Source organism: Rhopilema esculentum, chromosome 21 (genome assembly GCF_057945365.1).
Source record: "Rhopilema esculentum isolate cy_ngs chromosome 21, ASM5794536v1, whole genome shotgun sequence".
Taxonomy (NCBI): Eukaryota; Metazoa; Cnidaria; class Scyphozoa; order Rhizostomeae; family Rhizostomatidae; genus Rhopilema; species Rhopilema esculentum.
In genome coordinates, this window is record NC_142835.1 from 4,412,345 (window position 1) to 4,660,072 (window position 247,728).

The following is a 247,728-nucleotide window of genomic DNA, read 5'->3' on the forward strand; positions in this document are numbered from 1 at the left end:
ACCTTTTTCTTCACCAGTAAGTAACTGTAAAATGTAGTGAACAAAGTGAGTTATAAACTATATAAGAACGAGGATAGAGCAACAACATGTCTCAGCTTACCTGGTGAATTATCTGTTATAACACTCTTTGTGGAATCCTTTTTTGCTTTTAAAGCAGCGGGAGATGCCTCTTTTTCACTATGCTTCCGCACTTTCGATGATGCTAATTCATCAGCTAGGGGGATTTTAACATCATTAGATGCAGTCGTAGTCGTTTTCATTGTGATGGATGACGTAGGCAGCTCATTCGCAACCTTAACTTGTTTCTGAATTGGCATTTGATGAGATGGGATATTAGAAGTGGCACCCTCCTTATTTTTCCAAACGGTAGACGATGGTTGTTGTTTACCAGGATTGTCTTCATTTCCTTCATTGTTGGCAATGTCAGTCAGAACCCCGGTTTCGTTAGGAAGTGGTACACTATTAGCATCCTCTCGTTCCTCCTGTACTTTTGGAACAGCTAGAGCTTCAGATGATGGAACTCTTTCAGTTTTTACAAAAACAGGAAGGCCCTCAACTTCTTCTTGTGCCTCTTCTTGTGCCTCTTCTCGTGCCTCTTCTCGTGCCTCCTGTGCTACTGGGCTGACCTGATCATCAAGAAGCGACGATGAAGGGAGCACTTTAGCGACATTCTGTTGACTATCTTGTACATATAGGCTTTCTGGAGCTTGAAAAGACGTCTCTGTATTAGTTTCTGTAATGGTTTCCGTAGAAAGAGAAGCATCATTTTCCTCTTCTTGTGGATGCTGTGCCGTCGGAACATTTGCAAGAGAAGACGAACTTGAATCCTTACCGACCTTTTCTGGTGGTTCCTGTACGTTTTGATTTCCTTGATATTCAGAAGGTGAATCTACCATGGGCCCTATATAAGAAGAACCATGATTCGGCTCTGCTTCACCCATCTGTACCATTTGACTGATTGGAACGTCAAGATGTGAAGATGCGGAGGCTTCTCCAGCGTCATTAACAACCTGAGCAACATCAGGCAAGGAAGACGGAGTTATCTCTTTTTCAACCACTTCTTGACTTTCTCGTGTGTTTTTGGCTGATGCAACTTTATGAGTCGCACCTGGATCAGTTTCCAAAGAAAGAAAAGCACCATCAACCTTCTCTTCAGTCTTCTGTGCCATTGGATTAGCTGAAGCATCAAGAAGAGAAGACAAAGAGACCTCGCTAGCGACCTTTTCTAGTGCCAGTTGTACGCTTTGGTTCGCTAGAACTTCAAAAGATGCATCTGTATCAGTTTCCATAGGAAGAGAAGCGCCATTTTCTTCTTCATGTACTTCCCGAGTCATTTGATTGACTGAGGTGTCAAGAAGAGAAGACGATGCGAATTTACCAGTAGTCGTTGCCTTGCTTTCCTGGAGGTTGGGGTTAAATGGAACTTCATGAGATGCATCTGTTTCAGCTTCAATAAAAAAAGCACCATGAGAATCTTTAGACAGAGAAGGCAAGGAATTTTGAACTCTAATTGTTGCCTCTTGTGCAAGTGCACTAGATGAAATTTCATGAGATACATCTGCATTAGTTTCTGTGGAAGTAGAAGCATCATGATTCTCTTCCTGTGTCTCTTGTGCCATTGGATTAACAGGAACATCAGGTAGAGAAGGCGAGGTGACTTCAACAGTAACCATTCCTAGTCCCTCCTGTGCATCTGAACTAACTGGAACTTCATGAGATGCATGTGTATTAGTTTCTGTGGAAGTAGAAGCATCATGATTCTCTTCCTGTGTCTCTTGTGCCATTGGATTAACAGGAACATCAGGTAGAGAAGGCGAGGTGACTTCAACAGTAACCATTCCTAGTCCCTCCTGTGCATCTGAACTAACTGGAACTTCATGAGATGCATCTGTATTAGTTTTTGTGGAAGTAGAAGCATCATGATTCTCTTCCTGTGTCTCTTGTGCCATTGGATTAACAGGAACATCAGGTAGAGAAGGCGAGGTGACTTCAACAGTAACCATTCCTAGTCCCTCCTGTGCATCTGAACTAACTGGAACTTCATGAGATACATCTGTATTAGTTTCTGTGGAAGTAGAAGCATCATGATTCTCTTCCTGTGTCTCTTGTGCCATTGGATTAACAGGAACATCAGGTAGAGAAGGCGATCTGACTTCAACAGTAACCATCTCTAGTCCCTCCTGTGCATCTGAACTAACTGGAACTTCATGAGATGCATCTGTATTAGTTTTTGTGGAAGTAGAAGCATCATGATTCTCTTCCTGTGTCTCTTGTGCCATTGGATTAACAGGAACATCAGGTAGAGAAGGCGAGGTGACTTCAACAGTAACCATTCCTAGTCCCTCCTGTGCATCTGAACTAACTGGAACTTCATGAGATGCATGTGTATTAGTTTCTGTGGAAGTAGAAGCATCATGATTCTCTTCCTGTGTCTCTTGTGCCATTGGATTAACAGGAACATCAGGTAGAGAAGGCGAGGTGACTTCAACAGTAACCATTCCTAGTCCCTCCTGTGCATCTGAACTAACTGGAACTTCATGAGATGCATGTGTATTAGTTTTTGTGGAAGTAGAAGCATCATGATTCTCTTCCTGTGTCTCTTGTGCCATTGGATTAACAGGAACATCAGGTAGAGAAGGCGAGGTGACTTCAACAGTAACCATTCCTAGTCCCTCCTGTGCATCTGAACTAACTGGAACTTCATGAGATACATCTGTATTAGTTTCTGTGGAAGTAGAAGCATCATGATTCTCTTCCTGTGTCTCTTGTGCCATTGGATTAACAGGAACATCAGGTAGAGAAGGCGATCTGACTTCAACAGTAACCATCTCTAGTCCCTCCTGTGCATCTGAACTAACTGGAACTTCATGAGATGCATCTGTATTATTTTCTGTGGAAGTAGAAGCATCATGATTCTCTTCCTGTGTCTCTTGTGCCATTGGATTAACAGGAACATCAGGTAGAGAAGGCGATCTGACTTCAACAGTAACCATTCCTAGTCCCTCCTGTGCATCTGAACTAACTGGAACTTCATGAGATGCATCTTTATTAGTTTCTGTGGAAGTAGAAACACCGCTTTTCACTTTCTGTGCCTCTTTTGCCATTGAATTGACAGGAACATCAGGTAGAGAAAGCAAGGTGACTCCAACAGTAATGGTTTCTTGTGCCTCCTGTGCATTCGGACTAAGTTGATTTTCATGATATGCATCAGTGTGGGTTTCCGTAGAAAGATTGGATGAAGAAGCCTCACTGATTAATTTCTCCTCTAAAGTTGTTACTGAAGAGTCCGCGGGATTACTTGCAGTCGATTTGTTGGCAGTTTCTTTCAAAACAATCGGTGCTGGCACTTCAGCAGAAACCTTGTTGATTTCTGGTGTCACAACTAGATTGCTACGATCATTGTCAGAGGAACCATTTCTTTCACTGCTTTGCTGCACTGCATCAGTATCTCGTTTGCTGATGAGTTTCGCCGCAGACGAATCACCAATCAATTCTGTGTTTGTCTTTATGTCACTTTTGTCTGTAGCTGTATCAATAGGCGATTCATTTTGATTTTTCCCTTCAGACCCATTTGTCGTTGAGAAATTCGCGTCCTTTGATAGGAAATTCGTTGAAGATGGCCTGTCTAATAACAACAGTGGTAGAGGCAACGAATGGCTTAATAAAACAGGTTCTTTCTTTTCGGCTTTGTTTATTAAGACCTTATTCTTTATTTCATCTACATTTGGGCCAATTTCCTGTCGAACTTGTCCAGTCGGCTTGGTTTCTTCACTCAGCAAAGCATCTTTAAGTAAAGAAAATAGTTTTTAAGATTAAAAAGAATCAAAATAATTTGCTCTCTTTTTATGAATTGAAATTCAAGCAATTCCCCAGAGCATACAGTGACATTAAACATCAACCTCATAGGTACCTGAGGTCTGCACTTTATGACCATGTTTTTTAGTTTCAGGCAACATATTCATCTTCGTACTTTCGCTGGCGCCAGTGGATTTCAAAGAGTGAGATGACATAGAAGCAACATTTGATTTTTCCTCTTTAGTTTTTCCTTCTGACTGTTTGCCTATGCCTTTTGCTCCAATGTAACCCATGGATCCTGCGTCAAAATCGAGAGTTGTCTCGTAACCGCCTGCACCCAACTTGATTCTATCCTCTTCTTCTTCACCTGGAACTTCAAATGCCCTGAAGTCGAACACAAATCGGACTAAACTAATTTCCTTGGAGGCGGCCCGGAGTTGCCTGGTTGTTACTTGTTTTTCATTGATGTGCTCTTTGACTACGTGCTGAAGACGGTCGATCGCACGTTGTACCTTAGCAGCAGCGCTGGCCAAGTCAGCCAGTGTTATTTCCCTCATGGCGTAGATTTGATCTTTAGCAGCCTCCAAATGAAATATTATTTCGGTGCTCTTACGTAGCCATATTGGGTCTATCGTCTTGGGGGTACTATTGATGGAATTTTCTGAAAGATCCCTTCTTCTTCTTTCTCTTCTCTCGGCTGAAAGGGATAAAGTTAATATATACATCATTCTTAGCATAACGGCGACATAAGGATTGTTATGAGTTAAAGGCCGTTAAAAGCCCTTGTCTCTCGTGCCCAGTGTTTACATGAGACGGTCTTAATTGTATCGATTATAATTATATCTTTATAATAGAATGACATCAATATCTTACGATAAGAGAGAATTTAGGCTAGTTATGGTTAGGCATCAGTAATGTTCAGTTGTGAGAATATTGAGAATGCCCCTTTCTTGAGAAATTGTGTTAATGATAATTGTTTTCATCCCTGTTTTTATCGAGATTTATCCTAGTTCACTTTTTACTTTCCTTTAATCGAAAAATCATAAAAATTGTTTTTAAGAAATGCAATTTTGAGGTTAAAAAACTGAGTGGAGCGACACATCCAGTGTATTTATTTACTGCGGCTATTGCGGCTACAACATTGTAGCATGTATATACCATTTGACTAAGCAAAAATATTTTCCTTTTTTAACATTTCAAAACGTTGAATGAATTCTCAGCCTTTCCTTCTATCTAGAAGCATAAAATTGAACTTACCTTTCTTCTTGCCTTCTGCCACCATTTTTTCAAACTCTTCTTCGTAGTCTTGCACCTCCCTCTTCTGTCCATTACTTGAAACATCGTCAAAGTCGTCATCAGGAGCAAATTCATTCATGCCATCAACAGATTCATCTCCTTCATATTCATCATCATCTTGATCCCAAGCTGGTTTTGGTATTTTGCTTTTGTCAAAGTTTTCGTCATACTCAGGCCTAAGATCTCCTGTATCATCTGAATCATCAATCATAGGGTCATAATCCAAGTAGCTATCCTCTTCTCTAGATGTTTCTGTCTCGTCTCTATTATTTTCATCCTCTCCTTCTCCATCTTGTTTATACGGGTCTGTGGATTTTCTCTCTCTGTCGAGGTCTTCCAAAGCCTGCTCTGCATCATCCATTTCCTTTTTATCATCTTCAACCTCTTCATCTTGGTCATACCGTATTTTTTCGTTAGTTTGCTCAATGTCTTCACTGTTGGCTTTATCATAATCATAATTTTCACCATAATTTTTGTAGAAATCATTTTCCTGAAAACGACTTTCCTTTTTGTGATCATTAACATCTTCATTGTCTTTGTAGTTCTTACCATGATCATGTTTGTTATGATGACGATCGCCATCTCCTGTTTCGTTACCATCATGATCATGATTACTACCAGCATGACCATCATCATCTTCACTTTGATCTTCATCATCGCCCATTTCATCCTCTTCGTACTCTTTATCTTTTCCTTTAGTATCATTTGGATAGAAGTGTTTGCTCTTCTTACCACCTTTTCTGTTATCCTTCTTGTGACGATAGGCTGCATTTAAGGTACCTCTTCCTCCATATTGGTCTGAATTATCGAAATCTCTATTGTCATCATCTTCATCTTCTTTGCTATCTTTATAAAGTTCTTCACCATCACCACCATCCCAGTTTTTCATTCCACCATCCTTGAAATCATTGCCATCGTCTATATCCCTGTTTTTCTTTCCATTCTTATTCCAATCTTTTTTGTCATTGGATTCATACAATCCTTCGTCATCCTCTTCTTCGTTGTCGTATTTCATGTTGAATCCAGCATCATCTTCACTTTCTTCGCTATCTTCATCAAGATCTTCACCATCACCATCATCCCGGTTTTCCATTTCACCATCTTTGAAATCATTGTCAGCATCTATATCTCTATTTTTCTTTCCATTCTTATTCCAATCTTTTCTGTCATTGGATTCATACAATCCTTCGTCATCCTCTTCTTCGTTGTCGTATTTCATGTTGAATCCAGCATCATCTTCACTTTCTTCGCTCTCTTCATCAAGATCTTCACCATCACCATCATCCCGGTTTTCCATTTCACCATCTTTGAAATCATTGTCAGCATCTATATCTCTATTTTTCTTTCCATTCTTATTCCAATCTTTTCTGTCATTGGATTCATACAATCCTTCGTCATCCTCTTCTTCGTTGTCGTATTTCATGTTGAATCCAGCATCATCTTCACTTTCTTCGCTATCTTCGTCAAGATTTTCACCATCACCACCATCCCAGTTTTTCATTCCACCATCCTTAAAATCATTGCCATCGTCTATATCCCTGTTTTTCTTTCCATTCTTATTCCAATCTTTTCTGTCATTGGGTTCATACAATCCTTCGTCATCCTCTTCTTCGTTGTCGTATTTCATGTTGAATCCAGCATCATCTTCATTATCTTCGCTATCTTCGTCAAGATCTTCATCATTATCATCATCCCAGTTTTTCATTCCACCATCCTTGAAATCATTGTCCGCACCTATATCTCTATTTTTCTTTCCATTCTTATTCCAATCTTGTCTGCCATTGGGTTCATACATTTCCTCATCATCCTCTTTTTCGTTGTTATATTTCATGTTGAATCCATCATCAGATTTGGTGTAGGTGTCCTGATCAAGGTCTTTTATGAAGTCATGTTCCCTCCGGTTTTTTGAATTATTCCTGGCCTTCTTTCTCACTTTACTTTTGCTATGTTTTCTCTTCTCTCCAGAAGCCCAGCGTTTCATTCTTACTTCAGACGTATTTTTCTCATTGTCTTTACTTTCTTCAATGAATTTGCGAGAGTTGGTATATTCGCTTTTTTCTTCCATTTGATCTCCATTCTTCTCTGCATCTACAATGTTGCAAAATTTTATACCAATATATAGATTTGGTTTTGTTATACGCAAAAGCTTAGAAAATAAGAAGTTTATTTTTCCGGGGAAAGTTTATCAAAAGTATAGTGCTGTGAAAAGAACAAGAGTGGGCCTCATAAAATTTCCCAAAAAGCAACTATATGCAGTAGAAAAGCTGGACATACCTGAAGACAAAGTTTCATTTTCTGTTTTGTTGTTGGCATCAAGTTTTCCCTTGGCATCGTTCTCCTGATCACGGGCTTTACTTGAAGTTCCAAAAACAAAATCAAAAATCGAGTAACTGTTGTCCTTCTGTTTATTTTCTTTAATTGCGTTTTGCAGTTTAAGCTGCTGACATTTTAACTTCAAAAGCTGCATCGGTGATATCATTTTCTTTCTGAAGATAAGAGCCTTTTTACCATTTTTGAGTAAGCTATGGATTCTCTGCTGTTCTATGTCATCTTTTTCAAGCTGCTCACTTGGCTTTGGTACCTTCAGTGCTTCAATCTTCTGAAGAATATTGTCAGCCGTTGTAACCATGTCTCTCATTTCAGAGGAGTCCCTCCAAGCTTTCTCATTGTTCAGCCCTTCAATGCCAGAATAGAAAAAGCAGCGTAAGAAAATTGTTCCTACGTGAATCAAGTAGAAGTTATACCATAATCGAATTACAAAGCAAGTCGATGTAAATCATCTAGAAGAAAAGCAAAGCCGATGTAGATCATCTAGAAGAAAATTATGTTATGATACCTTTGATAGTGTGAATTTGTCCACTTTCCACTTTATTTTGTCCCAACAAAGCACGTCTCAGGTCCTTGAGATAAAAGAAATGTTCCTAACAATAATTAACTTCATTCACCAACAAAATGTGGAAATGTTATTAACTTTGAATAAAGACACTAGCCTAAAAATCTGATGATAACAAATTACTGATTTGATTCTCACAAACATTAAAATTTAGGTCCAATTCTAAAAAGCTCCAATGTTAGTAGAAGTTAGCTAACTGGATGCCAGAAAAACGTAACAATGTTTCCATACTTGAAAGCAAATGAAATAGACAAAAAGATACTCGTTCGTCGCTATCGTTTTTCGCTATCGTTCGTCGCACGCTTCTTGTCACTTATAAACTGAAATCCAGATCCCTAAAGTACTTTCTATTTATCTCTTCTTTTGTCTTGGAGGTGGTTATTAGAAGGATATGAAAATTACACGAATGTTAAATTTACCTTTGCTGGAACGTGAATTCCAAACTGCATCAAACTCATGATGCTACCTGCAACAAGCAAGTAAAACGAAAGCACTGACACCAGCATGCCGCAAATTGTTGCAAAACAACTTACGAATATTTTCAAATGAAACTATTTCACCTGGTTAACCGTTCGTTACGATAACGATCACTTTCCAACACTTGTCGAATTTGCGATGCAATCCTTCAAGCGAACTTAAGAAAAGTTGTCCGCAAGCACTTATGTGGAGACATATATACGAAATTTATTAATTTGACGTCACGATGAAACCTCGAATGAAAATCCGCAACTCAAAAAGAGATTTCTGCTGTTGATTAGCTTGATATAATAGGCCTTCAGATATGGTAGGCATGAATATTTCCATTAGGCAAGTCAAGAAAAACTCAAGCAAACAGTTATCTGGTAGCGACCAAAAACAGCTAACGATCAAGAACAACTTATTTTGATTTTTTCAGCGATTTAAATACTGGGAAGCAAGAAAATCAAGTGGCTTCTTTTCAAATCTTCCGCAATCTACCAATATTTTAGTAAATTTATCTATTTATTTTAATATCTCAAACACTGGGTTTAAGCATAGATGAAATTCATAAATTTTATGCTGACACTCCAAACAGTTGCAACTAAATTAACAATCTTTAAAAATATTCGAAATTCGACAGAGTGTAAGGAAAACATGGAAATTGAAAATTTAGTACCAGTCGGCAACCCAGGGCCAATTCTCGACGTTTTTTCGGTCATAAACCCGCCGCAGAGCCTATTAGTGAGTTTCCAATTCAGGACGCGGGAAGGGAAGACGCTCTGCTTGAGTCGTCTTGGTGCTTAGGACAACTCAAATTTCCGACCTTTACGCTGCGTGCTTGACGCAGATTTGAGCCAAAGTGACTCTCACTCACCCTCTCGCATCCCATCCAGATTAAAGTATTTATATCTCCAATATGGAAGTTCAACATGAAGATTTCCTTGTCTATTTGCCTCTTGAAAATCAAAGAACTCGTCTTCATCGATCTTGCCGTCATAGTGCACGAGAATAAAGATTTCCTCTTCAATTTTGGCTCCAATTTTGAGTAGTCTTCGTCATTCGTAAATTAAATGCGCCTCAACCCAATTAGTACCCAACCCAGACCTTCACGACCCGTCTTCACTTGAGTCGTATTGAATCAGAGCACGGTAGACTGCCGAAACATAGTGCCTTTAAATCATTAACATTACTGGTAGATCAACCTATATTTCTATGAATGACATTATCGTGTTTAATTAAAGACCTAAGGTATCGTTGTTCAAGAAACTCAACAAAAAATGCACAAAACGCTTTCAAATATTCATAAATGCATAATAACAGACTCAGATAATTACACATGTAAAAAATGTATCTTTTAGATTATCACAGCACAATTACTAACATAATCACAAATCTAAAATTGAACTACTAAAAATCACACTATTCTATAAATTATACAATAAAAACTTTGACAAAATTGATAAATCTCTCATATTTTAATCTCTCTCGCAACATATTTGTTCAACAAAATAAAGCTTTGTTTTGTAACCATACCTAAATATATCTGATGTTATTTGACAAGGAAAAGTCTTTATAGTTATAAAAATAACGACAACTGGAATTTTTCTTGTACTGGATTTTTTTCTTGGAAACTTTGATAAACATTTTTATGTATGGAAAGAGGTTTGGTCTCCCAATTTTTCGTTAGAACTTGCCTAAAGACGTTGGTGTTCTCCACAGTACATATGTTGAACAAAAATGTTGATTTTTTTAAGCTAAAGAAACGAATCAATGTAAATTTTCAATATTGGTGTCATTTACTACTTAAATAATAATTACAGGTTATCTTGTAAATAGTTAAAAGGTATAAAAATCATGAAGATTACCAACATGTAGTCAACATTTTCATACTTATCATTATCATTATCATCGCTTATCATTAGCAAAAAGATCATTATCGTTAATTAAAACAAGGTTTGATGAAATATAAATCTTCAAACAGCCATGTCAATGAAAATCACCAAAATCAATTCAATTTGCGGAATAGAGATTGGTTTCAAAATGACTCTGTTTCAACAACTGATTGCGTGATTCTATGGATTGATTCTATCGAGTGATTCCATGATTCCATGCCTTTAAGTAGGAAACGAGAAGTCGCTGATAACAGTGCTAATGAACTCGTCCCACTTTCTGGTCCACATGGCACGCAGTTTTGCTTTTCTGCTTTTTTCTAATGAACAGTACCTGAGAAAAATTGTTTAAGTGTTACAGGCAGGTTCATAAAGAATGTCTTGAATTAGCAAAAGATAGCAGAACTTTGATATATTTGACGAAATGTTTGAGTGCTTGGGATAACGAGCAATCACTTGACCAGCAATGTGATCTTGCTACTTGACTGACTTGGATTTTCAAAAGAAGAAAACCTGGACAAAAAATTCCGCTCACATACATATACATGGAATTGGGCAAAACCGTTTTTTACAGATTAGCATACAAGGAAATTCAAAATTAAACTCAACACCCATATTGGAAAAAAATTGAAAATATCAGCAAAAAAAATCACGATATATCAAAACAAGAAGGCTTAGCAATGATGTAAAGTATGGTAAAAATGCATTTATAAGAAACTGCAGGCCAGGTTTTTGAAAGTTATGGACCAAAAGATGCTTTAGATAACATACAGGCTAATAAACTCAGGTCCTTGAATAACGTCTCAAATAGGAGAGGATAAAGTTCTAGCTCCATGTTATACTCTTTGTATTACACAAAACAACAATATATTGTCTCTTATACATTGGAAAAACTGCCATACCCCCCCCCCACTTTTTTGCAAAGCAAGCAGTTTTAAAGCTGCAGTAGGAGGGGAAAAAGCTTTGCCCCCCCCCCCACTTTCAAACTTGTGGCGTAGGCCCTCCGCTGTTATCATAATATAAACAAAAAAGGTGAAAGAAATGTCTATTCACAAACCGCATCTTATAATAAAATAACCTTTGATCTAAAGGCAATTTCTAACAGTCTTGAAAAACATGGTAAACTTATAGCAATGTGTCTCTCTTGTTTCTCAAGATAAAGAAATAGATTTTACTTACATAATTGAGTTGAGTGCTAACTGCTTAAGTACCCTGATATCAGTGTCGTAGCGAGTCATAGCCATGAAAACGTGGTAGTAGTCATATGATAAGCCAGTTGCCCCCCAGATTGGGGGGTCATCTGAATTAACTGTCATTGGGAAATTCTGGTCGAGGAAAACAGTTGCTGGGTGACTGCGCATATCAGTAACAAGGCCAAGCACCTAGAAGAAGGAGATAATTTAAACTGGTTTGATTGTCAAAAATATGGAAAATTTAAAATCAGTATCCTAATTACTGCTAGTTGAACAGGCCTAAGGCCAGAAGTGGGCTGGTGATGGGGTGGGGGTCAGGCTAAGCACCCAGAATTGGAGAATTGCTGGGTCATATATTATGCTACAGAGATAAGAAAAATCGCTTTTCAGTATGCCAAGAATCTTTTCAGGTATAGTTTTAGCTTATTTAAGTTTTTCGATTCTCTCGAAACTAAAAATTGTTTACTTTAAAAAGAATAATAATTCAAACAGACATAGTACTAATTCTCTGAGAACTAGAAGATAGAACAAAAAGCCATGCAAAAAGCTAAAATTAACTGTGATTACGACATTGGTGATTAATTTCATATTTTATACAGCAGGGGCAGATACTTCTTGGGGTCAAATATTGGGGGGGGAGACTATTGTTTTGATAAGATGATGTCACATTTCACCCATTGTTAGTATTTGGGGGGCCCCTAGGTGTCCACCACTGTTATACAGACAACTGAGTGCAAGCTTTGTACGCTTTCCAAAATTTACCTTCTTATATTTCTATGTATTGCAGATCTGGTATGCCTCTAAACCAGACCCAATCAAAACGTTCAACCAAATGGTCATGCCTTGTTGAATCTCAACCAAACAAAACACACCTGATTTGATATGGGGCAAACTTCAACTGCAACAGACTTTGACTTTGCTTGGTCCATAAGAACCTTATGTTTTGATAATGCAAAGCCATGTCCAATTCTTCTAGTGTTTAACAACAATGCGTCAACAATGTTATAATCAACACTTTGTCCTTCCCAGCTTGTTTCACCTGCATGAAAATAGTATGGAAGAGATTCACCAGCAGCAGCTGGTATTAACAGTTCATTTAGATAGTATAGTAAAGGGTTCCCTCTGTCCTCTTGTCCAACCAGATCAAATCCTGCCATTAGGTCTGGATATTTCTTGTGCATATACATAGCTTTCTGCACAGCTTGGCCTATGACTTTCCTTTCCAAGAATCTTGTTTGTGTGTAAATGATTTTGGTCCCAAAAAAGTCATTGGGGTTTTTAGCAACAAAAGCGTCTGTCACGTTTTTATAAAGATTCAGCACATACTCAGGATCACTGTATATTTTGCCATTCCCATCGTGAAGTGGAAATAGCAATGCTCGAAGCTCTGCATACTGAATGTTATCTTCCACAAGTTCTTCTAGGCCTTTTTCGTAGTACCAAGAAAATGCATTTTTGAACCTTTAAGACAAAAATGTTTGGAATGAAAATACATTGTCAAAGCATACATGTTGAGCTTTATCCCTGGAATAGACATAAAAATTCAGATCCCAGTTCAACTAATGAGTATAATCTCATACCAAAAGTCGAATTTTAACCACTCAAATAATATTCAAAAACATTGAATTCCCATTACTGTTTGAAAAGATTTTCACTGGCATCTGAAACACAACTGATGTCCATATTGTGTCTATCAACTCGCACATATGCATAAGTTGAATTTTTGCTAATTCTTAATGCATTCTAAATGAAACTATTGGTATAAAAAGAAGGTTCATATCAATTTATAGCATTTTGACAACAATTGACAAGTAGACACATCATAATTGTCCTCTTAATAGTGATCTCAATTGGTATAAATTTTTTATTTATTTTCTGTCTCATAAATGGAGAATTTTAGGGTGGACATTGCCTATCTTCAAGGAATGGTTTGATGACCCAAGTTGATAAATTTGAAGAATCTGGATTTAGGTTTTAGGCCAAATCAGGATATGGATAGCTGCATGAAATCTCCCAATTCAAATTCTCCCAATACTTGAAACATTTCAGTAATCAAATCATCAGTTCATAATTCTGAATATGCTGAAGTTTAACCTCTATCCTGTCCTTTTTTAAAAAATTGGTTGTGAAGCGTTTTGCTTCATGCTGGGCCATGGTTTTGGTTAAAGGCAACAGTTTGCAGTTAATTGGTGGTCGACCCCCTGGACATGGGAGCAGAAAGGCCCCTAACAATAACAATAACAATAACCATTAACAATAACATTATTTACTGTAATAAGAAGCAAAATAAATATGCCAACCCCCTGGGACTAATTGCAAAAGCCAACCATATATTTTTTTGATAACTTTGAGGATAATCAACAACAACAAAATCTTCATGGGATGTGTCTTTGAAATAATAAGTTCAGCAGTGCATTTGTTTGCAATAACAATATTTTTGAAAGTAAAATTGTTTAAAAAGTGAGCATCTAACTGGCAAATTGGCTGGGGTTGACAGCCAACAAGGCTTACTCCCAGATACCCTGCTATAAAAAAAACATAAAAATGACTCAACAAACAGAATTGTATAGCCTATTACAATTCAAACACAAACTAAGTTCAGGATGTAGCTTATCCATTACCCTAAAATAAGCATTCTAAGCATAACAGATGAAAGAAAATACATACTCCAGAAGACCAGAAAGAATATAAAATACACTCTGAAATTTAACCCAACGTGCATTTTGTGTTGGGTATAACTTTGATGGGTCACCATTTGTCATTGTGAGGTTTGTAAACAATTCTTCATCAAATTTCTTTGGATCTCCAGACTTCTTTCTTGCCATTGGGGTTGATATCCATTCGCAAGTTGCAGTGGAGTTTGGCTGCTTAAATGATACCTTGAATTGAGTTAACTTTGTTGCCATGTTGTAACACATATAACAACTATCTAAAGTAGTAATGTTTGAAATCAACCATTTGAAGTCAGCCACCGTCATGTCATGTAGATGCAGATCTGCCCCTAGAAACAGAATCTGCATATGAGAACTCAAAATTAATAAAGAAGGTCCGATAATAGTGGAGAATAGGATGTTGAGAATGAGATGTTGGAGAATAAATAGTTCTATTATAGACTGCTAGACATAGATATTTTGCTGAGTTATGGCTCTTTGTACAGCAACCTTGGGTTATGGCCCTATTGGAAAATAATGTCAAAAAACTACACACTGATAATGGCAATTTTTTTTACATAAAAATGCTTAGCAGCAAGCCTTATGAATAAAAGACAAGTAAACTTGAAGAACTACTTCAGAATTATAAAACAGACAAATGTTTTATTTTGTCATGTTTTGATTGTAGAACAACCATAACAATAGCCCTATCAGGTGGGGGGGGGGTGTTCCTCGTTTTAAAAACAGTGATTCTATGACTCATTTTTGACAAATATAATGTGAAGATAAAAAATTGGCTGAACAGAGAATCCAGGTTGCATTCCATGTTAACTGTACGCCAAAGGTCCACCAGGGCATTTGTTTAGGTATGCCAAAAATATAAAAAGCAGTTGAGTTAGTAAAACTGTAAACATTATTGGGCCCGACAAAGAAAACTGATTATTAGAGAAAAATGTGGTGTATGAGTCTTTATTTTACATTAATTATGTACATGGCTTCATGTCTAGCATGTCAACTAACAAAAATTTTAAGTACGCGAAAATTTTTAAGTTGTAAAATCATCTTTAAAACCTTGAACTTTTTCAGGTGAGCAAGTGCCATGCTTTCAATGAAGAGGCATCATTCTCCCTTCAATTAGCCTTGCTTGTTAGACTTCGGTGTTTTTTGGTTTTTGGGAGCCATATCTTTGCAGCTTTTCTCGGTACTCAAAATTTGCGAGATCAAGCATATTCATTGCAATATTTATCTATTTGTTAAGTTTTTGTGGAGCTATGCTGCTTTCCCCACCTGCCTCTATCTTGTTGTAGGTGGGAATCTGCCTCTCTGCATCGACAGGATTAGGGTTTGCTGTGAGAATCCGAGCCATTGTCTCGTCTGGTAGAATTCCTCTGAGATCAAGTCTCAGATCTCTGCGATCTTAGTCATTTATTTCTCAAAATTTAATGCATGATTGAATAAAATATTTTGTCCGGGACAAAAGCTGGGTGAAGCTTTCTCAAGTCTCTTTTACTTATGGAAAGTTCTTAACTGCATTAACTGCATGAATCTGTTCTTCAATAAGTTTTGATATTATAAACGAAACCTCGTTAACGATGACAAATAAACTCTTCTCTCACTGATGTACAATTGTGCTTGTTTCTTCTTATTCTCTTTTCGCCCAGCTTGAAAGTATGACCTTTCCCCCCATCTTGTTTGTAATGCAGAAACCAGGCACCAGATCTCAATTTTGGAATTACGCCAAATTTTTCATAAGGTTGTGCTAGATTTGCAAAAATTATGCTAGATTTCAAATCAAGGGAACCCTGCTCGAGAAAGAGGCTAATGCATGCTCAGAATATCAAAAGTGGCCAGAGTTGCAATTTGGCCTTTTTGACAACCCAGTGTACTCATTCTTCATAAACAAAAAGGCAATTTAGATTCATGGTTTGATGGCATAATTTCTCCATTTTGGCAGTTTCTCAATACCCCTTGGCTACCACAAATTGATTTGGCTGAAGAAGCAAAATTTGGCTGAATCCTGGCTGCATGTTTCAAAAAACAACAAAAATGCAAAGGAAACAAAAAATTTTTGCACAGATAATATTCAAAACTTTTTAAAAAAATTTCAAAATTGCAAATGATGAAGGATGAAACAAAGTAAAAGATAACAGACAGTTTTTGATAAAAGCAAGTGAAAACTTTTGTAACCCACAAAGCAAATTTTGATTACGATATCACTCCCAATAATTAGCAAAAATTTAGCTCTTTTGTATACTTCGTTTAGCTGGCTGCATTTGGCTGCCAACCACAAAATATGTGGCTGCCAACCATTCAAAACAACTGACAATATCCTGAAGCTACCACTGAGAGGCTCATCATCGTTCAGCTGCTGTAGCCTTGGGAGGAATCTTTCCAATGCTTCTCCAATTTAGAACACATTAGTTGAATTGCTTTATAGCTTTTTCTTAAATCTACTGAAAGATATCACATAAACCCCAAAATACATTACGGGCAGGAGATCATAATCTCGGTCTTGGTCTTTAGGCTCAATGTCTTTTTTGAAGCAAATCATAAAAGCAAACTAAATTGAGATGATGTCTTGAAATCAAAGCTGTATACAGAGTCCATCTTACTTCAAAATAGCACACGACAATATCATAAAGCGCAATTGATTTTTCTCCGCATGTACTGAAGCCTTGAGTTCTGAAGTTTCTTAATTCTTTTTTATTGTCCATTGCTTATTGCTTGTCGCAATTTTCTTATAAAAAATGAATGCAATACATAAGGCTGGGATTGTGCATTCACTTCCAATTGAAAAAATGTTCCCATTTCTTTCTTAGGCGTTTCGATTTGGTATTTTATGCAGCACTTTTAAGAACATGCATTATTTACAAATCCACACTTTCTATAATTACAGTTCCACAATTTTAATTTACAACTCCACAAAGTGGCCCTGTGGTAGAGTTTTGGTCAGACATACCTTTCGGCATTTTTTTGATAATCTGGAACACCTTACTCTGAACTATTTTGGTCTTCGTTGTAATGAAACTTTCTGCTCCGATAAATTTTCCACTAGTAAATGCAGCATCAAGCTCTTTGCGTTTCCATGCCATTAATATATCGTTAGCTTTTTTCTCCTTGTCTGTTAATATGATCTGTTGGCCGGTCCTTTGCGCTGCGTCCTCTGCAATCAGTTTTTGTCTTTCTGCAAGGTAATCACCAACTTTTGAAATGGGCCTGTTGGTATTGCAGTTCAAAGGTACCATCGAAGCTAATGTAATACCAAGCAACAGCAAGAAAGAAACTGCCGATATTTTCTCCATTTTATTGCCGGGTGGAAAGCAGTTTCTTACCATAGTTTCTTACAGTTTCCTAACAAGCTTTAACTACCAGTGTGAAGTCCATGTAGCTTGCGCCGGAGATATCCCATCGTTTCTCTATTGTTCATTGGCTGGCGTATATCCGGCGAGAGCTTTCCCAGGAATTCCCCCTGGTTTAACTGTCAACACCACAGGATGCTTTCGATTTTAAAGAAAATTGAGTTGAATGCCCTCTTTCTGGTGTTCCAGAATGAGGCTTGACAATAATTTTTCATAATAATTTCTGAGGTACCAGCAGCGTCATGCAAGATGCCATAGCTACCTACTGCTTACAAAAGAATGCCAACTGATATGACTTGACCTGGTTTGTATTTACTTGTTTTTATTTTTTTTTGAAAGAATAAGTCTTTCACAGTTATCTTGGTTTGCATGCAATTTTCAGATCTCAGTTTAACGTGCGTTTAGTTTATCACTGATCTTTTTACATTTTCCGTTTAAATATTTACACTTTGCCGGTAAGTGCGGCAAATTCCATTGTTTAGTTTTTTAGAAGTACTAAGTTATTTTAGAAATGGAAGCTTTGTGATAAAGATATATGTGATTTTAAGCACCTTGATTTGTATACGTGTACTTAACCATTTTTGCTATTGTCTGATCGATTATACTTAAAAATAAATTTATTTCACGTTTCGTCTTCACAGAGCTATGAGGTCCAGTTCATATGATGCATTTTTCAAAGCAGTAGTTGCATGCACAGGTAATAATTGCTTATTGTACACTCCCCTCACAAAATACCACAATACCTCCTTCATAATATAATTGCTGCACATTTTGTCAATCTTTGAACCCTACCAAACATTTTAATGTATGATCATGGTGGAACAGGCGTAATTTGTAGCAAATTTGGGCAATAGATTCTTGAAAATCTTTCTGCTGCCGTACAAATTGTTTGTAGAAATAAAGACCCTGCTTCAAGGAGAAAAATTGATATCAAATGAGAGGCAAGTAGCTATTCAATATTTATGGAAAAGATTAATTTAGAAAGAGAATACTTTATTAGCATAAAAACAAAAAAGTGCTTGTGTAAAAAAATTAATGTTAGAGGAGAGACAACTTGTCTGTTTCATTTTAAGGTGTTTAAATTTGAGGACACTAAAAAATATAAAACTCAAAGCAGAAGCAAGATTTTTTCAGCTCAAAATCCTCCAAGACAAAATATAACGAATGTCTCACACAAATACAACATGAAAGATGAATGGAGTAAGAGGAAACCCTTTTTACAAAGATTTATTTCCAAACTTTGCCGCAATCAGAATCAAGTCCAGTTTTACCATCATTAAAATTGCTTGGCTTCATTTGAAAAAGTTTCAAACCATGATCCAGAAGGTTGTCCAAAGTCCAGAGAATCATTGATTGAAAGAATTCTCCAGGCCTGAGCAAAATTCCACAAGAATACATTGCCCAAATATTTACATCCATTCCAAGGAGGCTTATTGCGGTGCCTGTCAAATTATTGAAATTTGAAGCTGATTAAAGACAATTTGTTACTGTTTTTTAAACAAGTGCTCTAAATAGATTGACGTTTTGATTGGTGGTTTATTTTGTTCTGACCCATTTGCCCCTTAAAAACAAACATATTTTGCATAACAATAGCTTTTGATAATTCATGCACCATTCCACTTCTTTGTGGTGGTGCAATACTTTTGTGAAGGGAGTGTTTGTTTATATCAATTTGTTCATTTACAGCCAAATTGATAAGAATTTCACTTCAAGGTAGCAATTTCCTTAATTATGGATATTCAGTGGTTTATAAACTACATGCATAGCATTCATTATGATAAATATGTATTATGTTATTTTCATTACAACTCTTATTTTATCATATTCTCTTTTTTCCAGTTATTTTGACTTCTTATGTGTTTGGAGAGACTGATTTTTGTCATAAGAAAAGTAAAGATAACAAAGGATGCATATCAGGTAAACAAAGTTAAAGTTATTTTGCTCTGAATTTGAGATACTGTAGAGTACTGAAGCAGGGGGCTATAATAATCAGAAATTGGGCGAGAAGGAGTCAAGTGACGATATGATGCCTTTTTTACTTTATGAAGAGGTTTTTATGAATCATTGGGATTTTTTCTTAAGAATTCAGTTTTAATTGATTTTCCTTTATAGTTCTATCTTTTTTATCTCTGTTAGAGGGTGCAGTCCCCTTGTCGCTGCAACATAAATCAAATTTTGAGCAAACAGAGAATGAAATTCCGATCATACTTTGGTGGTATCAAGAGCCATACCCACATGATGATAGTCAAGAGAAACACGAACTGCACTGCTCAGCTGGCAAATGCTTTTCAACAAATAAGAGGATTTTAAGAGATGACCCAAAAGTCAATGCATTTGTTTTCTATGGGACATCATTTTTGGCAAATGATTTACCCTTGCCAAGGAACCCTGGTCACATGTGGGCTTTGATACACGAAGAGTCACCAAAAAATAACTGGATATTTTCACATAAAGATGGCATTGAGTAAATATACGCTAGATTTTTCAAAAATACATTTCTTTAGATTTTCAACTGATAACAATATTGAGAAAATGCATTTAAAAGTTTAGAATAGGAAATGGTATAGTCTTATTTAACTTTTATCTAGTATTGAAGTCTCTTATCTGGGTTATTCCTAAAAGACTTGTTATACTTTGTTTTAGTTTTTGGCATTTTCATGAATTTTCATATGATTTTTCGAACTTGAAAGAATTAGTTATATATAAAAAATTAAAACTATTCATTTGCTGTAAAAATGATCTTTGTTTTGTCACATCATGCACATGGATTTTGGAAAGGACAAAATGCAGCATTCTGGTATAGAAACAATAAAGGGGTGCTTAATCATTAAATGTTTTTGCTTGAGAAAAATAAGCTGTGGAACAGATACTTAAGAAATGTGAATGGCATTAGTGGTGCATATGAGGGTAAAGGGTTAAGTAAACGATGGTGTTGAAGAAAATTGCATCAGAGGCTTCGGGTGGCAATGCTTGAAACTCCCTTAAAATGATTTCTTTTTTAACTTATAAACGTTTTTCCAAGAACGATTGTTTTAATAATCAAGAACGATTGTTAAATTCGAGCATGTCAGTGTAGAAGCTGCTGAAGTTTCATTTGCGTTTCATAAATCGTAAGTCCGATTGACCAATTTCGAGGCTTGTGTTTTTATAAAATTGTTCTTATAAAAAGGGTGAATGTCATGAACCTGGTCGTCAAATTAGACATTTTTATCACATTTGAAACTTTACTTATGTTATTATTTCATTTCTTACAGAATTTTTAATTACACGGCTACTTTTGGGAGAGAATCAGATTATCCTTTAACAACACAATTTATTGTTGACGCAAATGACTGGGTAACTTCGAAATATTTTGTATCAACTGAAGAGAAGAACAGGTATGCTCAAGTTGCTTGTTGCGATTCATTAGTTGCTTTATAGTGCCGGTTGCAGGTCACATTTTGACAACGGCATTTTATAAATTAATTGGTTGCCGAATATTATGTCTAATTATTTTATGGTAGGCTTCTCTAACGTCAAAATACTAAATCATTAAAAAAAATTCAATTTTGATAGATATTTTTAATTTGATTGTTTTTTTGGATAAATAACTCATCATAGTTGAGAATCATTTGCTACGTAAAATATATCTCACTATGTCTTTGGAACATAAATGTAGGCTTCTCTGGGCTTTCTAGTCGTCGAATTTTGTGTTAATTCAAATATGATATAAGGTGCAACGTCCAAAAAATGTATTTAACTAGACGGTGTCACACGTACAAAGTGACAATGAAATGGATAGAGAGAGATTTGAATTGGTAATCTTTTCCCAATTATCAATTAAGTATTGACGTGCTCATACCATTTTGTAATAGTTTGTGACGATGACCACCCCACCAACCCCACTCCCCTGTCGTGTTCCCTCGATTTGCCAGCGCTCGGGTTCCAAGGTTTTGTCAAGGTTACGCTGTGAATCGTGCTTCTTACACTGCTGCTTGATCATTTGTTTCTTCCAGGTTGAGGGTAAACTCAAAGTTGGCTCCAGTGGTTTATTTACAAAGGGATTGCAATCCACCTTCAGACAGAGACCGTTACGTAAAGGAGCTCATGAGGTTTATTGATGTTGATTCGTATGGGCCTTGTCTGAACAACAGAAAGATGCCTTCAGACATCGATGGATTCCACAAACTTGATGACGAAGAATATTATCAATTTCTTTCACGATACAAATTTCACCTGGCATTTGAAAACGCTATCTGCAAAGACTACATGACAGAAAAGCTATTCAGACCCCTAGAAGTGGGTGCTGTGCCTGTGTATATGGGGTCAAGCCATGCAAGAGAATTCATGCCCAACGACCATTCGGCAATCTTTGTTTCTGATTTTGAGAGTCCCAAACAATTAGCGATGTACTTGTTAGAGCTAGACAAGGATGATAGCATGTATAATGAATATTTGAGGCATCGCGAGAAGGGAATAGAAAATGAACGACTAAGGAAATATTTGAATACTCGGAAATGGAGGATCCATAGTCCTGCCGACAAAGTTAATTTTATTCACAGAATGTTTGCAGGCCTAGAATGTGATCTGTGCAATATTATAGTAAAAAGGAAAAAAGTGCAAACAGAGTACAAAGATGGCAAGTCGGAGAGGCAAGCACCAATTTTTAGTGGAAAACAAAGTCAGATGGGATGCCCGGAGCCAATCGAATCTATCAAATCGCATCGGGTTGTAAACAAAAGTGTTTGCTATTGGGAAGGCTTTCATGAAGCCAAAGCCCTTAAAGCAATGCTTCTTGCTAACGAGTCGGACTCTGGGAACTATGTGAAGAAGTATTTAAAAAGAAGAACTGATAAATACCCTTAAGAAATAGAGTATCATATATAGCTAATTGAAAATTCTATAGGAACTATGAGAAGAGGTATTTAAAGAGAAGAACTGATAAATACCCTTAAGAATTAGAGTATCTTATTGCAAATCGAAATTAACGCCAATTACATATAGCAAAGTTTATCATATCAATACCATTTTTGTAGAATAAATAACCAACATATGTTTAAGTATTTTTTCAGAAAAGTAATTTAAAGGATTGATTAAGATGTGTTTAAATCAAATTGTCAGTAAGGTGTTTAGGTGTGTATGTTGAATTATCAATAGGATGTTCAATTACTTCGTTAGAAATATATATAGTAAGGTAATTGATATTAAATGACACCTTATACTACCAAAATGTTAGTAAATAGTTTTTCCTCAGTTTATCGATAGTTTTTGTGAAGGAAATCTGTCCAATGGGTCATTTTAAAGCGTTTTTGCTGACAATACGAAGGATAAAATCCAGGTAGTAAGTTAACTTATGACGTATTTTCTCCTTCGCACTTCCGGCTTTCGCAATCGCACAGTATGCTGATTTCGACGAAGATGGCTTCACAGAATATCAAGAGCGAAAGCCAAGGCGGAAAAAAGAAAGGGGCCAGACCGCATCTTTTAAACAAGCTTGAAGGTTTCAAAGATGCTATTAACATGGCTTGCTTTGTACCTCACGAAGATGCAGTTATCACAGTGTCTTCAGACAAGTATGTATAATTGAACACGAAAAAAACATCTTTGTTTGCCGTAGGCCCCCTTTGGGCTTGACTGGTTGGTTGTCTTTTCCTTGCAGAACTGGTCATGTGATTACTATTGCACTGTTCCGAGTAATTTGAATTTTGCTCGAGAACTAAAAAATGAAATCTAGTGATAAATGCTTGAATGACACACTAGCTGGCTGCTTTTGCGGTCAATGTTTTGACAACGATCTGGTTGTTTTGGGAATTTTTATCAAAAGTCATCGCTGTTCTTCTGCTGGTTTAACTATTGTAGCATTTTTAATTAGAAACTTGCTATAAAAACAAGTAATGGACGATCATGTAAAAAAAATTAAGAAACAATTGCCTTTTGAATAACAAAGAACTCAACAATTTCACAATATATGATTGGCCGGTTTGCGTAAAACTTCGACTCAGAGATTAAAAATATATACTTCTTTCGCCTAAGTATTGCAGTTTTAGGAGAGTCAACAAAAGTTTCACAAATGTCTCTTTACAGAAGTTTCACAAATGTCTAAAATTGAAGAGCTGCAGCTGCAATAAAATTCGGTTGGAAGATCCCTTAGCATTAAAATTAAGTATATGTATAATGTATTTATTAAGAAACCCTTAATAAAAACTAAATATTGAAATTTTACAAAGCGTTAAGAAACTCAACATTGACCTTTGTTTCTTATAAAAAAGTGAGTTCAATGATTCTTCTACTGGTTGAAAAGAAAAGGTAGGTATCCTGTGGCTGTGTACAAAGAATACTTGTACACTTATGATGCTGTTGTAGCTTTTTGTTCTTTATGTATACTTGAGTTGCTGTTTTGAAGTTGAAACTGTTATAAAGTGCTTAACTGTTTGCAGTCATGATATGCTTAAAAGGTTTAACCCCTAGAGTATATATATGCATATGTGTTCCCCTCCACCCATCACATAGTGTACTCATTTTTCCTACACAAAAACAAACTGGGATAAAATGATTCAAATAGCCAGGAATTGTAATTTAGCTGTATTGTGAAGAAGGGATTGCCCCCATTAAGAAATAATTAGGGCTGGTATTAGAGTTGACAGGCTATTACAGGTCTTAGTTTGATGCATTTATTCTTGTTTTGACGGATTTTGCATGTGGACCATATTAAATGAGCAAATCTCAGTATAGCCTTCAATGACAGTTTGTTGAATGACCAACAATGTGAAGAGAGGGTATGGATTGATAACACTGGCTTTTCCTGTGCCCTTTAAAATCTTAATACAGGTTACTACTTGTCTGGGAGTGGCTGGTAGCTTTCATTGACTAAAAAAATGGTTAGTCAGCAGGGTTGATGATAACAACAGGTGCCTAAACGAGATGCATAGCTGATTGCATGCTACAAGTAGCAAATGCCAACTGTGTTTTTCACCTGAATGAAGTTGTGGGCAAATTGACTTCCATTTATAGTACAAGTAGATTTCTCTATAACTAACAAAAGCATGCCAGTAATTAAATTTCATTTCAAACTTTATTTTAGAAGCCTCCGAGTCTGGATAAAAAGAGACAGTGGGCAATATTGGCCTAGTATTTGTCATTTCATGCCAGGTATTCTTTTAGTTTTTGCCTTGATTCTGGCTTATTTGTTGAATTCCTTCCTTCCCACTTCACACACCCCTCCCAGAGGTATTCAGATGGTCAAGCAAAATTATTGGCCTAACTCTGACTAACGCAATTTAAGTGAAAGAGAATAATCAGGCCTTTTCGTTTCACTTGGGAAAAAGTTAGCAGGAAATTTCACTATTGTTGCCACCATTATTCAATTCACATTTTCCCGCAGTGTCATCAAGGATTTCCCTCGAGGCTTTCTAGCTGAACGTTTTTTATAGGAGTTGGAATCTGATGTGATTCATACACTCAAGAAGACCTTTAAAATTTTTAACTTCTAGATAGCAGTTTTGATTGGTTTCAAGCTATATCTTATGTTTTTACTTAGCTGGTGAAACTTAACGTATTTCCTTTTTGTCCATCCCTAAAAGTTAGGGTATTCCTGAATGAAGGGTCAAGTTGTTAATGAAAACAAAGCATCATTTCCTCACTGTTAACATTATAAATCATTACATCAAATGTTTTGGTTACAAACTGGCAGTAATCGCACATTTAGAAAGCAAAAGGTTAGACAGTTGTGGGTAGATGATACCTTGATTCCTTCTCATGTCCTGAAGGACTTCTTTTAACAAGTACTGTTGGAAGAGCAATCGTGCCCTCCTAAGCTGATCCACATGGACAGTTTGTTCCCTTGCGAAAATTTATTTGCAAAAAGGCCTGAGTATTATTAAGTTCATGTTTGAATATAAATCATTAAGCTCGGGAAATAAGCAGAATAAATTACCAAACATATTAAAGTTTTGTTCTAAGAAAATTTGCTGGGAAAATTATTTTCAAAAGTGGAAAAAAAGTTTTTCTTTGCAAAATAGAAAGACTCAAAACATGTACAATGAAAGTGAATTGTCATAAAATTTTTTTGTCATGCAGTTCTACTGCCCATAGTATACTGCCCATAGTATTTGCAAGTTATTCAAATAGAATAGTTTACGCAAGAAAAATTGAGAACAGGCAAGTGAAAAAAACCTTCTCAGACAGACAAAAGAATTGTAGCAGTGGTTGGGAAGAAGCCACATATTGTTGGTTTTAAAAAAGTTAAAGTAGTGAGTAACCAGGAAGTTTTGTGACCAAAATCCAATTCAAAAACCTAGTCAGGCATACTCTTTCAAAATATGAAATTATTATTTGTATCCTAAGAAGAAAGCCTGATTCTTCAGCTTGTAACTGCACTCACTTGCAAAACAGTGTAAGGTCACAAAAGAATGACTTGGCACTGACTGGGCCAATAATGTCTTCTCAAATGATTTTGTTTTAAAAAATGATTCTGGAGTCTTCTGAGTCCGGAAAACAACTAAAGAATTAGATAACCAAATGTCCTGTCCACCAAACCCAAAAAAGGGAGGAACTTCACTAATGGTCTGGGATCTAATTAGGCCTAATGGGATCATTATCTTGTTTTTCGAAGTTGTTCTGTCAATGTTGCATATAATGTTGCCATCCTCAAAAATCCTTACCAGAAAGTACCATATAATAATATTAATGGATATGTAAATCAACCTTTAACTTTTCAACAAGACTATTCCCCATGTCACACAACTATGTGCATTTTCAACTGTCAACTGAATTCTAAACTCTTTCAGGACCTTCTCAATGTCAAAATCCTTGACATTCAGGCAAATATTCATTACCATTTCATTGAAATTTTGCTAGATTGATTCCTAACTGGTTCTGTGCTGTCAATTTGTCTCATGGATGTCTCTCCAAATTTGTTACTTTAGAAATAAAATGAATCGCGGGCAAAAATTTTACAATTTGTGTAATTGATGTAACATTGGCTTCTGTTTGAATACTTTGGAGGGGGGGGGGGCAGGCTAATATTCAGTTGAAATCAAAAAGTTTCTTTTTTTTGTTTATTCAATTTCACTATCAACTTTTTAATCAAAAAGTATCATAAATTTCTAGTTCCTTGCACATGCCTGTTTTACCATGGTGAAAGCAGCAAGTTATTTGTTGGACTTACAAATGGAACTATTGCAGTATGTATGATTTAAAAGTTGTTTTCATATTTTCTTGGTCCATGAGCTGTTTCAACATATATTTTTCTCACTATTGCTACATTTTATATACTTTTAAGTATATCCTCTTTGTCATATTTTATACTTGGGATAGAGAGGGTAGCTTGTTACTTCATCGTGTTCATCGAAAGGTGTGCAAAACCCTTGATGCTCGGCTCTTCTAACTTTTCCTATCTCCAATGAATTTTTGTCAGTACAGGTATGTGAAACACATATTTTGAATTCTAACCTCACAAACATCCACTTTGGAATTGTCCTTATTAAAAGAATAGCATGAAAAGAAATTGCCAAATGATGTTCGCTAGTTTCATTAAAATTATTAGAACTCATAAGGATATGTTGTGCCTATTCGAAATAATAAAATAAACAACTTGGACAAGGCTGTATATTGCATGTTGTTTGTAGTTGTAACAAGCATCTGAATTCCACTTACCTGACTAGATCATTCATTTCTTTGGTAGGAAATGAAACTTTCAGAAGATCTAAATAGATTAAGCCATGAAAGAAATTATCTAGGTAAGTACAGAAATTTATCTAAAGTTTTGCCGGATTTATGACTTTGTTTTCTAATTAAGGAAGTCTGTCTAAAAATTACTTTACACCTTTTATTTCTAGAATTTGCTTTTGCAATAGAAGCTCCTACAAAAATATAGCACAACATGTTTTCTTTATGGCCCTTTGTGTCTACAATAACTTAGAATTTTAAAAAAAAATTTCAGTCAAAATGTTGTTTCCCTTAAGATAATTTTTTCCGTCAAATGAATAAATTGTATTTTACTTTCAGCTCATACAAAGACAGTAAAATCGATTATATACTCAGATGAGTATCGCTGGCTTCTGAGTTGTGGCAATGATAAATATTTTCAATGGCATAGCACTGTTGAAGGAAGAAGGTTTGGTGGGTACAACACAACAGCCTGGTGTACTTGTATGCAGTATCTTTTCATTGCAAATTCCATTTAATATTTTCATTGTTATCAGTTCATTTTGGAATCTCTGATAAGAATTCTAGAGTGACAATATGAATAAATTCAAAAACGTCATTTTGAAGGTATAAAATTAACCTTTCTGTTTTGACAGGAAGTTCAGAGTTTTAAATTTTTTAATTATATACTCTATCCTCTGCAAGTTCATATGAGCAAATAATTTTGTGCAGAGATTTATGAATACCAGATTTCCCTTTCTTGACAAAGAAGTCTCTAAAATTTTTTATCTGTGATGTGCTCTAAGAGCTTCTAAAGCCAGCCTTAAGATCCATGCTCCAAAGTTTTGTTAATTAAGATTTTCCTAGTTATTTCAATATTTATTTATACTGTAGAGTTAAACTATTGAAGAGTACAAGGTAATGTACATTTTGTTTGTTATGATTTTCTTTATTTCAGGGTTGTTCATTCTTCCTCAATGTCAAGTCCAGTTTAGTTATTCATATGTATGCATTGTTTGTGGTTAGATTGCATGGAAGTTTTTTTCTGTGGTAAACCTTAACAGATAAACCAGGTTTGATGCTGATGCAAAATATGTATTTGTTGGAGATTTTAGTGGACAAATAAGCGTTTTAAGGTTAAGTGATGAGGAAAAAAGCTTGACTCATGTCACCACATTGAAAGGACATTCAGGTTTGTTTTTAAAAACGTTCATTTTTGCAATGCTCACATTACTTGCGAGTATGCCTTCTGCTTGATATTTGCTTGTAATATCTTGATAAGATTGTCTTTGGTATAGTTTGACACTTTGTTGATTGGCTGGGCACAAACAAATTATTTGGCTTTTGGCAAGTTTAGGTTATAGTCAGAAAAAGGAAGATTTCAAGGCTGTTGTTAAAGAGTAAAATGAGGGAAGATTTTAATTCGTTAGTGTAGGGAGTGCAGGGGCGGACAATTAAGTCTCAGCGCGCCCGGGATGACCGGTTTTTATCTCAGGGAGACCGCTTATCGTCACACGGTAACCGCCAGGTGATAAAATTTTTACTGGAATTGTCTACCTACCGTTTTGGAAGACAACAGGCCACATGCTGGAGACCACTGAAAGAGCTGCTGGTGTCCCAACGGGGGGCCATCTTTTACCGGAATTTGTCCACCCCATCCCTGTAGTGGTGGTTTGTGTATCCCTAAGAAGTTTAAGTAGCTTCAACGTTTGATGCTGTACAGTTCTGGGCTGTTTTATTAAGTTAAAGTCGACCACTAGTAGCTATTTAATGCCTGTTTCCGTTTTTTCTAATTGTGCCTAGGAAGCATCCAGTGTTTGACATGGGATTCTGATAATAAGTGGCTGTTTTCTGGGAGCTTCGACCAGTCCGTAATAATTTGGGATATTGGAGGGAAACAAGGAACTGCATTAGAGCTCCAGGGACATGTGTAAGAAATTTGGAATTGCTTGTTTCGTGTTACCTAATTTGAAAACTCGTCAGTTTGGCTTGAATCTTTTCATCGTTTACTTCACTTTGCCAAATTTCCTAAATCTATCATCCATATTGTAGGATCTTGGATGTACGGTTTATTCTGTTTCTTCTTTCACTCTATTGTTGAGATTTTATTTTCATTCGTTGTTTTTGTCAATCTAAAGGTATTTTTCGATGCACAAAAATATGTTTATTTTGAAAAATGAAACTTGGAAATCTACAAAGTTGAACTGAATCTCGTCGGTTTCATATATTCATCCTTGTTATGTTTTGCTTGTTTTAGAAACAAAGTTAGGGGTTTGGCCTACGTGCCTCAATGTAAAAAGTTATTTTCTGGAAGCGAAGATCAGATCCTCGTTATCTGGGATATGAAGACAAAAAGAGATGAAGTATGTATTAAGTTTTGTGATTTCTTGGAATAACGGACACATTTAGAAAGAATCTTCCTATATTTTTTGCTTTATGATGCTGTTATGGAACCTTATATGTTGCCTTAATGCCAACATGCATATTGCTTTTTTTGCAGACATTTTTTGATGATATTTAATTCTTTAAGCTTAGAATTAGTTTGGTCAAGAAAAAAATGTCTGGTGAATTTACAGTCCCTGGTCAAAGTCAATTTTCAAGGATTTTGAGGAGACTAACAACCATGATACATTTTTTGTTTCCTTAGTTCTTTTTGCTTAGTAAATGTTAGCAAAAATCCTTCTCATTGGAAAGATCTTCTCTCGGTAAGGGAAGCAAGCGGATATAAGAAAAGGCCAGTCGCGAAAAATAATAGCCGTGAGGTGCTCACAGAAAGGCCTAAGAACTCTCAGATCTACTATTTCGACAAATCATGAAATTTTAACTAGTTTGAACAGTAGTCAGAATTCTGATGAGCCCCTAAAATGGCCATTCATTGTTCTGTTCCAAGGTTCCGTTGCCCACTAGCCCCCTTACCTCAGGGTGGCCTAAAATTGTCTTTGCGGCATCAGAAATCTAAAACCATGGTTCCAGGCAAAATATTTGCTTCTTCACCAAAATGTAGCACCAAGGCTATATAGATCAACTTGTGTATTGAAGAGCCTATACAATCGAATGTCATGATTAGCCTTCAACTTATATAATCAGCCGTTTTTCCTTTGTAGACACCAAATTGGTCGCAAAGCGATATTTGCGAAAAATGTTCACAACCCTTTTTCTGGAATTTCAAACACATGATGGAGAAAAAAGTTATCGGTGTAAGACAAGTAAGTTATCGCATTTCTGTTAATTTCTAATTAGCATAAAAAACATCGCTACTTATGTTTCGTGCCATTATGCTACAGGTATAAAGTATTTCAATTGTTTATTCTTTCGAGTTGCATATTTTGATTCACGGCTATTTTGATCGTTTTGGATTTATCTGGATCTGTTTTTATCATAAAACAAACTTCTAATGCCATCTTTTAAACAGCACCAAATACTCACCAGAACCCAAACTTTTTAGAGGAATCAAGCAAGTTTTAGCCTTTTGAGGTGTCGAGATTCACAGGATATGAGATTTACCTACACAAGCAAAATACTGCGTAGAAATACATGTGGGTTTCTTTCAGCTTAGCAAACCAAGTGCCCGCCTGTTGATGCTAGCTAGCACTAGCGCCCGCTAGACTGTTCATGACTACAAATAAACAAAGTTTTTTCTAAGACTTTTTATACATAGGTATGATGTTAGCAATTCTTGAAAATGCCGATTGAATGTTGTAGCAAAAGCTTTAATTATTTCTTGTTGAAAAATGAAAGTCTGGTACTGCAATTTTTGGGCGACTTTATCAGATTGTTTAAAAACAAAGAACGCTTGATATAGTATGAATTTTGAACCATAGCACCATTGTCGACGATGCGGACGTGCAGTTTGCAATAAATGCAGCGAAAAGGCGTCACCTTTACCTCTCCTTGGATTTGAATTCGACGTAAGACTCTGTGAAGAATGTCATAATCAGTTAACTGAAAAAGAGTGAGTTTCTTTGCTAATTTTCTCCTTACTGTTAAAGATAACAGATAAAGCAGTTTGTTGCTTAAACCAAATGTTACACATGGAGAAATGGAATAACATTCTAAAGTTATGATTAGTCTTCTATTGTTAAGGTTTCATTCCGCTTTCAACTTCAATTTATTTTTCTTTTGACTTCAAATCATTTTCATCAACCTTTCTGTATGCCCTGGTTAAGTCATTCTTGATTCACGTGACCTTCAGCCACAGAAAATGAGCTTTGATGCGGTAACCTTTATGCACTATATCTGTACTAAAATTTTGCCAAATGCTCATATTTGAAAGTTGCAATTTCAATTATTCAATCGCTTGTGAGGATATGAATGCTGTTTTTCGCATGGAATAGACTATTTAATTATACACACATGCCTACGAGTGCTCGATTTCCCACGATGTCATTTATCCAACTCTATTTTGCAGAACTACATCATTGGCAGTTTTCCACGATACAAAACACATGATCACTGACATGTCGCTTGATCTCAGCAAAGGCAGGCTGCTCACGTGTGGTGCTGATAAAGTCGTTAAGGTGAGGACAATTACAGATTTCCCAAGGAGATTTGTAGATGCACTTTTCAAGGACTACCCTATTTGAATTTATTAGATATTAATCGGGAAAAAAGTTCAGCAAACTGAAAAATCTTGATAGCCTTCCCCGTCTCCAATAAGACGTAGAGTAGAAATCACGTTACACGATTCTAGTGAAGAAAAATGAGTATCAGAGGCCGGAAAACATGGCCATTCTATGGTCTTTAAATAAAGTCAGGAAAGCAAACGAAAGCAAAAGAAGTAAATGTAGCCAGTCAACGCCCAATTTTTTCAGAAGAAAGATTACAGAGCTTGACGAAAATGTCCAGAAGAAGGATGTAAATTTTTCTGGGCTCTGAAGAATTTGAAAAGAGGCTTTTAAATTCTGTCATTTCTAAATAAACCCTTTGTCAATAGAAAACCAGTTATCTTAACTAACGTTTTATTCCTTGTTGATTGGAGTATTTCAACCAAACTGAAAGTTATCACCGCAATTAATTCACTGTCTCCCGAGAACGGTTCTCCGCAGACAGTTTTCACATCTTTTATTGTTGTCTAGATTTCCTTGCTCGTTGATATTCAATAGTAACGACGTAACAAACGCAACTCTGAATTTCTTTTAGATTTGGGACATCAGACCAATGCTCCAAGATGTTCGATAGCCAATGTAGATATTGTTATAGCAAGAAACCATAAATGTCCTATAATTATAAGCTTACCACGCAAATCACAGTTCATGATTCCAAGAAGGCTTTGTATGACTGGTGTTCACTTACCACCTCCCAATTAATCACAATATCTTGTATCATAACTTGTAAAAAGTAAAGAATTTGCAGAACAATTTGTTATTTGATCTTCCTTATATGAACCAAATGTCAACATTTTTCTTACTTCACGTAACTATTGTGTATGCTTTTCTCTGTAGTGTAGTACAGGTAGAAAATTGATTTCCAAATCCATACATATTGATGTAGATAGATTTTAGATAAAAAACTTCCTTTAAAAATATAATTTCATCCTCAGCATTATATTTAGAAAGGAAAGAGCCAATGTAGCTTAGTATCCTTATTTTTGTTTTTTATTTGGTTCTATTGAGTGTTGTGATAAAATATCTTTAGTTTCATTTTTTAATAAAAAGCATTATTTGTCCAGCTAAATCAAATTCTAAAACGAAAACTTCGTAAGATGACGTGGTGTACTGGAACTAGTTAAATACGTATATATATAAGCATTATCATACAAGGTACGGTACCCTAATTAGATCATTAATAGCCAAGATTTTGTTTGTTGATAAACTGCCCTAATTTATCCCATGATGCATTAAGGAATGTAGCCAGTCAAGCATGCTTTAAGCATTTTTGTGACACACATTATATCATATACACGCTCAAGCGAAGTGCTCCCGCTATGCCAGCCAGCTAGCTTCTTGAGTATAAAGTTCTCAACCTGCTTTAAGTAAGATCCAATCAAATCAAATCTCTTCGGGCTTTCTTCGAGTGTTAATGCATTGGATATAAGAGAATTTGTTGGTAATTATGAGATATCAGAACCATTCCAGTTAGCCATGCAAGCTACTCTCCATGTAAACATTCCCTTCAAGAGGTATCATAATTTTTGATGATTGTAATAGAGCTCTGGCATTAGCAAGAGTTAGCTTTGAAGCAGTAGCAGTAGCAAGTTAAAATCTTTTTTTTGTCATTTTTATAACAAAGAATCGGCATAATGAACTTGATTTAAATAACAATTCTTGATAAGTGATCTCTTAGTTTGGCCTTCATTTTTCTTCTCCCGCTCTGTTGTTACACATTCCTTAACAAGAATTAGCAGAAAGATCGTGAAAGGGATCAACTCGACGGCAGTGAAGCTCTCAACTACGACAGCAGTGAAGCAATTTTTATTACTCGATTGAAAATATCTACCTTTTGACGATACTCTTGAGAACCAAATACATTTGGCATTCGGTTGATGACCTTAACCATTCGTGAAAATAAAAGTAAAAACAAAACTTTAATTTTGGCATGGGTTATCCATTTGAGATGTACACAGTACTGTAACGTAACGTGTTCATGGAATAGCACTGTACTGTAACGACATTGATTCAACTTACTTTTCAATCACTTTTCATTGTGGCCTTAACTTAATTTCCGGGTACTTTTTATCGTGACATATCGGGTGTTGCCAAAGGGGGTGCGAGGGCGGTAACCTTCCAAAACTTTATCCGTCAGCACATGAAAGATGTTTGGGGCGCAAAAGAACAAATCTTTCTCACACCCTGTAGCATTTTTGCAACAATTTTAAAGTGTGTGACATTTCTGTAGTAATTGAACTTTCTAAGTATGGCAGTAAACAGGGCGGGCGAAACGTATTTAAAAGTAGAGGGGCCAAAATATCAAAGTCTTGAAAGGGCTTAGAAAAGGCCGCCACCATGGTTGGCGGCAAGAAAAATTTTAGAATTATGGTGTCTTAGAGATGGCCTTAGAGAATTTTGACTGAAGATGTCACATAGTCGCGTCTATTGTGATGTTGACTTGAAATAGAAAAGTTTTGCAAAGTTTTCGAAAAACCCCTATCATATAGCTCGTAATGAAACCTTTTTTAGATTTTCAAAGTACCCGAAATAAGATGGGGGAGAAAAATAAATGAAACACGGATTAATAAAAAACATTAACGTTGAAATGTCAACAGAAGAACTATCAACTAAAAATAAAAAGTTAAGCAATTCTGTACAGTTAAGATATAACTTTGTAACATCTGATCTTAACTTTTTCGGAAATGAAGTGCTTTAAAAAAAATTTGAAAAACCTTTAAACTGGGCTTGTCAAAATGAGTTTAAATAGAATTTATAACTGCGTCGATATTTTCTCTTTCTTAGTGGGAATGAATCATCCAAACGATCAGACTCTGAAGTTTTCTTGATGATACTTTTTAAGAACAAATCTGCTCTTACTTAATTTCTCATAGCCTCAAAAAAAAGTTCTTTCCAGCTGTTTTTTTTCCTTCAACAGCTGATTTCTCTCTCTTTGTAATGTTTCTGAGAAAGTTTTCGTTAAAAAATAACCTTGTGTGCCAAGTTTAGGCAGTGGAAAAAACGAAACTCCGTCAATTTGTGCTGGCACCAAGTTATTCTGGACTAGGTTTCTCGATCTATTTGCTAAGCCAAGCTGTTACTCGTTGTAAAACTTAGACAATGACCGATTTCTTGGATCTAATTCCCACATTCAATTTTATATACAGACATGTATGTCTTCTATGGTAAAGACATAGCAACCAAGGTAAAGCTAAGGACACATTTAAGAGAATACTAGGTAAAGTTACTTACAGAGTCATACAACATTTATTTGCACTTTTGCCTAAAATTTCTCTCTAGCTCTGCAGAAAAGTGGGGGGCATGGCCCCCCGGCCCCCTCGGCTTAGCCGGCCCTGCTTAAGTATGAGTTTAGAAATAGAAACACATAAAACAGGATAAGATATCATTTATATTTTGACCACATTCTTAAAGAGTGAGACGGGCACTCTTTTATCGGCAAAAATCAATTTTTCCTGCTCCGAAAATTTTTTGGCTTCGCCAGTAATCTCCACTCGAATCAACAAGAATAGTGCTGCATCGCAGGGACTACCGAGTTTATTTAATGCTTCGTCGCATTACCGCCATGGCTGACTCACGTGCGCATGGTGAAAAACGCATGCGCGCCTCGATCTTCCTTTTGCCAAGTTGCCAAAGTTGCCGATATGGCGAGTGAACTGCAGCAATTTGAAGCCCTGGTCGGGGAGTTGTTGAGTCCACAAAATGACGTTAGAAATCAAGCTGAGGTAGATTTTTTAACGATTACTACTCCAGAAGCTTTATATTTTGGGTGATTCCTCTCAAAAATGAACCAGGCACCCTTATCAATGCTTAGGCCCACTTGGTTTAATACCGATCCATCCACACCTTTATCCAATTTGTCAAGGCGACCATTCATCCGTGAATCAAATAACTTCTAAAATACTATATAATGAACTGTGATGGTTTTCAAAATTTTGCAAATTTATTTCACTCCAATCCATTAAGTTGACATTGTAACTTTATAGATGTTTCGCAACCTGAAAATTATTAACCTGTCGTGATAAAATTTATGCCAAATGCTTTCGAAAAGGGTGCTATGTCTAGACTAGACAAATAACTTTAATAATGATCACGAATTGATCTTATTCTCGATATTGTGGCGTAAAGTAATGCGTACTCCTTGAGATTTTTTTATTGATTCTCAATTTTTAGACCATCATTTGGCACCATATAGAATCCTCGTTTGGCATTTTTTCATTGCTGTAAAGCCTTACTTAAGTCTTCTGAGTAAACTTGGCTTTTCAAATCTGGTCAAATCTGTCAATGAATGGCAGTATGTACAAATCATGACTCATGAGCTGTCAAAGTCAGTTTTTGTATGGAGACTATTGTGTGGAGATTTTGATTTGAATATAATCGAGAATATTGAGGCACCAATATCCATCATTTCCCACTGCACAAAGAGATTTTCCAAGCAGTTCTCTTCTCTTTGGGTTAACAACAACCTCCTACTCTTTTTAAACATCATTACTGTTTTTTTTCTGACTGTTCTTTTTTTGCTGTTATTTTTCTCTATGTAAACTGCGTGTTTAGATTTATAAGTCACATCTACAGTGGGAACCAGGTGACAGTGTGTCTTTTCCTGCTGTGGTTGTGACCAGAATTGTATTGTAGATATAGCTGTAGTTTTAATTGATAGAAAAAAATCAGATTTGTCATCATTCTCTATTTATTAGGCCCCGAAACAATATTTTTAACTTAATTTGTTGTCTTACATGGTATGGAATTCTGTTGTAAAGATACCAGCTTTAAGAATGGCCTTCACCTCATGCTGTTGACTTTAGTTACAACTGCCTATGTCATTTCTCGCATTTTTTTATTCTCATCAACTTATAACTGACTGATTCTATAAAGGTTCCGTCTTGAGCTAGCTAGCTGTTTCAACAACAGTGTACCAGAAGGTTTATCAATAAATAAATAGTTCTTGAAGAATAGTTGCCTATATTTATGATAGATATTGAGTCATTTCTTGATGATTTTTGTGATTTTTTACCAATTTATTTTGTTTTGCCAAGATTGTGCTATACAGTGTTGGTATGGTCACCCTTGTAGCATCTTTGTTGCATTTGCTGTTTCTTATGAAATGGCTCCTTGGTCAGGTTATTTCACTAGACTTCTGGTCAGTCCATGAGAGGTTGTTACTCTTTGCCTCTTCCCTTTTTATTGATTTTTTTGCAATTTTATTACAGGCCAAATACAATAGCATTCCAGACATTACAAAGATACAATTCCTGCTAAACACAATGCTAATAAGTCAAAATATGGAGGTGAGTCACCATATGAAATCTTTATATTGTTTTAATGATTTTTAGGATGGAAAAGCAACATAGCTTACAAAGAGACTAAAAATTCAATTACAAAAGAAAGGCTAGATAATGCATCATCTCAAGTGTAGCACAGTCCTGGTAATATTAGGCATGCGATCGCACCCACACTCCTCCACCCATGTGTAAAATGGATGTTTAAATCGAGAGAGATACTCGGAAGACTGAAACTTTGAAGAATGTTGATTTCTGCGAGTGGCTATACTTTTCTTTCCATTTCCATCATGTAACAATCCAAGGCTAATCAAACTGCTAATATGAACGACGACAGCTCTCTCAAACTCTAATACTCTCTCAAGCACTGCCTGTCCTAAATCCAAACTGGGCCACAAGAGCTTTTGCAAGCCTCTTGGGTGAAACGGTTAGCTACCTCCTGGTGTTTAGCCTTACATGTCTAATACTTCTGAAGCTCTCTTCGAATCTCTCTGGATCTCACTTACTGTGTATATTTATATGTACAAGGAAATAACAGAAAAGCATAACTAAGCAAAAAATGTTGCTAATGATAGACTACGAGATAATTCTAGAAACAGACGTATGCGCAATATGATGTAATCCTAATGAGGGGTAATCCTACAACAATATAATTGAATGCACTGTAATACTGTGTGGTGCTGTGTCGCAAAGACAGAACATTCGAGACACAAGGGGGATTTCCTAACAATCTACATAATAAATGAAATAGCTAGGTACACATAGGCTGGCATTATTTTAGCTCTATTACACATGCCTTAAACTGCTAAGGCATGCTTTTTATCACACGCACAGTTCCATGTTTTCATTTAAGATTCTTTTTTCTTTTATTTTTATTCATTTCTTCTTATTTTCATGTTTTCATACTTACCCCATGCCAGTCCATTTTGGTCAAAATGATAATGTGGGTGTTTCCATGACTCCATTTTTATCTGTACTCATATCTTTTGTTTGAGCTCTTTCTCCTGAGATTGATTGACTGCGTTTTCGAATGTCTCTGTCTTCCCTGTTAGTAAGAAAATGATGCATTTTGAAATGATTCCGTTTTGGAATGACTCCACTGTGTTTTTGAATGACTCCAGTTTGGTATCACATGACTCTTTTTTTGAGCGTTTTAATGGAACTCAAAATCAAATATTGGAGTAATGGCAACTGCAGGCCTTTTTGTAAGAAAAAGCCCACCCGAGTGGCCCATCGCTCGTGTGATTTCTCTTGCGTGAGCGATTGCTCTGATAGTGAAAAAATTGTTCCTGTTATAAGGAACCTTTGTTTAAGGTAATAAATGAAAATGAATGGTTACGATGATTTGTAATGCACTCCAAGAAAGACTAAATCCTCTTTATCTTCGTTTATAAACTTTATGTACATCACGAGGGCCATAAAGATGTTATTGCCAGAAGACCGCAAAATGTTGTTCCATACCTTTTTAAAAATGCTTTTACTGCCCAGGAAATGCTCAGAAAGTGCTATTGTAGTTTAAAAACTGAGTACCTAAAGTATCATAAACATTTGTGGTGGAATTGATTTTCAAATGCATTTTTTCGTTGAGGTGTGGCTAAGTCAAATATTACCTGTGTTTTGATGCTTGGTTCACAAAAAATGACTAGAATTGTGTTAATTGATGAGACATTTATTCCTCACAATTTACCATTTTGCGCAAGTGATCAAACACGCACGTGGTTTGGTTTGCGCGAGTGCTGACATGATCGCATCTACATTGCTTGCGTCAAATGAAAAGGCCTGCAACTGGGCCTAAAAACTTGTATGCTTTTTGTTAAATTGTTTCATTTTCAAGAAACTTCTTCTAAATTCTGTAAAAATTATTTGGTTGTATGAAAACCTGGAATGCTTTTTCAAACAGTGATACACCCCTTCAAATGCATGCATGGCATTTAGAAGTGTAAGGTCTTCAAAAAAATTGCAAATTTCAAAAAAAGGTCTCCATTTTATAGATTGCACACCTACACTTTTCAAGGCATGCTATTACTAGCATGCCAACAATTTTCTTATTACCAGGACTGGTGAAGCCTGTCTAATTTTCATGTATGATATTAATATAATTTTGTAATTGATTGTGGTACGATCAAGCAAAACTTCCCATAAAGCAAAAACTTCAAGACTTCTGTGTTTATTTTTATTCCTAAGGCTTGTCTGTTTTTCTTTGACCCAAGCTTTCATTGTGAAGACTTTTATAAGTATAAATCCTTGATTACCATTTCAGTTTCGTGTCATGGCTGCTGTTTTGTTGCGTCGTTTGCTGAGCAACCTTGAAGACTTCATCACTATTGTGCCAGCAGAAATACAAGAACAATGTAAGGTACAGTTACTGCAAGGTGTCCAAGTTGAACATAATGCAAATATGAGGAAAAAGTTCTGCGATACCATTTCAGAGCTAGCAAAGTGCTACATAAGTAAGTGTTTATAAACGTTTTGAACTTATCTACCTAAGTTTCTTGCTGGTTAATTAGCAATAATTTTTGTCACAAAAGGCACCCTTACATTTGCATACCAGCTTTAAAATGAAATAACGAAAGATAAAATTACTGTTTTACCACGCAAAATTACTTCTAAACGGAAATTTTGGTCCACTGTTTACCAATCTGTTATATAGTGCTAAATACGCTATAGGGAAAGCTGCTCATGCTTTGGTGAATAAAACAGGACTAAGTTGCAACTTGAGTTTCATACTCAATGCAATTTTCAGTCAATCTCAGGTATCAATGAAGTATATTTGTAACTTGTGCTATAAATATGATAGTTTTAGAGATTTTTATCTCAATCAAATTGAACAAGAAGTGAATAAGAATTTTAGAGAGGGGTATCGTAACTAGTTTCTTCCTAATTTTTTAGCTGATGAGGGAGCAAACCAGTGGCCTGATATTTTGAAGTTCCTTTTTGAATGCTGCAACTCACCATCAGATGAAGTTAGAGAAGTCCCACTTCATATTCTACAGTAAGTTCATTAAACAGGAAAAGTAATTTTTCTTGTATGTATTGAGTTGCTGTATGCAGTAGCTTTCATGAAATACTTAATACATTTAATAGATATTTGCTTGTGAAGATGTTTATGGGATAAATGGTGTTCAGTGACTTGATCCCTGTCTCGTCAGGCTTTCATTCCAAACATATTTCAGTTTATCACAAATCTGAAGTCAGACAAACTGGCATAAGGGTTAGTTGCTTCATGTCTGCAAAGTAATTTATTTTGTGAAAATTGTACTTTATTGTTTAAACAATATAATATATGTGTAAATTTTTTGACCAAGCTTATATTGTCATTGTTAATTTTATTTGCTGTTTGATTGCAAATAAGCCAAAGTAGATTCTCAGCTATGATAACCAATTATTTTCAGTGCTTTTCCTGGGATATTTGGAACACAACAAGATACCTATCTACAAGTTATTAAGGAAATGTTGCTGCACAATTTACAAGTACCACAGACCAAGGTACAGTTGATGTTTTGACTATTTTATCTTGAAGATCATAAACTGGGCGAATTTGTTGGCTCAGTTGAGCATCTTACATTTCATCACTTTTTTTGCCCTATGGCTGTTCAATTGTTCATCAGTACAATTCCCAATGATGGCATCTCTAATGAGTTTCTTCAGTGAAAGAGAATCTTTTGTTGCCATATTTGGAAGCTTTTTCAACCCTTTATTCTAATCAACAGTTAAATTCAAGCATAAATTTTGTCACTGCAGTTTATACCCTTGAGCTTTCTGTGGTTATTACATTAGCCTTTTTCTTTTTTTTAATTGGTATTGTTGCGAATGTTGTTTGTGTCCTTTAATCATGTCTACTTTGTGGCTTCTTTATGAAAGACAATATGGGAGACGGAACAATTTTATTGTTTATCTATTCCTGAATCTGCAATTTACTTCCTATTTCTTGCATAATTGTTTCTTATTTCTTTTGTAGATCCATTACCTCGCTGCAAAGGCAACTTGCACATTTGTCGTAGAGTCACTTGATCAAGCAAAACATAAATTGTTTTCAGACTTAGTACCAGGAATTCTGCAGGTATGTATATATATATATATATCACTGAAACATAGATTCTATAGATACCTCGCATTAGCTAACAAAAGGGTTAAAAGCTTTGTATGGGTATTTGTGGTTTTGTCGCTCATTAAATCACAATAATATATTCATAATACAAAGTCTTAAGGCAAATTGTTGTGATGTTTGCCATTATGAGGTTAGCAAAACTACCCTTGTCGTATCATTTTTTTTTAAATATTCTATTTTGTGAAATACAAATAAAATTAGTTTTTTCCTCTTATTCTAATTAGAATGAAAGAATTAAATTGCAAGAAGGATCAGGCTAATAGGGTAATAAGCAACTAATTATAATTTGACTTTTCTATGTTAAAGTCAGTATATATGTTATATGTATACTATATGTTATTACTTCAAGCCCTTTATTTTTATGCATATTTCTGAAAATAATTTATTGATCAATTTTACAGGCCATTGAGGCAAGTGTTAAAAGTGAAGAAGATGATGCAGTTTTAAAAGGTTTTGTAGAACTAGCTGAGACAGCTCCACAAGCAGTGAAACCAAACATACAAAACGCAGTTACCCTAATGCTTCACGTAAGTTCAACAGTTATTGTCATATTTTGTAAATTTCCTCGACTGAATAAGATTTCTTGTATAAGACTTTTTTCATTGACATGGAGGATCTGGTCAGTGAGAGTTGGTAACATGGGCCACGTATATTCAGCTTTTTGAGTGGTGGACAGGCCAGTGTATTTTAATAATTTTTTGCTTAATGTTTTTGCTTCTATTATTTTGTGCATTGTACAGAAACTGTTGTTACTTAATTCTTAGATCGTATCAAATCCAGAGTTAGATAATTCCTGGAGACAACTTGCTTTGGAAGCAATAGTGACCTTTGCTGAGTCAGGTAACATCTTTAGGAAATGTTTGAATTTCTTGGCGTGTTAGCAATAGCAAAATCATCTCTTTGCTAAAGAAACTGTTTTTTGCATATTTATAATAACTACATTCAGCTTCCTTACAAAGGTAGTGACAATTCAAATGAATGCATCTTAGTACCTTCTCCAGTCAAGTCAGTTCCCTAGATTTTAGTCAAATGTCAATTTTTCTTTTAGAATATCTCTCTCCGAGACCCTTTTCCACACAGGTTTCCATATTTGCATAGGACCCCTCCCTCCCAATTTCAAAGTGCTTTTGGCATTAGTTGGTCCAGTCACTGCCAATTGCTACTAATTGAGTAACCCACAAAACAGTCACTGACATATGAGCAATCAACCACATTCTTTGATCCACTCTCCAGTGGTTTATTAAGACCAATCCCTGTGTCCAGTCACAGTAATTAAGCATGCATGGTCATTAAAACATGACATTTTTAAGCACAATTGTGCTGCTCCAATCGCTTAATGAGATTACGACTAATAGGTAATCGTATTCCATCTGATTGAATGATAAGTCAGCATTCATGTCATTAATCAATGAATTGGCTATTTACAATTGACTTCAGTCTAATCACAGGACTTGAACAAATGAAACAACATTTTGTGATACTCTTTCAATGACAGTTGCAATTTCCTTTTAGCTCCTGCGATGATACGAAAGCATGGAGGAGAACTCGTCCCAAAAATAGGTATTGCATCATTAGGCAGCGATGCGTGAATGTAACTTTTTCTTTCCCCATGTAGTCTTCCTTACTTTTGCCTTATTCTACTGGTCTTACTTTTCAAAGTATTTCGAATTTTCAGTAGTTTTAGTCAGTGTTTCTCCGAATTTTTCAATTTCAAAGTTCTTCTTTTCAGTCCCAGAAATGCTTGCACTGATGGTGGATTTGGAGGATGATGCAGACTGGTGTATTTCAGATGACTCGGAAGACACTGAGACTGACAGGTATGTTCTTTAGCCACCTTTGAACCACACCTACGTTACTTTCAGCTGCCATTTCGTTAATCAAAAGCCATCAACCTAACACCGAAAAAAGATAGCATTCTTCCAGAACGTCGCCACGCATGTACTACTTTTATGAAACCATGATTTTGTACGCGTGATGGTAAGAGTAAGTGTTGTTTTTCAGTAATCCAGTGGCAGGAGAAAGTGGACTGGATCGATTTGCTTGCGGTGTTGGCGGGAAAATTGTCTTTCCTCTCGTGCACAGGACCATTCCTATTATGTTAAAGAATGGTGTGTATCCGATCTTAATTTTTTTTTGCACCTTTGTCTTTTTGTGAAGGTGGTGTCATTATACAGTTCCAGTTGTTTGTTTGTCCGATACTCATTTCCTTGTTTGATTAGTTTTATTTGCAAGAATCATTTGCATGCACAAACACTTATTACGCTACGAGTCATCTCGCTATGAGAAAGGGACATCGGATGTTACCACAAGGATTACAAAACCAAAACTAACTTGAATTAACTATGTTTATCGCTTGATCGTAAAATAAGGGTGCATCCGTCTCATACATTGGATGTGCCCGTCTCATTTATAGAAGTGTCTTTGTGATATATGAGTGTGATAAGCAAACATGACTGTATCTGAGAGTTTCTTCACTGCATGGGACAAAAACAAACATCCAAAACATAAAAGTTTCTGGAGTAGTCTGTTTATAAATGCATCAGTGCCAATTGCACAGTTATGTTGCTTTTTGGCAGATGATTGGCGATACCGGCACGCTGGCTTGATGGCGATCTCTGCTGTAGCTGAAGGATGTAAGAAGCAAATGGAACCACTACTTAAGAGCATCGTTGAAGAAATCCTCCTCCACTTAACAGACCAGGTTCAGTTTCTCTTATCATCACGTCTTTTTCTTCTCCTTGCCGGTCAAAATTGACTGGTTTTTAGCACTAGGAGTAACTTCTTAGGACTTCGCCATTTTGAGAGAAACTGGTAGATCCCTTTGGTCTATCAACTCGTTCATATTCATGTTTTTCTTTGCGTTGAGATCTCGATTTGTCATCCACCAGCAGATAAACAGCCTCTAAAGAAGGCTATTTTATTGTCCCGTTTGTCATTCGTTTTTAAAGTGAATCAAATATTTTCAAAGCTTTCTGGTTTTCGTTTTTAGATTGTTTCATAAATCCAGAAAAAAGATTTCAGGATGTAATTCAGTCGTTTGTTGGCAGTTTTTGCGTCGCGCCATTTATTAAGTCAGGTCTTTATTTTGTATTAAGTTTTTCCGATGTTAATGAACAATTCTTTTTCTTTTTGCCATTATGATAGTTTATAAAGGGATCATCTATTTGCAGCACCCAAGAGTTCGTTACGCGGCTTGCAATGCGTTAGGCCAGCTCGCCACAGACTTCAGCATCCTCTTTCAAAAATCCTTCCATCAAAAAGTTTTGCCAGGGTTGCTGCAGGTTATGGTCAGTGACTCCTCCTTCCCAAGGGTGCAAGCCCACGCAGCTGCTGCCCTTGTTAACTTTTTTGAAGACTGTCCAGTGAATGTTCTTGAACCTTACTTGGACGCTGTGATGCAAAAGTTGGAGTTTGTCTTGTCGGAAAAGATGCAGCGGCTGACGAATGTAGGCAGTCGCCTCGTTTTGGAACAAATATTAACGACTATAGCAACTGTTGCGGATACTGCGGAGGCTAAATTTATAACGTATTATGATCGGTTCATGCCAAGTTTGAAGGTAATTTTTGAGAATGCAGTCAGCAAAGAATACCGTCTGATGCGTGGAAAGTGCATCGAATGCATCAGTTTGATTGGATTGGCTGTGGGGAAAGAGAAGGTAAGAGCTCCTGCTAATGTTTTAATCGATTCCTTACAAGACCTCTCGCTAATAATTAAGGAAATCCAAAAAGTATTTCTTTTTCATAAGCCTTTCTAAATATCCATTTATTATGAAATTGGATTTTAAAGATTTATCCGAAAGGTTATTTTTTTCCCAATTGGTTAAAATCGTGCTTTTAGTAATTTTGTCAAGTTTATGATGGAGAGGCCTAACTTAACTAATGCAAAGAAAATATTGGCTCCCTAAATAAATTTAAGCAACCTTTATTCATTAAGAGCTAGGTACTTTTAATTTTACTTGTTTTGAAAATAACGTTTTAGTATTTGTTGCGCGGTTATGTTCCTTTTTCATGATGTTGCCCCCAGCCGACAGTAACCCAAATAATTTCTCCATACAGTTTTTGCCTGATGCATCCGCTGTGATGCAGCTCCTCCTCAACACACAAAGTGGAATTCAAGAGCTGGAAGACGACGATCCGATAATTTCTTATTTGATTTCCGCCTGGGCACGGATGTGCAAAATAATAGGCAAGGACTTCGTTCAGTATCTGCCAGTTGTGATGCCTAACGTCCTGAAAGCTGCGCAAATCAAACCGGAAGTGACAGTTTTAGATACAGATGACCCCACAAGTGAGGACCAGGACAAAGAAGGCTGGGAGTTTGTCAATCTCGGGGACCAGCAGAAATTCGGTATAAAAACAGCCGGGCTGGAAGATAAGAGTACTGCTTGTAAGATGTTGGTTCATTATGCAAGAGAGCTCAAGGAAGGGTTCGTTGATTACGCTGAACAGGTGCGGCTTTTCTTCTGTACTCGCCAACGGCTTATATCAACTTCATTTTTTTCAAGAATTTATAGAGAAAAGCCATTCGGCAGTACTGATTTAACAGGGGGCCCTCCATTTAATTTAATATAAAAGTTGCTAACTAGTAAAAAGAAATGAATTACATCAGTTACAGTCAAAAACTTTTATATTTCATGACTAATTACAACCTAAGTTACCCTGAAAATCTGAAAATTACAACCCCTATTTTTACTAAGTTTTACTTTTTGCCTTTCAACAAATATGTTATCATATGTATTTTGTTTTTGCAGGTTGTCAAAATAATGGTTCCACTTCTGAAGTTTTACTTCCACGATGATATCCTTTCACCAGTTTGAAGCTTAAGTATTGATTATAGATGAATCCTTTTTGCCATTCTTTTTACATTTTCTCCGTTCTAGACATAATATTCAAAAATCCAATAGCTGGCCGGATCTCGGAAAAAATATCCGGCCGGAACCTAATTTCCATAAATTCGGCGATCTGGCACTTGATTATCCGGGCTACCAAATATCCGGTACACCCTTATTGTACAGGCAATTGATTTCATTTACATTTTATATAATTTTGTAGTTACTTGGTAATTGTATTAAGTATGAACTCGGATTTGCAACGTAGAACTGTGCTGTTCTATGCACCTGAGTCTTCGCAGCCTCAAGACAAAATGTGTCCCACTACAATGCCTTAATATAATAATACAGGTTCGAATAGCAGCTGCAGAGTCATTGCCACATTTGCTTGAGTGTGCCAAGATCAGAGGTATGTATAATCGTATCCCTACATTTCATACCCTTTGCCACCAGAGTTACAGATTTCGAACAAAAATAAAAGTCCCCTGTAAATTCAAATTCTTTGTCTTAAGGTGTTTTGGAGATCCAACTTTCTTGGTACCAGACTTCTCCTAGAAGTTAAGTCACCTTCTGGTTGATGTAGATGTAGACCAAAATACGTTATCCTATTGGTCATTTTTATTGATCGACGTTATTTTGAACAATCAGATAAATCGCTCTATTCCTGGTAGTAGACACGTGGTTTAGCACAGACTCGTTTATTTGTCCATAGAAGCTAATTTTGGACCATTTCCTTTGTGACGCGGGCTGCAGTTTTTCCTGGTCTCAGTGTCTTCAGTGGTCAGCCATAAAGCTAATCAATTTTTGTCTAAGATATTACATTTTGTTAGCGTGAAGCAGTTTGTGCAAGCTCTCATACGATCAAGCCTAATAGTGCTGTACTCAATGCATTTGTTGCACAATGGCAAATATTTAAATTTGTAGATTTTTATAGCAAGAATTAATTTTTTTCAGGCGATGCATATTTACAACAAATGTGGGCTTTTATTTCTCCTGAATTGCTCAAGGCAGTTGAGGGTGAACCAGAGGAAGACGTTGTACCAGAAATGATGGACAGTTTTTCAAAGGTGAAACAAGCAGTGACTTGATTTATCACTCTGAAATGCTCCAATGCGTAACTACTTGTTGAATTGGTTGGTTACCATCGAAATGGTTGCCATCGACTTTGGTCTTTGTCTCATTAAGAAGAATATAAGCAAGGCGCAAACTCATACGATGGTGCCCACTATTGATTTTGAAATAGAACGCTTAGTCACATGGAATGTTTCAAAAAGGCCTTGCTTTTGAATCTTAAGAAGGTCAAGTTGAGGAAAAGACGAAAATACAATCATTTGTTTCCTTTGTTTCTAATGCAATTGCAATGCTTTCTTGCACCAAATTGTTTTATGGCTTCGTTATTATTCAAGTGGCAAACTTGGCACAGGCCATTGTTTTAATCAATGTGAACAAGTATGCATTTCTGCAGAAGTACATAGTTTTATCGTTAATTAGTGGTCCTCTTCTTTTCTCATGGTTTCCTCGTGGATGTTCATTTATGTACTTTATCCTCAGTGCAATCCGTAATTGTTTTAGACAGTATTTAATCGAGTGCGAAGAAATGTAAGTCTGTTCTTAAAAAATACTGTCTCAATAAGCTTTTTCTTTTCCCGTCAAGTGTGTAGAGCTGCTTGGAGTTGGTTATATCAGTGCTGATCTTCTTGCTGAACTGGGAAAAATAATTCACGATAAATTACAAAAACATTTGGAAAGATATGCCGAAAGACACGGTAGGCCTTTCACTACGCATATCGTGGTTATGTTATGATGGTTTTTAATGCTTTTGTTGTCAACGTCTGCCAACTAGTTTTGGTTATCAGGCTCGAATCAGAGCAGCAGTTCGTAGAAATTAACTCGTTGTTAGTAAAGGCTCTGAATACAATGGTTCGTATGTTTTTGATTGCCACTCTGACGGTTGTTCCCATATCTTTGCAACCAAAATCTCCTAAGAAAATGTAGTAGCTTGATGTCGTCTATTCACCCCCAGTTGATAATTAATTTTTGAACTTCTTTTTCTTAAAAAGTATAAATGCAAGGTAGGGGGGGGAGTAATTGAAAGAAAGGGGGAATTAAAGGAAAACGGGAGAATCGAGGGAAAGGGAACAATTGAAAGAGAGTGGATAGTTGAGATTCGGGGGTAACTGAGTAAAAGGGGGCAATTGAAGGAAAGGGGGCGGTAGAAGAATTGGGGGTAACTTAAGAGAAAGGGACAGGGATAAGGGTGTTTGTGAAAGGTAAGATTAATCTAATACGCTTAGGTGAGATCAGGGATGCCAGTAACAGTTGTGCCAATGTTTTAATCAAATCAGCTCAAAGCTTAAGTGCACAAATCCTGGATTGTTAGCAACCTAGGTTTCCTAGAGATGGTTTTCTCTGCTTGAAATGTCTGTGTTTTTATTTGTTAATTTTCATTTTCTTAGAAAAACGAAAAGATGAAGATTACGACGAAGAAGTAGAAGAAGATTTACAAGAAGAAGTATGTAGGCATAGTTTCTTTTGCTAACTGTTTCTAGAGCCTTGCAATTAGCTGGGTGTAATCAAGTGTTTTCTGTCCTTTGGGTATACATTTAGACCAAAATCGTCTTCTATCTTCTTCTAATTAAGCTTCTGTTGCTATTTCAGCACAACACAGATGAATACATTCTCAGCAAAGTCTCAGACATAATGCATTCCCTATTTATGACACATCGAGATGCTACAATCCCTTTTTTCCGAATGTTGCTTTCTGATTTTGTCACCCTACTGGTAAGAGATTTTCCTTTTTCCATTTCATACTTTGAACTTCCATGTTAATTCCACATGAAGCAGTTTAACTCGCACATTATTAGCCAACACCCAATTTACACTTGAGTCAAAGGAACGCACCCGTTAGATTCCATTTTAGCTGGGATACTTTGAAGTCTTTTATGCCTATTATTAAACACACCCCAATTATTCTATTCGCCTTCTTTTTTCCTGAATAACAATTAGCGTTAAGAAGTAACACCAAATCTGAAACATGTAAACTACACCACATTAGTACACGTAAAAAGTAACAAGATACCACACAAAGCTTGCGCAGTAATTGCAATAGGGGGTGTCTCTTCGCAAAGAATTAGTGCGGTAATTTGCTGTAGTAATGTTTTATAAAATGCTATGGAAGAGAAAACACAGTCTTCAGTGTATGTGCTAGTGGATGCCTACCCTGGCACACAACCATACGACGTGTCAACTGCTTTCGATACGGTACGGAAAAAATCACTGATAAGACATCGAGGTCACTGCTAGATTTGGACAAGCTATACATAATGAAAACATTTCTCGAGGAAATGTAATTGAAAATAAACATTAGATTGGGGAAAGATTTGAAGTGGTATCGGAAGAGGACAGGGAGAATTCTTACCCCCTTAACTTCAGATGTTCAGTTAACGCAAGCCCGAAATAGCAACTGTAGATCTTTTGATAAGATTCACTGGATGGCGTGTAGTGTATATCATAGTTGTAGTGAAGTGTACATAAAGCAAAGCTCATGGGAAAATAAAGTATCAAGCCAAGGTTTTACGTTGGTTGTTAGATATGTCTTTGATATTCTTTTTCTAGTAGCAAGGCTATTTTTTATATGAACGGTTTCAAACTAAAAGACTGGTTTTGTTTAGGTCTATGTAGGTTGAAACACACCATTGAACATGTGAAACACACCGTTGAAACACAACAATTCCGTCTAGCTGTAGAAGTTGATCAACAATTATAGTTTTTATGTCTGAAGTAGGATAGATTACTCATAAAGATTTGTTTTGAAAAGCCATTATCCCTTAACTTCAAATTGTCTCTAACTGTAACTACAATCTGTTGTGCCTGTTAGTTATGTTTTTTATGTTTCTACTTTATAATTGCTGCGAATTCGACAGATTTTTTTCTTTCTTTTTGCAGCATCCAAATAGGCCAGCCTCCGATCGACAATGGTCTCTATGTATCTTTGATGATCTTTTGGAATATGCTGGACCGGTAAGTTTATACTTAGCCTGTTTTAAACGCAAATAATTAATAAAAATCTTCTCATTATCGTTTTTTGTATTTTTCTGTTGCCTGACTGCAATCTGTCTTTTCCAGAACTCAAAAGAATTCCGAGAGCACTTTACGAACCTGATGCTGAATTATATTGTTGACAAAAACCCCGAAGTTAGGCAGGTGAGCTAGGCCCTGATGTAGTGATGAAATATTATTTTCCAAATAACTTTTTGGTACCGCAAAGTTTGAAATTGGCCTAGACATTTAACGAGTTTGACATATGAGGTAAAGCCACAAAGTCTGCCTTTGTCAAGCGTACAAACTTGAAATAACTTGGAATACTTTTCAGAGGTCCGTAATTTTTATTTTTATAGTATTGGTGCATTATTTAGAAGAGATGTATACTATTATATTAATGTTATCTTCTTGAAATCCAGTCCGTAGAAAAAAGGTTGCCGTTCTTTGATATATGTGGTAAAAGCAAACCCTGCTCGAAAGTATTTTTCAACACACGGTGATAAATTATTATTGTACGGATATTAAGTCTTTTGTAATAGCAGAATCTGGATTTCAGAGAGGTCCTTCAAATGATTTTGTTTCTTTTTACTTCAAGGCCGCTGCATATGGCATTGGAGTTATGGCAATGCATGGTGGAAAAGAATTTGTTGATGTTCTGCAACGTATGTAACTTTTTCTTTGAAGAATAAAAAATTGTACAGCTGATGAATCCAGAAGGCCGAAATCTACAATGCCTGCCAAAAGTCTTGGAACACTGACATCAATTTCCAAGGTCAAAACCAATCATCTACCTCTCCCCCACGGAACAATGTTGGTTTACTATCAAACGGATTAGGATTTTAGGAAGCACTTTCTTTTGCGCTTCTTTTATGATATTTCTCTTAATCATCAACATTGTTTGAGGGGGAAGGGGGCGGAAGTAGCAAATTTTTTTCATGAAACGAATGAAAGATATCAAATGCAGCGTAAATTGGTGGGTGTTCCAAGTACTTTTGGCAGGCATTGTAGCATTTGGCAGTAGTGTGCTCTTAAAAATGAACTTATCAAAGACATGATCAAAGTTTTACCCGACTATCCCTATTCCAAAATTTTATCATTTTTAGTAATGTATAGAGGTTCCTGGCACACTGGTCGACATATGACAGAATAGGCCTGTGGAAAACTGTTAAATGAGCCAGGCTTTTAAGAATGTGCGCGTACGAGGGCTTCTTTTTGATGTCCGGTTTTAAGGGGCGCTCGTTAGTTTTTTACTATTTCTGCAGATCACATGCAGCATGCAGAAAATTAGATTGTTAGAAAACGTTTAACGATGAAGCCCGAAAGAGAAAATTAAAATGCATCTCGAATTCTCCTTTGAAAATACATGCACTGCCAAAGTTTAGAATTTCTTGTAAAAGTTCAGTGTTAGACTACACGGATTTTTCTCTTCATGACCAACCCTTTCAATGAATCTGTGGGTACTTATTGGAGCGATGGAGCTTCATGCGAAGGTGTGGCGCTCTTTTGAAGGGACCGCTAACTTGACGATTAACTGTATTGTTTTGCTTTGCTTGAAATGGTCGCGTGTTTATTCAAGTCCCTATTGGAACTGTTAACGTGACTAACTTTAAGATAAGCCCCAATTTAAAAAGGGTATTTTTTCAAAAAGGCGCCTGTCTTAGTACGCCTAGTTTCTTGCTGCTTGTGTATCAAAGAGGATTTTGAAATTATCTCTTTGGTTTTTTCCTTACCGTAGAGGCGATCCCGTTATTAGTTCAAGTTATAAGTCACGGAGAAAGTCGGATAAAAGAGAATGCAAATCCAACCGAAAACTGCATCTCGGCTTTAACAAAAATATGCAAATTTCACTCTGATATTGTCAATGTGGATGAGATTTTACCAACTTGGCTAACTTGGTTGCCGATAACAAAAGATATCGAAGAAGCACCCCATGTTTATGGATATTTGTGCGATTTAGTAGAACAGTAAGTAGCATTGTTTGAAATTTCCATAATTGGTTTTTATTTGTAGAATTTTCCCTTTTCTTTTATAAATACGGCCAGCAAGTTAAACATGATGAATTGATGTTATCATCCTGATGTATAGAATGAATTGAGCGCCAATTATGATTATTAAATGGAGAAGTGCAAATACCAAAAATCAGTTTTCCGCCAATGAATAGATAAATTTATAATTTTGAGAATTACAGACTGAAATCTCACCACTTTGAAATCATCCTCTTTTGCATTTTAGAAACAATTCGACCATCCTTGGTGTAAACAATTCAAATATACCAAGAATAATTGCTGTTATTGCGGAGGCATTTGCAGAAGAGGTTTTTACGGAGGAAAGTGAAACAAAACTACGACTCACGAGTTTAGTTAGACATGTTCAGGTATGTGAATACATTTAGTTTTTATGAAATAAATATAGAACTATCGGCGTCTCTAGTTTTTATGAAATGAATATAGAACTGAATCTAATGTCATCTGGTGGCAAAAATATACCTCCCTTAATAAAATCCTGTTCAATGTTTGGGAATCATTAGAAAGCACATTAACACAACCTAGAGCAGTGGCGGACACCTGGGGGCGGTCGCCCCCTCAATGTTTTGGAAGACAATGGTCTTTTGTTCTAAAACAGGGGAAATGTGGCGTCTTCTTATCAAAACAATAGGCTTGCCCTAAATATCTGACCAAGTGTCCGCCCCAGATCTAGAGGTGTTGAAAATATTTAAACTTCTGTTCTATTATCTAGCAACAAGCTTCAGTTATATTCTTCTCTTTAGAGTTGCATCGTTTGTAATGTTTCCTTTGCTTCTTTCCAGACGAATCCTGAAATGTGGAATGCCTGTCTGCATCAACTACAAGACCATCAAAAAACTGCACTTCAAGGATTGATGACAAATGGTGTTTAAATTAGGGCAGCATTCGTGAAGCATAAACAACATCAAAACTAAAACAGACATTGTTTCTCAACATGAAATGCCAAATGTTAACTCATACATTTCTCAACCCATCTTGCAGCGTTGATTGTTAAATTTTGTGAACAGATTTACTCGGTCTTGCAGAAATCTAAATTTCAAGTAAACGGGCAGGTAATGCGACAAATAAATGCATTACTATAGATGATCGATGAGGTTTGTTTGTCAATCACCAAGGTATTGATAACCAAAACTTGACTATGCATCCAGTAAGCGAACGAACAGGTTTTTCATTTACTGGATTACTGTGTTTAATTTTGTGTCATTAAGACCATTAATGCCTGTAAGCTTGAACGCAGTCTTCTGTTAAATCTAAATGCTGAAACTGGTTGCAGTTCTAAGTTCTTTCATTTGAACCCTGGTAAGTTACAAAAATTCTGCAGATTTGATCAGTCTTTTAAAACGGCTAAAATCCTAATGAATATTCTCAAACATGACTTATCTTGCATAAAGGACAATTTCTTTGTTTTTTCGTTCAATGCAACAAAATCTACAAATTGTTGCTGTGGGTGTGGGTTATCAATATTTGTTTAATGGTTGGAAGTAACTGGAGATGTTTTTTGTAAACCCAGTCATATTCTCTCAATGTGTCATTCCCTTGTACACCAGTATTACCATGGTATTCAGATCCATACACGCTATTGTGTTCCCTGTACTAGCACGCAGTTTGTCGTGATTTGCCAAAGCTAATATTTATGCGAAATGAATTGTCTTGAATATAAAAAGCCAGATGTTTTGTAAAACTGTGTCTTTGTCATTTACTGTCTACTCTTTGGTTTTCGTGTAAATATTGCAAAGCCCTTTACAGTCTTCCTCCTAAAAGTAGTTGGTTGAATGTCGCATCATTCCTTCAATTTTATTTATTGCCTAGTCAAAACTTACATCATGTATTCATGACTTTTGAAGAAGGAGTCTTGTGTACAGGCGTCAGGACTGTACTAAATGTCCATTATTGTTCAAATGCATTTTTCTAAACTGAAACAAAATCAAACAGCCTTTTCTTGTTTACATCATTAACTTTTTCTACATTACCTATCAAGACCTAGTTTGCTTGGTTGTGCAAGTTTAATCCGAGTAAAAAGCGAAAATACAATAACTATTGGATCACTATGTTTCTTTGAGCAAGCAAGGACACCTGCATGGGATGTCAAACCTTGCAAACTAGATCAACCTTGCAAAAAATTGGGATGTCAAACCTTGCAAAAAAATTTAGCAATTGGTTTGCCCCTTTTCTTTGACCCTTCGCCCGTTGCCCTCTTTGTTGAAACTGTCCATAAGAATAAGTGTTCTAAGTCATTTGACAAAGATCTTAAATCCTTGATTCAAGAAGATACGCTTCCCAAGGACCCTAAAGAAACTTTTTCCTTGCAAAATGCTGCTTCATGAGAAGGCAGCTCAACCGGTCTCATCACTGTAAGGAGTTTATGTTACTAGAAGGTATCGTGATGCCGTGATAAAAGAAAAAGGATTGGCCAAATTTTACGACTTTTTTGGATGGTTATGAGGGGAAGGGAATGTTAAAAGCCCTTTTTAACATCCCACGCAAATGGCAATACAGGGGAGGATTTAAGCAACAATAATTGGGGGGTGTTAAACACTAATTTTGGTGCCACACCCTCCAGGTCATTGGTAAATGATGGAAACGCATTTCAGAATCCATTTTTTTAAAGATTGGACTGCTTTAGCACTTTAGTTCTATTTTATCAGGAATGTCACAAGAACGTTAAAGACTTTTCTATATAAACCCCAAAACGAGGGGAAACTACGAAATAGGGAGGCCCACCTGCAAGCAGAAAATGTTTGTGATGATGCCATCGAGTTTCGCACCCCCTACACCCCCCGCTAAATCCGTCCCTGGTAATATCCATAATCTTTTTTGTACTCAAAAACCTTAACATGACATCACAAGCTGAAGTAACGAGGACTGTCAGTTCTAATATGGGTGGTCAGCACCCTTTCCTTGCAAATGCTAGATTTTCAAGGCTGTTGTAAAAATTGGACCAAACCTGACTATCATCAATTTAAGAAGAACTTGATTTAAGAAACTTAAAAGAGTTGCATCATCCCAGTTTACACACAAAGGCACAAATATGTTTGTGTTTGTATCAGAATAAGCCAAATTGCCAAGGCCTTTGCATTATATGAAAGAAACTTGACACCTGTTTCCATAATTAAATTATTGAAAATATCTATGCTGGAAAACGCGATATTTATGAGAGATTTTAAATATATCAAGGAATACAAAGATCTGTATATTGATGTAGTTTATAATATGATACACAATACCAACTGTCTTTACATCAATTCTCTTTTAAGAAAAAAACAGCCTTTCACCATTTAGTGTATCAAAAAGGCTTTTTTGTAATGCCAAGTATAAGAATTCTGCTAATCTTAATAAGATGTTCCAATACATGATATTGTAATAAAAACAATTAATACAATAAAAGCAAAGTATCTCAGAATATGTTTTGGATTTCAGAAATCACTGATTTCTAGTCTTGATAGTAAACTTTAAATTGAAAGAAGAAGTAACAGTTTACTCTTTGTTAAAAGTATCTAATATCAAGGAGAGTGTTTTTCAGACCAAAACATATACCCAATAGCTTAGAATGTAAGATAGTCAAATTAAGGGTTATTTAAGAGAAATTATAAGGACCACTATTTTACATGTTACAAAGTTTTTCATAGGTCTTCAAACTTTGTTCCAGAACACTGCATCATTTGATGCCTAGCTGCATCAAACTGCAACAAAAGGCTTTCTATGATGAGAATGGTTTGCAAGGCCTGTTGTCCTTTTATGCCTTCTTCTTTGGTGGTGGCCTGAAAATTAGATCAAAAAATTGTTTCAAATCACAATGTGACACATAATGTCGAGTGTGACATGAATTGTACAGGAAAAGTGAGGACAAATATTAAAAGTGTGAACACTAGAATAAAATGAAAAAAGTGACAACAAAGGTGTAGAGGACTTTAAATTATGTTTAAATAACCCAAAACTACTTTAAAATTTCAAGAAATACCTATTGGAAAGGTATGTGATTGGCTTGATAACTTATTATGATACACATATATGATGGACATATGAGAGTGGGAATTACACACCAAACTTCAAAAGATTCATAAGTATGACCTAGTGCTCACCTATAAACACCAACAACTACTGCATGATCTCTTTCATATGGTTCCAGTGTTAACTGTTCTTGAGGCTTCATTTTTTCACCCTGCATCTTTTTTACTTCATCAGCAAAAACTGCAGCTGGTTGGGCAGTTGAATCGATACAGTTGGCCTAAAAATCAGCAATTTATATCAGGGACATTTATCTTAACACACTCCTTCAAATATGAGAATAACCAGAGAGAAGCAGTTAGCTTATAGAAAAACCTACAAAAGGTTATAGTGAAGATTGGAATTATTGCAATTATAAAAATTAAAGCACTTTTAAACCTAACTCACCTTAATTGATATGACAAAATTTCCTTGATTTTTTAAAAAGTAGTGAGCATTAATTGCTACAATACGTGCTTGGTCAGGTTGGGCAACATCAGCAAATATTGTGTCTACCATACCTGGCAAAGAGACAAGTAAAGAAAAACTGAATATTTGCATATTTTTGGAATATATGAAAAAGCAGGTAAAAAGAAATTTGTAAAATAATACTTTTCATTTCTATGACATGGAACATCATATATAAAATTACTAAGAATCCTTTGCGCTTATATAAAGACATTTTGTATTCTTTCTTGTGTCAGGAAAACACATGTTGAAAAATTAATTCCAGCCTCTCTGATGATCCCCCCTCTAATAATCCCACATTCAAACCATAAGCGTGCTTAAACAATAAACCAGCAGCAGGAATACGAGAGGAATACTTGAGGTTGGTTGACAGCCTCATTACTAGCTAATACATTTGCTGCCTTAATAGGACCTAACAGGTGGACAAAATAGGTAAATCATCATGAGGGTTCATTCATCCTCTTAACTTTTGTCAGCACAGGTAAAAACCTTATAAATAACTTACCAACTAGCATTCTGTACTTGTGAGGATGTCTAGCATCTTCTATTATAGGAATGATGTTGGTTCTTTTTTTAGCAACATTTATCAGATCGCGTCCTGACCTGTGTGAAAATTCAACTGCATACACCAAACCTTCCTGAAAACAGAGTTTTTATTTTAGAAAATTGTCAAATTTATACATATCGGTAATCATAAGGCAAAGCCTGACAGAGGGAAAATTGTTTCCCTAAGAGTGCTGCCCAATTGTATCAAACCACTCTTGGTTGGAATCAAACTCCAGTTTGCTGCTTTAAAAACTCGGGCTCATTCCATTGAGCCAAATGGCCCAGAGAAATGAGCAAAGAATCTCCAAAGCAAACACTGGAAATTTCACTGTAGCCAAGGCAGTTGTTATTTCTGTTTCAGCTTTAAGCCTTTGTCAGAGTCATTTTAACCATTTATATATAATCATAAGGCAAAGGCTGACAGGAGGAAAATCTACAAAATTATAAGAACTTTATATGAGATAATGAATCAAAGCACATTAATCTAAAATAACTAACTTACATGCAAGAATCAATTATTTAGTAAAGGTTTAGTACAAAAATGTACTTACTGGTCCAACTATATCAGACACGTGTGACACCGTGGTCCCAGATGCAGCACCAAGGTACAAAACTTTACTTCCTGGCTTCATGTGAATTTGATCGACACCACCCAATATGGCAGCTGCCAGTTTTGATCTAAAGGGATTCCAAACTCTGTATTCAATCTTTTCTCCTCCTTCAGCATCAACACTTATTTTCTTTTCTCCATAAACAGATTCCCCAGCCACCATACTCTTGGTCACCAAAGCATCTTCCTTTCCTCTTGCAATAAAGACACCTTTAAGACAAAAATATTTAAAGTGAGAAGTTAGATTTTAAAGGATAAGAGAGAGTAACAATATAAGCCTTAAGTGAAGAAAAAATACCTGGGGTTCAAGAAAGGTCCAGAAAAAACCTTAAAAATGATCAAGACATGTGAATGAGCGTCCTTAAAGCTATTTGTATGAGAGGTAAGTGATTCTAAGAGAAGTAAATTGATCTGAGCAAACAGCCTGCAGAAAAGTAACCAGTTTGCCCCTACTACCTCTTTTACCAACATTCCTGCAAAGCATTCTGCATAGTAGAGACCTAATCTTTTGGCTAATTCATTGAACAAGTAGCATAAAATTGAAATTGTTGACTAACCCTCGTGCCTATGTGCCTCTATGACAACTTTTGCACCTCCTCTAAACCCTGAAAGAAAAAGAAGTTCAAAATAATTTGCTTTCAACAGAAAATTTTTACAAAGGCTGATGCCAACTAAGCTACCATACATCCTTGGTGAAGCACTTGTCTTCTAAAAGGTGTCACATTTTTTCAAAAATATTTATATAGATTTAGAACTCCATTTATCTCAACATTATTTTTCACCTTTGGAACTTCATTTAATGACCTGCATATTTATTCATCATCTGAGGTATTAATGCTTCTTTCATTACAATAGGCCAGTTTTTTACTACAAGTCAAACCACAGTGGCAATCAGATTTGACAGTGGTAGCTTTGATGTACCAAATATAAGACAATAGCTATTGCTGAGGTTGGTAAAGAAATTATAGTTAGATATTCAGAAATTTTGGCAAACCAACTTAAGAAAAAGCCTTGTTTTCACCTCCTCTGCCACCTCTTCCTCCTGCACCTCCTCGGCCTCTTCCACCAAAACCTCTTCCACCAAAACCTCTTCCACCCCTATCTCCTCCTCCTATTCAAAAAATATCATAGCATACTTTAAGAAGAACAGACTATTAAGTATAATGATTCAAAAATCTAATCTAAATGAATAATCTAAATGAAAAATCTTAATTAAAATCTAAAAAAATGTAAGTGAAGGGGTGATCTCCAAATGTGTAGAAAGATCTATTTGGGATTTAGATTGCACAGTAAAATGGCATAAAAATGTAGCAAAGAAAATAAAAAAAAAGTTACGACAAATATCAAAATTCAAAGTTAAAGCAAAATGATCGATAGAAAAACGCCTGGAAACAATTGATACATCATTGATAAATCTACTACTAAATTAAAGCTAGTCTTCCTTATTTTCCTGTTCAATCTGAAATCTACGGTCAATGAAAAACATGAATACCTCTTCCGCCTCCTCTCCCGCCTCTTCCAAAACCTCCACCTCCTCTACCACCACCTCCACCTCTACCACCACCTCCTCTTGAAAAACCTAGAAGAACAATTTCGAAAATTTATGAAATCAACATAATAAATAGTTGACATTACCAACATAGTCACTCTCACCATGCGACAAAAACAGACAAAAGGAATGGCAAAACTGTTACCAGATCCGGATTTATCGATGCTCACTAGCTGAGGCATGGACCCAAAGTAAAACCATTACAGCTATTTATAATATTAACAATATATAAATTTCTCGTTGTTAACCTTTGTTTGAATGAAGCTCGACAGACTGACATAATTAACACTCCGATCTTACCAAATAATGATTGTAACATATATTTTAATCAACCTACCTGGTCTTACCATTTTCTTTTTCTTATTTGCCTTTTTTCGGATTGATTTGGACTCGTGAATCAACGTAAATTCACGATCAACGAGCTGTTCTTGGCTGTCTTCTCTATCTTTCACGAAACCTTAGGCCCAAAGGAGCGCACATGTGTTGGTTCCCAGTCTTCTAACTCTAATTTCCTTGCATTGCATTTTGGGACAAGCCCTCCTCGCTTCAGTTTCCAAAATGGCGAAACTTGTGAAATTTGGTCAGCGAGTTGCTGTCGCTACACCTGGCTTATTTATTCGAATTGCAAGCAAAGGGGGTGGTAAGTTATGAATCATGTTACTTCCAGAATTAATTAGGTTCATTTAAAATTCATTTGTTCTACAGACGTATAATTTCATTTCATTTTAGGACTGAGCGTAAAACACTATTTTAGTCAGCCTTTTTATCTATGCTGTTTGACAGACAAACACAGAAGAAACAGAAAGAAAAAGAGATTTTGCAATTAAGCTGTTATAAACGAAGCTCCATGAAACTATCTTCTCCATACTATCATACAATTTACAGCCATTGTATTCAAACTCAATGGCAAATGTTTCATCCAACCGCAACCATCCCGGACTGCTGAATATGGCTGTTTTCAACGAGATCTCGGACAGCGAGTTGTGTGTAATTCTGCACAATAATGTGTTAGATCCCAAGAAGGGATTATATGAGCGAAGTAAGAAAATGTACACGATTGAATCATCAAATCAATGCAAGCCAGGCTGGAAAACTTGCATATGTTCGCAGCGACGCTAGACTTCTTGTGCTCCCACCTGGCACCAAAATATCAAGCTATTCATATACCATACTATAGTAATGTATATATGGGCATCATTGCTTGCAGCTCAAATGTTTTCGCTCGCAGGTCGCAGCTGAGCTGATAATGTGCCGTTTGTTGCCCCTGTGAAAAGACCATGGCAGAACCATGGTCAACAATGATTGTACCATGGTCCGACAAGTTTTTCAACCATTGTTAACCATGGTTTGGCAATGAACTGACCATGGTACAAGCTTTTAGAGACAATTTTATGTTTTCATCACAAAATTATCTAGAGGTGATAAATCATTTAAATTTTTGAAATCCAGCTTCTAGCGACCTTAAATGCATCAAAATTTTCTGACTTAGTTCTGCCAAAACAAAAGAGTGTAACGGCTGTGAAAAACTATCAGCTGTTCACATTGATGATGAAAATGGAATGAAAGGAAATGTAGTTTCACCAGTGAGGTAATTGATGATATCCTGTTGTTGTTCCATTTAGGAACATGTATGCAAGGGGGACTGAGGTGTTCCTCGGTGCTTACCCTTATTATTTTTTCTCGAAAGGATTTATCCTTTTTTTGGAAATTTTGGCTGATTGGAAGGATAGAAGAATGATTTAAAAATTAGATGGAGTTTGTGAGGATTTTTTAAGAAATTTGAAGGAATTTGCGGAAATTCAAATAGAGATCTAGAAAATTGACAAAAAGTTTATGTGATTGTTAGACTTGACAAGGTTTTCTCTTTCACTTGCTTGTAAGGATAAAGTAAATTAGCACCTTCTGCCGATGAGCAGTGAATCCAATTTTCAATCTGGTAAACAAGGGGACCAAGCTCCTCTTGAAAGCAAATGAAAACTGAAAAGCAATGCAATAATTTGGGTGGAAATGTTATCACTGATTTCCACAGGTGGTTTTAGTTATTAAGAAAAAACAGAAAATAATACTTCAACAGAAGATTAACGCTTGCTCGAAAATCAAATAAATCTGCCGGAGAATATGCTTGATGGTCTGGTGGTTATTAGAGGGTTATTAGATTAAAAATGGTATCAAAAACCCAACATTGAATACTCTTGAGAAAGTCTACTTTGGTGTGGCTGCATCTTCAACCCTGCAAAAGATGATTGGTCCCAGAAGCCAAGGTATCGAAACTTTCAAAAATGACTGTCGTAATTTTATGATTGAGTCGCTAAAACACACGAAAGCCAGGTTTGATGCCTCATCAGAAATCCATGACGTTATAGAATGTCTTCAGCCTAAAATGCAGCATCCCTTCAGCCACCATCTTTGTGCCTGGTTTCAAAAATCTTATGTATATGAAAGAGATTTTGGACACAAATGACCTTGAACATGCACTTGAGACAGATATTTCGGGGAACATGACATGGTCTGACTATAGGTTGAAGAAAAAGGTGCAAAGAAGGCAGACGGATCAATGAAATTGCCCACTCTCATATAGTTTGTTGGCTTGATAGCAACTTTCCCCTTTTCGAATGCGCCGGTTGAAAGAGTTTTCAGTGCTCTAAGGCTTATTAAATGTGACAGAAGAGGCTCCCTCAAAAAAGCATCACTGGTTTCGCTCATGCAAAGCAGATTCTTGCTCAAGATGAATGGATCCTCTTCTTCAGACTTCACGCCAACCAAAAGCATGCTAGACTTGCTTGAAAGGATGTAGACAAAGGCGAAGGTGAAGGATCCGGTTCGGATAATCCAATTAACCTCGTGTCATACACGACAGGGAGTTTTTTGACTGCATCAACGAATCACAGGTCGCCTAGGGTCAGGGAACGCTCTCCTAGAAATATGACAACAAGCAAAACATGGTAGCTCTCGGGATTGTTCATGTCCGCTGTAGACGAATGTCACTGATTCTGAAGCAGAAACTTTGAAATAATATCTTTGTAAGCTTTTCAGTAGCACTGATTGAATTTATCATCACACATTTGTTGCTTTGAGACATGGGTTCCTCTTGTTGTTGAAAATATTGTTATATTGTTATTATTTTATTTTAATGCGGTGTTATGATATGATATCTGCAATGCTGCATCAATCAATCGTTAGATTCCTATGCTTAGAATTAATGTATTTTGAAATTAACAGCAGCCTTAGAAAAATTGCTTGAAGGTTTCTGCTAGCTTTGACCAAAAACTATAAACTGTGATATGATAGAAAGATATATCCAGTGAAATTGAAAATTGAATAAGCTTGAACATATGAAAAAGTACAAAACTAGCTATTTGTATGGAAACTTGGCGATTGCTTCTACAAGCACCTTCTAGCTCAAGCCCCTTGAATAGGCCCCAATCTGAAAATCGTCTTGATTAATACACTCTTGGAGGTAATGCGAGTATTAAAGGTACACAAACAGCTTTAATCAGCTAAAGATTGCCTTGATTGATACCCCTTGGGGCATAATGCGAGTATTAAAGGTACACAAGTGCGGGGTCAATACCTGCCACTCCTAGAAAGAACATAGGACATAAATCATTACAAATCAAGTAACAGGGCAGAAAGAAATGGGAAGGGTTTTCCCACATTTTGGAGGGAATTTTGAGCAAGAATAAGGGTTTTTCGGGATTTTGGTTGAGCAAAAAGTGGAAGCACTGGTGTTCCTTGAGATTTATTCAAATTTGAATAGGAAGTGCAGGGATATAGGATGGGCATATTTATTACATTTGATTTCATTGAGGGATGTTTGATTCCAATATATTAGAAATGTGTCGCCACATTTCCTGGGGTTATTTATGGTATGGTGGCACTTAATCTGCCTGAGCTTTTTGGCATTATATTGACTGCCTATAGGACATCTTATAAGTGCAGTCTTTTGATTTTGTTTTTTATTTTTCTTAGATGCAATGTCTAAAGCACAACCACATCTTGCTAAATTTTGGGCAAATGCCAAAGTAGAAATGGCTCCTCCAGGACCAAGTGAATTTCCAGCCATCAGAAAGGGAATGATTGAGATTAAGGACAGTTTATTGAGTGGTAAATTTTTGGAAAATTCTGTGAAGGATGCTGCTGCGAAGGGCTTGGTGGCTGCAGAAGTAGCATTTTGGTTCTTTGTTGGTGAAATAATTGGAAGAAAGAGCTTGATTGGATATAATGTTTGAATTGACTATAGAAGAATAGTACTATGTAACGTATGAAAAAATACTTCCTTGTTTACAACAATTTCATTGTGAATGGTGTTTTCGCTGTAATGATTGCAAACTTCATGATATGCCCATCAGTTTTATGTGATTGGAAATGTTTTTTTGTGTTGGTTATCTTGATAAAGTTCCTATCAACCTTAGAAATACTAACAACATAAAACTGTCTGAAAATAGATGGTTTGGCAAGAATTTGATTTGTTGCCAATCTTACATTAATACTCTTTTATCTTACAACACAAAAGCAAACTTTGACTTGATGGATATTTATATACAATTCCTGTGTATGTTAAAATATATTATATTAAAAGGCAGCATCTTAAGATGCTAGGTAGCTTTTGCTGCAAATCCCAAACAAACTTTGGTCAAAAGATGTTAGATTTGAAGGGTGTTTTAGAAGTTATATGACAAGAGTCTTTCAGAAATGAACATCACGTGGTATTTGATATTGTTAATGTCATTCTACTACTTCTATTTCACTTTGCACTTTCAGCATTGGTTTTATTTATAGCATAGTTCATGTAGACAGCATACTCATTTTTTCTCAATACTTGAGATAGTCCTTTTAAATGCCAGGGATGCCCCATTGGCATATTATAAGCCAAATTTGTAATTTTGACATATTTTGAAGACATGCTTGCACATAAAAGTTTGTTATATTTTCTAAATTTAGCATCTTTACAGCACAATTGTCGTCACGTAACAGGCTAACATTTTATTTACAAACGTTTTGGTACAAAACAAAACAACATCAGTTTCTATAGTTGAAAAGTTTTATTATAAAGGTTTTATTTTTTTCAAATAAGTGGATAAGCCAACCAGTAAACAAGTTTGCAAATGAGTGGATAAGACAACCGATACAAAGGGCCTTTGATTCTGCAAACTGTAAATGTTTCCGTAAATTTTCGCACATTCTCGGTTCAAAATACCTTGTCGTGCATTTAATTTATTTTTGTTAATAGAATACACTGATAGATATTTTTCGTAATAAAATGCTTGTAGTTAATTTAGTGTAAATTCAAAGAAGCTGCTTAAGATTGAAGATAAGCGAAGGACTACTATAATGTGATCCTTCGATGAAGTTAAGTAGAAAGCAAGCTACGACACAAGCTCCTGTTAAACTAGATCATTTTCACAGGTCAGGAAAGTTTGTGCCTGTCACATTTTTTGGATAGCCACTCACTTTACGTCATCAATCCATTTTTTGAGCCTGAAAATGCATCACAACCACAAAGCCACTGCTATGTTGAAGATTTCTTAAATGTGCTAAACACGCAAAGCTTTCAAAAAAAACCTAACTAGCCTTTTTTTTCTTAAAGAAATGAGAATTTATTTAACACATGTCTTTGTAGAACATATGTTTATAATAGCCCCCCTGTCTTTACCAAACTGACATTTCGCTCGAATTTTGCCATTCCTCGATGCTTCCTTAGCTCTCAAAACAAGAGTTTGTACTTTTCAAGAACAAGCATTGAAATAATGATATTGGCAATGATATTACAGTTTTTAGGATCTCTCAGGAAGCAAAGTCCAGTTTATCACTTAGGACCTTTATCAGAACAGGTAGAAACTACAATGAGATTGTGCTTAAAACCTTTGCACACTTTTGAATTAAGGTTTTGAAGAGCAATTGAGCTCATGTGTACATTTTTTGTAAACAATTCTGTAAGTCATCAGCGATAAGATTGTGCTGCAGGTATTGGTCTACTAAAAGGTCACGTGGTGCCACCGATATATACAGCTGATTGGCTATGAATAGATAAGAAATGAACACCTGTAGATTGGATCATACCGAAGTTAAGACAACTGAGCAAAGGTCATAGGATCGCGGAAACTGCCGTGGCCTAAGCTAGGCTATCAACAAAAGGAAAAGTTGTCCGATTTACCAAGGAAACACATGGAAAGAAATCATTGTTTTGTGAGTCTACTCTTTATTGTTTAATTATGCTTGGGAAGTACAAAAACCTGCCGTTGTCTAATTGCTTTTTACGTTCAGTACTGGCTTGGAAAAATTGGGAGCTTTGTTGCAAATAGATTTTGTTTGAGAAAATAAATCGAGCAACGCATGTATGCAAAATCAATATTAGGGTTACATGGATAAAGATCTCGTCACCTCTGCTATAACGCGGGCAGACTGTTTGCTTCTAATATAACTAGGAAAGGACAACTCTACAAACATAGAAAATGCTGGATTACCATCCTCTCCCGCAATATGACACTTTGGGAGGTTACCCCTGCAATAACTGTTCATTTGCTTTACCCTTTACCCTTACTCGTGGATATAAGGGCTTTGATATTATCAGCAATTGCAACTATAGGGTTTATAGTAACATCGATATTCTGTTTAATTGTAACCATTCGTTAACCAAACGACTTTAACTTTGCTTGTGTACATTGTTGGTACTTACCTTATGTTCATTTAGCGAAAATTATTCGCTATGACGTTGCAATGCTTCACTACCCTTGGTTAAACATTATTTTTGTTTATCATAGTTGCCATAAGTATCAGAAGTGTGTAATTCAGTGTCGTCTTCTTGATCTCTGAAGCGTTTAATATAGAATGACAATCCAAGTTTATGTGATTAATTGTTGTAGACACAGAAATGGCAAAGTTAGATAGAAATTTAAGTATTTTTTGTATTTTTTGTGTTGGGCCTGTTTATTATATTAAATTATCAAAGTCACAAACATTTATGTTGCGTGTTTTTGCTAATAAGCTGTGTTTTGTAGGGGGTTTTCAGTTTGAAATCATGGATTTGAGGCATGATCAAGCGTCAGTTGCTGCAGATGTTGTGGAAAGCCACGAAACTGTTGGTGGAGAAAGTATCGATCGAAAAAAGTCACCCTCGTCATCTCCAAAAACTCTTAAGGAAGCACATTTGCCGAACAAAGAAGATGGAACCGAGCAAAATAAAGATGTCGAAGAACATGTTGTAATGGACAAGGATGAGAAAAATATAGAATCAGAACGCACGAACTCAGGGCCAGTGGCCAAAGTTGAGAGTAATAAAATGGAGGACGATCAAGAGTCAACTTCACATTCGGAAGATAAAGTGATTCTTTTCGATCCTGTTTCGCATGTGCATGAAATGCAATTGAAAGCGACCGATGAACATAGTACAGAAATGCCTTTTAAGAAGAAGTGCTCTACGTGTATGCATAAACGAAACTTAATTGCGTTGCTTAGTTTCTTTGGGTTCTTTATCGTCTACTGCTTAAGAGTGGATCTCAGTATTACGCTTGTAGCAATGACCAATCAGCACACGAGGGTTACATTGATGGGGGATGAATGGACGGTTGGTTGAGCATATAGTAATTTGCTGGTTTTTAACTGCAGTATCCTCTCTCATTTGGCTTAGATCTCCTATCCAAGGAAATATATACAATTTTTGAGGTTGTCTTGCCAAAAAAGGTTTCTTAAATTTGATTTGTCTTTGTTGATGTTAATAAGTTTGTTGATGTTGTTTTTCTTTGTTGTTAATAAGTTCACCCAGGCAACCGATCTCAATGAAACCTTAGTTCCAGGATGAAAAAGTTTGCCTTCTTCAAGGCTACGTATCAGTGGAAAATGGAGTTTACCAGATGAACACATACTCTTAGAAACATTTGACCTATTTTGCGGTTATTAAGCAGATGTTCCATCGAGACAGCGAATCCACATATTTTCTTATAAAACAATGCTATTTAACTGGAACATATTTGAAAGAAAACAACAATGGCCAACTATGATACGTTAGCTTGAAAATGTAAAAACTTACTAACTTTTCTAGAAGGAATCAATTAAAATTAAGCCAAATGCACATTGTGAGCTGATTCATTTTCAAGCAAAATTTATTCACTGGTTTTTTTAATAGATATTGATAATTTTTTACTGTTAATTCAGGCGGAACCAGAATTCGATTGGGACAATAAGCTGCAAGGTGATCATTTATTCTGCTCTTTTTCCATTGCAGAACACCGTAATATTTCCATTCTATGTTCTATAAAAGCACCCTAACGTACGCTCTAAAAAAGTTAATGATTTCATATGATAACTTGTTCTCATAGTTTAAATGCACAAGTGCATATCCGAATATTAGTGAATTTTTACTAAATTTGGCATCGGTCTTACACCTAACTTTAGTAATTTAAATATTCTCATTCTCAATTTTTTATTGGCTTTGCTTGCTACAATCTGCGTTTGATTGATAAAATTTGCTTTTTTTTAATTCCCGAAACTGTTTCTGGATAATTTCTGCCAATTCCTTTCACTTATTTTCAATTAGAAATTAATGTCCAGTGCTTTTCTGTCGTAGGCAATATCCTCGGTGCCTTTTTCTACGGTTATCTCATAACACAAATTCCTGGCGGATACATTGCTGCAAGATTTGGTGGAAAGAATCTGTTTGGCCTAGCAATAATTATGACGTCATTCTTGACATTACTGACGCCGTGGGCCTCAAGGCAACATGTAGCGCTCTTGATTACACTTAGATTTCTAGAAGGCATCTGCGAGGTTCAATGGTTTTCAAATCACTTCTTTCGATCATTTGCAGGCTTAATCCATTATTTTATGTGTCCATCATGGCCAAAAGGGGCGTCACCAAAAGGGGGTGCGTTGCGGGGATTGCTGTACCCACCCCCAACACTTTGTCCGTCGGCACATTAAGGACTTTTGCCGGGCAAAAGAGGCAATTTTTGTACACACCCTGTAATATTTTTGCAACAATTGTAGCGTATTTACATTTCTGTAGTAGCTGAACTCTAAACATATGACACTAAAGTATGAACTTTGAAACAGAAACGCATAAAAGCAGCATATAAGAGTATTTATCTTTTGACCACACCCTTAAAGAGTGAGACACGCCCTTTTTGTCGGCAAAAGGGCTTCTTTACCCCTCCAAAAATTCCTTTTGTCTCCAAAAATCCCTCCAAAAATTTCGATTATAACTACATTCCATATGTTGAATTGCCTTCTTTCGAAGTAACGAAGTTTTATCATTGTCCGTACTTTAGTTTATTTTCATCTTTTGTGGTTCGTCATGTCTTTTCATTCTATCACTTGGCAATTGACGGACCTCTACTTTGCAACTCGGTTTTTCAAACCATTCCTTGTTGATTTAACTTTGTCGGTTAATCGGCTAGTTTAAGCTTGAACGAAGTCCGTACTAAAAACTCCGCCATTATCCTATTAATTGTTCAATACGTTCTATTTTAGGGCTGCATTTACCCGTGTATGTATGCGATATGGAGCAAATGGGCTCCTCCAATGGAACGAAGCAAATTGTCAACGGTCCCTCACGCAGGTTCGTTAGATTTCGTTTTTGGTATCATGGTTCGTGCCAGCGTCTTAAGTCTTTCCTTTACCTCAAGCACTCAATCTTGAATGTAACAATCCACAATGGATTATTCTTCTGCATATCTTATTTTTCAAAGCAGATTTAGGTCAGTCACAGAATTTCGACATCACCAAATGAAAAACGCATTATCTTGAATTGTAGTTGCTAATTATTTATTTACGTGTTAAATCTCTACGTTTGTGTGTTTCTTTTCATAACTGTTTTTAAACTAATTTACAAATTTCAAATAATCCCCAATGATTCCGTAACAAAATTGTCTTAGTGAAATTGTTATGTTTCATTATTATCATTTAAGCAAAACAATCGCTGCTTTTTGTAAATTTTAACCTAATCCCTACATTCAACAGCATAGAATAATAATGGTGGTTACTGCTATTACGACGCTTGCAATTATGCGATTATGATTATGTTGATACTTTATTCTAATTCCAGGGTCATATGCCGGATCAGTAGCAGGCACTCTGGTTTCCGGAATTTTATGCGAACTGGCTGGATGGTCTATTGTTTTCTACATATTTGGTAAGATTTCCATTGAGCATGAAAGCGGCCCTTTCTTACTTCACGTATTCCACAGCTTCTCTGACTAGAACGAGGGTAGTGAACGTTCCCGTTTGTAACCTTGTAGGCGTACTGTAGTTTGTAGTTTGTAAACTTAACCCTTTCATCGTACTCTTGCCCTGCTTTTTGCCGCCCTAAGTTGATCCAGCCCCGTTTCTAAAGTAATGTCCCTGTCCAGTTCGCTATTCGAGGCACATCGCAGGCCCTTCTCCACCATTTGAAAGCTCTTTACCAACTTAGTGATAAAATACTGCAACATTGAGTGACTGATTTTAATTGCAGCTTTTACCAGCCAAAGATTTATCAAAATAACTTTTGGCCTAAATGCCTAGTCACCACAGTTACCAAAAACCAATGATGGTGTTCTTTTTTTGAAAGCGGTTTTCTTAAGCTTATCACCTTTTCCTGGTCGCCGTTAGTCGCTCCACCATTCTTATAACGGTTTGGTTCATGTCCAGAAGACTATTTATACTCAGTCACTCGAAATTATTCTTAGATTACTATAGTATCCAACTTTGTCACTGGCCTTTTTACAAACTCCACTAGACTATACATGCGGGTATTTTCGAAGAAAAGTAAAACAGAAGCAAAGCCCCTTGCTCCAAAGTCTCATAAATACACATATTTCATACTTTCATTTTGTATATACATATTTACACATATTTCATACTTTCATAAATACACATATTTCATACTTTCATTTTGTATATACATATTTACACATTTTTCATATTTTCATAAATACACATATTTCATACTTTCATTTTGGATATACATATTTACTCATATTTCATAATTTCATAAATACACATTTGATACTTTCAACTGGACATTAATTTTGTTAATACTGAATTTCCCTTCTAATAACTTCGCAATATTGTTCTAAAATGGAACCCATAATTATGCATGTGTCTTCAAATGGTACCGAATCTACCGATAACTCCGCGCATGTTTTAAAAATTGATACCGATAATGCCGCACTTTTCAGAAAAATGGTATCCCTAATTAATGGCATGCCCCCGTATTTTAAAGCTATTAAGTTATCCTCTCCCTGGGAGCACTGAGTGGGAGAGTGGGGTAAACTGATTTTTCTTCAAATTATTCTGCTGCTCGTTACATTCTGTACTTTGCTTTGGTTGTAGGCAGTCGTTTCATTTCTTTAATGAAAGCAGAACGTTGGAAAACCATAATTGCGAACCGTGGCAGTTGATCTTCTTCTTAGTTGAGAGTTTTTGTACGCAATGCAATTTAGCAAAGAAAATGTCACAATCCTGTAACAATAGGCATTCATATAGAGCAAGGTGGATCAGCTGTGTGGATTTCCTCATGAATAACATCGTTTAAGTAAATTGCTTTGCGGATTATGCTTCTTCCTGGTAGGAAAGAACTTGGTTTCACTATATTTATAAAGTGACACTGTTGAGAAAGTTCGTGTATTGAAAGGAGCATTGTCTATGGGTTATTCGGTCGCGTTGTGAATTTTGTTCCATCTGTTTTTGTGACAAATTCTACGGGATGAATTGTGAAATGCTTGACCTTCTCTCATTATTGGTTTTGCTGGCCTTTTAAAATATGCTAATTTCGGGTTTTGTTCGATTCTGCGCCATTTCTTTATACAAATAGGGTACTAAGGTTTAAAGAAAAAATCAGAATTGAAGAAATTCATTAACTGATGCTTAGTAAATTGAGAAAGAATAAACATCTTTAATATGAATTGGTAAAAAGCAGTTGATCAAGTGGTTGATATTTCTGACCACAGAGATCAGACAATTTAAAACGTTTTTGAACCTCTAACCACTTTCTACGCATAATGTACAGCGTAGGTCAATTGGACATCTATTTCTCAAGAAATTAAGAATTTTTCTTTTTCTACAAGATAAGCTGTTTTGCGTATGATGGAAATGATGACATTGTTCTATGTCAACTGGCCAATTAATTGCATTGGCGCCCAACGTGGAGGTGCTGCCTCCAAAAACTTTCGTGATTGGCCAGTAATTTGGTAAAAAGGATGGCGAGAGGGACGGGGAGAAGGGTGGTTATTCAATGATTGAATCCAGAATAATTTTTTGCGCTCATATTATTAATGCAAATTCCTGGTGAGGCTAAACCTCGTCCCCATTCCCACCATCAGCCGCAATCCATTCAGCTTTTACTGGCCTGAGTAAATAGCGTTTATGATGCTGGTTTATGATGTCGGGCTTATGACCAAAAATGAAGCAACTCAAACATTCAGTTATTCATACTTCTATTTCTGATTGCATTTGCCTGAATTTTCTATCTTAATTTCTTTCTAGGTGCACTTGGCATCATATGGTCGTTTATCTGGTTTTTGGTTGTTGTCGATGCGCCAAGTTTGGACCCGACCATATCTGATGAAGAGCGAACATATATAGAAGATTCGTTAAAAGATGACAGAGTTTCACAAAAGGTACCTTGAACGTTTACTTTCACTATTCAGCAAGTACAATGGGCAATTATTTTTTTTTTCTCTTGCTAGCCATGCTATTAACAGCTAAAAACTAGAGAAAAGGCGACTCTTTAGTAAAAAACGACTTTTATTTGACTGTGTATAGTTGTTGACTCGAAGTTATTGTTGAACTTTCTCACGTTGAAGTAAACTGCAACATTGACTTCGAACCAACTTATTAATACAACTGAACATAAACAAGCAATATTCGTACATATATATGCTTAAAGCTGGTTGATCTAAAAAGTTCTTATTGCTTAGTTAGCGTTATTAGTGCTGTGTCATGACTGAGTAATGCTTAAAAGATTGGCCTAACGGAATTACTGGAATAATCCATTATGTTCTAATTTGAAAGTTCTATTAAGATTGTACTTCCAGGATATAGTTTCTTTACGTCAAGCGTTTACAAAGAAGAATAGCAAGCAAGAATGTTTATGTTTGTCTTAAATCTGAAAATTCTTACTGCCCTGCTTCAGCGCAAGGTTTCTGCAAGCAAGTCGATTAAACAGACGACGAAGAAACGTTTGCTTTTTACCTCCCAGGGCTTGATCCCGATTGCCCAACAGCCCAGAACTGCTTTCCGCTAATGACTGAAGATTTGCCACTGAATTTCTTTATTGATTGTTTATTACAGGTTTTAAAGCCTCCATGGTTGAAGTTCATGACGTCAGTGCCTTTTCTTGCAATTCTGATAGCACACACTTGCGAAGGCTGGGGTTTCAGCACAATGCAAACCTGCCTGCCTAAATACCTGACGGAGGCGCTTGGAATGAGAATCGTTGTTGTAAGTGAATTATTGCAGTGATTTTGATTTGATTGCCTATTTCTTTACAAGCTTAAATCATTCCATTTGCTGTAAAGATATGCTTATCAGGGTAGTCTCTTAATGGTAAACCACAGTCTGAAAAGTTGATTTTCTATCCTGTTTTTATTTTGGTTTTACGTGAAAACTCGTTGTATCTTTTGCCTTGGTTCAAGTATGGGATGTATTCCGTGAGATTTAAAAGGAAATAACGATAATGACAAGGCAGCCCTTTTCATAACAACATAGATTAATGAAGACATGTAATTTGAATTTATTTTGCGCTGTCAAAATTAAAAAATTCACGAGCTGTGCCAAGATTTTGCAATAATCATCCGCACGCCACTGTATCTTGGGTTAGAGTCTGAATGGAATATTTTGTGGGTGATGTATCTAAGAAACCCGCCGATCCATGCTCAACCTTACATACCTTATTAGCGCTACGCAATAAGTACTTTCTATTGACTGGATTGACTATTTACCGAATTTAAGTAAAAATTAGTTGTAAGCACAGCGGCTTCTGCACTTTCACTTACTGACACCAAAAACTTTATTCAATTTTCTTTGTTTTACTTTCACGGTTTGTATAAACTCAATATGCCGAAAGAGTTTTGTGGTTTCTTTTCAAAACGACAATCCTTTGACTGATGTTAGAAAAGTTTACAAAAAGTTCTTGTGACAAAATGAGTTTACAAATGAAAGATGTTTGCAAATACTGCGATTTCTCCAACACTTTGTGTTTATAATCTAGATTGTCGTCTCAGCAGTCGGTTTTTCCAGTATTTTGAGAATTTCCAGGAGCAAAGTTTTGAGAAATGCGAGCCACAAATTTATTCTGACTCGAAAAATTTACCTCAAAGGAGGAGGAATAGAGCAATAGAGGAGAAAATGTTTCTATAAACAAGAAATTTGGACAATTCTCTACACTTACTCCTTAACTCCTAAAGCTCAATTTCCATAAGCACTGTGAGCCTAAAGCACTGTTTCTCTCAGAAATATAAGCTACAATCGTGGTTGTTAGATATGTAATTCTATTATCTACGCTTTGAAGTGTAGAACAGGACGGTCCTAAGTTGCAACGCCATGTTTAGCGCTTTATGCGATCATCAACTTGTCTCTACCTATACGACTTCAATCAATATAACAAACCGATCAAGTAATCTTTCTATTGTTGCTCAAATCTTCTGTGGATGATCTGAATCATCACCATTGCTCTTTTCGTTACAGGCAGGTGTATACTCCGCCATTCTCTATTTTATGATGGGCGTCGTTGTGTTATGTGGAGGTCAGCTTGCAGATTTTGCTCGCTTGCATGGAACAATAAGCACTACCAATATAAGAAAATTGTTCACATGTTTAGGTCAGTTAATTCTTTCCATGTTTAGATTAGATTCCACCTGATTGTTAGTCTCGCCTTTCTTTAGACAGCACACATGTGCACAATTTGAACTCTCTAAGGAAGGCCGGCAGCCGTGGTTAAGTTTATTTAATGCAAAATTGTCAATTTACCCTATCAAACGCAGACATAGATCTCCCTATATTTCTTGAACTTAATATGTTCCTACAAATTCCTAGTGGATGAATCGGTTTCTCAACCTTCGGACCGAAGACGACATTCGATGATAATGAAAAATCCCATTGTGCATATGTATAATTCGCCACACTAAAAGTATTTACAACTTATAAAAGCTTAAAGGAATATAATACAATAATTTGAATAAAAAGCAAATGATAAACACCCCTAATATCAGTGATAGCATTAAAACGACAAGCTGACCATATTACCACATCTATCTCTCTGTGAACTCAGTTATGTTCTGAACAATTCCATTTCGCAAGATATCATATATGTTCATTCTTCTGGTGTTTAATATCATTTAATAGTCATAGAAATGTCACTTGGATGACACACCTAAATGGTTTAAATGTTTGGCTTTTACCACAAATCTATTCTTTCAAAACTTGAATGCGTTGGAAGAATACCCCGAGCAGTTCAACTATTTTCCTTTCAAATAGTTTGGCCTAAATGAAAAGGCCTTAGCGGTGAGCCTGTCTTTTACATATGTTAAATTTTTATCTCCATTCAGGGTTCTTACTGCAAGCGCTGGCATTCTCGGCTTCTGTAAATTTTGCTAATATTCACGCCAGCGTGATTGTTCTCGTGGTTGGCGGGGGCATCGAGGGGCTTGCCTGGGCTGGGTTTGCTGTCAATCACCTCGATATTGCACCTCGATATGCAAGCATTCTTTTTGGTATCACAAATACCTCTGCTACGATTCCTGGAATTCTAAGTCCCTTGGTAGTTGGTTATATAACTCAAGATAAGGTGACTATAATAGATTGTTTTTCTGTCCTCTAAACAATCACTCTTCCTCGATTTTCGTAGTGTTGTTTATTTTTATCATCGAGAGGATTTCAAAAATCAGAAATTCAAATTCCCCCATTTAAATGAATTTCTACTTTTTTGCTTGTACTAAAAGCTTACCCTTTATCGTGTCGTCCTTTTTCTGTATGCATTTTAAAGAATGTACATACTTTGATTCATTGTGACAGGTTTATAAGAAAACTAACCTTGCTTTTGGAAATATTTTGATAAATTAGACAACCCGCCTTGTAAGTCCAAAGTGAATCTGGCTAAATATAGAATTTGTTCATAAGTTTGAGTAGAACCAAATAAGAACATTCCTGGAAGTAAGATGGAAGCAAAAAGAGTCCTCAAGGATGTTTGCAACAAAAAGGTACCTTTCTAGGGTTCTAGTACTTTACATCGAGCTAGTCATCAAACTCAAAACTCTCACTTAAGAATTATTATTTTCCTCATTTTTGAGACTCTTACGTCTATGATAGAGGGTATCTAGATTTCAAATTACCGATATAAGTTTTACAATCCATAAGGATAAATGCAATTTTGTGTTCTTTAAAATACGCTCGTATATTGATGCCACGTTAATGTATCTTCGATATTCTCATAAATAAAGACATAATATTCACGTGTTTTCGTCCAATCAGACAAAGGCCGAGTGGCACTTGGTTTTCTACATTGGCGCGGCCACTTTTGCTGTTGGCGCGACTGTTTATGGCCTATTTGCATCAGCCGAGAAACAGGAATGGGCCGACTACGATGGCGATGCTGACTACAAAATAATAAGTGACGAAGAAAGAGAATAAACTGCTTTTTCTGTATCATAATGTTATTTCTCTAGTTTTACACTTAGTGGCTGTTTTTTTGTACTCATCTCGTATATTTGATACTTCTATAGATGCAATTCGATAATAATGCCTTGTTTAATTAAATGACTTTCGCGCTTTAAAATCCCTTCTGGTAGCTGATCCATTTGGATCGTATCTACCTCGAAGCAGTTCTCTACACTTCGTGGTTGGAAAACAAGCCACAACGTTTTTCACCTTTGGTATAAAGGACAGCTGAATCAAGGCGCAGTTGAAATACTCTTGTGACTTTTGGAACAAAGCTTTGCGCATGCTACAAAATTTTTCCAAAACAATTAAACCAAGCAGTCGAGGATAATCTGGTCTGCCGTCAGTCGTATTTTCAAGTAATCAGCTATGTTCTAGCGGTATTCGATGCTGGCAAGGTTTAGTCAAACGAGACAGGTGTGTCGTACTTGTTTTGACGTTCTAAAAATATATCAGAGTATTTGTCATATGAACATGATATTCAAGCTTGCATTTCTTTAAAGTTGCTCGCTTGTCTTTGTGCAGGACTCCCGAAATGAGTTGAGCATGTCTTTTGAAGCAGTAGTAGATCTCCATGCCAAGTAGAGGATATTAGATGCCCTCAGTCCGTTTGAGCAAAGAATTTAGTTGGCTAGTTGGCATTACTCTTTGGAAAGCTTAAACTGTTGCTAGACTCGTCAGGTCTTTTGAATGGTATGATATACCACGTTTACTCCCGTTAGAACAATCCCCTTGGTTAAAACTGTCCACCGATTGGGGAGTGGCCATCAGTTCACAAGGTTTTGAGGCTTCGCGTGGCATGAATATATTCAGATTACGCAGAAGAAAATGGAGGCGGTTTTGTTTGATTGGTTCAAATGACGAGCTATATTCCTGTCGCTAACTTTAGCTTAAATATGAAGTACTTAACTGCTTATATGTTCTAAAGTTAACCCAACATAACTATTTTCGTCCAATTTTTTCTCACGCATTATCATATAACTGCATCTCGTTCCAACTGGCATCATAAATGGTTTTAGACACTTTCCCCAGACAATACATCGGTCCCTTTTGCTTCTGAATATAAACTGATTGGCATATTTAGCGAAGACGAATTTCAGCTAGATTCTTGTAAATACTTTCAATTATCAGTAGACTTTTAACAGGGGCGAAGCCAAACTATTTTTTTAGAGGGGTAAAGAAGTGCTTTATGTCAACAAAAAAGAGCGTGTCTCACTTTTGAAGGGTGTGGTCAAAAGATGAATACTCTTATATACTGACATAAAAATTAATACCTTACAATTGTTGAAAAAGGTTCCAGGGTGAGAACAAAAATAGCCTCTTTTGCCTGGCAAAAATCCTTAATGTACCGCACAACCCCCATACCCCTCCCTTTGGCGACGCCCCTGACTTTTAACATTTGTCATTAGACCTATACCCTTACAATCTCAGAAACTTTCAGTTCACACGCTGCATCGTAGCAGTTAAATTGTAAGGAGAGACAGAGCGACATATTTTTCAACAAATTTTCTGTACTTGAAGACAGTAGCATAAATACGTGGCAAAAGTGTACAAGAGAAAATCCCCCCAAATCCCAGGAAAAGGGGGCCCCTAGACTTCCCTTAGTCACGAACCCCCTATATTCACGTGTTTTGGAACATGGCGTTTGGCTATTTTGAAGGGAGACAAATAACTATTTCTCTTTCACCACCAATTTCAAATTTTTTTCAGCATTAGACTCAACGACAGTAAAGCGTCCAGAAAAGGGCACCTCTTTATTAGTTTACAGTACGCTACTCAGATATATTTTGAATTTGACCTGTTAAGTTGAGCTCTCAGGAAATCCATTTTAATTTGAGTTCTAAGTTTCTAAGCTTCTTCCTATCTTCTCAGAGGGTTACCACAAACCATAAAGTTTTCATAGATACACAGTTCAAAGTTAGTATTTCTGGGTTGATTCCTACTTGCCTGAGGCATGTTGGTACTTGGCATAATGTTCAACGAGCGCATGGGTCTAGCCTCAGACTCGTGTGACGATGCGAATTCTGTGTGACGGACTTACCGAGTTCTCAAGTAATGACGTCACAAAAATCGCTTATTAAATATTTTAATTTGGATCACATGACCCGAAAAAGCATCATTAAATCCTTCTAAATGTGCAAAATCAGTTAAAAATTTTACGAATTTGCTGGGATATGGCCATATGAGCACCCGCTCTTTCCCCATCAAACCTCTGTAATTTGGTCCCTGATCATAACTTTATGAACAGAGCCAAAGTAACAGCAATCCATTAAAGAACTGGAAGTCTTTCATGGGACATTTTCCCCTCCCGATTTTTGGCATATTGAGCTGATTTTGCATATTTAGAAGTTTTGAAAGTGTTTTTTAGGTTCTGTGTTCAAAATTAAAAATTCTAAAATAGATTTTATATGATGTCTCACTTAAGATATCTGTTGGGTTGGGACTTAATTTCGACCAGCTACTGGTCCGTATTACTGTTCCAACTCTCGTCGTTGGTGAAAGGTATGGAGAAAAGTCTTGATCTTGTTTTCATTGTTAACTATAACATTCTACAAGGCTCTATGGAGTTAAAGCTGGCGATTTTTGAAACTCACCGAAAGTGTACCGTTCAGCACATCTTACCTGTACTTTACATTATTCAACTCTTAACAGACAAGTTAAACATACCTTTGCAACATTTATAAATTATTTTGTTACTTTCTACACACTATGCTACTTAAAGGTGCAAGAGAATTCCCCAAGGCTCCTTGATAGCAAATAAAACCATTTGACCCCATTAAGATCGAGAACATATTCATCACACAATATATACCTTGATTAATTCGCAATACCCAATCTAGTTTGGTTGCACATCATCTCTGAACATGCTAGCCATGATCCAAGATGATTAATTCTAAGAAGAACTCTTTTCCTTGAAAATCACTAGTCGTCTTGGGACAATCTTTTTTCATATTTCAAGTCCCTGTTTTTGAGAAGGCTTTCATAAGATAGATTCGTTCTCCATTTTCAGCCGTCATTAGTGGCGCTTTCTTGTAATGCAAAATAAGTTCTTCCATTGATCTGAATGTACGCTGGCCAATAGAAAACAGTTCATCGTCTTTCTTTATTCGGAAGTGTTTCACTTTACTTGGTGCTCTTATTGACAACGAGTAATCACCAGCCTACAAATTGAGACAAACACTTTGTAATTGCAGAAAGGGACTGTTTCACAGAATTAAATTCCAAGTTAACGATTCTGTTACAAATTCTGGTGGTGGCGGTGTAATTGAATTGTAGACGATGATTGCTCGTTCACTCGTTCGATGATAAAAGTCTACTGAAAATTTATGTTATCTTAGCCAAGAAACAGAGATGGACTTTATAGAAATGAGCGCCATTCATGACATTTTGACTAATCATACAGTAGAAACCCGCATAAAAGAACCAGTTTTTATAAGAACCTTGAGGTTGAAATTTAATCTTTTAAACCCCATAATTAAGAACCCCCAAAAGGGTGAAATTTGGAAGGTCCTATATATATATATATAAAAAGGGTTCTTAGAGTGGTATTTTTACACCCTATTCACACCGGCAAATTGATCAGCTTAGAGTTAATTCAGATTTTGGTAGGTTGCATTCTATTTGGACAATCTAACAACACAAATTCGTTTGATTGATTGAAGTTTAACATGAAAAACAAAGCTGTTTTAGGTGTGTCCGTTAGAATTCTTGCGGTGGAAAACATTGTTAATGTGTGCAAGGCCTGTACGTATATAAGAACCTTGTTAAAGCCTTTTATACTGGAATTTAGAATAGCAGCCTGTTAATCAAGAACCTATTCAGGTTGCCAGAAAAAAACCTAGGTTCTTTTATGCGGGTTTCTACTATATCTCCCTATTCGTGCGAATCTTGTTTCTATGAAAAGAACATCTCATCTGTATTTCAACTTAACAATGCTTTCAGGCAGATATCGTTGTTATTTGGCAAGATATCCAAGTTGGAATCTTTCGAGAAAAGCTAGCAATAGAAGAGTGCAGAAATTTCAAGTAAATATCGAGATTTTTACCTTGCTTTCACTTTCTCGTAGCAGAAAATCACCAGCCATTCCATAATCCAGCAGCATGTGCTCACAATCGTGCCTCGAAATTGATCCATGAAACCATTCAGCATTTACAAATGTGCATTCTGTTTTGAAGTTCCTCGAGTTCAATGTTAATGAGGATCCACTCAAGTAACTGTTTATTTCTCTGACGTAATTTCTCGGTACCAGTCCTATTTCACCACGCATTGTTCTAGCTTTCCACCAATCGGGATCGTCCTTTGGTTTCTCAATAATATCAAGAACAGTATCTTTATCGAAAGAAAGCTCTTCGTTTGACTGTGATTGGAATGTGTACAGCGTCTTCACTCTGCAAATGGCATCACGGCAGAGGTCTTGGTATGATGGTAATAGGTCATCTGGGAATGCATAGTCTGGCGTAGTTACTTCAACTTCGCAATCGACATAATTACAAGGGAACCAGCCCACTTTGCCGTTGCTCTCCCCTTGCCACCAACCGTCTCTCTCCTTTCCTATTAGATAAACTTTATCACCTTTCTGCAACTCAAGCTCATCACCTCTGGTTGGCGTGTAATTGTACTTTGCAAAGAACACATCACTTCCTTCTCTTTTGAATTTCACGGGGGTACACGGAGCTGTGAGGTGTTCTATTATCATATTATTATTGAACTGTGATTTTGTCTGTTTACCCCCCATCTTCTGATTTTGACGTCTGCTGAATCTGAAGTTTATCCTGAGAAATTTGTACAGATCCCTATTGACTATGAATCTGCTAAATTCGATCTCCGTGGAGGTTCATCAAATATTTACCATCTTTCTTTTAGGTACTGAATCACTTTGATTTCTGATTACTTCCTGTTCCCGTAAATTGTGACTGAAAAGAAACAGATATGATTACACAAACAGGTAAATTTATCACTTATTTTGACTGTCAGAAATTCAACATAACTTTTGTTTGGGAGCAGAAGACAGGCTAAAGATTTCAATGATTGAGGAACCTTATCAGTCTTCTTACGGACATGAAGCATGCGCATTAAACTAAAATATTTTAGTGCATGCTCTTTGACCGTAAGAGCGGGGGCTGACTAACTCATCATCTTCATAACTTTTGCTTTTAACAACAAAAGGGTTGATTGACTATGATACAAAATAGACTCAACGTCTCCCCAACACTATCTTATACAGTTTAGACAAAAACATAAGGTTAGCTTGTAGAATAACATGCAATTTGTAAGAGAAGAGGTCCAGGTTGAGAGAGATTGGTTCATCAGATTTTAAAGTACATATGACAGCCTCTCATCTGCCCATTTAGACATTTTTATAACAAGCAACCCATGTTTAAGGGTCCAAAGTAACTCCTCTGGAATTTTCTTTCTTGCACGTTTTTCTTCGTGCTCACACAATGACTCTCTTGCTGGATTAAGCGCATGGTTAAAATCATTCTGAACTTTGAATTTCCCAAACTATGACCTTGGTAGAGATTTCATTGCATGACACAGTCATGCATGACACAAATATATCCTTTACGTGAACTGCACGTAAACTTCATGTTCTATTTGTCCGTGGTACTGGTAGAGAGGCAACTCATTCTTGTAAATTGTGTACAAGATTTCCACCAAAACAAACAAATTTGTAGGAATTTGCCGATAAAACATAAAACTTCTACCAAAGGTGTACAAGATTTCCAAGTGATTTACCCCCCTCCCCCCTCGATCGGTTTAGATAGAAAGTGCCGAAGTTGCATGCTCGAGCGCGGTGCAACTAACGATTTTGACGCTCACTTCCAGTCCACCTTAGACCTTATCTCATCAAGCTGTTGCCCAATTGTCCACCCTGTTTGGCACTGCCCCCACGTAAACCTGCCCAGTTAAACCACAGTGAGTTAAACCTTTCATTAATTTGTTTTAATACGAATGGCTGCAATCAATAAATTGCATTAATGCTATCAATACTCAGGTTTTCAATCAAGGCGTTCTTCAAAAAAGAACCTCCATCAAAATTAATCCAGGCTCAAGACTTAATATAAGCAATGTGAAAGACTAAAGAAAACAATGGTCCGTGACTATCAAAGCTAAGTTTTGCTATGCATTCTCTTCTTACCTCTTTCCTTTTCCTCTCTCTTAATAAGTCTTAAGCATTTAAGTCCTTGACTATTAACATCGAACTGATTTCAAGGCACCCTTGGTAAATCTAATCCGGCCAAAGTTTTCTGATATCAGTCTTTATTTTGCGCAAGGAAAATGAAAACAAAAAGCTTTCCTGTTTTGAGGGAATTTCTCTATGTTGTCAGTCGCTCTAAATGCTTTTTAATAAGCAATAAACACCGAATACCATGACAACTTTACGAATATGACAGTCGTTACCAAAGCACCCTCTGTTGTGTTCTCATGACTCGGGTCCGTCCGACCAGCAACGGAGAGAGGCAATCCATCTTAGAGCAGAATTACAGATGCTTGTGAGAACTGGAACTGTTGGGGGTGAATATCTGAAGCTAATCAAATAAAGACTCTTTAGAAGGATTAGAGAAATAAAGAAGAAAACACACGACGCAGAAGTTTCACCCTGTGTTTGAACACGTGTTGGCAGATGTTAAAAGAGCTTTCAATAGTTTTAAATTTCCACGAGGCAGATTAAAGATGTCAAGAAAGCTACGAGAAACAACAATCAATAAAGACGTGAACGAAAGAATCTAATTAGTATTCTAACGTTTCATAGAAATACCTTGCCTCAGCAGCCAATGATTTACGATTTATTATGACCGGAGAATAAAGCCAAAAATTGGATTGCTGATTATTGATCACCTTAAATAGTCTGGTGATGCCCACAGAATTGAGGACGGTTTAGTTTCCTGCTTCTTATGACAAAATTATGCACAGCGTTTGCAAAAATCCTTGAAATATAATAGAGTTTTATGGTTCTGTGTTTGGAAAATAAATCTGTTAAGCAGGCTTGGCTTATTGAAACGCGGATGTAAATGATTCATCGCCCTGCCCACACCCTTCTCTTTCTAAGGGGATTCTCAAATGAATCTCCGCCGCTGTCCACACCCCTTTCTTTGAAAGGACATTCCCTAGTAATTCTCTTTCCACATTCCCTTTTTTCTTTCTCATAAATCTAGAATTTGATTTTCATACTGTTTCCATCTGTCGCAGAAAAGGACTAGCTATCTCAGGAATCGCAAATTACATTGACTGTTGATGTGCCTACAACAGTAATTAGAAAATGATTAAATCATTTTATGTCTAGAATGATACAGTTAATGGGCTTTTAAAAAATTTATTATTTGTGGTTTTTTATTACAGTCATGCAACAATAAAGGGTTGAGTCGAATGTTATGTAAATTTTACCATTTAACGGTATTGAACCCGACAGGCAGCTTAGCCGTCAAACCACGTTAACAAAGAGACTATGATTGTTTAAAACGAAATGTTGCTAGGATTAGAGAGATGTTCATCCCCATTATCAGCCCATCGTGGGAATGGCAGGGTGTCCAACAACATCGTATTGTCCTTAGTTTCCTCTGCAGCTGAAACTAAAATGTAGTCTCTAAAGCTTCAGACAATTATTGTTATTATTAACTCATAATACACCCTGCGCTTAAAGTTGAAGTAATACTCTCGTTATAGACATTATCTTTGTAGAAATTTAACCTAGAAATGTGATGACCAATATTGACTCAGGAGCAGTAACTCACATTAGATGGTCCTAAATATTATACAGCATTATTCAAATATTTGGCATGATTTAGCAGCAAATAGAATTCATAAACGTTCGTGAACTGATTGTCGAGAGAAAGATGCAAATACGAATTACTTGTCGACCTCAATAGACAGCTAGGATATTTTCTGCATTTCAAATACAAAATGGCTGGGTTAACCACGAAATTCAAGTCGTTGACATCTTAAACCGAGGATATCTATCTATCTAGGAATCGCCTCACGTCTTTTCTTCCAATCTTCTCAATATCCCTCAACGGAATGCAGAAATCTGCAAATCCGCGCGAAAGATTTTGTTAAGCCACAACTGTTTATCGAACCCAACGCAACACTCAAACGCACTGCCATGATTATAAATGGAATTATTATTCAGCCAGAATTTGTTCTGTTATTGTTAATGAGCATTTCGCCATTTTAACAAATTCGATTCTTTCATTTTCGTTATTGATAAAAACAATACCCTATTTTGATATGAAAGCTCAGTCGAAATCAGCACAGTTTCTGAAACATGCTCTAAAACTTGCGATTAATTTTGCTAGAATGAACTGATAGACAAAAAGACGTTGAAACATGCTGAAAATGCAACAAAATCGAAGAAAACTTACCTGGAATCATGTTGTAGTTTGTGTGAAGAGACAACAGCTGCTAGCAACCCTCAGCAGAGTATTCACCTGAATTCCTTTATCGCCTTCTTTTATATAAAGCGCGTTCAATCGAGTGTTCACTCGGTCTGTGTAACATGTGATTGCGTCTCGGTTATCCCAAGAGGATTTGTGACGCAGTACTCGAACGTAAGTCCTCCAGTTCCTGCCTGCACTCGTGAAAGTATAATCCGTTTACAACAAACTCTGAACGTAACACTTCTTATTTGTGAGCGTTTTGTTTTTACTTTCGAATCGTAGTTGAAAGGACAGCAGTTTGTGCCCAAAGAGAGGCGGCAAAATGCATTCTTGACAACCAACAGAGTTTATACATAACAGACAATGAAAATATAAAGTGGTCCAAGTTCAAAGCAAGGTTGCTAATACTTTCATTGAGGCAACGCTGCATGTGAAGGGCAACCCTGACGATGTTTACTTGTCCGGTGCATAGAACCTTTTGTCTGCAGATTTTGTTTATTTTTACCGCTAAGTCAATAATGCATTGGAAATTTAAACAAGGCAACCGACAAAGGAGCAAACCCACGACATTTTTAATACAATCATTTAAATTCTTTGTGACTTTTTGACACAGTTTGCAGTCCACGAACCTGGAGGCCTATTACAAAGTATTCTTGCAGTATGCAGGTAGATTATAAGGTATTAATAGATTGCAGATTTTTATCTAGCACTGTCGGTTACTGTAGTTACCAGAAGTTGAATTTAGATTGATTCATGGGTCATGTCCATATAATGGAAGGAGAGGGTTCGGTTTTACTCAAAGTAGTTCTAGCTACGTGAAGTAATAAACTGAATGATGACAAAATTAGATGTAAAAGCAATATTATAAAAAGGGCCTTCCTTCCTCATTTCTGTTTTTTCTCGTGCCACAGAATGGTTAGAAAGCATGATTCTTCTCATAGCACCCTTGCTCTCCGTATAGTTCATTGCCCCCCCCTTTAGCATACACCTGCGCATCTACAACTCTTGCCAGAATAGGTGGATCACAAGGGATTGGCACTTCTAGAAGCCACACACACACAGAGACTGCACGCATGATTACACCCTGTACACCTGCATTTGTGTTACAGATTCTCTGTTGTATAAACGAAATAATTCAAACTATTCACCGACCAAGGTTGATATAAATTGCTCATTCGCGGAAAATCATTCGTATAATGAAGGGTTATGTTAAGTGCGAAAATATTCAGCTGGACAAACTTTCGGACAAAGATTTTGCATAAACTGCGCATGCGCAATGTAGATTGACTGATGTAACGGAAATCAAATGTCTGAATCTGCATTCCATTCCTACTACAAAATAAAGCCAAGAGAAGGTTGCAATCTTAGAACTTAGTGACTTTAAACAGAGTGACTATCTGTAGTAACCACGATATGCAAAAGTCATCAAGCTATTCTAGAGAGAGTGTCGCAAGCATATTGGTAGTCTTGCACCCATCCCATGCTCGGTAGTCGGTATTATGTTCAATTTTGCTTTAGAACTCGCGCATTTCCACTATGAAAACAGTTCGTTTCCAGAATTGGAAATGATCAGGAAAAACTTATGAGACGATCCCGATATTCTGTAAGATAAGCAAGATCAAAATCAGCTTAGGCCAACAGCTCGGCATCGTCCAAAACTGACTTATCGCATTCTTGGGACAATACCGAAAATACCTCGCCTTGTCCATTTACATTTCCGTTTGTGTTCGGTTCCAACCAGAGTCCAAAATTTGGAAACTTGAGGAAGTTGAAGAAATCTTATTGCCTATAGGTATTCAAATACAGTAAGACAAAGAATTGAAAAATAAAATAAACTAGGCTTGTCTTTAAATTGCTTTGTCTTTAATTTCTCTAATTTTCATATCTTTGGAATTTTGGAATCTTTTTCTCTTCTCTGCTTTTATGATTCTTCTTGGTAAAAAATTTCGTGTCTCGTGACGGATTTTGTGGATTCTGGTTTACCATGAAAACGACATTTCTTCATACCCCCGGTTGTGAAAGATCGTCAAAAAGAATACGTCATCCCCTGCAAGGCACGGGGGTATCCTTCGAATAGGATACGGACATTGTTTTTATTGCATGTCTACCATGATGCATTTCAAGCAAGAAATGCATCTATGACGAATGTTGAAGATTTTCTTCATTTCAACGACCCTGTGCAAAAGGCACAGACTGGCCTGAAAATTTTGAGAATATAGATTCCTAATGAGTTCAAATATGCAGAAACGCAAGGACAGAGACAAACGAACATCACATTCGCGTTTGTGAAGTAATATTTCATTAAAGCAGGAACTGAAACAACAAACTACTCGATAACTAAACAAATTAAAACTACAGTGTCTGCTGTTAATGTGTGGCCCTATAGCCTCTTTATAAGGTGGAATAATCTCGTTTATGAGCTTAGTAACGGATAAAACAAGAAAACATTACGGTAATTCAATGTTTCTGCTTAATTTAACACGAATTATCTTAATATTTTGTACTTTTTGTTGGATTACCACAAAAATGTCATAATGCGTCGTATTTTTTTCCAAATTTAGATCAATATTAACAGTCTTCAAATTATTTCCACATAATTTATAATATTTTGTAGTCAAATTTCTATAAAAGATGGCGCCGTCCATTCCAAAAAATTAGCAAAAAGTATTTTGTAAAGTCAAAAAGTTTCTTTCTTTTGTTAAGCGGGAGAAAGTAGTATCACCTAACGAATCTGCTAGTCCGAAATTATAGTTGAATTGTGGCCAATCAAATAAATACTTTTAATGCATGGGATTATGAAATCTATCCTACAATTCTATGCACTAAATAGTTGGTAGATATAGCAAAATTGACAATGCTTAGTTTTTGAAAACTTTATTATAAAATATTTATAATCTTGAACTTCACTTGATAAAAAAAAGAAGAACTCACAATTGGTAATGGTTATGGTTTAATAGGTAATGGCTTCCCTGATGAATAACCGTTTTTGATTCAATACTTGGTCAATGAGACTTGCAATTTCACAAAAACAACGAATCTGGTTGTCTTACTGGAAAGCTAATAAACTGTCATAAAACACCTTTTCAACGAAATTACATTTAAGTAGCAACCAGCGAGGTAGGGCGCCACATGAGCCCCATACAGAATCTTAATCTTTTCTCCAATCATTCTTTCTTGACAACTGCCTAAATTCCACCAAAAATGACATCACAATACAAGCTTTAGAACTCACAACCTATATCCATGGTTTTTGGATGAAAAATAAACAAGCCAAAAATCCTTATAGCGACATCTGGCTGTTAATTAAATACGAAAAATTATGGAAATAACACAACCCAAGAACAGCAGACAACAAATACAAAAGACAATTATCTGCGTTGGTGCTACCCCCTCCCATAACAGCGCGTTTTCTTACTGCCCAAAAACATTTCGGCTTTTACTAATTGCTCGGCTAAACGGTGAAACGAGATACATTTTATCCCCAGTGTCTGTGGTAAAAATCGGTGACGACTTATAGTGTATAATGAGCTCATTTATAGAGTCGAATGTTCGCTGTCCAATCTTGTACTTTTCGTCTTCAGATTTGATTCTGAAATGCTTTATTCTGTTCGGAGCTTTCATTGACAATGAGAAATCACCAGCCTGCAAAAAAAAAACAATGTATTGAGAAAACTATACAATAGCAAGAAATGGAGGAACAAATATAGACATAATTTCAAAATTGACGAAAGTAATTTAAAACAGATCCCCTTTCTCCGTTCAAACATAATCAATCCCTTTGGTTCAAAGCTGCGCCCAGAAAACATTGTGGCTGCACGTTCAACGACCGCGAGGAAAGTGAATGGAAAAAAAAGAAACTAAGATGCCACACCCAAACCCCGCCTCGCTTTCTGCGGCAGAAGGTTTTCAGAGCATAAAGGTATTGTTATCGGAGGTAAAATAAACACTTCTAGACTCGGGCACGGGCACGCGAAGCAGAAAAATATAAAAACTTGATCAACTGGAATAATTAATTATCACTGTTTGTTTTCGTTTCGATGGACACAATGATATAAAAATGCTAGAGGCCTTAAACCCGTTTCGAATAAACTATATTCCGTCGAGAGCTTAATTATGGATGCTTAGTGAAAAGCGTCTAAGCCGCCCAGAGTCATAACGAAATAATAAGATTCAATGAATCAGTTGTGCAGATTAGAGCGAAAATACAGATTTCTGCACAAGGACTAAAATCTGTACTTTGGACGCGATCGAGTAGATCCAAACGTTAATATCAAGCACAGCTCATTGGATAAGGACGTTACGGCGCCTTGCCAATATTGTTCTCATTAAGAGAAGGATTTAAGGTGAAGAGAATGAACGTACATAAAAAAGGCCTATTGCAAATCTCAATCAAATCACATCTAAGCTTGTCTTGCGCATCTTCAGGGTAAAAACCTCCTTGCGATCCAGATGTCTCAAATTTTGGTTTATTACATTTGTCAATAAGTTTCACAAAATATAGCAAAATACGAATATTTTAAGAACTTAAAATCTGCATAAATAAAAACTGCAGATTAAGGCTGACGCTTCCCGAATTAGCCAAAAAAGCTACTTAGCTAAAAAGAACCATTATTATAAAGGAGAACCAGTATTATAAAGGTTAGGATCCATTTCAGTCTTTTACAGAGAATCACAGGTTTTTACGGGGGTTTTTACTTTATAGCAAAATTGCTAGCACTATTCATATTCTTATAAGCAATTATATTTGGAGCACCATGGAGCACCTGCTACTTGCTATTCGCATACTATTCTATGCTAAAAAAACTGGTGACCCATCTTTTACGCACTTCATATTTTTCTCAGCCATGAATCAACAGATATAAAGCGCGTAGAGCCTCAGCATGAATTTAAAAGTGTGACACGCGACTTTACACGTCCTAAGGCATGCTCTGTAACAACAGAGGCGGAGACAAATCTCACTAATAAAATGGGGCAAGGAGGCAATTAACCTGTGCGATCAGGGGGTCCAGTCAAATTAATAAAGAATTTTCCTAGCTACGTCATTTTCAACTGGGACAAAGATACAATTAAAAATAAAAAAGGAACCTAACGTGTCTTAGTTGTGAAGGGTCAATCGTGCTTCTCCACGTGTCAGGCAGTGTCTGCCTAACTATAAGAAATGTTGTGTATCATTTAACTGAAGTGTGACTACTTCTGATAAGGAATATTAGCGCAACAAGTAAAAGTGCAAGATTGCTTATACGTGCTTACCCGGCTTTCACTGTCTCGCAGTAGGTACTCGCCGTCCTGTCCGTAATCGTGCAGCAACATTTCACATTCCACTCGCATGAGTTTTCCATGATACCATTCCTCGTTTGTAAATGGATGGTTCTGTACATCTGTTTTTACCGAAGTTACTGGCGTATCTGCTACTTCAGGAATAATCACATCCACTTCTTGGACATAATTTCTTGGAACAAGCCCCACATCTCCTTGGGGGGTTCTCGCTTTCCACCAATCAGGATCATTTTTTGGCTTTTCGATTATCTCAAGCATTATACCCTTTTCAAATGAGAGTTCCTCACTTTCCTGAGAATTAAAAGCATACAGTGTTTGAACTTTGCAAATAATCTGTTCCATCCCGCCATTTTTGAACATTACGTCACTAGGCAAAGCGTACTCAGAAGGAGGCGCGCTCGGCTGTTCCTTCTGTTCGGCAGCATCAACATAATTATTTGGAAACCAGCCGGATTTGCCATTGCATTCTCCCTTCCACCAGCCATCGTTTTCTTTTTCAGTAACTAAAATTTGGTCACCTTTTTTAATATCGAGTTCGTCGTCTCTCTGCGATGCGTAATTGTACTTTGCCGTGCAAATGGACAGAATCTTATTGCCTGTCTTGGGAAGAACTTTATTGCTAGAAGAAAGAGCAGGTTCATTCGTCGATGCCTTACTTCCTGCTTTGCCGCCCATCTTCGTCTTGATCTGCCCCATTATTGTCTTCTTCCCTCCCTTTCGCTCCAGATAATTTGAAGGTACATATCCGGACAAGTTCTTGTCATTTTTAACGCGCCACCACGGCTGACTGTCATCCAACACCGTCAGTTTCTCGTGCTTTTGTATGCTCAGTTCCGTGCCATCTTGTGCCTTGTAGTCGTAAATGGCCACTGCCAAATTCGCGTCTTCTGACATTTTGTGTTTTATAAACCTAAAAGGAATAATCGTTTTTAGACTGTTAGACATTTTCAACGTCAGTTTTCTTCCCATCATCATCAAACGAGTAAAATTAACACTAGAATATTGCTAATGTAGCACCTGCGAGACTTAGGTATATCTATAAATAACCATTTGTGCCGGGGGTAGCTACTCTATATACCACGACTTTTCAACTACGACCTGGATTTCAAAGACATAAATGAGCAATCCGGGGGTACGGTTGCAGCTTTTCTTTCATTTTCCTGTGAAGTTTCGAACCCACAAGCAGGAAGATGAATAGACAAATGAGTAAATACGGGGGCACTTAATGACATTAATGGAAGCGAGAATTTGCGTTTGAGAGCAACGCGCTTCTGGCATGCATTAAGCATTGCAGGTCAAATGTCTATTCAGAACAAGTCTTAATCAACCTGGAACAAAGCGGACTTCGAAATCCGCCTCCGTTAGGTGATTACGTCATTGCAACATGACTGTGCGACTGTTTTGAAATACGATGCACGTTAATACTGCTTAGATGGGAGTGGCAAGAGCTTTGGTGGTCAATTTCCGAATTACTGCAATTGGCAACGAAGGGGCTATTTAATAATCCTGCTTTCATAAAACAGCCTTTCAAAATGATGATTTTTTCGATTTTCTGGCGTTTGTAGACTTGAAAGACAGTCATTGGAAGTCGAAAAGCAAACATAAATTATGACAGGCTGCTAGAAAATGGAGATTGGGCCCGTTGGTAGGACTGGGGATAAACTTAGAAAAATAATACAAGATGAAGTGCACCAGTGAACTAAGGTGAAAACATAAAAGGGAAAATGACAGCGGAAAACATTACATAATTTAACGTTTTACCCCAAATTCAATTATTGTGCAGCCTTACTCTCGAGGACTAAAAGACACAGTGGAACCTCGCCTTACGGCCACTTCGTTAATACGGCCACCTTGTTTTTACGGCCACATTTGTCTGGCCCGGAAAAACGGTCATACATAGTCCCATAAAAAATCCCCGTTAATGCGGCCTCCCGTTAATACGGCCAGCGGCCACATTTTGCAATCCCAAACAGCAGGATTCTTAATAATTCCACCCCGTTAATACGGCCATTTGTATTTAGCAAAACTGTAATAAAATCTCAATAATCTCATTCCTTTTACAAAATAACTTTTCATTGTCAAAGTCGCGTGCTTTCAGGTGTGATTGCTTACACTTAAACTGATTGGCAGGAACGCAGAACGAACCAGTCAAAAGTCACCGATTTTCTTGCAAAATCATGAACATGATTTGGTGATTAAGGCCCAAGAACCCAGGACTTCCCGTTTCGTTTTGTTTGTGGACTAGTTATTGAACATATTTTTTATAACTTTATCCACATCTCTAGATGTCTATTTAAGAGAAAAGTTCCTTAGGATGTTATAATTAATTTCTACCCCTTAAACTCCAAAATTTGACCCTTCCTAGTTAATACGGCTACCCCGCTAATAGGACCATTTTTTGTGGCCCGTTGGTGGCCGTATTAACGGGGTTCCACTGTACAAAATTGCCAATTTTTGCAAAACTCGTTGGCCCAAGGTAAAACCACTCCCCCATTTCCTTTAATTCATAATCACCTAACCGCTAACTGAGCAAACCCACATGTTACGTTATTGTGGACTCTTTCCTCTACTGGCTTAAGCATCAATTCATTTCCAGGAACTGAGCCCATAGCTTGCGTTGGCCTTAAATATCACAAATAAAACTGAGTCAAGAAAGTAAATCTACAAGGCGTCATGTTACCAGCACTGAGAGTGGATTTAGCAACCACGTTAAAGGCTACCATTAACCCCTCTAATTCGAGTCCGATGCAACAGGCACTTTAGGATCTTTAAATTATCGAAGATGATATCTTTTGATGCTGCAGTCACTTCAAAATAGCTTTTTTTGCACTAAGATGCGCATAACCCACAAAATTATTCACTCTCCGCAAGGCACATAAAGGAAACTGCTGAAAGGTGACACAGACATTATCGTAAGCAAAGCTGCACCCTGAACAGTTTGTATTTCCCTTCAAGAATGAAAAATTCAATTTTTGCTCTCAAATTCCTTCTAAAATTTTGCTCTGATATTCTACCTTTACATGTTATCAGTTGAAAGTGTTTTAAAACTGTTTGGAAAGGACCATTGTCTGGAAATGCGGATATGTGGATATGATATAATTTTGATATTTTCATCATACAAAAGGATGTCTGGATGTGTCACTGGTAATGTGAGATGTTAGGTGATCTGAGGATTGTATGTGGGGATGACTCAGCCCAAAGGGTCATACAATCTGATTCAAGGGCCTAAGGTTTGAATCTCTGACATGCGAAGACTTGAGAGTATCCAGCTCAAGAGTGAGGAAAATATCCAGGTATGTAATTCTAGGCTTAAGAATCATGAGGTTTGATAATGTTGAGAGCAGTGGTGTACCCAGGGCTGCAGAAGTGGAGGGGTCTGGGGAACAGCCCCCAGAATTTTTTTGGACCATGCCCTTCAAACACTTGCAAATGCGGGGAAACGCCCTTTTTGCAAGATTTTCCCCCATTATTTGATTCATGTTAGCTATGGCAAATAGCAAAGCATTTTACAATTGTTATTGACACAAGCATACAGTATACTACCCCCCCCCCCCAATGAGTTTTACATCGTTTTTGGACAAATCTCGAGGACCATATTTTAGAAAAGTGGGGGGGGGTTCGGACCCCCCATTCCCCCCCTTGGGTATGCTACTGGTTGAGAGGAAGGACCAGGACACTGCTTGACAAGGATAGCTCATCTTAAAACTACCTGTGAAAGCTAGGTAGCAACAAATGAATGAATGAAGATCATACAAAGATGAAGGAAACAAAAGAGCAAAAGCTTTCTGCAAAATTTGACATTTTCACAGAATGCTTTACCTGGATGTGGCTGATAAGGCAAAACAGGTGTACTGCTAATCTTTACACACTTCAGATGAGCAACCACGTACTCCTTACAGATGGGCAACCACGTACTCCTCTCCCCTGTAGAGTCAAACAAAACCCCTTATGATCTCTGTTATGAGATTTGCCTCTATGTTAATTCTGTAAATGTGTATTAAAAATGCATGAAAATGACAGAACAAGTTAGAAACAAGAAATGTGTACACACTATAGAAAAAACTGATTTGGGTTTGAGGAAGGGTTATTCGTAAATGTGGCATAAATTCTGCAGACACAACACCCATATTGCTTCTAGTTAAATTATGATTTTCCGTCAGATACCCTCAAATGGCTATATGCATGACAAGAGTCTATTCAAATTTTCAAGAAACAAAATGAAATTAATGAAAGCAAACTAAAGACTATAATATCATTAACTGCTTATTTGCAACATCAAAAATATGAGATGATTCCTTATGAGATTAATTATAAACTAGCACACAAACCTACTATCAGTCTGATTCATTTCAAAATTTAGATTGAAGCTATAATTGAAGGTATGAAATTAATGGTAATTCTCAGAGACATTGTCTCAAAAAACACAGCTTTGTTAAGAAGCTGAGCGAAGTCAATAAAACATGCTCCTTAAAATCACCTTTCCTTTGTGAAAGAGAAAGAAGAATGTCTTAATGTCCTGTTCATATCTCATTTATCACAAAAAGATAACTCATTTAGCCATCATTTTATTAGTTCATCTTATTGTTTTCAAAATACCAATTTCAAGCAAGGATATTGTCTAAAGGAATTGTTAAAGGCCTTGCGAATCTTTCACCAGGTGAAGAGTAATGCTTGAAATGCTGCACTTATCTTTCTTTCCTGTGAAAAGTTGTTATTCAATTGCATTAATTTTTGGCCATTTGATAATTTTTTTTCTTTGTCAGCAACATACGTTCTATATCTGAATTTTTCAAGGAGCATGACAACAATTAAATCTGCTAAAAATACATAGCTGCTATCAATAGAATTACAAGGGCTGCTAGCATTAGCCCTCTGAAACCTAAGTGGATAAAATAAGTGGTATTTGGGCCCTAGATTCCATGTGCCTGTAACCACCAGTGTTACTTTAAGGTGACTGTCTATAGAAAGAGTTTTCTTGAAAATCATAAGAACCTATTAATATTTCTAAAAACTGAAGGTTTAGGATATCAATAAATAACTCAGGCCAGAGATCAAAGCTATACATACTTTTATCAACTATATAAAATCAATTATGATGAATGTAGGACAAAACAAAATTCACATCAGCAACAATGTGTTCACACCAAGTAAAAGAGTGAAATTTCTTTTGGTTGATTTGATGTTTGTTACAACAAAACACAAGAAAACCTTAAAGCAGACTTTAGAGACCAACTTCCAAGAATACCAAAGATGCTTCCTGTAATAGCAGGAAATGCTTAGTCATGGATAGGAAGTCACGTCAAGATTGTTATATGAGGGGTTCCTGAATCTGCTTATACTTTTTATCGAAAGATTAATTAGACTGGATAATAAACAGCTTTCGTTGGTAATTCTTATTGGGATAGAGCACAAAGCCAACCTGCATAATAGCATTAATAATATATTAATTACGGTAACTATTGAATTCGTTATCCTGCTTGCTACAACTAGTTTGTGGTACAAGAATACGAAACGCTAACCGAAAAGGCTGAGTAAGACATCAAACAAGACTCGTTTAAAAAAGTTCAAATGTTTCACTTTCAGTTTAGCTACTTAGACTTAAGACAGTCATTTTATTTTTTGTTTGTATTCACTCTCTATCAGTTGTATACATCAGGTTAACCGAAGTAGACCCAAGGTGAGAATTTCATGCAGAAAAAGATGGAATAACCGAGCTTGCTTCCCGTTTACTTTGGAGCTTCAACTTTATCTAATTAACGACCTCAATTAAAAACTTATAAAGTCTTTCCTTTAGAACATGGCGATGCAATCGTTTCACGCTGAAAGATTAAAATCAGAGAACAGTTTCGATTTGTTGTCACCATCTTCCTAACGAAAATTCATTTGACCAGGGAACATTACAAATAATCTACGTTCTGAATTCATTTTGCTTTCTACTTTGCTTTCTATATGCTCTGAGCATGTTTAGTGAATGACACAGAAAGGCAACATCTACCTACCGATATACACGATGTACAAGCAGAAACATAAGAAATGATACAAATCTATGAATCAAAAGCATGACATACCGAACACTAAGCCAATTTAGGCCCTGCCCAATTCCACCAAACCAGTCAAGCAACGGTAGTCTTTCTGAATATCTCTTGACTACACGATTAGTAGATTGACCTTTGAGGTAAACTCTCAGTTCTAAATGCTGAAATTGGGTGCGATGAGCGACGAGAAGTCGTTTTTGTTTGCAGTGATGTATGGTCGGTCACTTTATTCTATCACAGACAGACCCACATCTTGCGAAAGTCATGCATTGAACCCAACAAGCATAATTTGCATAAATTATGCATTGATGGGGTTTGAAGGGAGGGTGGGTAACATTATTTATTTTTACAATAAGGCTTGTAGGCCGAAATTACAAATTAACAATAAATCTCAGAAAACAGCAAACAGCTAATACAAAGATAAACAGATGAAAAAATGATTATAAGCTAGAAAGTTTACGTAACGAGGGTATGCACATATATAGGACTTTCTGGGTCCGTTCGAGCTTTACGTTTCTTCCATGCATCCATCAGCCTAAAGCGTTATTCATGTTATATCATTATTAAATAAATTCTTATAATTCTATCAAAATGAAATAACAACTTTTTATATTTTAGTATATTTCAATCAACTTGTTATTGCTGAAAAATATTCTAATTTGAGTTTGCGTTTTGCAAAAAAGAATTGAAGAAACAGTTTCCTTTTTCAATCAAAACAAGGATAGCGTGATGGTCTGTGACGCAGGCTAAACATTGATAGAAGAAGACAAAAACGCTAAGCGGAAAATTAGATCATGTTTATATCCATACTTCAAGAACATAATCGTTCTGGAGCATTTTTCATTCAACACTGCAATGCGGAAAAATCGATTTAATTTTCCTCTTGTAACATGACAGAACACTTACCCAGCTATACAAAGTGTGTGAGGATATAAAAACCTGGGCGAATTCGGGTTAGTTTGCACCCCGCATGCACTGAAAGGGTTGAAAAATTGGCGGGGTGGGGGTGGGGGGGGGGGGTTGATGAAAGTGATTTTGGGATTCTGATGTTTTGCATGCTGCTTTTCTATTTGAATGGTATGATCTAAAATGGAATATATCTATGAAAAGGCGATATATAGAGCGAAGATTGGCTACAAAGGAATTGAGTTTTCACCCAAATTTGCATTGCTAAGTATTTTTATTCACGAACCGCTTTTTGCCATTTTCGGCCTAAAATTATCAGTCTAAGCACTTTGATCCACCCAAGTTAAAAATTTTGCATTTTTTAGAGCAAACAATTTTTTGTGAGAAGCAACAATTTTTCGAATTTTTCTGCATATTCAGGGTCACAAATTTTTGAAAAATGACCAAGTTCGCTTTTGGTAAATATGGGCCTGGAATTTATTCAAAACTCTTCAGATTGTCTTGTGCTAAGAACATTTTTGCAAAAGTTAACAAATTTTTCAATTTTTTGCATATCCAGTGTCGCAGATAATTTGAAAAATGATCAAGTTCTTTTTCGGGACAAATGGGCTTGATATTTTTTGGAGTTTATTTGCAAGTTTAGAGTCATAGAAAATTGACAACTTTTTTTATTCTTTTTTGCCACATTTTTACTACTAAACTAAACTTAATTTTTCCGAACCTAACTTGAAAGCTTGCTGAAAAGCCTTCAAATAATCAAAAAAGGTATTTTTTTAGCATTTTAGCTTGTTTCGAGCGAAAAAACATTTTAAGAGTTTTTCTAATACTTTTCCATATCCAGGGTGATAAATATTTTTGAAAAATTACTAAGTTCTTTTTGAGAAATATGTGACTGAAATATATCCAAATAACAGCAAAAAGTGAGTCAGAAATATACCAAAACCGTAAATATACGAAAATCAGAAATTTACTCAAATGGTGTTGCAAACGTTAGTCAAAACCTTTTTTGAGAGAAATTTTTGACTCAGTTTGTTTTGATTGTTTGAGACAAAAAATTATTTTGTGAAATTCTTGAATGCCCAGGGTTACAGAACTTTTGAAAAAAAAAGATTTTTGCGCAAAGTATGAATTAGAATTCACCTAAACCTCTTTAAATGACGTTTCTAACATGAATTTACGCATTCTAGGTTGTTTCGAGAATTCAAACTTTAAAAGATTTTTGAATGTTCATGGGCACAGTATTGGAGAATTACTAGGATCTTTTTTGAAATTATAAGCCAGAAATTCATCCAAGCCACCTCATATGATGTTTTGAGCGTAGTCTAAGCCATTTTTGGTCGCTTTGAGCGAAAAAATTTCTTGATTGACATTATTTTCGTCAAAAATAACAATTTTTAATGATTTTTGAATGCCCAGTATATTTAGTCAATATTTTTAGAAAAAGACTAGGAACTTTTCTTGTAAGTATGAGCAGAAAATTTATGATACAAATTTCACCATTGCTCTTTCGCCATTACAATTACTTTGAGAAAGTCCAACCATGGTAACTTATCCATATTGTGATGTTGTCAATCCATTGATCTTTCGGTCTTCCTTGATTCCTTGCGCTCTTAACCCGGCCTTCTAGGATAAACTTAAATGATCTCATTGATGATGATTTTGCACTCAGCTTTTAAAGACAAATTCGCTTTATTTTGTCCATTATCTTTGGTCATACTAAAGATGTCAATGCAAAATTCTTAATACGCCAAAGTTAACTAGAATGACTTCGGCTTCGGATTATGTTTACCTTTCTGTTGCTATTTGTTTAAACCTGAAGTGACGTTTGTTGCATTTGCCATAAAATACAAGGTGAAAAGGTGATATTAATGAAATATAAACACATCAATATTACCAATATGGTTTTATAGACGAATTGAAGAATGGTCAACTTTTGTCTGCTGTCACTGATCGTCGGACGTCCTCCAAAGAATTGTTTGCACATTTACTTGAAAGATTTCTACAGCGTTATCTTCACTGAAAGTGTCACATGGGCTCCGATGCAAGTTGGAAAGTGGGGGGGGGGGGGGGCAAGGGAGATTTTAACAATCAAAACATAGGAATTTTTAAAAAGCTCTATTGTTTTGCAAAAAAGTGGAGGGCCAGGGCCCCCCGGCCCCCCTTCATCGGAGGCCCTGTGTCATTTAATTCATACATTCAAGATTAACTATTATAAAAGTTGTATTTTCGCGCGAAGCTCCTATATCTCCTAGTCATACTTCGATGATAGGGAGGCTACTTTTGTCCGTGACGTAGTACTCGTTGTAGCGCGGCACTTTGTCACTAGTATTACAGTTGTAGAGAGTTCTAGCTATTGCCAGTTAAGCCACACTCTCAACCTGAAAGTATGAGATACATTTGTTTTTGATAAAATGCTTCTATTGAGATTTTCTATCAAAAGTACTTAATTCTGGCTCTCGTTGTTATCGCAAAACTCACCTCTTTTGTATGGCTATTTGTCGCTTTTTAGAAGAGTTGCAATTAGTGTGATTCATCGCTAAATCCCCATCAAACGGAATGAGTAGCTCTTGCAATTGACTTGTTTTAGCTTTGACAAAATTTTATGGTGAGTTCAAAAAACTTGTATCAGGCTTCCATTCCATGATAATAACGCTACAGCTACACCATTAAAACCCTGTGCGTTATTAGCAATAATGTCCACTGATAAATGATCTTTTATCCAAACATTTACCGGCATACCAAAAAGACTGTAGCTTTTCAGCATTTAGCCTATCTTGGACATTATTTGATAAGAATTCAGCTATTGTAAGCATAACTTGCATGTTGAAGCACTTCGAAGATTCCCTGAATCGGTCACTCTTTGGGTATCTCAATCCATTAGAATAGCAGCTTAATAAGAGTTGATGACACTACACGCTATAAGATAGGAAATAAATGTTATCTTATACCCTATCAAATAAATCTTGCAGTACAACAAAGACCCTAATGTCCGTATGAAAATCTTGCAATGTTTCCAATACCACAAGTCTCGCCAGTCTGTTAGGCCACCTTCAATGTGATCGATACGTTTTCCAATCCTATAAACAAGGGAACTCAAATGTTTGTCATTGTACAGCGCAATTCCATGTTACTGAGCTTTGGTAAGCTGTCTGGAACTTAACTGTCAACAAAACGGGTCAACGAAACTTATGATATTTTGCAGCTGATTTTTGTACACTTTTTGTGCCTACAGACAATCGAAAGGATTACTAGATTTGGTGTACTTGTGTTTGATTTCCTTATAAGCAAAAAGGTTTGAGTTCTTATGATAGAAGGACTTCTTATATCCATGCATGGGCTCCGACAAAGGTTGAAAAGTGGGGGGGGGGCAAGGGAAAATTTAACACCCATAACAAAATATTTTGAAGAAATGTGGGGGGGGGCCAAGGCCCCACTTCGTCGGAGTGTTTGTGCACCCTGTTAAACTCATCTTCTCTCCAAAGAAAACACAAGCTGCCATATCGGACTTTAAGTTACATGCGTTTTTGGATAAATCAACAGTACTAAAGAAAGGTCTGTCTGGAAGGGATATTTCCACTTTAGTCGAGTATCAAATTATATGGCTGAGTGTTTTATTTCACACAAAATAAAATCATAATGTGTAATAGGGATATATGGGGCAATTTGAGGATTTACTATTGATCATTAGGATTTACGGTTACTCCTTGAAAGGGACGCTGCGGAGAACGGGAAGTGCAACCGAGCGTGGCGAAGAAAATAGACTGGTCCATGTGCTCTGTGGCTTGGGTCTTTACTTGCTGCATGGGGATTAGGGCAGAAGTTGAGGCTTGTCTTGCAATTTGGAGATAACCATTTTCTAAAAGAAATAAACATCTACCACAATGTCCCAGATCGAAATGGTGAGTTCAGATATAGTGATATAATCTAACGTATTTTCCCTTTCTAACTGCTTGTTTTCTTCCTGCACAACGCTCTCCGATGGGCTGCAAAATAAATGGCTCACTTCAGTGCACAGCAACCGGCATGTTATTTCTGTCTGTTGCAAAATCTAGGCAGGAGAATGCAAGGCTCCAGGTTATTCTTCGGATTGCATCTGGGGAAAAAGAAATAACAGTTGACAGTAGTAAACTTGCAATAGACGGTCATAACGGCTGCGTTAGAGAGACTTGCAATAGACAGTCATAGGGGCTGTGTTCGGGCACCACAGAGCAGGGGGGCTGAGGGGGGCCCCACTTTTTGCAAAAATTGCCATGTTGCAAAAGCAATATGCCAAAGCAAAGCACATGCAATATATATAATGCAAAAATGCCAAAAGATGCCATATAAATTTTGCAAATATTAAGTAATAAACTACCAGGAAAGCCTCTTTTTATACGGGTTTAGCCCCCACCCCCCACTTTTTTAGACCCCCCTCTTTTCTCAACGCTCCGCGGTGCCTGGTGTTGTTGTTAGAATCCTTCCCAAAATACATTATTTCCCGTATATATTGTGGTAACAGTTTGTTTCTTTCTCAAGAAAGCAATCTATCAAGAACGCAAAATCTCAAGCAAACACTTTTCTCTTCCCTTTTTATAGCATATTGGCTACTATAAATGTTACAATTTTAGAACTGAATCATTTTTTGGTGATTTTTATTGAAAACAGAAACGTTCTGCTTATGAAGAATGGACAGCTCTACAGGACAGTGCAAAAGACCCAACTAACTGGATGGTAGGCACCCTTTATTGGAATTCTATTTTCTAAGGGTAAAAATAATTTACAAGATGCTTGATTGCTTACTTTTTAGACTGTCAGAGGAAATATGATTTGTCGTATGAAAGCAAGTCAAAAATTCAAAGTCTACATAAATTGTATTATTTGAAGAAGCCAGAATATGATGGTTTGTAACCAATTTTCAAATCATCATCAATCAACTTGACTGCCACTGTTGTTTTTCTTCCCTTGTTCCAGCTTAAGAGCTTGAGAACCATTTGTAGAAAGCTGTAAAAGAGTAGTGCTGAACTCGTTCAACCCAGGACTTTGTCAAAAAATTCGGTTGAAAAGTTTCTAAAACAATAGACTCACTGCTTTAGGATCCCTATTGCTAAAATTTGTTAGCCAATTGGCCCCCTTTTTGGCCCCCTCTAGCATTTAATCAGCAGGATGTCTCCTACAAAATGGAGCTCTCATTCTGAACAGAAAAGAGAAAACCACTTAGTATTTGAAATGTAATTTATTCAAATTAAGAATTAAACATCAGACATATCAGACATAAAAATCAGACATGAAAGAAATAAAGGCATGAAGCATTATGATTTTCTAAGGAAGGCAACATTTTGCTTGTTTTAAAATGATCTGGTTCTTTGAGCAGGTTTTTTGGAAGATTTCTAATGATTTGCCTAAACTTTGGCTCCTGGTTGCTGAAAGAAATTGAAATGATTCTGGGTTGTTTTCCACTTTCCCTCAGCCCTTGCATTCCAAATCTGCTGTAGCATCCCTGCGCACACCTTTGTTTTTTGAGTCTATGCTGTGGGAAAATGTTAGAGTTAGGGGGTAAGAGTTAGGGAGTTATAGTTACGGGGTTAGAGTTAGGGGGTTGAAGGTTGAGAGTTGGAGAAAACCAAGAAAAAATCAGTTGCAGAAAGTGAAATATTGATTTGTACCCTTTCATAGGCCAATGATTTACTTATCTTAAAAGTGCTTATCAAGGTACAGGAGGTTTAACATTTTAAGGAGATTTGACCTCAGCCAATATTTGGCTCTCTTTGTTTTTGTTTCCTTTTATAAGCATTCAGTTTTTCAAAGTTTGAAATTTTTAATAAATTTGCATTTTTGTGTTGATTGTAAAGCTTTTGATGTTTATTGGGTTGGATTATTGGTACTGCATAACACAATTATGTCTAGTCTTTGCACAACAGCAAAAATGTTGACCTTAAACCACCTGCTATTCAATCCAAAACTTAACTGTTTGGTAGCAGAATCAACTGATTCCTGATTGTGCTTTTAAAAGCTGTTCTTCAGCTCAGATCATGCCCCATGGGTCACATCCCATAGCCTGTGCTGTTTGTACCTCTAGATAATATCTTCACTGCTCTGTCCTTCTGCATGCAGGCAGCTTAGGTCAGAGTTAGGTAACTAAGCATCCAGTGATATTTTTGTCAATGATTCAGATCACAATTCTTGTATGGCTAATAGACATAGGAATCAGGGGTGCACAGGGAGCATGTTTGCATGTGTCTAAAGTTCCTATTTACAGCTAACAGAGGTGCCACTTTTTGCCTATTTGTGTCCTCCACTCTCAGAATACTTTGGCTACATCTATGGTCCGACCTTTTTGCAAACCAGCTGTCTGGTTGTATGGGTTTTAGTTTCAACAATAGAAATTGTGAAGAATGTATCAATATTTTTTATTACCAGAGACAAGAAGATAATATTGTTTGTTTAGCTGGCTGATTCCAAATAAAACAATTTCTTGATGAGTTAGAGAGATACCCTATTCTGTTCTGTGATGTCAAATTTTCTATGAATTTGATTTAAAAGTGCTGATGATCTGGGCAACAAATACATATTGAATGATGAGAGGGGGTTAACTAATATCTAGGGGGCTGCTGCCCCTTGCCCCTTGCCCCTTGCTCTCCTGGCCCTCAAATTGGTCTTGCATAATTTTTTTAAAGAAAGTAAGAGTCATAAGTCAAAATAATCTCAGTTGATAGTTAGTGTTATCAATTTTTCTTCCTATTTGCCAAAAATAGATCATAGAAATATTTATGCTGTGATTAGCCTGTTCTAAACATTTCACAAAATCGTTCTAAAAGTCGTTTTTGGACGTTTCAGAATTTATCTTTTCCTGTGCATTTAACTGTAGCAACAAATTCTGGCCAAATCTTTAGAAAGATGTAAATATTCAAAGCATTGTAATGTAACTCGCGACCTTACAGTCTAAAAGACATTAAGCTGTCATCTGACAACTTCAAATCTGGAGTGGATTTTTTACAGCGGTCTGTAGAGTGTAGATTGCGCGATGCAAATTCTATGACCAGAGCAGTGCCGATTTAGGGGGGGGGGGCAACTAGTGGCAGTTGCCCTTCCCTCGACGAGTTAAAGCAAGTCTGGCGCCCCTTTTTTGGAAATTGTGTGCCCCTTTTGAATAATGAGAATCAGGTGAAAAAGTTTCTGAGATCGGTAGGTTAATTTGCTTCAAGGATTACCTCAAAGTTATGTTTTTTATTCCGAAAACGGATCCGAAATTTTTTTATACAGCGTACTCTCGTCACCAATTTTTGAAAATTTTTCAGCGCCCCCACTACCAACTGCCCCTCCTTCAAGTTTGCTCTGGATCCGCCCCTGGACCAGAGGCTTCGGATGCAAATTGAAAAGTGGGGACCAAGGACACATTAAAAGCCCATAGCAAAAGATTTTGCAAAAAGCTCTATTGTTTTGTAAAAAGGGGGTGTGGGGCAAGTTGCGTTTGCGATGCCGCTTTTCAATCACGCGTCCTTTTTCTCAATTCCCGGAACTGGGTGAAATTCCTCGTCACCAGACTCCTTTGGAAATGGCCTAACAGCCCAACACATCAAAAACTGATGGGTAAAAACACGGTGACGGATGGATAAGATCCTGGTTGAGCTTATGGCAACGGAAATATTATGTTCATCTAGCCATTCATCTTCCCATTGCGCTATATAGACTGAAGTTATTCATTATTCTATGCAACGAAAAGCTTTTTTCAGGGTCAATATTCAAGCAGATGGAGTATCATTATTCGCCAATTGACTGTTTGATAATATTTGGAGTGAGTTATTGCACATTAACTCTGTTGTTTTTTACACTACATATCACCTATGCATTGCCAAAATTTCTAGACAACTTGAAAGTGAAATTGAAAGGGCCTTTGTTATTTGTAACAGCTCATCCTGATGATGAGTGCATGTTTTTCGGTCCAAGTTTGGTTGAAGCTTTGAATCAAATCGGGAAAGAAAACGTGTACCTACTATGCTTGACGAATGGAGATTATTATGGACAAGGCACGATTAGAGAAAGGGAATTGCTCCAAAGTTGCGCTGAATTCGGCATGATCCGCGATCATGTGGAAATTGTGAAAGCAAGGGATTTGCAAGATGGAAACAGTGAGTGGAATATGGACAGAGTCATTGAAGAAATATTAAATGCTGTTAAAAAGTTCGACATCAAATATATCGTTACCTTTGATGATTATGGTGTTTCTGGACATGTAAACCACCAATCAATTTACAAATCACTTTGCAGAATGAAAAGGAGCAGCATAAGAAACTTACATAAAGACATAAAGCTCTTTTCTCTTGAGTCTGTCAACTTGCTTAGAAAATATATATCTATTTTTGACTTGGTCCTTTCAGTAATACATTGTCTTGTTAAACAGTATACTGAAGGAAGAAAGTTAAAGTTAATCATGCTGAATTGGAAGGATATCAAAGTGCCAAGAAATGCCATGTATAGACATAGGAGCCAGTTTGTTTGGTTTAGAAAACTTTATATTGTATTTTCAAGATATATGCTGATAAATACTCTCAATGTAGAAGGATCAGTAGCTTTTGACAGAACTAACCTTGATCATTAATTGATTTAAAATTCTCTAGAATTCTCTAGATGCATTTCCTTTTTGGAATTTCCTATATATCTGTCTTATTAGAAACCTTTAAGGAACAAGAGTTTTCCTAAACAACACCATTTCTCAACTTCTTGGGAATGCCTTGGTCATCATATGTGCTATTTTATGACAGAAAACACAGAGCAAGAAATTTCTGAGTCATGCAGCCACAATCTTGACTGTAGAACTGAACTGCACTTAGCTACTATACAACACAGCATACTTATATACATACTGTTACTGTTTACTAAGAGTAACAATAATTGTATGGGTGAAACAGGTGATGAGTTAAGTGTGAGTTAAGTTGATTGGTGAAATTAGTAGTGGTGCAAAGAGAAGTTGAATATTAGGGGTGCTGCCTAGAAAAAGAAGGTAAATAGAACTAGCTTAAGTCCTACAGTCTCGTGGTTTTAGAAAATCTTTTTGATTTTCACATAAAATTTATGTCTAGTTTCACAGCTATGCACTGGAAATTCATTTTGTTATTGAACATATTAACATAACAAAGAATGGAAATCAATGAAACATAGAAATATTAAATTATTTGTGATGCTGGGTGATATGATTTTAGAGATGGCAGAGATGCTTTTATTGATTGATAATTGCTGGTTTTTAGAAATTAGAATGTTTTATCATTCTATTGAAGAAATATGCATGCATACACAGCATTTAATTACATGTAAATATTTGCTTGTAAAAAGATGTTTCTTGAATTGCAACAAATCATAAACATAAGCTTAAATCATGTTGAAGCTCAACTGCCTCATCATCATTATCATAATCAAATGGCATTTAACAATACAAATGTCTATGCAAACAAATAAGAAAATTGATTCACTGGGAGTATTGTTTTGCATAAGCTCAAGGATGCACCTTTGTTTTTTGCTCAGCTATATTAGCTGGCAACAGCTACTTCAAACTTCACAACTTCAAACAAATTGTCAACAGAAACTTCAGACCAAGAACCTGCTGTTATCAATTTTGTTTGTAATTTTTCATTGATGCAGGCAATTTCCATGGTGCTCTGTTTTATAAAGGGTCTCATATAAGTGCAAATTTGTTCTATGTCACTTTTAAATAAGAGAATAATTTGAAAAGGCCAAATATGGCATAAATGTTGGTTTGGTCTGTATTTAGTCCAACAAAATCCAGCTTTCTATTTTTGTCAGCTGAATTTGATATGTCGTCTGTGATAGTTTACAAAATTTAATTGAAGACAGGTCTGAGCTGCCCAAAGGCTTCTTTGGCTCTCCATCAACTCGACTCTGAACACTAATTACTTCTAGTTAGAAATCGATTGTGTATAACCATTCAATGTCTTAAGATTGAGACATAGAATGGTAAGAAATGACCACAGTAGCCATTTCTCTCTTGTAATTCAGCTTATGTCCAAGTTTCTACAGATGACTGCCCCAATATTTGCAAAAAGAGCCCAACTGATGTTTAAAAAGGGTTGACTGACTGTTTGAGTTTTTTTAAATATTGCATGAATTGCTATGTTAAGAAATATTGACGTGATTGTTGATTTTGCTAAAAATGTGATAAAAATTTATATTCTAAAGAATAAAACTGTAGAATTTGCAGGATTTTTTGGCAAAGTACGAATAGATTTTGTCCTGTTGGGCGGATAGAAGATTTCTAAAATATTTTTTCAATTGTTATGCAAGCAACAGTGAAGGGGTATGACAAACACTTCATATTAAAAAAGCGACTGAAATTCCTCTGAACTCTTTGATAGAATTCTTGTTTCTCCCTTTTCAGTGGGTTCCCCGACGAAAATGCACCGTGGAGAAGGTTTGTTAGTATTTGTAATTTTTGCTCTCAAATCACGTCTTTTACCAAAGAATCACCTCTACCATCTTATGGATTTTCAACCTCAATTAACCTGTTCTGAGCTTTTCTTGGTGCAAAAATTTTACTTTAAATTTGTGATTCTCGCCTGTTTCTTATTTCAATGTTCTTTGACAGAACACGCCCGATGCCAGCCACTCAACTCAGCCGAAAGACTCGATTTCTTCCGAACTTTATAGAAAAGGGAAAAAGCACAACATGTAAATATTCTCCCACGCACGTTTTCTTCGAATTGTGTAGTTTTATATGGATTCTCAGTTAGAAGACGTAGTTATATCGTTTAATTTTAATTTCATGCGTGCAGTTAACCAACTTAATCGTCTTTCCTGAAGATTAATGCGATATTTTTCCTATGAAAGAAGTTCCCCTCAGTTCAGGCCTTAAATTGGTACAATTCTCTCATGTCTTTTCGCTTTCATACATTTACTTATATCCACTTAGGTATTAAGACTGATTTTTATAAGTTTTGTTTGGATTTATCAACTCAAATATTTTAATGATTTTTAAGACAAACCTTTATCAATGTTAGGCCACACAGAACTTCAATTTCCCATTGTCTGTCACTGGGATTTCAATATTTTTACCAAGCTTGTTATTTTATCACAATTCCTGTTTTAAAGAATAGAGCCTACCGTCTTTTCCACGCCTTGAAATGAATTTTCAACGCCACGTTTTGGTCCGATTATGTAACATTTCTTCTATCTATGATTTCCAAACATATTGAGGTATCAGGACAGGATTATTGTAGAAGGACTTTATTTGTCTTTTTCATTACTTACTTGCTTCGACGTCACAGGCTCTCCGATCGATGTAGAATCTAACAGTCATCTACATAAGATTATTATTGTATTTTGGCTATATAGCTTTCTATTGCCTGTGATTAACATGAAATTGCCCGTGTTTCTCAAATAAAAGGGAGCAAAAGCAATGGAGTTAAGAGTATACAGAATTTATTGGAATATTAGCAATATGATTGCGCTGAAAGTGTCAAAAGATACCAGAAGGGTGATTTTAATATATGCTTTTCAGAGTTCAAAAGGAACAGAGAACGGGTTCTGATGTTGAAGCCCCATGCAAACGTAGATTAGAATTCGGCAACAACGAGACAAACTTGCCGGAAGAAGATCTGCCAAGTAAGAAGTCGAAAGATGAGAGCCCAGATGATGTTGATGCTAAAAGTGAGAACAAACTGGAGAACATTTCAGAAACAGGAGAACAAACTGTAGCTGAAACTGACGGTGACAGCGCATCTCCAATCAGCAGCAAAAATGGTGATGGGTTGGAGCAAACTCCGGAACAAGCAACGAGCATCTTGCCTTCAACTGGTCCAGGGGTACTGGAAAATCTGAAGTCAGAACAAGAAGAAGACAAGGTAGCAGTAACCCTTTGATAACATAAGATATAATGATGTAAAGCTAATGTCAGCGACAGTTTAAGGGACAAAAGTGTAGACTTTTAAATAGTTAGTTGCACAACACCTTCATGAAAATACCAGTAAAGTATTATACAACCCCCGGCTACCCAGATACTCATTAATATTTTATATATTTCGCTGTAATGATAGTACTACGTAAGCCCAGGGGCGTTAGAGCTAGGGGGCTCAGGGGGCTGAGTTGTTGCTGTTAACCATAAAAATTGGCAAATTTCTGCTTTTGCCTTGTTTTTCACAACATTTTGTGCGAGAGCCCCCTGTTTTATTTTGATATGACTACACCACTGCGTAAGCCAAACAATGAAGTACATTTGATGGTTGTTGCAGATCTGGTCTTTTAGTTAACCCCAAGCAAGTTTTGTATTTCTTATTATTTATTGTCTGAATGGTACACAATTTACATTTAAAGCTATTAATTCGCAGCTTTTTATTAAAAAATGTGAATCCTTGGGTGGTAACTGGTCATTTACACTAGATTGAATTGTTCACGATTTTTGTTCTTGTCTAAAGTCCAGCCAATTCACCGTGAAGGACATGGTCTTTGGAAAGCTGAAGGGTTATGACTGGTGGCCTGGACTTATAATAACATATCGTGAAGCCATGCAAAGACCTCCATTGGAAAACTGTTTTTGGGTCAGATGGTTTGGTGATCATAAAGTATCTGAGGTGATTTTCACAAACTTGTTTTAGTCTTTATGTATCAAGTCAAATTATCTCTTGATCCAGAAAGCGTGGCCTATCTGCTCCATTATCAGGCCATCTTTAACCACGGCATGTTTATAGCTACTCTCATGATAAGTTATCAACTAAAGTTTTGCATTGCTCTCTAGAAAATACATACGTTTTTTGCTGCAAGAAGCCCATATCCTATATTTTTTGAAACGATGTTATGCAAATACGTTGTTGCTAGAATTTCCTCTTGTCTGCTTCTATGTTTTGGATAAATACGATGTTTTTTCTCACCTCTAGGTCCTTAGTTCGAATTTGACTCAGTTTTTCAACTTTAAAGACCGGTTCACTCCAAACAGAATGAGAGGGATTTATAAGAAAGGGATAAGAGAGGCTCTTGAGGTTTGACAGTGTGCTAAAATTCATCTAATTTCTCTCAATTTATCGTCACTACTCGTCTAATTAATCAATTGTCACTGAAAATTGTCATTTGAATTACAATACCTAGGCTACGATTGACGTGAAGCAGTGCCAGTATCCAGCTGACTTAATTACCCCCAAACATTCCCCTTAATGATGATGACATAGAGGATTTTCCTAAGTTATCTGAACTTTGATCTGGTAGTGCACAATCCCCATTTTTTGGTTGATATTCTATGCGTGATGGATGGCTATTTCCACCTTATAATGAAAATATATTTTATAATCTGTGGTAATAGCACTTACCTGTTATAAAGCTTGATTTAACCATACACATCCCCAATTTCATGTCCCCAAAACAGTTCTTAAGTGTGACGTCATTTGTTAACAAATTACTGTTATTTTGGTTCTGTTTATAAAAGTAAGCCCCGGTGAAACGAACTGAACATTTAACTCGAACAACCCTCAATATGCCTGCTGTTTCAGGTTATGGGATCCAAACTCAAAAACTCTAGAAATAGATTTTTTTGACCTCATTATTTAGAACTTTATTTGAGTGCTATTGTAACAATATGCTCCTACTTTGAGGATCTAACCGATGTAAAGATGAGTTTTTTCCTGTATAAGCCGAATTCATTAAACACCTAAAAACAACAGAAAATTGGTTTCAGCTTGCTGCAAAGAGATCTTCAAAAATTGGCTTGCCAGTAGGAGGGACAAAGGAAGCAGAAGACGAGCGGCTAGACACTTTAATTCAGTGGGCGAATGAATCATTTGCTCCTCTAGGAATCGAAGGCCTGACACCAAAATATGTTGGTATGATTTACCTTAGCGAACTTCCAATACAATCGTAAACGAACAGTTAGTCATAAAAACTTGAAATAAAGAGGAAGTACGGCACGTCCCTTGATAGAATGCACCGAAATATTTTTTGCTTTACCTCTATTTCTTTATCAATCTTCTTGGTCTTTTTAATGCTCTGAAACTACAACGATCCACCACTCTTCTCTCTGCTGCGCGTTTTGTAGCCGTTCATTTGAAATAGCACAAGTTCGACATCTTCTTTTGTGTCTGCACTATAGTTAAGATTTGCATTTGAATCTCTCAAAAAGTTATGTTAATTTATTCAAAGTATTTTCAGGAGATATGTTATTTCCAAATATGACAAGACACTGCACTCTTTAACAAGATAGTAGTGAAAGCACGAGGAGACAGGATAAAATGAGCAGGATAAAACTAAAATCTGATTATGTAGAGGAAAGAACTCAAAAGGGGATAACTCAGTCATTAAAGGGACTTTTGCAGGCAGCTAAAGGCTCTGGGTTTTGGTGGTTTAAATCTTTAATTCACCTTTGTTAATGTGACGTATTCCTTCCAATGTGTTCTTGTATTCGTAAATTTTGTTGTCGTTACTTTGAAATGTTTCATGGTCGTTTAGAATTTAACAAAAAATAAAAGACAAGAGTTATGTTATATTGCAGAAGAGGACGATGTTTCTTCATCCGAAGATGAAGTTGAGAGTGACAAAGCTGAGAAACCAAAGTTAGATCATCATAAAGAACACCCCGTGAAATTTTACAGAAATGACAACAAAGATAGATTTGGGAAACCAATGTCCAATCCTATTTTAGCTGAAGACGTCAAAGGTAGCATTTTGATTGTTTCAATTTGTGAAATATATAATGTTTCAGTGGTTTTTCCACTTTGTCTAGAAGTGATATAAAAAAGTTCAATTTTTGCAATAAGTAGCTGTTCAATTTATTTTTTATAATCTTCTTTTTAAAAAGCCATCAATTTGTTGACAAGTTTTCTGGTGTTTCGTGCTGTTCTTGAGAAGAACTCCCAAGGATTTGTTGTGGAGATTTTTAGTTTCATCCAATACATCGCCTGTAATCTAATATCGTTACTGATATGTTTTTGCTTTTTCCAGCTCTTTTTAACGAGGTCCTTGATGGCAAGCGGAGCATCGAAAGTAAGGAATATAAATTAGTTCCTTTTTGTATATTATTTTGTCTGTATTAATTGTAAGAAGCTTTAGATACTGATCATTTCTGCGTTAACATTGAAGTGCAATTCTTGAATGACCTAATCACTTTAATTTCATGTAGTAAAAGCTTTTGGGTTGGAAATTTTTAGCTCCGTAGAATGATAAGCATGGCTGGCATCATTGGCAAGATCGTCATCTATAAGAATAACATCTTTTGTAAAAAATGTCAGTGCAAAATACGTTGAAATCAACTTAAGAACAAAGCATATTGAACAAAGCATATTGAACAAAGCATATTGAGCATCCAATCGGGTATTTAAGCACCTAAAAAGCCATTGTAGCTGGTTTGTTTCGTGTCCAAACTAGCCTAGGCCTGGCCTTGGATACAGTTAACCTAGTCCGAGTCCAGTCTAGTTTGCGAGTTCTAGTATTGTGGACAAGGCATTAGACTCCTGAGAAGCCGTCACTTGTGAAGGTTTTCAGTCAAAGTATTCAATCAATCAATCAAGTCGAACGTTCAAGAAACTGCGAGTAGGGTTGATGAGAAAGTACTATGCTCATCCTGCACCTTGCCTGTGCTACAGGGAAGATGTTTCAAAGCTTGAGGATACTTTCCGGATAAAAAACAAACCCTCTTTTGAACACGTGGCATTAGATTTACAGTAACTTTCGACAGTTGTTATAAGGTCATTATGCACGTATGTTGTTGATGTTTCATTGATTTAACTAGGTCTCTGCCTGGCTTGTGGAGACACAAAGATTTCCATACAGCATCCGCTGTTTGACGGGGGCCTTTGTGCTGAGTGTCAGGTAAGTCTTAAACGTTTTTTATTGTATTTTTATTCTGTAATAGACGGAATATTAACATGTACTATGCTGCTTTAGATTTCAAAATCAATTTTGACTTCTACAAGTTTATCGGTTGACGACATAACCTCTTAGTAACGAAGGTCTCCACATATTTATACTTGGGATTGTCCAAAGATGAATCTCTAGTTTTAGGGAACCACCTGTACGAGTGTAAATTTCGTTTGTTTTCTCTACAGGAAGCCTTTGTGGAGGGTTCTTATTTATTTGACGAAGATGGATCTCAGGTGAATTTTTGTCTTACTTATTTTTTCATTTATCATCTAGATTTTCTTTTCTTGGCATATTTCTTATTAATTGTGACGTAATATCTTTTGCTTGGTTGCAGACTCGATGTGTACAATAATTGTCTTACTATAGCAAGTCCCCGTTAACCTAAATCTGAAATGATCGATAATCAACAACAAATAAAGAAGTCTCCTATTTTTGTTGTACCGAATTTCCAACCAGTTTACGCAGATCTTGTTACTTATATTTTCTCATTCTTTTCGTCACCTTGCTCTAGTGTAGTGTCTTGTTTCAGATGTATTGCAGCATCTGTAGCGATGGAAAGGAGGTTTTGATGTGTGACTCACCAGGATGCTGCAGGTACATAAGTCTTTTTGTGAATGATGATTTCCATTCCATAACAATGACGTGTTCAGCCAGCATGGATGACCCCCTCAACCCCCAATTTCATGTGGATGACCCCCTTTCAAGCTATAACATCAAAACTTTGTTGTATTACAATTCAAACACCATATATTTTAGGTAGCGATATAGTATCATAAGCATTGTCAACGATCGCAAGCGCTCCTTGACAATGAAACGACCCACTCCGTAGACATCCCTAAGTCATTTGGCTAATCGTAGTTTCTTATTTTGTATTTTTATGTCATCCTACTTGCACATGATATTTCTTCTGTTTCTGACTGCAATTCCTTGCAGGAATTTTGTTAGTGTTATGTGTTCCGATTCAATTTCTTTCTTTTGCATGTTATAGATCATACTGTGGGGTCTGCATAGATATGCTTTGTGGAGTAGGCACGACTGTAAAGGTGAGGTATAACAGAATTTTCTTTACAGCTGTTTTGTGTCATTTTGAGCTGAATGAGAAAATGCTGTTGAAATCAGTCCAACAATATATTTTAGGCTGATTTATGGTATCATATTAGTTTTAAACATGTGGGGGTCTATTAATTAGCTCTGCTATTGAATCCCTTTCCAACCATTTGGTTCATTTATAAATAATCAATTTGATTTGTTTCCGTTCGATTTAGGCATCCAAATCCAATTCAACTAATTTGTTGTTCTTTCATTCACAGGTTTTAGTTTACTTTATTTACTAGTTTTCATTAGTTATATTTATCATTGATTGTAATTCCTTGTAATTCCTTGTTGGTTGAAATGAAAAATGCTTGTCTTATGTCTTATCTCTTATTTTTTTATACACAATAATCAAAGCAAAGCGTGCTGTTACTTCACTGAAATAATATTTGTATCATTGAGGATATTCACAACACTTTCAATCGTACATTTTTATATTTGAAGCTGTTTTTTCAGATTTCTTCGCAAGAGAATTGGGTGTGTTTCATGTGCTCTGGGGAGACGATCCGTCTGTTGAAGCGAAGAGAAAACTGGCAAGAGCGTCTCAGAGAGATTTTCCTTACTGACGAGGAGGATGAATATGTATGATTGTCATCTGCAACTCCTTTTACTTCTGTCTTTTCTTTTCAATCTTAGAATAAAGTCCTGAAATGTTACTATCAAGGACAGTCTTTTTTAAACAAAGGCATTTCAGTTACTAGACCCTAGTCACGCCTAGTTGCTATTTTTTTAAGGGCAGTTCCTCTGAAGCAGGGAAAATCAGGGGGCTGTTGAAAAATGGGGGTGTTATTGCAAAGACTAAGATTTGATAAACAGGGGGTTTTAATGAGGGGGGGGGGTTGACCTTTTCGTGAGTGAAAGTATTTTTTGAAAAATGATTGTAAGGACATTTTGAATTTCGAAATCTTGGTCCAAAATTTTCGTCCATAAAAAGGGGGCTAGATCAATATCACAAACTATTGCAAAAATAACCTGACCCGAGTGTATGAAAATTGGGCCTAGGGAACAATGAACATTTTCTGAACTCTGCCTTAAGAGATGAAAAAAGAGTCTTCAGTCCCCATAACTAGCTTTGCTTAGTACTTTCAAATGTACTATATTTTATTAACTCTAAAGATTTTTCCTAATTACTAATGATCTTTAGATTTTTCATTAATTTACACCTGCAAGCTATGCTTTTCTGTATGCCTTTTTCAGTTAAACGTTCCTCAGCATTGATTGATTTTATTGATATTACTAGTAAGAATGGGATTTTCTCGAAAAATTTTTTTATCATAGGTTCGACTGATCACAGCCTTTTAACATATTTCCTTGCACTGCCAAATTTCTTTTCACTAACACTACATTAGCATTAACACTACAGACTATCAACCTTGTCAACTCTTTTGCGCCAGCAGTGCGCTAAGCAGGAGTTAATTTAGACATGAACCTGCCTAAAGATATTTCTACTCTTCCAATTTATCTAGCTTAATATAATATGGTAAATTCCATTATTAGTTTTTCCTGAGAAGAACGTTCTTCACTTGTTTTCTTTCGTGTTCATCTTGAAACATTTAAATTATAAGAGTTTTTCATTTTCAGCCACCTCTTAGTTGTGTACCTGTGATACCATTGAAAGAACGACGACCACTAAGAGTTTTGGCATTATTTGACGGTTTAGCATCAGGTAAATGTTTAAATATTTAAATTACTGAATGATATTAACAGGGGCAAAAACTACACTTGCTAGGTAGTTTTGTGAGGCTGTATGGAAATATGATTTTATTTCTTCTTTTAGTTAGGGCAAGAACTGCATCTCGAGGACTAATAAGATTCAGGGACAATGATGAGATATCTTCCATCGTCCATTATAACTTTGTCTCACCCTTTAGTAGGCTAACTCTAACAAACACCACCTCGTTAAAATGTGTTAAAGGCAATCTGTCACGACGTTGATTAGTTATAAGAACAAAGGGATTTTTATTGTTTCCAGTCCCCCTTTAATTTATCGCATTGTAAAAAATATGTCGGAGCGCTGTTCCAGCTATTGTTCTCGTTAACCAATCCACAACGAGACAGATTGTCTTTAAACTTTGCCTCGAAGCATCAATAAGCTGATGGAAAAGTAATTTTTCTTTTCTTAAATGTAATTGCATTTTTCTATCCTGTTTTTCTGTTGTGTTTTCTGTAAGCGTTTTATTGTTTGTTCCATCAAAGGATTGGTAGCAATGAACCATCTTGATCTGGAAATTGAAATCTACTATGCTTCAGAAATCGACTACAACGCCAATACGGTAGGAGTCCATGGCAATTTTATAATTAACATACCCGCGTCTATACCTGTAAGATGCAAGGGCATGAGCTTTGGGACTGGAGAGGTCAGTAGTTACCCATTTTGCCAGAAAATTCTCTGTCCTTGCTGAATATGATTTCGGGGAAGGTCAATGCCAGACCATATTTCATATTCATTTTTTTTACACTATTAACTTATATGCTTTAAATAAAGACGATGAATTAATTTAACATGTATAGATAGTTTGTATAATACAAATCAATTGAAGAAAGAAGTTTTAAGGATAATGAAAATTTATGTCAACTTCTATCCAGGATATCATGTTTTATCTTTTCATCTCAACATAATGTTTTTTCAGTTCTTTGAATTAGCTTATAGTAGAAAGTTTCTTGTTATTCACAGGGATTCTATTTTAACAAGATAGCAAAATATGTGGATTTTTCCTTGAGTGTTCTAAGATTTACCAAGGAATCTTTATATTTTGTAAAATTATGTCCTATAGCCAGAAAATTAGGATTGAAACTGAATTTATTCCAAAGGTTTTCTGATAACGCCACTCAAACGACACTAGTATTTAAGGTTTTGTTTGGCCAACAATTTTTCTGCTTAGCTGTTCTAATGATGAATATGACTCTGTTTCTATAATGGGTTTCTAGATTCAACCTTCAACTTTCTGAAAACAGTAACCAGCTGAGACCGATGAAGAATGTTTTACAGCCTTCTATAATCTCGCTATTTTAGACGTTCATCTATAGTTAATTCCCCTTCATTTGATGTGCATGGTCAATTATCATATTTTCGGTTTTTGTGTATTTCGACTTGCTTTCTAACGCCACATCCACTCAGAGACTTTATTCAGCTCCTTATTTCCAAGTTATGCAAGTCTAACATTTCCATTACATTTATGTCATGAGCATAAAAGCAGTTTAAGATTATTGTGGGAATTTTTCAAATCGTTTGACTAAGGTTTAAATAGAAGTGGAACTAGACACGATTCTTGTGGAACTTTATAAGCAACTTCTTGATGCGACCCTATGCAACTTTTGATACAGTACAGAATTTCATTTATGTCCTATGACATTTATTTAAAGCTCATTTTATTGAGTAGTCGGTAATCTTGGAACACCCCTATTTATAACTGACAAATTCATAATCATAGTTAATGGGGTGCTTATTAAATTAGCGTTGTCTTTATAGGAATTTAGAACTAGCATTTTAGGAATTTAGCCTTCCATTTTGATGCCTTACATTCTTTAATAGCCTTAAAGCTTTAAATGTGTATTCCTTGGAACAGCGTTAGAAAACAAAGATGCGAGTTTTTCGAGGGGTCATCGTTTTGATAACTTCCAACTGTAGCAGCAATGTTTTTTACTACTGTTTGGGTTCAAAAGGGTCCAATAACAAGATGCCAACAATTTTTCAAAAATTGATGTACCGTATTTACTCAAATAAACAACAAACCCTAAATAGACCTTTTCAACTTAGTTCTTTGTAATGAAGAACAATTCGCCAGCTAAAAATTTTTTATTATGAAATATATGATTATGAGGTGTTTTTCAAGTAAATAGGGTAAACGTTTCATAGCTAAAGTGCATGCGGAGAAGTGTGCTGAGTTGAATTTTACTCGCTTGCTTTGCTCCATCCTGATTTGAGCTTATATGAATTTAAGCTTATGTGAATTTGAGTTTAGTGATTATTAAATGTTACCACTGCGTTAATATTTTTAGAATCCATTCAATTAAAAAACGTAAGCTTGTGCGTACTCTACAGCTATAAAACTTAAGTGTTGTTAATTTGTTGCTTACAAGGCCCACTTTGACAATGAGTTTAAGCTTGTGTATGTGTTTACTGAAAGCTTATTTGAATTTTTTTTCATTTTAGGTAACCAAAGTAAAGCATTGCGGAGACATAAAGCAGCTAGGAGATGTTAAACTTATAACTGAGAAAACAGTAAGTTCTGTTTTTTTCTCCTTTCATAGGTTTAAGGACTTATTTGCTGTATTAATTCTATAAAGCTTGAATTCTATCTGGACATATGTACCATTGAGGAATATGTGACAATACCACCTGCCCTTGCTTAGCAAGTGCAGAGTAACAAGGTTTGCTTTCGGCCATTTCGAAAACACAGAACGTGCGGAAAAGTGAAATTTTGCTTTAAGCTTCTGGAATGGAATAGATAAACAAAGCAATATAGGTCATAAGACCTTATTTTTAAAGGAATGCGAATTCCGCATTTTCCGCGTTTTCGATTTTGAACAAGGGTGAATATCGAAAACACGGAAAACACGGAAAACGCGGAAACCTTTAATAACCAATTATATTTGCTAATTTGATGACAAGAGAGGTATATAATGAGTTATTAAGCCTTTGATAAAGTTTAACACAGATTTTGTGGCTGCAAGAACAACTAACGCCATTCAAACCTGTCTTATGAATACAAGGCAGTTTGTTTTTAACAGCTCTTACGTTGGCACAAATCTGCCACAGAAATCTGTCCCAGCCAATTTCCCAAGAGGTTTTCCTGCACAATATCTGTGTTCGATAAGAAAACAAATCGGATACATTTCATCATTACCTTACTGGTCTAACCGGTGAAAATGGTGGAAGATATGAAAGTTTGTGTTCATGTCTATATCATATGTAAGATAAGAAGGTAAATTCTCTTCCAGATTTTCAATGCAGCTTTCCAATTTTCCAAATACATTTACTGGGTGTTAAAGTCTACTGGCCATAGGTCAAATATTATTCATGTCTGCATTAATATATTTTTCGTTTTGTGACCCTTCAACTCCCCAGTTAGGAAGGTTAAGATGTGCAATAGCTTGCCTTTTCTAGGGATGGTTTCTTGTAGTTTCATAAGCTGTAGACCAAGAGTCACTAGACTGATTTCCAAACCAGAGATGCCAGAAAGAGTTGTAGGGTATGGGGTGAAGTAAATAAATTTTACATTTTAAGGGTAAAGGGTGACCTGCCTGCATGTGCCTGGTGATCTGGCATTCCTTTGTCAAACTTGCTACCAGAGGGTTACAAATTGCTATGAATGATAAGTGGGTAAATTACAAGTAATCGTTAGTCTTTAATGTGGAGACAATATTGCACTACTCTTCTTTAATCAAAGCAATCAAGCTAGCACTGAAATATGATTTGGTAAGGTGATCTATCTACTGAAAAAGCACTTGCTTGATAAAAGAACACTTGTTTGAAAAAATAGGGAAATATGTCATCCGAATCGTTCAGAACATACTAGCATGCTCTTAAAAATATTGTGGCAAAGTCAAAGTCAGTCTACCAAGTGCATCAAAATTTTTTGCACTTTTGAAATACAAATAAGATCTTTTAAAGGCCAGACATTTATTCACATTTCTACAGTTATCTATTGTTTATGGCCAAATTATTGTAAATTATTTAGCTTTTATCACATGATTCTTATCATCTTGTATCAACAGATAGAGGATATAGGCCCATTTGATCTTGTTCTGGGTGGTAGTCCTTGCAATGATCTTTCTATTGCCAATCCAGCAAGAAAAGGAATTTATGGTATGTGTGATAGACTCTGGTAGTTATGCTTTTTTTAAATATTTCGTTTGGATGTAATATTTTCTTGACTTTTAAACTTTCAGGCATGCATATGTTAAATTTTCCTTTCCATTTTCAGAGGGTACTGGCCGCTTGTTCTTTGAGTTCTTTCGCATCCTCATGTACTGTAGACCCCCAGCAGGCTCTAAAAGGCCATTCTTCTGGTTGTTTGAAAACGTGGTTGGCATGCGTCATGAAGACAGAAAGGTCATTTCAAGATTTTTGCAGTGCAACCCAGTCATGATTGATGCCAAGGATGTGTCTGCCCAACACAGGGCAAGGTATTATTGGGGCAATATACCTGGCATGAAAAGGTATCCAATAGAGTTCTATATTGAGATGTTCTCTAATGCACAGAAATTTCAACATTTGACCCCATTATGAAGAAACAGCATTTGATAATTATGAAAGTGAAAAATCATCTGAATATGTAAAAAATTCCGTAAGTTATAGCCATTCAAAGATGTGAAGTTTTCCTGATGAATTACTGTTATTTTAGCTTGCTTCATAAAGTCTAGAACATAGACCAAATAAAAGAGATTTGGTGCTAATTTAACCAATCTTTGCTGATTTGCATCTTATCTAGCTGATTTTGCACATTTACGGGTCTTTCATGATGCCCTTTAAGCTCGATGATCCAAATCTGAAAATTCTTAAAATATATTTTTATGACATCATCGCTTAAGAACTCTATGATGATGATTAGTGTTGAAGATCATAGTTGTTAATGGATGATAATTATGTTTTTTCATCCATTGATTTCAATTCTATGATGTAGCCAAGTCAGTATAGACAGCGGGGGATGGTAGGGGAGCTGTAGCCCCCCATAATTTGCTAAAACAAGTTTGCAATGCTGGCTGCCCCCCCATAATTTGCTAAAACAAGTTTGCAATGCTGGCTGATTTTAGCCTGTGCTGTTTTTTCTACAATGGGTTCAAAAGGCTTCATCATTGTCATTGGCAAGACCTTATGACAAGAGGGTTGGCTTGAAGAAAAGAGATTTTTAATGAATGATTCCCAGCTTCTACTAGTTGTTGTGTAACTGTTATTTTTATTTAGACCTGCTGTATGAACATATTTTAAATGTTTTTGGGATTTTCGGCTGTTAAAAATAATAGGAAAATGGCACTACAGTCACAATTTTGTATAAAACTTGTGTGTATTGACAAAAGAGCAATGCCAACGGAATTTTTAGGAAATTGAAACTTTGGTCCTCTCTCTGGTTTCTCTGAGTTTCATACATGCACCCCAAGTTGTTTTTTTCATGTCTACAGCCCTGGATTTAGCAAGACTATTTTGTCTATCTTTTCCATTTTTAAAACATTTCAGGCCTGCATACCCACTTCCTGGTGATAAGCTTGAACTTCAAGAATGCTTGGAGCCAAACAGTGGTCGCCAAGCAAGGGTAGGTTTATTTTTATCATGAAATCCTACAGTTATGGTGCTCTCTATATTTGACTTATATTAGCTTTCAGATTTTACCATGATTCAGATTACACAACACTTAAAATCTCATTCCCTAGTGCTGACCTGCCTTTTGTTTTGCATCCATCAATAACTGTCTTTGATTGCCTGAAACCAAACTTTTCTGCAGCCTTGAGCAATGTCACAGCTTTTGCACAACAAAGATGTGTCATATTTTTCTTACAGTTTAACAAAGTTCGCACAATAACTACAAAGTCAAACAGTCTTAAACAAACAAAAGAAGCAGTTATGCCTGTGGAGGAAATGAAGGATGATGGAAGCTCAAAGGAAGATGTCCTCTGGTGCACTGAAGTTGAAAGGTGATTTAGATAATGGAAAAGAGCTATCATTGGATTGTTACAGCTTTTACTTAACCTTGTTTGTGATTCCTAAACCTAGCAAAAGTTTGACAGGAATGATTGTGCATGATCATTGTCCTTTAATGTTCTCAATAATTGTTGTCACCATTGATTCTGCACATAACGGACATCAATTTTACCTTCATTGTGAGGAGGTACTTATTGTAAATTCTGCACAACTTTCCATACAGAAAAGGAATTTAGGTGTAAAAGTTTACCCTTATGTCATTACTATTTGATGGTCTCAATGGTTGTTTTTGTTTCATTATTGGGAGGGTGTAGATATTAGACAAGATGAATTTGTCTGGATGATGGTTTGTGGAAGATGATGAATAAAAATATGCATTCAATTCCCATTGAACATTCAACAATTCAAATCCTCAAGAGAAAGTGAAAGTTGTTCAAAGTCATCAAAATTTGGCCCATAAATAAATAGTTATGACCCGTAGAAAATAATTTTGTTTCAATTTAGCAGTCTAATTATCAGACTAGACTGTAGTAACATTGTTACTTCCAACTGGGGCTATTCATATTTTCTGCTTCTTTTAAAGGCTGTTTGGTTTCCCAGAACATTACACCGATGTTGCAAATATGGGCAGATGCCACAGGCAAAAACTTCTGGGCAGTGCTTGGAGCATTCCTGTTCTCCGTCACATCTTTGCACCCTTGAAAGATTATTTCAAATGTTCCAGGATGCAGAAGTAGATTATTATAGGTGAATCTTTTAAACCAAATAGACTTTAACTACAGTGTTTTATTGGTTTTAATCAATCTTAGGTATGACCATTTCAAACTATCTATTAATTGAAGGTTTTTGGTAGAATTCCTAGACAAGAAAAATTGATAATCACTGTTTTTAGACACCATATTTCTCTAAAAGATTTATAGTTTAGTACATCCAGTTTTAGATCTGAGCAAAGTGCCATTTATAAAGCATCAATTGGCATATAGATGTAGGTGTTGGTTTGCAGGTTTTATCCAACAACAGGTTTCATCTAAGCAATTTAAAGAAAGTTTTAGGTTCTTTTTAGTTTTTATTCTGATTTTAAAAGATTGAAATAAACTATTTTTATAAGCTTTTGCTAATTATGTTGATCACTGAGGTCATTGTTTTTTAAACTGAGAATAAATTGTAAAACTTTTTAAACAAACTGTTCAAATAAAGAGACTTTTTCTAAGATTGTTTTTAGAAACCTTTTTAAATAATTTTTGATATTTATATTTTTTATGAAAAGTATTTTACAAAGATTTATAAAGCTGACTTTTTGTGTGTTTTTCTCTTGCAAATTCAAAAGCCCTATATGAATAAATTTATCTATTATTTCTATTCATATCTGTAATAAATCTACAAATGATAGGAGTAGAGCTGTCATGATACAACTGCATTTAAAATGTAAATTTAAGTTGTACATTCAAAGACAAAAAGAAAAATACATTAATTGACTAAAATATATTTATAAAATTATTAATCTACTGATACAATAAATTTCTACATAAACCTAAAAATCCCTAGTCTCTTTGTTCAAAATTATTTGGAGAACATTTTTTCAATATGCAACCTTCGATATAAAGTGTAATATTTGTGTAAGTATTCAATCATAGAGGGAATTCAAAATGGAAAGGGTTCATTCGCAGTTGGTCATAAGAACATTGGATCCTGATAGGTACATTTATTAGGCTTTCATCTTTAACTACTTTCTCCTTTGAAAAAATAATAATGGGAATATATCTACAAGTGGTAGAATTTTAGTACTATTTCAAAAAGGTGACTGTTTGACTGCATTAGCTATTTACCTTGTCATGTGATGAGGTGTGTTGATTCAGTTTATGCTTTCATTTTAAAATCAAATCAATATAAAATTTCCTTTGCTTTTTATATTTCTTGCAATATCTCTTATAAGAGACAATTTAAGCTGTTAAGAAACCACGTCTTTAAGTCTTTTTCAAGGTTAGGGTATCAACTAACTACTATGTATTTGCTTTTGCTACAATTTTGTGATTTTGAATTCCCATTATACAATGCCAAAGGTTTTAGTAATGTGTTTGTGGATAATGTTACAGACTTTACCATTTGCATGTCTTGTAAGATGCAAATAGTCACGCATATCACTTGGTTTTATCTGGCCACTTGAGGTCACAAACCCTGGATCTGCATTCAGAAAGGTAGTATTTGGCACATTTGGAACCATTCTTTCAAGCGCAGTATTAACCTCCATGTTTTTGTCTCTAAGCTTGTTTGGCTTTTCTCCTCGAGGTAAAAGACCCTGAAATTGAAAAAATGTACTTGGCAAAATAATGGATGATATTTTCCAGATTTCTCTAACTCAAGCAATTATTCCAATTTGGTAGTACTAAAAATCAATCAAGTTTTTTAATGATGTTGTGGTAAACTTGACTTATCAAATACTGATTCCTTTTATATCCTGGAGAGTTGCCTGATCCCAAGAAATACTGAACCCCCCTGAAGTAAGAACAAATTGTGTCAAATTTGAAAACAGAAAGGTAGGCCACCTCAGATTGAGCCCTCTATCAATTCTATTAAAAGGGAAAATAACATCAAATTTGATATACTTACAAGAAAAAGAATTTTACTTTCTGGTTTTTTTTCTTGGATTGTCCAGGCAATTAACTCAAGCCCCTCAACAACCTCTTCGACTGTGCTATGGTGATTGTTTGTACCAACAAGTATGATAAAAAGCTAAAATGTTGAATTGCAAAAAAATTTTGTCAAGTTTGAAGGAATAAGTAAGCAGTTACTCTTTAAACTGAAAGATAATGTAAATAGAGTTTTGTGCATTCTTGCCATAATTGTTTTTATAGCAAATAGTAAATTTTTCAGTAAGAATTTAATAACTTTATTTTTTAGTTTTTAAATCTTCCCTTACTCCATGTTTGTTAAGCCTATAGTTTATCATTTTCTTGATAGGATAACTGTCTGGCTGTTAAGAAACTGTTTTCCACTCTTGATGATGACTAGGTTTTGTCAATATCTTGCTCAAGCAGTCCTTAAAACTTCTTGCTAAGCCCTTTTTTAAACACAATCTTCTTTTTTTGCAGTGATCAAAACCATATCAATATGATATACAATTGGCCCTTGTGATAGATAGTATTTTTGTTATGTCTAAATACTCTTGAGGCTTGAGTTGACCCACAATTTTTATGCACTTGGTTAAAGCTCAACTTAAATGTGTGCCTCTGTACAAAAATCCAGATTACTTATGACTTTGTAGCTTAATTACTAATTACTTGTCAGTTTCATGCTTACCTGAGGATTAACACAATCAAGTTCACCATGCTCTAATCTCCAAAGTACATTTTCAACTGTATCGCCTCCAATTCCAAAGTTTAGTGAATTCATTGGTTTAAAGTATTGATCCCATGCCTATAGATTTGATAAGAGAGTGATTAGTGAGAGTGATTTTGATAAGAAAGTCTCTTTGTGTATTTTTTAACACATAAGCATATATTTTCTTTGCAGTGCTTCTTTTCGGCAGGTTTGTTATTTACTTCATGCTCTACAACTCATTAGCAATTGTCTTCAGGCGCTTTGATTTCATGTTCATCATGATATCTACCAAACAAATTTTTTAATGAGAATAAATCATGATAATGTATACAAAGGTGTTAGATATTCTTAAATAACACCTTAAAAGACCAAATATACTTGACACATTATTACATGGTTCCAAAATAATGAAAACTTGAAACCTTTGTATACTTTTAGGCACTGGAACTAGTTTTTAAATTTAAATAGGGTCAAATCATTATGTAGCTTATTGTTGATATTAATAATTATAATTATCACTAACTGGTAACATGAATGAAAAAGAATGTGTATGTGTGTACATTACCTCATTATCCTGCATTTGAAAAACAATGGAATCTCCAAGAAATACAACTTTTGGATTTAGCATTCTCCCTTCAGATATAAACCTGTTGTGCTGGAAACAATTAATGGAAGTTAGTATTTTGTCTTGATACACGTCATCAGGTCATTCTAATTTTAATAGGCTTATGCAGTGCAGGGCAGGACAGGAGTAAGTATGATCTAATGGAATTAAAAACAAACACTTTACCATGCTCATCCAGCGCCCATCTCCTTGAGCATCTTCCACTGCCTTTCCAACAATTGAAGAGGTCATTTTTGCTTTTAAATGTTAAATTAAATTTTTTAAATACGAAAATGGAACGAAAAAGAAATCAATACAAAAGCCTCGTTCCCACTTCTCAGAAAAAGGCTAGCAGTGTTTCCATTGACAACGTAAATTTTGCTGTTGCTGCATTCGAAAACCGTTCATGAACTAGAGAGGTCTCTGCTAGTTGTTTAGTTCACTTCAAATTACAGAAATCGCTTCTTTTTTACAGATTCATTTATCAATCGGTCGCATGATTCTATTGCAAAGGTTTTATTCAAGGTAACGCTGTGAACTAGCGATTTTAAAAGAAAATGGCAGTGCAATACGCTCCGACGAAGTTGAAAGTTCCTCCAGGTTTCCAAAATTTGCTTGAAGGATTGGCAAGAGAGGTGCTAAGAGAACAGCCTGAAAACATAATAGAATTCGCTGCAAATTATTTCAGAAGTCAAGTTGCAATTCGAGGCGGTATGTATTTTCAGAGTTGGTCTTAATATAGCGCATTTAGTTTTTGATTTTGATAATTATAGAGGTATCAGATAAAGATACTATTCCGATCATCTCATAAAAATTTTCAGCATAAACCGTTCGGCAAACTTTTTTGTTGCATTAGCTCATGCTCGATTTTCATTAATTGCTGTGTACTTGGTGCAGGTGAATTTTAGCCATTACATTAGCGCGTGTGTGTGTATGTGTGGAGGGGGGTGGGGGGTCTCCTGGGAGCGCGCACGAGATATACTCTAACTGCATTTAAATTTTATAGCCCAACCGAGGAGGATATTATTTGATTGAAGATACAAGATATAAAGCTGTTAAGATTGACTGTGTCAACCAGAAATTTTTAGCCTGCATGTATAGATAAGTTCATCATAAGCCATACATTTTAAATAGTGGCAAGAATGAATTTAAAAAAAGGAGAAATACCCAAGAATCCCAAGGTTTGGCCCTCTATGTAGCGTGCACTACTTTACAGTTTCTTTAGATATTCGTTTTGTTAAATATGTATGTTGTGTGTGGTACTTCATCCAGAATAACGATAATACATTTAGCAAATAAATTTAGCACAAGAATGATAATATAATAGTTTGATTGTTCCAGTGCAAAAGTATACATTCTGATCCATACATAATATTTTCATGCATAAAGCTTTATTAAAAATTCTTATGCTTCTTGGTCTATAAAGTGAAATTCTGTGCTAAAGCTCTACACAAGACTTATATTTCTCATAAACTAAGAGGATGTACATTGCATGCATGTTTATAAAATATTGTTTTAAGCATACAACTTCACATACTTTTAGGTTACCTTCTTTTCCATATAATGATATCATTAGAAAGAATTCTATCAGGAAATTTCCCATGTTACGTACCACCACTGGCAATGTATTTTGATAAAATACATAAAATGAGAACATTTAGATCCTTTTATCAAAACCTCCCTGTTTACAGAATCAGATCCAGACTGCAGCAACCTATGAAAAAGCATAAGTCAGATTTTTAAAACAACAATATGAATTTTTTCAATCAATAGTATCTTTAGCAAATTTTTTAGCAACGTGCCTCCTAGGTCTGCCCCTGTTGATACAAACAACATGCAGAAGACAGGACATTATTTTGCTGACTTTCTCTAGGCCTCTGTACATTATAGGCAAGTTCAGTTCAGTTCAGTTTTATTTTAAATTCCACTGGATACATACACTTATTGCAAATTAGAAATAATCCAAGCTTAAAAGTATAAACAATGTTAGAGGAAGTTAACTAATATAAAAACATAACAGAGTAGCAGAGTATAGAGGAGAAACAGTCTAGTATTATTTGAAGGAGGAAACTTTCTCAGTAGTTTATTATCTAATCGAGGAGAAAGCACCCTCTAGTAAATTAGATGCGTTCTGTTTAGTTTGCAAGTGGTGATTCTAGGTATTTATCTGGTCCATATTTTCTAAATTCCAAAACTTGTTTGTCTCTTGAAAGCCAATCACCACTTGTTTGACTTATGCAAACATCTTGTAAGCCAATCAGAGTGTACTTCACCTCTGCAGTCTTTGGTGCGAGCATAGGTGATATTTGATTTATCAAATCAGAAGCTGAGCTTGCCTCTACAGCAGTACAACCAACCAATAGAAATAAGAGTTGACCTATGCAATTGTTTGTTGCAACCAATGAAATGGAAATTGACACTGTTTCACCCCTGCTAAGCAACTAGCTAAGTTACTCATCATTGAAGTGTCTGTTCTGTAGTCCTGTGGTATGACCACTGCATACAGAATATGGAGTGTGCTTGTTCAAATACTACCAGGGTCAGGCAGCTCAGAGGGTTTTTCTTTAAATTGTAGATAAATTTTGTCTTCTCTTTGTGAATCTTTTCCTTAGAATTCCTTTTTGGAACCCCTAATTAATATCAACTTAAAAATCTAGTAGAGCTACACCTTGAATTGAAGTCTGTGTTCTTCTGAAAGAGGGGACAGACAAATAAGATTTAATCTAAAGCACACATTTCATAGAAGCTTGAAAAGACATTGCCCCCTTAAAAGATAAAATTTAAAAACCCTGGAATTGACAAAGTCAGACAAAAAACTTTGCCAAAATCAACAAAGAATAAGGTATCTTATGTTATATTTTTTATATTGTATTATCTTCTAACCCATATTGCTTATAACCCAGGGAGATTCAATGGGGGGCACCAGGGGCAAATGCATCTGTTACTTTTAGGAAAATGCCCCTTTTCCTAGAGTTTTTCTTTTCAGACTTTCAGAAAAGTTGCTTTTTTCAGTGGCATAGTGCCCTTTCTTACAGGTCCCTTCCAGCTATGGAAATGGTTCTGGCAAGATTTATTTTTACCAATTTAGTGCCTAAAAATTTTTTGAAGTATTGAAACTCTGGTAATCACAATGATAATGGCAATTCAGTTCCACTTTGTATGTAAAATTTCACAACAATTTTCACTCTATATGAATTTTAGCAGCCTTTTGACAGAAAGTTACAATTAATTACCTCAAGTGCTAGGGCCATTCCCTTGAGCGCTGGGGCAAGAAAAGAAAAGACTGTATTTTTGATTTAATACGTAGAAGTCTTTTGTTTTTTATTGTATGGAATAAGTACTCTAAATCTGGATTTGCAATATTCTTTGGTCTCTAGGGATTAGTAAAAGTCATTTTGTTATGCAAAAGATTAACTAATAATCTTGCCACAATCAGATTAATTTATTTTCTGTGGGATTTTCAGCATATAGTTTGTTGTGCTTGATATCATGACTACATAATTGCTTTGTAAATTAAAGAAATTTGCACCTGAACAACTGCTACACTGCAAAATTATTGAAATGGGAGGACTGTTATCAAATCAAGCATTGGCTGAACCAATTGAGAAAAGTGGTAAACCATGTCTGCTAAAATTTTGCAATTGTAAACAGATTCAAGCCAATTTAATTTTATTTAAAGTTTGGCGATACTAGATTATCTTGCTATTAGGTATTCTGATTCTTGAACTTTATAGAGATTTTTCATCTTGCCTACCAAACTAATACTTTTAAGACCAATTCGTTGACTTAAAGAATTTCTCTTAAATTTCAACACTTGCTAATTATAATTGGTAATAGCAATGCTAATTGGGTTTAGCTCTCTTCGAAGTTGCCCATTCGTTTGACTGCATGAATGAAATCATCGTTTTACAGCTTAGATGCTGTCTTTAATGTTAAATGCTATTCATACCTTTTTGTTAGATTTTGTATCGCTGTTTCCACCGCATTTATCCAGGCGTTGTTAAGACTAAACACGCAAATTGAAATTTTCGTCATGTAAAACACCTGAGCTGCACTGGAACGTCCCAAATGCCTCACCGCAGTTCAAGAGATTTCAAATAACGCAGTTTTCATATCCATTATTGATGTTGAGGTTATTTTCTATGCATTTTGAGCATAATTCATGTTTAACAGAAACTGGAAGAGACGATGCGAAGAAAGGAGCTGACATGGAAACGCTTGCACAAGGAGAAGAAGTTGATATTGATTTGGATGACCCTTCGACAGCGGATGCAGCACTGAAGATTCAAGCTGTTTTTAGAGGGCATAAATCAAGGCAAGTGGAAAAGCAAAAGCAAAAAGAGGACGAGGCAGCGGTGAAAATACAAGCGGGATTCAGGGGGCACCAGGTGAGGAAAAGCATGAAGGATCTCCAATCTGGTGAGGAAGGAGAAGAGAAGCAGGCTACGGTCGAAGATTCAAAGGAATTTGTAGAGAAAGTTACTGAAAACGAAACAGCTGAAGAAACGAAGGATTTTGAGGATCCTAAGTACGGGGAGGCAGCCACTAAAATACAGGCAGGCTTCAGAGGCTTTAAAACAAGAGAGGAACTGAAGGGAAGATTGTCCAAAGACAAATTGACAGAAGAGCCTGCGGAGCAAGTTGATGGAGAGGAAAGTGGAGCAGCGAAAGAGGAGGAGGCTGCAGCTGTTAAGATTCAAGCAAGTTTTAGAGGACATAAAGCAAGGAAGGAAGTTGAAACGATGAAGGCAACGCAAAGCGATGAAAGTGTAGCAAAAGAAGCCGATAGTTTGCAAGGTAACTTAGAAAGTTGCATAGTCAATGTTTCACTTCTGAAGGTTTTCTCATTTTACTATCTGCAGAGATTAAGGCTTATTACAGAATTAGCTGTTTTTTAAACACAATGGAATATGGGTATTGATTTGCAATTAGATGATCTTGATTCCAAGATAGATGAGCCTGATCCTTGATCTTTTGTACGTACCCTATTGCTAATGATTTATGATTCGATGATCTTGGTATTGAACAGTGGCGTAGCGTCTATGTATGCTACGCTTGCGGCGCAAGCGTAAAAATTTATAGACAAATTCTAAAATTCTTGCAACACTTTCAATGCATAACAATTTCCGCAATAAACGGCTTCTCTTTCTTGTCATGAGCAGCATGCAGTGAACTGTAGCGCCAACAGGCCAATTGGCCCCAAATTGGCTATTTTTCCAAGTAAACAGATCGCTAAAAATTATGAAATTCGAAAAATCTGAAAAACTGAAATCCCTCCACATCACTCTTTTCGCCTGTCCAAAATAAGAGAAACATGTGATGCTCCAGTGCAGCTTCAGTGCAACTCGAGAGAAGCTTCTGAGAAGTGAGAATTTTCCGGACTGGAGCTTGCGGTCGGCCTGAGCGCAAGCCTTCCCAAATATTTGATAATCCACAACATTTTTCTACCTATAAGCTGCTTTTTGCGAATACTCTTTGCGTGATACATCATTTCAAATCCAATTATTTTCCTTTCTTTACTTTGTGACTGTTGAAAAGAGAAAAAGTTTCGTCAAAGTGGGGTCAGAGTCTATTTGTCATGATCCGCATTCCGTAATTCAAGTCAAAAGGCTTGCCAGTATAGTCAAAATTTACGGACCAGGGCATGCGGTAGACCTGAGCGCAAGCCTTGCTAAATACATGATGATTTGCCGGGACTAACTTTCTGAAACTTTACACATGGAAGCATCTTCAATTCTAACAACTCTCACAGCTCACTATTTTCATCTTAGTTAACTATGAGAGTAAAAAATGAGCAGAAACTGTTGTTCCTGTTCGCTTAGGCTCTGCAGCGTGTTAACAATTTCGCAATGTGGAGAGCTCCTTCTTGCGGGAATCCCCAGCTTCATTATAGCATAAAAAATTCTTACATTAGGTGGGCATTAGGTGATGCCTTTTCTTGAGGAATATGAATAAGAATAAAATCTTTTGCAAAGCAGTTTTAGCACTAGGAGTTATTCTGAAAAGTTTTGCTAAACAATTGAGCTTTTTTCAAAAACTTTCGTATGGGTGATAATTTTTCCCTTGGCCCCTCTTCACTTTCCAACCTCTGTCGGAGCCTCTGATGCAAAGAATAGACACCTTGATTGATTAGAATTAGAGTACAAATGATTTGTTACTTTGAAAATCAAAATTTGCTATCACGATTATCATTAATTACCGCTTGTATTTTTTAGAAACTGAAATTACCATTACATTTATTCAACATAGCCGTATATTTTATGTTACCGCATGCCTAAGTTCTGCGCTCACGCTACGCCACTGGTATTGAAGTAGATGAGTCCAATCCTTAATCTTCTGTAGCATATTGCTAATGATTTATGACTCGATGATCTTGGTATTGAAGTAGATAAGCCTGATCATTGATCTTCTGTAGCATATTGCTAATGATTTATGATTCGATGATCTTGGTATTGAAGTAGATGAGTCCAATCCTAAATCTTCTGTAGCATATTGCTAATGATTTATGATTCGATAATCTTGATACCAAGGAAGATAAGCCTGATCATTGATCTTCTGTAGCATATTGCTAATGATTTATGATTCGATAATCTTGATACCAAGGAAGATAAGCCTGATCATTGATCTTCTGTAGCATATTGCTAATGATTTATGATTCGACGATCTTAGTATTGAAGTAGATGAGTCCAATCCTAAATATTCTGTAGCATATTGCTAATGATTTATGATTCGATAATCTTGATACCAAGGAAGATAAACCTGATCCTTGAAGTAGATGAGTCCGATCCTTAATCTTCTGTAGCATATTGATAATAATCTATGATTCAATGATCTTGATATCAATGTAGATGAGCCTGATCCTTGATATTCTGTTGTAAATTGCCATTGATTTATGATTAGATGATGATCTTGATGTAAATGCAAGCGAAGAGGCAGCGACCAAGATACAGGCAGGCTATCGGGGATTCGTAGCAAGGAAACAAGTTGAGGCCATGAAAGCATCAAAAAGCTCTGAAGATCATATACAAGAAGATGGTACCATGCATTTTATATCATAATACTCATGTACATCTTGAAGAACAGGGATTCAAATGGAGAATGGCTATTGTTATTTTCCCATTGCAATGTTTTTTGGTTTAATGAAAATGTTTCTAGGGTATCGGCCATGCTTTATTGTTGCTTTAAGTCAGAAAACCAGCTGTCTCTCTTTTTCAAAATTGCTAATCAAGTTCCAACAGCACTTTGCTAAATGTTCCTGAAATTTAGCTTATTGCTCGCAGATATTTTTTTCAGCTTCTATTTTGATAGACAATTTTTAACAGAACTGTTGCAATTTTCAGCGCGAGTACTTTGTCTTTTTCAGATTAAATACCGTTTTGCATCAAGTATTTTTAAGATTTATACTTTATAACATAGCTTTCACACGTTAATCTTACAATATGTTTTTCATTTATTTGAATTGCACAACATCCAAAGCTGCATAAAAAGAAATCGCCATGTAATCAATATTTTTAATTGTCATTTAGTGGACATGGAAGCCAAGAAAAGCGAGGAGGCGGCGGTGAAAATCCAAGCAGGCTATCGTGGGTATGTTGCAAGGAAAGAAGTTGAGGCAATGAAAGATCCCAAAACCCAAGAAGACTCCGAAGATATTGAAAGTATGTGAACCATAATTAGTTGCTAATGAGTTCAGTAGATTCTTTATTTACTTTTTTTCTTTATGTTTTAAGTCTTGTATGATACAATTTTTATTGATAACGTAGATAAGTGCTCATTTAACAGCATATAATGTTTTATAGGATCAACTTTTGAAGCAATGCTTTTCTATTATCGTGAATTCAACTATAATTCTTAAGCAACTACAAAGATACTTAACTCATAAAAGTGCTTTAATCGTTAAATGAGCGGAGATTGAGTAAACGATAGAAGATGAGCCTCTAAGTAGCTTTAAGAAACTGCTAGTTATGTCTTTTCAAGCGTTTAATAACCCTACTCATCCAGTTTGTCAGCAACGTGGGAGAATGCACGATATAACTTTGATCCGTGTAATAAAGTGTGAAGGCTAATATCGTCCAGTTCAACTAGAAAGATTCTGTGATCAATTTTTCCTAACTAATTTGAATTTAGCTGAGTACTTCCAGTTCTACTCTGGATGCCAGGGTCTCCATTATTTAGTCTCAGAAATATAGTTCGAAACTGGTCACAGAAATATTGTTTTGAGTGAGTTTGCCACCGCTGGGGTCCTACAATACATTATCCCCGGATTCATGAGCCTCTGCTACCCAGGGTACACATGTTCCGAGTACTGTTTTATGGTAGAATTTGATAACAAGTTGAAAACCTGTCACGTGATAGTATTACGCAAAACTCTTTAGCTTTATCGAAAAAAATTTTTTCGAAATAAAGACCTTTGCCAAAAGTTTTTGGACACTAGAATGAATTTTTAATGAAACTCCTATTTCATCTTTGAGATATTATATTAATCATGAAAATTTCACGTGTTGAATAACACTCGCTGAATAAGTCTTGTAGGATAAACATCGTAAGGTTTTGGAAATCTGGTAGGCTTCCGTTTGGTGATTGAAGTTAAAAGGGGTACTATCCCTTTTTTATTGGAAATTAATAATTTTCTGGACAGGTATAATGTCATGCTTAAATACTAGTGGGGTCCATGCTTCTTTCTCAACGCCAAGATAGCTTTCTATTTTTTCGCGATGTATTCAGTGATAAACCCCAGTTCTTTTCATTGCACAACACCCCCTAAAGATGGGGTCAATATCACACTGTGTTAGAAGCAATATGGTTTTGTTGGTCCCAGCATTGATATTTTCCAATCCCGGCTTAAATGCCAGTACAACGTTCCTTTGTCTGTATGTAGATGATATGGAAGTCAAAAGGAGTGAAGATGCAGCAGTAAAGATTCAAGCAGGATTCCGTGGATTTGTTGCAAGAAAAGAAGTCGAGGCGATCAAGGCCTCGAAAAGCCAAGAGGCGTCTGCTGAAAAGACAGGTCAATTTATGCTATTATAACTGCATTTTAAACTCTGGGCATTATAACTTTTGTACTTGGAAGTTTCAAACAATGATTGTCTTTAGACAGTGCAAGTCTTTAAATAGTTTCAAACAGCCCCAATAGCTTAATCGTCGAAGCTTAATCGACGAAGTAAAAGCCTGTGAAAACCTTTATTTTGTGCTTAAATCGTAGTACAATTGGACTTTTCTTATTCACGATTTCGCATTTTACTTACCTGTTCATGTTTTTGACAAGACATGACCTTTGATTATGACCAACAATTCACAATATCAGCTGATCCTTTATCTAAGACTGATTTATATAAGGGTTAGAACTTCAAGGGTTTATTTATGCTTCACGATAAAAAGATGAAAATGTGTGATTCTGCCATATTGCGGCATTTACTAGGGAGCCAAAGTTGTGCCAAAAACTATAATGGTGACTTGTGTCAGATTTTTGACAGAGCGAGCTCGGCCATATTTCTAATTTTCCAGCAGTTTAGAATGGGCTGAATTAAACCGACCAGTTTTGTGGATGAAATTTAGGGTCAATTCAAGAATATTTTTATTTATCTCGTCAGGAAGGTCTTTATCACAGTAGAAGTTATCACAGTATACAGTAGAAGTTATATTGTAATATTATTTCAAAGGTTAACATTTTAGAATTTTAGAATTTAAGAAATACGATCATATTTGCTTATTTTTTCTCAAAATTGTGGCTTTTGTTGCAGATGATGAACCTACCAAAGATGACTCAGAAGCGACAGGTGAAAAGATAGAGGAAAATGACGATGTTGATCAAGAAAAGGCTGCAGTTAAAATTCAGGCCTCCTACCGAGGTTACAAAACAAGAGCGAGTCTAAAATCAGACTCACTTCCAAAACTCTCTGAAAAAGACGAGTCTGTTACCAAGGATACAAATGACAATATTCAAGAAGAAGATGGTGAAGCTGAAGCATAGGACATTGTAGCATGTTAATGTACATATCTCCTGTAAAGAACCATATGATATGTTGTCATTGCTGTCTGAAGTGAATTTAGGTCCAACAGCATACTTGGGGTCAACATTAAGTACTAATAAGCAGTAGCATTTTATTTTTACCTAATGCAACACGGTAAGGCTGCGAATCTTTTAGGATGCTCCCAGTTAAAGAATGAAAGCAAAATTTTTTCTTTTCTAATGGAGCCGTTTCCCTGTGGAATTTAGATTGCTGCCTGCTCTAAGAGGGAGATGTTAGATTCAATCTTGCAGCTATGGCAAGACGTGTTTTCTTATAATGAAGTAAGTCTGCAATATAAATTGAAAGCTCCCATTGGTAAATATGTTTAAAGTTAGTCAAAACAAGGATGGTCTGTTACTTAATGAACTGTTATTACTGTATTTGAGATAAATTACATGACTTTATAAGGAAAATGTTTTCTTGTTTTGGAGAGTTTGTATTAAGTGTGTATACTTCGCAACCTCGCTTTGGCTTTTAAAATATCCAGTCTCCTCAATTACAAAACGATTAGTACGTGTTTTTTGCTTGAAACATGAATTAATTTGATGTTATAATTATTTTTAAAGTTGTAAATTCATTGTTAATATGACACGTTAGAAATTAATTTGTTTTTCTATCTTACTCCATTCAAAATCACTTACTAGTCATATGTCAAGCAATGAAATGCACATGAATTGGACATCTTTTTAAGAGTGAAGATTTTGCTGTATTTTCTGTCTAGAGTTGTTTGTCAAAGTCGATAAAAACAGGAGCGCTTTAATGCGTGCAAAAGAGACGCAAAATAGGCCATCCACCAAGCCAAGAAAATCTTGTGATTAACTGACTTAAAAAGTGATTTGATAATGAAAATACCCAGTATGCCGGGGCGAACTTGGTATTTTCCCCGGCATTTACCGTGAAGTTTTTCAGATTTTATCAATAAATGTAGGATGGCAGCTCCATCTAGCAGCAGATGTCTTTACCATTGTTGTTTGAAAAAAATGTAGCGATAGAGCGGGCGACCCTACCTCACCATACGTTTTGCATGACGCAGATGCCAATAATAGACCGTGTCAATCACATACCACATCCAGATTTTCACATTTCATGCTGATATCGCCTGCTTAATGATATATATAAATTTGCTATGATTTTCGCCCTGACGATTTGAAAGAATCCATATGTAATTGATTGTATTGTTTCACTAAGATAACCATTCCAAATTCTCCCACCCGGGGCTCCAACCAGTGGTGTGGTGCTAATGAATAACAAGGGGGGCTTTTGCACAGAATGTTGCAAAAAGATAGCAAAAGTAGAAATTTGCTAGATTTTGGCATTAGAAAGGGGGGCTCAGCCCCTGCACAACAACTCTGGCTCTAACGCAAACTTGAGAGTTAGGGACCCAAAGGCAAATTAAAGACCCATAACAAAAAACTGCAAATAAGCTCTATTGTTTTATTCTGCTTTCAATTGAACTGATCCCCTCTTTTATGGTCTTAACAACCAACCACAACCAGGGTTTTATGTCATTTTACTTTTTCGAAACGAATATTCTGAACTTGATGTGGTCTTGATATTCTGAGCTTTGCAGCCTCGCTTTCGTATAGCAAAATGAGGTTGTCCGATGAAATTCCGATAGCAAGAAGAAACGCGCCAAATTTGGTGACCGCGTACCATTCAGCACCAGATTCATCCCCAGATTCATCCCCAGATTCATCCCCAGATTCGAAAACTTGCTTGTACTGCTCGAAATGTATCGAAATGACAATGATTAGCAAGAAAATATGTTATTTCCAGAGTTTCCTTTCTATTTCCACTCGATAAAAATTTTTTCTTGCCAATTAATTCTTGATGTTTTTAGCGGGCCTAGGCATGCGTATTTTCCATCCCCAGATTCATCCCCAGATTCGCGTTTTGTATAATATGGGTCTAATAACAGCATGAGAGGTGTCAAAATGACAATAATTCGAGAGAATGTGTAGCAATATGCGGTTTTCCGTCAATTTCTACTAGATAAATGTCACTTTTCTACCACTTTGTTTCCAATGTTGCTTGTTGGCCTAGGCAGTACTTTTCATCCCCAGATTCGCGGCCACAGGGATACCAAACGACCACAGGGATACCATTGCCAATATTTTTCCATCCCCAGATAGGTATATCCCCAGATTCGCGTTTTGTATAATATGGGTCTAAAAACAGCATGAGATGTGTCAAAATGACAATAATTCGAGAGAATGTGTAGCAATATTACTATTGAAAATATATACGATTATAATGTTTGATTTAATTCTTTTTTTAAATATTAATGTATTTTAACCAAAATGTTGATTAGTTTATGTAATTGCGGTAACTAAGCCTTGTTTTATAATCAGTTTTGTATATAATTCCCAGTTTTGTTACGTTTTGTATATAATTATAATAGATACATATCAGTACAAACAATTTATAATTATAATAGATACATTAGTACAAGCAGTTTCAATCGTAATATTGCTACACATTCTCTCGAATTATTGTCATTTTGACACATCTCATGCTGTTTTTAGACCCATATTATACAAAACGCGAATCTGGGGATATACATATCTGGGGATGGAAAAATATTGGCAATGGTATCCCTGTGGTCGTTTGGTATCCCTGTGGCCGCGAATCTGGGGATGAAAAGTACTGCCTAGGCCAACAAGCAACATTGGAAACAAAGTGGTAGAAAAGTGACATTTATCTAGTAGAAATTGACGGAAAACCGCATATTGCTACATATTCTCTCGAATTATTGTCATTTTGACACCTCTCATGCTGCTATTAGACCCATATTATACAAAACGCGAATCTGGGGATGAATCTGGGGATGGAAAATACGCATGCCTAGGCCCGCTAAAAACATCAAGAATAAATTGGCAAGAAAAAATTTTTATCGAGTGGAAATAGAAAGGAAACTCTGGAAATAACATATTTTCTTGCTAATCATTGTCATTTCGATTCATTTCGAGCAGTACAAGCAAGTTTTCGAATCTGGGGATGAATCTGGGGATGAATCTGGGGATGAATCTGGTGCTGAATGGTACGCGGTAATTTGGTGGAGGAAGTGAAGGGGAAAGGACAAAACTCGTTTGTTCCAGAGCCTCCAGGTGACCTTTAGAGTAAGAACGATGCTTGCAAAAAGTTTTCAACTTCCATTAGACGTTTTTTGATAACTTTATGTTTGTTTATGTGTTGTGAGCTTACAGCAGGTGGCCAACACAGTTGGCCTGTACACTATGTAATGTAATGTGATGGATTCGGCCTAATTCCTAAATAAATCGAATCACAAATCGAATAATCGGAGAGTGATAAAAGTAAATAAAAAACGATATGTATTTTTTGAAAGCTGGTCATGAAAAAATGGCGTACTGATTTTTAACAAATTTTCACATTGTGTTAACTAGTTCAGGGTAGGCATGAATACATTTATATTGAACGTTTTTCACTCTGATCTATAAAGATAGGTAGGGGCAGACAAAATGCTAGGGTATTTGTGTGTGCGTTAAAGGGGTGTTGCACCTTTTACTCAGCCAGGTCATTTTAAGATAGTTTGGTCTACGGAATATGTTTTATGGAGTAGATCCAAAACGAAAGCTAAAATGAAATTTTGATGGCAAATTTGTTTCAACTTGTGGCTACTGGATGGTTCTGGTGCAGGCTATTGCTTTAGGTGGCCAATTCACTTCAACAAGGTACTTCTTTGAAATATAAAAATTTGTTCCATTCTCTTCTTTAGCAAAGCAAATTTTGCAAAACGGAAATTGCAGTGTTTCCAAAAATGCTGCAGGCTCGAAAGCTCAGAATTTTAACACATCAACAATTAGTTTACTGTTATGACCCCAAAGAAGATAATTTAGTTCTATGTTTCTTTGGAAAGGTGCTTTTCAAACATTGTAAAGAGCATTACTAAAGTTTCTTGGCAATGGGTCTTTGCTCTTTGCTCTTTTACCATATACATCCATCCACTGTAATGGTTAGCCAATGATAAATTCACTTATCCAATTAGAGGCTGCAGACAAAAACAGTCATACAAACTTAAATAAACTTTCTATCAAACACTGTTTTTAGCCAAGATTTATTATATAGACTAATCTTCTAATGTTGATACGATCCAGATTCCTAAAGTGGTCCAAAATTTTTAGAACACCCCTTGAATATTTATTTGAATGTGCTGTCCTGTAGTAGATATATTGGGATGGGCCATAATGAAGCCAAAGTCTCTCATTCTGAATCCCTGAAAATTGTTCATTGATACCTTTTTACAGGAAGCTCAAAATTGCTCATTTGGTTGGCATAGAGGAAGCAAAAGATGGTTGACACATATAGTTACTTAGCAAGCTTTTGGTATGTACTCCTGTCTGTATCTGCTTGGAGTGTATTTTATTTTGTTGTACTGAAGACAAATAAAACTAGGTCTTTGATGTGGAATTGCAGATTGGTGGCACTTACACACTCACTGACAGCTGTAGGGATTGTCAATATAGCAATAATTCTAGATGACAATCCATTCAAACACCTAGGAGAGAAGAACACAAGATTCCAAAATGCTGCTCTTATTTCTAGTGCAGGCTATTTTGTTTTTGATCTGATATGGTGCATTGTTATGAAAACAGAAGGAATCTTGATGCTTATCCACCATGTGATTAGTATCTTGTCTCTGATTGGTGGGCTATACTTGAATCATTCTGGAGCAGAAATTGCGGTTACCCTTTGGGGTTCAGAGCTTACAAATCCGTTTCTCCAAATCAGATGGTTCTTGAAAGAATTGAAGCAATACAATACTAGATGTGGAATGATAAATGACTTTATATTTGTTGGGATTTTTGGATTTTCAAGAGTCTGTCTTGGCTCTGGACTTGCCTACTTGTTTTATTTTGCTGATAAGACTATACTTGTTATTAAAATGTTTGGTTTTCTGTTCTATGGCATCAGCCTTATTTGGATGTGGCAGATAGTTAAATTTATTAACTATAAATATTTCAGTAAAGCAAAAGAGAGATCTGCTACTGTCAATGATTGAGTCTAATGTGAAGTTGGTTCATGCTTTTTTCAGTCAATTGTCATTATTGTATCATAAAACCTTGTTTTCCATTTTTCAGAATCAATAATTCTCTGTTTAAATATGCAGCCAGTTTTGTTTATGTTATATTTAAAAACTTTAAGGATGAAGTGTTAAATTTGCTATATGGATGTTCAAAGGCATTGCTTTCCAACTGCTTTTCTTATTTTTTACCGAATCTACTTTATCAGAAATCATTCTGAGATGTATCATCTATCAAACTAGAGTTTATGTAAAAGTTACTGAATTAATTCGCAAGGGGATTATACTTGCCCTTCTTGGAATTGCGTTGGTGTAGGTGCTCTCTTTATTTTATTCCTCCTCTGAATTAAAACCATCTTTGACCAGCTGAATCAAAACAATGGACTTTTCATCATCATTACATTTACATTTAACAACCCTTTGGGTCATACAAATGTCTGCCCAGTCAACTACAACATTAAAATTTTAAAATTTACTAAGGTGATTTCGACATTGTAAAAGGTATCTGAATTTGCCTGTATCACAATACTGTCTGGCAGGCTTTTAAAGATTATGCTAGAATTTGGCAGTATGCGAGAGGTTGTTTCCTAACACTAGTAAACATGTCGCTCATTTAAGACGCACTTAACAGCTAAAGGATCTGAAAATCATTTTAAGCGTGTCAAGATAAAGTAACCCTCTCACTGCGGGCCATCCAAGAATACAAATGAACTGCATGGCTGACTGATGATATAAATTTTCAGTAACTATTATATCAACATTGTTTTTAGCTTTCTAAGTTTATTAAGAGATTTCTCACCAGCATGACCCCAAACAGGGCAGCAATATCTCAATTTAAGTTCCATGAGACTTGTGCATTTGTCTAACAGTAGATGCACGCATATACCTTCAAGAGTACTGTAATATGCCATATCTCTGGAAGTCTTACTTGTCAATGAAGCCAATCAGGAATACCATTTCAATGATGATCTACTTGAACTCCTTGGTACAAAATACCCACAGTCGTTTTTATATAAATGTTCTCAGTTTTGAACTGTGGTTTAACTGAGTCAGGTGAAGCTAATTTTTTCAAGTTACCTTGGCTTCCGATAATCATACTCCCCAGTTTTTGCAACATTTAATGATAGTTTGTTTCCTTGCAATCACCATTTCAATTCATATTAATCAGCATTAATTGCGCCATTTATCTTAGAAACAGAATTAGGTGCAAAATAGATACTGAAGTCAAGTCTGTATTATTCGAACTCGTCCAATTCGAACTTTTACTAATTCGAACAAAATTCTCAGGTCCCTTGAAAATCTCCTAGTAAACCCTTATAAAATCACTGTAATCTGTACCCCTTTAATTCGAATTTGTCATAATTCGAACAATTTTGTCAGTCCCATGAGAAAAAATGATATTTCTTGTTCAAACCCTTTGTGTAGCTTATGATACAAGCTGGCTATATGTATATACACTTTTGTTCAGTAAACTCTCTTGAAATTGAGGTTATTGTAATTTTTGCCTGTCATGTGTTCATTATCAAATTTGTTCCGGAAAAAAGAAGACTAAATTCGGGCCTTCCCCGTGTCGTACCATCAATAGAATGCGTACTAGCGACTTCATAGTGTAAAGGCTATAAAACTTGGATTGAGCGATAGCAGTGGCAAAATTCTAGATTTTTAATCAATCATTTTGTAATTCGAACATTTTCACAATTCACCAGAGAGTTCGAGTTTCACAGGGATTGCTGTAGTATCATTGGTATACATAGATACATGGGAATGCTTTAAGCATGTTGGTAAATATTAACAATGTAGAACAATAAGAAGAGCCAAGGCAGGATCCCTGAGGAACTCCGCAGTTTATAGTCTTGAAACTAGTTATTCGGCAAGGTAAGAATAATCTTAATTCCTTGCCATTAACATCATAGTATTTGAGTTTACCCAACATAATATTATAATCAACTTTGTCAAAGCCTTTTTGAGATCAATAGAAATTGCTGCCATAAAGATGCACTTATCGGTATTAAGGTACCAATCATTCGTGCACATGAGCAGAGTATTTGAGAACCTGACTGATCTGATAATATCAGTTTGTTTTCGTTGAAATAGGAATACATTTCATAATTGGAAACAATCTTTCTATAATTTGACTTGTCATCAGTGGACCCTTGTTTGAAGATAGAAAAACCCGTGCAGTCGGTATCTGTCTGTCTTGAAAGCTGAAAGCTGCCTTTTAAATGTAAGTTGTTCTTTCCAATTCTGAAGCTAGGCAAGTTTAGTGCATTAACACCTGATTCAGTTAAATCTCGTAGACTATCTGTAGGTCGTGCAGTTGTAGCAACAAAACTGGTTTAATTTTAAATTCGTACCCTCCTCATTCAGTCATCTGCCCTTTAGGTGTGGACGAACCAGTCAGTTGATGAATAAATGGACAAATAGGTGAATGAATGAATGAGTGAATCAGTTGATGAATGAATGAATTAGTTGATGAATGAATGTGTGAATGATTGAATGAATGAATGAATGAATGAATGAATGAGTGGCTGGATGGATGAATGAATGAATGAATGAATGAATGAATGAATGAATGAATGAATGAATGAGTGGTTGGATGGATGGATGGATTGATGGATGGGTAGATGGATGGATGGATCATCAGCATTGAACGTTTAATAAGCATCGAATAATCTTGGCGAAATTCGTCTCTTCTTCAAAAGTTCGGCTCAATCTTTCTTGTGCTAAGTAAAACCCAACATTTATTCTAAAAAAGATGTTTGTTATTTTGCTTTTAGATTCGCCTTCTTGGATGAAAGAACGATAGTATGGTTGCCTGTTTGTGGTTTGTTTGTGGCAGCTCCTTAATATGGGCATTGGCGTATTTAGCGTTATGTAAGGTGAATCATATGCACACTTCTGAATGGAACTGTCGCATTATTGCAATGATACACTCGCTGCTAGTTACAAAACTCGTCGAAGTCATGGCACTCATAACCGGGCCTTGGCCTTTCACCACTCTTGCCCACCCAAATACATCATTACAAAATATAACACTCATAATTAGCGCCGGGTATTTCATCTTTGATATTATCTGGTGCACTGTGATGCAAACTGAGGGATATACCATGATGGCGCATCACGTGATTAGTGCTGTTTCGCTTATTGGGGTGCTGTTGCATGGCAAATCTGCGTCTGAAGTTGTTGCGGTTGTATGGGGATCCGAACTCACCAATCCGTTTTTACAAATACGATGGTTTCTAAGGGAGGCCAAAGCATATGATACGAAGCTTAGCAAAGTTAATGATGCGATTTTCATCATTTTGTTTGCATTTGTACGAGTAGGAATTGGTGCATACGTTGATTTCTTGGTATTGCAGTCAGCAACGACAGTCTGGTGGATCAAAATAGGGGGCACCGCCTTCTATTTGATTGGGCTTATTTGGATGTGGCAAATTCTCTGCTTTGCAAAGAAGCGCTTTTTCTCAACAAAAAAATATTGAGGCCCGCTTTTGTCTTTGAAATTAAAGGCAAATGTTTTTCGTATAGAGATAGAGTAGATTATCACAGCGTGTACGTCATTTCTCATATATATTTACAATTCTTTTTACAATTTTCAAAAAACTTATAGTAATTAGAACTATATCAAGAGTGTAATATTAGAGATGCAGTCGGTTTTAATAAAAAAAGAGTCTTACTATGCATGCACTGTATTAGGTATTATTAGAAATGATTTTTTAATCAAGAATGAATATTCAGTTGCCCAGAAATTTTTATGTTAGTGTTTGATTTTCGAAATGCAACAATGAAATTAAATTTTTCTTTGTCTTTTACCATTCTAAGCAGCTCTCCGTCTGAAAAGTTTGACTTTTAAAGAGACATGCATAATCTTTATACAGGACAAACAAATAATTTGCAAGTAACAATGACAACCTTATTGAACTACCATAGAACTTTCTACCACAGAGAAATTCGAGATTTTATTTTCTTTCTAATTGCTCTAAAGCAATCCCCATGCCTTGGAAAATTCAAATCTTTTTTTAAATCATCTCACTACCTAAGTTAAATAAAGAGCAGAAATTTTGCTACGTAAATTTGATGCTATCTTGTTGTATAATGTATGCAGTTTCATGTTGGAAAAATTATTAATTTAACGCTTAAACCAAGCTGGGCCTGATTGGTTTTTTAGCGAATTAATCTTCAAGGTGATGGACGATTACTATAAGGAAATTTGACTTCCAGAAGTTTGAGTCATAAATATTTATCTATAGAGTATGAATCCAACAGCAACCTTTACCAGGAACTTTTGCTAAAATCTGAAATTCTGTAAACGTTTTGACATATTTCTTAGAAGCACAGTGTAACAAATGACTTATGTTGCATTCTGTATGACAGCTTCTTGTTCCCTCTCTGTTGACAACTTCTAGACGGAATTTTTCATATTTCGCGACGAAGAGCTGGGCTTTTGCTCCATTTCCACCTCTTCCTCCTCGTCATAGATTGGCCGTGTAGCTGTCGATCTCCAAATTGAAAGTTTCTCCTTCACAAAATACTCTCCCTCATCTTCTTGCTCGTCTGTTTTTTTGGCAACCTGTTTGCGGAATTAATTTGTTGCAATGAAAATGTCAATAACAACTTTCATTCATTCTTTCATTCAATCACTCATTAATTCATTCATTCATTCATTCATTCATTCATTCATTCATTCATTCATTAAATTTCCAGTTACTAAGTGTATATCGTTTGAACTGAATTACGGATTAGGTAAATGTTTATAAAAATATGTGCAGTTTTTATTTTCCTTTTCTTTGATTCTTTTTGTATGATTCCTTTTCGAAACATGAATATGTTTCTCCATTCACCAATATTCATAAAGTAGACACGAAAACGGTAAAACTTTGCGAGTATCCAGAGCTAGTCGTCCAACATTCATTGAATTCTAAATTAATACACCTTTGATCAAGAATGAGAAGTGATAACTGTTGCTACTTTCTTGCAGCAGGATATGTTTCTGTACAGCTGTTAACGAACACTGCACTTTGAGTCGCTGTCAGGGGTTATACATTTATTAAGTTTGCCGAGAGTGTTGAAGAAGGCCAATCGACCTTCCAAGTTCATGCAATGAAATAAATACATGTAAAGACAATGTACGTTTTGGCTTCGAAAGTACATTGCAACCTCTAACGAAGAAACTGCCTGACTTGTCAAACATCGCTCCAAACTATGCGAAACAATATTTGGGACCGTTCATTATTTAGAAAGAGGTTGGTACTTCAAGGAAAATGATTTCTTGTCCGATAAATCTTCTTACTCAACTCAAAAGATGGTAGGAAAACATCCACCCATCCATTTTCTGTCGGAAAAATTATTTTACCCAACTCATTTTTCTTCGGTACCAGCCACTCTTTAAATAATGAGCGCTCCCTCAGCACTTACTATTTTGGTGATTACGTACTGCCCAACTTGCTCTACTCCGAGAAGTGGAAAAGTGAATTTCCCTTTGCCGTGCAGCTGCAATAGAAGAAATTCCACAGGTGGAAATGTGGGAGCTTGGCACTGAAAAATATGCAAGGCTCTCTATTGGCGATAATTCTTTAAGGAAGCCAAAGGAGATTAATACCGCATGGGTTCCTTCATGCTCCCTGTACCTTCATTTTGGGGGTCACAATGTTTTCGGAACTCGAATTTCAAAATCAGCTATCATTTAGGTGTTAAATTTTGACGGAATCCATGCTTGATTGTTGTTTTATCCGATTAATTGAAAGTGAGTATTTATCCACAGTTAAGAAGGCCTAAATGTTCCTCCAGATGAAATTGTGACCTATTTGCCTTTCTAAAAATGTTCCTTGTATCCTTTGAACAAAAGTTTCTTAGAAATGGAGTTTAAGTAAGTTATCTATGGTTTGCTCTCTACGAATTGTCAGGAAGAAGAAAAATTCAAGCACCTCTATTCCTCTCACTTTATATACTCTTTAAGTCTTTATACACGTATTCATTTGCCTTCCTTAGAACTGCTGCATCGCTAGATAACCTTCTTCTGGTTCACAGCCATGTTTATGACGATTTACTACAAAAATGTAGATTCGCCGTCCTTTACATTCATTGCTGATGAAATCTTCCAGCTAAGCTCCAATTACTCTATTGTGTTGAGTTTTTATTCAATATAACTATTGATAATTTGAAGATATCATATATTTAATAGGTTTTCACAACACGAAGATGCTGAATTGACTTACCAGATTGTCATTGTACCTTCCTTTAAAATAATAGCCATCATAATATATCTTGACTGGTCCATGAAGAATTCCATCTTCCCATTTACCTGAGATCTGAAAGGTGCGAAGCGCAAACCAAGAGATTATTGGCAAGTTTTTCTTTTACATGCCACACAGAGAAGTAAATTAATTATGTCATAAAAAGGTATCTTTGGGTTGTTTTGAATTTGGACCATATAATCTGTAGTTATATTGTAAAATAGATCTACACGTGATAAAGCAATCGAATGTATAACAAATAGGTTTGAGATATAGCCGATTGAGTTCATGCACTTCCCCTATCAAATCACTTTGATTTTTTTGTTTCTAAGCTTTTCTGCCAATTTTAACAAATTTAACGGATTTTGCATGAGAGTCACTGTGCCTATCCACTGTGACTAGTAACCTGGCTGGTGAGAAAGCAAAAATGTGACAAAGGAGAAAATTTTTTTATCAAGTACTCATACTACTGTTACCAATCTATTTTTGTACACATAACGCTAAACTTACACAAACAATGTCAGCAAGAGCTTAGTTGATTTTACCTCGGCATTAGTTGCTTTGTTCTTGTACACCCCTCGTCCATGTTTTTGGTCTTCAACCCAAAAACCATCGTAAATGTCTCCGTTGATGTATGCGTAAATTCCCTGTCCATGCTTTGTGTTGTTCTCCCATGAACCTACAATTTGATACTCAACTTTGTCCAGTGATTTTGTAGATCGAAGGCTGATGCCCAGGAAACTTGTTTTTCATTTCAATTTATACATTCGATTCTATTTTACTTGAGTCTTTCAGGGGGAAAATATTAGCGAGATTATAAAGATTTCCATAAATTTTAGATTTTTTATAGAATTGAGTGGCTTCCTGTTAATCTTCAAAGTTTGGTGGGTTGATTCTGATTCTTGTTCTTGGGAAAATCTGCTATCAAAACGAATCAACGTTGATATTTGAATGCATCTCAAGGATATTATTCGGTCAATAATCAGCAACTCAACAACAGTCTCTGAAAACTATTTGTATAAACCGCCATATAGAAAGAATTCGTTAAAACAAGGCAAAAAACAGGGGAAAATTTAGTCATTTGCCGGCATTTTTACTTTCAAGAGAAATAGCTTTTTGTTTCCAAAGAGTTTATTCATTGTTACTTCTTATAATATAAATTATGAAAAGCTGTTGTAGACTGGTGCTCTCTTATCCAATAAATGACAAAAGCTGCTCCTTTTTCGTTTAAAAATTGCTCATAATGTCCGTCGACTCAACTTGTCACGTCTCCCGTATCCTGGAGGATGGGGGGAGGGGGTTGGCCTCCTCCACCCAATCAATTTTTGAATGGTCAACACTTGCCTCTGAAGCTGAACAGGGAATTATTTTGGGTAAATTTTGAGTCAAAAGTTAAAGTTGCAATTTTTTCGTTTAAAGGTGCAGAAAGTTTGATAGCAAAAGAATTATACAAAATTTCATAAAAAATCCAAATGAAACAGCCTATGGGAAGTTTCATTCGACAAGAATTTGTCAGGCGAAACCTTTGTTTTAGGAAGAATTTAGAACATTTGCTTTGAAATATCTCACACAATTTTCAGAAAATTTTGAATTTTACTGGCAAAGATTCAACTAAACCTTCGTATTTTGAGCCATCCGGGTAGGTCATGATCCCAAGGCCGTGCTTGTTTCCTGCGAAGTAATCTCCTTCGTATTTTGCACCGTTGTGGAACTTGTATACGCCCTGCCATATCAAAATTAATTTGTTTTTTTATCAATACTTGCAGTGATGCAGAGATAGAAGTGAGAACAAATTTTTAGTTTATAATTACATAATTCACTACGTCGCAGCAAGTTGAAACAACACCATCAAATCTCTGCCTTGTGAATTAACATACAACGCAATTAGGTATCAAATCCAGTTATAATATTGAGATGGCAATTACATGCATAATTGATTTTAAAATGGAGGTTAAACTCTTTAATAAAGTATGAAAATGCAGCAGTTATAGCGATTTTTTCAACTTTTTTGCCATAACTTACGCATTATTGAAAAAATGTTTGCAAAAATATTCCCTAGTACCTTTCCCTGTCTTTTTCCTCTAACGTATTGCCCTTCATAAATATCCCCATTCGGTAAATGTGCTGTACCAAATCCATGTCGGTTTCCGTCTTCATCTCTTTCACCTTCATAAAACTGTTTTGAAAAATACAAGTTTGTGTTACCTATTACATCTTGCTAAAATATGAGGAGCTTAGGCCTTTATCAGAGGTTCAGAGAAAGTTTTCAGAAAGTTTCAGAAATTTTGAATTGTTTTGAAAAATTGATAAAATGAATTTAAGAAACAAGCTTTCAAATCATTATAAAAAAAGAATGGATACAGAAAATATCTGAAAGATATTTTTCTATAATATTGGCTATTTTGAAACAAGATATTTTCAATTTTCTTCGTGAGAGATATAGCAATACTTACTCCGATATCAGATTCAATATCGTCGTCGTCGTATGTATCATCGTCCGACATTTTTCTGATTGTGGGATTATTTTTGTTGTAATTTGATTTTGAGACTTCTCAACTCAAGTTAAGAAGTTCTTTGTTCTGTATTTATATGTGTCCTCTTTGCATTTGTAAAATATCTTTCGTCTTTTCATCAATGTAGTAACCTTGGCATTATCACGTGATAATATTTTGCGTCAGAGCGAATCCTGCTCAAACATTCGACAAGCAACGGCTGAGTCGAGTTTTCTAAAGTAAACTTACGTTCAAAAAAAGTATTGAGACACACTTCGAAACTTCTAAAACATTTTATGCAACAAATTTGGATAGACTCTTTTGAAATCTTTCTCATTTAAAAGATACGGCAGCTATTTCCATGAAATTTTCACAAGACGTTGTTGATATTTTGAATTCTTTTATGTACGCCAAAAAATCAAAAAAATATCGACCATAAAATTTCTATAGGTCTCAAGACGAAAACATGGAAGCTCTGAAAACTCAAAAATTTGTATTACAACTTCAAATTAATGCCGTGATATTTCCTACATACATAAATGCCGGAGGAATTTATGTAGGAGAGAGTTTGGCAGTTTTTTGGCAAATTTTCCTGCAACTTCTTTCAACCTTCTTAGAAATCTCTTAATGTTTTTGAGTTATCTTTTAGAGTACACTGCCAGGACAAAACTATGCAACACCTGCAAAGGCGATTAATGGCGGATCACGCAATAACTTTTGTTGTTTTCTATAATAAATGTGTATGTTTTAAAAGTTTTATTTGTTTTCACGGGGTTGCTCTCTCCCTATAAACTAACCTATTCAGAGAGTTCCTCCTTAATCAGTTAGTCTTAAATACGATCATGTTAATATTCTTTATACAATATAGGCTTAATTTTTTTGTGCAGTATGGTGCTTCCTGGGACTTTAGTTAAAATGTAATTTGGTAGAATTGTATTTGAATTTGATTGGTTGGTAAATGTTGTAGAAATTGAAACTGGAACTTCTTACAGTTCATAGGGCAAACCCTTAAGCAGTTTTTCCCAAAAAATTGCTACCAGTTTGCAAGGACTGCAGAAAACGCTTTCAGCCAACAGAGAAAATAGGGGAAAATGTTCCCTTATAAAATGCAACAGCACAGGGACCACGGAAGCGGGGGCTAACTAAAGGGGCTTAGCCCCAGATTCTTTCCAAATTGTACTTAAATCCATGCAAAAAATTGCCTTGTTCTTGGTCTTTAGCATGTTTATCCACCCAAACTTTTTAGACCCACCAGTCCGTAATATGTTCTGCAGTCCTTGCAACGACAAACACATTAGATAAATTTTTGGTGCCCTTTTTACAGTTTTTCCTCTTGCCCTTCGCTTGTACAGGTATTATAAAGTATAAGGTTTGAAAAAATTTTTCCAGGATATGTTATTACTTGTACAAGAATTTAAATGATTAAATTCAGGGACTCTGGCAAAGGGGGGCATGTTCCCAAATAATAAGTCACCGGGGGGGGGCCCTTTGAACTGTCTGGGGTTGCGTAGCACTTCTGTGGAGGATGTAGCCCCTTTCCCGTGCAGATTTAGTAGAAAACACAGTGAAAATGGCGGGTCTATCTCAATTTCATTTCAAAGGACTGCTTGTTTTCATTCTTTGTCCGTACATCGTAAGACCAACTACTACTCCATTAGGAAGCACGCAGTCAACTTTTGGGACCACGGTTTCCAGTCAAATATGCGAGAATGACCCTTCAGCCAATTGTTACAGCTTGCCACAAAGTTGTGCCAACTGCACTTTTAATTCGTCTTGTGTGTACGGAGACGAAACAACAATAAACTGCACAGCGATGTTATCTGTTGATTGCAAGGTAGCAACTTTCTCATTGATTTGGGATGATTTTATGTAACGATCCAAGCTTTAAAGAGAATTACCTAAATCAAAAGTGGTGATTTTCCAACTCCCCCAAGCGTTTTCTTTTATTGTCTCAATGAAGTCAATGCATCATGCATGTGCAGCTGTCGTAGTTTACAGTTAAGTTGGGCCCCAGAAAATTTCAAATGTTCATTTTGCAGCCATTTTGAATGCAGAGAGACAGCCAAACTTTTGCATGTTGTTATGAGGTTTGCTTGTAATGACAAAGACTTATGGATTATGTTCCACTGATAAATTGAAAAATTATTTATGTTTTTATGATTTTATGTCATTATAACTTTCAACACTCGCCAATAGGTCTAGCTATTTGTTCTTCTTCAACTCAGCTCTCCCCTGTTCTCAGACTTTTAGTTAACATTCAAATTTGTGGACAATTAATGTTTCAGAGAAACCGTGTGCAGAATTTGTAGCAAAGGCTTTTAAAGAGATGTTGTATTCTTTGTCTTTCTGGTAATCAGAATTCAAAAGTTTAGCTGGTTAAATATTCATGGGGAACAAAAGCAATCTGTCCTAGAATGGTTTCACTGATTGTTTTACAGGGAGAGAGAAGCTATGCAAAGAATATTACTTGTCAATATTGCTATCAATTACCAAAAGAGATGTATGTTTGCTATGCAACTAAGACATGCAAGGTACGTACATTTAAATGATAATTCAGTTTGTTTGCTCATTGGCTGTGGCCAAGATTTTCTAATTTTGTCCCCTAATGTCTTGAGCTTTAATTAAAGAATTTGGATATAAAATGTCCAAAATCTATGGCAACCAATGGTAATGAAATGGCTCTTTTTTACCTGACCCTCTTTATAATTGTTTCCTTGGATATAGCTCAATTCCCATGCAAATTGAATAGAAATCAAAATTATTTTTAGAATACCAGGGTTTAATTCAATTAATTATTTCTCACCTGTTTGAATTGAACATCTCAGGGTTTGAGGAGCCACAATTCAATGGGGGGAAAGCCGTAATCAAGTGCGGCACAAATCCATTGTTAATTAAGAAAATTTTTCTCTATTCTAAAGAAGTTTTACAACCAAAAAACTAGAAAAAATCCTCTATCCACCATGTATTTTTCACTGGCTTGCCCCACTTGAGCAATTGGAATAGATTACCATCATGGCATTGTGAGCTGCAAAATGGTCCATTCAAATATGCTGCATGTCCTATTTCTTGTTCTGGATATCTTTTGTGAAAATTGTTTTCAACTTTCAAGCTGACAAATGTTTTCTTCAGGTGCCAACTAGTCCACAGCAAAGGATGGTAGTATATTGTACTGTAAAAGATAATGTCTACTGTATGGGTAAGTATTACTAAATTACTGAATTTATTCATATTTCTTTATCTTTTCTAAGTATTTTTTCTAGCACTGTGTCATGGAAATTCAATATATTTAGGAGAGCATGGAAGTTTTTATACACAATAACAGATTTGCTGTTATTTTGTTTCTTGCTTGCAATGCTTTTGGCTATTCCACCGCAGTTCCGACAAGCATCATTATGAAGGTTTATAATCACAAGGTCATGATGAAATCAGCCACTTTATCAATGGTGTGCATTTGAGTAGTAAAACTTTGTAGAAAGGCCCTCTGCTTGAAATTTACCCACATGCTACTCTTTTTCTGATCTAATTCACCAAAGCATTAAAATTTTCAAAATTTTGAGAAATCAATAAAGGAAGCAAAGTAAATCTTTTTTTATGTAATTTTAAAGCCAATGGTAAGCTGCCAACTAAAAAAATGATTATTCAGATAATGATGTACTACCAGTGCCAGTTGTCAAAAGAAACTGTTGTTTAAGGCTCCTTACCAAGTCTTCTACTGATCCTATGTGTGTAACAGTACTTTCAGCTCTGCATAGCTCCCCCATCTAAGCAGGAAATGCTAACAATGTATCAATTGCACAATGGAAAGAACATTAGACTCCGGTTATAGTCGCACCAAAATTTACTTGAAAATTTTGTGTCAATAGGCGGGGTGTTACTGTAAACTGAGTAATATTGTATAGTTTTGTGAATTTGATATCAAGTTTCATGTGACTGTAACCGATAGTGTGACTTAAAGTGGAGTGACTGTAACACAATTTCACCCTTCAACTGAATCAAATTTAAGCAAATAGACAGTTTCATTTCTTAGTAGAAGTGTAAACAGTACAAAAGCATACAATACAAAGAAGGGCAAAGAATATTTTAAGCCTGAATGTTTGAGCCGGTTGTTTTTGAAACTACATTTAGATGATCCGGTTGTTTTTTCATAGTGTCATTTGTCAGTTAGTAATAAATAGCGCTGCATAGCTCCTTCGGACGACAATTAAAAAACTAGTCTCAGCAAAAGATGTATGAAGTTTTTTAGATGTCTATTTAAGGATAAAAATTTTAAGATTACGCAATTTTCTCATGAAAACGAGGCTTTTGGCTCCCTTAACAGACCATAATTCAATTATAAGCATTCATGTGCAAGAAATATGCTTAATTAACTTAAAGACTTAAACATTTTGCCATTTAAACCGTTTTTTCATTTATTACTTTCATAAACACAAAAACGAGACTTCAAACATGAAAAAAGGCTGATGGCCTCCCCCCCAAAATCCCCGTATAACATCGATTTTCGAAATCAGCACCCTCGAATTGACCGAAAGCACTAGGTCCTATAAATTTCACCTTCGAAACACCGTTCCCCTTTTCTCCGCCTGGTCTATTACGAAAGCAAAGGATAAACAAGAAAAGAGAAAGAGCTTAACTGGGACCTGAGTGGAGAGAATAGTCCATTTTCCCTTTGACAAAACCTTTAAACTAGGTAAAGCTTTCTTAGAAAAACAATCTGGAAATAAGGCGGTATTTGGGTGTCGTCTTTTACTTTGTTTTGTTGTTATTGGCCATCTTCCCTACAGTTATGGACCTTGTGATCGCCCTGTTTCCTGACCACTGATTGGGACTAATCAGTTGATAATTTGCTCCGTTTCGTACGCACTGCATAATTTGCTACTCATCCCCTGCATGCTTGGCCTACTACAATTCGCTAGTAAGAGATACAATATCAACAATCTTGTTCTTGTTTCCTTGATAGTAATTTATTGTGTTTGATTATTTTGAGCATGATACGAACCACAAATTTTTGGGCTGGCTTTTTCTTCCTCACTGGTCAGTTTCAATGCCTCTTCGCGGATGCCTGCTTCTTTGATTTTTTTTAATCCATGACTTGGAATAGGTTGTGTAGACAGAAGGAGTTCGTTTTCACCTTAGGACTCCATTGGTAACATTTCCAATAGGCAAGCGGCACTGATTGGGTAACCTCAACAGTCATGTGCTCGCGTTTCTGATTGGCCAATTTCGATCCATAATTGGATATATACACTTACGTGACAAAAGTATTAGGACGATTGCTTCAAAGCAAAAATGGTTAGCCCTTTGCTTAAATAACAACATAGAAAATCGGTGGAACATAACGAGATTGCTGGTTAAGATTTTCAATTGAAGTTTTACCCAATTGTAAAAATAAACATATTTAATAAACTGTAAAGGAATAAACTTTTTAGAGAAGTACAATTTGCTTTACTTTATATTTTACCGGATTTCTTGGATTCTAGTTGTTTTCAATCACATCAAGGCTTTGACTTTGACGGGGTTATTGAAAGACCATGATGTTATTGTTTTGGAAATTTTTGTCATAATTGCAGCGCAACTAGGTATATTGTCCTACTTAAAAAAAAATGGTCTTTGCAAATAATCATTACTTGTTTCTGTACTTGCCTGGGGACCTTCCAGAAATAATTGGACAAAATATTCATCATTGATTGACTTTGCACACAACGCCATCTTGCAGATGCCATTAGGCCTAACCAATAGTCGGCCTGCCACACTCCATTCTTTTAATTTTAGTCGGCATTGTTAACTTATTGTTTTTGTAAAAAACATTGTAGACGTGCTGCAACCAAACTTTCTTGCAGTTTTAGTAAACAAATGACTCGCTAGACCCAATCATTTTATGCTTCTCATTCTCTTTCTGGTCGCTTTTTCGTTTCGGCATTGAAACTAAAACATTAATATTTTCCATTTCTCCCTGACATTATGTTACTTTCTGTTGTATTTTTACGCATTCGTTAGGGTAGCTTGCGGTGACCGAAGAGCCAGATCCTCCTTTAACAATGCGATCGTTGGCAGAAATCAAACAGAGAAAAAGACAGAGTGCCAATCTATGATTAACATAAGTACTTATCTCTAAAAACTGTATAACTTGAGTGAGCAATTAGCTAGCAACTTTTATAGTAATCTGTCTTGTGTCCCTTGACTATCCATTCTTCGTGTTAGCACCACTATGTCCACACGTCTCGGTTAATCAAAACATGTTCACGAAGAAATACTTGTATACCTTCGTAACACTTTCCTATCATAGAAAGGTAGAAAATAAATTGAATTTGTTAGGAATCGCGTTTTTGCTGACACCACTTCTAGAATCCCGCCAAAACAGTAGGATTTGTCCAATCAATGTTAGAATGCTAGTTTTTGAGCCGCCATTTTGTTATTCACCGTCTTAATACTTTTGTCACGTAAGCGTATATTTCCTATCGTAGAGTTTTGGTCTATGGTCTGACGTTTTATACTCTGAAGAGTGTCAGACGAAAAGCTTCAGTTTACTCAAATGTTTGCTTTTTTCAAAGCCATTCATAATGAAATACCTTTAACAGTGCAAATCAGTCAAATGTGTTAAAAATTGGCTGAGACATGGCCACATGGGCACAGGCTCTTTCCCAAACAAAACTCTGTAATTTGATCTTGTTTCATAACTTTATGAACCAGGCCAGAATAACAGTAATCCGTTTGCAAACTTGAAGCCTTTCATTGGCCATATCTCGCCCTATTTTTAACAAAATTAACCTTTATTGCATATTGAGAACTCTTGACGACGTCACACTTCGGTACTCTATTTATAAAAAATTTCCGCTTGTGATTATAAGGAAGCAAAAAGGCCTTCGAGAATAAGAAAAAATAGAAGAAGTGGAGGTGGTAATATAAAAGTCTTTCTGTTTTTCCCCATTTCTTCTCATTCCTTCCCACTCCCTTTCTTGTACGATGTATGAACGATATTTCTCTTCCGATTAACGAGCAAATTCTCAGCACGTCCGTTACCCTAAATTTACTTGGGGGTTTCAGATAAAAATTTCAGTATTTCCTTTGCTTCTCTGCTAAGATCGGACTTGCTAGTGTTGATCAATAAATCTCTAGTTGTGTCTGCCTGACTAAACTTTACTCCTTTTCTAGAGGGATACTAAATTCAAAAGTTTTAAAGTGTCTCCCACTCCAGGAAGTAAATTCAGCACTGCTAGAGGAGGCGGCTGCATTCCGCGTGCATGTTCAGAGGGTTTTTTCTTCTCAAAATATGAGTTTCTTAGGGATAGCTGAAGATCGGAATGACGTGGCTTGTACGCGGAACAGGAATAGTAACTTACTTGCTGCGTGATTTTGACCCGCAGCTAAGTTTGAATCACCTCTATGGTTTAAATTTAGCCAGCATTCATTGTACCTGTTTATGCTTGTGCAAGGATAATTGAATCGCTAAATTCTTTCTAATTTTAAATTTAGATAAATGCGCCACAGGTGATGTTGTCAATCTAACGATTACGTAATACTTTCAAAGAAGCTATCTTAGAGGCGAATGATAAGTTAAAGGAGAATGGAAAACATTGAGTGGTATATGTATCACAGTCATCGTGTTTAGTAATCAAATGATTACTTAATACTTTCCAAGAAGCTATCAAAGATGCTATCTTAAAGGCGAATGATAAGTTAAAGGAGAATGGAAAACATTGGGTGGTATATGTATCACAGTCATCGTGTTTAGTAATCAAATGATTACTTAATGATGTCAGTGAAGATCAATTGTGCTTAACAATATATAGTCGTATGTAACAAGAATGGATTGCCAGTTATTCTTCTCTGTCCCCTTCAAATTAAATTCAAAGTGCAGCCTGTTATATTTTTGTTTTATATTTCTATGGCCCAAATTGAATTTCTCATAAACGCCATTCAGTTGTAAACGTTATGTTTTATGCAAGTAAATGATTTTAAAACCATCAGAGTTTTAAAATAAATTTTTCATAAATACGAAATTATTCTTGATAGATATTTTTTAAATCTGCGGTAGATTTTGTAAGTAAAAGCTTTCTAAGTCAAAATTTGATTGAAGACAAAAACCTCACCTGAAAGGCTGGCACCATTTTGAAGCCTAAAAACTAATTACATGTAGTTATTTGACGGAGAATTGACAATAAAAACAAGTAAGGAATACGCCAAACTCTAGAGCATCTTGATTTCTCATTTTTAAAGGCAAGTGTCCTTTTTCATAGATTCCTGTGCATATTCCATATTTATGAACTTTATTTTCTTTTGCATATTTTTGACAAACTCTGACCACACATCTTCAAAGACGAACCTTTAAGCTGCTAAAATCCGACAAAAAAAACCCAGATAAAGAGAATAGTAACTTTAGTGTACCCATCACTTGACATCTACCCCTTAAAAAAGTCCTGGCTATCAAATGTTATCTTTACTATATTCTTCATCCGGTAATTTAATTCTTAATTTATGATTTGTAAACAATCTTATTTGCTTGTAGGTAATCGACGTTTTCGAAAATCTGTGCCTTGCAATTGGTCGTCGGGATACAGATGGTCAACAGCAATGCTCCTAAGGTATCTTGTCTTATCAAGGGTAGCAAATGAAATTAGCAAATTTCCAAAATCTATTTTTGTCGACCTCCACTATATTTAGAAACTGGGTCGAAATTCGCTTAGAACTACAAACGAAACCAATTTCAGGATAAAGTCGTAGCGAAAATCTTATGACGCACAAATCCCCTCCCAAATATCTATTTTGGGGGTTGATAATATCATATATAAACAATAAGTTAATACTGGACATAGTGAATTCATTTCTATGATAGGGGCAGCGGCATCCTTGCTTGACGTCCTGCCCATACGTCATTGTAGACTGCCGATGCCGCCCTTTGTATTTTTTTCTATGGGAGACATTTTTCCTTTTAGGGTTGCATTGTATTTAGCTTTCTATTAGCTTGTATTGTTTTGGTCGCATAAAATCCCTTTAGTACTCGCAATTTTTTTTACCGGGACATGCTCTATTTTGGGTCGAATACATAGGGGCTCATAATTTCTGGTAATTGGCTAAATCGATCTCCGAGAGTATTCATATACGGCTTGACCCGTGTGCCGAGGGAAGGGACTGAGCCCCTATGTATTCGTCGATTGATAATGGAATCTATCTACCTTGATATTTTTTTAAGAGAATTTTTTGATAGGGCCCGCTTGTTCTTTTAATGGATCTACATTCCAGATCAGAACCTGATAAAATCGGTTTTGAAATTTGTGAATTTTCCTTGGTTAATTCTTCCTTGGTACGGAGTGCAAACATTTTCTAATGCGGCCAGTCCCATACATAGAGGCTGTTGAGTGCAACCCTCTTCCCTTCCAAGATAAAACTGAGGTTATTTCTAATCCCTTTGCAGTTTAAGTCTTGGTGGATTTGGTGTTGATAGGTTCTACCTGGGTCATTGGAAAGCTGGACTTGGAAAAGTTTTCAGTTTTGGTGGTTTAGGAGTTTGGACACTAGTTGACATAGTATTGATTGCAATAGGCTACGTCGGTCCAGCCGACGGATCGCTGTATATATTTTGAGTTATTTCATTCTCTCCATATTTCGAAATTTTGTGGCGTATTTCTCACGTGTAATTAGCTTTCATGCCTTTGTGTGTCTGGTCAAAGTAAAGCAGCTGTAAATATTATAGAGGTGCAGGTATGATGAAATAGTCCTCATAACTCGTTGATAATTTAGACTCTATTTCTTCATTGCAAATCAAAAACAGGTTGTTGTACAGTTGGTTGTTAACAAATGAATGAATGACACCTTGAACAACGAACCTTCGCTAGGCGTTATGCATGAAAATTCTATTGATGTAAATCGAGTCTGTGTTTTGTGAAGCTGAGTTTTGTTTCACTTTCTTCATCTTCCACCTTTGAATAAATGTTGCTTCATCCATGGCTGCGATTTCCCTTACCGTAAGCACCATTTCCGCGTGCAGTCAGTCAATCGAACGAGAGACGTAAACAAAACTCCCTCGTAGCGGGTTTGCTATTTGTGGTATCTCTTAGCCCAGCCTGTGTTCTATTCTAGTTTCAAACTGAATACGATAAAGTACCAGCGTAAAAAGGGGAAGGTATTTTATTGTTCTTGGGCTATATTCATTTTGCCAGATAATAATTGACGTCTGCCATCCAGATAGATCATGTAATTCAATTCTGTTGTTCAATGTCTGTGCGGCGATTGTCTTTTCAATAGAAGCACCATACATTGTGTTTGTACGCAATCACAGATGCCATCGTTTTATGTATTCTGACGTTAAACATTAGGCCGTCAACGAACTTAAGTTGAGCAAGGCGTGATACCTTTACGCCCCTTTTTGTCCTGAGTCCTCGATGATACGTCACAAAGATAACCAACTGCTACGTCACACGGCTTTTCGTAGGATAGTAAATTAGAAGCGACTTTAAAAGTAGAAGTCACAATTTGTGTTTCATACTTTTCTTTTAACATCGTGGTGGTGTGAGACCAATAGGCCCGAGCAATGAGTGCTGCTGAAAATTTGCGAAACCAAGCTAGGCCATTTACTTCACATAGAACGCAGTTTTGCCAAAAAGCAGACCACACTTCTGGGATTGACAGCGATATTTTGACGATTTCACTTCAAATGGAAAGCAGAGCAATAGACAGAGAAAGTCACTGCATGCAAGGTATCAACGTGGCTACAACTCATGGACTTGATTTAAGCGAACTGCGGAGTTTTGCGTTTGACACTGAGGCAGAATTGAACGCTGGTGTAACCAATGTGTTTTCAAATGCCACACCCACTAAGGCGACAAGTTGTTCTGCAATAGGAAGTGTTTCATTGAGGCGAAATGATTTGTCAAGGTCATTGCCAACTTTTGCTGCATCAAATAGCGAGTATAATGGATTTCCATCAGAAGTAGATCCATACGAACAGAGTACTTTAAGTGATTTAGGAGACCCTGCAAGGCAAACCTTTAATCGTAGCATTTCAAACTGCCCAAGCCGAGGATCCAGCTCAGAATTTAGTGACCTTGAAGTCGACAAGGATTTCAAAAGTCCAACTTTGACATTTGAGAAAGAGCGTGCATCTTTGCTTGCAGAGTTTGCTTTCAGTGAACAAGTTCAAAGTGGGGGATGTTCGGACGAGAAGAAGGTTTTCAAAACAAAGGAAAAGAGCCGGCTTGCTGCCAGGCTGTGCAGAAGAAAGAAAAAGGAGTACATAAAATGTCTTGAAGAGAGAGTTAGATCACTTGAGGAGCAAAACAACACTCTCATGGCTAATTTGAAGTCATTGACTCAAAAATATGGTAATTCACTTTACTTTCCCTAATATTTTTGTTACTGCCATTATGAAGAAAGGTGGTAGATTTTCTTTGTAGTAATTCTTTTCCATGTAAATAACTTATGTGCAGGCCACATAGTTGTAAATATTCAGTGACATATTTATTGTCATACGGTGCACATTGAGCATATTGTAAAATGATCTGAAAATATTTCAGGTCGAGATAAACTAATCGAAAATTTCAGTTAAGCTTGTAAAGTCAATTTTGTTGGTTCAACCCCCTCTCCACTTCCTACGGAAAGTTTTTCTTGCGAAGAATTGGGGAAAAGCTTTCCTCGGTACTTTTTTTTGTACAAAGTCGTATTCATTTTGCACCATCAAGCTTCCTTTTTTAAACGTAGTTTCTAAAAGTTTGTAATCATATTACGCAATTCAGGTGTTCATAGCTAATACTTCCTGTTGCTTTGCTATAGATATTACTGTGCTTGTTGCATACAACGATTTTTGCTATGCAAATATGCTTTGGGGTATTTTTTGAAGTGTAAATATTTTTACATATAAATTCATACATTCTTTGGTTGTAATTATATTTGAAGTGTAATAATGATGACATGATTATGTATTCCCTGTTCCTTATTCTATCTTGTCTACATTACTATTCTTTTTCTATTTTTTGCTCTTTCAATTAATAAAGCTTTTGCATACCTTGTCCATAATTTCAAAACATATAATTCGTCTCTATTTGTTCATATTTCATTTGCAATGTACTAAGTTTTTGCAATGTACTAAGCTTTCTTTGAAAGACAATCAAGTCTTAATTGTGGTCTTAAGCTAACTTTACTTTATGTAAATCTTAAATTCATTTTTTATAGGTTTTTTCCTTGATTCATTTTTCAATTCGGTTCTCCATTTGTTTCAATTCAGTTTCTTCATCTTTCCATTTCATTTATCCGTTCAAAGTAAAACATGAAAACCACTACGATGCATGTTTAAAATCAGCATCTTTTTAGTTTGAGTTTTTGTCACATCATTTTTGTCACAAGCAACAATCTTTACAACGAGTAAGCAGACTATTTTGACAAACTTCTGAATTAATTTATTCTCAGAATCCTTCAATCTAAAATTTGGCCACTATCTAAAAAGTTAGGCCACTGCCATTTTTAAGAAGAGGATAAGCTTTCGGTATGATAAGACTATAGCAACCATTTGTAAACCATTGATAACGTATTTTGCGAATTAATTTTGAGAAAGGGATAAGTGCGTTTAAGTTTTTGAGTGCACTCGCTTTTTATACCTTCTGCTGACAAATGTCTAAAGTTCTTCATATCCTCTTTAAACTCACTTCTGGAAAGCAAACAACAAAGAGATTGTTATTTATTAGGTATCATACACAGACCCATGATTAGTTTGATGGATTTTCAAAATATGTGTTCTTTCTATTACCATCATTCTACAGACAACTTTACAGTCCTATGCTGGTGGTGTTTTGAGAGCTTTCAACTTGTTGTTGGTTTGAAATTTTGAAGTTAGTTTACGCTGCTGAAAAAAATTGAAAAATTTTTACTTTCATTTGCGTACCTTCCTCAAATTTCTATCTGCCTTTTTCTTGTTGTCTTACAATTCATTTTACACTGTAAAAGCTGATCAGTTCATACCTTGATAAAGAACTAAGCCAAAAGCTTTCCAAAAGACTTGGGCTCATAAACTGGCTTAGGAAGCCAGCTTTCATTTTATAATAGAATCTCTGTAAGTTAAAACATCACCTCACAAATAAATTTCGTCAAGGCATTTAGGCTAAACTGGGAGATCTCCAGTCTTCGATGTTTTTGAAACAGTTTTGAACTATTTAGCTTTTTAATTTTTGTATTTAATGCTCCTTTAAATATTGTATTAAAAGAAACATGCAAGTTTCTGGTATATCTTTGATTTAGAGGGTGCATTTTCAAGAACTGATAAGACTAGTTTTTGTTGGTATCTGGTGTTATGATGTGCCTTCGTTCAATTTCCATCCTTTTCCCCGTACGTATTCATGTTCCTTATGTTATACAAATTGGCCAACCTGCCTCATCATGCTGTTTACCCAGGACAAGTGTTCTCTCTTGCCAAGTACTTCCGCTCGTAGATTTCATAATGGGGCTCACCTACACCTTTTCATTACGCGATATAACCTTTCCAATAAAGATCTTTTTCTGCAAAAAGGCATTTGGTTATGTGTCCAGCTTTCTCTGTATTTGGTTATGTATCAACTGCATTTGGTTATGTGTCCAGCTTTCTCTGTTCCGTGAAGCGTTTCCATAATTTCTGTTGGCTTCATCGAAGCTTGGCATGCAAATATATGATATCTAACTTGATAAAAACTGAGGCACGAATTTTTTGAAAGCTCAGTTCATTTCATTTTAAATTTCCATTGCATACAAATGCCATTGGAATCATGACAACAGAAAACATCAAAACAAAATTATAGTAAAAAAATGCAAGCTGTCTGAATAACAAATTTTGTAAGGGAAATAGCATGCTGGGAATTTCTTAATGGGGGAGCAATCTCAAATAGGTAAAATTAGCGAAGAGAAAGCACACCCTTGATTCAAAAAATTTTGGTGTTTGCGTGAAGAATAATTTAATATTCCATTTATTAAACATGCTCATATTTTAAGCATGACTGCTAATATTTGGTGGTTTTTTGAAATGCTAGGGCTATTATTATTATCGATTTATTTTAAAGTTGGCTTTATAATTCAAATAGCTAAAATAACAGCTAATTAAGGTCAACTAGAACTAAAAGAAAATACATTATAATTTACAAAGAAAAACAATACCCAGAAATGACAAAATTAATTAACCTAAAAACCCTAAATCTTTGATAAAAACTTTACACAATGTGCAGGTGCATGAATCGCAATTCCACTGTTTTAGTTTTCTTTTAAATTCTTGAATTGTGCTACAGTCTTTCAAGAAACTTGGAAGTGAAGACCATAGAGTTAGTGCTGACAAATTTGAGCTTAAGTAAATGCCAGAAATTCATTGCTGTTAAAGTTTGCTTAATAACAGGCCATATGCTGTACCTCGTTATAGACATCTTGCTTTCTTCTCTGTGTCTGATCATGACTATAATTTGGAGAGGTGGTTTTTACCGAAAATCTTCGGTTTAATCAAAAAACCACCTTCTTGATATGCCGACCAAATTAAGCTCTAAAGAAAAATATTACAGTTAGAAATAAGATATGCCTATTTGGTGAAAGATTGCTTCTTCTCAAAGCCAGCTCATATTGCTTAAAGTCCACTTTAAAGTATGAAGGTATTCGGATACTTTTCCCTTTTCTAATAGCAAGGTAAAATTCCCTTGATTGATGTAGCCTTGACATTTCACAGTGGAAGGAGTAAGTGTTTTAGTTCTAGAATACTGTTGCTGCTTTTGTCAAAAGGCTTTTAAAATTTACTCTGCACTTTCTGCTGGCTCTAGCCTTCTGATATTCCCATGCTTATTTTATTTAGTGTTTGAAGCCCATGTCGCAACAGTATTGTATGTACAAGGCTGATTAATGACGTCATCAGTTAAAATTCTTTACCCTGCAGATGGATGATAATCCACGAAAACGAGATTAATTATAGTTTATTAATCAAACTGACATATTTCTGTGCGGAAAATAAAACCAATCAGAATCAAAGTTAATCCTTTTAAATAAAAAATAAATATTTTCCGGCTCCAAAAATTGGCAGCTGCTTGATCAGCAATAAGCCCATTAGGCAAACAGCTAGAGTAGGCTGCCAAAAATTAAGTCAAAATGAAGCCATTTCAGTTTCATCAAATACACCTGATGTTAGTTGCCAATTAGCCGTGAAAAATAGAGGTTTGAAACAAGCTCTTTTTCGTTATGTGTGTGCCCATGTGTGCCAACCGTAATGCGGGATATTATCATAATTTGTTGAACAAGGCATACATTACAAGATATGTACAGTAAAAAACCCGCGTGTAAGAACTTAGGGATTTAAGAACCTTCTGGCAGCAATTTGCTTTTTTAGTTGTCCAAAATATAAGAACCTTTTTAGTCAAACAATTCCATACATGTTCTTATATGTTGAGTTGAACCATTTAATTTATATACTTTTTTACCAGAACCAAAAAGGTGACAAAAAATCGAATCGTTAAAAGAAAAAATCCAAATGCAGTATGTTAAATTTGAACTGTTATTTTGGCAACATTTGTACACTAATAAATGTTTAAAATGAAGAACAGACCAGATTTAATGCTAACTTTTTGATAATAAACAACAATATTTACTCTGCTGAAATCAAGAACCCAATTAAGAACCTATTTCGCCTAAACTGTCAATAAGTACCCTCATAATGCAAGAACCTGTTTTGCCAAATTCTGAAAAAAGTATGTTCTTACACGCGGGTTTCTACTGTTCACTGTATTTGTTTTGCAGAGTTCTATCTAGGTGGAGCTTTCTGCTACCTCACCAGCTAATCCACAGATAAATATGGCTCCTAGCATGGATGCCTGGAAAGTCCCCCATTTTTTGGAAGCCTCTCATTCCTGGGAAGCCCTTCATCCCACTGATCAGTGCTTCATCCTGGGTAGCCTCTCATTCTTGAGTAACAATGGCAACCCGTTTAAAGGAATGGCGCTAGCACTTTCAAATCAATATATAGTTGATAGCATAAGCAACTCTGTAATTTCACCAACAATTTTATGTTCATAACATAGTGATTTTAACAATTATTACATTCTGACAAACAAAAGCTGTCAGAGATGTAGAAAAAATTCGTAAGAGCCATCATGGCATAAATGTACACAACTTGTAATAAGTGAAACAGAACGAGAGAAGACTTTTACCAAGATATCACTGTACGATAATACTTTTCACCATTTTGATAGTGTTGCCAAATTTGTCTTCGTTGTTAAATTTCTAGAAATATTTATTTAACAAAGAATGAAAAATTACATTTTGCTGTAATTCATTTTTTCATTTTATGTTTTAGTTATTGCTGTTAAAAGTTGTTTTTAAATCCATCTATTTCTATCATTATCTCTTCTGTTGTCATTTTTAACTTGAGCTTATGATAACTTGGCTGTTGATAGAATAATTAAACTGAAACTTAAACATACATATGTCTGACATGGTCAGAATGATTAAACTGAAACTGAAACTTTTAAATGTTTACATGGTTAGAATAATTAAACTAAAACTTTAACATACATATATTCATATGACTATAATATGTCTGACATGGTTAGAATAATTAAACTGCAACTGAAGCGTACATATATTTCACATTGTCAGAACAACTAAACTGATACTGCAACATTTATATATTCGCCATGCTTAGAATTATGAAACTAGAATTGAATCGTACATATATTTGGCATGGTCAGCATAATTAAAACTAAGACTGAAACCAGGGGCGGATCCAGAGCAAATTTGAAGGAGGGGCAGTTGGTAGTGGGGGCGCTGAAAAATTTTCAAAAATTACGAGAGTACGCTGTATACAACAATTTCAGATACCTTTTCAGAATAACAACATAACTTTGAGGTAATCCTTGAAGCAAATTAACTTATCGGTCCAAGAACCTTTTTCATCTGATTCTCATTCTTCAAAAGAGGCGCACAATTTCCAAAAGAGGGGTGCCAGACTTGCTTCAAGTCACTGAGGGAGAGGCAACTGCCCCTAGTTGCCGCCCCCTTAAATCCGCCACCGACTGAAACGTAGCTACATGTGTTTGACATGGTCAAGTAATTAAACTGAAACTGAAACGTACGTATGTTTGACATAGTCGCTTTTAATATCTTCAATGCAAATGTGATTTAACATTATAAAATATATGAATCAGTTTTATAATTAGATTATGTAAAATAACAAGGAATACTAGTGTTACAACTTGGACAAAATGAAACAAAATCTGGAAATATATTCATTAAGTGATGGCTGGTAAAGTTTCAATCTACTGTAAAACGAAATTTGATTTCTCAATTATTTCAACTCCATAAATAAATGTTTCCAACAACGCCTTGTGAGTTTATTGATTATATTTCATTAAGACTGCTCGGAGATTTCTGAGATATCAATAATATATTTATAACTTTTAAGTATATCAATTATGAATGTATAATATCTTAGTTTTGTCTATGACCATGACAACAAACCAAAACTCAGATTTTGGAATAGTTGGAGGGTCATGGTAGCCAACCTTCTGATAGAAGATGGTACCTGATGATGAATATCTTAGTATATAGAGTTTCATGAGCTAATCTAGGAATTTAATACCGCACCAAGGAAGGGCAAATTCTTACGCAAAGCAGTTACAACTTCTAACAGTAGAAAGGACTGGTGACAAAATAGTTACCATGGCAATCATTGTTCCGTGTTCAATGGCCTTGCATATCTTCACATGCCAATTGCGAAACACATATGGCAAAGTGCTAAGTTTTCCATTCTTTCAATAATGATTTCATTTCATTGCCTATGAAATAACATCGCAAATTGCTTGAAACATGCGAGCACTTTTTCCATCAGTTTTCTAAAGCTTGAACATCGCGTTATCTCGGGAAAGAACTGAAAAGTGACCTTGAAAAAAGCTATGAGATAAAACTGAAAAAGTTTATAAAAGGAGGTCTAAAACGCAGACATCGCGGGATGATATTTTCTTAGGATAACACACTGATAACATGCCTATTTGCAATCAACTGTCATGAAAAGAGTCTGTCTTTCTTCATATACTGCCTAATTAAGACCAAATTTGAATGGAGATCCGCCATATCCATGTTTCAGGATACGCCAATACATATTTATATATAAACTCAAAGAAAAAATTTTGCAAGACGTTTCGCTTTCGCTTCATTAGTAATATCTTTACAAAATCAGAGGAGCCTACTTATCAACCTAAATTACAATAGAACAATACAAACAATAGAAACCTTAAGGGGGCCTGTTTAATACAATACATATTGTTAAATGTGTAAAAACGCAAATTGTTGTGGGAAACTGGGAGAGAAGTGAATAGAAAGGTAGAAACAGGAATGTGATGGAGATGCTGGTGTTGACTATCTCAAACTGTATATATATATATATATATTCTTGTTTAGCCCCCTGTCAGTAAACACCCATACTAGAAGACACGAGTTATGTTGAGATCTAGGTAGCTATCCTTCAGCTGACACGATTTTATATAAGTCGATACAGCAGTTTTGGATTTGTATCTGTTCTCCTATTTTATCTTGTTTCTACCTAGCATGCGAAGGTAGTTTTTAGGACACTGAGAAGCTATGCTTATCGAGCAGTGTCCTGGTCCTTCCTCTCGATGTGACCACACCTCGTGATTTCCTACGCCTGGAATTACAGGGAGCTGGCGACTCTCCTCACTCTGGGTGAAGTTCATGCCAGGGACTCGAGAACCACGGACCCTTTGGTCTTTTGTCAGTGCCTGAAACATCTGAGCCATCCTCGCAGTTTCGGTGCATGAGGTGACAGCTTTGATTGACTTTACTGCGAATATCTTCTGTATGTCTCTTAAAGCTTAGTTTTCGAAGGTAAGACCCAATACTTTCTTTTTGCCACTTTTTTATAAAATACTGACGCTTACAGCCTGAGTTTAATATGTTTTGCCAAGTGTAATTAAATTACATTTTCATGTTTAAAGTATAAATAATTTTTGCGTAGCAGCTCAAGATCATGCCACTATCCCCTTTTAATCTATTGCCCACAGGGCCAGAGTCAGGGTCACAAAAAGATGATGGCATATCGTCAGAACGATTGCAGAGCTTGAGCATTCAACAAGTAAGAAAACATCGTTTGTGAAGATATTAATAACAGTGGCCCGAGAATATATCCCTGAGGTAAGCCCACACTTGCCATTGAATGTAACCGTTGTTTACAGACCTGATGTATGATGTTTTGCAATGAGCTTACGGAATCAAATGCTTTAGAGATTAGCATAAAAGCAGCTTCTGCAATAACACCGCTATCTGGTTTCACGGCCGCGACCTTATTTTTTCACTGAGGTTTACGGATTTACGGGTTTACGTATTGCGGATTATTTCGGCCGATTACGGCTTGTGCAGTTTGTGCGGCTGGTACTTATTTATTCGACTGATTTGTGTGGAAACCCAACTATAGATTTGAGATCTTTTGGAAGAGAAGAGATATACAAGAACTGCGGGTTACTCTTAGTGTAGTAGGTTAGAATAGCCCATAAAAGCTTCTATAAGCCAAGTTCAAGAGGGAAGTACTGTTCCATAATTGAAGATTTAAGTGCACACGTCGATCGATTTATGAACTGGGGATTAGTGAAATACTAGAAATTATTGAAGCCAACATCATATGAAATTAGAAAGATATGACCTCCTAACGTTAATAAACAAAGATAGCAGTTCAACAAGCTCGATTGCTAATGGCAGACGTTCTTCAGGAAACTTCCATTCTTCGAATTAAAAACGAGCTCGACACCTTTCTGCTTTTAATGACAGTTTGCTGCTTTCTTCTAAAAACGTTCACACGACTGTCAAATGCTAACACGAAAAAAGAATCAAAAAGAGGCAAAACTGACATTATTTAATTGCCATAAATCTTCATACCAACCTCATTGGTTCAGATAGTTTCCACAATGCAATTTCTATAGCGCATGTGCGACGAATCTGAAAGTTTAGCAAAACTGGCAGGTACTTAAGTGATTGGCAGCTTTTGCCCAAGGGGTCGAAAGGGACCTTAAAGGGACCCATGATAACTTCAAGAATCGTTTATGAGCGTTCTCACATGGTATCTACCAGTGGCGTAGCGTGAGCGCAGAACTTAGGCATGCGGTAACATAAAATATACGGCTATGTTAAATGAATGTAATCGTAATTTCAGTTTCTAAAAAATACAAGCGGTAATTAATGATAATCGTGATAGCAAATTTTGATATTCAAAGTAACAAATCATTTGTACTCTAATTCTAATCAATCAAGGTGTCTATTCTTTGCATCAGAGGCTCCGACACAGGTTGGAAAGTGAAGGGGGGCCAAGGGAAAAATTATCACCCATGCGAAAGTTTTTGAAAAAAGCTCAATTGTTTAGCATGACTTTTCAGAATAACTCCTAGTGCTAAAACTGCTTCGCAAAAGATTTTATTCTTATTCGTATTCCTCAAGAAAAGGCATCACCTAATGCCCACCTAATGTAAGAATTTTTTATGCTATAATGAAGCTGGGGATTCCCGCAAGAAGGAGCTCTCCACATTGCGAAATTGTTAACACACTGCAGAGCCTAAGCGAACAGGAGCAACAGTTTCTGCTCATTTTTTACTCTCATAGTTAACGAAGATGAAAATAGTGAGCTGCGAGAGTTGTTAGAATTGAAGATGCTTCCATGTGTAAAGTTTCAGAAAGTTAGTCCCGGCAAATCATCGTGTATTTGGCAAGGCTTGCGCTCAGGTCTACCGCATGCCCTGGTCCGTAAATTCTGACTATACTGGCAAGCCTTTTGACTTGAATTACGGAATGCGGGATCATGACAAATAGACTCCGACCCCACTTTGACGAAACTTTTTCTCTTTTCAACAGTCACAAAGTAAAGAAAGGAAAATAATTGAATTTGAAATGATGTATCACGCAAAGAATATTCGCAAAAAGCAGCTTTTAGGTAGAAAAATGTTGTGGGTTATCAAATATTTCGGAAGGCTTGCGCTCAGGCCGACCGCAAGCTCCAGTCCGGAAAATTCTCACTTCTCTCAGAAGCTTCTCTCGAGTTGCACTGAAGCTGCACTGGAGCATCACATGTTTCTCTTATTTTAAACAGGCAAAAAGAGTGATGTGGAGGGGCTTCAGTTTTTCAGATTTTTCGAATTTCATAATTTTTAGCGATCTGTTTACTTGGAAAAATAGCCAATTGGGGCCAATTGGCCTGTTGGCGCTAGAGTTCACCGCATGCTGCTCATGACAAGAAAGAGAAGCCGTTTATTGCAGAAATTGTTATGCATTGAAAGTGTTGCAAGGATTTTAGAATTTGTCTATAAATTTTTACGCTTGCGCCGCAAGCGTAGCATACATAGACGCTACGCCACTGGTATCTACCATACTCCATTTATTAAATGCCTAGCTTCAAATAAACGCTGCCTTCCAATAAACGACTCCCCTTTCTCACAAACGTAGAAATAAATGCATCACACTAGTAACTAACGGATACAATAAAGCTGTGCTATAATAAAGAAAGAAAAATGCAAGAGAACGATCACCCTCATTCTCTGTTTTCACATGTAAAATGGGCAGGGCTGTCGCTATGGAGGCAGGAGGGCTGTGATACCCCCTTGATAATAATTCCGTTGCATAAACGAGGAGATTTTGCCATTAAAGGGATGTTTGACGGCATATTTTTAAAAGACAGCAAAATTTTAAACTTCTCGAGAAATAAGGGAAGGCTTATGGGCTGTTTTCAAATTCCTCTTTCTGTAGATCATATTTAAGCTCGGGGGGTAAACTATGCCTAATTTTTGACGGGGAGGTGCCATTTTGGTTAAAATTTTGGACCCATAATTCCGCAAATGTCTGAAAAAATGTGACGCATCATTCCGCAAACATGATGAAAACTATACCCATTATTCTGCAGAGCAAATGAATTTTTTAAAGCACATAAAAAATCATTTACCAAATTTTGCATGTCCCGTGCCCCAAAATATCAATATTATACATATTTAATACCTTTATTTCTAACTGGACATTCATTTTGTTGATGCTAAATCTCCCCCCTAATATGTTTGCAATATTTTCACAAAATTGTACCCATAATTCTGCATTTTTCTTGAAATTGTATCCAAAGTTCCGCACAAATTTCAAATTAAGAACATGCCTAACCCCAGAAGAAACGTTCAGAAAAACCACCTTTTTGCAACTAATCAACCGTGTTACTAAAATTGTCCTGGAAACTGCTATTTTATGGGCTTTGAAACAGTATATAAAATGTAAATGATGATAATTCATTATTAAAATAGGAACACTGATGCCTCAAATTATTAAAAAAATAAGAACAACGGGTCTCGGCAAAATTATCTGGCTCTTAAGAAAAACGTATGTCTAACCTAACCATCCAACAGGTTAACCCGTTATTTCTTATACAAATCCCACTGTTTGTCATTAGAAATATCAAAGAATTTCAGAAAGCATGAGAAAATTGGGAATTTTTATGGAAAATCTTTGTCCGAGAAGGATTTTTTGTCAAAACATGGATTAAGTTGACGGCATACATTTTCCTGAAGAGCTCAGCTCAATATGGCGGAGAGAAAAAATGGCGGGAATATCAGGCGAAGAGAAAAATGGAATGCACTATGGCCTTTAATCAAGGATAATATGCCATGGTTCAAATGTTCGTGCCCCGTTCTCGCCATCTGTCTCGTGGTTTACGTTTTCCGTATTCCTGCTGTTGCTCGTTTCCGTTCGCTCATGGTCCTTAGCCTCCATGGTCTTTGTTTTTCCTTCTCTAAAGGAAACTCCCTTCAGTTTTAGGAAAACACTGTTTCATTTATGATCAGCCTCCTTTGATTTCATCGCAGTTTTATTTTGACTCCATCTTTCTGATAAGGTTTGGTTGAAAGCTCCGTTATACGTCAGGCCTTCGTGAAGGTAATTTGAACCATTCTTTTCTGTAGTTACTTGGGTTTGCTATAAAGCAGTTTTCAACATGCAGAGTTACTTGACCTTTTGTATTGCATTCATGCTCGTTAAAGAAAAATAGTTTGCTCTTTATGAATTGATGGATGTTTATATTGAGTATAGGCCCGAATCGCCATATTTTTATAAATAATAATGACGTTGATTTTACTTACCATTTTTTGCTAAAGATCTAATCTGATGCGGCGTTTAAGCATTTTCTAGCCATCTAAAATGGGAGAGGACACGGGGCTCTTTCCTTTAAAGAAATTTTGTTATCCTCATAATTTCCAAAATTTTGATGGCAGACGTTCTCTAAGTCTAATTTTTTTCTATGGTTTTAAAATGATGTTGAATGAACTAGGCCACGATTCATTAGAAGGAAACCAACCCCAATGATGCAAAAGGCAAGTGGGTATTAAGGATAATGGACATTGTTGATTACATTGGTTGACTAATTTGTCGTGATAGCTGTAAAAAAAGGAGCTGAAATGATATAGAGAACTAAGTAAAAAGCGTATTCTATTTTAGAACGAATCCAGACGAGAATGTCTTAGTATTTAGCTGCCCTTAAATTTTCCTAGATTTCAGTTCTATCATAAAAAGTTAATCTAAAAACTTCCTTACCCTATCATTGAAATTCATTCTTTTTTATTAGAACAATTTTATAAGAACACGAGCTTCAAAATTAGACAAAAGTTAAGAACAAATTTGAAAAAAGCTGAAGCTGAGCTACTTAAAGATTTTATTTTAAGCAATGTTGTAATATCCCCCTAAAAATTAAATCTCAAAAACAAGATGTTTTGCTTTCTAGGAGGGCTTTTTCGGTTAATTTTCAAACTTTTCGACAGGTAAAGGATGTCTCACTCACTTTGTTGGCAAACAAGACCTGAACAGAACACCTTCCTAGAACGCAATAGCACTGCTTACACCCTAATATTTAAGAATATCCAGCCTGAAAATCCATCCATCCAGCCTCAATTTACTGGTTCTTAGAAAAGACTAAGTGTAATTAGCCTTCGTCATGGTTGCATTTTAGTCAAAGCCACCTCAGTTTCTTTTTACAGCAAACTATTCGGTTTGCCTATTGTACAATGTAGCACCCCCTGCTTTTATGAAATATTGCACATTTCTGATGTTTTCCATTCCAGTGAGCCTGCTTATTATTTTAGCCGATCTCTTTCTGAAAGGAAAGGTTGACTTTAAAGTAGACTGGTTTGGCTTATTTGATAGAAGCTACAAATTATGCGGCGAAACGGGGGGATCAATCAAAGTTGATAAATTTATCTGCAGAACTTCAACCGGTCACATTTTGGGAGAAAAGCATACAGTAATTCTTAGAGGTTTGTTGGTATTTCGTTTGTTTAGGACAAAGTGGAAAGGTTGGCATTAGGCAGTCATCATAACAGACCCTACTTCATATGGTATGTTGCTGTTGTTGTTGCTTATTGTTGTTAATGTTGTGGCTATGGTTGCACTTATTGTTGTTGATGTTGTGGCTATGGTTGCACTGATCAGTGCTATGGTTGATGATATTGCTGTTGATGTTGTGTTATTGTTTTTGCTAACAACATAGCACAGACTTATGGCGAGGGGTGAGTTCCACTTCTTCACAATAGCAAAATTCTTCACAATTTTTCTCATTGTGAACCTGAAATAAAAGCCTGTCAATAAAATTACTTAGGAATTACCAAAACCCTTCATATCTTAAAGAAAGATAACAACTTTTCCAACAATCAATGGAAGTTATTAGGGAAACTTATCTTGTTTAATCTGTTAATTAAAATCATCGTAAATATCAGTTTATTTACAAAAGTAATCAAGGGAAGCTTTCAAAGTAATATTCTTTCAAACTGAAGAGTTTTAAACTATTCATCCACGCCTTTCAACAAGAAATTGCTAAGGTAATTTGGTATGATTTTACGGTTAAAAAGATCAGTTAGGATAGTTTCCGCGGTTTCCGAAGAATCTGGCTGTTTTTATCTTGAAGAGTATTAGCTTGGCTCGAAAGGCTTTGTTTCGCACGCTGGCGCGCAAAGATTCCGTTGGAGGGTGTTTAGCAATACAGGCGACTATCGCAGATGCCAACAGTACGAGTTGAAAATTGGAAGTTGTTATGATTGCTCTGCATAAGTAAGCACTATCGTCGCTGCAAAAGATTGCCTACCACGGCTTGAGGCGAAAGAACTGGTCATAGTTGATCGCTAGCGGTAAGTTTTAATAAGCTCCATGTGAATCCAGGGACCCCTTTAAAAGGAGGATAGGGTTAGCAAGTACCCGCCCTAGAATCATGTCAACCCTAGAAACTTTCTGTTAAAAATTTGCCAGTATATTCCACTATAAATCATTAATGGCGAAGGTGAAGAATTCGGTTCGGATAATCCGATTAACCTCGTGTCATACACATTGAGGAGTTTTTGACTGCATCAACGAATCACAGGTCGCCTAGGGTCAGCGAACGCTCTCCTAGAAATATGACATTAAACATGGCACCTCTCCGGATTGTTCATGTCCGCCACCCTTCATTTTATCTCTGTCGTTGTCAAAGAGTTTTTGTTTTTTAGGAGTTCGAAGAGTGATGTTTCATCCCAAGTTTACGTCACAGAAAAATTTGTTTACAAATCTAAATACCTTATCGGCCTTAATTCCGCCTGCCCATTTTCCCCGCCGGCCCTACTATCGCGGGCCCTAATAACGTCGGTGACCAAAAGTGGTCTTACGCCATTTAGGGCCGGCGTAAAATGGGCCCTGTGAATTTAAAAATGACCAAAATTGAAATTGTTCCTATTTTAACTATATCAATGAAAACAAAAGTCAAAATTACTTCCTCCTGTGTTTTTTACCATAGTCATAAAAATTCAAGATTATTTTTTAAATAAAAGTTTCCATCCCCAACTAAAGACCACGAATTATAAAGGGTATACAATCATCATTATCATCAAAGTGTCTATTTTAAATATAAGTCTATTACATCTTCAATCTGAGCATCATCATCATCATCATCATCTTCATCATCTTCTTCCAGGCAAAACAGCTGGTCCATTTTCACCACTTGGGATTCGACAAACCATAGTCATAAGACAGCTTCATTCTTTCCACTATAGGTTTTAAAGTGTGACTAAATGTCATTTGAATTGGTATTTCTAGCCCCCTTTTTGGTATAGGTGACACTCTATACTGTATACTGACAACCGAACCTGTGACAGAGCCACCTTCTAGCAAAAAGTAATAGACATACCGCGAAAGCTCGCGGGGAATATTGCCAACTGTACCTGCACCGATCCTATCTCCCCGGGTGATGGTCAGCGCGGGCAAGAAAATTACCAAGAATGGATTTCGTAAGGGCACGTCAAGGACGCGCATGATCAGGCCACAGACCTGCAGAACTGCGCCGAGAATCCATTTTTATTAGCTTTCGATAAGCCCATAAGAACAGCTCCAGCAATTCGTCTTTTTCAAGGATGTTTTTCAAGTCTTCAGTGAGATGTAGTAATGTTTGCTGGATGGTTTAACCTTTTCGGAACCCAGAAAGCAAAGTGGACAGCTTCGCATTTATATAGTTATTGATTTTGTTGAACACGACTCTTTCAAATTTTTTAATGCTGAGGGGAAAACACTGATCGGTCTATATTTCTCCTGACTAGCCTTATCTCCTTTTATGAAAATGAATGAGATATTATCCATTTTGATACGTTTTACTTGAAATAGTTTTTTTTAAATATTTCAGAGGTAAAGTCGATGCTTTTTAAGAACTGGAAAGGAAATATTATCGGCTCTTGGTCTAGGTTTTAAAGGTTTTTTTACTAGCCATTTTTTATAACTTGCGTCAAGGAAACAGCTTTTGTTATCTAGAGTATGCATATCTTCGTTTGTTCCGGGAGTGGACGGGGGTTACGGGAGAAACTAGGGTGCAACGAATGCTCCAGATTCAGTGTTATTTTCCTGCTTTTAAGTCCAGTATTAAAGGGGCCTGTGCAACCAGCAGGCTTTTCGCGCTCGCATTTGTTTTGTTTTTCTAACTGTGTTCTTTCATGCAAGACAGAAAAGGCGAGGTTAATTCGATGAGAAATTTCTGGAATCAATTTAGCGCTTCAGATCGTTTTTGACAGCTTCTATTTGGTTTCGTTTTGCGCGCAGCTTGTGCTAACAGCTTTCCATCATTTTCATGGACCTCGAAAATGGCCGCCTTCCCAGCTTACGCCCGCAAAGGCTACTGGTTGTCCAAGCCCCTTTAACAAAAAACGTCCCTGAGCACGTTTATACCTCAATTTTTGTCGCATTTACGATTTGAGGCTTGTTAAAAATTAACGCCGGTTTTTCTTAAATTTGTTCGAAAAAATGGCCCCTTTAACGTCGGCCCCAAAAACGCCGGCCCTCACTAACGCCACATGCCAAAATTAACGCCAATAAGAGCCGGCGGAATTAAGGCCGATAAGGTGTTATAGGCAAATCTAAATAGTAAATAAGTGAATTGCCTGTCCTAAAATATTGATTTGCCATGAAACACGCCAATGGCGCCTGTGTGGTAGACTTTTGAAGTTTTGGGAGATAAAACAGATTGGCCAGGGGCGCAGTGAGACTGAAATACCACTTTTTAAAACGTTCCAACCAAGTAGCAAATTTTTGGCAATTACGTTCTTTAGGGGGGAGTTATAGCCGCCTTGCCCCCAGTTACTGCGCCCCTGACTGTAATCCGTTTGTTGACTAGGACTTCTCAACAGGCAAAACGAAATTGTAGTACCGCAGATCAAAAGAGGCTAAAATTTGATCCAGCCAAATGCATGTGGTATTCTTGATGTAGCTTCTTGGCATTAAAAGTTAATCTCCAAGTATCATTCGTATTTAAAAACCAAAGGTAATCATAGTTTAATATTTCGAAGTTTGGTCATGGCATGGTTTAAGTTTGATTAAAGCAGCTGTATAACTAAAGTGGTAGATAAACCTATCAGTTAATTTATAAGCCCTGTCTAGCTGAGAGAATCTGTGACATTGTATAGCAAAGGCTTAAAAAGTGTCAGTCGTAGTTGCCACGCCGAATTTTCTTGCAAAACGCCTGGATTTCTGCATAGCCCTGCTAATAGGGTTTAGAAATGCCCTTTCTAGCCCTAACTTCTATGTACACATCAAATACCCCATTGCATTTCTCCTTTCATTGTATAACACTCATATCATTTTGTTGTCCTCGCCAGTCTTTCATGCCGTAATCTTCTGCCAAGATTTTCACTTCCCCACTTTCCTGGTCTGCAGTTAGGATTAAGTTCATTTTATTGTAATTTTGGAGGCCCTCTGTGGTTGGTGTCTAAGGTTTTGTGGGGGAAATGGAGATACCTGTCTTGATAAATTGGCCAACTTGAGACAAAGGCTGTCTTTGTGGCAAAATCCCAACAAAACTCGTTCTACTTCTCATTTCATTTTAACTCTACATGTTTAAGGGTGTGTTTGTTATATTCAATTCTAGGCCCACTGAGAAGGTGGAATTGCCCAGGGTTTAAAAAAGGATTTTTCTTCCTGGCAGCAAAACAAAGGATCTAAGATTTCCTGCGAAGCTTCGACAAAGTTTCCAGCCACTGAAAGTGATATTTAAGTTGCTTGATTTGTTTAAACATTTGTCCTAAAAATAAACTGTTATACTTGAAAAGAACTGATTGTTGGTCCTGAATTTTTTATCATAGCAATTCGAACAGGAATCATTTTGTTTATACTGTATTAGATGATCAATGTGAACGTGAATAAAGCACAATGCTCATAGTTTGTTCTCAAGGTCAAGGTTAATAGATCTAAAAAACCTATAATAAATTTGATTTAATTTCATATCAGTACTAGCAAACTAGATACTTTTGAAGTATTGATGTATCCCACATCTTGCTCAGGGTTTCTTGTTTGTTGCTCAATTTTATCACCAAAGCTAGCAGTTCATACAACATATAAGAATACTATTTTATTTTTCAATGGTTTTTAAAATTGATGTTTTAAATCAGGGTTGGTGCTAGAGGCAAAGGTGTAAGCCCAAAACGCTTACATTTTATTAAGCTAGCGATGAAAAATTTATGTGAATGCTAATAATGGACACATTCACGCAGTTTTTGGGGCATGTTCACCTTCAAGTGTGTTCACATGTTCACATTGGGCACAATTGACGTAACACGATTTGCTGTCCTTAAATGTTTTTATTGTCTAGAATGGCTAATGTTAAAAGAGAAATGAATTTTGTTTTAGCTTGCTTGACTTAAATTAGCAGCTGAAAATCATGCCCGAATTGCCGGAAAAACTTGGTATAATAGACGCTGATAATACCAAATTATTGTATTTTGAAAGCTAATCTTCGTTTTTTTGTTAGTAGTGCAGAAAAAAAATTATACAGTATGTATGTATATCACAAGAAAACAGCGTTCCGTAGAAAGAGAGCAGCATAAATTTAAGGTTCATATTAAAATCAAGCAATGGACATTTCACGCTAAAAATTTCCAGGCAAACAGGAACAATATCCTGCAATGAATTTGTGCCAAAAGTCGGAGCGCCGGACATTTTCCAGCCCTGGAATTGCCCCCGGGTCCGTAAGCAAACATTTACTTTCAAAATATGACTCTTAATAACAGAGCAATTACAAATCATTTCTGTACTGGGAAAGTTGAATAATGCTTTGCGATTATATGATTGTAAGAGTGAAGAGAAAACTTTTAGTATTTTGAACCCATAGTTAACGCATTTTAGGCTTTTTGCTTTGAGTAGAGCCTAAGTGCTAGGCCTGCTTTTTGAGGAGTGTTAGAAAACCAATTATTTTTACATAAGAAAACTAGGACTAGCACTGGGCAGCTATGAAACTTCCAGTACTTACAGATACGGAAAATGATGTATACACTTCCCTTGTACATAAAATATAAAGACTCTTTTGCAGTGTTGCAACAAACATGATTTGATGCTGAATCACAAACAATGATCATATTACTCTCATCTTCCACACCATTGCGCGCAAAGTAGGAGCAAGCGTGCGCTACGATACCGTAACGCATGATGTCACAGCTATGGTTGCGAGTTAGTGAGCGCAGTTAAGGACTCTTCATTATTTATAGTGTAGATTTTCGGTAACATTCATTGTCCCCTAAAAATATGAATCTTTTATCGAATTCAAGCAGGGGGCAATGGCCCTAAGAGCTAGGTGATGTTATGTTTTTTTAGCGAAAGCAGTTCGACCAGTTGAAATTGTATAAAAAACCGTGACATAGAAAGCTTGCAGTGCCGTCGGCGGCTGAATGGGAGTTAAACAATTGGCAGCCCCCCCCTCCAAATATGGATTTCTTACCGACGGCACTGACTCTGAGGCACTAGTACCCAGGGTACTTACTGACAGTATTCTCTATTACCTTTGATTTGTAATCATAAGAATGTGAAATCGGGTCGAGGGCTGTTTGCGTTGCTCTGTAAATAGACATTGCGGCTTAGTTTTTTGTTTTATTCACATTGGTGCGGCCTCTGCTATTTGCATGTAATTGCATCGACTTAAGATTTAAGAATGCTTCCTGTACTAATCATGATTTGTTTGATGGTAATTTAAAGGTAAAATACTCACCGATTCAAAGCAGGGATTATCATTCTTTAAAAAGGTTTTACCGAGCCCCAGTTGTCCTGAAACCAAACCGTTAATGCAGTTTTGAATTGTCGGCTTACAGGAGATGCGAAAATCCACTTTCAATGCACCCTTGTTCACTAGTTTTCCCTATCGCTGGTTCGTCGATTTCTTGCATTTTACAATCGAATCGAGTGGTGCAATCACTTGATGCTCGATACTAATTTCTATTGATGGTCATCACTATTATCATTACTGTGTGTTTAGCGTGGTTTCATTCAAGTAGATCACTATCTATCTTCATTCACCCTAAATTTAATGAACACACTTTCTTTCAATTAACCACAGGCAGTCTTGCTGTTCGCCTGAGCTGAAGTGAAGGGAAAGAAATGGTCTGAGAAAGCTCAAGTGAAAAGAAACAAGAAGTTTAGCAAGGTATGTTGCTTTCAATCTTTAACCGTTGTAATGTTGTAATTCGGTAAAGTTTCAGCTCTCGTATCTGCCAGGATTCGATTAACATTAGGCTGGTCGCACTCGTCGATGATTTGTTTTGAATGAGGCTCTACATCCACTATCGTCTATATTACCATCTAACGTTGCAATAACGTTGTATTCTCGCAGGGATGCTGAAACGACCCAGGGGCAATAGGTAAGGGGGGGGGGGCAGATTTTAAGACGAGGGCGTTCAATAACGATTCACAGCTTCCATCCTAAACACTTCCTAACTGTTATTTCTATTTCGATCTAACGTTGGCAAATTCAAAATTGCCTTGTACATGGAAATTTATCCGCGTTTTGAGAACCGTCGTTATCAAATCAAAACGAAAGTATACTGAAAGGCAACGCAATCAGAAATTCATATGTATTTCTTTTACAATTAGAGAAGGCAATGTCAACAGCACATGTTGATATTCTGACGTTGTTTCGACCCTTTTGCATAATGGTTTGAAAATACACATGGTCATGGTTTGGTAATTTTTGCCGAGGCTCGAAGTTCTTATTTTTTGGATACTTTATGGCTCTTAATCCAACATTAATTTTTCTACAACTACCTACTATAATTTTATCTTGATACAATCAATTGCCTCTAATACCACTAAATAACATTTTTGAATGACATTTTTGCAAGCACAGTTGATTTGCGGCTAAAATCTGCTCTGTTTTGTTAACACGGGGGGGGGGGGGATTTTTTTAAAAACATATCGTTTTTTCTTCCAATTTTTTGATCGAAGTCTTAGCATGTTCTTGCGTTCAAATTATTTTTTGGCAAATCGAGCCTGGGCGTTCTTACATCTTTTCGCAGTATGCGTGTGCAAAATATTTCTTCTAAAAACGGACTAAAAAGCGCTAGGTAGGGGTGGGTCTTAGGTCCTTATGAAAATTAACTTGCTACAAAGCACTGAAACGAGGCGAAAGGTACGTGGTCTCACTGGCAACGCCCATTACCCTCCCACCCTGCAGTAGCTGGCGCCGCCACTGGAGACAGAACGTTTGTTTCTTTAAATCTTTGGGATACTGTTACCGCAAATTGCAGAGAGTGAAACTACCAAAGGACTCTTCCAGCACGTATCCAACGAGAATCAGATTCCGAAAAGAGATAAATTTTAATGTTGGTCATCAGAACTAGCCTGCCTGCAGACTCTTGAATCTAAGAGTCTGCAGGCAAACTACATCAGGATAGGCTGAAGGTCGTGAAAAAATTTAGTTTTTCACGGAAAATTTGTTTTCAAAGCAAAAAAAACCTCGTTTCGGGGAAGGAAAGAAATACCATACCGAACGATGTGGCCGTGCATACCCTTAATTGTACAGTAGCAAACAGCTTTTGTTAATACATTCTGCTAGGAAAGACAACCTTTTCACGGAAATACGTCTTCAGTTAGCCTTATGTCCTCACAGATGAAAAACTTGGCTAGCCTCGAGTACATTTGCTTGCTTGCAAAAAGCGGCGAAATCTTAATGAATGGAGTTTTTCTTCTGCCTTTGGCCAATTCTTTTGTGGTGCCATGCACAGTGGCGTACCCAAGGAGGGAACAGGGGAGACATTTTTCTAAAATATGGTCCTTGAGATTTGTCCAAAAACGATGTAAAACTCATGGGGGGAGTAGTATACTGTATGCTTGTGTCAATAACAATTGTAAAGTATTTTGCTATTTGCCGTAGCTAACATGAGAGAAATGTTGGGGGAAAATTTTGCAAAAAGGGCGTGGCCCCATATCCCCTCTGGCTATGCATACGAAAAATGTAAATATTGCAATTAGTTAATAATTGACACATAACTTCTGTGAAACATGAACGTGATAGGAAATGAACGGCGTCAATTTGAGGATTTCGTGAGTTACAAATGTGAGAAAGTCCAGCAGTGCTGTCAAAAACTTTCTATGTCAAGTTTGTTTTCGTGTATCAATTGGAAAATAAAACGTATAGGCCTTTGTTAGTGTAGCTCTCCGTTTGTGCATGTTATTGGTGAGTGTTTGAAAACACCAAACACTATGCTTTGTTGCGGTGTATGTTGTGTTCTGGGTAAAGGAAGCATTTGTTCAACGTTTTATAGAAAGTTATGACTTTCCTGTAGGTTAAAACTCGTGGCTTTTGTAATTGGTTATAGAGCTGAAGAATTCACTCGCAACGTACATTTTTTTGCTTCCAACATTTGGAAAGGCTGCAGCAGTTTTATGGGCCATCTTTCTATCCGGGTGAGTTGCGTAGTACGATTTCTTGTTTATCAGCTTCTGGGCAGATAGGCGTCAGCCCTCTAAGGGTTGATCATAGTAGGATTAACGATGAACTTCACCAGAGTAAAGCACATTTGTTCTCGAATGTTTATGCTACATTTGGTGTCTGAATTTCTGATTTTCAACTGGCAGCCTAAACGAATTTCAATATTACCTTGGTAAAAACGTGGAATATATACACTCTTTTTTTATAAGAACCAGTAAATTTAAGTTCAGGCTGACTGTTCTTAATTTTTTCGAAAATCTGAGGCTGGATTGTTCTTAATTTGTTCTTAAATTAAGAGGGTGTAAGCAGTGCTTTTGCTAGCTTTTTCGCTCTTAGGAGGTGTTCAAGCCTCATTTGCCAACAAAGTGAGTGAGACAGCCTTAATTTGCTGACAAATTTGAATATTCGCCGAAATAGCACCCACACATCGCTAAAAATCCTCGATTTTGGGAAAAAACGTTGTTCAAAATTGTATTTGGCAGAAGCTCAGCCTCAGCTTGTTCTTAATTTGTTCTTAACTTTTGACCAGTTTTGAGGCTCGTGTTTTTATAAAATTGTTCTTATTAAAAAAAGAGTGTATAGCGCAGTACTAAAAATCGATATTTTTAATTCTGTTAATCAAACTGTTATTACCAGTGTTATTATCAGGAAGTGCCCTTTCCGCTTTTCGTTGTTTTGTTAAGATCTAGTCAGATTTTTCTCTTATAGTAAATTTTTGTAGGAATTTCATGCAAACAGTCCTTTATTTTTCCGCTGAATATCCAAAATCCGCTCCACATAATCATCCAAATCCGACACTCGCAAGATTTATTGGATCCTCAAATCCGTGCGAAAAAATCTGTCATCTGAAGAATTATACCTATATATTTAGCTGCCGGATTTTTAGCTTTAAATATTGAAATATGATATAACATTTTGAGCTTTTAACATTACATTATTTTTATTTCATTTTTAACCGAGCCCTTATTTATAATAATACCTGAAAAAATTTACCTTGTATAAGAATTTATCTTATTACATGAATAGCGAGGCAGTATATACAGATAACTTCAAAGGTTGGTTTTGTGAAGAGCTTTTGCCCATTTTTGTCTTTCTGGAAGTGAAAAACCGATAAAGTTCAGAATTTTAATGTGACGTAAACTTAATTAGATTTGTTTAAATGTAAAAACAGCCTCTCTGGGTACATTTGATAGAATAAGGTTGTTAACGATCAGGGCACAATGTCCTCCAAGGAAATATTTACTCATTTTAAAAGATTCTTTGATGAAATTTGAACTTGGTTATGGCTCCGTTGTAGTAAACATTGATTTTGAATCAGCCTTTACAGTTCACTAAGCAGTTGCTTGCGTCACAGACCAAGCCGATTTTCAATCCTAAACAGTCGATCACCGGAGCATTGTAATTTTTTTAGCGTTTTATCGTTGTCATCATTAAGCTGGATTTATTTTCTTTGTGCTTTAAATGGTTGGTTTGCGTGATGATATTTTTGGTTGACTTTGGCAATTGGAGCATGAAAACAAACTTTGATTGTACGATACGAAGTACTAAAGAACGGTTAATTTCTACTCGGGAGAATAACTTCAACAGAGGAATGTATTCACTTTAATAAAAATAGCTTCCTCAGAAAAAACATTGACACATCCCTCGTGAAATCAGGCATTGAGGCTACATTCCCTCATCACAGGGAGCAGCGTTGGGCCGTTGGTGCAGCGGCACAAGTTGCTCCACCTAACCGGAATAAAACCCTAAACCTTAGATATAGCTTGATTAACTCAAGTGCAAGCTGTTTTACGTTCTGGGCAGGGAATGGACAAGAAAAGATCACTTTCCCCCACCAGAGAGCCGATGCACCAGTCCTACCTTAGATTCCTTAGAAGGTAAGAAAGGGAAAGACAAAATTTGACAGGATAAAAAGCCGGACCCATCCTAAACTAAAAAACAACAGGACCTTTTAAAGAATACTGTGATGTAGGTAAGCTCCAATTCCTAAGAGAATAAAATTTTTTAAAAAAGACTTGAAAAAAGAAAACACACTTTGCTAGATACCAAAAAGGGAGGGAGGGTACGGGAAAAGAGAAGAGCGTTGAAAAGTCTACCAACAATCACGATAAGCCCAACCCAAACGCTTAAATACCCTCATCAGAGCAAAGGGACCAACAACTCCATGTAGAGACCCAAAATACAGAACTCCTGCTGACCTATATCTCAAATGCATCGAAATAGGGGGACACAAGGACCAACTACCAGATTGAAAGCATGCTAAATGACACCAAAAGGGGAAAAGACAATTCGGATAAAAGTAAAACCTCTAGTAAATCAAATTCTACAATATCCCTCGTGGAATTAACTCTGATAAAAATTCATTTATCCGCATCAAAACGGATTGGTCAAGTTGGGATACTGCCGGTTGAGATTGCCTTTGATGTTTGCGGTTTCATCTTACATTGTAAAGAAAAATAGACTTCTTGACCTAACAAAGAACTCCTCCATTATAACCCAATTTTAGAGACAAATTGAATTTCATTCATATTTCTACCTCCTTTTGCCTTCGGCAGAATGAAAGCAAGTAATATTTCCTATGTGTTCATGATACTTTGACATTTTAAGTCTAAATCAATCATATTACTTAAAATAATTGTATCTAGTTTAAGGAGATGAAAAGGTCGATTGCTCCTATTGAGTACAGAATCATGGACCGAAAACGAAGCAAACAAATTCAGCTGATAAATACCATAAGCCCTGAGCCGTTCTAAGACGGTTCATGTGTTTCGGTCAATAAGTTTCTTTTTCAGTCACGTAGGCCAGAAAGGTACGACTGATACTCGGGATGCGAGGGTTTTTCCAGTTGTTATTAAGTTTTTAAGAAATTAAGCAACAGTGGCTTTGGTCATAATAAGTAACTTTGAGACTGAAAGAAGAAGCAACTAAGTAATATTTTGTTTTTATTGATACCTTGATTTAGTGAAAATCTCTTTGTATTTAATGTTATTAATTGCTAACCATGTTGATTCGGAAACTCTGATTTCTGTATGTTCCATAACCTTTTCGAAGGTAAAACAGATGGAAGGGGGGTGGCTGGGTGAGCCTTTTAAAAAAGTCTTTGGTGCCCTCAAGATAAGGAAACGTGGTGTCCTCTAGAGCAACGTATCAAATGTATATGGGGGTTGCTGTTAGGGAAGTTTTCTCTTGACTGCGCCTTGATAATTCGTCTATCTTTCATCCCCTTCACTTGTTTGTCCGCTCCAACTCAAAATAGGAAAATGGGCATTTCAGCCAAGATCACCACTCCACTTGTCGATATTTTCAAATTAAACTGTTTGTGTAAATGTTTTATGCAAAATGTTGTTTTAATCGTTTCATTTCACATATTTTTGTCAAAATTATCAACTCATTTGTTTTAATCGTAGGCGAGTTGCTGCAGTATGCGGAAATTATTTTTCTTCTTCCTGATAACTGGTCCACTAAATCTGGTTGCAGCTTCCGAGAATTGCAAGTGTAGCAGAAAAACATGCAGAGTCCCAGCAAATTGCACCCATGGACTGGTCTGGGATCATTGCTATTGTTGCCGCGTCTGTGCTAAGCATGAAGGTCAAATTTGTGGTGGAAAGAACTATGTGAATGGAGAATGTGGAAGGAATTTGGAGTGCATTGTGAGGTATACCGGAAGATATCTGAACAGATTTCAAGAGAAGCCCAGCCACCTCACAGGACGTTGTGAACCATGTAAATGTCATTAATACACTGTTTCATTCGATCTCCCATTCTCTTATTTCTTTCGATTTGAGGTCTTTTGCAAATCCATCTTGCTTGCATGTGATCAAATTTGAAAGTCATATATTGCCCTAGACCCAAAAGCTACTATAGTTTTGACAGCATGGTATAGTTTTGCTTTCATTGCTACTCTTTGAAGAATATCCCGGTGACTACAAAAATAAATTACCATTACTGACCTAAGACATTTCTTGGCTGCCTTTAGTTGCAGGATATTCAATCTAGAATAGAGGCTTTCTATCTAAGCTCTTTATCTCTTTCTGAACTATGTACCGTAAGACTTGCCCCAGACCCCTTTTCGAGCTCTAGATCATTGACGTTTTTTTCAATTCAATTGGTTCTTCTTTCAACTCTGCCTTACAAGATAAACATATTTTTATAACTGTGAATATTCTTCTTCGAACTATGCATATGACTCTAACAAAAGTAACCTATGCAGAATAAACACATTTGACCAAAGTCTGTGTTTGCTGCTATCTTACAATGCTATGAAGCAATCTTAGATTGTTTCCAGACGGCAGACAGCCATTGCCAATATTCATATTCCGTGTAAGGACAAATATTTTGATATTTTAATATTTCACCGCTGATATTGCTTTATGTCTTTTTTTTACTTTTTATTCATGTTTTAGACTCGTGTTTGTTTGAGAAGTGCCCGTTTGGTCAGCGCTGTTTTGTCCAAGACAACTACACTCATTGTGACTGCAACATCAGTTGCATGGGAATGCTTGAGCAGGCTGTCTGTGGCGAAACTGATGGCAAATATTATAAGAACGAATGCGAGCTCAGGAAAGAAGAGTGCAGAATTGGAAGGAGAATAGGAGTTTCAATTTCACCGTGCCCCGGTAAGCCTCCTTTTGCCATTGAATCCTTCTTACATCATCTTCTATACACGGAATGACGTTGGATAAATAAAAAGAGTGGAGCTAATTTTGTATTGCTATATTTACGAAGCTAATTCATCCAATTACCTATATGTACTGAAGAGATACAGGTTGTGTTATGGCTACTTTGGATATCTTAAGCTTAATAGGTCTACTACAAGATAGCACGTCTGATCAAAATGCCCCCCCCCCCCTACCAGTTCAGAGTTCATGTATTTATACCAAAGCGGTGATTTCGGCACAGTCTGGACCTGTTGGAAAAGTTGCGATTGCAACCTGGGTCCTTTGCTTTAAGAAAAAAAAGAAAGACAATCGCTTGCACAAACATTTGGAAATGCCATATACGGTAATTAAAATACTGTTGAAATCCGCTATTTCAAACTTTCATGAAAATTTTCAATTTGTACGAGGTTAAGAATGCTCGAAATGATAGATCTCCTATCAAATTGCGAAAATTGCTAGGTTTAAGATTAGTTTAAAAGCACTGAGTATAACAAAACATAACTAATATCTAATTTCATCAAAATCCAATTTTATAAATATGATTCTAGTGTGGCCAGGAACATCCTGTTTTTTCTATCCCCTAATCTTTTGGTCAGGCGTCCTACGTAGCCAAAATCACCTGGTACATATGGCGCACAACCCAAAGATAGGGGGATAAAATAAAACAGCATATCCCTTCCAGCATTAGAAAACTCTCCCCTTAAGATAACAGCCTCCTCAGTTTTTCAGATCAAAGACGGCAACTAAACCATGCGATTCTGCTATCGGACAGCATTTACTGGAAAACCCAGATTGTGCCAAAAAAATTGATGGCGACAGGTTTCGGATTATTGGTAGAGCCCGATCGTCTTTCCATCTAGCAGCTTTTGATTCTATTCACATAAACCTGAACAAATTGTGCACAGAAGGTGTTCGTTTTCACCTTGTTGGCTTTTTACTCTAGTTTTCTAAACCTTGGTATTGTCTGAACCTAACATCTTTTCCTATTTACTTCAGAATGCTTCAAGCACTTAAATTTTCCTCTGCAGCAAACACTGCTATATCACCTGCCCTGCGCAAAAAGACATTACCTTCATAGCTATCATTCAGATACTGTCCAAGTTTTCTAACCCTTGGAAGCAGTTTATCCAGTTTATTAGATAACGTAAATATTCACGGGCTTAACATACATCCCTGTCTTACCCCTGCTTTGTATCTAAACGTACTTGTTAGGTGAATTTGCAAGACAAGGGCCGGTTTTAGTTGATCGCTCTTCAGCTTTTATCATATGTACCTGAACTTATTAATTCATACGTGCTTTCCATGTGCTTTCAGTATAATAAAACATTATAAATAATGGATCAGCCATCAATAAATCCACCTTAGGTGTCTGCGATTAAAAGTGATTTGCGTCACTTAATCTAAATACATTCAATATTTCTCAAAATGCGTTGCTTCTATTTTACAATAACGATATTTCGCCGCTCTTTGGTATTTTTGGCATTATTGACGATATTTTTTGCGTGTTATTACTTATTTACTTAATGTTGGTTCAATATTCAAAGCTAATTAAAACCAACTAATTTGAATTAGCATGCATTGCACAAACGATAAAGTACAACTGAACGTTAAAATTTCAAAATTTTCTTCATGGATATTTGTAAATAATGGGGGGTATTTTGATTGGTTGGGGATCGAGTTTCACGGTTGGGGATTTGACTTCATCTATATGACACGGTATTAAATCCATATATTTTGTAATGTGGCCCTATTGATTTCAGTTGGGAGTTTCTTAAGCTATACAGGCATGCATTTATGAAAAATATTTCCAACGGTTGTTATATATTGCAAGAGATTGTTGATTTTTATCAGAGATGTGGTCAATCAATTTTTCTGCCACACCGTAACCCCTCAGCCAATCTTGGTCTGTTAGCCACCCAGCAATTATGATGCGAGGCAGCACAGTTTATACAGTTTAGCTGCAAACGTAGGTTGAAGGATATACGAAATCAGTGAAGTCATTCTTGTAAAGAACCATAACTTTTCAAAACCAGTTGCTTCATCCTATCTTTTTGTCTTTTAGGATCTAAAATAGCTCAAATCTTTTGCCAGCCACTGGAAATGAAGTTGGAAGTAGTTCGCAAAATTTTTGGGAGGCGAAGGCCAAGGAGGCTTGTACTTAATGATCCATCATGCAAAGCGGTCGTTAATAGGACGCATGTTACTGTATCAACATTTCTAAATAGTTGCGGAACCAAAGCGAAGTATACAACATCATCTGTAATATATTCAAACACATTACGAACCTTACCGCCAAGGAATTCTCTTATAAGCAGAGGGAAGAAAGTTAAAATTCCTTTTCATTGCGAATATTCCTTGAGAGAAAGGACCCAAAATCGAGTGAGGTTTACACAGGTGCGGCCTCCTATTGATATTTCGGTCGAACCCGGGAAATATACAAAGAGTTTAGATGGCGGAATTTTTGTGGAAGTGGACACAACAAAAAACTACACGGTTATGCTGAGAACTGTTAAATATCGTGGATTGAACGTGAAATTGATGCCGACACATTGTTATGCAACTTCGATTCAACGCAGTTTGCGACTTGCAAGATTTGTTATTATAGATAAAGGGTGAGTGTGTACTTTAAATCTGTCCCCGTTTTGAAATTAGGCTTAAGAACCTCCGACATCATGTAAATTTTAGTCACGAGCCTTGAATCAGCCCTGTCTAAGTGCAATTTCATCAAAACAGAATGTTCCTCTTATCGATGTTTAGCATTTTGCTTTTTTTCTAGATGCCCAACTGAAGCAAATGTGGCAATCAAATCTGTTTCGAACACGACGATTATTCTTCAAATTCCAGGAATCCGATTTAAAAGATCAAGAAAATCTGGCTCGTACGTACGATGTAGAATTGAGGTTTGTTTCCTGAATTCAGGTGAAGGACTAAGCGAATGCCAGACTAAATGCAGGCCTACACAGCCTGTAACTAGGAAACGGAGGTCTTTAAACACATCATTAAATAACCAACAATTGATGCATTTCGTTGGGTTGACTTTGCTTAACAGGAAGTCCCTATTTATCCCAAGCAGAAAGCGCTCGTAGAAAATATAAATTAGACATTTTAAATGCTTTAGAAGTTTACATTATAAATACTTCAGCAGTCTTTATGTGTTGTCTAAAAGCCAAACCCGGACTCGTGGATAAGTTTATAAAGAATAAAACGTTGAATAGCTTTTACCTGAATTGTTATGGAGATTAGCTTTGCAAACAGCCTTAAAAAGCTATAGAGAGATGAGCTTTGCCAAAATTGGCATCACAATTATCATAGCTCAATTTTCAAAGAATATATTTTTTACCCTACCAAACTTAGTGTATATACATATAACGTAACCTTTAAATTATTTATTGTTGACTTTAAACTTATATTTGCAGCATCAATAATAGTTTTCCACTCTGAAACAATAGTCCCATTATTGAAAATTTATTTTCATCATAGCTTTGTAGAATTAGAATTTTTATTACTGAACAGTCTAGTTCATAAAATAACGTCATCTGAATATTTAGCAATCGCTTTTAGTAAGCTGAAATTTGAACGTATTTATTCTTCAAAAACATATTCATAAAACTTTATATGCCAAATTTTTAATTTTACCCTAATTTTGATAGAATTTTATATTTCAGTAATTACGAAGTAATGTTTAATAACGAAGATTATCATCAGGCAATTAGAAAGAATCTCAGTTCCTTAGAATCTAAAACGTTTTGATGACTTTCTTTTGTACATTTTTAAATAACACAGGGTTATTTTTTCATTACATACAATTATTATACTTTACTGCTCATTATATTGGGTGCTCGAAGATTAAACCATTATCAGTTTGTTTGGAACGTATCAATCACCTGCAAGTTTGTCTACGTTTTTGTTTGCAGAAAATTTTTACTTCATTGCTGTATACAGAGATGGCACCATTAGAAGGTTTGGATAACGAAGCCCTCTGACTAAAGTATGCTAGCCCAACCGTCATCCCCCGTGGAAGGTCATCTTCCTGTTTATCCTGCCTTTAAATTCATTCAAATGCGTGTCGTCTTCAAGTTGCTTCTGTTTCTTAACGTATAATCATGCCGGAAATGGAGAATTCCTTTCATCTAAAATGGCACGGCTGATAATCATTTAAGTCTCTTTTCTGTTAAGCAAAGTTTCTGTTTTGCACAAAAAACACGGTTATTAGCATCTTAGGAAGAATTATTCCGAGTTTAATGAAAGAAAGCACAAGAATATTCAATGCACGAGGATGATTTTTTCCAAAAAAGCGGTTTCCACACTTCTAAGAGGAACCCTGGAATTATAATCCAATTCGCAAAACAACGATGTTGTTAGAGCATTCCCTGACGAGGAAAAATTTTATCCTTACCGTACACTGTGGAAACAAGGATTTAAGACTACGAACAGCGACACTTAAAAAGGTGTGAAAACCGCAAGTCCCTAGGATTATGGCCTTCCAAAACGGTTCTTTAAAATCTACTTTATCCAAAAAATAGGAAGAGCTCTTAAGCGCAATTGCATACCCTTCGACATACTTTTTCAGTAAGTGTTCTTCTGAGAATCGTTTTTTCTGCAAGAATTTTCTCAAATTAAACTTTTTTGGAATACTTCTTTCCCGACCTTTCCATTGACGACATTCCACTTCCATAAGGCTGTATTTAACACATTCATATTTCTGTTCACAAAAGCAAAACATTATGAGAACAGGCGTGGATCCCTCATCTTTTCCTGTCTACACTTCCAAAGGATAGGTTGCTCTCAAGAGTTCTTTTGCGTGCTTCTGGGAGTAAATTAGTGGTTTGCATTCACTATTACGGCAAGTAATTAGGTCAGAAGGAAGCAAAAAGCTTAAGAAACCCTTTTTCCCAACTTGCTCACACAATTTATAGGGACTTTATAACTTGAATGCTTTATAAAAATTTGGGACTACATTTCACAAGAGGTATGAAAAATTTTCAATAGTACTTGGCAAAGTCTAAAAAATGACTTGTCGAAGCCAAGCAAAGTTGGTTTTATCGGGATTAAACTCAATTTTATAATCTATAGGGGTTGACCTCTTCGTCAGGAATTTTCTTGTGCTACACTTGGGATCAAGATGGAGCAAGTGCAAAATTAAGGCAATACGGCCAACTATTGTACATGGATAATAAATATATGCTAACAATCGATATTTTTACATTAGTTTTGCTACTCAAATGTCATAGACTGGAAATCTTCACTTTCATTGGCTGCTCCTCTGTTCCCTTTCAGTTTATTTGACAACAGGTTATCTCGTGCCAGTTGATTGAAGTGCTACAACAAAAAACGGATTTTCACAAGTTGGTATGAAAAAGTGCAGTGACTTGACATTCTCTTTGGCTAACCAGGACGTGAAGAAGCAAAGTTGAACAAGCTAAATACAAGGTATGTTTATTCAACTTGCTATAAATATGTTTTAATGAGAAAAAGATCGTCTTGGGTTTAGCAACAAGATTGTTCACTTTAGAGTTTCGGAGACAGAGAAGTGGCTATCAAAAAACTAAGCAGTTTTACTCAGATTGTCGTCTGGCCAATTTCTCTGACGCTTTACTCTCTTGCCTGTGATCATTTACATCTCATTTTATTTTATATACTTTGCATTTTTTAAATCTTTGCTTAGAAATGGTTTCTGGTCGTCACCCGGCAGTTAACATTTTGCCAAAGTTCATGTTGGTCTACAAAAGAGAGCTGATGAAAGGTGGCAGCAAAAAACAACATCTGCAGATTATAGCTTTATTACCTGTGAATTTTTGAATTCTGAGTAGAGAGTGAAAAGAACGTGAAGCGACTGCACTCGACTTTTATGAACAGGTATGTCCAAGATTCCTGCAATTTGGTTGTAAGAAAGATCTATTATCATTTCTCAAACATTTAAGCACAAATCACTACCACAAAACGATAACGAAACGAAAAGATAAACAATGGATCATTGAGGAGAAGCCAAAAATAAGGCCTTATGATGTTTCGATTTAACGAAGGGAAGGTGACAAGAGGGTAAAGGGAAAACAGGGGGCACAGTAGAGTAACAATAGATGATCAAGCTTGGACCATCAAAATTGTTGCTTTTTAAACGCTGCGAGGGGATAAACTGAATGAAATTTTCTCTTCTCGATTCAAAGTAAAGCGATCAGATGATATTGCAAAATGTCTACGAAGGGTTATACAAATTTCAGGAGAAAGGAAAAGGATGGAAAAAAGTATGAGTGCTATTGACGTAAAAGGAGCGACAGATGCAATCCTTATGAAGAACCTGCTCGTATCATACTAAATATATTTTTCTACAAACTGCTAAACCTAGTGGCCTGCTTACAAACAGAGAATTATAGCTTTGTACAATCCTGATTAGCTTCTTTTCAAGCTAAAAAGTCAGCACCTTCAACTGTGTCAATTCTAAAATCGACTGCGCATACCTAAACTTTGAACAAGAAAGTATGTCCCGCGTGCTCAGTAAACGCATATATTATTAATTGACCTACATCGAGACAGTAAACAGCTGTACTTCCAAACATGGGCATTATAGCTGGCTGGCTCCACCTACGTATTCGCCTACGCTTCTTGATCGCTTGCAGAGCAATTAAAAGATTACATGTCCTCTATGCTGCTTAAGATAAAAAAACAATTTAAAAAATCTTGCTTGTATATAACTTAATTGCATTTTTCACACCTTAACATCAGCGCAAACTTAGCAAAAATGCTACAAAGGAAAAACAAAAATTAAAATGACAGAAAAAAAACATTTATAAAGAGCTATAATTGATAAATTTTATTAAAACATATAAATTTTAGCCAAGAAAGGCTTGAAATAGATTATTTAAATATAAAAATAATAAATGAAATAAAAATATAACTAAATGTTTAAATTTAGTAAACAAAATATAAACTTACTTTACTAAACTCAAGGAAAACGCTTTTGCTTTCGTTCAGACGTTTCGCTTTCCCTTCATCAGCAATCGTCTAACGAAAGTGTTTTCTATGAATTCATAAATTTAATATCGATTAGAGGAAAGCCCAAACTTACCACAAACAATATCAATGTACTGTTGAAGGTCACACTCTAGCTCGGCAGTTGGTAGCCCTACCTAGTAAACAAAACGCATACAAATGTTCAGTTGATAGTTTCCTGGTACTTCACTTATTACTGTAGGTTTCGTGTCTGTTCCTTTTTCAAGGCAATTTATGACGAATTAAAGCAATTTAAGGCAATTAGTCAGCTCGTCTTTATCTTGAATATTGTTGTATCTTGACATACCCTATTTGCTGCTTTTGAACAAATACCCTTTAAATAACTTTGGAGTGAATACATAAAAGAAACCACTAATTTAAACATCAAACCAGATCAATAAACAACGGCTATGCTTGCAGAACCTGTGTGCTTTTGCATCATTTTTGTTCAAGATTGTGTCAACTGTCAACTTAAATATCAAATATAGGGTTCTTACTGTTTTAAGCATTTCCTCGAAGTCATGTGGCCACTCTTGCATCAACCCTTCTACGTCTGGCATTGTTTTCGAATAGTGAACATTTTGTGCTGGTTTCTGTTTGTGCAAGTCAGAAATGCTTTCAATCCAGGTATCGACAGCTTTTGGATTTTTCTCAGCATCATCAATGCTTCTTACAACCTAACCGAGACGAATATGTTCAAATAATCCATAACAATAAATGGTTATAAATATTCTATGCACCAGTTTACAATCAAGTGTTGATCCAAGTTGTTCCTATCACTTTCTACTCCATGCCATCACTCGTGATCACATTGGCGATTACATTGCTAATCAGATTGATGATTACATTGATGATAGAATTGCTGATAGGATCGACGAGTACATTAATGATCACGTTGATAATCACAGCGATGACTGTATTGATGATCGAATTGCTGATCACATCAATGTCTGAATGGATCGTCACATAGAAGATCGCATTGCTGAACCCTTTTATTACTATGTCGATAATTGCATTTGAAAGAAAAAAACGTACAAATCCCATTCCCACATTAACTGACAGACAGGAATATTTCTATAACAAATTTAATGCAAGGTTAAGAGAAGACGATGAAAGAATAATAGACCTGTGTACATCCTTGGCAAAAAGTATTTAGCAGTAGCAGTAATTTGAAAGGAGGTATAACTGAGAAGCAGCAATAAGGCTTGGCAAATTTTTGTTTGTCGTTTATGTGCCCTTTAGAAGGAGATTCTTCTGTACTTTCAAACATCTAAGCTTTTAAATTTACAATGTTTCATTAATCTGTAATTCAGTCACCAACTAGTACTTTCATAAAAATAATCACTTATCAACATTAAATAATATAATAAGCAATGTTCCTCTGCTTTCAATATTTTTGTTTGTTTCTTGAAACTTAACTCACCATTTGTTTAGCTGTGGTTTGCTTTGATATTGATCGCAGCTGCAAATCTAACACTACAAAAGATACACATTCATTTGTAATATTAGCTCAGTTTAGCAGTCTCTACACTGCATGCTAGTAATAAGTAGAATCTCATTTATGCAGAAGTTCAACGAATAAATGATTAAACGAATAAGCTATGTGTTGCTAAATGAATATCTAGTGTTGCTAAGGAAAATCAACATTAACTACCAGACAGATAGCTAAACTTTAATGAAATATCAAATTATGTAGTAGCAATATGAGACAGAAACTGTCCTTTTTTCAACGATAAAAATTACTTCCAAAACTATACAGCATTAAAATATCTAAAATTGTCCAAATCAACCCCAAAAAGGGCCTAAACGTAAAATGTTCCTTAGTTCTTGGCCAAGCAGAATGGCAGTTTCTTGTACAAACCAAATAACTATACTTTTAAAGAAGAGATTTGAACTCATACAGTAAGACTACTGTGAATATTCTAATATAAAATGAGAATAAATGCCAAAAGTATATGAAATTAGTGATTTTTGAAAAGGAAGAGACTGTTGAAACCGAGATTTTAAAATAATTCCAAGTCCAAATTGGAAAGCATTGAGGACTGAATGTGGTCTGCAGGCCTTAAGTTTGTTACTCCTGCTGTAAACATAACAGTTAATTTTAAAAACCTGTTGGGTCAGACTGTTTTGCACATGGTTCATCTAAAACTTGCAAACCAAGAACTTCTACTTTATTTTCAGGACGAGTCACCTAGGAACAAAATTGGGTTTTCAAGCTTCCGAAATTGCTGAACCATTTATATGTATATACTAAACAGCAATGTACATATAGACTAAGTAAATATTTTATAAATAAACTTGAAATAAAGATATTTATCTATCTCTTATAGAAATGTATGTTTTTATACCATTACAGACAATCTAACATTAACTATGACATTTTTAAAAGTTTAAAATTTAATGACAAAAAGTTGTTGAAAGAAAGATTTGCCAAAAGTTGCCACTGATATAAAAAGTTTGTTTCAATCTTTTTCAATTTATTTTTAGTTTAAACATGATATTTATTTTTGATTATTACATCACAGATTTCACATGTCATAAATTCCCGGATACATCCTGATAGAATCAATAAGCAACTTAAAGATGGAACAACAAACCTTTAGGCAGGACAATAGCACCTTGGAGTAACCATGGTGGTACTACTTTAAATGAATGGACAAAATTAGACTTGAATCTGTGACCTTATGTCACAGTCATTTATTGCATGTCAACAAGAGTGCAAATTTTTTTATTACCTTAAGAAATGCATCAATATCACCAACTGAAGGTATATAATCAGGAATAAATGGCCTCAGCTTGTGCTCCAATTCAATATTTTGTGGTGTATACCTACAATTGAAGTCAAGCATAAAATTTACAGCCTGAAAACTTTTATGAGACTTAATAACAAATAATTTTATAGCAAGTAGCAGTTTGTCACATGAGGAAATAGAGAACTGTCTTATTAATTTTTCTAAAGCAAACATGCAAATATAATTTAAATAGGCTTTTCAATAAGCTAAAAATATACAATATAGAGATGAATTGAAAATTTATGTCAGAATGAAAGAAAATTAGTTAATTGGTTATTTAGTTGTGAAAATATTGCTCATTTTTAGAAAATTTGCACCAAGACAGCTTTGCTGCAAATGAGGATGAATCTTAAACTTTGCAGTCAGAGCTTTTTGCAAAATTTGCAGCAACATTTTTCTGACAGCAACAGATAATAAATCTAATTGAAAGATGTAGAGATATCAGAAAAATATAAGAAATATCAAATGACAAAAACTTTTACCTTGTTATAAATTGAAACAAGTCTTTAATTTCTTGGCTGACTGGCAGGTGTTCATATTCTGCAGGGTCATAAGCTCTAGAATAAAAGTGAATAACTACATGAACAGCTTCATAACATTGAACTGTGTGAATTTTTGCTCTGTGTTCTTGAAGTATGAGAGTCTCAATGATATATAAAGATTTAAAATGAATTTTAAAAAACATACCCTTCAAGAGCTCCTTTTGCTACTTCATCTTCCTCATCATCTTCTTCTTCATCACTAGAATCACTCTGATTTTCATCGTCATCTTCTTCATCGTCATCATCATCACTTGCTTGAATTGTTCTGCCACTTGGAATTCCTTCCCCTTGTGCCTTGACCACTGCAGGTTTTTCTTTTGGAGCCATTATAGGTTGTCCTCTCTTTGATGGCTGCTGGATATATAAAACAATTTATCATCTGTTTTAGTTTAAATGGTTCACCCTTTTGAGGCATCACTCTTTTTAATTTTTGCATTAAAATGCACAGAAATTCCTCAATATGGTTCAAAACATCCTGAACATTCAGGACTGTATGGCACAAATTATTGAACAGTTTTCCAAGCTAAAAAATTCACAAAATGAAATACTTACTTTTTGTGGCGCACTTGTTTCTACCAGATTATCATGGTCAAATTCATCATCACTTACTAAATCTCCCATTTCAGTACCTTAAAAAATATCAAAAAAGTCACAACAAACTATTAGCAGACAACAACGATACAATAATTCCTAAAAGCAGACACTTTTTATTCAATTGCTATTCAGTAACTGATTGAATATGAAATAGATTTGAACCATGACTATTTCGAAAGAAATGCCTTAATGCTTCTGACCAAATAAATATAATCCACTTAACTCTGTCATCCAAGTAACATTTAATAATTTCAAAAACCAAATTTGAAGTTTACTTCTATGTTCTTCTTTTTCTATGAAATGAGGACTTCAAATGAAGCTGGTCATGAGAAAACTTTTTATTACATTTTTCCAAGTAAAACCTCAAGAAATGCAGAAACTAAATTCTAAAGGAAAAATTATTTTAATGTTTTACTGTTTTGATTTGGTCCTTTGATCCTTGCAGGGCGTGGGCTTGGAGTGAATGTACTTGCTATTTCTTCATCATCATGGACTGACAAAGTCTCATCATACAATTGATTATTTACCAGCCTTGTCTACAAGACAGTTTATAAGAACTTTAGGTAATTTGGTAAAAATAATTGAAGACATGGGCTTTACATTAAAAGATAAAGCTTTTCAAGAGGAAAATAGCATTCTGAATAACTGATTTTTAGGATGACATTCAAATAACATACTCGAACCTTTGGAAAAGTTGTTTGCCTTGCAACACCTACAAAAACATAGGAACAAATTCCAGTGGAAAATCCTTTGTTTTATATTCTATAAGCGGGTTCCCTTTAACATAGCCGAAAATCTGACTAAAATAATTATGAACAATCATTATAAACATATTTCTCTTCAGAAAACAGTGCAAATCTGTAACTATTTTTGTTTGCTTAAGCCTCAGAAACTAGTCTAAAAACCATGAAAGTTCTGGGTGTGAGCTTGTGCATGCAGTCATTTTAGCCTTGATTTCCATGTGCAAATCTCCTTAACCGTTCATATAGCGTGTAAAACCATTTTTTCTATTTTTAATAGCGCTATAGCAAATTTGGTATGCAATTATAAAGTTTTGGTTTCGAGTCAGTCGTGACTTTTGTTTTAGGTATTCAAGGAAAATTCCTTTCTTATTATAGATTAAAGCAAAATCTAGTACAAGAACGAACAATTTAACAATATATTTCCTCAAAAATCACTTAAATACAAACCTTATTGTCGGTTGAATTTGACATCTCAATCCAACGCCATCAAGGTTAGGACATGACAACAAGCGTTAACAACATGGAAATAAAAGTTGGTCTCGTTCTCATTGCAACCGATTGTGATTACGAGGTAGCAGGAAAAACGCCTTGCCATAAGACTTGGGGGGCTATTAAACGTAAGAAAACCATATCTTTGCCATTTGTTATTTATTTGTTTCAATACAAATTCAGAATGAATGCTTCGTGTACATAACAAAGTGCGACCCAGTATGAATACAGTTTACAAAAATTCACTGTAGGATCCATCACAAATTATAGCTTCAATCTATTTTTTGCAAAATTATGATCGTCTTTCAGTTTCAATTTTCAACATTGATTCGAAATATACGAATTAATACGGATGGCGCGTCAGAAATATTTTATATTGCTTAAAACAAACATGAAAAGGAAGACTTGACCGGTATGAAAGAAGTAAAATTTAGTAACAAATTATCTTTGACATACACGTATTTTATATTAAAAGACCTAGTATGGACCGAATTATACAATGTTTCTTTATATTCACTGGGTTTTTTGGTGAAATTATTAAATGGCATCGGCTTCTTAATTAAGAAAGAGAAAAGGACTTCAGGGTGATAAATGACTGCCAGGTTGGGTGGCTTTGTCTATAAACTATATGTCTTGTAAACTTACCAAAATAAAAACAGTATAATACACTGTTTTTTTTATAAGAACCAGTAAATTCAAGTTCAAGCTGACTGTTCTTAATTTTTTCGAGGCTGGATTGATCTTAATTTGTTCTTAATTTAATAGGGTGCAAGCAGTGCGAGTGCTAGCTTTTTCGCTCTAGGGTGGTGTACAGGTCTCATTTGCCAACAAAGTGAGTGAGACAACCTTCATTTGCCGACAGGTTTGAATATTTACCGAAAAAGCATCCACACATGGCTAAAAAATCCTCGATTTTGAGAAAAAATGTTGTAGAAGCTCAGCCTCAGCTTGTTCCTAATTTGTTCTTAACTTTTCACCAATTTTGAGGCTCGTGTTTTTATAAAAAAGAGTGAATTTGGTGTTGGTGTAGAGGTCGGACTAACTCAGCTAGAAATTTATATGATGACAATATATTTACTGATTACACTGAATGATTTTCGACATGAACAAATGTTTTACTACTTGTGTTTTTATCAGGGGCACCGGAGCAAATTTTGGTCTGTGGGGCTCTAAACAAAGTGGTAAACTTATGTTGGTTTGCCACCATTATTATCATTGACTGATGCCACAAAGTTGAGTATCAGCGGCTTTGGCCTGCTTGTTTATAGCTCAAAAACGTCGCTTCTCGAGTCAACCAACACGCACAGTTTGTCGGTAGAAGAATCAGGTTCACACATACATGAATTGTTATTATTCCTTCCATTGTTTTTCTTGTGATCATCTTCCCACATTTGGTCATTTGAAGCAACAAAGGGAGAAGGTAAACGTCCCTTGATACATGCGAAAGCGAATGACGTAAGAATCCCGCAGGAATGACCAGCTGACATCAATCCAAAAGGTTCACAACAGAGCCTATTGTTTGCAAACCGAAATGAATTGAACCACATGCGTATTAAAACACTATTGTTCCATTGTAGCTTAATGTTTACTTTTTCGTGCGTCACAGCAATATTATTGGCTAGCAAGCGAATGTCAATCAAAATCCTTCGATTTGATTGGCTTCTCTCAATGCCCTATCCCAAATGTGATGAATGGATTCGGGCTTGTCGAGACAAATTTGAGCATTGGGGGAGTCCTATTAGTTGTTATGGATACAATAAGCTTCGAATGGCTATGATTGGTTGATAAGATAATTTATGTTGATATGAAAGTGTCTGATTGGTGGAATATTTGATATGCGTAACTAAAAATAGAGACAGAGGAATTGGTTTCGTCGACAAGAAATTCTATAAATCGTGATTCCTCGCACTGTGAGTCACTTGAGCAAGATCATATAGAAGGTTCTGGAGAAAGTCAATCGCGAAAAACCAGATACTTGACATAAAGTGAAAGAAAAAATTTGTGAAGTTATCTCAAACAGTCCAAGTATGAAAGACGAAGTAACTTCAGCAGCGCAGTTTATTTGCGGAAAACTTAAAGAAAACTATCGCCTTAACAATGAACAGTGTGAACGTTTCAAAACAAATCTCGAAGAGCTCATGTTGCAAAGATTTCAGAATCATTGGCACCCCGAAAAGCCACTCAAAGGCAACGCATATAGATGTATAAACATAAATCATGTAGAATGTGTCTTAGACCCTATGCTAAAGGATGCTGCTGTTGAAAGCTTCATCAGTATCGATGAGTTGAAAGCGACGTTCCCTGACGGCCTAGCTTTGTGGGTCGACCCTTACGATGTTTCGTATCGGATGGGGAGAAGAGCAATATGTCCAATATTTAAAAGGTACAACCCTAACAAACCTCAAGCAAGTAACCGTCAGGCAGCGAAGGTACCTAGATATACGACGCACAACAAAGCTGCTGGCCAGCGTCCAAACAGTGGCAGCGATGTTGTTTTGAACAGCAAACTGAACACGTCGGCCCCGAGTTTCGTACCAGCGTCTCAAGCGAATCAAGATTTTTCTTCCACCTGGACTAAAACATGGCAGACTGATCAGCAAAGACGGGACCATCAATCCAATCAAGGGTTCTATTCATACTTTCAAGTCAACCCAGATCAGGGCATTTATAATCGCTTTCACTGGCATCGCGAGGACGAGCAGCCGCAACAGGCCAAGAAGATGCAAAGTCGGGGATTTGAATTTCGAAATGTTGCTCAAGAAGCTTATTAAGAAGCGCTAAGAAGAGAATGAAATAGGTGCTGTTTTAAGTACAAACTTTGCTAAGTTTGCATTTTGAATACATTTTATAGTTCTGTTTGGGTTTCCATTTTGCTCAAATTCCGCTTTTTCATTTTTGGCCAGGCCAATGTTTTGAATTGATGATCTCTTGTTTGGTTGAAAATTTCCTACTGCCCTAGGTTGTGTCAGCTGCAAATCAATAATTGTTCGACAAAGCAAAACATCCCCTATGTTATGAAACACAACCCTAACCCGTTTTTTTTATGTCACATCAGCCTAAGTAAATGGATGCCTATGCATATTTTTATGACTTTCAGAGAGCAGACACTTGTTAAAACGAGAAACTTTACTTCGCTTATTGCTTTGCAAAGCATTTTAAGAAATTTTGTGTCAAATTATAGGTGCTTGTTAAATTTTGTGTATATTTATATTAGAAGTTTTGAATTTTAATTTCACACAACGCAAATTGTATATGCTGTATAAATACCGAATTTGTACAGGAAACAGTGGAGACTAAGAACATTTTTAGAGAAAGTATTGACTAGAGATTGTACGAGATCTTTGCATATATTGTATAATTGTATGGGGTGGGAAGGGTTCATTGTTGAGAACAGAAATTTTTAAGTTGTTATTTGCTTGTTTTTATTTAAAACTCTTGTCTGTTGGTAAAACAAAAGGGACGAGGAATATTAGAAAACAGTCCATTTTTGATGGATATTGACAAGGTTAGACATCCTAAGAAGTTTGTAGTACTTATCAGCTGACGAGGATCATAACATTTTCATTTCGAATCCCAAACTAACTACTTGGTGTTCAGCATTGTTGCTGCAGGGCACATAATTCGAAAATTGAAGAACACATTTTTAATGAGTGACTTGAACAAATTTATTCAAAAAGTTGTCTTCAAGGGATACCAATTTCAATGTTGCCATAATTGCTTCAGTACTCATCCGTCTCGCACGTTCTGTGCTAGGATTGTGTTTTTAGATTTGCGTAGAAAGATAAGAGGAGTCATTTACCTGGACATTTAACCAAACTGATGAAAGCGTGGATCAAATGTGAAAACTTGATATATAGTTGTTTGGGGATAAGTATTTACTTTATTAGTCTATTTAATGACTAGGCATGGATTGGATGATATCCGTGTTGTGTCTTTGTGGCACGAACAGTACTGTCTCCTACGCTACAGCTTTTGTATGCTCAAAAACCTGATAAAGCAATCAGATAATAATAAATCTTGTGCTTTTAAACGTTAAATTGAAAGCAAAGCGCTTTCCTGTTTTCTATAGACACCCACCACCCAGGGGTTTAAGATTTGACTGTTTTGCAAATCTAGGAAACTCTGGATCGTTGCCAGGGCATGAGACGATGCACGTTTGTCACCACATTCTGTCTGATGTAATCAAGTAAAATTATTTGGTAACTATTACTCATAATAATCGTTTTATCAAAGAACCGAGATAGCAAATGGCAGAAAATTGATGCAACTTTGGCACTTGTCATTATTTATAACTCTACCACCTTAACTAAACGTGTCTCCTTAACTTTGGACAGCAAGGAAAAAAAATGGTCGACGAAGCTACAAAGAAAACTTTAGCAGCAATTCCGTTGTTGCGGACAAAAGCTGGGCCTAGGGACGGAGATGCTTGGGTAACAAGGCTAAAGGAAGAATATCAATCCTTGATCAAGGCAAGTTAAGTTCTGCTCTACAGCATAAAACGAGAAATGTACGCCAGTCACATTGCAATGTCTCTGTAAATTTGCATTTACGCTGCAATTTCTATGTAATCAGATTTACATTGTTACGCCGACAAATATCTACATGTCGAAGTACACGATGTGAAAATCAAACTAGTAAACGTAGCCAGGAAACCTCTCTCGCTGTTAAACGCTCGTTTGAGGATCCACCAATCGTTCATTTCAAACTTTCTACGGATAACTTTCTACCAAACAAAAACATTCTTCCCACTGCCTGTTAAAATTAATTCCAAGCACTACACCTTTGCTTGAAAGACTTAACTGCCATAGTAATCTGTAGTCATAATTCTACAAGTTTTCGAAGCTTTAGAAGTTTGGGACACTTAAGAGCAATACATTTCGGTGATCAAGAATTTATCTTTAGAAGTCTCTCGTAATTGAGGTTTAGACTAAATGATCATGTTTTAATCCTTGTTCTAGTATGTGAGTAATAACAAAGAACAAGATAATGACTGGTTCAGATTAGAATCAAACAAAGAAGGAACCAGGTAAGCAGTGCTATGGTAATTCGCTATTGTCAAAATCTACATTGGTCAAACCGTTACCTAATTGTAACAATTCAGTGATGCAACATGGGTTGAGTATTCAACCTTTCATCATCAGTTCTAGTAAAAATTCCCCCGACCAAATTTTTTATCAAGCTTATTTTCTGCCAAACAAATTAAAATTCTGTCATCAAACAAAAAAGTAAAATTATTAATCAAACAGTGCCAAACAAACTTTGATGAGGTTAAACAATAAAATTCTACTTGCAAACTGGGAAGTTAGCAGTTGCCTATTTACAACATCCATCATGAAACACACCAAGAAGCAACAACCAAGAAGCATTCTATTTTTTGGCAACAACTGAAAAACATTCTAAATGATACTAAGAAACCAATCATGAAGTTTTGCAAAGTTTTCCTAATAAAAAATTGTTTACAGGGTATGAATAATTTTAGAATAAATGCAAAATTGATGACATAAAGTTTTCTTCTTTGATCATTGCCTGAACTAACATATCGGGAATTTTCCATCTACTTTCCATGGCCATACTCAATTATGTAGTTTATATTTGTTTTATGTCACAGTCCTATTGCTGTAGTTCTCATATCATTCTATGACAGGCCAACAGAAGTATTTTTGATGCTTACCCAAGGTTCTGATGTATGCTCATAAAACCTTTATCACTAATTTCCTTTCTAGCCAAACATTCAATTATGTCACCTTTCACTATGACAATGTTTTTGCAAAGTTATATACTCAATAGAATTCTTAGAATTTCAGCAGCTATGGAGACTTGACAATTTTGTCCAATAGTAAATTTTTCAGAACTATTTTGTGACCGAATCTGCAGAGTATGGCAAATCTGGCACATGCATAGCCATTTCAGGCACATTTTCAGTATGCAAACCTCCTTTTTCTAGTCTCGTGGTTTACAAACAGACATTTTTATAAAAGTGCTATTGTAAATTCTGTATAGGATTTCAAATCTTCACATATCTTGTATAATAATATGAAGTAGTGCTTAATGCTGTTGATGTTGATAAGTGCCTAACTTATGGATTTACATGCAATTTTTGTTTGCTCTTTGAAAACCATGTTTGAACTTCTTCCTTCAAGACAGAAGAATAAACAAACAAGCAAATTTCTTATATTTTCTCACAAATCCTTTTTTCAGATGGTGGGGCAAATGCTGGTATATGAGTAACCTACTGAAGTATGAGTTTGCTATAGAATTTGATGTGAGTACTAGTCAGGCTTTTTCGCTTTTTATCAGATTCTTTATGAAAATCAGGGGGGGGGTGTGGCTGATGGCGCGTTTTGAAGCAATGTTTTTATCAAGGAGCGTGATTCACAACTTCTGGTTCAAATTGCACTGAATAGTGGTAATATCAGTACTATCGATGTTACAGCTTTTCTGCTTGTTTTTTAAGCGTTGTGGTCAGAGTGGTTCTTTCATCATACACAACCAGCACAAACAGGTTTCCAGTGCTTAACATGCATATCATGTGTTGCAATTCCCTAAATGATGAATGCTTAAAAAACTTACAAGTTTTGTTTCTGATAAAAAGTAATGTTTCTGATAAAAAAGTAATCTTAAATTCAAATGGATGAGGTGCGCAATATCGCTACTTTTTGAGAAGCAGGTGCTTGACCAAATGTGCTCATTGTCTTGCCTAGGTGCTTGTCGTGTTGGTGCACAATCGCAGAATTTTATGCAGAAAACATTTTATCTCCTTTTGCTAGTCTATTGCATACCTTCAAGATAAATGCTTTTTTGCCCATAGAAACAATCATGCAAAATCAAGTATAATGTTGGCCTTGGTTTCATTCTCTTTTACTAGAGAAAGTCATAAATGGCAAAACCAGCTGTCTTGATAAACATACTGTAATGAGTACCGAACTTATACTTTTGAAGGTATCAAGCTGAACATGCTGACGTGATCTGCCTTCTCTGGAAAGTCTTAACATTCTATCCCAGTTACTGCTACTTCATTTTTATGGAGTCAGATAGAAAAAATTATCTACTTACATTTATGGTATTGAATTAAGGCTTAAAAGGCACTTATTCATCTCTTGCTTCTCTATGCTACCTCTCAAACGGTATAAATTATTATATGCAGTCCCAACGGTGGCAAGCATTTTTGCTCTGTGCTATCAAACTGCCCTCGAGTTTGTAAGAGAACAACACGCAAAGGACTGAATAACGAGAGTGCCCCCAGTGGTCACTCCAGCCCAAGATGAGTGGGGGGGGGGCAAAAAGAAAGCAGGACCACGTACCTTTTTGGAGACGCCCTTTTTGAACCACACCCTTTTAGACCAAGCCCTTTTTTCCCGCGGGAAACATTTTCTCTGGTAGAAAACAACGCTATTGCCTAAAACTTAATTTCAGACTTTTGAATTTAGAAATTTTACGTGTGTAGAAATCACGAAAAGACCTATTAAAAAGTGCTACTAGTAATAACTTTCAAAAGCGACGCTGTTGCAAAATCTAACACAACGATCTGTTCAAAGTACAAATAGTTCATAATCGTTTTTGTATGGATACCATGTCTAATCGATAGACTAAATTTTTTAGTTGTTTAATATAATGGACTAGAAGATCAGCTTCCTCGATTTGATTGGAAATTTTGTTAGAAATATCTCTCTCGCTGCTTATTAAAAGTAGATTTTTTGGAATTGTAGACAAATAATGCTTGGTCTCTTGCCTCAGTCTACTAATGGCTTCACACCAAAATCAGCTTCTGACGATCTACATAACGTCCCCCCCACCGACGTTTTCTCGTCGGATTTGCAAGAATCTCAATGCAGTGGCGGATTTAAGGGGGGGCAACTAGGGGCAGTTTTTGGAAATTGTGCGCCCCTTTTGAAGAATGAGAATCAGGGGACAACGTTTCTGAGACTGATAGGTTAATTTGCTTCAAGGATTACCTCAAAATTATGTTGTTTATTCTGAAAAGGTATCTGAAATTGTTGTATACAGCGTACTCTCGTAACAAAAATTTTGGAAATTTGTCAGCGCCCCCACTACCGACTGCCCCTCCTTCAAATTTGCTCTGGATCCGCCTCTGTCTCAATGGCCAACTTTATAAAGAAAGTGGGGGGCCTAACCCCCACTCCCCATTCCCCCGTGGCTCCGCCACTGGTGCCCCTGCTGGAAGGATGTATGTATCACGAGTAAAATACTTTGATATTATTAAAAATGGTTTTTGTTTCCCTCATTTATCAGGGTTGCTCCCTCCGCAATCAAAAGTTGTCTCAGCCTATGGGGCACGCTCAACATTTGCAGGCCGCGTGTAAAATCGGGTGTAAAATCGAAAAGAAAAATTGCTGCACATGAAACGTCTTCATCAAAAAGTTCAATCAACAAAGTCTGTTGGCTTTTCAGTTTTGAAATCAGGAAAATCAACCATAAGCTCCAAGGTCTTTTTTGATAGATGCTTTAGCAAATGAAATTGACTGCATGGGTTACATCATCGATTTTTTCTAGCCTTTCTAGTCAGACCTGATTTCTGGTGAGATAACACTGATATACAGGTTCATTCCCCTTATTATAAGTCAAGCTAAGGTTATTTACCTTTTCATTCCATAGCAAGTAACGATAGAGCGGTTGGATGTTTTTGATTGAAATCTGACCGCAAGAGCCTTTTTTGGATTATTGTGGCCTATGACGCACCGCAGACATGTATTGTTCTGTATACTCCTCCCAGAATACTTTTGTTTATAGTCTTGTGTGATTCGTTTTTGTTGATCAAAGCGAGAATATAAGGCCAAAGCTTCCAAATTGTGCCTGATATTGGTTATCTATATATTGACTTTTGCTGTGTAATTACTTTTTAAACAGGAAGACCCATTTTTTTGATTTTCAAGATTTTGTTTTGATCCCCATGAAGTACTTATTCTGAAATAATATCTTTTGAAGTAAAGCTGTCCTGTTGTTGAACTTTTCCCTCCTGGCTTGCAACGGTCTGTATCACAGAATTCTGTGTCTGTATGCATCACTGTATCAAGCAACAGAATTTTAATTACTTTATATTAAGCTGTAATTTTTTTAAATCTCGATTAAATATCTCGCGCCGATGGGATACCTGAAAATTACTTATAAACCAGTAAACTACATTATAAAGACGATTGGGGAGGGGGGTGGAGTACATAGAGAACGTGATACTAAAAATAATATAAAATTAGCTTGATTGTCCAATGAGCTGTGATTAACAGGGGCTATACTAAAGACCCATCACCCCCATACTTTTCAGTAAGAAATATTGTTGATTATTGAAAACAAAGCTTTTCTAACGTATGCTCCTCTCTACCCCAAACCCCCCTATTTTGAAGTATAAGGTATGTTTTTTGAAGTATTGATTGATAACATACGTAAATCCATTATGTGGCAAGATTGAAGAACTTAGAATCTTATAAAAGAAAGTGGATATAAATTATTCCAAACTAACTTTACTTAAAAGTGAAAGCTTGTCCCCCAAAGCCCCAAACCAAGGGAAAGGCCGCCGAGATCGGGGGGCAAGTGGGCAAATTGCTCAAGGCCTCGAGGTCTAGGAGCCTACACTCTTATATTTAAAAGAACAATTTTGTAAGAACACGAGCCTCAAAACTGGTCAAAAGTTAAGAACAAATTAAGAACAAGCTGAGGCTGAGCTTCTGCAAAATGCAATTTTGAGCAACGTTTTTTCTCAAAATCGAGGATTTTAGCGATGTGTGGGTGCTTTTTCGGTGAATATTCAAATTTGTCAGCAAATTAAGGCTGTCTTACTCACTTTGTTGGCAAATGAGGCCTGAACATCTCCTTAGAGCGAAAAAGCTAGCACTCGCACTGCTTACACCTTACTAAATTAAGAACAAATTAAGAACAGTCAGCCTGAACTTAAATTTACTGGTTCTTATAAAAAAGGAGGGCAATTGAGTAATGAATTCCATTTTAAGAATGGAATAAATCAAAGGCAGCAGATTTGCCCAAAAATAATAAAACGTTTAAACGTTTGCAAGAAGTAACTGCATGAAAATTTCTGAAATGCATTTGAAGCTAATCTGAAGGGCGTAGTCGCAAAAATGTTCGATTTTATCAGCGGCCCTGCCCTAGGGTTGCCTTTACCGGGAGAAGAGTTTCAATCTGATCGAGGAATTGTGAACAATTTATCTTTGTTTTAGAGACCACCTGGTAAAAATTAATTTATCTTTAGGAGGAAATCGTTAGCGGCGAATCAAAGCTACCCAGCATAGTGGAAGCTCATTCTGATACCACGCAATAAAATTGATTACAAATTTTCCGCTGTCTATTGAGACTTATCTATTGTGTTATTCTGTAAAAGGTGAAAATGTGCGACGGAGGACAATATATTACAAATTTTAACGATCTAAAACAACTGCAACGTCTTGAATTGAAAGTGTGAAGATAATTAAAACGATTAGTCACCTTTAGTTGCAATACTCTTAAAAGATTTTACTAAACACACTTGAGGTGGCTATTTCAATAGCAAAGTGTGCCCATCCTATTGACGTCATATGATTGCGGAACCTTGCATCAAGGCAGGTCTACATTTCTATTTTGTTCTAAACCAAAATGTGTAGGTCTTACGACGGCTTTATCAAAGCCCTTGTATCTGAAGTTTGAAAAGTCTTGAGAAATTTTAGGACCATTTTGAGCTCATTATAAATTGTCTCAGATTTCAATCCATACTTTTTTAAAGGTAATGTGTCCATATAAAAGGACTGCGTATACCAAACTTGTCAAGTCATCCATCAAAATAACGGCTTGCGATTGGTCGGTATTCTTGCGATGCAAAACTGCTCACATGCAAAGCTAGCTTCGCAGCAGTGTAGATAAACAGAACGATCGTAATGGTTGGAGCAATCACATGAAAAATCACGTTTCTGAAAACCCAGCAGAGTTGCTTGCTTTAGCCATAGTCATGCTTTTGCTGGACACATTTCCTTTAATTGTTGTTTTGATTGCCACACCCTTTTTATCTGAAAGTAAGAACATATTTTAATGTCTCTTTCCATTTGTAAGTATTGAATGCTAATAAGTATGTGTATTAAGTAATAAGTATTAGGTATTTCTTGACCTATTTTTTAAATTCTAAGGGTAGAAAATTTTTTGACAGTACAAAAATTAACTACAGTGCGATTTAACATTTATCAGAATTTATACCTTAGTTATAAAAATACAATCAACAAGCTTGATTGATCTTTCCTCACAGTCTTCCAAATCCCTTTCTCCTTCATCTTGCAAGGGCTTTGCTTTAGTTTCTGGGCCTTTCCCTAACATCATCCCTAACAATTAAAAATGCAATGTTTATTTTAAGAAGCTAAGTAATTAATATTCTTTTTTTATCTTTGCTTATTTTGTTTTTAAATGATTCTTAAAGGATCTTATAGGCCAAGTGCTAAAGAGCTACTTTTAAGAAACACAAAAACATAACATAAAACACAACCTTATTAGTTGCAAGAAGTTATTTTTTTCTTCTTTTTTTTACGGTGAAGTATTGACTTAATCCCTTTCCGCATCAAATAGTGCAAAAAGCCTGTCCATTGAAAATCTTTGGGGGCCTCTTCGGTACCTAATTATCGAAAAGAACTCTCAATTTTTTGTCACTTTTGGTTTCCTACGAAACTGTTGTGTCACTGCGACACAGAAAATCTCTCGTTTTTTTCAGGACAGAAAGTTGTTTATAACTGCAATGACGATAACGACATTTCTTAATCGCTTAGCTGCCCTTGTATTGAGTAACATGTACAAGTCCCTTATTAAAGGAACAAGTATACGACCAAAAGTCTTGTGCGACACCTCCACATTCTACCTACTCCAAAATTTTCAGTTTGATTCTTTTTGTGTAAGTCCTCGTTATCAGTTTTTGTTTTGGATTTAATTTGTTTGTTTCATTTAAGTCGCGTTTTCAAACTGGCCGAAAATTTTGATTTTTATTTCTTGTCTTATTGTCTAGATACCCGTTACCTATCCAACTACAGCACCAGAAATAGCTATTCCAGAACTTGATGGGAAAACCGCGAAAATGTACAGGTTTGTAGATTAAATAGGTTTCTGTGGTTTTCACGAGCTTTTGCCTAGTATAACATAAAAATACAAATGTTTTGTATCACCAATCTATCATCATCATTAATATTTTGCAAAGCCTTTTCTTTTCCGTGCAATGAAGTGTTTTTTGTGTATGAAGACACATTTTTCTTATGTGTGAAGAAGCCATTTTGGCTCCTTGGGAAATCACTTGATCATACGCGTAAAACTTAGGGGGTTTGAAGGCTTAGGTACGGGGTGGGAGAAATTTAATGGCGGTGCAGCCATTTATCGAAAGCATTTTGTTTGGTACTCGATGAAAAGCCATTTCTTCTTCTTCAAATCTGACTGTAATCAGAGAATCATAAATATTCGCTAATCATGCTACATTGAGTATCCGACTCAAACTTTGGGAGTCTGTGAATGCTCCTAGTATAAAATGAATTGAGCCAACGAAATTCTTGCCATTCCCGAGCTTTCAGGTTCGAAAGGAGAAAACCCCATCTTATTTTGCTTAAAAATTTGTGCTTCTGCTTAGGTTCGACCTGAAATGGCAGATCTCGTATTAAAAAGTAGAAAATCGTTTTGCTCAGAAATGTAATGGTAGGGAGCCCCTTGAAGTAGCCCAATTTCTGGGTACGGTCGTGGTGTTGACAGGATGTCGCTGGCGAGCGATACAAATAATTTTTTTATGTCAAATATAAAACTTCCATGAATGAAATTACTAAAGAAAATAACCACTAACGAACCCCTTCTAACATAACAAGGACGATACCGAGAGTGCAGAAGACCTGACTGCCCCATGACCAAATCATAGAGCAATGTGTAAAAGGCTTAACAAAATGATGTTTACTCGTAAGGACGTACATATAGAAAACAAGATTGAAATCAAACGATTGCAAAGAGAAAAGAAGGTAACTTGAGAAGGAAAGTCTATATGTCAAGGAAATTATGTTTCCAAAATTACTCATTGTGGCTTTTATTGTCTTTGCGACTCGATTTTTTTCAAAATGGATTTGAAATGAATTAACCAAAGCCAATATTTTACGACAGCACTCTATGGCTTACAAAATTTGGCTTTGGCTCATTATCCATTTACCCAAAAATGTCAGATAATGTTTAAATTGTTATCGTTGTATTTGCATTGTTATATAGATTATGTTGTCATTATCGTGGTATTCACATTTAATATTTTTACTTAAAGGGGTGGAAAAATATGCCTAACTGATCATTTCAAGCCCCTGTGGGCAAGAAATGTGCCAAAATTTGGAATTGCTCATGCTATGGCATTAGGGGTGAGTTCATAGTAACATGCTTTTATTGGTTTTATTTGAGTCCTTGTTGAAGTTGAAGTGTTTCTACTAGAGTTTCATAGAGGTTTCGCTTGACAAAACAATTGTGTTTTTATTCTGCGACTTAGACGTAGGAACCGCCCCTGCCTTTTAGGGGCTATCCCTTCTTGCCTAAGAGTGCCCCCTCCCCTCCATATCGAAATGCTTTCTGCGTCTATTTTTTGTTACATATACAATTAATGCCTCTCTTATAAGAATTTTAGATGCCAATGTACCAGGGGAAAGTGGCTTAAGTTTCTTGAAGACTTGACAGGAGGTGTTGTCTGTGAAGGCGTGGTTTTTTATGTTTTTAAAAACCAATACGTCTTGAGTAAGGTCAAGTGATGTTTTATTGATTGAAAAAATTTTTGGTGACAAAATGAGCAAAACTTGACTCCGTTTCTCACCTCCTGCAGATAAAGATTCATCAGCAATGGTAAAAAAGGATCCACCTTTTATCCACCTTGGCGAGAAAATTACCGTCAGGTTGAGTTAAGGCGTTCCTGGCCCCTACCGTAGTACCCCTTCACTATTCTATTCGGTACCCCTTTCGACCTATCCGAAGCAAATTAAAATCAATTGTTTAATACTTTCCTAAATGGCACTGCATGTCTTTTCTCGTTAAAACTTCTCAGACTGACTTTTTTGTTTCAGTTGGGACCATGGCTTGCTGTTGAAATTCCTGATTTGGTAGAAAAAGGAATAGTTGTTCACAAGGATGATCAGAAATAAAATGTATAATAATTTATGTAATTTATGGATAATAATTTCATCGAACTGTCTGTGGATTCTCTTTTCATGTTAAATCTGCATCTATTTTGAAACACATCTGTTATAACCATCGGATCATTTTCTATCACAATTCGTTAAGGACTGGGATACACCAGGGGCCCACGTTTTCTCTAACTAACTTTTGGTAAAACATTTTTTTCTGAAAAGTGACATCTTCAGGATTTTTTGAAAGTGCCCTTTTTGAGACATTGTGCTGTTCTTACGTGTGCCTCTCCAATTTTGAAATACTTTCGACGTCCAAGTTGTAAGCTGCCCCCTTCTAAGCTTATACTGGAAAAGTAAACTGGAGAATAATTTGATGGGAATTATAACAATCTGAAGATTGACCATTTTTTTGTAACAATAAATAAAATTGTCGTTAACAAGTATTCAGTTTATAACAGATTCGCCAGTCGGAGAGAAAACCTGAGTATTAGGTCAATATAGTAACGAAATGATGAGATCACAAAAATCTAATTTTAGAATTTTTCACTTTTGATCATATTTCCTGAAAAGCATTATAAAACACCTCTAAATGTTCAAAACCAGTCGAGTGTGTCGCAAATTGGCTGAGATGTGGCCACATAAGCACAGGCTCTTTTCCCATCAAACCTCTGTAATTTGGTCTTGGTTCTTAGCTTTATGAACCAGGCCAGAAAAACAGTAATCCATTAGCAAATTTGAAATCTTTCATTGGCCATATCTCGCCCTATTTGAAACATATCTAACTGATTTTGCAATATGAAAGGTATTTTATTCCGTTCTTTCAGATTATGTAGTTAAAATTAAAAAATTTAAAAATGTTTTTATAGCTATAGAAGGTAAAAACTAAAAAACCAATGTGTGAATAAAGTTGTAAAATCCAAAATGGAAAAAATGAGAAAAAAGGAGATAAGGAGTGGTCACTACCACCTGGTTACAGACTCAAACCCAGATGGGGGGTGGTTGTGTGTGCCCCTTGTATGTTTAGGCAATTAGCTTGAAAATGGGCAGAAAATGCTAAAAAAAGCAACTCATCAGCCAGAAACCCACGAGGGACATTTCGGGGCTTTAATTCGGTATGTCCGTTTCTCGTGGGCGCCCCTCGCAATCCTACGTCCAGGATCACGGTTGCAAAATAAATATATAAGCAATAAGAGTGAAACTTTTAAATTTTTTGATAACATCACCCTTAAGTACTTTCTGTTTTTAGATAAAAAATAATTACAACAGGTTGGAACCTCAATCAAGATGCCTTGCGTTCTAGTTAACCATTCCTGACATTATTTGTTCTCCAGCCTTCTAGGAGACTGAAACCATGCCGTGCAGTAGGATTTCTCTTACAAGCCGCCAGCAGAGAGTGGATGTTATAGAACCTTTACGGCACACCAGTTCTTAAGTTGTTTATGAGCATCTTCAAGATTTTTTGTCGCGAGTATTTTTTCTAATCACGAGAATTTCAATTTTTAAAATGGATCGACTTGCACTTTTAAAACAAGTAACTAAGTAAGTATTGTTCGTAATAAAATTTTATTGTATTACAATGGAACTTTTTACTTGGTAAATAGAAATGTAGCTAGTGAGTATCGACAACAGACGATAAAAGCAAACTGGTGTATCTAATGCATCTTTCGATGTTCCCTCTTGCAAGTTCTATCAGAAGAAATCATTTTGAAAAAAGATTCATTACTATATCCCTGTGTTCATATACATTCAATTCAATTCGAAATAAACTTTGCCATGTGGGAGCAGAAAGAATTTACTTGAAGTGGAAAGTTTTTCTGACAACCAAATAACTATATAACAAACGAAATCTTAATGGCTGGCGTACCAAATGGTTACATCTTTCCACCACCACGCAAATTCACACCTGAAGTATGGCAGAGACCTCCGAATTTTTTTCGCCCAGACCTTACTTTTGGTCCCTCACACTATGGACACGAGGTGCCTAGGCCTCCATTTCTAATGGCAACTGGACAGCGTTTCATGAATGGCGTAGGACCAAATTGTGGTATGCAATGGTATGAGTCACAGCAGCCTTCTGGATATGAAGGAAATGCACAACCACCCCAATTTTCAAATTTTGTTCAGCAAAACAAATTAAATTTTCATGGAGACAAAGCTGGGTACGGTCGTGGTGTTGACAAGATGTCGCCGGCGACAGGCAAAGCAGTGAATAAAATGATTAACAAGGTTGTAAATTTTATGAAGTACCAATTTAACGAGACGAGAGTCTTTAGAGAATGGAATCCAATAGCACAAAAAAATAGATTTTTACAGTCAGACAGTTGTTTATAGCTCCGATCCAGTTTGCTGAATATACCACTTTTTGATGAAAAGTGAGTGGAAATGGCAAAATGGTGGATGTGCTGGTGTGCACAACCAGATATTCTTGCGTGCTGGTGTGCGCTGTGCACCGGCGGTTTTGCAATCTGGGAAAAACATTTCACTGATACAAAGGAACATTTCTTTGTTCTACTAACCAACATAGAAGAAATCATCTAAATGGATGTTGTATAGAGTGTGGTCAGCAAATTTTTCCTTGCATTGAAGACCCAGAGTTCTTTTCTCTTTTGCCCCCCCCCCCTCTTGAATAAACAGTGGAGCCATCCCTCTGTTCACTTGGTCTGATTCATTCAAATGCAGGCAGAGTGTTAGTCCTTGAGAGGTTGAAATTACCATGACCATCTAGAGTTACAAAAATGTCTTTTTTGGTGAACATAGCTCAACTTGCAATAGAAATAAGTACAATACCGTTAAGAGGCCGCAGTGAAACAGATTATAGAATATTTTTTATCTCATCACCTGGTTGCAAAGTTTACATTTTGTACTTAACTTCCTACTGAGCTAACCATTGTCAGAAGAACCATGCCCATTTTTTGTCCAGTTGGTTTACCACACCAAAAGCCTAACTGGTGTGCAGACCTCTTAGGATTAAAGATATATCTGGTGTGCACATCCCATACTCTGCAGACTGGGTTCCAATGGTATTTTATGAGTCTAGGTGGTGACATTATTGATCTTTGAAAATTCCTTGTAATAGTACTTGCAATTATGAAAATAATAATTATTTTTTAACAGGATGAGAAGATGATGTTTCTCTGTGAGCCATGTGAAAAGGAATTCAAAACTTTGGCTGACAAAACAATGCATCTGAAGGGTCATGTCAAGGTATAGTAGAAAGTATTTCATGATTATATACTTGGCAGTGCCAAAACTATTTATGGATGTTGATATGGTGGACGAGGGCATTTTATGATTATGATTAGGGAATTTTGCTCATGATCATGAACTTAAACCACCTCAGCTTCCCATTCTTCTGAGGTGATTGAATGTTTATTCATTCAGGAATACCAATCTGGGGCACAACCTGATCTGCAATTAACTAATACGCTTGCAAAGTGTGTTTTATTAAATTAATAACCAGTACAACGGTGAAGAAAAAAACATCATGTATTCTTCAACTTCTTGTTACGTCGTGGACAATTCCAATTAAGACAAATCCATTAAGACATTAAGAAAGTTCCAATTTAGGCAATTTCATTATGACAAGTCTATTAAATTAAATTAAACGTTTCGACTCTGGCTAGAGTCATCTTCAGTAGAGTTATGGGTGAGAAAAAAATCAACTTAAATATGAAAGAGCTAAACGAAGGGGATTGTAAATCATTTGATAAAGAAACACGCTGAAGGAGCAATCAGGACGCGAGAGAAGACACAAAGAATAAACAACCTAGAAGAATAAACAAGGAATAAAGGCCAAACAAAAAAAACAATGCAGGAAAGAAAGTCAGAACAAAATCATAGGAATAGAGGACTGTTGGGAATTAAGCGAAGGCCTGTCCCGGTGTATGAGGAGGCTTTCATGAATAAGTAGATCAAAGGAGTTGTTTGTTTTGGAGAGAATAGAAAAATCTTCAACAGAGGCTACGTGTCCAGTTTTGGAAATATGATGGTGAATGGAGGAAGGGCTAGGGGTTTCAACACCCTGGCCATATTTGTTGATTCCCAAGTGCTCTCTACATCGAATCATGACATTTTGAGATGTTTTACCATAAATGGCCCTGGAGCCACGTTATGTAAACTTGTAAATAACATTAGAGCACAAAAGGGGAGTGTTTTATTAGATATAAAAATTCATTGGAGCTGCCCTCTTTTATTCGACACCAACAGATTTCAAGTCTAGTTTCTAAAGCTTCCTTAATTTTTGATAGTGCGAAGTTAAAGGTTGTACATTCATAGCATCCAGAAAAATTCTCAAGCTCCATTTCATTCAGGTTTGTTTCTTTTGTTTGTTGCATTTTCTTAAGTAAAATTATTTTATTCTGCATGAAAGGGTAATCCTCATCAAAAGTTTGCTAGCTTTTTGCTTTGAGATTTGTCTCATTTGGTAAATCATTAATTACCTACAACTCGCCTGTAATTCTTTGCAACTCACCACAACATCTCATATTCCAACAGAATCATGAAGAAGGAAGGTTTAGAATCAGCTTGCAAAGTGATGCTGATATAAAGAAGTGGAGGGATGAAAGAAAAAAGTATGCCTAGCATTGTTAATGCATTTATTCTCAATTTTGGCTTGTAATGTTAAACAATTTAAATAATTTCAGATTGATTTTTATCTGACAAATGCAATTTGATAAAATATTTTGATCTCATTCTTTGCAGAAACTATCCAAGTTTGTTTAGGCAAAAGGCAAAAATTGAAAATGAAGAAGAAAAGAAAAGAAAGGGGCACGTTTTAGAGACAAAATTGTACAGGTAAATGCTCAACTTTTTAATTCATTTCTTGATCTTGATAGTTGACTCATACAAAATTTTAGCCCTCAATGACTGATCCTTGTGATATGAAATGTAATTTTCTGTTTATATTTTATAGCTACCGAGGAAATGATTCGTGGCATATAAAAAATCCTAAAAAAATTGAAGTGAAAAAAGAAAATCAAGAAATGAACAATAACTGCAAAGATCCATTGGAAACTGTCTCAAAAGGTAAAACAGAAGATGCAAAAATCTGTGTTTAAATTCTATTTTTAAAATAATTACCAGGTCAGATTTATTAGTTCAAAAGATGCTTCTGTGCTATGTCCCCACTTATTTCATTTACATGAAAACTTTTTTGCCTAAAGCCAGGGGTGGGCAGTCTTTTAGGTAGTGTGCCGGACCCCCCAAACCTTTTCTTCAAGCTGGTAATCAAACCTTTTCCTTAAAAGGTAATCAAAAACCATGACAATTATCCAAAAATAAATTTTTTGATAAAAACACTTCATTTTTGACTACACAGCTGTTACAATGAAACTTCAGTGAATCTAAACAAAATTAAACAAAATTAGATTTAACTAACAAAACAAATCAAAACAAAAAGAACAAAAGATACCCTGCGTACCAGAGCCTTATGAATTTGGGGATAGAGTATTGTAGACGGCTGTGGTGGCAAAAACTATTTCTGTGCTGAGACGAAATAATAGAGACTCTGACACTCAGGGTAAACAAAACAAAACTCAAGGAAGTTTAGCTAAGCTAAACTGAACTAAACTAACTGAATTAAACTTAACTCAACTAAAGAAAACAAGTAAACAAAACATAAACTAATGTGAATTAAACTAAACTAAACTTATCTGGACTAAACTAAACTAAGCCAGAAGCTAGACTTAACTAAGCTAAGCAGAGCTCGACTAGTCAAAGCGACATATATTGGTTTTTATAGTTGAAATTGTTTTGCCCCATCAGTTAGATCCAGTTGCAAGCCATCTTGGTAGTCGTTTGGATCTAATCTAAATGGATCAACATTCAAGAAGTTACTGAAATTTTTTCATGCGTCCTAAAATCTTTTAAGTATTACAAAATTTCAACGCATTAACATTTTTATCCCATAAGTTTATAATCTTGCTGGCCACTAAAGCTCGATTCACGTCATGTAGGTTGCCCATTGATGGACTAAACCTTGTTTTATTAGAAAAATGATTTGAAGAGAAAAAAAGTCCTTTTTTGTCCTATCTTTGCCATTCAGAAAGTTTAGCCACAATTGTTAAATGCTGGAAATCTAATGTTCAACTGGGTGTGACATGAATGTGTCCTATTGCTTAGGGTTTAATTATTTTTCCAGATAGATATCTAAATTGGAAATCAAATAATTTCTGACTTTCTTGGTGATATTCTGAACATAGCCCTTTGTCCACCGTTATTAAAAAGGTTTTCTGATCTTACTGTTCCTTTCCCGGTAATTGTGATACCCTTGTTGCCAGTGAATATACAATATAAAAATAAATCTACAGTAATGGCTTTGCACAGGCAAGATTCAATTTATTTGTTTAATTTATTAACTGTTTCTTCTTTCAGAACCAAACCCTAATAAAAAACCGGATGAACAGAGTGCTCACATTGTAGAATCAAAAGCAAATGCATTGACTGGTTTACAGTTGATGTATGATTCGTCACCAAGTGAGGATGAGAATGAGGACGACTTTTACGATTTCAAAGGTAATAATTTCATTCTGTTCAGTGCCGCAGAAACTCACAACCGTATTTTTTTGGCTGCAGACCCTTTTTGGCTGCAAATTTTAATAATAATGACAAGAACATCACCAATGGTAAAAACAGCATCGATACAACACTTTTTTATAAGAAAAACTTAATAATCTTAATTAAAAATTAACTTAAAAAGAAGCCTCGAATCTTTGCTACTGTTCTAAAGAAGTAGGCTCAAATTTTTTCCATCTTCCTCATGAGAACATAGTAGGAAACGAAACATTCTAGCACAATACAAGATTGATGAGTGTTCCTAAGGCTTTTGCTTGACAGTCAGGCTTGTAAAGGGCTTTGAAAAAAGCAAACATTTTACAACATACTAAAAGCTTTTTAGTCTGACACTCCTCAGAGCATAAAACGTCAGGGTCCGAAAGAACACGATAAAAAATATATACCCAGTTGTGGATCGAAATAGGCCATTCAGAAAAACGCAAGCACAAGACCGGTATAGTTGACCAATCAGTGCCGCGAGCCTAAAAAAATTACCAATGGAGTCCAAGAGAGAAAATGAACTCCTTCTGTCTACACAATGGCGGCTTTTTCGTTTGTATATAGATCGACTCCAAAACTGCTAGATGGAAGGACGACCGGGCTCTGCCAATTATCCGAAACATGTCGTCATTATAGAGTTTTGCACAGTCAGGCTTGTCTTGTTTGCTCAAAACCCTTATAGACAAAAAGTCAAATTGTCGATGAAATTCGAACCAAGCTATTTTTCTTTATTAATTCATCATTTTCCTGAATATCTTTTAACAATATTCTTATGAAATTTATTCTAACAAAAAGCGTGTAAATGATAGTAAAAATGATGTTTGTTTCTTTTGTTGCTTAAGGGCAGACATTCTGTTTGTGATAATATAATTTTTAAACCTTTTTTGGTTTTTTATATTTTTTAAAACTTTATTTACTTCTTTTGCTTATTTTACATTGGTATTAAAGATCATCAGTATAAACTTTGGTTTTTCACTTAGTACATTAACTGCTTTATGTCACCAATTGCACTGATGAGTGATGGCGCTCAATTTCGATAAAAGCTGCTCATTTAAACTTCTGTGCATTCTCTGGTATAATTTTATAATAATATGTGTAGAGACCGAGATCGTCCTTAATCTGCTACTGCAACGAAATTAAATCTAGTATGATTATTTAAAAGAGATCGCATTGCCTTTTTTTAGTTGCAGCGTTAAAAAGTACACAGGCAATGACGAGCAGCACTATTTTTATTACAAAATAATATTTTTCACGCATTGAAATGCTTCACTTAATATTTTCGCAAGAATTTGTATCAAATCATCATTGCCTGGGATGTGCTATTTAGGCATGACGCTCCTTTTTACAATCCTCAGAGCTAGATTTGTGGCCCTTAGAGTTCACTAGCACTGAATATATTTGATTTATCTTCATTTCAGAGACAAAAACGATAAAACCTGGTCTTTGCTCAGATATTGCGCCAGATGACGTCATAAAAGAAAAAAAGGTAGACACAAATGAAACGCCTTGTGGTGAAGGCGACAGTTTTAGTGAAGGACCAGCGTGTAAAGATAGTATCACAAAGCATGGGAATAAGAATCAGTGTTTAGATGATAGGAACTCGCACGAGGAAAATTTACAAAATTATTCTCAAACATCCTGTTTGAAAGAGCAAAAGTCTGGTCAGATTAATCAGGGGAAAAGGCAGTTAAGCCAACGAGTAAGAGTTTTTTCATTTATCTTCTTACTGTTGATTTATTTTACGTAGATTTCTCAAGATACAGAGGAAAAGAACTAGGTGAAAAAGAATCGATAAATCGATAAACAGAATCTTAAAATCCATTCATTTATTTACTCCATTCAGATTTCTGTGGGGATGGCTCAGTGGTTAGGGTCGCTGACTACAGATCCAAGGTCTGTGATTCGAGTCACTGACATGACCAAACTTTCACCCAGAGTGTGAGGAGTCGCCAGCTCTCTGTAATTCCAGGCTTATGAATCACGAAGTGTGGTCTCATCTCGAGGAAGAACCAGGACACTCCTCAATAAGCATGTCTTTTAGGTGTCTTGAAAACTACTTTCAGAAGCTAGGTCGTGAAAAATATTCAGAATTATAGAAAATTTTGGTAACAAGGTTTAATATCAGTTTATTCTCTTTAACATCAGCCATCAACAGTATTTTCATACAACTGTCAACTTGACAGTAGCTGTGCCAAGTTTGAGAAATTTTATTTTAGGCCTGAGTTTGTTATCTTGCATCGCTATTGTATCGTCCATGGGTAGAAGCGCGGGTCCTGCAGAATTCATTGAGCTACTTTACTGCACATACTGTCAAGTCAGCACGTTAAAAAAGTTTTCAGCCGAGGTGCAATCATTTATAGCTTTGGTGGTACTGTCACCCACTCTCTAATTACTTTCTCAGAAACAAAATGCTTTAGTGAATTTTTATGTGGAAGACACGTTATAAACAAACTTTGTAAGAACATTAGACGTTTCTTATTTGTCCAAAAAATACGAGCAACGTAAGAACATGCAAAGCCTCAGATAGAAAAATTCAAGAAACAACACCGTGTTTTTGAAAATTGACTCTCGTGTTTTAAAAACAGATCATACAAGTATTTACATACAATATTGTTATTTAGTGGTCTCGAAAGCAAATCATAGTATGTGAATGTAGACAAATATTTATTGAAATAAGAACAACATTTAAAACATCTGAGCCTCAAGTTTTCCAAATAGTCAAAACACTGAGTCACGGCGAAAATAATCTGGTTTTTGTAAAAGAAAGAGCGTGCACCCGCCAATGGGGTGTTTTACGAAGTTAGTGAGTGATTTTATTATACTTCATGGGCGTATTTTTAGTCTTTTTATTTTTTCAGGACGTTGGAACCCATTACCCCGTCAAAAGGAAACGATCTTGCAAACCAACTTTATTGGAAATGGTGTGTTGTAGATTGATTTTATACCAATTTGAATAATTTTCAGCAATAATTTGGTATTTTACTCATTTTGCGCTAAATATTAATACATTGAATCAACTTGTGTTTCTGTATGAAAACACACATTTTCTCATCTCATGTTGTTGCATCATAAGGGAAAGACTAGACATTATGCTTTATTCTGTACATTAAACAGTAACCGAGGAGATTCAGATATGGCCATTTATTTTCAATGCTCGTTTCATTTTCTCTGTTTGAAAATTTACCTATCATTTTTTCATACACATTTATTGGTGTACTAGGTTTAGGTTTCCCTTTAACTGGATAAGTGTGTCTGCTTGACTATAACACCTAATCACAGACTTAATTGTATTCCACCAATTGTTCAGTTAAACCTCTATTGGTCAGACACTTCTATGACCAGAAGAGAAGTGTTTATTGACTGGAGCTTTCTTTACAAGACTTTTACCTTTGAAAAATAAATTGGCACAGAATTAGGTATCTGTTATTTGTAAGTGTCTATCGTTGGAGGCTTCAATGTATTGTGAGGTTAATACAAGGGTCGTCGCAACTCCCAAAGGCACTAAATTTGTTTGAAAATTCAGAAGGAATTTCTCCTTTGTAGGGGTTTGTAGGGAACCTTTACTTTATCCCCGCCCTTTAACTTGGACTCTAACTGCATTCTTGGTTTATCCGTTGTTTTGAAGCCAACCAATAACCGATTATCTTCATAATTATATCAAAGCCCATCTAACAAGTCTTGCAAAATCTTGAGCCTCTTACAAAGGCCGTCTCAGACAGTCTATGTGTGCTTTCTAGCTCACGTAACCCCCCCCCCTTCCCTCTCCCCGGCAAGATATATGTACTTGAACCTCGATCGTTTGCTGCTTTGCCAACCAATGTTTTCCAGTCTCTCAATTTTTACACTCATCTACAATATTTATGAAATCAAATTAATAAACAAATTTCTTGTTTCAGCTTTTGGCGAATGATATTCGACATGAAAGAAACGTCCTTTTGCAGTGCATAAGACATATTGTCAAGAATAAGTTTTTCGACAGGAACCAGATTACTAAATGAAACAGTAGTTTCGTACTATTTTCCTTGTATTCAATTTTTTTATAATATTCTTTCAATTCATTTTGTCTCAGTTTTCTTGCAAAAATGCTAAAATTGGGAAATTGAACTCAAGTTATTGCTTAAAGAAACAGTTTACTACATTTTTGCATCCTATCCAGACAACGAAAAGGGCAAGATGAGTTTAACCCTGAAGTCCTCTTTTAGAAATAAAAATTTCAGAAACTTCAGGAATTTTCCATGTACAATACTTGCGTTTATTAAGCTTCATAAAGTATAAAACTCTAAACTTTATAGATTCTATTTGTTTAAAAGAAAGAATCTGAATTTTAAGAGTTTTGCATCTTACATGTTATTCGCTAAGAGCCCGAAAACCCTCAGAGGGTACGCCCGAAGTAGTTGGTAATAAGGTGAATCTCGAATCTGCATAGAGACCTCTCTGACCTGAACAGGCTCTTTTTAGATGTTTAAGATCTTGTTGAGGTCAGCGCCAGGGGGACCAGAACCCGCAGACCCGGACAAAAGTTTGGGTAAAACCGGAAACACCTGCGAAAATTTGGAAAATCCAGTGTTAGCGACCCGAAATTCCGCTCGTTTAGCAGAAAAAATCGGATTCCCGGTGACTAGAATACTATTAATCTTATTTTTGTAGCTATTTTCTTTCACTTTATACACATTATATCCCCTTTTATCCCGTCATTTCGTGCGTATCTTTTCGTTGTATATTATGTTCCCTATTTTTTTTATTTCCACATCCCCGGCATACACTGTTTTCCTTAATCTATGGCGAAACTGCATTGAACCTCGCATGAATTTCAACAGATTCTGATTTCTAGGGCTGATTTGAATGCGTAATAGCTTCATGTGAATTTATAGAACCTTTTCAAGTCAGCCCACTGATTCGCCTTTAATTTTGCAGTATTTTCTACAAAGTAAGAAACTCTATTGGTAATTTTGTTTAGCAATATTCAAAAGTAGTTGTGTTTCCATCACATTCAAAGCTATGTATGTAAATTGTAATCTCTTCATAACATAGTGAATTTTGATGTTTTCTATTATGCAAAAAAGTTATATTTCTCCAAAGTTCCCTTTTATCATTATCATTTTTTCAGAGAATGATTAGAGTGACCCGGTAATCGAACTTTCTTAGGAATCCTAATTCTTATTACTCAAAATAATTTTTTAGAACTTTCTTAGCAAAAATTTTGTTACCTACTGCCTTACCTTTGGCATTTTAAAGTACTACGTAATTATTTAAAGAAAAACTTTTTTGGGAAGGAAGCAAGGCACAGATTTGAATCTCAGTCAAGGCTCACGAAGAATCGACATTGGTTTTGGCTGTAAAATCAGTATTTGTATGTTACTTAGCTACTAACTAACTAAGGTGTACATAAGGAAAAATCAGAAATACTTAAATGCAGCGTTTTTCTGAAAAACATTCCTTTTTTACTTCCTGAGCCGAATACTACTTTTAATATACTACTTTCTTTTGGTGGTACAAAACTTGTAAATGGCTTTGAAAAAAGCGAACATTTAGTAAACTAAAGCTTTTCGTCTGACACTCTTCAGAGTTTAAAACGTCAGAACTCTGAAGAGTGTCAGACGAAAAGCTTTAGTTTACTAAATGTTTGCTTTTTTCAAAGCCATATACTACTTTTTTGTAAGAAAACTTGCAGCCTTGCAAACTTGTTTTCAGACCGTTTTTCCTTTCAACAAGGTAGAAAGTGAAGTTATATTCTCACAAAATTCTAAATTCGTTTATACGTTTGTACCATAAACATTCCGTCGTTGATCGGAAATGATTGAATCGGATTCGTTGATTAATGGAATTGTGGGTAATGGGCCTCGGTTTCGCCGTCGCTTGGAGGGCCTGAAAATTTCGGCTTTGAAAGGAATTCAACATGGAGGAATTAGGAATAACTGAAGGAGCGGTAAGATTTAGCGCAAAGTAGTTAATCTTGAAATATTATTTGTTGCCAGGGGCTTGCTGGCATGATTTGACAAATAAGTTTAAGGATGCTTTGAGTGTGAAATCCTATTGAATGAGATATCAGTGCAAATGTCTATCGATCATCAGAGGAGTGGTTTAAAACTCCTTAAAAATTTGACAATTTTTGAATTAAAGAGATTCTAGAATTTGAAATCAAAAGTACTATCAGAAGGTAATCATTCTGTAGTATAGAAAATTGCAACTCGTCTACGTTTTTTTTGGGAATCTATGAAACGACAGATGCAATTTGTTACCTTTAAACTTGCCAAAAATGAATCATAGAACTAAAATTTTCATGTTAAAATTAGTCTATGCCAAAAGTTTCATGTTGTTTGGGCTGTCAGGAAGCGAATTACCCCATTTTCTAAATTTAGCTTGCCCTTTTCATTTCAATAGCAGCATAATCTGGTCAAATCTAAAGAAATGTCTAAATATTCATTATCAGATTTCAAAGGACTAAAGATTTCAAATCTAAAGTCCATTTTTGTGAAAGTTATGTAGATTGCCAAATGCAAAATCAATGACATCAACCCTGGAATGGAGAATTATTGTCAAGTTTATGTTCCCAGATGCACTTTACTTTCTATTGTTTCTTGCTTCTAAAATACATGAAACTTACCCAAAATGCATGAGACTTGGTAGGAAATTTAGTGATCTGGGCTAATTTGTTACCCAAAAAACAAAATAATTACGGTTACATTTTTGCTCTGATGAAGCCCTAATGCTGGGGCAAAGTAGTGTCTATTGTTCTTTGTTCTTGTCGTGTTGCGGTGGTCCTTGTTTTCTGCATTTTTATCAACTTTTTGCCACACACATTTTCTTGGAGTCGATTAGCCTGTTACCATGGCCTTTATTTACATTCAAGCAAAATATCTCTACTAACAGATTTTCTCAAAGTGAAATGAGATGTCTAAACCATTTTGTGTACAATATTTTTCTATTAAGAATTAACTTCAGGCCTTCCTGGGAATAAGTTAGCACATGCTTGGCATTTCACACCCTTAGACTATTTTAGGTGTGTTATGGAATGATATATTCAGACCTGTCAAGTTTCAGTTTTGAAAATGAGCGAGTTTTGAGAAAAGCAGGGGGCAATATCGGTGTCGAGGCGGTAAAATGGGCGTGGCCTAATACTTGTTGCTTATCCCCCCTGACCCTAGTGGCTGGTGCTGCAACTGGCACGGGGATGGTTAAACAGTTATGGAATTTCAAGGCACACACGGAAGAAAATTTTCAAACACAAAACAGTTATATGTTTATATGTTCAAGAACCTAACAGCTTGACCCTAATAGTACAGTACTAAAGCCAAAATGTACAGCCAAATTAGTAGGTTAGAATGACTTCAATTTAGAATTGCTTCATTATTTCTATTATGTTTATCCGGTGTCAATTTTTTTGTAAATGATTTTTGTTATGGCTAGAGTTGAAAAACAAAATGAAAAATTTAGAGACACCAAAAATTTCAGTAGAATGCGTGAGAATTCTCCATTGATGTGTGTGAGCGTGAGTTTAGGGCGAAATGAGTGTGTCTCACGCAAAATGCGTGAGACTTGGAAGGTCTGGATATTGGTGTTTAGTCATTTCTTCAGTTTTCTTCAATTTTAACAATAATTATCTCTTGTGGTATAACGATAAAGGAAAGCTTATGAATATTGCCAGGGATCTTTACTAAATTTGATGCTGAAAAATAGCTAAGATATAACCTAAGAATCAGTATCTAAAAATGTATGTGTTTAGTATTTTCAAATGTGAAGTCTTTGAAGTATTCTCTTGAATCAGTCAGTTTGCAATGAATTGAAACAAGCCTAAATTGAGCCACCACCAAGCCATAATTTGATATATAAACATCTCCATTTGGCAGCGGATTATAGTAAGGCCTTGTGTGCGAAATTGTTTACTTTGTCTAAAATTTAGGTGTATAACGACAGAGTTTGTACTTTTTACAGTTTAAGTTAGTTTAACAACAAACGTGACATATTTACAGGTTCATCCTTTTGTTATACTGATAGTCTTATGGGAAATGACTTCAAAGTGTACTTCTTATTAAAAATAGAATTTACAGACATTTAATACTGAATCATTGCTACAACCAGTAAAATTTTAACCAACAAGTATTTTTTGTTAGTTGAGTATCTCCCTCAAACGTGCACCAAACTCTCTATTCATAGCCCAAACTCTCTATTACTGGAACTAAATTACCAATTCACCTTATGCTCATAATTAATCTTTGTTAGTATTAAACTATATAATTCTCACCTGAAGCTTTTACCAGTTCACTTAAATGCTTGAGATTTTGGAATCATTGATCAGAATTGTGTAAAGATGTTGTGCATTGATTTATATTTCCTTTGCCAAAAACTCTTTTAATTGACTTCTCTTTAATAAGCCCTCCCCAATTATACCCCATACCTAAGGTGATTTAACAAATTTGCCCTAAGCATTCAGTTTATCACTGCATTTCTCCATTATACATCCAGGTTTACAAGCTCTTGAAAATTATTTCCATTTAGGCTGACGTTGCATTATCCAGACCCCAGTCATCTGCAGCAGCAAGCTCAAGTTTCAGTCTTGATGCAACTGTTAATGATCTTTACATCAAGTACAAAAAGTTACAAAAGCAGCTAGAATTCTTAGAAGTGCAAGAGGAATACATTAAAGATGAGCAAAAGAACCTTAAAAAGGAGTACTTGCATGCCCAAGAGGAAGTGAAGAGGATTCAGTCTGTTCCTTTAGTTATTGGACAGTTTCTTGAGGCTGTTGATCAGAACACTGGAATAGTTGGATCAACAACTGGTAACAGCTTTCAGTCATTATGTTATATGATCCATAGATGAAAGTTCTTGTTTTACATTCATGCTTTGTTCCTAGGTTATTGTCTGGTGCAAACTGAACTCAAATTCAATATTGGATAAACACATGAATTCAAGACAGTTATTACTAGGGACATGCTTCGATTTGGAATCATTCTAAAATGGATATGGCTTGGCTCTTGATTGCAGCTATGAAAATCATTCCAAACTACAAGCTGTGTTTATATGGTTCTACATATGATACAAATATGAAATATCATCCTGCACTGTTCCTTTCAATAAAGCGCAAAATGGCTGGAATTAGACTTTAAAGGAGATTTTCCATGTTGCTTTTCCACGAAGGAGTAAATTTCCTCATAACCTTTTGATTTTAATATCAAATTTTCAACCAATGATTTATTTTTCAAATTTATGTACAAGGGGTTTTTGTACAATTTTTAATGCCTATTTCTACCATTACCTCTTAACATTAACCATTTTTAGTCATTACCTCTTAACTTCCATTTTTAGTCATTCATCATAATCACATTTTTTGATATTCATGTCATAGTCAATATTTGTGGCTGATTATCAAATATTTTTTAATGATTGCTCTGCCTCAACCTGCCAACAAAGATTGATGACACAAGTAGCAATTTCTTTTTTGAAACATACTAGCAAAAGTCCTCGCAATGTCTGTACTTTTCTGATGGTTTAAACCTTTGTTGGATGTAAATTTACATTAAATTTCCACTGAAAGTCAATGAAAATTGGTAAAACATTTGCTTTTCCAGGCTCAAACTACTATGTCAGAATACTGAGTACAATTGATAAAGAGTTGCTGAAACCAAATGCCTCAGTTGCATTACACAAGCATTCAAATGCATTAGTTGATGTTCTTCCTCCAGAGGCAGACAGCAGTATTGCAATGCTGTCAGCTGAAGAAAAACCAGATGTCGGCTATGCAGATATTGGAGGTATGTTATCTTCATATTTTCCAAAATATGTTTTATGAATTTCTTGTGTCCTGAATGTCTTTTCTATGAGGTTGTATTGCTTCCAATTTGAATCATCTCGTCTTTTTCCTCTCTTATTTTTTGGCTTTAAAAAGAAAGCTGCTTGTCCATTTGAACCCATGAAGCTGTATGCCTTTCCAAACCAAATCAAATTTACTTAATAAAAGAATTGCAAGGACTCGTTTTTTTAAACATAGCAATTTGACAATGGTATCTAACAAGTGCTTTATGTAGTCTAACACTGGAATATATAATTATGATGCTATATATGAATTGTAAATAAATTTGTGCTTTAAACGAAGTAGCAATAGTAGCTCTTAGACACCAAATGTATTAATAGCTGTCGTAAAGGCAAGATCTGCTGTTCAGTGAACTAGTTTTCAAAGTTCACTGGCTCCTTGTTTGTTTCACTAAACTTGTTTGAAAAGACTTGTTTCACTGGTTTCGCAAGTACATGACCACAAATAGCTTGATATTTCTAAAGGAAAAGGTATTCGTTTAATGCAGGCTATTAACTATATTTAGGCTTCCTAGTTGCTAACCTAGTTTATGTCAGTGAATTTATCTGTGATTGAAAATTAATTTGTCCATGATTGAAGATCTGAGCATGTTTTTTACAGGCATGGATATACAAAAGCAAGAGATAAGAGAAGCTGTTGAACTCCCACTTACCCACTTTGACTTGTACAGACAAATTGGAATAGACCCTCCAAGGGGTGTCTTAATGTATGGACCACCCGGATGTGGCAAAACTATGCTTGCAAAGGCAGTTGCACACCATACCACAGCATCATTTATTCGTGTTGTTGGTTCGGAGTTTGTTCAGAAGTATTTAGGAGAAGGACCAAGGATGGTCAGGGACGTTTTTCGATTGGCCAAAGAAAACTCGCCATCAATTATATTCATTGATGAAATCGATGCCATTGCCACTAAAAGATTTGATGCACAAACTGGGGGTAAATCTGACTTCTTTTATTTTTCCCTTGAAACAATTTTTTGATTTTGTTATGTAGAATTTGTCTATAAGAATTATGGAATTTTTTAATTGCCAAAGAAGACCGAAAACTAAGGCCCCACTCACACGGGAATGATTGGGTACCGTTCCAATTGCGTTCCAAATTTTGGAACAAATGTATAATTGAACTACTCTCGTGGAATTTAACCGATCACACGCCCCCTATTTCTTCTGTCACACAGGAATGCAATCGTTCTGCTCCACTTTTGTATTTGAATCTGGACATAGAGTCTGCTGATGCACATTTCCGGATTTCCATATGAACACGTTTTGATTGATAGCTCTTAAATTGTTTGTAGTCACTCAATTTTTATTGATTCTCAAATTTATACTTTAAAAAGAAATAGTTCGTGAGATATTATGAACGCTTAAATTTTTTTAATTTATTCTTTTAAATATTGCAGCTGATCGGGAGGTACAGAGAATTCTTTTAGAACTTTTGAATCAAATGGATGGTTTCGATCAAACTGTTAATGTTAAGGTGAGCTAGTATGTTTTTTACAAATTCTCTTTGACAAGGGTCCTTGCGATGAACCTTTGTTGTCATCATCATCAAAAAGACGGAGACAAACAATTTTAATTTATTATTCTGATGCATGTTGGCCCCATGGATTCTACAGTCAATTCTACTAGTAACACCCTGACTACAAAGCTTGAAATGCATCCATGAACATCAAGGAGGTCGTGGTGGTAGGGGTTTTTTTTCGCCCGTTTTTATTAACTGCTTGAAATCAGTTATTGAAAGTGATTGAAAGTGATTGGAAGTGATTGGGAGAGCGATTGGAAAGTGATTGGAAGAGTCAAGTGTGTAGCTCGATTTTCGTTTGATGACAAAAGTGATTCAAATTTTACTGGCAAAAATTTACCTATACAAACTGAACAATGTTGTGTTGTGATAACGATGAAAATTATTTCCTATTATATCAACGAATCTAGGATCGATATTTCTGTTCGTGTTAGAGAACTTAAACAGTAAACAGACATCGTTCATGAAGTTGAAAGCTGCTTAAGGCCTTCTTATTATTTAAATCACGTGCGTGTTTGTTCCAGGTGATCATGGCAACGAACAGAGCTGACACGTTGGATCCCGCCTTACTTCGACCAGGAAGGCTCGATAGAAAAATTGAATTTCCAATGCCCGACAGAAGACAAAAACGCCTGATATTTTCAACAGTCACTTCTAAAATGAATTTATCAGACGAGGTTGATCTAGAAGATTGTATCCTTTCTCGTCAATTGTTTTTATCGATTTCACACCAATATTTCAATGCAAAATCGTCTGTTTATTTCAATGTCTATTTCAATGCAAAATGATTTTTGCTCACCTTTTTTAGAGTATTTATGCTACGAATCAATTTTGTTTGACGGTGACAATATTTGATGTCTGCCTATCCGAAATAAGACGTGTTAAGAAACTATTTCTCTTCAGGCAATGGTTGTGTTCTGCTGATGATGAAAAATGTTAATTTTCGTTATTCAAGTTGTTGTTCGTATTTCTTCTTAACGAAGTACAGATGTTGCACGACCAGATAAAATAAGTGGTGCTGATATCAACGCCATTTGCCAAGAGGTGATTTACTTTTTGTATTTACTTTCAAGCATTCAAAGTTGACATTCTAAGATGAGGATACACTTTATTAATATGAAAACTATAGTTTTTCAATCCTGTAATTTAGTGCTTTACGTTGTATAGGCCGAGCTTCGCTGACTTGGAGTTGCAATGTAGAGCCGTCCTGTTCAACATATTAGAGCATATATGTTCTCAGTGAAATTTCCCAACTTTTGTTACTTTTCAGGCTTCAGTTATTCAGTTAATGTTCTTTTTTATACGATAACTCCTCCATTTGACACCCTAGAGGGGGGTTAGAGGGGGCTGGGGGTGAGAGGGAGTGTTGAGGATGCTGCATATTTATATATTGTTTTAATAATAAAGGCATCCACTTTTTGGTGTTGTCAAAGGATTTCACACTTCTTCATTTTATATTTTGTTCTAACCAGCTTTGAAATACAGAATCCTATATGCTTAATCAAGTAGAGGATTTAGGCGCCTATTCCTATCCCTTTCCCTGGATGGCTAATAGGGGACATTAACAGAAGGGCGTCTATTTCACGTTGATCAGATAATTGGGATTTGAAGTAAGAGTAGGCACTTAAAGTAGCAGAGATGTTGAAAAAGAGGATTTACCTCCTATGCTCTTTGTATTGCAAAACATGCAGTCAGAACTGGTGTCAAGTATCTTCAAATGTTTTCTATTTCCCAGAGCAACCTTTTCTTCCAAAAATTATTATGGTATTACCGTTATACCGTAATACCATAATATTTTTTTTGCTTTCTTGTCAATTGCTCTCCTGCAAATTGCTCTTTCATTATGTCAATGTTCCTCCATTTTTAGGTATTTTTTGCTTCCATAATTCAAGGTTTCCATAAGGTCATCTACGATAGCTTTACTGCCCCAAACGATGGCTTTCACATTTCTAGCATTGCTTTGAGTCAGAGACAGTTCGGAAATTTCACAGTGTGATATTTAGTCTATTTTTCATTTTATTTTTGTATCTAATTATCTTGTTATAAGAGTTTTTGTTTCTTGTTTATGAATTTCATATGTTGTCTTTAAGGCTGGTATGCAAGCTGTTAGAGAGAACCGTTACATCGTGCTAGCAAAGGACTTTGAAAAGGGCTACAAAAATAACATGAAAAAAGACGAACAAGATCACGAGTTCTATAAATAACAGTAAAGCTAAGCGTTTAAAGGTTTCCATTTTTGTTCTGTGCGTTGAAATATGGCCATATTTAATCGATGCAACGTAATTTGCTCTTTTGTCAATGATTTCTTTGGAGATTGAGCTTTACGAGCGTTCACATTTTTTGTTTACCTAAGAACCACTTCCGTTTGGTTATGCCTAATTTTGTGTACAAGATATTAAAATTTAATGGGTTGCTTTTCCCAAGAATGAAAAAGTTCAATGCAACCGGCATCATTTTATGACAAAATGATGGAACCTGTTTTGCTTGTTCATTCAGTATCTTTCTGTTGCCAATCTTATGATTAAAGAATTCTTTTAATTATTCAGTGTTTATAATATATATTCAATCATAATTTAGCCGCAGTTTTCAAACATTCTCTTGTGAGAACATTGACTGTGGTTTTGCGACACAGGAGCGTGATTGCGCTCCCTCAACCGATACATGCCTGAGCCAGCTACTTGAAACTTGCTATGGCTACTTGAATTTTGGTTCGCTAAAAATTTTTGCTGCGGTGTGGCCATTTCCGTTTCAGCCTGTGCAATCACTCGTATTTCGGTTCGCTTTCAAATACTTAGTCTTCTCTATAAATGAAAAGAATATCCAATTCTACAGTCAAAAATCTTGTTCATTAGGAATCTGTTTTTCTTTTCAGTTCCAGGGCTAAACTGCAGAAAATACAAGTACACTGTGTCGTATTATAGGTTCATAATAGGCTCTAAATAAACTAATCAAAGCCAATTTAATGGCAGATTATAGTCAAAGCTATTCTATATGCTAACGATAAAGGTAGAGTTTGTGGATTAAAGGTGCTAAAGCTGGTTACTTTTAGAACAGTTGCACAGTGACCAGGGGGAGGAGGTTGGGCAGTTTGGTCAAGTGTCTTTATGGGATAACATTTTTAATTATCCAAAACTGGTAGGTTCCGTATATCACAATGAACGAAGGTACGTCGGACAGCACTGTAAAATTACTAGAACACTTACACAAATTTACTTCCTACGTAACTACGTAACAAAGTGCATTTTTGTACTGTTAGTTTACACGAAGGCCAGACTAAATTCAATGGGCTAGAATGATGATAGTGTATTACCTGATTTTATTATATTTACCTAAAAGCCTATGGCCATTTTCATTCTTGTCTATTTATTGTAAGTCGATAGCAAAACCTCTACTTCAGGCAATGCGAAGCATGGGGGCTGCGGGTGCTTTTGCCAGAAATGCTCAGATTTGGGCGCTACGCCCGCGCGGACAAAAAATGTCAAATGGAAATCGGCCTTGATGAACAAAGATTAATAAACTTGACTGAAATTGCTCATAAACTGAATTAGAAAAATTATCCGTGTTTGTTCGTTACAAATGTTATTGTTCACGATACAACCCTACCTAAACAAAACTAGAATACATTTTTAAGGGTACCGTTGAGTTTAAACTGAGCTGCAGGCATTTTCTTCCTCTCGTATGCCGTTCAAGTTAAAATGTTAAATGCATGACCCTTTGGTTCCTGGTAATAAATCTTGTGCCGATAAAAGTTTACTCTAAAGTATACAGAATTATGCATTGCTCTGTTTACATCATCATCATCATCGTTTATCTATTAGTTACATTTGTACCCTAAAAGTGTCTCTACTAATACATTCTATTAATTACAGGCATGGATTCAGTTTTATTTGAACTGACATGAACTTAAGTATCTGTTTCGTCAACATATAGTGGGCATTTTTGAAGCCAAAAATGTTCTATTTTTGAAACAGCGTCTTGAACTTCCAATGAAAACTTTGGTTTATTTTGTCTTTTGTTGCCATTTACATACTTATAGTAATTGACTGTATCTGTTCTCTGAAGGTACCCAAGATGTTTTTCGGGGAAGCGGTTATCGTCATTTTTTGAGTCGGGTATCGGGAATTGGCAAATTTTTTTTTGAGCGGGATTCAGGAATCGATAACACCGGGATTCGGGATTGATAATCGGGGGAATCAGGCAAAAAAACGTAGCAGAACTTTAGGAATCACGGTTAACTTAGAGCTTGTTTTTTACTCATAAATCACCTACCTTTGTTTAGTTTATAATAATTCGTGTAATGTACTCCGCGTTTGATACTGGATTTGCGCTTGTCGTCGAGCAGCGGCACCGTCCTGGCTCTTTAAACATAGCCCTGGCATAGCCTTCATTTTTGCATCGCTGGTAACAATCATCTTTGCTTTCAATATCACCCATACTGTAGTTCGGTTTGTATATGTATCCTGTTTCCCAAAAAGCTGTTATAAAAAGATCAAAACATGTGAACTAGTGAATCAAATAATCGTTGACTGACAAGAAGACCTTCAATGTCGGCAAAAAAATTTATTTGTATATTACTGGCTCGCCGGATTCGGGAGGGGGGATTCTAGGGGGGATCGCTAAAATGTGATCAAGGTTGTGGAATCAAAGATAATGGTGGCAAACCACGTAGGAACCCCCCCCCCCCCCACTTTTCTAGGCCCCTCACTCTAAAATGTCCTCCGGCGTCCCTGTATTTTGCTACTAACATATTTGTTAGATAGTAAATTGATGATTTGTATCAAATAGGATTAAAAATATCAATATAAGTTTCATGGAAATTGAAGTTTTTCGAAGTAAATTTGTAGACAAGGTTGAAAATAGTTACGCAAATCCTGGTTCACCAGAGCTCTGTCTGTTGCCACTGGCACCGCAAAGCGTTGAGTAAAGTGGGGGGAGGGGGCTTATACCGAATAAAAAAGGCTTTACTGGTGGTTCACTTCTTAATTTTTTTTGCATTTTTTACGAAAAGTGGGGAGGGCTAAAGCCCCTCCCTCCCCTGCTCCGCGGTGCCTGTGCCAAACCATGGGCTAAAATATCTTTGACAGAAATCAAGCAGGCAATAACAGCAAATGTTCCAGAAATAATCAAGCGATCTAGATTTCTGGTATTCGTTTCCAAAAACCCTTTCAATACTGCCACAAGAACCCCGCCTATTTCCCTTTATTTTCTATGCCTAAACTTAGTTTTGTAGTGACAGCATTCTGAAGCCAGTTAACTACTTGTACTTGCTCCGAGATTGGTTTGCCTACGGTTGTTACAGTACAAAATCTTCTATATATACACATTTGGTTTGAGTATGATGGGTAGTTGTAGTAAACCATTATTACAATTGAAAGCAGGGACCACGGGGGGGGGGGGGGGGGGGTCGAGGCTCACCTTCTCCAAGTGATTCCCAAATGTACTTTAATTCATACAATGAATATGTTTCTCTTGGGTTTTTTCGTCGTTAAAACTTTTAAGCCCCCTCCCCTCTCTCTTTAATTGATAGTTTTCTTCGTGGTACCTTAGTGACGCAAAATTGTGTTTTGCAGTTTTGTAGGGTACAAAGTGCTTACGTGTGCATGACGTTCCATTCCCTTGAAAACCACCTCTGCAGATACACGAGAATGACCCTATCGTGTTGTGGCAGATAGCATTGACGTCACACGAATGAATGCCCACCAGGCACTCGTTCACATCTAGAATGAGAAGAGACATAAGATTGTTTGTGGAATGTAGTTTGCAGTTTGTACGACATAGCTAAACAGAATGATTTGCCATGTTAGAAGGTGAGAAGGATTTATTGGCAATTGTTAACTGACTCAGAATAGGACACTGGTGTATATGTCAAAAGCAAGGAGCAGTAAAAAGCTCTTTGCTAATACCTGTTAATAACACAGCATATACATAGTTTATATATGCTATTTTGATAACATAGCATTTGTATAGTTTTTTTTAAAAATTGAGGACTGTAATTTATAGCTAGTCTCTTTCACTTTGTTTACACTACTCCCAAGAATTTCTAATAATTTTCTTAATTTTTCATGTAGGCAATCGAAATTGATTAGTTTTTGCAGTTATTTCAGTTTTCATATATATTTTTTCTCATCTCTCTCGATCCAAGTGATGGTAAAAGGAGAATGACGAATCACATGGAGAGAAATTGCAGTTCGAATTTAATGTTAAATAAATGGTCATTTCTCTTTCCCAAAAGTTATTGTTGTTTTGACTTTGAATAAAAATTACAGCCAAGAAAATTGTCTAGAATGAACCACTGAACTAAAATGCGACCTATCCTTACGTTTAATACCGTAGCGTAGATTCGTGTAATAAGCAACCAGCACCTTACGCGGATTTCAAAAGATCTTTGAAGGTACACGGTGTCAACGTAAAACGTCCAACTTCAATTACAATAAGTTTAAAAAGCAAACGATGCCTTTCTCAATTGGTAACTTGACATTTGACTTTAAGTTCCCCTCTGTCAACAGGTTATCATAGAGAAGGATCATCGTCTGAAAACTGAAAATCTTCAACAGTTGTATTCTAGGCTATAGCACTATATTTATACTGGTTTTTGTATCTATAAAATTGAAAGGCTGCTCCAACTATACACATAGGTCTAAAAACAAGCTTACAGCTTATTTGGAGACACTTGGCCGAGCTAAGCTCACTTCAACTTACCTACACAGGTTTTTCCATCCCCCGAATGTCCATTAGAACAAGCACAGTGAAAAGAGCCATCTGTATTCGTGCAACGAGCATGCATATGACAGTCATGTGATCCAGTTTTGCACTCATCGATATCTGGCTCAGGATCTTTGGGTATAAAAGAAATATAGGTATGTAGACTGATTATTTATTCAAATCGTTGCTTTTTTGCAATGAATTGTCCAGATGTTTTTTCTTGGTTGTTTTTCTTGACACTTACATTAGATGCTATAAAAATGCTTTTGCTGAATTTAATAAAATTATTTAATGATTTGCTTGTGTGATACAATTTTCCAATAACGAGTTTTTTTATTTTTTGTTTCCTTATTTGCGGTTAAATTTCCGTTTCTGAAATCAGTCATGTATTTTTGTGGAAAAGCGCTCAAAAATCGTAGAAATGTTTGCAAAATCCTTGCCTAGTTCAGCTACAGCCTGCTTGACCTTACTTTTGCAATAAAATTGCCTTCTCAACTCGATCGCACAGCATCAAGAAAGAAACAAAACATTGATTGCATTTAAGCATATGAGGTAATTCAAAAGTCAATGAGAAGTACATGATGGCAAAAAGGACACCTCTGTGCGCTGCAAATAGGAACATGACCGCTGGTTTTGAAAGGGTTAGGGGCACATGCCCCCTTTACTCCCGGCTCCTAGTTTATATCTTTGGGTAATATATTGACAAAAATATTATGTCATTCGAAAGAACATCAAACAATGCCATAACTTTTGTGGACATCAAGTGATTTCTTGAAGTTCTTTAAGCCTGGTTTCCATATAGCCGTAAGGCTGCCTGCGACTGCCTGCGACTACCTGCAACTGCTTTCTGCCATCTTCCACCCTTACGTTATCGCCGGCAAATGGAAACGTTTTGTTTGCAATTGCCTGCGGTATCGGTAACTATGCCGGTAACTAGGTAAAGTTTGAGCGGGAAAAACTGGCGGGCAAAATTCAACAACAAACATGGCTGTTGCCATAAAGGAACGATTATTGGTTCAATATGAATACATATTGCTACTTGCTTACATGAGACACAGAAGAAGACGCAATAAAGTTGAGAGAAAGCACAGGTTTTGGGAGGAACTTTATGGTCCTTGCATTTCTTGTCGTACATGGAACGATAATTTCTTTTGCAGTCCATTACTTTTTCATTACTAATTTCTGAGATCTGTTCCGAAGTTTCGACTACGAAAGACGAGGACGACGCCATGTTTTTTTGGAAAGATGTGACAATAAAAAACGATAACAATTTCCAAAGGCCCTTTTTCAATTGGTTCTTGCACATCACATGATTCGTTTGAACAAAAGAATGCCGCCGGCAGCCGCAGGCAAGGCGTTTACATTTGTGATTTGTCTGCCGGCGGTACCGGGAGGCTGCCGTAAAGGCTGGTTTCCATATAACCGTAACTGCCGTTAGACTGCCGCCGGCACCTAGCTTCCATCCACAGCTGCCATGTTTACGGTACCGCCGGTGTCATATGCGTTTCGGTAACCTTATGCATTTCGGTCCGGGCACACAAACGCATGGCAATTTTGTTTATACAAAAACGTACCCAAGCTTTTAAAAAACAGGGAACCGAAACGAATGGTGGAATTTAGCATGCGAACCGGTCTTGGAACACAAATGTTCTTGTTTATATTGTTCAGAACGTAAAGAACAATCAAACTATTTCTAACAAGGGGCACTAACAAGAAGCAGTGCTGTGATTTCCCTTGTTAAGTTTATACAAAAAGTAAAACATTAATGGCGACTCCAAAGTTTTTTTGATTGAAAAATGTGAAATTTTAAACTCAAAAAGCATTGTGTTCAATTTGTTATTTATAACGTGTCATAATATCGCACTACGATGAAATCACATGATTTGAAACACATTGCGTTTTACAATGTTACACTTTTGCATAGGGTACCAAAACGCATATTACACCGGCAGTGAAAAGTTTAATGGAAACACTTTCCAGCTGCCATGTCGGCGGCACCGTAAGGGCCCCAAAAGGAAGTACAACGGATCAAGATTCGAATCATTCGAAAAGAGAGTTCGTAAAGCCTGGTTTCCATATAGCCGTAAGGCTGCCTGCGACTGCTTTCTGCCATCTTCCATCTTCCATCTCTTTTCGTATGATTCGAATCTTGATCCGTTGCACTTCCTTTGGTATCTGTCGTCACATTTCTACATAAGGCTCCTGCCGTCTAGAGAAGAGGACAAACCGTCCTGCCAGTCCAAAGTCTTAAGAATGAATCGTTAGATAATAGGGAAATCCTTGAGATAAATACGAGTGGTTTGTGACAACTTAGACAAAGATAATGATCCTGCAGGATTCCATGTTTTACGCCCTTTAAAATGTTTGCAAGCTTACCTTTATCCTCTATGATTTTTCTTGAATAATCAAAGTTTTAAAATTTTTCACCTTCAAAATATTTGAGATTCCAAACAAAGTACGTGGTATATATGTTTGTGGATGTAATAACCTCTGAATGAGGCTAGCGTACTTTAGCAGTGATTAACAGAGACAAGCATATGTACCCACCCTTTTTCCTTTTTTGCTTAATAAAGACCCTTGTTTCCTTTGGCACATTATCAGGCAGCTTTTCAAGGTATTTCTTTGTGTTACTACTGTGTAACAAGATGTTGCAGTTGGGATCCATACTGCAATAATGAAAAGATTCACCAATTATATTTTCCAATACGCTCTTGTCATCATCGATATCTGCGGTTGCCATGAAGAAAGCATCTTCAGCAAAAATCTGCTTTGCTGTTATGTAGCCTAAAATGAGCTTGGCACAGAAGGACAAAATTAATTTTTCCTGCATAATTTTGTCTCTCAAGGGTCAATGTCAGTTCACTGTTAAAGTGGTTGCTGCCTCTGACACATGGCAGCACTCGACTTCAAAACCGATTCATAGCAACATGTATACATACTTCATTTGTTGCTTTATGGTCAATTGCAGGTATGCACATTGACCCCATATTGACCAATACCCAACCACCAAAGTTTACGTTTACAACTGGTAATATTTACACTGGTTCTATTATTATCATTGGAGTATCATCAAGCGTTGTTAGTCGAAATTAAATTTTTTACCTAGACCTGCAACTACTAAACCACCATCATTAATCCATTATTAAATCCATCATTAATCCATTATTAAATAATTCAAAACACAAATTCTCACAATCCTCTTCAAACACAAGTTGTCGATTCTTGATGGACGCTCTAGCATTCTGCACAAATGGTGGAAAGATTATGGAACATATGCCTAAGAGATCCACACCTTAATACGGTCCACTGTCGAAAAAAAGTTTGCTGTATAATAGTTTGATGGTCTGATCTTTAAACTTTCGCTTGCTTAAGTACTTCAATTGGGTAAAAACTTTACTTCTCAATTATCTAAAACATAACTTACATTAAAATAAATCCTTGGCACAGTTGTGTATTTCTGGGGCAATTTCACAAAGAAAGTTCAACAGCAAGCACTTCGTAACTTTTTTCAATTTATCAAAACTGAAATAACGAGATAACATCTGATTAGGCTTTTGTTACTATTCATGTTACTTATAACTTGCCTACTCTCGCCCACGCCCTCTTCTCTCCCTTGCCTCTTCAAACAAACCTCGAACTCTCCTGCAACTCGTCTCTTTCTATAAGCTTCGGTAACTGTAGCATGATCTCAAACAAGCAAGCCACTGACAATGGGGGGGAGGAAGGGTTGCAAAACCAGTGGTTTGCCGACAAAATGGGCGTGGCAACAGATACGGGCGTGGTTCTCAAATGATTATAATTATCATTGATAAAACTCGCGAATATTTTTTCTCAAACTGCTATATTTCAGTTTTGCTCAGTGTCATAATTGCAGGGTGGCCAGCAAACCAAAAGGTCCCGGCTCAGGGTGTGGCAGATAAACTTTTTTGAGCCACACCAACTAATGCGAGAAAAGGCTAAAATATGCTCAGTTCAAATCAATTATTGCCTGTTGTGGTTCTCTATCAAGGACTCTATGTATGGAGTTAAACTCTGCACAATAACAGCAAAACAATGGTTCTATTTGTAACTCTAAGAAACTCTAAAAACAGTTCAAAATACCAATCCTAGTCTGACAATTTTTACAATATTTTCAAGCGAACCTTATATATATATAGTATTCTGAAAGTGAGCCAAGAAAATGATCAAAAATTCAACCTGCATGTTCTTTTCTTTTATGTGTCATCTTTTCATTTGTCTAGGTTAGTATCTTGGCTACAATTTGAAATCTAGTGACCTACAAACTTATTCACACTAAAACATCATTGAGAGAACTTAAAACGATACAGATTCCTTAGTCTGTACCAAACTTTATTATTCTAAACACGTTGTTCATTTAACAATTAGCAAACAGAAAAACTTCACTATAACTTTTAAGCATGCACCTTGCAGAGGGTTTCAGAGAAAAGAAAAACTTAAAGGGCAGCAGGGGAAGGCCTTCAATTGTTGCTTACTACTTTCAAGGAAGAAACTTTCAAGGAAAGAAATTTTCACGGGAAGAAACTTGGCCTAAAATCGCGTTTATGGCCTAAAATCGCGGATGATTGATACGCAAAACTTCCTAAAATACTAAATTTGCGAAAATTTGTTTTTGTGATATATCTAGAAAATTTTGCTGTTGATCCTCTTGAAAACTTTGACGAAGAATTATTAAGTTGGACAAATTTTACATCTATTTCGGTGTTTTGCTGGTATCATGTGGAATAAAAATAGAAGGAAACCTCAATTGAATAGAAATGTTTTTCACGCAAAGTCCATGATTTTCGCTAAAACGCGAAAGTTTGTTTTTGCAAAGCTCCTATTTCGCTTCTCTCGCAAAGTTGATTCCAACAATTTCCCAATTTGAGAAGCTTTCTTCCTGCGCAACTTTCTTCCCTTAAAGTGATATGACCCTAGGGAACGTTCGATCATGTGTGGAAGGTCATTATTAGCTAGAAATGTAACAATGGCGACTCTAGACAACTAACTAAAAACAACAGCTCCTTGGTCGCTACATACAGTTTCAAATTATTTCTCAGGAAGTAGGACAGATTTGCCTTTGTGCGAAATTTGAAATAGAGTTTCTGTATAGTGGATGTTGGTCATAGTGGGGCCCTTTGGCCTGCGCGCAGACTTCATTTTGATGCTTAGTTGTGAAGCCAGCACGCATGTAAGAGGGCCTTGGCTGTGACTTTAGTTTCTAGTTTTTGAAAATTGTCTTCTACACTCCAACTTTTGCAGAAAGGGCCCATAATTTTCTTTACTTTACATGTCTGGGGGGCCGTTGGGGATCGCCACTTTGCCACCCGGGCCAGACTGCGCCTGGCCTTTAGCACGAGAGAGTTTGAACGATCATCAATTATTCTCGTTAGGTTTTCATAAATTTCAACTGTGACTGGTGCTGTCATCAACAACCGATAATATCTATTTGAAAATGGCAAAATTCTCTGTCTTTCTTCTTCTGAAAATTTGCCAGTTTCAAAGAGGTTGACGACAAAACTTCCATTTTCGAAGATTTGCCGACAAGGTTAGGGTGTCACACACACCCCCCCCCCCCACCCCCGTCCCGTAGCGACAGCCTTGACTGCTCATGTCAATGTTCAGCTCTTGCAACTGTTTTCACGAACTCTAAGTCTATTCTTGCAGTTCAATTTTTCATGGAATTGATCGACATTTCAAGGTAAATTATCTGTTGAGCAACAAAAACTCCAAGAATCCTGAAAGTCTTCAGTCTATGAATGGTTAACGCCCTGAAGGGCTTAACGCTTCCCTCCATCTAACATCCCTATCTAAAGAGCAAAAATTGCATATTTGCCCATCACATCTGCTTTACTCATTTAGCATGAACCGTAGCAAAAAGTCTCTAGAAAACCTAGATCAAGTGAGAATTAGTCATAATAATACTTCAAAATTTTTATACTGGATATACTTTTCATAGCTACGTTCATTGCGATTAATATGCGTCCTGTCCAGAATAAAAGTGACTACAAACTTCGATATGAGAGTGATAAAAATTGTTAACTGAATGCTAAAATGTTTTGTTAAAAGGTCTTTATATATCATGAAGCTCTCGGTTTGGCGATTATGAATTGTAGAAAGCGTGCTCCTAGCTGAAAATACATTGAAAGAGAGCTGTAGCCAGAAATCCTAATCCAAAAGTATTTGCTAGCCAATCACACAAACATGTAAAATTATATTTTGTTAGATTTATTAAGGGGTGATTCGAAATGGTGAAAAAGAAATCAATGTGCATTCACAGTTTAAGTTACATAATTTGTTTTAATGAAAATAAAATACGTTAAACCGACTGTTTAGAAGTTTAGAAGTTACTAAAGAATAAAGACTTGGGAGATGAGAGCAAAGGGAAACTTTTCAGTTTTTAAAAGAATCTTAAAATGCAAAAGAAGCTTTTCCTTTTATAGCTTATTAAAAACGTATGACCATAGCTATACGTGGTTGCGAGCAGTTTGAGTTTTTGGGCTGGTATAATGATTCTAACCTCGCAGTGCAATTTATCTTTCGGTGAAAACATCGAGCAAAATACTGTTGTTTTTGTCGTTAACAAAAGAGGCCTTCTTTAGGTTCGAGTGACGATATTTTAGGTTTTGAGCTTGGATATTTAAACTTGCTTACAACTGTAGGCGGTTGAAAGTTTTCTAGCCTTGATTCGAGATCAAGAGTCTTCTCAGTGAAACCCATTATGTGGACCAGACCGTTTTAAGAGGGCCAAGTGTATGAACTGTTTGGTGGTCTGACACCCTGCACACTGATATGTACACCACTAAGTGTCAGATTTTTCTAATGAAAGTATTTTAAGTCAAGCAAAATGGCCGCCAAAATAACCAGCATTTGAACCACTAGCGGTCAGAAATTTACCATGAAAGTATGTTTGGTTGACAGAGAAGTTGACAAGTGCTGGCTGGACCCTTGTGAATATTTTAGTATCAACCGTTCTTCTAACTGCTTCGCAAATATTACTTTCTGAGTCAAGAACCTACCCCATGTAAAGCGCACTTTTTCGAGTCTAAATTAGACTAAAATATCTTAAAAAATCTGATACCAGTGGTCTGCTCAATACATTGCTCCTTAAGAAAATAACTAGAATCTAATTTTGAACTTCTATAAAATCAGTGAGAGGACCTAAGCAGGGCCGCGGAGAGGACTTATGGGCCCCAGTTCAGGACAAAAGTTAGAAAGTAAAGCATGGGGAATGCTCCCCAGAAACAGTGCCGTACCCAGGGCTGCAGCAGTGAGGGGGTCTGGGGCGAAGCCCCCAGAAATTTTTTGGACCACGCCCTTCAGACACTCGCAAATGCGGGGAAACGCCCTTTTTGCAAAATTTCCCCCCATTAGCTACGGTTGTACTAGCTACGCTTAATGTTAGCTACGGTAAATAGCAAAGTATTTTACAATTGTTATTGACACAAGCATACAATATACTTCAGCCCCTCTCTAGAGCTTATCTTGTTTTTGAAAGTTGTTATATTTTCTTCACTCTTCAGGTTATTGTTAATTGAGTTCCAAAGGACTCCACCTCTATACTTAAATAAGTTCCGTCCATTTTCTTTCTTGTATCTTATGATTTCAACTTGAAGAGGTTTTTGCAAATTTGTTTTTCGTTCACTGAATTGTTCATTAATTTGTTTTGGGCATGTTTTGTAATAAATTCTATGCATCCACGTCAGTACCCTCTTTTTATTAATGTAGCTAATCGGTTCTCATCCAGCTCTATTCAGGATTTCTTCCGTAGATCAAATAACTAAAACCAAGCATAACCAATAGGGGCGAAACTGCTGGGGGGTATGGGGGGTGCTGCACCCTCCCCAATCTTAAAAAAAAGCAGATTTTGTCGGGCAAATTTTTGGCTGCGAGCATATCGGTCGGGCAAATAAAGAAATTTTGTTTAGATTGCACTTTTATTGCTACTTTTTGCCCCAGCGTGGTTTTTGAATTTATGGTCTCCCCCTTCCCCAATCTTTTTTACAATCTCCGCCCAGTCGGGAAAACAAAACAGAAACGAAGCAAGCAACAGCAACATATATACATTTTTGTCTTTCGTCTCGAGCTCGACGTGCACATGTTCATCTTCGTCTCGAGATGCAGAAGTATTGATCGACAGCAAAAGTATAAACGGAAAGTAGAATGTGTTTGATGCAAGAAGGAAATCAACACAGAGCATGCCCCCCCCTACTTTTTGCAAAACAAGAGAGCTTTTTTCAAAATCTTTTGTTATGATTGCAAAATTTTCCCTTGACGCGCCCCCTTTCCATCCTGCCTCGGAACCCATGGAACACTGACAATTTTAGAAGCATCATACATCAAATGCCATCTCGGAATACATTGCTGAGAAAGATCAAGCAATACTTCATACATTCCTTTTATCATACATTCATAGAGAGTTATGCCCCGAAATTCTCTTAAGTTTTACAGTTACGGTCCGAAAGTATTGCATCCTTCGCCAAAAAATGGCCATACAGCTGCCAAAGTTAATCAACTTAAAAATAATTCAAATTGCTGTAACAAATTTTAAGCCTAAAATTTTAAAGCCAAACAGAAAATTTTAAGCCTAAAATTCAAGCGGGAAATAATATAAAATTTATCAAGGAATTGTGATTAAGATATGAATTGCAAAAAACTTTCGAGTTTCTTCTATTTCTAAACAATATCCACGATCCACGATAATGAAAACACGAAAATTGAGCTTTGCTGATAGGTGTACCTGTAAAATATTTCCAATAAAAAACTTTTCTTTGCTTGAGGGTTATTGTTATGGTGAATTCAGAGATACTTACTTTGTGCTTTGGTGTCTAAAATGTTTGAATCCCTTATGGAGCAACCGAAAGTTAAAAATCAAACTCAGAAATGCAACTGAAGCTCTTTTTTGTTGAAACATCGTAGTCTGCGTTGCTGTTTCTAAATTCCGAAATTTCAAAGCTGTGTTCTGTTGTTCCACTTGTGATAAAATTGAGACATATACTTCAATCTCTTTTTGAAACTGCTCTCTTGATAGATAGGTGATTTAGAAAGTGAAAATTATGTTTTTTATAGAAGAGACAGGCCTTACAAATGCTTGCTTTTCGGAAACAAATGGTTATAGCCAATACCAGAAAAACTAGAAGCATATTGTTTGACTTTAAACAAACAGCCCGAGTCTAAAGGCCTACATATTTGGTGATCCTCTCTCGGGATCCCCGATGATTTCAGCCCTTGAGGCGATGTGTCCTAAAAATGAAGTTCATGCATGACACGCCCTTTCATCAAGCATGACACGCCCTTTTGTCGGGCATCTAAGCTTCATACCCCCCAAATAAAAAAAGTGAAGTTTCGCCCCTGAATTAACCAAACCTAAAGTAACTTGATTAAATGGCCTGCTTTACCGAATTTTTTAGAAAATATCACTGTCCTTCTCTCAATGTTGATTAGCAGTGGCAGTGACGTAGTGGGAGGGGGGCCATGGCCCCCCTTGAATAGGGGGCGCAAATGGAGATAGGGGGCGCCAAAATTGTTTGCTTGTAATATTTGGCAGCCAAACCAAATTTTGGCTAGGAACATAAAAATTGCTAACAATCTAATAACACGAGTGATTCTACAATCGAAGCACGTTGCGCTGCCATGACCCAATCAACATTTGTGTCATATGTTTTCGTGTTAACCATGTACGTGACTTCATGTTTAGCACGCCAATTGACGAAGATTTTACGTATGCCAAAAATGTTTTCTATTAGTTTGTACTCGGAACGCCAAAAAGCCTGAGTGTACGCCAAAGATCTTCGGGCCAAAGTACATGGAATGCACCCTGGCAGTCAATACACCAGCTTCTTGCTATTAACATCGATGTGAAACAAAGGTCGCCATTTTTTCCCCAGCGCATGAATCCTACCCTCCCAAATTTTTTAAAAAAATCAAAAATCAATGTTTTTCTGAGCATCGTCGAACTGTCTATTCTGAGCGGTGTGATGATATCTCATATATGCGATGATACTAGGCTGATAAAATCGCCCATAAGGTTGCCTTTAGTAAAAAAACTAAGGAGCCCGAAACAAAAATTTTCTCTACCTTATTTTACTCTGAAGCTGGTTTTCTGGATATAATAAACGAGTAGCCTGTATGAAACATCAGTGTAATTGAATAAAATGTCTTTTGATTAGTATTTTATGTTTTGCCAACCGTTTTTCCTCGAAAAAAGGCCGACTCTCGAAAATAAGCCAATTCAAAATAGCTTGATATTTTATACCCTGTGTTAGAACACAGGGTTCCCATTCATTGCAGGACATCACATGACAATTGCATCATTGCGCTGCAATTGCATCAGCTTCTGTAAATTGTATTATTCTTAGGGTATAAAAGGGGTGG

The 247,728-nt window shown here is 36.1% G+C and overlaps 21 protein-coding genes and 1 long non-coding RNA gene across 38 annotated transcripts; 14 read left to right on the top strand and 8 right to left on the bottom strand.

Moving 5' to 3' along the window:
• Positions 1-9,733: 9,733 nt before the first annotated feature.
• LOC135684770 (adenosine deaminase 2) lies at positions 9,734-17,657 on the bottom strand. Its single transcript, XM_065200424.2, has 5 exons — positions 17,136-17,657; positions 14,193-14,526; positions 12,398-12,986; positions 11,512-11,714; positions 9,734-10,666 (listed from the first exon to the last, which is right to left on the bottom strand). The coding sequence occupies exons 1-5, from the start codon at positions 17,509-17,511 to the stop codon at positions 10,558-10,560; spliced, it is 1,611 nt and encodes a 536-aa protein (XP_065056496.1). The 5' UTR covers positions 17,512-17,657; the 3' UTR covers positions 9,734-10,557.
• Positions 17,658-17,881: 224 nt separating this feature from the next.
• Positions 17,882-22,772, top strand: LOC135684771 (GDP-fucose protein O-fucosyltransferase 4). The gene is made up of 6 exons (XM_065200425.2): positions 17,882-17,930; positions 18,177-18,232; positions 19,375-19,452; positions 19,672-19,999; positions 20,790-20,912; positions 21,531-22,772. Exons 1-6 carry the CDS (start codon positions 17,905-17,907, stop codon positions 22,378-22,380), a joined length of 1,461 nt encoding a protein of 486 aa, XP_065056497.2. The 5' UTR covers positions 17,882-17,904; the 3' UTR covers positions 22,381-22,772.
• A 10-nt stretch (positions 22,773-22,782) lies between these two features.
• On the top strand, positions 22,783-33,440 carry LOC135684772 (WD repeat and FYVE domain-containing protein 2). Its single transcript, XM_065200426.2, has 12 exons — positions 22,783-23,087; positions 24,596-24,663; positions 26,623-26,696; positions 27,197-27,251; positions 27,520-27,670; positions 28,233-28,351; positions 28,963-29,089; positions 29,417-29,522; positions 30,264-30,365; positions 30,981-31,111; positions 31,568-31,676; positions 32,299-33,440. The coding sequence occupies exons 1-12, from the start codon at positions 22,915-22,917 to the stop codon at positions 32,335-32,337; spliced, it is 1,254 nt and encodes a 417-aa protein (XP_065056498.1). The 5' UTR covers positions 22,783-22,914; the 3' UTR covers positions 32,338-33,440.
• A 1,899-nt stretch (positions 33,441-35,339) lies between these two features.
• On the top strand, positions 35,340-53,722 carry LOC135684768 (importin-5). The gene is made up of 26 exons (XM_065200421.2): positions 35,340-35,485; positions 36,971-37,048; positions 39,300-39,489; positions 39,929-40,031; positions 40,432-40,525; positions 40,998-41,099; positions 41,549-41,674; positions 41,912-41,987; positions 42,660-42,707; positions 42,877-42,964; positions 43,149-43,255; positions 43,724-43,848; positions 44,318-44,803; positions 45,204-45,596; positions 45,899-45,944; positions 46,326-46,385; positions 46,931-47,043; positions 47,631-47,742; positions 48,433-48,488; positions 48,635-48,757; positions 49,922-49,996; positions 50,102-50,179; positions 50,613-50,679; positions 51,753-51,981; positions 52,250-52,391; positions 52,824-53,722. The coding sequence occupies exons 1-26, from the start codon at positions 35,345-35,347 to the stop codon at positions 52,911-52,913; spliced, it is 3,348 nt and encodes a 1,115-aa protein (XP_065056493.1). The 5' UTR covers positions 35,340-35,344; the 3' UTR covers positions 52,914-53,722.
• On the bottom strand, positions 53,552-59,680 carry LOC148957585 (rRNA 2'-O-methyltransferase fibrillarin-like). Its single transcript, XM_089115068.1, has 9 exons — positions 59,536-59,680; positions 59,142-59,228; positions 58,671-58,760; positions 58,207-58,254; positions 57,591-57,859; positions 56,999-57,131; positions 56,434-56,546; positions 56,121-56,266; positions 53,552-55,799 (listed from the first exon to the last, which is right to left on the bottom strand). The coding sequence occupies exons 1-9, from the start codon at positions 59,546-59,548 to the stop codon at positions 55,775-55,777; spliced, it is 924 nt and encodes a 307-aa protein (XP_088971194.1). The 5' UTR covers positions 59,549-59,680; the 3' UTR covers positions 53,552-55,774.
• A 10-nt stretch (positions 59,681-59,690) lies between these two features.
• Positions 59,691-63,557, top strand: LOC148957586 (ATP synthase F(0) complex subunit g, mitochondrial-like). The gene is made up of 2 exons (XM_089115070.1): positions 59,691-59,838; positions 63,168-63,557. The coding sequence occupies exons 1-2, from the start codon at positions 59,757-59,759 to the stop codon at positions 63,425-63,427; spliced, it is 342 nt and encodes a 113-aa protein (XP_088971196.1). The 5' UTR covers positions 59,691-59,756; the 3' UTR covers positions 63,428-63,557.
• Positions 63,558-63,704: 147 nt separating this feature from the next.
• Positions 63,705-75,846, top strand: LOC135684250 (sialin). The gene is made up of 11 exons (XM_089115063.1): positions 63,705-65,384; positions 66,197-66,762; positions 67,350-67,386; positions 67,762-67,961; positions 68,664-68,751; positions 69,238-69,324; positions 71,658-71,791; positions 72,465-72,614; positions 73,860-73,992; positions 74,720-74,958; positions 75,642-75,846. Exons 2-11 carry the CDS (start codon positions 66,217-66,219, stop codon positions 75,798-75,800), a joined length of 1,773 nt encoding a protein of 590 aa, XP_088971189.1. The 5' UTR covers positions 63,705-65,384; positions 66,197-66,216; the 3' UTR covers positions 75,801-75,846.
• Positions 75,847-77,268: 1,422 nt separating this feature from the next.
• Positions 77,269-80,562, bottom strand: LOC135684648 (SH2/SH3 adapter protein Nck1). The gene is made up of 2 exons (XM_089115069.1): positions 79,873-80,562; positions 77,269-78,988 (listed from the first exon to the last, which is right to left on the bottom strand). The coding sequence occupies exons 1-2, from the start codon at positions 80,560-80,562 to the stop codon at positions 78,782-78,784; spliced, it is 897 nt and encodes a 298-aa protein (XP_088971195.1). The 3' UTR covers positions 77,269-78,781.
• A 5,911-nt stretch (positions 80,563-86,473) lies between these two features.
• Positions 86,474-95,796, bottom strand: LOC148957587 (cytoplasmic protein NCK2-like). Of its 3 annotated transcripts, XM_089115065.1 has the most exons (4): positions 95,548-95,796; positions 93,299-93,403; positions 89,453-90,389; positions 86,474-87,844 (listed from the first exon to the last, which is right to left on the bottom strand). In XM_089115065.1, exons 3-4 carry the CDS (start codon positions 90,371-90,373, stop codon positions 87,614-87,616), a joined length of 1,152 nt encoding a protein of 383 aa, XP_088971191.1. In that variant the 5' UTR covers positions 90,374-90,389; positions 93,299-93,403; positions 95,548-95,796; the 3' UTR covers positions 86,474-87,613. The 3 variants fall into 3 exon arrangements, with proteins under 3 accessions (XP_088971191.1, XP_088971192.1, XP_088971190.1); XM_089115066.1 differs by lacking the exon at positions 93,299-93,403; XM_089115064.1 differs by lacking the exons at positions 93,299-93,403; positions 95,548-95,796 and having other exon boundaries at positions 89,453-90,718.
• Positions 95,797-100,177: 4,381 nt separating this feature from the next.
• On the top strand, positions 100,178-122,264 carry LOC135684953 (DNA (cytosine-5)-methyltransferase 3B). 2 transcript variants are annotated; one of them, XM_065200667.2, is made up of 23 exons: positions 100,178-100,319; positions 101,065-101,130; positions 106,787-106,819; positions 106,994-107,076; positions 107,906-108,248; positions 108,819-108,974; positions 109,278-109,379; positions 110,069-110,213; positions 110,879-111,043; positions 111,328-111,369; positions 112,115-112,194; positions 112,431-112,478; positions 112,775-112,839; positions 113,234-113,288; positions 113,794-113,919; positions 114,919-115,003; positions 115,534-115,610; positions 117,491-117,559; positions 119,056-119,146; positions 119,265-119,499; positions 120,515-120,590; positions 120,836-120,969; positions 121,560-122,264. In XM_065200667.2, the coding sequence occupies exons 1-23, from the start codon at positions 100,302-100,304 to the stop codon at positions 121,711-121,713; spliced, it is 2,448 nt and encodes an 815-aa protein (XP_065056739.2). In that variant the 5' UTR covers positions 100,178-100,301; the 3' UTR covers positions 121,714-122,264. The 2 variants fall into 2 exon arrangements, with proteins under 2 accessions (XP_065056739.2, XP_088970985.1); XM_089114859.1 differs by lacking the exons at positions 100,178-100,319; positions 101,065-101,130 and adding an exon at positions 103,045-104,191.
• LOC148957588 (N-acetylglucosaminyl-phosphatidylinositol de-N-acetylase-like) lies at positions 101,116-105,010 on the top strand. Its single transcript, XM_089114860.1, has 2 exons — positions 101,116-101,130; positions 104,307-105,010. Exon 2 carries the CDS (start codon positions 104,327-104,329, stop codon positions 104,993-104,995), a length of 669 nt encoding a protein of 222 aa, XP_088970986.1. The 5' UTR covers positions 101,116-101,130; positions 104,307-104,326; the 3' UTR covers positions 104,996-105,010.
• On the bottom strand, positions 119,420-125,224 carry LOC135684960 (platelet-activating factor acetylhydrolase IB subunit alpha2). Its single transcript, XM_065200678.2, has 5 exons — positions 125,085-125,224; positions 124,860-124,949; positions 124,274-124,390; positions 123,584-123,706; positions 119,420-123,272 (listed from the first exon to the last, which is right to left on the bottom strand). The coding sequence occupies exons 1-5, from the start codon at positions 125,148-125,150 to the stop codon at positions 123,021-123,023; spliced, it is 648 nt and encodes a 215-aa protein (XP_065056750.2). The 5' UTR covers positions 125,151-125,224; the 3' UTR covers positions 119,420-123,020.
• Positions 125,225-125,256: 32 nt separating this feature from the next.
• Positions 125,257-135,603, top strand: LOC135684955 (uncharacterized). 2 transcript variants are annotated; one of them, XM_065200669.2, is made up of 6 exons: positions 125,257-125,609; positions 129,072-129,695; positions 131,799-131,933; positions 132,425-132,556; positions 133,777-133,908; positions 134,642-135,600. In XM_065200669.2, the coding sequence occupies exons 1-6, from the start codon at positions 125,456-125,458 to the stop codon at positions 134,869-134,871; spliced, it is 1,407 nt and encodes a 468-aa protein (XP_065056741.2). In that variant the 5' UTR covers positions 125,257-125,455; the 3' UTR covers positions 134,872-135,600. The 2 variants fall into 2 exon arrangements, with proteins under 2 accessions (XP_065056741.2, XP_065056742.2); XM_065200670.2 differs by lacking the exon at positions 125,257-125,609 and adding an exon at positions 126,642-128,511 and having other exon boundaries at positions 134,642-135,603.
• A 1,763-nt stretch (positions 135,604-137,366) lies between these two features.
• Positions 137,367-143,683, top strand: LOC148957589 (uncharacterized). 3 transcript variants are annotated; one of them, XR_016145165.1, is made up of 3 exons: positions 137,367-138,603; positions 139,177-139,255; positions 142,730-143,683. It is a non-coding gene; the product is annotated as an uncharacterized LOC148957589 (long non-coding RNA). The 3 variants fall into 3 exon arrangements; XR_016145167.1 differs by having other exon boundaries at positions 137,375-138,030; XR_016145166.1 differs by having other exon boundaries at positions 137,376-138,018.
• A 671-nt stretch (positions 143,684-144,354) lies between these two features.
• Positions 144,355-148,794, bottom strand: LOC135684957 (uncharacterized). Its single transcript, XM_065200672.2, has 7 exons — positions 148,639-148,794; positions 148,248-148,361; positions 147,803-147,908; positions 146,731-146,864; positions 146,168-146,260; positions 145,368-145,442; positions 144,355-144,522 (listed from the first exon to the last, which is right to left on the bottom strand). Exons 1-7 carry the CDS (start codon positions 148,687-148,689, stop codon positions 144,355-144,357), a joined length of 741 nt encoding a protein of 246 aa, XP_065056744.2. The 5' UTR covers positions 148,690-148,794.
• Positions 148,795-150,204: 1,410 nt separating this feature from the next.
• On the top strand, positions 150,205-160,589 carry LOC148957590 (TM2 domain-containing protein 3-like). The gene is made up of 5 exons (XM_089115160.1): positions 150,205-150,511; positions 151,116-151,208; positions 151,807-151,873; positions 157,181-157,256; positions 158,087-160,589. Exons 1-5 carry the CDS (start codon positions 150,248-150,250, stop codon positions 158,253-158,255), a joined length of 669 nt encoding a protein of 222 aa, XP_088971286.1. The 5' UTR covers positions 150,205-150,247; the 3' UTR covers positions 158,256-160,589.
• A 152-nt stretch (positions 160,590-160,741) lies between these two features.
• LOC135684971 (uromodulin) lies at positions 160,742-202,083 on the top strand. Of its 10 annotated transcripts, XR_016145205.1 has the most exons (8): positions 171,621-173,795; positions 179,498-179,584; positions 181,722-181,842; positions 185,275-185,590; positions 186,271-186,483; positions 188,588-189,137; positions 189,302-191,955; positions 192,191-202,083. XR_016145205.1 is itself a non-coding variant. In XM_065200700.2 (7 exons), the coding sequence occupies exons 3-7, from the start codon at positions 181,822-181,824 to the stop codon at positions 189,609-189,611; spliced, it is 1,410 nt and encodes a 469-aa protein (XP_065056772.2). In that variant the 5' UTR covers positions 160,742-167,802; positions 179,498-179,584; positions 181,722-181,821; the 3' UTR covers positions 189,612-202,083. The 10 variants fall into 10 exon arrangements, 9 of the variants coding, with proteins under 9 accessions (XP_065056772.2, XP_065056778.2, XP_065056775.2 ...); XM_065200700.2 differs by lacking the exon at positions 171,621-173,795 and adding an exon at positions 160,742-167,802 and having other exon boundaries at positions 189,302-202,083; XM_065200703.2 differs by lacking the exon at positions 171,621-173,795 and adding an exon at positions 171,159-171,558 and having other exon boundaries at positions 189,302-202,083.
• LOC148957591 (intraflagellar transport protein 46 homolog) lies at positions 191,707-198,786 on the bottom strand. 2 transcript variants are annotated; one of them, XM_089115159.1, is made up of 12 exons: positions 198,631-198,786; positions 197,856-197,976; positions 197,399-197,475; positions 196,992-197,197; positions 196,787-196,861; positions 196,248-196,341; positions 195,622-195,703; positions 194,936-194,988; positions 194,010-194,189; positions 193,589-193,649; positions 192,311-192,396; positions 191,707-191,844 (listed from the first exon to the last, which is right to left on the bottom strand). In XM_089115159.1, the coding sequence occupies exons 1-12, from the start codon at positions 198,652-198,654 to the stop codon at positions 191,740-191,742; spliced, it is 1,164 nt and encodes a 387-aa protein (XP_088971285.1). In that variant the 5' UTR covers positions 198,655-198,786; the 3' UTR covers positions 191,707-191,739. The 2 variants fall into 2 exon arrangements, with proteins under 2 accessions (XP_088971285.1, XP_088971284.1); XM_089115158.1 differs by having other exon boundaries at positions 196,992-197,200.
• A 149-nt stretch (positions 202,084-202,232) lies between the features above and the next one.
• On the top strand, positions 202,233-212,834 carry LOC135684978 (ubiquitin-fold modifier-conjugating enzyme 1). Its single transcript, XM_065200715.2, has 6 exons — positions 202,233-203,141; positions 203,631-203,698; positions 204,871-204,934; positions 210,653-210,729; positions 211,928-212,018; positions 212,709-212,834. Exons 1-6 carry the CDS (start codon positions 203,019-203,021, stop codon positions 212,784-212,786), a joined length of 501 nt encoding a protein of 166 aa, XP_065056787.1. The 5' UTR covers positions 202,233-203,018; the 3' UTR covers positions 212,787-212,834.
• Positions 212,835-214,491: 1,657 nt separating this feature from the next.
• LOC148957592 (FMR1-interacting protein NUFIP1-like) lies at positions 214,492-223,381 on the top strand. The gene is made up of 10 exons (XM_089115157.1): positions 214,492-214,997; positions 215,886-215,975; positions 217,019-217,081; positions 217,266-217,342; positions 217,473-217,565; positions 217,684-217,796; positions 219,144-219,284; positions 220,742-221,022; positions 222,182-222,244; positions 223,220-223,381. The coding sequence occupies exons 1-10, from the start codon at positions 214,623-214,625 to the stop codon at positions 223,319-223,321; spliced, it is 1,398 nt and encodes a 465-aa protein (XP_088971283.1). The 5' UTR covers positions 214,492-214,622; the 3' UTR covers positions 223,322-223,381.
• A 1,743-nt stretch (positions 223,382-225,124) lies between these two features.
• Positions 225,125-232,979, top strand: LOC135684974 (26S proteasome regulatory subunit 6B). The gene is made up of 8 exons (XM_065200711.2): positions 225,125-225,249; positions 227,820-228,102; positions 228,893-229,075; positions 229,735-230,070; positions 230,534-230,610; positions 231,180-231,348; positions 231,644-231,699; positions 232,746-232,979. Exons 1-8 carry the CDS (start codon positions 225,220-225,222, stop codon positions 232,857-232,859), a joined length of 1,248 nt encoding a protein of 415 aa, XP_065056783.1. The 5' UTR covers positions 225,125-225,219; the 3' UTR covers positions 232,860-232,979.
• Positions 232,980-233,221: 242 nt separating this feature from the next.
• LOC135684976 (uncharacterized) lies at positions 233,222-240,981 on the bottom strand. Its single transcript, XM_065200714.2, has 4 exons — positions 239,905-240,981; positions 237,355-237,489; positions 236,250-236,372; positions 233,222-235,130 (listed from the first exon to the last, which is right to left on the bottom strand). Exons 1-4 carry the CDS (start codon positions 240,185-240,187, stop codon positions 234,931-234,933), a joined length of 741 nt encoding a protein of 246 aa, XP_065056786.2. The 5' UTR covers positions 240,188-240,981; the 3' UTR covers positions 233,222-234,930.
• Between the last annotated feature and the right edge of the window lie 6,747 nt (positions 240,982-247,728).

Coding starts and splice junctions, on each gene's coding strand:
- LOC135684770 (XM_065200424.2), bottom strand. CDS start 17,511: ATGGTAAGAAACTGCTTTCCACCCGGCAATAAAATGGAGAAAATATCG. Junction 12,987..14,192: donor ATTCTTTCTGGTCTTCTGGA/GTATGTATTTTC, acceptor TTTGTCTTAAAG/GTTCAAAAATGCATTTTCTT. Junction 11,715..12,397: donor TTTGCCCCATATCAAATCAG/GTGTGTTTTGTT, acceptor TCCTTCTTCTAG/GTGCTTGGCCTTGTTACTGA.
- LOC135684771 (XM_065200425.2), top strand. CDS start 17,905: ATGCAATTTTCAGATCTCAGTTTAAC. Junction 17,931..18,176: donor TTTTCAGATCTCAGTTTAAC/GTGCGTTTAGTT, acceptor TCGTCTTCACAG/AGCTATGAGGTCCAGTTCAT. Junction 20,913..21,530: donor TCAACTGAAGAGAAGAACAG/GTATGCTCAAGT, acceptor TGTTTCTTCCAG/GTTGAGGGTAAACTCAAAGT.
- LOC135684772 (XM_065200426.2), top strand. CDS start 22,915: ATGCTGATTTCGACGAAGATGGCTTCACAGAATATCAAGAGCGAAAGC. Junction 29,090..29,416: donor TTAGAGCTCCAGGGACATGT/GTAAGAAATTTG, acceptor TGCTTGTTTTAG/AAACAAAGTTAGGGGTTTGG. Junction 29,523..30,263: donor TGAAGACAAAAAGAGATGAA/GTATGTATTAAG, acceptor TTTCCTTTGTAG/ACACCAAATTGGTCGCAAAG.
- LOC135684768 (XM_065200421.2), top strand. CDS start 35,345: ATGGTGAAAAACGCATGCGCGCCTCGATCTTCCTTTTGCCAAGTTGCC. Junction 45,597..45,898: donor TCGTTGATTACGCTGAACAG/GTGCGGCTTTTC, acceptor TTGTTTTTGCAG/GTTGTCAAAATAATGGTTCC. Junction 51,982..52,249: donor TTGTGCGATTTAGTAGAACA/GTAAGTAGCATT, acceptor TTTGCATTTTAG/AAACAATTCGACCATCCTTG.
- LOC148957585 (XM_089115068.1), bottom strand. Junction 58,761..59,141: donor CGGGAGAGGAGGCGGAAGAG/GTATTCATGTTT, acceptor TTTTTTGAATAG/GAGGAGGAGATAGGGGTGGA. Junction 57,132..57,590: donor TGTCTGATATAGTTGGACCA/GTAAGTACATTT, acceptor CTCTGTTTTCAG/GAAGGTTTGGTGTATGCAGT.
- LOC148957586 (XM_089115070.1), top strand. CDS start 59,757: ATGGCGAAACTTGTGAAATTTGGTCAGCGAGTTGCTGTCGCTACACCT. Junction 59,839..63,167: donor AATTGCAAGCAAAGGGGGTG/GTAAGTTATGAA, acceptor TATTTTTCTTAG/ATGCAATGTCTAAAGCACAA.
- LOC135684250 (XM_089115063.1), top strand. CDS start 66,217: ATGGATTTGAGGCATGATCAAGCGTCAGTTGCTGCAGATGTTGTGGAA. Junction 71,792..72,464: donor ATGACAGAGTTTCACAAAAG/GTACCTTGAACG, acceptor TGTTTATTACAG/GTTTTAAAGCCTCCATGGTT. Junction 72,615..73,859: donor TTGGAATGAGAATCGTTGTT/GTAAGTGAATTA, acceptor TTTTCGTTACAG/GCAGGTGTATACTCCGCCAT.
- LOC135684648 (XM_089115069.1), bottom strand. CDS start 80,562: ATGGGGGGTAAACAGACAAAATCACAGTTCAATAATAATATGATAATA. Junction 78,989..79,872: donor TACGAGAAAGTGAAAGCAAG/GTAAAAATCTCG, acceptor CTCAATTTGTAG/GCTGGTGATTACTCGTTGTC.
- LOC148957587 (XM_089115064.1), bottom strand. CDS start 90,454: ATGATGATGGGAAGAAAACTGACGTTGAAAATGTCTAACAGTCTAAAA. Junction 87,845..89,452: donor TGCGAGACAGTGAAAGCCGG/GTAAGCACGTAT, acceptor TTTTTTTTGCAG/GCTGGTGATTTCTCATTGTC.
- LOC135684953 (XM_065200667.2), top strand. Junction 112,840..113,233: donor GACTCACCAGGATGCTGCAG/GTACATAAGTCT, acceptor TGCATGTTATAG/ATCATACTGTGGGGTCTGCA. Junction 119,500..120,514: donor AATATACCTGGCATGAAAAG/GTATCCAATAGA, acceptor AAAACATTTCAG/GCCTGCATACCCACTTCCTG.
- LOC148957588 (XM_089114860.1), top strand. CDS start 104,327: ATGTTTTTCGGTCCAAGTTTGGTTGAAGCTTTGAATCAAATCGGGAAA.
- LOC135684960 (XM_065200678.2), bottom strand. CDS start 125,150: ATGACCTCTTCAATTGTTGGAAAGGCAGTGGAAGATGCTCAAGGAGAT. Junction 123,707..124,273: donor TTGATTGTGTTAATCCTCAG/GTAAGCATGAAA, acceptor TCAACATTTTAG/CTTTTTATCATACTTGTTGG. Junction 123,273..123,583: donor AAAGTAAAATTCTTTTTCTT/GTAAGTATATCA, acceptor TTTCAATTTCAG/GGTCTTTTACCTCGAGGAGA.
- LOC135684955 (XM_065200669.2), top strand. CDS start 125,456: ATGGCAGTGCAATACGCTCCGACGAAGTTGAAAGTTCCTCCAGGTTTC. Junction 132,557..133,776: donor AGACTCCGAAGATATTGAAA/GTATGTGAACCA, acceptor GTCTGTATGTAG/ATGATATGGAAGTCAAAAGG. Junction 133,909..134,641: donor GGCGTCTGCTGAAAAGACAG/GTCAATTTATGC, acceptor CTTTTGTTGCAG/ATGATGAACCTACCAAAGAT.
- LOC135684957 (XM_065200672.2), bottom strand. CDS start 148,689: ATGTCGGACGATGATACATACGACGACGACGATATTGAATCTGATATC. Junction 146,865..147,802: donor GGATGGCTCAAAATACGAAG/GTTTAGTTGAAT, acceptor ATCAAATTGTAG/GTTCATGGGAGAACAACACA. Junction 144,523..145,367: donor AGTACGTAATCACCAAAATA/GTAAGTGCTGAG, acceptor TTCCGCAAACAG/GTTGCCAAAAAAACAGACGA.
- LOC148957590 (XM_089115160.1), top strand. CDS start 150,248: ATGGCGGGTCTATCTCAATTTCATTTCAAAGGACTGCTTGTTTTCATT. Junction 150,512..151,115: donor TGTTATCTGTTGATTGCAAG/GTAGCAACTTTC, acceptor ATTGTTTTACAG/GGAGAGAGAAGCTATGCAAA. Junction 157,257..158,086: donor TCAACAGCAATGCTCCTAAG/GTATCTTGTCTT, acceptor ATCCCTTTGCAG/TTTAAGTCTTGGTGGATTTG.
- LOC135684971 (XM_065200700.2), top strand. CDS start 181,822: ATGGGCCATCTTTCTATCCGG. Junction 186,484..188,587: donor TTCAATTTCACCGTGCCCCG/GTAAGCCTCCTT, acceptor TTTGTCTTTTAG/GATCTAAAATAGCTCAAATC. Junction 189,138..189,301: donor TTTGTTATTATAGATAAAGG/GTGAGTGTGTAC, acceptor CTTTTTTTCTAG/ATGCCCAACTGAAGCAAATG.
- LOC148957591 (XM_089115158.1), bottom strand. CDS start 198,654: ATGTCAAATTCAACCGACAATAAG. Junction 197,977..198,630: donor CAAATTCAACCGACAATAAG/GTTTGTATTTAA, acceptor ACTGTCTTGTAG/ACAAGGCTGGTAAATAATCA. Junction 197,476..197,855: donor CAAAGGACCAAATCAAAACA/GTAAAACATTAA, acceptor ATATTTTTTAAG/GTACTGAAATGGGAGATTTA.
- LOC135684978 (XM_065200715.2), top strand. CDS start 203,019: ATGGTCGACGAAGCTACAAAGAAAACTTTAGCAGCAATTCCGTTGTTG. Junction 210,730..211,927: donor AAAACCGCGAAAATGTACAG/GTTTGTAGATTA, acceptor TTTTACTTAAAG/GGGTGGAAAAATATGCCTAA. Junction 212,019..212,708: donor CTCATGCTATGGCATTAGGG/GTGAGTTCATAG, acceptor TTTTTGTTTCAG/TTGGGACCATGGCTTGCTGT.
- LOC148957592 (XM_089115157.1), top strand. CDS start 214,623: ATGGCTGGCGTACCAAATGGTTACATCTTTCCACCACCACGCAAATTC. Junction 217,566..217,683: donor TTAGAGACAAAATTGTACAG/GTAAATGCTCAA, acceptor TATATTTTATAG/CTACCGAGGAAATGATTCGT. Junction 217,797..219,143: donor ATTGGAAACTGTCTCAAAAG/GTAAAACAGAAG, acceptor TTCTTCTTTCAG/AACCAAACCCTAATAAAAAA.
- LOC135684974 (XM_065200711.2), top strand. CDS start 225,220: ATGGAGGAATTAGGAATAACTGAAGGAGCG. Junction 230,611..231,179: donor ATCAAACTGTTAATGTTAAG/GTGAGCTAGTAT, acceptor TGTTTGTTCCAG/GTGATCATGGCAACGAACAG. Junction 231,349..231,643: donor CGAGGTTGATCTAGAAGATT/GTATCCTTTCTC, acceptor AACGAAGTACAG/ATGTTGCACGACCAGATAAA.
- LOC135684976 (XM_065200714.2), bottom strand. CDS start 240,187: ATGCAGGAAAAATTAATTTTGTCCTTCTGTGCCAAGCTCATTTTAGGC. Junction 236,373..237,354: donor GGATGGAAAAACCTGTGTAG/GTAAGTTGAAGT, acceptor TTCTCATTCTAG/ATGTGAACGAGTGCCTGGTG. Junction 235,131..236,249: donor GAATGGAACGTCATGCACAC/GTAAGCACTTTG, acceptor TTTTTATAACAG/CTTTTTGGGAAACAGGATAC.